Source organism: Sparus aurata, chromosome 16 (genome assembly GCF_900880675.1).
Source record: "Sparus aurata chromosome 16, fSpaAur1.1, whole genome shotgun sequence".
Taxonomy (NCBI): domain Eukaryota; kingdom Metazoa; phylum Chordata; class Actinopteri; order Spariformes; family Sparidae; genus Sparus; species Sparus aurata.
This window is the reverse complement of record NC_044202.1, coordinates 6,565,976-6,828,244: the sequence shown is the minus strand read 5'-3', so window position 1 is coordinate 6,828,244 and position 262,269 is coordinate 6,565,976. Positions and strand designations below refer to the sequence as shown.

At 43.8% G+C, this 262,269-nt stretch overlaps 8 protein-coding genes across 16 annotated transcripts; 7 read left to right on the top strand and 1 right to left on the bottom strand.

The window, feature by feature from the left end:
- Nucleotides 1-6,651: 6,651 nt before the first annotated feature.
- actn1 (actinin, alpha 1) lies at nucleotides 6,652-59,829 on the top strand. Of its 5 annotated transcripts, none has more exons than XM_030443750.1 (22): nucleotides 6,652-7,093; nucleotides 32,493-32,607; nucleotides 33,035-33,154; nucleotides 36,929-37,015; nucleotides 37,632-37,719; nucleotides 41,124-41,202; nucleotides 42,067-42,148; nucleotides 45,311-45,396; nucleotides 49,635-49,727; nucleotides 51,148-51,378; nucleotides 51,510-51,657; nucleotides 51,788-51,938; nucleotides 52,226-52,334; nucleotides 52,715-52,855; nucleotides 53,000-53,182; nucleotides 53,472-53,606; nucleotides 53,927-54,106; nucleotides 55,738-55,884; nucleotides 57,475-57,555; nucleotides 57,890-57,955; nucleotides 58,248-58,406; nucleotides 59,209-59,829. In XM_030443750.1, the coding sequence occupies exons 1-22, from the start codon at nucleotides 6,989-6,991 to the stop codon at nucleotides 59,365-59,367; spliced, it is 2,745 nt and encodes a 914-aa protein (XP_030299610.1). In that variant the 5' UTR covers nucleotides 6,652-6,988; the 3' UTR covers nucleotides 59,368-59,829. The 5 variants fall into 5 exon arrangements, with proteins under 5 accessions (XP_030299610.1, XP_030299609.1, XP_030299613.1 ...); XM_030443749.1 differs by lacking the exon at nucleotides 45,311-45,396 and adding an exon at nucleotides 43,248-43,333 and having other exon boundaries at nucleotides 6,653-7,093; XM_030443753.1 differs by lacking the exon at nucleotides 57,475-57,555 and having other exon boundaries at nucleotides 6,653-7,093.
- Nucleotides 59,830-61,032: 1,203 nt separating this feature from the next.
- cox16 (cytochrome c oxidase assembly factor COX16) lies at nucleotides 61,033-66,431 on the top strand. The gene is made up of 4 exons (XM_030443803.1): nucleotides 61,033-61,204; nucleotides 62,081-62,158; nucleotides 64,053-64,121; nucleotides 65,846-66,431. Exons 1-4 carry the CDS (start codon nucleotides 61,145-61,147, stop codon nucleotides 65,957-65,959), a joined length of 321 nt encoding a protein of 106 aa, XP_030299663.1. The 5' UTR covers nucleotides 61,033-61,144; the 3' UTR covers nucleotides 65,960-66,431.
- Nucleotides 66,432-74,873: 8,442 nt separating this feature from the next.
- slc8a3 (solute carrier family 8 member 3) lies at nucleotides 74,874-180,414 on the top strand. Of its 4 annotated transcripts, XM_030391991.1 has the most exons (8): nucleotides 74,874-75,996; nucleotides 85,659-87,526; nucleotides 145,728-145,834; nucleotides 169,900-169,917; nucleotides 172,891-173,015; nucleotides 173,339-173,438; nucleotides 175,974-176,243; nucleotides 177,826-178,202. In XM_030391991.1, exons 2-8 carry the CDS (start codon nucleotides 85,746-85,748, stop codon nucleotides 178,200-178,202), a joined length of 2,778 nt encoding a protein of 925 aa, XP_030247851.1. In that variant the 5' UTR covers nucleotides 74,874-75,996; nucleotides 85,659-85,745. The 4 variants fall into 4 exon arrangements, with proteins under 4 accessions (XP_030247851.1, XP_030247853.1, XP_030247852.1 ...); XM_030391993.1 differs by lacking the exon at nucleotides 169,900-169,917 and having other exon boundaries at nucleotides 74,880-75,996; nucleotides 177,826-180,414; XM_030391992.1 differs by lacking the exon at nucleotides 74,874-75,996 and having other exon boundaries at nucleotides 85,746-87,526; nucleotides 177,826-180,414.
- Nucleotides 180,415-183,997: 3,583 nt separating this feature from the next.
- Nucleotides 183,998-198,516, top strand: map3k9 (mitogen-activated protein kinase kinase kinase 9). Its single transcript, XM_030391989.1, has 11 exons — nucleotides 183,998-184,710; nucleotides 185,956-186,369; nucleotides 190,108-190,288; nucleotides 192,096-192,244; nucleotides 192,583-192,758; nucleotides 192,845-193,085; nucleotides 193,193-193,315; nucleotides 193,430-193,571; nucleotides 193,677-193,789; nucleotides 194,411-195,163; nucleotides 195,263-198,516. Exons 1-11 carry the CDS (start codon nucleotides 184,320-184,322, stop codon nucleotides 195,715-195,717), a joined length of 3,138 nt encoding a protein of 1,045 aa, XP_030247849.1. The 5' UTR covers nucleotides 183,998-184,319; the 3' UTR covers nucleotides 195,718-198,516.
- Nucleotides 198,517-199,647: 1,131 nt separating this feature from the next.
- On the bottom strand, nucleotides 199,648-204,668 carry ttc9 (tetratricopeptide repeat domain 9). The gene is made up of 3 exons (XM_030392002.1): nucleotides 203,936-204,668; nucleotides 203,367-203,549; nucleotides 199,648-200,537 (listed from the first exon to the last, which is right to left on the bottom strand). Exons 1-3 carry the CDS (start codon nucleotides 204,423-204,425, stop codon nucleotides 200,455-200,457), a joined length of 756 nt encoding a protein of 251 aa, XP_030247862.1. The 5' UTR covers nucleotides 204,426-204,668; the 3' UTR covers nucleotides 199,648-200,454.
- A 1,299-nt stretch (nucleotides 204,669-205,967) lies between these two features.
- med6 (mediator complex subunit 6) lies at nucleotides 205,968-210,193 on the top strand. Its single transcript, XM_030392004.1, has 8 exons — nucleotides 205,968-206,054; nucleotides 206,826-206,988; nucleotides 207,217-207,308; nucleotides 207,661-207,743; nucleotides 207,875-207,983; nucleotides 208,663-208,778; nucleotides 209,029-209,056; nucleotides 209,473-210,193. The coding sequence occupies exons 1-8, from the start codon at nucleotides 206,033-206,035 to the stop codon at nucleotides 209,601-209,603; spliced, it is 744 nt and encodes a 247-aa protein (XP_030247864.1). The 5' UTR covers nucleotides 205,968-206,032; the 3' UTR covers nucleotides 209,604-210,193.
- Nucleotides 210,194-211,166: 973 nt separating this feature from the next.
- Nucleotides 211,167-250,515, top strand: pcnx1 (pecanex 1). Of its 2 annotated transcripts, none has more exons than XM_030391987.1 (36): nucleotides 211,167-211,697; nucleotides 213,326-213,540; nucleotides 216,586-216,691; nucleotides 218,533-218,569; nucleotides 219,400-219,465; nucleotides 219,564-221,297; nucleotides 223,275-223,404; nucleotides 225,608-225,801; nucleotides 227,536-227,629; nucleotides 228,734-228,791; nucleotides 235,394-235,626; nucleotides 236,404-236,557; nucleotides 236,777-236,809; nucleotides 237,983-238,154; nucleotides 239,823-239,933; nucleotides 240,136-240,227; nucleotides 241,271-241,380; nucleotides 241,765-241,870; nucleotides 242,019-242,111; nucleotides 242,256-242,406; nucleotides 242,624-242,765; nucleotides 242,986-243,163; nucleotides 243,399-243,507; nucleotides 243,790-243,919; nucleotides 244,020-244,078; nucleotides 244,365-244,580; nucleotides 245,073-245,326; nucleotides 245,416-245,646; nucleotides 245,795-245,895; nucleotides 246,101-246,251; nucleotides 246,341-246,571; nucleotides 246,665-246,939; nucleotides 247,040-247,167; nucleotides 247,573-248,003; nucleotides 248,850-248,990; nucleotides 249,258-250,515. In XM_030391987.1, the coding sequence occupies exons 1-36, from the start codon at nucleotides 211,545-211,547 to the stop codon at nucleotides 249,396-249,398; spliced, it is 6,960 nt and encodes a 2,319-aa protein (XP_030247847.1). In that variant the 5' UTR covers nucleotides 211,167-211,544; the 3' UTR covers nucleotides 249,399-250,515. The 2 variants fall into 2 exon arrangements, with proteins under 2 accessions (XP_030247847.1, XP_030247846.1); XM_030391986.1 differs by having other exon boundaries at nucleotides 247,040-247,218.
- A 1,285-nt stretch (nucleotides 250,516-251,800) lies between these two features.
- lgmn (legumain) lies at nucleotides 251,801-261,901 on the top strand. Its single transcript, XM_030391999.1, has 14 exons — nucleotides 251,801-251,921; nucleotides 252,260-252,422; nucleotides 252,611-252,708; nucleotides 255,301-255,382; nucleotides 255,507-255,589; nucleotides 255,711-255,786; nucleotides 256,850-256,912; nucleotides 257,095-257,161; nucleotides 257,871-257,989; nucleotides 258,753-258,842; nucleotides 259,025-259,234; nucleotides 259,339-259,509; nucleotides 260,304-260,371; nucleotides 261,398-261,901. The coding sequence occupies exons 2-14, from the start codon at nucleotides 252,282-252,284 to the stop codon at nucleotides 261,438-261,440; spliced, it is 1,311 nt and encodes a 436-aa protein (XP_030247859.1). The 5' UTR covers nucleotides 251,801-251,921; nucleotides 252,260-252,281; the 3' UTR covers nucleotides 261,441-261,901.
- The last annotated feature ends 368 nt before the right edge of the window (nucleotides 261,902-262,269 follow it).

The window sequence follows — 262,269 nt, the reverse complement described above, 5'->3', positions numbered from 1 at the left end:
GCTAAAGAGAGAGCGTTCTAGTACCAAAGTCTCTCTGCCACTCTGATATGTGTTTAATTTAAGCTTACACCAGATCTGTTTAGTAGCTTATCACATATCACACGGTCTTTTTGCTCAGCTTAATGAAATCATAGATTCCATCTTTCTCAGTTCCTCAATGGGTAATTTCTATATTTAAACCTGGACTCTATTTTCACATATTAAATCATTAATAGGCACAAAAATGTTTGGAGTCTGTCCAGTAGATAGCCTGGAGCCAAGAAACAGGCTGTCGTGTCCACTAAAAGATCAGATTGTTATTCCAAGTAACTGACAACATTATTAAAGAGTTTGCAACAAAGAATATTTCCATATTAGTTTAACCAGTACAAACGCTTTATGTTGATCTCTTAAAAGGCACCAGACTCCATTGACAAAAACACTGATTTTACCCTGCAGAACAAGAGGCTTCTTGTAACGTCAGATTTTTATCAGCAGTGGTGTTTGTGTAATGGTGTGTTCGACACCAGGGAGGCAAGTTTGACCGCAGTGTCACTTGCACAAAGGTTACACAGGCCAGATTACTTTACTGAAAGATGGCAGAAGGCGTGTGTGTGTCTGTGTGTCCGTGTTTGAATTCAGGTCAACTCTCACTATTCTCAGCACTCACCAGAGACTCTGTTTCTCTCTTTTCTATTCCCCCTCTCCTCTCTTTAACTTAACGTTCCCCTCCAGCTCCAGTCACCATCACAAAAGATAAACGCGCGGCAGTGAAGGTCACTTCTGCAGATCGCTGCTGCAGGCAGGTTGATAAAAAGAGTAAAGATAAATCCACTTTTTAATCCCAAAAGTTAAAAAGTAGTCGGACTCTCCTCTCGTCTGTGAAACAGCAGCTGAGCAGCGGCTAAATCGTCCCGCTCTGCTAATTCCTCCCCGCAAAACACTAAGCGAACGTCTTGTGTTTTGATGGAGAGACTCCTGGTGGCAGTAAATACACATTGTGCCTGACACATCTGTTACATAGCATATAGTCAGTTAGACACCAAAACATGTCAAAACCACCTTTAAATGACTTCTTTTCAATATTGGCTTGAACGTGAGTGGACGCAAAAACATCCCAAGAAAAATGGGAATTCGAGAATCTACAATTTCATGACCACGAGACGAACTCCTGCTGAGGGAAGATCAAATGTTATGATTTGAGATAGTTATTTCAAACAGTTTCCAGGTTAAGAACTTTCTCTTTCAGCTGTAATTAAAGACAGTTAAGTGGTCTAAACGTAGTCTTTATAACTTAAAAAAAAAAAAAAAAACCCCAAAGCATGTATCTAAGCTGTGAAACTCTCCGGTTTTGATGCCTACTTCTGGAATGTGCTCGCTGTAATTTCACACTCTTTCAGGGAGCTCACAGGTAGACATCAAAGGTACCAAAAGACCCAAAGAATCTGAAGGCAGGATATCGACTCGTCCTGAGGTGAATAACCATAAAAGGATGAGTATCTGTTCAGCACATAATTTCACCACACCCACTTAAATTCCCGTACTGTGTCATGATTGTCCGTGAAACACATGATGTCATTGCTTTTCCGAGGAAGCAGCCATGCCAGTTGTCTCCTGCCTGAACGACTGCACTCCTCTGCCAGACAAAGCAGGCGACCAGAGGGGCATACCAGTGTGGTTGTTGGGGGGGCGGGGGGGGAAGATTATAAAAGAAAACACGCCGCACGGCAGCGCTGCCTCACGAGCCGGCGGTGGGGTGGTAGTCTGAGGGCAGGGCAGACGTGTAGTTAAAGGGGTTATCGAGTTGTTTGTACTGCTCTCTTGTCAAAATAATTTCCTCGACTCTCAGAACTTCTCAGTGTGGCCGACACTTATCTGCAGGAAGTAGACACCCTTCATTTAACCTCCATGCTTCCCCCGGGACGTGTATTCAAATAGGGATCACGTATGCTTTGAGGGTGTTTACACAGACTGGAGTGTGCCTGCCGGGCTGCGAATGGCTTAATGATTAATTACAGGCTACAGATGCAGGGAGCTTTTTCTCACACCTAACAATACAGTTTTATCAAATCATCAGAATGATGTCAGCAGTTGAGTTTTACGAAATCCCCGAAAGAATTCAGTCAGACTGTTACTAAACACTTTGTTGAAGTGTGTCTGGCTGGTCTCATTAGAAGATATCTGAACCAGTAAGTGAACTTACAATGGCCTTTTTTTTTTATCTGTATTTGTTCAGGAAGGTTAACTGGCTATGTGTGCACTTTTGCAGCAACGCCCTCCTTCATAGGTCACATTCACAACCGGGAGGAGCCCCAGTTCAACCACAGCCTTTGAGGAGTTCTACAAGAGCGAGCATGGCTTGCGTCAAACGCACCATATTGGTTTGGGAGGGGAAGCGCTTACTTTTTTTTCGGTTTCTTAACGGCCATGGAAACTTTTTTCTTCTTCTTCTTCTTTCAATCAGCTTCTTAATATTAGTGTAGTACTCCTATGTGATCACAGGGCTGTGTCTATTTTTACATGACAGATTTCAGTTTTTGGCTTTGGGTTTGTGATGGGCCGGGCGAGACTGAGAGGTGATGACAGTTTTAATCCTGCACCTATCATTAATTAAAAACATCTGATTGAAACACAGACTGTATAAAACATGGATGTCGTCTTTGCGACGTCACATATACGTGTCCGAAGAGCCATTGCAAATAGAGCCTGACCGATACTTGATTTGTGCGGCTGATGTCGATATTAAGGAGTCTAATATCGATGGTAATCAACAAAATGAGACAGATATGTAACAGAATCAGGATATTCTGCAGTTCAACAAGAAACATTATCGATTAAAGGTGCAATATGTAAGAATTGGCCATCTGTGGAGTCTATAGTTAAAGGAAATATGTGGCAGTATCACCAGAGTAACTACAACAGCTGCTTACTCTAGCTGCCATTAGCTAGTTAGCTCAGTTAGCCGTGCAGCTAGCGGTTTAGACTCGGAGCTTGGGGACCAAGGGGAGAGTTAGCGTTTACATTGGCTATAAACTCACTTCTTTCCAACTCCACATCTCCAGATATTTGGACTGAAGCTGATTCATGTGATGTTTTTATTTTTTCATACTTAATGTGTCACCTTTCACCTTTAAGATCCGAAACCGAGCTTTCAGAAGCTTAAAGTCAGCTACTGTATCTGACCCCTGAGCTTCCAGTCGGATCCAGCCTCATTCCACTGCTGCTTAATGTCCCCAGAAAGAGCAGACGTCTCCTTTTAGATTGAGTCCTGACATTCTTTATCCCGGGCCTACAGTAACGCTCGCTTTGATCCCAGATGGTGTTTTGGATCAAGTTGTTTGACCACAAACCCAAACACATGTACAGCTCTACAGGATTATCATGGCTGTTGCGCTGCATCCCATACATGGTTCAGCTTTAACGGCAAGGACGGCTATTTAAGAATTCCCCTCCCTGCATGACTGGAATACCTTGGGAACTTGCCAGAGACCAGACAGAGCCAAATGCACCGGCTCTTCACATGACCTGTGAGCCTCGGAAAGCGGGCCCGGGCTCCTCCGCACCGCTGGCTCTTCACGGGATATTCTGGGATTCTGCTGAATAGCATGATGTTGACGTCAAGTAGCCGGAGCGGGCGAAACGTCTCCAAGTCCGGCCCAAACCAAACTGCGCAGTCTGGAGTGTGCCACCAGAATAATTATACACATTTCAGCGGTTAATTATAATGGGTTAATTGATGCGTTTAATAAGCCATCATTTGCTGTGTTGAGAGGAAGAGCCTCTTTTGTCAGCCGGCCAATTAGAGTTCCTGTTGCTGCTCTGCGGCCTGGACTGCTTTTTATTCTCAGTGTGGTGTACTGGCTGTGGGTTTAAATGACATAATGATAGAGATGAACGATAGAGAAACTCATTAGCAAATTAAAAAAGTAATAATTAAAAGCCTTTTTAGACACACCAGCGGCATTGCTCGAGGGATGACTGTGTTACTTGGTCCTTAACTTTGGCCCAGACTGAAATATCTCAGCAACTTTTGGAAGAATGTTTTTGTTTTCCACAGGATGAAGCAAGTCGACTTTGGTGATCTGGCAGGTTAACTTTTGGGGCTCAAAGTGAAACGTCGTGTGGATGGATTGCCATGAATTCTGGTGCAGATACTCATGTTTCCCTCTGGATGAATCATAATACTTTTGCATACTACATAGAGCTACATGCCACTTTAGCTTTGCCATCATTAGATCAAACTGGAAACCATCTGCTGATGGGATCACACAGACCAACGACAACTCAGTGGCTGTTACCTCAAAACTACATCAGCACTCAGTACTCTTTAGGTTGGACCAGACCCATCTTCAAACTCATGGACCTTCATTCTGATCTCGACTATGCACCTTTAAATTTTGGCGACCATGCTGACAAATCTGTATACAGACAGAAAGAGCACCGTCAGCCAAAGTAACATCAATGATAGCTAGCTAGAGCGGATGGACGTGATTGGAGCAATACTACAAGTGGCCACTAGGCAAAATTGGAAACAATGCTTAGCGAGGCTTCCTGTCCAGGTCTATTAAACTATACATTTAGCGGGCCAGGGGTGTAAAGTGTTGGACCCTTTTATACTTCCTTCCTCCCTCGTTCTGGCCACCTCGCTCGGACCACACCTATTGTCAAACTACACCTTCATTTAGCTCTCAGCGACACACCTGAAATGATTTCTGACTGCATCTTTAAACGGTTGTGACACTATTCACTGACAAAACATTACCAGCCAACACGGTTGTGGTGGGTGAATGTTTAATTCATGTTTTTGTTTATGACCAAATAACTTAAAACTAGATACGCTCCCATTATTCGCAGTTCTACTCGGGTGTTTACCGCTAATCTATAGACCAATAACTAATTGATTAATGGAGGAAATAATCAACCTATTAATCAACAATGATGACAATAACGACAACCTGCAGCCTTTAATATTTGAAGAGATGGATAATTGATAAAGGATTATGCATTAACATGAATAAGCAGCATTGCATCCTATAGAACATTTTAGCCTGTTAGTTTCCTTTGGTAATTTAAATGTGATCTTAATGAATCACTTTGTTTTTAAAATGACAGTGGGATAATTAGCTGATGAAAAAGTGTCTAATTATCAGCAGACTGCATCGCCAACCAGCTGCAGTCAGCTACTTTTGGTTCTGGTTTATCCCTGACTCTCATCACCAGCACCAGGCTGCCTCTGCTCCACACAGGAGCTGCAGACTGCTTCCTCCACCCGGGGACCAGCAGTGAGCTGGCAGCCGGCTCTCCGGCCGTGACATCACTTTCCCAAACATTTACCGTTGGAAGTTTGTCCATATATGGAAGAGAGCTCCACTTTCTCCTCCTGTCAGGGCTATCCCGTGTCGGCATCTTTCCTGCTCTCTGTGCTCTCTGTGCATGTGTGTGTGACTGTGAATGTGTGTGTGTGTGTGTGTGACAGGGAGAGGGAGAGGAGAGGGAGTCACTTTACCTTACAAGGCAGACAGACCTGGCCTGAGTTTCACATGTTTACAGGAGGAGCTGCGTCGTGACTCACCTCTCTTTTCTCAATGAATGCAAGTGCACTGCAGACTGCACAGTGCAGGGTACAGTGGGCTGCCTGACAATGGTGCAAGAAGTCCAGATCCTTCATGCTGCTTGAGTGAAAGTACTGTGAAAAGTACTCCACTACATGAACAAGTCCTGCATGCAAAACCTGTCAACACTGGGAAAAAGTCTCTGGCAGTGTTCACCATCACGTATCATGTGTTTGGATAACGGTGACATCATGTTGTACGCTGTGATGGAGCGTAACCACCTCTGGATTTATGTCTTGTTTTCGTTTCATGTTTTGCAGAATACGAAACTTGATCCATCTTTCCATCATCATGTGGTCGACTAGACAATGACTGAATTTTCATTTTTGGATGTACTGATCCTTTAAAGTGATGAACACATGTATAACAGACAACGATTATAATCCAGTAATAGGCCTTTAGTACAAATCATTCTGAAGTGGTCCACTCTGCATCATGACTGCTTTTACTTTTGGTACTTTAAGTATATATTGGTGAAAATACTTTGGTACTTTTGTACTTTATTTTCACACTGTGGTGAAGCTGAATACCTCCACCTCCACTTCTGGCAACACCACAGTGAAAATGTACTCAATCACAATTTAAGGATACAATACTGCCTGCTACTTTTCACCCCACAACGTTTCATTTACATCTTTAGGCATTCACAAATATCGACTGGGAGTATAAAGCAGCAATACTCGAGTAAAGTAAAAGTATCCAAAGATTTTTTACTTAAGTACAGAACTTGAGTAAATGCACTTAGTTACATTCCACCACTGAGAATGAATATAAGTCTCCAGCTTTAGTTACACCTTGTGGAGTAACGCGTTACACTCCTCGTACTCTGATTACAGCCCCAGGCAGTCGCACAGTCAGACGCTCGGATCAACCTATGTAGTCAACCTCGGGTATTAAGCCTCCGCGCTGACAGGGGGAATCCACCAATCCGCTTCGAGGAGGCGGGCCTTGCGCTCCCGGAGGCCTCCAATCAGATCCCTCGGTCGGCTATCGATTCAATTTGTCTGAGGCAAAGTTTTTTGCGTCTGTCTTCCGTCGCCACTGGACCTGCCTACTGCCTGCCTGCCTGCCTGCCGCTGCGTGCTCCTGCTGGGCAGAAACCAGAGCAGATAGAGAGAGAAAAGAGGCAGAGTTGGAGGGCTGAAAGAGAGAGAGAGAGAGAGAGAGAGAGAGAGAGAGAGAGAGAGAGAGACACGCACAGAGAGAGAGAGAGAGAGAGAGAGAGAGAGAGAGAGAGAAGCCGGGGGTGGACCGTTAATTTCATCCACACACCGTCTTGAATGCGTGGCGGAGACTAGACCGAGCTGTGAGACATCATCACCTCGCCGAGGACCGGGGGACACACGAGAGAAGCGTCTGAAAAGATATATATATATATAAAGCTGTATAGATACGATATGGATCAGGATCAGTATGATGGAGACGGAAACTACATGCCCCAGGAGGATGACTGGGATCGGGATCTGCTCCTGGATCCTGCATGGGAGAAGCAGCAGAGAAAGGTGAGACTGACTTCCTTCTAGCTCCGGTGGAAAGGTGCGGAAGTGGTGCTGCTGCTGCCTGGTGATGACGGCGATCGTAACGAAAGCTGATTTGTCTTCTGATTATTAGTAAAACCATCACGCTTGAGTTATGGCGACTTCTTTGGCAGCAGATCGAGACAGAACCGGCAGCTGTTGAGTTGAATTATAAGACTTATGATGATCGCGTTGGTATATCACCTGAGCGGCGTTTTTTTTTTTTTCTTTAATCTTCATTTTTTTTTTTTTTTTTTTTCCGCTCCCAAACTTTTTTTCTCGCCTTCCAGATCTGGCAACACACTTTACTTGAGCGTATCCTGCATGGCGTTATGTATTAGATGAAGGAGCAGGAGGAGGCCCAGCCATTATTATTTATTTTTTTGCAGCAAGAAGAGGGGGAGAGGTGGAGGAGGAGGAGGGGAGTGTAAAGGGGGAAGAAAAACAATTAAAAACTGGACGGGGCGCGCACCTTTCCCAGCGCAACAGATGTCAGCCATGCGCTTGACTGCATATGGTGTGTGACTGGCCCCTCCTGTCATCTGGCTTATGATGCGACGTGGATTAGGCCATGCTTAAAACAACCGGGGGATGGAGTGTGTGTGTTTGAGTGCGTGTGTGTGTGTGTGTGTGGAGTGGGGGGGGGGGGGGGGTAAGCCCACCGTTTCGCGTCCCCTCCATGACGCCGACTTTTACGCACGGGTTCTGCTCCGACTTTCAGAGCCGATACACATTTTTTTTTTTTGGCTTGTTTTCTAAGTTTGTTTGTTGAAGTCAGTTTATTAATCACACGTCTGTATGGATTACCGCTCCGCCATACGAGCTCCGCAACCTCTCCGTGCGCGCCGAGACGTCCGTATATCGCCTTAACGAGCTCAGATCGTCCACACGCGTCTCACAGCTGCTGCTCCCCTCTCCAGCCATGAGTATGAATGGCCTGTGTTTCGAGAAGGGGTGTTAACTTCTCTTCCACCGCTCCCCGCGCTCGTCCCTCCGCTTTGAAAACGGGGAAGAAAAAGCACTGTGGAATCTGAGTAAGCGCTGTGGTTTGGGCTGGGCTTGCATGGGAGCGAGCGTGCCCAAAAATGGTAATAATCGGCCCCTCTCGCTGCCGCTGGAAAACTTTTTCCCCCCCCAAGTTTCTTTCTTTCTCGCTCTGCCGTCGCTCTCCAGGCTTCTGGCTTCCTGGATTATGTCATCCTCTACAGGCTGCTACCGGTCGAATTAGAGGAAATAAAGGGGCGAGGTATGCAGTGGGGTTGATGTCAGGTGTGAACACAAGTCAGCAGAGGACACATCCCCTGCTGCTGCTGCTGCTGCCTTCCTGCCTTTAATTATGGAAAACTGTCTTGCCCAATAAAAGAGAAAGTTTGCACCTGACAGTTTAGTCTTATTACATGTCTCCCCCTCCCTCACCACCACCACAACCCCGTCATGGTGAAATACTTTCCCTCTGATGACCCAGACGTTTCTGGGCCCTGCGTGACCCTCATTGATCTCATCATCCTCCTGCAGAGAGCGGGGGATGTTTTATTCATGTCTTGCTCTCCGCACAGAGCCGTGATAAGTGGTTATGTTGGGATCGGGCTACACACAATTACAGGCTGAATGGGATGACAGCGTGCACCTCTGTCCTCCAGTCTAGTTTACAGTCACACACACACAAAACTCCCTCCAGGCCTCAGCAATCAGCCCCGCTGCTGCTGCTGATGAAGAGATAATGTAGAAGCCTCTGGTGTTTGGCTGATTGTTTCTCATCAAGCAAATGGCTATTACGCTTTGTGAGAAGTTTAAAATTCTGGCCCGTTTTGGTGTTTTAAACGAATCAACCAACATGTCGGAGGATCTTGGAGGTGCTTCCTGAGTCTTTAAGATGGATGTTTGGTTCATTTAAAACAAGGTGCAGGCGCTGAAAAAGTGTGCCGTCAGACCCGGAAATGTGACTTTTGGTTAAATGCCTAGAATTAGGTCTTAAAACGACAACAAACAAGATATTCTCCTGTTTTGCTCTGTGACATTAAAATAGCGGGGACCTGAACGCCTCACGCCGAACATGGAGACTCGTACACACTAAAGTATTCTAACTTCAGCTTTCCGACTTGAAGATGGATCAGTTTGTTGCAAAGTGTGTAAACTGTAGTGTAGTAAGACCCTTGTAGCGGTGATGTTGAAGTCATGTGACCGTGATGAACTTTGTTTATAGCTCTCATCAGCTGATGTTTGCTTTTTACTTATGGCGGTTTCATTGATGCTTCAGAAATCATAGAGGCTCTGTTCATCAGGGAAGACGATTGTGCATAAAACTGTGTTCGCCACAGATTTTCTGCAATCATCCAAATCCAACTGACAAATCCTACAGGCTGTCTGTGGAGGGAACCAGGGCGATGCTAACTTCCAGGTTAGCGTACGAAAATACGTATATAAAGAGCCAAAAACATCAAGAAAAACAGGAAGGGTACAGAAAGTTGTATCCACATGCATGTAACTGGAATACAATCGCTCACAATTGTTTAGTTTTCTTCTCAGTGTGTTGTTTTGCTTCTCGATAGCCTGAAGACCTTTCACATGTTTGTCAAGAAGTGATGAGTGAACAGCAAATATTTAATCACCGCAGTGATCCTGCTCGGCTCCCAGAGACAGAAACAATTGTTAAAGCTGAAGATCTGGAACTAGAAATATAAAAGCAGAGAAGAAGTTGCGCAGGTTTGGAACTTTTTCTTTGACTCTATTTTGCAATAGACCAGCCCGGCATGTCAGAGATTGCTTAAAATATTTTGAGTCCAGGTGCAAGTCTTAACCTGACCCCCTGACTGTGAGGGCGCTGGGATCCTCTTATCTCGGAATCTTAATGTCTCGGCAGACCCAGGTGTCTCAGGTACGCTGCGCCAGATGTGACTTAAAGCCACAGCACCCACATATTTCCAGTGAAACAACACAAGAGTTTATGTGTTTTAACAAACAAGCAGAACCAAACACACGTCATCAGTTTTTCGGGCTCTTTCCTGTTGTTTTCATAGCTGGAAGGTGGAGCTCAGGTGTTAACTGCCGCAGCTAATTTGTCAAGGTTTTCCCTTATAAGGATATGAGCTGCTTCGATCAGGCCCTGCCTGTAAAAACCTCCCGCCTCCTGCCTCCCACTTCCCCATCTCCCACACCCCAAACCTCTGTGCTCACACCCACATTCCCCTGCTCCGACTCTACAAGCCAGGTCACAGATGAGATCAACTGATTCCCTGACTTGTTCACTATTTTGCCAAAAAAACTTTTATCTCATTTTGTGGCTTTGCGTCTCAGATTCTTCAGCGCTGACAGATGTGGACCACTCAACAAAAATGTTAATTATGACACATTTGGCGCGTCTCTTCAGCATGATCTGATCTGGTATTTCCGTGTTGGTGTTGTTGTTTCAGGACCATGACTGTATAGACAAATAGACAAATCAGTAGTTTTGTAGCGTCATAGCTTTGCGACTCGGGATTTTTGTTGCCTAAACCGGACCAAGTATCTCCACTCCCTAAACCTAACTGAGTACCTTTGTCCCCTAAACCTGACAAAACTGAAAAGAATCGTAAAACAGTCCTGCTCTCAACCCCTTCAGCTATGACTGCCTGCTCCAGATACTATCTTTGTTGCTTCTTGTTAAGTTGACATGATGGTCCTGGAGCAACATGCATCATGACGCTTTAGGAACAACAACAACAACAACAACAACAACAACAAGGGGATATCGGATACACATCTCTCCATATGACCTACTGACTGAATTAATGGATTTTCCTTTGTGGAGTGTAATCAGCAGCAGCAGCAGCAGCAGCAGTGTGTTGGTCAACACATTTTGACGAATCGTGACGTAAGACTTAATTAGTCGCCCCTGCAGGCCAGTAGGCTGTGTGAGAACTTGTCTCTATGCGTGACAGACATACAGGAATTGCCCACGAAGCGAATCTGTCATCATTACTTCACACTCCCCACTTTGACTAATCAGCGCTGCCAGGGCGGGGCTGTCGCTGCACCACCAGGCGTCCGGACTGAGCTTCCTGACCCACATCTACTGTAAAATGACATTTCTCTGCATCTGGATAAAATAATACACCCTGTAACTGCATCAAGAGTATGTTTATTTCCTTTTCTGTGCCTAGAAGTATTTCGAATGATCAGATAAAGCCTCAAGGTTCAGGAAACTGACTCAGCAGCATGAATGGCCGGGTGACGTTTCACTTCGAGTAAGAAGCCAGTAAAGAAGTTACGTGTTTTGTTCCCCAATGGCAGCTGTTGGCTGGATTGCATAATAGGATGTGTAATGTCAGCTCCGGCCACCTCACAGAATGCTTCCTGTCATCAGATTCCTCTGTTCCCATGATGCACCTTGCGCAGCCCTCTTTTTAACAAAAGGAGAAGAGCGCCACAGACGGATGGTGACAAAGCAGGGAATGTCAAAAGAGTGAATTCTCTCTCTCTCTCTCTCTCTTTCTGTGTGGTGGCCGGCTCCGCACTGATAAAGGCGCTATGTGCTGAAATGTTGCTTCTTTTCACTACATAAAAACATGAGCGTGCTGAAGAGTGTCACTTTGTGTGTTTTTTTTTTTCCATATTCAATAAACGGGCCGTGTCATGTGATGTTTTCCATCCTGCAGCCTGACACTGAGACCCTGATTAGACTCACATGCAGTTATTATCATGCACGTACACGGCGATTGTAGCAGCAGAGTAATCATCTGAAGGTCATCAGTTCAGGTCCTCTGGGAAAGTTTAGAAAAGGTTCGGCGTGGCAGCAACACTGTAGTTTCTCTTCCTTAAAATGCTGAAATCCCCTGAAAACCATCACATGTAAGATGTTTCTAGTTATCATAAGAGTGATCGAAAGCTCTCAGAACCTTCAGTAAACGGCCACTCGCTCCGATTAAAACATTTAAAAAAAACTTTTTTCATAAAAGCAGTCGCTGCTTTTTTATCCTTAAAGGTGCAATATGTAAGAATTAGCCACCATTCATACTCTCAATATATGGACTGGTAACTTCGTACTGCTGCTGGTGCTGCTACTGGTAGCTTGTTAGCTCAGTTAGCCGTGCAGCTAGCCAGACACCAGAGGGAGTCTTGGTGTTTTCACTGCTTGCACCGGAGCTTTGGAGGAGGTTTTAAGGTCTGGAAATAGCTATTAGCTTAGCGAACTTCAGCAGATATCTCTGTGGCACAAAACATAAAACACTGTTTGAATGTTCTAGACTTAAATACTTTACATTGCACCTTTTAGTTTCCTTAGAATGTCATTTTTACATTTCGTTTTTTCTACAGATTAAACAAGCGAATATATTGTGTGAGTTTTCGAGTTGCTTGTGGGCAGATTTGTTACCTGCGGACTGAGCCGAGCTAGCAGTTCCCCCTGTTTACAGTCTTTATGCTAAGCTAAGCTAACTGGCTGCCGGCTCCTGCAGCACATTTAAGAGGTATCGAACGTCTCAACTTTCTCTCAACAAGACAGTGAATGAGCATATTTTTTATTCCTCTAAAGAAAGCTGTGAACGGTATCAGATGCCAACACTGAATGATTCAAAGATGCTTCAGGGGAAGTGAGCAACTGTCTGTTCTGTCTGTTTCTCGGCAGGTGACGGCTCTGTGTTCATTTCTCCGTCACTTAGTCATCCGTCAGGGGAGCTGCCTTCTCTTTGAAATAATAGGAAATCTGAGATAACGTAGTAGAAGTCTGGCGTTCTCCTGGGTGCTGATAATCCAGCGTCCGCTCGCTGTCGTGGTTAACGCAGCTGGGCTATAAATCCCAACAGGAGCTCCCCAGCGAACCAATCATCCCGCCCCGGTCACGCTGTCGGGGCCCTGTCTCGTTTGTCCTGATTGATGGGGTCACAGGCTGACACCCCAGCTGAGAGGACCCAGGAGCATCCAGCCATCCACTCGCCCCATCGCAGGAAGTTTTATGTTAGTGCTCCCGGCTCAGCTCGGGGGTACGATGAGAGGTTGAGTCAAACTGTTTTTATAGTTCAGGAACTGTCCACCAAAGACGATTCTTCAGTTTTGAACGTGTTTTTGTTTCCTGTTAGAATTCAAACCTTCGTCTCCCAACCAACAAGCTCACTTTTCTACCGACTTCTCTCATCATCCCACCTCCTGCTCCTTTGTCTCTCGGGCTGTAAGCCGATCCCGCATGAACACAATCAGAGTTTGATCGAGCACGTTTCATAATTATCTGAAACATCTAGTCATCTGCTGCTAATGAGAGGCTTTCAGTCAGGAGAGAAAGGTCTACTCATTACAGCCTGAAGCTCCTGTCTTGATGTATGGTATGTCAGAAGATACCGACCTGTGTCTAGTGACTCTTGCACAACCTGACTCCACGTCCCAGGGAGGGGTTTGGTTCTCAGGTGCAGTGTTACTGAGGCTCTTGTTGGCGAACTGGTGTCAGTGTTTACCCAAGAAAAGTCAATGGGGCAGCTCACATAGATCAACCCCGGACAAAGTTGAACAGCAGCTTTACCCCTGTGCTAACAAGCTAAGTTGTATGTTAGCCATATTACTGATGTGGCTCTAGGGACGACAACAGTGGTTGCTTAGTCCGGCACCTCGGTCCAGACTCAAGTATCCCAACAGCTGTTGGATGGATAACCATTCAAATTTGTACAGACAGTCATGGTCCCCAGGGGATGAACCCTAGTGACCAGACATTTCTGCTTTTGAATGAAATGTCTCAAAAACATTTGGATGGAATGACATAAAATTCGGCAAAGAAGTTCATGTTCCCCTCAGTAACATGTAACATGTATGCTGGGAGATGTATCATGAAAATAATAATATTGCAATATATTTAAGGCCATACCACGACACATGATACTATACGCCTCAATATTTTGAAGACTCCTCAAAAGCACTTAAAAATGTAATATTAATAATAATACGTATTTCTATGACCAAATACCTCGATCTTGATATGATGAATAAAAGTTACGCTGGGTCGACGTAGTATGGGGAGTGTTCGCTCATTGGCAATGACTGCGAACGTCTTCCCAATCAGTAAACGCTCCCCATGCTACGTCTTAACAATGTTAACTTGTGCAGATGACCGCAAGACGTATGTGTGTTATTGGGGAATGCTGTCTTTAGCTAGTTAGCTTGCTTAACGGTGCAGCTAGCGGTCGGGGAACTTGGAGCAATGGAGTATTATGTTCTTCTCCAAAGCTCCTGTGTTAGCAGCACTGCTAACACAGGAGCTTTGTGAAGGTTTTCAGGCCTTGGTTGGGGGTTACCCAGCGGGGAAAGGCGACATAACATAATGTCAACACTGTTATTTCTTCAACTTCAGGTGATAACGACCAAATCTAACTAGCTTAAATTCTTACATGTTGTACCTTGCCAGAATAATAAGCCACATCCTAGACTTACCACCTTACCGGTTTCTTAAATGCTCGCAGGTTGTTTTTGATTTGTTGCAATTCAGAAATCAAGTGCAACAAGTTTGAGACACAGACTCTATTCTTCTTGTTCCCTTTGCGAACTGCATCTCCTTCTGTGTTTTGCAATACCACTTTCTTCCGTCTAATACCTGCATCAGTGCCAGTGATTGAGAAAGCAGATCCCTGCTCTGTACGTCTGAACAGAGAAGGTTGAACCTTTAGCAAAACTCTGCATCCTTTCATGGTCTGGAAACAGTTTCATGCTTAACTTGCAGTTTCAACCTCCCTGAACAGTTTCTCCTTTATTTGTTTCAGGAAGGTGAAGGCTAATTCTCCCTCATCAAGCTGAACATGGCATCTCGTTTTTTTTTTTCTCTTTTTTAGAAGTCACTGTTTGAAAAGTCAAATGTGAGCAATTACCCGGCTCTTATCTGAACGGCTCCCAAATGCCAGGGCCGTGATGCAAATTCTTGCATAGCTTATTTTCTCAGGCTCATGCTCCAAATTTAGAATGCAGAAATGGGCTCCAAGCTCTCGGTTATAGGCCATTAAAACAGTTTTCGAGGCCGATTGCGGAATGAATTTTAATGGCTTTATCACGGGGGTTGAATGGGTCTGCTTTGCCTCATAGTTTCTGCCACTTCATCCCCGCACAGACTGGAGGTTAGTGCTATAGTCGCAGCTCGGCGGCAGATTTTCAGACCTCAGACGTCAAGCTTTTTAGATTCCACATCCACCATGGGATTTGGGGTCAAGGTGCATTTCCTGTTGAGCCAAGAGTGCGCGATGCTCGGCCATGTCTGGAACCACTACTCACTTACGGTCACATGTCTTCAATAGCGGCCAGAGGGGGTTTATAGGCGACACGTCTGCATGTTTCTGAGGAATTCTCCTGCACCACATGGGAAGGATGTAGTCAGGTTTTTCCTCCGCTAATGCTATTAATCAAACCACATGCGTTCTGTGCTCGTGGCGAAGCCTCCCTTTGAAGCCGAGGGGGGTTCGTACAGTGCTGCGAACGGACAGTCTATGAACATGTGAGTGTGTTAGCCGTGAGCCTCCCCTCAACGGAGCAGCTGCCGTGCCTCTCATGTAAGTGAAAGCAGCTTTGAGTAAACAGATACTGTTTTAAAAGCAGGCAGCGGGCACACCTTTCCATTCAGTAGCTGGGTGGGTGGAGCTCCGGGGGGAGAGAGGGGGAGAGAGAAAAGGAGAGGAGTGGGGAAGGAGGGGAGGAGGCAGTGAGTGGAAGAAGAGGCTCAGACAGAGGGGCTTTCAGGTCTCTGAACAAAGAGAGCGTGTTCAGGAGGCCATCCTTTGTCACATTGTCAACCTGGAGTCAATAATTTATCATCAGTGGGCCAGGGCAGTGCGTGAGCTATCAAATGACCCTTTAAGTAGCCTCGGGGTGTTTCCCTCCTGCAACAGCATTACACCTACTGAACTTTAAATCAACAGAAAACGCATCACGTCTTCTGAATTTAAAGCAAAAGTTGAATATTTGGGGAAATTTGAGCATTCACACTCTGGTGAAGACTAAGTGAGGCAGTGTGTACCACATCTGTCCGTTAAATATAAGGCCACAGACAGCAGATGCTTAGCTTAGCTTAGCATGAAGACTGAAAACAGAGGGAAGCAGTTAGCCCGGACTATTTTCTGGATCCCAGACAACCAGCAGAGGCCAGGAAGTTACTGCTCCTGGCCAAGAAATAGTAATATCCCCCCATAAAACAGTATATCGCCATTTTTATGCTTAATGTTTTTGCATGGATTAAACAGATAAGATGTAATGAGTTAATCATTGAGCACTGAGGTGCTGGTAGGTGGATTCGTTACCTTTGGACAGCTGTTTCCACCTGTTTCTGGCCCTTATGCTAAGCTAAGCTAACCAGCAGCTGGCTGTATGAACTTTTCTCCCAAAGTTGGAAGTCTGTCCAACATTTCCAGTAAAATGTGACGACCCTGTGTTTAACCGTCTGTCATCAGTTAGCTTAATGTTAGCCCTGGTGGCGGCATGACCTCACAGTGAAGCTGCAGAGTTTACACCCCCTCTGACGATGACTCCCAGGATGTTCCTGAATGTGAGCTTTATCGCTTAGCAAGCTTTGAATGCACAGAATGCAAATGTGCCAGCAGTTACTGGAAGCTGCCCCTTTCTCTTTTGCGTGGGCCGACTGTCAAACGTGTGTTCAGCACAGTATTTGTCTGCGGAATCACTGCTCTCACACTAACTTCCTCTGCTGTTCACCCCAAATTCAGCTATAAACTCCATCAACGCGTCACTTCCCGTGTGGCACATGTGTTTTTCTCCTGGAGGAGTGAAGTTGACTGCAGGACTTAAGAACTGCAAGATCTGGAATAATACGAGTATAAAATAATGTGTCTTCTTCTTCTACTCTGTCTCTTTTTATCTATTTCTCTCCACCATCTATCCTCTTCTGCGCAATGTGGCTGAGTGGGTGTCGTTGGACTTGAATAAAAAGTTTTGTCCTTGCTTTATGTTTAGTTTTAGTGTGTTGAAACTCTCCCCGGCCTTATCTTGAAGCCCCACCGCGCACAGGGTGCTGCGTCACTATTATTTGCTCTGTGTGTGACGACAGGATGTTTCTGGGGTTTTTATTTACACTGAAGGCAATTAAATCTAATTCGAAATGGAGTCAGCCTTCCTAGGTGGCTGTTACGGGGAAAGAGGGAGCGTTTAGTGTGACGGTTTAAAGCCAGAGTGCGTGGGGAGGAGATCTCCAGCGCTCCTGTGGACCTACATTGACGATAATGTTGGGAATAGATCAATCCATCTATCTGTGCGTCCTCGGACAGAGAGTGTTGTGGTGAAATCCGAGGCCAGAGGCTATTTGTTCTGCTGCACTCTTCCACTTTTCTAAAGTGGGACAAGTATTGAACGTCTGAATTTCAATCAGTGGCTGCTATCGATCGCCTGGTCCGCTCGCGCTCGTGGTCAGTTAAAGTTGACTCCCTGCAGGCGAGTTGCATTGCGCGCTGATGACTCTGTGATGCAGTGTGCACAATTAAAATGTGCAGCTGCAGCAAACCTTGACATCTCCTCCCCTCCTCGTGCGACGTTCCCACCTTTGTTTCCCTGCTGCAGGATTAGCCCGCGTGCTCCCCGACGTCCCCTCATTGGCGACAGTAAACAACAGCAGCCGCTGTGAAGTGCTCACGACAGATCTCATTACAAGTTGTAACAGACACCTCCCCTCCGCAGCCCCGCCCCCGGTAACCCAGCACAAGGGGAGAGCCGGCCGGCAGCTTGTCGGTGTGTGGTGGAGAGCCCTTGGCAGAGCGGCGGGGCAGCAGAGTGGTTGGAGCTGTGTGTGTGGAGTGCTGGCAGGTGCTGAGGCTGGTGGAAGGACACAGGCGGGGAGGGAAGGAGGGCGAAACAGCAGCAGTCAAAGCCGCCGATTGTGCAGTTTGTTTGTAGCTGTGGTCACTCAGAAAATACTGAAATTCAGAAGGATGTGATGAGCTCTGCAGATGTGTGCACACGTCCTCCCGAACCGTTCTCATGGTCTTCTCCTCCTCCTTCCCCGTTTCTTCCCTTTTCTCGCCCGGCGTAATTACAGCCTCCGAGCTCGAAAACCCCCCTGAGCAGAAACATAGATGACCGCATGATATGCCTTCGTCCAGTATAAAATGCAGTTCCCCTTTCGAAACCTAATGTTGCTGCTGTCAGTCATATTCTGAGGGAGGGCTTGTTCGGGTGAATCTGTCCCTGTTTACCTCTGATATCCTGCAGCACCGTCTGTACGGTCTGCTGGCATCAATAAATAACTCCAGTGTCAGGCTGACATGCACTCAGTCAAAACAGTGGAAACAGGAGACATATTTTGACGAAGGTGCGATGTAGCCTGGGCTCATGGTCATTACTGTCTTCCTTTTTTAAAGGATGAGCAATCTTGCACATTAAAGTGTTTTCAAAAGTCTAAGTGAAAATGTAGAAACAAGTAGTATAAAGCGTTTTGGGCTCCAAAGGAAGCTGCAGGTAGTCTGATAAATTGCCTCCAGTGATGGGCTGATTTGCATTGTGGGTAACGTAGGCGCCAGGTTTTTGTAAAAGCAGTCCACTATCCAGCATTATACTGCTGTAACACTGAAAAAATCATTGTGGAGAGACATTGCATCTTTTATTTCTTGCATTCTTTTTCAAAACGTGGCAGTTTTATTGATTATTTCCTCTCATTACATTTAATACGTTACTGTGAGTAGATGTTTGATAGGTCAGAGGCAGTCTAGCAGCAGCTGAACCTTGGCCGAGCAGACAAAAGTAACTCACGATCAAGGTTTCAGTTTACGTTCTACCTGGACTTTGTTTTTTATAAATACTCGTCTCTCCTGAAACCGGCTTTCATGTCCACTTTATTCGCAGAACCGAAACTTCTCTCTCTGACTCACATGTGGAACTGATGATCAGGAAGCTTCATTTTTGTGTGTTTGGTTCTGAAAAGGATCCCACGTGTAAACAACTGCGGCCGCCCGCCATTCACTCTGCCTGCCCACACACACACACACACACACACACACACACACACACACACACACACACACACAGAATATGTTTTCATTTTCTGCATATCAGATCGAGTTGGACTTTCCAAAACAAAAACATGTTGGAGCCAAGAATGTGAACACTTCGATATGCTCTGGGAGATATGAATTCAAAATATAGAGAGATGATAAAGAACACAGCTATATGTCACTTCTGAGATAAAAAAAACTAATTTTTACCACATACTCTGTGTGCAAACCAGTTTTTCCAACTTCAAAAGTAAAAGATGAGGGAAGCAATGTCTGTGGGAATTAACCACCACTTCACTGTTTGTCAGAATGAAACTGGATATCAAACAATAGAGAGAAGAAGTGAGAAACCACAGACAATCATGATGAGTCACATGTATTTTTGATGTATCAGTGCTACGAGGCTATAACGCACTCTGATGTGCCCCGATGAGGGGTGAGAGTCACAGAGTAACCCACGATACGATTCACGATACGCTGCCCACGATATCGATTGTATCACGATACACTGAGTCTGAGAAAATTGTTATAGTGCACGACAATCGTCTAATGATACATCACGATATCTGGCGAACTGAAAAATACAAAAAACTCCTAAAAAAGAAAAGTGGAAGCACAATGCATCTATCCAGAGTCAAAGTACACATATCCTGTTAAAATATTCAAAATCAAAGTGCAAGTAAAAGGAAATTATACCGTGGTTCAACAGATTATCGGCAGCGTGTCATCTGCAAAGTAACAAATGCATGTAGTGGAGTAAAAAGTACAATATTTGCCTCCAAAAGGTAGCGGAGTGGAAGTTTAAAGTAACTCAAACTTGCACTTTAATACTGTTCTTGAGTAAAACTACTTAGTTACATGCCACCACTGCAGGTATAGAATATATGTCAGGTGTGTTTTCTTTGTCAACATAATAAACAAAGTACGAGCACTGATTCATAATGTAGCATCTGTCCTTCTGTTTACATCTACTGGTGGGATAGAAATGTAGCATATAATATGTACAATAGCCTGAACGGGACACGTACAGTACAGTTGATGTGTGGATGTGTTGAAAGCGTCCTTTGTTCGAGTGCACTGTAACTCCTCCCTGCTCAGCATTTCTGAGTCAGGTGACGGTCAGCAGAGAAAAACGCTGCTCCGGCACAAAGCGGCACCACGACCGGGCCGCACGCTTCCCGCCCCGCGGCCGCTGCGGGCAGACCGAGCTGCAGCTGACTCATGACTCCTGTGTTATGACTCGGGTGAAGAGGGCCACTGTACTTCCCATCACTCTGTTTGGATTGGCCTCTGACTGTTGTCAGAGAGCACAACAGCTCAGGCATGACTCAGGAGTTATGGCTGCGCTGAGTCGCTGAGATAACAGCTTCATTCCTGTCGAGTGAAGAGGAAAGAGGAAATTCCTTGTCCCTCAAACATGCAGATGCCTCTGTCCATTTTAAGTAACGTTCTAATTAAATACATTGATATTTCCTGTTTACAGAGCACGAGCATCTAATAAATAGCATTCACATCAGAAGACTTTCTGTAGACTCAAACAGGGTTTGTGAAAGTACAAATACTGTGCTGTGCTTTCTGTTCCTTACATTTTGAAATCATGCGTATGAGGGGAATTATCAGTTGTTTTGACTTTGTGTCATTTCACGCCACCTTCATAACATCATGAGATGGATTTCAACGTATCTGTACTTCTACTTGAGTAAAGAGTGTCTGTACTTTTGCTGCTTCTGCTAAATTTAAAATTTGCTCACTGAGAAACACTTGATGCCTGAACATAATCTGGTGTTTTGTCTACACAATCACTCATTTAAACCAACCGTCTCTTAATATTTGAACTGAAACAATCCTGTCATTGCTTAAAATGAAAGTTAATACGAACAGCTGGTACAATAAAAAAAGCTCTGTAAACTATTTTTTTGTAGTTGCATTCATAGTATCAATCCACTTGTGATGGTAACGGCTTCAAGAGTCTGGAAATCTTTGGTTTAGGTACCTTGAAAATGCTTAAAAGTGCTTGAATGTTTCAATACAAACCCTGTTTAGGTATATATACACTGGACAGACAGTAGTCTGATCTGTATCTCTGTGTACCTCAGTTAACACTTTGTCTCAGCACCATAAAGCTGAGCTGTAGCTCCAGTCTGGACACATACAGTACAGACAGCAGGATCCTGGACAGACCAGCCTTTGTGCAGTGGGACACTTCAGCTCTGAGCCGATGAAGCGGGGAGAAGATACATGCTCACACTGCGCTTTTCAATGACTTGTTGCTCAGCATGGCCTCTTTGATGCCTGGGCTCTATTTGAATAGCATCTGCACAGGGATTTGCATCCAATTTGTGTGCTGTGAGATCATCAGAAATGCTGCATCAACCTTTGTCAGGCTCAGTTAGACTTGTGTCAGGACACGGACGTCTCGGGTTTTGTTCTCACCAAATATGGAAGCTTAATGGGAGAGATGTGATCCGACATCACTGGGGCCTGAAAGTCCTTGACGGAGAAAACTATAGAGTTGAGACTTGTTAGTTTTTAGATGAACGTGTCGCTTTAAAAGTACTTTTTAAAGCAACACTTTTATTTTTCATCGTCAATATATATAATTTAAAGATATACTATGTAAGAATTCTTCATTAAAATGTCTATAAATGACCTTTTGTAATATATTTTGTTGGGTTGTGCACTGACATTATCCCAAATGTCACCAACAATGTTCAAACTAATAGAAATATGCAATATCATCCAAGACGACGGTGCATTTTGTCCTTCCATCGATACCTCCTGGATAGGGAAGTCGGCTCACGAGACCAAACCTGAAAGTGATTAAAAATGAAAAACACTTCCTCATTTATGTAAGGTTATAATGTTTTATATTGTTGGATTATTATTACTTTTGTTCATGTTCTTGCTGGTGGAGCAGAGGTCATTTTTACTGCTTTTCATACTCTTGTCTTGCTAAATCTTGTAATAACGAACACTGTTTTTGAAGCCGATCATGTCTTAGATGAAACACTTTGATTTACAAAGTAGCTCAAACTGTCAGATTGTTGAACAAGCTGTAAATATGATGGATATCTGATGATTTTAGCAAGATTACTTGAACTAGAAATCTTAAAGTTCCACCAAACCATCCCTTGAAAGTCATTGAATTCAAGGTCCAGGTGACCCGCTGGGGAAATTACTCGCCGATCTCTCGCCGTCACAGACGTTTTTTTGCGGATGTGTTGCGTGGGGGGGGTGTGTGCGAACACGCACGTGTGAGCTAACATGTTGGATCCCGGCGAGCGCTCGCAGGAGCCGTGGACGTGGGCTTTTTAAGAGCCTCGGCGCAGTCCAAGCTGTTTGTTTGTGGGTCTCCAGGCTTTTCTGGTTGTCATAGCAACCGCCCAGTGTTAGGTGCTCTGCGGCATTTTTCACAGACGAGCCACTCTTTGTTAAATGAAGTCGGCCGAGGAAAGAGCTATTGCCACTCTTTGACTTCACATTGTAACACACAGACACACACACAGACACACACAGACACACATACACAGACACACACACATGAATATGCATCAGGGCTGCTTCAGGCCACAAGAGAGTAAATATCAGTGGACCGGTCACAATGGCTGCTATTCTTTGTCAATCTGTACGTTTTGGCAGGCTCACTGCTCCGTCAGCACGCGCTTAAACTGTGGAGAGTGTGCGCACGCATGTGTGCACGTGCTGAAGTGTGTGTGCTTGCATACACGGTGTGTGTACCTGCATGCATTTGTGCACAAGCTGTATGCAGACGGGCTGAACGTGTGTCACTGTGTTAGCATATTTTCTTGTGTTCATGCTCCGGGGAGCATTTGCTTGCACGCACTCACACTCGTGCACACGTGTGTGTGCTGAAGCAGCAGCCAAGGCGATAGATAAGTGTAATGGGATGACTGTGCTGAGTTGGCAGTTTGCAGAAACAGCCTGTTTGAGTGCCTAGCTGGGTGAATGCTGCACCTGAGAGACTGTCGCACTCCATCATGGCTGCAGGCTGGAGGAAGGAACGTTTCCTCTTCTCTGGTGGGCCGGGGGAGATGCTGCTATGATACTGTGTGTGTGTGTGTGTGTGTGTGCTTGTGCGTCATCTGGTCTGAACTGAGATTAGGACAACAAACAATGTATGCAAATAAGAAAAAGAAAGTAAAGTCACGCTAACAGCTTTATCAATCTACCCTTTTGTATTTCTGCATCATTACTGCGAATCAAATGGATTGTTTCTTTGTTTTTTTTTTGTCTACAGATTCATGAATATTTCATTCTAAATCGGTGTGAAGTTAATGGGGTCTGTTCTGGGCTGAGACTCGTCCTCCATAAGAGTTTTGTGGAACTCCATTCTGTTATTTTTCATGTCACCCTGCTGACAAACCAACAAAGCATGTGAAAACCTAAATAGTGGCACGTATCATATTGCCACAAGTGGTTAAACATTTCAAACAGCTCTTTGGAAAAAAAAAAGAAAGATTGTAAAATATTTTGGCCATCCAGATTTGTGGTGAAAACTGGATAAAAGCAGAAAAAAGAGAGAGATATCCAACTGTGCAGCTCTTGAAGGTATAATGAGGGAAGCCACAGTACCAGGATTATTCAGGTGTCAGCTCAGCTAACTGGACCAGCTGCGGTGAGAACGTGGAGTGGTTCCACTGGGTCCATACCGCCCTCCTCCACCTCCACCAGCCTCAGCACAACCCCATCGACTGTTTCTGGAGTTGTGTGTTTTCTCTGCGTGTATCCTCCAGTGAGCTTTAGAGGAAGGAGACGCAGAGGCATGAACGATGACCTTCGACCCTTTCAGCACTCTCCCCCTTGTTAGCTGGCAGGTCCCCAGACTTCTGTCCTTCCTCTGTTACAGAGGGAGCATCTTCTGAGCTGTAACAGAGAGAGAGAGAGAGAGGCAGATATTTCCCCTTCATCCCTCCAGCAGTAAAGGTCATATTGTTCCTGTCCGTGACTCACTCGGAGCAGGATGGATGGAGCAGTGGAGCTTTTTATGCAGCATCGTCGTGCTGTGCGGGCTGGAGGTGTAAATGTCTTCATGTTGGGGGGCCTCTGTGGATGTCTGTCTGTTTGTTTGTGTGCGTCAGGGTCAGAAGTCTTTAATGACTGGCGGCTTTAAAGCATCCTGAAATGTCAGTGAAATAAACATCCAATTCTTTTACTACTTGGATGTTTTTTTACCTGTGTCCCTGTGCTTGTTAGCAGGATTACACATAAACTTCTGAACTGATTTCTACAAAACCTGGATGGAGGATGTGTCTCGGCCCAAGAACAGACCCCATTAACTTTTAGTGTGGATCCAAATAAAGGGATGGATCCAGAAACTTTTCTCGGTTTCTTTAACAAGATAGGGTGTTTTTCTCGTATTCAGGTGACTTGGAGGTCGGCGCACTGCTGAATGCCGTTGTAGTTTTTGTAATTTTGGTCATCATGTCCGTCGGTTCTGGTCATATTGAACCACAACAAGGTCTGTTGAAGCGAAAAACATAGGCGACGGGTTGTAAACAAGCCAACTGTTTAGCCAAAGTAGCTAAACCACTTTGTTTAGAGGTGAAACTTAAGAAACTTAAGAGCAGACTTCAGGAGTTCATGTGGTGGATACAACCTTTACTACTATTACTGACAGGAATGATGGCTGAAATTATAAAAAAATATAACCCAGAATTATAAAAAACAAGAGGTCGGTCAAAAATATAAACAAGGTCCAATCAAACTGCCTCAGATCTCGTGTGTCTGAGACTCAGTATGTAGTATTCAGTAGTCGTCCTGCCGTCTACCCTCCTTTTTCTCAGACTTTGCATCCCGTCTCTCTGCTCTCCTGCCTCCCACTCGACTGCTGAGCTGGAATTTGTGTTTTTGAGTTTTTTCCTGCCTGCCAGATGCACGGAGCCGTGGCACAGCGGTCTGCAGAGCCTCCAGACAGCAGCCTGGCCCCGCGTCCTGCATGCTGAGCCTCTAAACTGACGGCAGCAGAAACCTGAATCGTCTCGTTTTCACTCCTCCAGACTTTTCACTGTCAGTTCTGATTCTCACCTCTATTCTGTTGTTTTGGGGATGACAGCTCATTCTTATTTTAGGACGTATGTGATATCTCTATCCACCGACAGCGCTGTCAGAAATAATGCAGGCGACGGCGTCGCATCTGTTTCAACACCTTTTCTGCCGGTTGGGAGATTTCCGTCGCTGGCTCCGTCGAGCTGCAAGGAGGTGTTGAAGTTTCAACGACTTTTTTTTATTTATAATTGTTTGCAGGCAAACTTAAGATTTACTTATTGTCATGGCAACACGAACAAACTCCAGATGAGAAATCATTGGATGTAGCTTTCTGGAATTTAAATGTGTACCACAAATTCATAAAGTGCAGCTCAGACTTGGACTGGAAACACTGCTGGGTTTTGCCATTCGAAGTGATTAGAAAACATGATCGTGCAGGGCTGAAGAGGGGATTTGTCTAATTTGTTATCACACTATATTGTTACGGGCAATCACACAGCTCCAGTTGTAGCAGTAGATCGCTTGTGCGGTAAACATATCCATGGGAGCAGCGAGCTCCGCCAATCAGAGACGTTGCTGTCACAATTTAGGGTTCCGGGTCGTGTTCTGCTTTTCCTAGAAATCCAAAATAAAGCATGTGTTTCTTCAACCAAGGCTGATATCGTGCAAACATATGGCTTCTACAAAAGATCTACCACTGATTCACCCTTGAGCAAGGCACGCCTCATGCACAGCTCTCCCCTTCCTACACAGCTGCCCCCTCCTGGGTGCCATTTTAAATCAGAACATTCTCTCCGTGAACCCGTGTGGTTGAATGCGATGCCCTAATCCATCACACATCAGGAAGTCATCTGGGAGTCTGAAGTGGGGAGGAAGGTGCTGTAGCCGTTAGCAGCTCTGTTTTCCTGGCACATAAACTCTTTCCACCAGCATTTTTGGCCCCCACGAGCCTCGGCAGAGATAGACTTAACAGGAGAGAAACAACGCTCTCACCTCCCTGGGATTCGCAGAGGCCCATTTCCCCCCCGAACTCATCCAGACTTTCATTCTCATTACAGCCCGAGCTGTGGGTGGCGTTACGGTTTTTAAGTTGAGGATTGGATTCTAAAGAGAAATGTTTTTTTCCCCCCTTTCAACCTCCTCTCGGCTCCTTTTGTTCAGCGCTCTGGAGGAGACGCTGGAAAGACATTTTTCTGAAAGTTTTTCTAGCAATTTATCTGCCTGTGTCTGAGGTTTCATCGGGACGCGAGAGGCCCTCTGGTACCCTGAGCTGGAGACTCGGGCTTGAGAAACTGGCCGCTGTGTTGAAAACCGCCTTCCTGTGTCGGACGCTCTGCCAGCAATATCTGCCTTTCCTCTCCACACTAGACTTGTCTGCCTGCCTGTGTGTTCGGATATGGCTCATGAGCTGGCTTGTTTCAGTAAAAGGATTGTACTAATATGGAACTGGCAGAGAGGCAGGAAATATTTTCCTAACTGAGGTTGATTAATGGAGGGGGGAGAGAGGGAGAGAGGGGGGAGGCTGGGAGCTGAGTGAGAGGTGGGGAAGGCAACAGGAGCGAGGAGAGGGAGAAAACTCTGCGTGATGGGTTTGATATGGAGAATGTTAAAGCTCTTTTTAATTGTTAATGATGTTTTGTTTTTAAAAAAAATATAATTACTGGTGCTAACAGCCGGCGGTTGATTCATTAGTTCATTAACGCAAAGGCAAAACAAGTCAAAGTGCCCTTTCAAGCTTTTATTCTGGAGTTTCCAGCCGTGTCATGCGGTCACATGTCACAATGATGGATCCGTTCAGGTTTATTTTCATCCGTATGGGAAGCAGAGCAGTGTGTTATAGAACCATACGCTCTCCGTTTAAAGGGGCAATATGTGAAAATTCTAGTTCAAGATATTAAAAATAATAAATAACAGACAGAATGTGAAGAGATAAGAGTTTTGATGTTGTGTCAAAGAAAACTACAATTGTTTTGCAGTAATTGCTATTGAAGTTAGCATGCTAATCAGCTAGCGAGGGCCTGTCTTTTCTAATAGCACCACTTCGAGCACCCCAGTCCAGACCACTAGCTGCACTGCTACAGTTAGTAGCTACAGTTAGCAGCAGTTAGCAGTTTCTCTGGTGATACACGGCACCATTTCTGTTTGGAGTATGAATTCAAAAGGTGTCCAGTTCTTACATATTGCACCTTTTTTAAAGCAAAACAATCCAAACTCATAAATATATCACACAGTTAAAATGTGAAAAAATATAAGATACACAGATTATTAAAGCAACAGTATGTAGATATTCAACCCCCTACTGTTTCTCAATGTTATTAATACAAATTCCAGCTTTTATGTAACAGTTGGTCAGATGTAATGTAAGAAAAAAACTTAGCACGTCACACCGACTTTTAAAACCAGGTTTCTGAGTGTTTTTTTTTTTTATCGCCAACTTTTTCTGTCGTTTTTTTTGCAAGATCGTTTTTACAACATTGTCGTACACACGCAAAGGAAGTATTATTCAGCTTTTAGAAAAACTGCTGATAGAGAGCTAACAGAGCTAACTTTTAGCTACTTTCCGCAGCAGTTGCATGTTGCTTTCAGGAAACTATGTAAATCACAGCGAGGGAGGGATACTAGAGGATATTTTCCCCAGAAAGAATGATCCACTTTCACAAATATCACCCATAATTCATTCTGTGTGATGTATCGCCGTACAGCATCACGGACTGTGATCTTACCCTCTCACTGAAGTCACATAGTGCAGAGACAAGCAACAGAAGTGACTCTCTGAGTGGCCGAGAGAGAGTCACTGTAATATTAAAATGATTTGAAGCTGTTATTTTCGGGTTTAAGAGTTACTTTAAAGACGTCACTGATAGATCATCTTACTCGCTCTAATGTGTGAATTTGAGGACATCACCACGTGCTATTGCGTAATTGTCCTGTGTCACTATTGCCCGACATTTTATAAACTAGGTTGTTCATCTGTGATAAATGCAGCGAAGCACACTATTAAATCTTGGTATTTCTCTCCCTGAGCGTTGCGTTTAGTGGTTGCCATGGGAAAAATGCCGCTATAATGACGCTGACTGGCAACTTTCCCTGAAATTGATGCCTAGCAGATTCCTCCCGCTCTTGACCCCTGTTGTTTTTACAGCCCGCCTCAGTTCTGCGAGGCTGAGACGAGGCAGACCGGAGGGGCGGAGGTGGGGAGGGGGCCCTCCAGATTTACGACCCTCCAGTTCCTCCCGCAGACACAGCCAGTCGAGCTTTCACTTCGCTCCGCTACACGACATGTTACACCGAGGCCCCGAAAACAGACTTGTGTTCAAGCCGCAAGTAATGAGAGTGATTTTCAGCAGAAGACATGTTAACAGCTCACACAGATTCACAGCACATACTGTACTCACACAAACTGCACGACAAGATCACACGTAGAGAGCACGGGGATCGTAAGACGCACTGCTCACAGTAAATGACTGCATGTATGACCCAGCGTTTATACAATTATACAGTCTGGAAGCTGCTCTGTTGCCGTTAATGGCTGTTTGTGATGTATTGTTGTGCTCCGGGGTCAATGTAGTTGTCAGTACGATCTTCGTCCTGTTGGTTTGACCTGCTGTCACATTCAGATACTCCATGCTCCAGTAACTTAGGGTTAATCCAAAACACTGTTTCACACCAATGTTTTGTGGCAGTCCCGCCATTTTGCAGTCATCCTTTAATGGTTATGCGGAGAGAAATCTACTGTAGAAGAGGCAGAGAGGCCGATTTCAGAGAGCAAAGCAGCCTTGAGACAACTGGAGAAACTTATCACCTGCGCTCTTACAGGGGACGTTCTGATTTTCCCGATCCAAACTCTTCAAAGACATCTCCAATGACGATCTTAATCCATAACTCGTGTTTACTGAAACAGCTGTAGCCTACTTAATCTGACAGCGACTGGCTCTCTAAGCCCTCCTGCCGATATTGATCTCTCCATAAATCTGATCAGCTGACTGGAAGTTTAACCAGTCGTCAAATTTGAACCTGGACTAAAGTCATTCTTAGAAGTTGAGGAAATTCCCAAATGGTACAGAAGAAGTAGATAGAAACAAAATGGGTCATTTTTATTTCAAATAAGACAATCATGATATTGTATGAGAGTCCGAGGATGAGGCTCCTTCAGACGGTTCTTGGCTATAAATACTTTCTTCACTTATAGAAAGCTGAACTCAGTTTTATGTGAATAATTACCTCAGGTGAAACTACACTTCTCTCAGGGGATATTTTCTTCACATAGCTCCTTTTTGTTTTCCGCCACAACAATTAATTATGTCATGCCGAGCTTCTGAAGACATTTCCAAAGACAAACTAGGCTCATGTGGACATTAATTGCACGGTGGTGGTGTCGCTGTTATCCCAATTAAGTCGGCAGCCAACAGCAGCCGCTTACATAATGTTTGTTAAGCCTCGCCCAACTCAGTTAGCGTCGCTGTCCTTTAAATTCCGGCCAAGCGCGGCTTACATTCAGTTTAAAGTGAGAATTCTGCAGATTCTCAGTGTGTTTTGGAACAGTGAGTCCACTGACTTCTTGCTAATTAAGCCGGCATTAACTTTAGTTTCCAGCTGACTGACCAATTACCAGAGGGCTCGTTTTAAGAACATTAGATATCAGATTCTTTAATACTTTCCCTCAAGTGCTATTCTTTGAGGCGTTTCAGGCCTGTTTGTAGCCGGTGGACCGGTAGCTCGGTGTCGCGCCCTGCCAAGAGCCCCAGAACACCTGAAGGGCCCGTGAGTGTTGACCGTAACACAGCCAGCGGGTCATGTGACGGCGCAGGTGGCTGCCAGCCTGGCTCTGTGCGCCGCTGCTGCCAAACTCAGCAGTGACCCGGAGAGTTAGAGGATCTGCAGGAGGGCCGGCTAATTCTGGTCAGGAGGAGGGCCCGTCACCCAGCCCAGAGCGGCCCGGCGTTACCCTCCTTCCAGCACATTTAACAAGCTAACATTCCTCCTGTGAACTTTTAGTCGTTTTATTCGCAACTGTGCTCTTTTGCGGTCTGACTCAAAGCCTCCTGACATTTTCAGCTGTCTGGTCCTTGCTAAAGCCGCACTAAGCGGTGAGTTTAGAGTAGAAAAAAAAAAAAAAAATGCACACGTCTTATCTTCTTTAAACCCGTCTCATTCCCCTTTATAGCTTCTAGCTTATTTGCCCAAGTGAAATTAAGGTATTAGGAAGTCTTTCTTTTCGCTAACGATAATGCGAGCAGCGTATCCGTTTATTAAAGGTCAGGCTTTCCATTACCTCTGACAGCCCGGTTTTATTGCTTTCGTTTTTATTCGAAGGTGTTTCAAACTAAGTGGTGGGAAAGTGAACACAAAAGGGGGAAGAGAAAGGCTTTTTTGACCACTTGTCAAAAATTACATCCTGTACTAAGAGACGTGCAGCGCCGTGAGAAGCCGGCACACAGCCTTATCTCAACGCCGTGATTAGATTAAACAGTATTCACGCCGGCTGCTGACACCACAGCCCCGCCTCAACAGTTTAAAAATTGTTGGCAAGCCTGCAAAGGGACTATTGATTAGGATGATTGAAATATCTTAGTGCCTGTTGGAGCCCGACTTGAATCACCACATGCTTTAGAGGAATAGTCTGTTTTAGAGGGTGTGTGCGTGCCAGCTGCGCATAAATCCTCGGCGCTGGTCTTTTTCTGTCAGCTCTATACCCTCGGAGATAAAACAGCATATAATCTGCCTCGCTCCCTCCACATCTGCAGTATCCTCAGTTTCCTTTGGCTTCTGCCTCGGTTGAAACGCGACCACACGCCAACAAACACGTACACATCTGAAGAAAAAAAAAAAAAAACCCCAGCTCTGGAGTTTATTGATAGTCGCGTAGACCTCATGCCACTCCATTTTTAAGAGTGACCTAATCGCGGAAGTTCCACGAGTGCTCCCAAGCAGCTCGCCAGTGACTTTTAAGTGGCTTTTGTTCCAGCGAAAGACAGTGCAGGCTTTCATAAAGGCCCTGGCCCGGCTCCTGCAGGTCCTCCCCCAGCTCCCCGGTGGAAACATGGTGCCTGGTGTTTCGGCGCTGGGTGTAATTAACCCAGGAACTCGTAAAGAGGCGTTCGCAGCGGGGTGCGTGGCGGGCCCACTCCTCATGCCAGCTCCTGTTGGGCAGCTGAGATTCTGCTCCAGATGTTTTCCGTTAGCATGTCTCGATGCCAAAAATGCCAGAGAATCCGGGGCCTGCTACACCTACTGTATACAGTACACAATGCACCAGTGTGCTGTGGCTCCAGAGAGCTTGTTTTGAAAGGGCTCTAATGAAAGGGTACGGGCAGGGTCCGCGAACAAACCGACAGGAAACACATTTATTAGTCAGCAGGTCTGGTTCAGCTACAAAACAACATCCATTAGACAGGTAGTCATTCAGTGTTTTGCTCACAAACACATTAAGCTGTTAAGAGATTGCAACTGGCGGCGTGTTCTGTGAGGCGCTCGGTCTGGTTCTTTCGTCCAAACTGAAGTATCTCAACAACTGCTCGATGGATTATCACGAAACTTTCTACAGACGTTCTGCATTCTCAGAGGCTCAGTTCTCCTGACGTCTCCCCTCGCTTTCCCCCCTCTAGGGAGGTTGATTTTTCTAGTTTTGAGTGAAATCACTCATCAGCCATCAGACTGATTGCACACAATTTGGGACTGACGTTCATGTTCCCATGGGATCGACGTGTTTGTCCTCGGCTATAAAGGTTCGACCATTCGCACAGAGAAAACTCAACGCCTGCTTTTTTTTTATGTGAATAATTGCATCCAGTGAAATTACTCTCCTCTCAGGGGGCATTATTCTCTGCTAGCACATTCAGTAGTTGACCGCGACTATTAATTATGGTGTGTTGAGTTTCTGATGACAAACTAGGGTCATGTGGACATTAATTGCACAGTGGCGCTGTCACGGTCTTTTTGCAAACTAGCTAGAATCTGATTCACCTCATTCAGTTTGCTAAGAAGTTTTGCGCATCTCACGTACAGTTTACAGTAACAGTACAAAAACAGTCTTCTTGGCTGCTGGCTAAAGCTAGTTTGCTAATTAAGCTGCCTTCCACTTTGCTTTTGCCTCTTACAGCTGACTTTTTAGGGTTTCCATTGGGCTGCTTTTCAGTTGGACAAAAGCCTCCCTCCCTTATTCGCCAACCTGTTGCTCTGATGTTCACCGACCCAAATATAATTCTGCCTTTGCTGAGATTATCCTTGCAGGGTTTAATGCATTGGACCCGTGCCACTGTCAACAGATTGTACAATAATGTGGATTTAATAACTCTATGAGCAAATATACGGAGACTCCGGCGGCCTCACCATCAAATATGGCTGCCGCAGACACAACGATCATTGTTTGCGCTGCAGATTGCGTGCGTGTAAGTGCACTGACTGATGATTTCTCTCTCTCTCCCCCTCTTCTTCTCCGTCTGCAGACATTTACAGCTTGGTGTAACTCCCACCTGAGGAAAGCAGGCACGCAGATTGAGAACATCGAGGAGGACTTCCGGGATGGGCTGAAACTCATGCTGCTGCTGGAGGTCATCTCAGGTAAACAGCTTCCTGCTTAACAGGATTATCTGAGTAAAAACAGTTTGGATTGAGAGGGCTGTCCCACGCTGTGTTTGGATACCAGGATTAGCCTTAAAGGAGTAGTTTGACATTTTGGGAAAATTACCGGTAGGCTTGTTAACTTTCTTGCTAAAGGTTTAAATTTAGCAATGTGGCGCGTTTCTAACTGAAATGCCCAGGTCGGAGTTATGAGAGGGATTTGAATTCAATCCCGCAGATTTAATTTGACGCAGCTGTTTATAGATCCAGATGTGGATTCAATGTACCATTTTTTTTTTCTTATTTTATGTCTTTTCCCCAGAACAAAGTATTTTCAATGCGAGTGCCGAGAGAAGCTGCCAGACATCCTAATCATCCTCTATCTGTCTGCCTTTTTTTGGGGTTTTGTTGTTTTTCTTCTGTCTAGGCGAACGTTTGGCCAAACCGGAAAGAGGAAAGATGAGAGTCCACAAGATCTCCAACGTTAACAAAGCGCTCGACTTCATCGCCAGTAAAGGAGTCAAACTGGTGTCGATCGGAGCCGAGGGTGAGTGATACAGTGGCATTTTCCAGCAGAGGATGAAGGTCAGGGATTTTTTTTTTTTTTCTCCGTCACCTGACCTTCTCCGGGTTTGTTTACCTCTCCGATTATCACCCAATGATTCTAATTAGGCCGTCAGCCAGATCAATAGCCGCCATTCTGTTGTAAATATACGTGTAATGTAGTCTGTAGCCCTCTCTCTTGTTACCATGGCAGTGCCGCTGGCTGCTGTGCGCTTTAATGAGATCCTTATTCCGGAGTGTCTCGGGCGGAGGTTGTGCTTCGCGGTGCAATTTCTCGAGAGGGGATCTCAGGGATCAGCAGTCTCCCTCAGGCCCCGAAGCTGCTCATTGTCCAGCACAAATAAGTTGGGGATGTCCGTCCTCCTCCCATCAGAAAGTAAACAGCTCTTTAGCTGAGTAAACACTCCCCTTTCCCTCTCACTCTCCCTTCTTCCTCTTTCACAACCACACACACTCCCCTCTGGGGTTTTTCTGGAAAATCGACGGAGAGTTTATACATGTGTGTCGCGGACAGACAACTCAAACTGTGTCAACGAAGTGATCTCAAAATATTTACGTGCTTCTTTAAGGGGTCGGTTCACACAGCGCACATATTTTTGTTCTTACCCCTCATGGTGTTTAGCCATGTGGACGTTTTGGAGCCAAAGTTTGGAGATACGTGTTCCTCTGCAGCCACACACAACACAACGGAGCAGAACATGTTATTGTGTCGCTCAAACGGCTGAACGATGACATCTGACTGACTCCATAAGAACGTGTCTGTCCAGAACAAATGTCCCGGTTACTCTGGAGGATCATCCTCAAAACCTAACTAACAATTCCCACTGGGACTACTTTCTACTGAGGAAATAGTCCCCATTAGAACAACCGGTTTCTGTTAACGCCCACTGGTCTGGGATGGTTACAGAGATTTTACAGGCGGATATCTTCAAACTTTCTAAAATCCTTGCAGCGGCCCTGAGCTCAGATATCATATTGACGAGGGATGAGTGCACAATTATCTGCATCCCTGTCCAGAATAGGAATGGGCGGGGCTTGGACCAGAAGTGGGTGGGACTGACTGGAAACTGTTGCTTTAAGCCTGGAATTGATTGGGTTGATCAGAAGTCGGTTTATTTATTATTCATCAGAAAGGTTTTTCAAGTACGGCCTCAGAACTGAGCTTCAGATCAATGTTTTTTGGCTATTGACACGTTTTTAGGATGACGCTCATCCTAGAAATACAATGTCAGCCAACTACTCGCTAAGCTCTAATCGTTACAAAAATAGTATTGAAGGATTTTAATGCAGCTCTGATCCCAACAGAAGTCAAAGGATGGCTGACAGCTGCACTAAAGTCAGTTAAACTTGTCCTCCACTAGACTTTAGGGCTGCAAAGTAACATTTTCTTGATTAATCAGTTCATCATTCGATCCATAAACTGTCTGAAAATAATAAAAACGTTTTCCAGAACCCAAGAAGACATCTTTAAGCACTTGTTTTGTCAGACAGTGTGTCCATAAAACAAAATAATACTTCATAATTACTTCATATTTTAAAGGTTATTGAACCAACTTGAATATTGGAACAGATTTCCCTCACTTCCTGTAAGAAAACAAGACTCTTTGGCTGAAAAAGACAGAAATTACTTCATAAATTGGAGATTATTCGCAGCGCTCGGAGGCCGGTATAAGAGCTCCTAAACCAGACCAGCATTCCAGACAGATTATCCGCCTGGAATCCCCTCCTGGTCGGAGCGGCCCTGCAGTCCAGCTCCCTGCCCGCTGCGGCGGTGGAACTGTGGCGGGCTGAAGGTCCATTGCGAGTCATCCGGGGGGGGGGGGATTTGTTGTGGGTACGGGGGTGACGGGGGGGGAGGAGGAGTGCAGTTTCAAATGGATTAAACAGGATTTGTGTTCCTCCCCCAGGTTGATTAGTCATGTTCATTAGGACTAATCTGCAGCGTGTATCTGCGTTCGTCAGCTGAAACAACCGAGCGAGACTTTTTCTGTAATTCAATCCGAGGCGTCTTTCACAGCGCATTACGCGCACAGACATCTGACTGACATCCTGCAGTCCCAGCTCGTCCGTCAGAGTCGAGCAGCCGCGGAGAGCTGCCGTGCCCCGTGTCTTATTGGATTAGAGGGAGAAACGAATGATTATTGACGGCGGGCAAACAGGAGTGACCTGTTGAAGGGGACGGTGGGGGGGGGGGGTGGGGGGGATTTTCTTTATAGACAACATCCAGAGGAGTGGACAGAGGCGGTTCATTCACAGCCTCCCACTGCAGGGCACGCAGCTGATTGACAGTTTAACAGGTCCGGGCTCGAATGACTGAATCATCACGCGTTTCATTCATAACAGCTTAGCGCTCGCTGTTTTTACTGTCGCCCTGCAGAAACACTGACTCCGAGCCCACACAGGCACTCAGGCAGTGCACGGTCTGTGTTTGGCTGTCGAGTCAACAGATTATCAGCGGTGTCAAGTCAATTTTCTGACCTCGGCGACATGCGGAAGGTGTTCCTAACGCACCGTACAGTTTTGAAAAATGAGATTGCATTCCCTTGTGTATCAGGGCATGAGGGTCAGGGCCCGGTTAACTCTAGCTGCTCTGCTATTCTACGTATGATAAATCTCTGCACAAATAAGCTCAGGAGGCTTTGAATTCAGGTCAGAAGCCATCTAAACATCAAGCTGAAAGAACATTTAGTCAAATATATTTTATGGTTGCTGACAGTTTTTGGAGGTCGCAGGCTAAAAGCTCCAGATCAGAAGCAAGTGTGAGCTGTGAACTACTTTAGACACGGTTTAGGTTAAATGTCTGGTTGAGTCGCTGATCCACAGCCAACAGGGGCACAAACTTCTCTTCTTCTTTCCCCACGAACTAAGTTTTTCCTTATCCCCACCAGTGGTCTAAAGTATGGCAGGGCAATATGTACGATAAATATCACTATTGTGATATGAGTCAATACATCGTCTTCAGTTTTGGATGTTGTGATATGACGTAAGTGTTGTCTTTTCTTTGGTTTTAAAGGCTGAATTTCATCATTTTTCTGAACTTAATTGACTGTTCTAATTCTTGTCTTTACCCACTTAGTCATTATAGCTACATTACTGATGATTATCGATCATAAATCTAATTGTGTTAGCAATTTTGTGAAAGTAGTGATAATCATCCTCATAAATATCCCCATAATATCGAAGTAGGGCCTACTGGGTCAAAAGTATAGTGATGTCTGATTTTATCACTTCAAGATATCCATGTATATATTCTGTATCATGGTTTGGCAGCATATCATTGTAAGGTTTTATTTCTCAGCCCTGGTCTAAAGATAGGAGGATGACTACATGAATAAAACTGACCTGACTGCCGGCTCTGTGAGGCTGTACTTTGTGCAGCGGGGCTTTGTGCTAAATCTTAATGCCAGCGTGCTTAAATCAAACCCGCCAACCTTCCCCAGCTCACAGTTTTCATTGGCCTCTTGCAGTTTTCCTCTGGTGTCAAAATTCTCTTGATTTTCTCCAGATTTATGACACATTTTTACACATTTTGCCCCTTTTTGTTATCATGCCCTGTGTTTGACCGCCTGTGCTTTTATACCTCTTCCAAGTATGGCTCGGGCTCAGTTTAGTTTCCATCCCCGGAGCCACGCAGCCAGCACGGCCAACAATCCTCAACACTTTATCTCAGACATCCACCTGGAAAAGCTCGTGTGACGAACGCTAATTCCGAGCGTCTGCTGAATGCGTAAATGTTATTGCTTTGCCCTTTCCACAGAGATCGTAGATGGCAATGCTAAGATGACCCTGGGAATGATCTGGACCATAATCCTCCGCTTCGCCATCCAAGACATTTCTGTGGAAGGTACTGTGAGTGTGTGTGTGTGTGTGTGTGTGTGTGTGTGTGTGTGTGTGTCTGGGTGTCTGGGAATGTTTCCACACGCTCCTCACTCATTCACTTCATTGAAAAGAGCCTCTGCTCACTGTCTTCATTTGCAATTGAAAACACTTCTCATTGACGCAGTGTGTCTCAGAGTTCAGAGACCTCTGGGACGCATCAGCACGTACGTATAGACTTCGTTCTCATTTGAATGTGAAAGCGTCAGACTGTTCCTTTTCCTATGGAGGTGGAACTGCTTATGTTATGCCCCTCTGCTTGGTTCACATATATAGTGCCCTTAAGATGTAATCCAATTTGAACGTCACCAGCGATCAGCCTTGATTTGTTCAGCTTTAGATTCCAGCGCGGTGAGTTTGATCGTCCTCAAGGTGTTGCTGTTCGGTTACGACACAATACCAGACACCTCTCCTCGTGCCACGAGAGAGCATGAAGCGTCCCAGAAATCGCACATGCTTCCCATTCACCTCACCGCCGCTTAATCCACCGCTGAACGGGGATTAGCCGAGAGTCGGTCAAAGTAAAAGCCTGAGAGTTTTCTCCCAACTTCACAATGATTCCCTTCTCTCTCCCCCGACCGCAGAGACATCCGCCAAAGAAGGCCTCCTGTTGTGGTGCCAGAGGAAGACCGCGCCGTACAAGAATGTCAACATCCAGAACTTTCACATCAGGTGAGGCTTTTTAGGCAGGGAGACATAATACCTAACGGGGAATGAGGTTATTTCACTCACACGCTGAGGCGCAGTTGCACTAAACACGGTGAGAGCAGTGGAGCCAGATGCAAAGAGTTCATACGTCTGAGTCAAGCAGAGAAAATGAGACGGAGGAATGTGAAAGAGCAGCGGTCGCGCCTCAAATCTGTTTTATTTGGACCTCTGTGAAGTCAGAGGTAACATAAACAAGTATCTATGTACAGTATAAATGCTGCGTTTTCTTTATTTATGTACACTTATTTAATGCAGCAAACAGCAAAAGAAAGTCAGGTACAGTAAACTGCTGCATTAGAACACGATAACCCAACAATCACCTGTGATTTCCAATATTTCTATGTTATAAAAAATATTTTTCTGCCATTTCCATTGTCAGTAATGGACCCAAACTCTATAAATAACATTTAATTTCTATCTAACACTGAGTGATCTTTAAATGATGATCAGTTCGAGGGTCTTTTTAGGATAATTATCTGTAAATACATTTTGTAGAGGAGCTACCCAGAGTTGTGTCTTCAGTCCACAGATCTCCTTGTAAAGCAGTAAAAAAACCCACAATGCAAGGTCGTAACTAAATACGATTCTCCCCTCTGGATTGTGGCCGCTCGACAATCAGAATATATCCTGCACAACGTAATAAATGACACATGGTCTGGACTGGATTCTTCTGCAGTCCAGTCTGGATTCCAGACCTCGGTCCAGATTCTGAGAAGCCACATTTTTCTTTCAAACCTTGGAAACATCAAAATCTGTCTGTAAAAACCTGTACTTAAGCTTCTAGTTGTATTTACGGTGCTGTTATTTAGTGTCAGGCGAGTTTGTTTTCATCTGGCAAAGGGAAACTTAAAGAGAAAGCTTGAAGTTTTTGAATTTACTGCTTCAAGACTTAAATTCACATTGCAGTTGCACCAGACTCCACTTCCAGAAATTGTCATTTTATTCTCAGAAAACTCACTTTAAACCCGACCGAACCAAAAAAAAAACACTCAGCAAAACATTTTCAGTTTGTCCCTCAAAGGTCACCAGTTCTAGTTCGGTCAGAATGAACCATTAATTCACCGCACTGGATGAGAAAATATCAGTAGAGGAGGCAGAGAGGGTTTCAGAGAAGCAGTGAGAGAAAAATGGCACGCGGAGCTGCAATGTTTTCACGTCGAATGCAGCGAGTTAACGGTTTATTTTGCTCCTTAAGGACACTACTTTGAATTAAAATGTGGTTGTCTGGTTCAATTGAGACTGTCAGTAATGAAACCACACCAGGGTTGCATGAAATAGTTACTGATTCAGCACAGACGACAGCAGTCGCCTCCGACAGAGACCAGACCAGCAGATGTGTTTCAGACACCAGACCAGCTGAGGAGGAGAGGAGGAGGTTGATTTGTTGCATGCAAACAGTTTCATCAAATTACATAAAAGTGGAGAGAGTGCGAGGATATCCAATCCTAGCGTCCACGTCTCGTACCCGTGCACCTGTTCCTGCCGCGGGTAGGCTCAGTCGGGTCTCGGTCCGCGTCGCAGGTTGCCTCCGATGCGCGCTGAATTATTGAAAGAAGACCTCTGTGATCCTCAGATGTGGATGAAAGCCGAGGCGAGAAGAAAGGTGGAGGGGAGGTCATTTCAGGAGAAGGTAAAGGGAGAGGCCTGATGGTCCCGGTGCAGGAGCGGAGCGCCGCAGCTTTGATGTGGTCTCTGTGTGACAGACGGCCAGGAGATGAGAGGCAGGCGGGGGAAGAGCAGGGAATTATGGTTTTTTTTTTTCTTTACTCCAGCTCTCAAGCTCTACTGCCGTAAGAGTCATCTTGTAGAAGCCTCGCCTCTTTTTTTAATGGCAAGTAATACGCTGAAATTTGTAACCATGCGAGCAGAGAGCTTCAGTGAGTCCTCCAGAACTCTCTCAGACCGCAGCGACAGACAGCCTGCTGTCAGCATCAAGGCCGTCAGTCAATGGACCACAGAAGGCCGAGCTAAAAATACGTCCTCCAGCTGAGCAGACGCATGTTGGTTGATTTCCAGACAGAATTTAGCTGCTTCGACACTTCAATATAAACTATACAAATGTGTGAATATACGTTTTCAACATCTTCAAAGTCAAATTCCAGACAAAAGTGACCAAAGTGAAGCTTATGCAGCCAAAGAGCCAGATATTTTACCTCGGTGGAGACCAAAACAGAGCTAAAAGGAGAGAGAAGCCAGGTGTTGGATATAAACATGACTTTATATGAATGCTTTGTGTCTGCTGCGTGTACAAATATAAATGTCCGCTTTGTCATATTACTTTATATGGCGACGATATGTCAACGTTGGACTTCACGGCATTTGCGCTGCCCCCTAGTGGCCAGAAAAATCTTTTAACGTAGCTTTAAAGTGACATTATCAAGTTTTCCGCCTACCTGTTTTGCCTTTTATCTATCTGGACTGTTTTGGTGTGAGTTGCCAAGTTTTGGTACGTGTCTGCCTTATCTCTAATATAGTGGAACTAGACTGCACTCTGCTTGTGGAGCTCAAAGCCAAATAACCTCTCCAAACAATGCAAATGAAGCACTGAAAGTAAATGTCTCCTTCCAGAAATCATGACCTGGTTACTCAAGATAATCCACAGATCTTGTTGTGAGCAGTTTCATGGAGGAACAGTTTACTTTTTACTGAACTGTACCTGCCAACCAAGCTAACTAAACTAACACCATTAATGTTTACATCCTGCAATATGGGTATAAAGGATAAGATAATATGTTGATAAACTTTTATGGCTTCTCAAACTTCGGCCTCTCTTGTGTTCTGAGCCGCAGCGTTCTGGTCGAGCTGGACCACATCTGTAAGTCGGTAAGTCTCCGTGAGACCGCTTGCCAAGAAAATTACTCTGGAAAATTAAAGCAAACCAGCACAAAAGCGGCGTGTCTGTTCAGTGTAGGAAAAGTGTCAAAGAGGGAATTTTCCTTTTTTCTCTGAACACGTTCCAGATTCTGGACCTCAGAAGCCGCCGTGATTTACATTTTGTTCACGGTCCTTGAAAATAATGTGGTGGGTCATTTTTCACCATTTTTTTTTTATCCTCAAACACTGAAACACTGTTTTTCTTTTCACACCACAGACTGTAGATTTAGTTTGTTTCAGTGTCTCATTGTTAAATCTTATAGCAGGTCTTATACATGTATTGTTTCTTGCACGTGCTGTGCACTGAAACCCACCACGTGCTGCTGGGCGGATGTGGGTTTGTTACTTGAAGCCAATTAGGCAGACAGACGGGGGGAATGGTGCGGATCAAAAAGATTAAAGGCGAACTCTTCCTCTCCTCTTCCCCCTCAGCCTGTTGTGTTTCACCTCGGTTTCACCCTCGTCACAACTGTTTCTGCCTCTCTGTGTTTCAGCTGGAAAGATGGTTTGGGTTTCTGTGCACTCATTCATCGACACCGTCCAGAACTCATTGATTACGGGAAACTGCGCAAGGTGAGCGAGCAGTTGTCTGACGTTAACGTGACAAACAGAGAGAAGATTGCCGCCGTAAATTGAGAATATTTCTAATGTCGACGAGGAGCTGACATGTGAAACAGAAGCAGGACGTCTTTATATGTCCGTCTTTGTGTCAAATAGGTTGAAATTTCCTGCTGAGACACGTTCGAGTTCACAGAGATATATAAGAATGTTCTTATCTGCCTAATAAAAGACACCATGTACCAAATCTGGGAGCAAAATTTAAATAAGAGGTTAGTTTTTGCTGGTTGTTTTGATTACAGAAAACGGGAAAAAAGTGCTATAATTAATAAAACCAAAGCATTCATCTTGATAAATGGTAACTTGTGAATAGGAAACAAAATTGCTTTCCTATCTCATTTAAATTTGTAGTTGCATAAGTGTCCTTTTGTTGGTTTGAGGGCAAAGTAAGGCTGCTACCAACCAGTTAGTTTTATTATCAGTGAATCCGGCAATTACTTTCCCAATGAATTGATTAATTGTTTGGTTAAAAGTCAAAAACTGTAATTAAAATTTGTCCGACCGAGAGTCCAAAACCCAAAGATATTCAGTTTGCTCTGAAAACAGAGAAAAGCAGCAGATATAATTGGAACATTTTGGAAATAATGAATACTTAAGTGATAAATCAATTATTGAAATAGTTGCAGATTTTGTTCTCTGTTAATCGGCTAAATGTGAATTGTTTTAGCAAGCAACAAAAAGGATAACACGAGTTCTTTACATAAGAAAAATGACAGTTTTCCCTTAAAAAAAAAATCCGTCATCTGTGTTTTTACATCTTCCACAATAAGAGCCTCGAGTCTGAAGGTGTTGACGGTCTGTTGTGTCTGCTGTTAACAGGACGACCCGATGACCAACCTGAACACAGCCTTCGACGTGGCAGAGAAGTACCTGGACATCCCCAAGATGTTGGACGCGGAAGGTGAGCCAGCTGGGAGGAACACTGTAGAATGATGATGAGGAGAACAGAACTTTTTCCTGTGTTCAAAGACCAAAATACACTCTCTCAGAAGTGCAGTTCAGAAGTGATGGAAACTGATGTGTCTCTCTCCCCAAAACCAACAATCTGACAGCCGGGCCTCTTGTCCTGCGGTGTGGTTAGACAGGTGGTCAAAGGTGTGAAAATGGGCAGAGCTTACGTTTCTTCTTCTTCTCATTCCTACTTACTTAGACCACTTCACATGTCTAGTTATTGTGAGTTGCACCCATTTTCTGTGTTAGAGCTCCGTATTTCCACCTGGGATTAAAATGAGATCCGACTGGAAATCATATCCAGATTCTAAATGTTCTTTCCCTTATTTTAAACATTCTCTTTGTCTTCGCTGAGATCGGATATTCGATCATTAAGGGCAAAATCTGCACACGAGTAAGTCGTTTGAGGGGCCGACAATTCTGCACCAAACTCCATTTAAAAATCGCTCATTTTTGTAAGTTGTTGCATTAGGGGAAACTTAATAAACTTTGTGATGCTGTCAATGATAAATTCTTAATTACTCGTCCCTTCTTGTAAATTCAGCAAAGAAATTTCCCTTCTTTATATGAAGAAATATTGTCTTTTCCACCACTTGTTTTTCTTTTGCTGCCTCATTATTAATCTGTAGGCACCAGTTTCTCTGAGAGAGTTTATTTTGGCCTTAACATTCACATATGCAGCTGTGCACACAGAGGGAGCCACCAATCCTTTTTCTATTTCATGTAATTATGCAGTTCATCTCTACAAATACACTGAAGCCTTTTCTGCTCACTCGTACTGTAGTTGAAGACTTCTAACGTGTGTGTGTGTGTGTTTCTGTGTTGAAGAGCGTCTGCAAAGTTTAAATCAGATCCTCCCTGTGAGGCACATCTGGACGGCGACACAGCGTGTTTTTCTTTCCACTCTGGATATTGTTTATGTGACAAGCTGGACCCCGGCTCTACTTCCTGTGTCTTCATTTATCTGTGCTCTGTGATTTGTTTAACAACCTCACCTCCCTCCTCCCTCCCCTTCCCCCTCCCTGACCTCCTCTCTTCACCCCCCGCAGACATTGTGGGCACTGCCCGTCCGGACGAGAAGGCGATCATGACCTACGTCTCTAGCTTCTACCACGCCTTCTCAGGCGCCCAGAAGGTATCCTGGATGCAGCGTCTCCTTCCTCCTCCTCCTCCTCCTCCTCTTCCTCCTCCTCCTCACCCCTCTCCTCCCGTGTGTTTCTCCTAACAGCGCCCTTCTCTTTCTGCAGTGCACCACGCCCCCCTGCAGGGGTCACTCTCCTTCACTTTCCGCATGGTTCACGCCACCAAATGCATGATGGGACGACAGGCTCTGTTCTTTTGAGGCATTGAGCGCAAGTGTATCTCCAGTCTACCTCGTGGTGACGGCGCCGCATGGCACCACAATCACTCCTGATTAGGGTTTTGTTCCGGCGAACAGAAGCTGAGCGGAGTGGGAGGTGCGGCGGAGTCTGCCTGATAAATGATGATGATTGCCTGTGATAAAACCCACACCCGCTGACGGAGAGAAACAAATTAGCCTGAAGTCTAGCGTGGTGGGGGAGATGTAACACTTTAAATGGATGGTTATGTTCAGCCTCGAGAGCGACAGCTTAAACGGAGGGTGGAAGAATGAATGAAATTAAAACCGGCACTTCAAAGTCAAGCAGAAAGCCGCCATTTAATTTTAATAGCCACGTGCTGTCTGGTGCAAGAGGGGAGGCTGGTGCTCTGCGAGGAGGAAGTGTTGTGTCGGATCTCTGTTGGATTATGGGCGACTGTGAGTTTGACAGGGCCGTCAGAGAAGCCATTTTTCTCATTTTCATCGTAAGCATTGTGACTGTAGTTTGGATGCAATCAAGAAACAACTTTAATGAAACCCTTTTTAAGGCTTCAGAAGGATCTTGACATTAATTTGGAATTGGAAGCCAGTGCAGCGTGGTCGGAAAGAGGGTGATGTGGTCATTGTCATGGTTCCAGTCCGCAGGAGGTGCAAGCGGGACCCAAGTGACTCGAGTGAAACTAGAGCAGAGGGAGTCAGTCTGTGAGGATATGAAGGAATGGATGACCTTTTTCCAATTCTGAGCAGGAGAGGAAAGATTTTAATTTAGTGGCAGATCAGAGATAAAAGAGTTCACAGCTGCATTTATCTGTACTTCAGGGCAGAATCGAATCAAGGTTGGTCGTATGAGTTCTGACGTGAGCTTCTGGTTTATCATCGTCGAGCTGCAGGAAATGTCGATGTCCTCGAGGCGGTTTATGTCTCGATGGGCAGCGGGTAGATCTCGGCGTAGCAGTGGTAGGAGGTGTTATATTTCTGTATGATTCCACCAAACACACGGAGAAGGGGATCGTACCTTTCTGGCCGGAGCATCGCAAAGCAGAAGTTACGTAAGATCGAGGTTCATTTGAGAGGCCCTGCAGCAGCAGCAGCAGCAGCAGCAGCAGAGAGCGTTTCAACACAGCTGTGTTTAAGCAACTCACATCAAAAATGTCTGTGTTTATAACTGGAGAGAGTGGAGAGGTGTGGCCTGCCTCGCCGAGAGCGGCGGAGCTGCAGCTGGACTCTCTGGATTGCATCACAGATCTGAGGGGAGTGGGACCGAACACATGGCTGGGTTTTAGATTACGCCGGACTAAGTTTAGTCACAAAATACAATACAAAGTTCAGGATGTTTCCATCCTTAAAAAATGAATTGTATCACATAATTGGTGTGTTTTTTCAGACTAAATCTTTGGTTCGTATATGTTGGATGAAACACTGGAGGTACTTGGCTCCAATATATTAATTTATTTAAACTTAATCTCGACATTAATGGTTTTAAAAAGACGAAAAACACGTAGAAAGTCAAGTGAACTTTGACTTTGCCCCTCGCTTCCCACTCTGAAGTCACTTTTACTCAAACATTTATCAACAAACCAACCTGAAGACGACCTCTGGGTGGACTGGAGATGACCTGCAGCTCTCACTGTTGCCTCCTCTTGTGATCACGCCCCCTGCTGGCCCCCTTTTGTCTCCGCGCTCTTTTACTCTTGTGCATTTTTTTTTCTCCTCCTCCTCCTCCTCTCTGTCCTCTCTCCTCCTCCTCCTCCTCTTCCTCTGTTCCCTGGACAGATATCATTAGCACCTTGAGGCCAGATGAGAAGGCCGTCATGACCTATGTGTCGTGTTACTACCACGCGTTCTCGGGCAAGCAGAAGGTGAGAAATGAAACGAAAAGGGAAAACCATCAAACAATCGCCGGATACCAGCCAACAGTGGCTGCTGGAGAATGACAGTCGTGTTTTGCCAACTTTCAGATTTTGACTGTTTACTTATGAGACTATAATCGAGCTCCAACAATGACCATAACAGGCAGAACAATCCCTGGAGTAAAGCTGCTATAATCAATACTCATCTCATTGTTTTGGTTTTACAGTCCCAGCATTTATGTTAACTGTTACTGTAGAGCTTTACAATATGCTGCAGCCTTAGATAATATTCAATACTTTTAAGCCTGTGTCATGTTGCAATATATCTCAAACTCTCCTCAAAAGCACGTCATAGATGCTCAGACTGGCCGACAAACTCAAACATCACCACATCTTTGACTGCAGACCTCCTGAACTCTTTATTTTATGTGCCTCGGAGTGCGATGACTTCATACATTTTTATTGTAGGCGGCCCCCGGTAGGAAAACAAACCCTCAGTTCAGCAGAACCTCCTTATCTGTCCTCTTTCAGCAGCGTATTGATCCTTGATAAAGCACACAACCTTTTTTTTTTCTCCAGCGCCAGCTTAAAGTCCTCTCCCTCTCGATGGAATACATTATGCCAAATCCGAGATCTCTGCAGAGAATAATAGGGACTTATCACGCACACACACACGCCGGATATCCGCTAAGTCTCCTGTACTTAAGATCCACGTCTTAATGGAGCTCGTGAACCTCCATAGGAGTCCGGAAAACCGCTGCTGGCTGGCTCGTAGCTTTAAAGACCAGGATTTCACATGGAGAAACGCCGTCTCCGCCTCCGTCTCCGCCTCCGTCTCACACCTCAGATTGTTCCCTCCAGGCCATCATCACTTTCCTCGCTTTTACTTAACAGAGGAAGGGTTAGTGTTCGCCCCAGTTTGTGCCTCTCATGTAGTATTTTTTGAGTCCATTGAGTCACAGAGATAAGAATTGTTTTTGTTCCTCCAAAAGTTGAATACCTGATGATCTGGTTACAGTTTTTTTGTAGACGTTTCTGTTCATCTGGATCAAAAATGATCCGCGTGCTGCATCATGAAAATCTCAAACCTGGCCTCCAAAACTTCATCCTGGTTCCTCATCCATAGAAAGTTTGTGAGATGCAAGAAAACCATTGCTGGGAATAAAAAGCGTGAAAGATGACGTAAATATAGATAAATGCAGGTAGAAAATTAAAATAAGATGAAGGGATTTAGTGTTTCCACCAGCATTTCGCACCTAATAGTGTGCAGATGGCTTTAAACTATATTTGGTACTGCAGACCAAATTTACAGATAATAGACTGTGATGAATAAAGACATGTGGCCAGTCTCATCTATAAATGATGCACGCCGAGGAATAAGATGTAAGAAAGCTCGACAGGTTCGTGTGCAGGTGACAAAACCAGAAAGAGGCCGTGGTTTGACACTGAAACAAAATGATTGAGCGTGTTAGTTGCGTCACATTCAGCGTCACATTAAAGCTGCTCTGATCAATAATTTAAAGACGGATCACATGATAACCATTAAGTGAGAGGGGTCACTTAGAGACAAAGCAACAGAGAGAGTTTTCACCTGCATGTCTGGAAAAAACTTAAGAAATATAGTCAGAAGCTCACTGGAAAAAAAAGCGGTCCAAATCGTGTATCTGTTATGCCGTAGACAACTTAATGATGCTGGAAATAAACGTTTCAAGTGTTTATAAAACACCTGAGTGTCTGACGGATGATTAGTTAGCTCTGTGATTAAAACTTAATTAGAATACGTGAGAGAGTCGAGCGAGTTTGGTCCATTTTGGCTTCATAAACTGACCGTAAGATCCTTCCAGCGTCCTCTCTTTGCTGCCTCTGATGTCAGGACGCAGTAATCCATAAAAGAGGTCCTGGCTGTCAGGACCGTCAGTAAACAGGCCCAGCGTGCAAAACATTTGCTCACAGAAGCACGACCTGCACATCCTGGCTCTCCTTTTAAGGCAGCCCGCCTGCTGCTCCCGGAGGAGCCCCCGGAGCATGTCTCCGACCGAGCCAAGTTTCCCCCCGTGATGTTCTGACGGAGCGAGCTGGAAGCCGTCCTCTGAGCGGCATGCCAGTCTCTGAGCTATGAAGTGTGGTGGGAGGGAGATTTGACAATACTGTGTGTCTGTGTGCTCTAAAAGCACACTGCTGAGATGTTACACCGCCTTTAATGTGACAAATGTCAGTGTGGGGCCTTTTTAGAGGGAAATCGATAACGGCGCAGTTTGGGTTTCTTCTTTCAGTAACATTATCTGAGGCACTTTACCTTCAACACTGAAAATAGCAAATGTGAAAAATAAGTGTATTTAAATACGTAAAAAAAAAAAACAGGAGCTCTTTGAATCCAGGGGCATTTCATGAAACCTGAAAACGGCGATAAGACTTGTACTTTATCGTTTATTAAAGGCTTTTTGTGTTATTTTTGCGAAGCAGTGTCTAACCCCTGTTTTCTGGTTTCGTACTGCTCTTATTTCAAAGCACTGTTGCAATTTTACCCCGACTGAGGACATTCACGCTTTAGGAAGCCTTTGGTTCCACTTCATATTCCAAACATTTGAAAATGATAATGGCACATAGAGCGCGTACCTCAGCCAAAGCCCGGCAATCCCCTTTTGTACTCGTAGACTGAGGCTGTTACGGCTCAACACAGAGACGGAAACATTTAAAAGGAGGCAAGAAACCAGAACTCCTGAAAAATTCTAGCTCTGTTTATTTATTCATTTATTTCCTTTTCTTTTAAAAAGAAATTTGGATTGCTTTGGGTTTGTAGGTCGGGTCGGCCGCCATCTGAAATGATCCTCAAAAAACATCTTACAGATACGAACTTTAAAGAAAATTCCCGCATCCTCCCTTTATCTGGAGACGCATTAAAAGTTAATGGGGTCGATTCTGGGCCGGGTCCCATCGTCCATCCAAGTTTAGTGTAAATCCATTAAGTAGATTTTGTGTAATCCTGCTGACAAACCAACCATTTAACATGATTTATTAATTGTTTAAGTGATTCATGAAGTAAGAACGCCTGAGGCCTTTTACCCTCAGCGCCCTCAAACGCTGCTGGAGACTTTTATATCCGTGACATTTCTTGCAGATCTTTAAAACTTTCTCTACTTGCATGTTGCTTAAAATTCTCTCTGCATCTTCTGCTCCTCTTATCTTCAATGAGCCTCCCCGACCACATTTCCTCATCTAGAACCCAACGGGTTAACTGACTACACGTTGTCATGGAAACTCTGCCTCGTCCGTGCATTACCAGTCGAGTGATGAGGACTGACGGGCCATGTTAAGGAAGTGTTGTGTCACGGAGGAGCCCCTCTTTATCCCCGCTGGGCTTTTTTATTCTCACAGGAGACTCGCTCTCCATTTCCTCCTGTCTGTATGTAGGCTGAGAGGCTAAAATAGCATACCGTACTGTACGCTGCTGTTCTATAAAAAGACCGTGGTGCAGAGGGAAAGGTGCCCCTACACCTGATGACAGGTGCAATATGGCGTGTCCTTGTTAGAGATGTCACTGTCGCTCTCCAGAGATGGATGCAGACACAAGGTTATTAATCTTTGGTGATCTTTAGGTGACATCCAGAGGACAATACACACAAGATCAAACAGTAGACGTCCTGTTTTCACTTGGTTGCAGCGTTGTTGCTTCATCCCCAAAATTACTCATTTGGGAAATCTTGGATTTCTCGTGTAGGCAGCGTAGACGGACGTATGCAGTCAATGCCGATATATGTGAATGTAGAAATAGTCCGTCACAAGTAGATGTGCTGAATTTAGTATTCTACTCGGCAAATAGAAGCAAAATACACTTAAAGTTTAAAACGTATAAGCACTTGTTCTGCTAAAATATGCTTCTGTGATTGGTGTTATAAATAAAATACTTATATATTATTTTTCAGGGAAACTTACAGTAAAGTTCCACTCTGACTGCTGCTTTACAATGAAACGCAGGAAACACGGGTGTAAAATAGAAAAATATAAGAGCCAATAGGAATAATAACAGGAACAAATATATATGCATGTATTGTGAAGATGTAAATGTATGCAAATATACAGTATCAGTACAGATATACAGTAAACACAAATGTACAGTATATAATTATTAGTTCATCGTCATATATTAATCTGAAAAGTTACTAGTACATACAGCCGTACAGTATAGATGACTGAACACCACTCAGCTCTGGTCTCACACCGTTTCTCCCCTCGACCTCGTCCTCCAGGCGGAGACAGCGGCCAACAGGATCTGCAAGGTGCTGGCCGTCAACCAAGAGAACGAGCAGCTGATGGAGGACTATGAGAAGCTGGCCACTGATGTGAGCACACCCCGATTTTTTTCCCTATAATTGACCCCTCCTGTCTCCCTGTTCTCCTTTTGAAGCTGCTCCCTCGCCTCCCTGCTCCCCCCGGGGGATGTTTGTGCTCGGTTCAGGTGCAGGGTCAGGACCACAAACAGGGTAGATCGATGGAGTCACAGAGACAGACAGGACGACACTGAGTCATCATCAAAACAGAATCTCACTACTGATCTCAGTGTTTTTTTTTTTTGCATGTTTTTGCTCATTTACAACAAAAAAGCAAATTAAGTGATTTGTTTAAGTGATTCGTGGACTACAGACGCCAACTACTTGATGGTGACAGCTTGAGTTTAGTTTTTTCTTGCATTTTTTAGTACAAACAATCAATCTATGAACTGAGATAAAAATCTTTAATTCATTCAATCATGAGAGCTATCATTAGTTTAAACATCAGTAATCATTATTTCATCGTTGTCTCAAATTTAGTGTCACATCCTAAAAGTTATGATTGTATTTTTTGCAACTGAAAGCTTTTGTAAGCACCTGAATGCATCAATTAGCAAGACTTTCAGAAGCAATATTTTGAGCAGCATGGTTGTAAATAAAACCAAATGCAACTATAAGATAAAAGGGAAAATTAACTAATACCTTAATTACCTTTTTAAAAGCAATTTTAAACAGTAATTTCCTTGAAAACAGCCTTTATGGTAAAGCTAAACTGAGAAAAAGACAGATATTTGCTCGTCACAGATGCTATTTATCGATATTTCTTAATTTGTCGTCTGCTAAGTAGCGAAAACAAGTTTTGTCGAGTAATAGAAGCATTTTGTTAGAGTTTGAAAAAGTAGTTATTTCTAATATGAAAAATGCCCCACTGGGTTCATAAGTTGTTCATGATTATTTAATAGTTAGATTTAAGGGATCTTCAAAAAAAAACAAAAACATCATACACTGGGAAAAATGGTTTCCCAAAGTCTTATCTGAAAAATAGTGCAATTCATCTCACTCAAATGCAGTGTAATAGTTGGTTTTGACTAGAAATCAGACAAACATACAGGGTAAGATTCAGATTTTTGCAGTGTATCCTTGATGGACTGTAGTAAATGGATCAAAACATGCAAAAACACAGGTTTGGTCCTTTAAATCAGACATTAAGTGCTCTTTAAAGTTACATTTGGTTGCAAGAAATGAACATCAAACCAATCAGCTAACCAAATATCTCAACCTTTATCTTCCTCTGCTGACACACATCAAACACATCTACCACACCTCGTTTACTTCCTTCTTCCTTTTTCCTTTATTTGCACGGTTCTCCGTTTTCCTTCCCTTGAATGCCACTTGTTTCTCTTCCATGCCTTTTCTCTTATTCTCACCCTTCAAAACACACACACACACACACACACTTTGCCCACACACACCACCACCACAAACACCCCAGCTGTTGGAGTGGATCCGTCGCACCATCCCCTGGCTGGAGAACCGCCTGCCCGAGAACACCATGCAGGCCATGCAGCAGAAGCTGGAGGACTTCAGAGACTACCGCCGCCTCCACAAGCCGCCCAAAGTGCAGGAGAAGTGCCAGCTGGAGATCAACTTCAACACCCTGCAGACCAAGCTGAGGCTCAGCAACAGGCCCGCCTTCATGCCCTCGGAGGGGAAGATGGTCTCGGTAGGTCACGGCCAACTCGTGAAAAGAACAAAACACACTCAAGAGTTTCAAAGTACTTTAAAAAAAGTTTGATGGCGAGGAGTAAAAGTCTGTGACAACAACTCTCGAGCATTCCTCTTTGCCTCTTACAGGACATTAACAACGCATGGGGAAATCTAGAGGGAGCAGAGAAAGGCTACGAAGAGTGGCTCCTCAATGAGATTCGCAGGCTGGAGAGACTCGATCACCTGGCAGAGAAGTTCCGCCAGAAAGCGGCCATCCATGAAGCCTGGACTGAAGGTGCTGAGCGCTGGAGAGGAGCTGAGAAATGCTCACCGTCTGAATATAAAGCATCCGGCTCCACAGAAATGTCACTGTTCATCGTTTTCTTACGTCGACTTAAGTGCATTCCCTGTGTCTCCCCCTGCAGGTAAGGAGGAAATGCTGCAGAAGCGCGACTACGAGACGGCCTCTCTGTCGGAGATCAAGGCCCTGCTGAAGAAACACGAGGCCTTCGAGAGCGACCTGGCTGCACATCAGGACCGCGTGGAGCAGATCGCTGCCATCGCACAGGAGTTAAAGTAACCCTCCTCTTCCCTTGGTCACACTGATTGTCTCTCTATCTCACTCTGTGATACTCTTCTGTTGATATTAAGAGAGGGACAAAAACAACCTTTTAAACACATTCACACACAAAAAAAAAGGCCAAAACAAACCGACAGACAAAGACACAGCTGGATCGCAAAGGCGTTAAAGTGCAACGACTGTTAGAAACAGCTAACAGCCTAAGTGAATAATGTAAATTCAAACCGGCGTGATGCAGATAATTATAATGAGTCTCTTGTTCCCTCGTCTCTTTGCGCTCCAGTGAGCTGGACTACTACGACTCCCCCAGTGTAAACGCTCGCTGCCAGCGGATCTGTGACCAGTGGGACGCACTGGGAGCTCTGACCCAGAAACGCAGCGAGGCTTTGCAGGTGAGACGAGTTCAGGGGGAATAACCCCCCGAGAGAATAATAATGGACAAGTTAGCGAGGAGTCAAATGTCTTCCCCTCTAAAGCCGCTCACTTTGTTATCCCTGTTTTTAAAGTTCCCTCTGTCGCTCTTGGAGCAGAGATAATTAGATATTTGGACATGAAAGTGTTCTCCGTCACAGTGAGAGTCTGTGAAGGGAGACTTTCAGGATTCCTGCTGTGCCTGAAAATCCTTTAAAGTTCGGAGATTTGGGAGTTTTTATTTGAAGAGCATGACCCTAAATCCACCACAAAATGCAATGAATCCTCTTCTTTTGACTTTGCGGGTCAATGAAACACCTGTGAATTTGTCGGGTAACCTTTTTCTTTCAATGCTCCACAGAGAACCGAGAAGCTGCTTGAAACCATCGACCAACTGTACCTTGAGTTTGCCAAAAGAGCGGCTCCATTCAACAACTGGATGGAGGGCGCCATGGAGGACCTGCAGGACACTTTTATCGTCCACACCATCGAAGAAATCCAGGTGAGCACGGCGAGGGCAGGTATGAATAGAGGAGCGTCACTGCGCTTTAAGGCGGACTCAGTAGCAGTAGTCGTTGGGTGGTTTTAAGATAAAACCATGTTGCCGAAAGAGTCATTTTTATGTGTTTGTGTATTTGTGTCTCAGGGATTAAGCACGGCCCACGAGCAGTTCAAAGCCACGCTGCCAGAGGCCGACAAGGAGCGCCAGGCCATCCTGGGCATCCACAACGAGATCGCCAAGATTGTGCAGACCTATCACGTGAATATGGCCGGCACCAACCCCTACACCACCATCAACCCACAGGAGATTAACGCCAAATGGGACAAGGTAATTGAACATAAAGTGCAGGGAAATGCACGCTTTTTAAACGAGGAAGATCTCTAACATACCGATTTCTGAGACTGGTGGTAGATTTATATTTACCTCACATATTCCACATCCTCTTTAAGATGATGCAGCCCCAAAGTTCGAATAAGAATCTCCAATTTGACAAGTTTTCCTTCGATATTTCTGACCAGGGTTTCATATTTTTAAAGGAAGCTGTCTCTGTCTTCATTAGAATCGCATTAAGGTGTATAAACACATTTATGTTTCTGTGACTCTCCTCCTGCTGCAGGTCAGGCAGCTGGTGCCTCAGCGCGACCAAGCCCTGATCGAGGAACACGCCCGGCAGCAGAACAACGAGCGTCTGCGCCGACAGTTTGCCAACCAGGCCAACGTCATCGGGCCCTGGATCCAGACCAAGATGGAGGTCAGTGCGAGCAGAAATGACCACGTTACAAGTTCAGAGTGAGGGCAGCGTGGGGACGAGCGCTGAGCCGCGCTCTGTCAGTACAGTACAGTGTGTAATTTAGCTTGTGTCTGTAGTTTGAGTGCCTTTTTGTGTCGCGTTTGGTCTCGAACTGACATTTAATCCTCGCCAGTCCAGAGTTTAATATGCCCCGAGTTTAAAATAAGACGTGGTAAAACTTTCTGACTGCAGCTTCAGGCTGATTTTACCGTTTCTCTCACGGTCACTGATATGTCAAGAACATTTATAAACCGTCGTAACCTGCGCGTGTGACTCTGCAGGAAATCGGCCGCATCTCGATCGAGATGCACGGCACCCTGGAGGACCAGCTGACGCACCTACGCCAGTACGAGAAGAGCATCGTCAACTACAAGCCAAAGATCGACCAGCTGGAGGGAGACCACCAGCTCATTCAGGAAGCTCTCATCTTTGACAACAAACACACCAACTACACCATGGAGGTAAAAACCCTGCAGACACACACACACGACACAGAAAAGACAGATTCTTTTTCTGCTTCGTGTCGGATGAATAATTCTGCCTTCACGTCTGACCTTTTTATGAAATTCAAGTCGGTGTCAGATGGTTGTGGTTTGCCGCTGAGAACAAAGCAGAGGCTGGCAGGAGGTTTGAACGGCCACAGCGAAGTCTCGGACGGTTTAATACTGAACTTTTCTGACGTTGGAATCCACCATCCAGTCCGCCAGTGCACATAATTAACTTTCTGGCTCATCGGGCCAAGTGCTGGAAGAAGCTACAAACCCCTGCCTGCCAAGAATTATTTTTACAGGACACAATAATTCATGCGAGTCTTGTTATTGAGATTCTGCACATCGACTGACCCATTTTCAAAGCCATTATGTGGGAGTGTGTCTAGAATCGGCTTCTGTGCGAAGCGTTTAGACAGAGACGGGAGCAGATTTAAAGTGTAAGTGCCAAATTTGCTAATGTGTTTATGCAATTATTTAGTCTGCATCTATGTCTTTTTTTTTTTAAATCTCCTTCTATTTTGGTTCATACAGTGTAAGACTACTTCATTATTCAGGCAGAAGAAGAGTTTAGATGACTGATTCCTGAACAGTTTTAGTCACAGGTTCCCTTCCTTATAATGTACCCAATAAATAAATCAATAAACAGGCGTTATGCTGTACGACACTGTTTCACTGCAGAGAAAAAGTTGGGTCGGGTCACTTTTTACTCTTTTTATCAATTTGTTGTCAGGTTTTTCAGACTTGTTACACTTTCAGCTTGTCCAGTCTTTGTTAGGTTGCTCACTAGTTTCCTTCACACTCAGTCACAAAACATGTAATCAAGTCGTTATATCTGTAACTATTGTTTTATAGGCCTCCATACCAGCAAATAGACATGGCCGGAAGCGTAATGTTCAGTTTTCTCGCCCTTCCTCTGTCTGTCGCATTCTCGTGAACCCAATATCTCAAGAACGCTTTGAGGGAAGTTCCTCAAATTTGGCGCAAACGTCCACTTTGACTGAAAGATGCAGGTCGAGGTCACTGTGACGCCACACAAAACACATTGATGGTCGTTTCTCAAGAATTGTTTGATAATTATGACAACTTTTCAAACAAATCTGATAGGTCTAATAGGGTAAAAGTTATGACACTTTACACCCAAGGCCTTGAGCAAGGCCCTCAACCCCAACTGCTCCGGTTTAGCTGCTCAATGGCTGGCAGGTTAGACTGGTTGTTATTCATGTAAAAAAAAAAACCCACAGCATTTCTCTCAGTTGCTCTCCCTGAATATTAAAAGGTAATAAAAAACAAATGTTTTGCTCAGAGTCGAGGCTTTCGGAGGCTCTCAGAGACACAACATGAGAACAGCCCGAGACCAGTCTGTGTTTAATCAAAGCATTCAAATTAAAATGACTTATAACATCAGCTTCCACTTGAGACTGTTAAATGTCAGCGATTTCTGCATTTTCCTGACGCAGTAAAACTTATCCTCTGTGCAGGTTTGTTCACAACAACCCGAGGCTAGAGCTCAGCGAAAAACAAATCCCCCTGAGACTCTTCCTCTGTCCGTCTCTTCCCTTAACTTCTTCGGCCTTTCGTGTCTCTTTTTTTTTTCTCCGCAGCACATCCGCGTGGGCTGGGAGCAGCTACTCACCACCATCGCCCGCACCATCAATGAAATCGAGAACCAGATCTTGACGCGAGACGCCAAGGGCATCAGCCAGGAGCAGCTCAACGAGTTCCGGGCTTCCTTCAACCACTTCGACAGGGTCAGTACTGAATCACCACGCAGGCACAGAGACCAGGAGAGGGGTTTGTAGGTGGTCCGCCGCTCAATCACAGACAGCTGTTTGGATTCGGTCCGCGGCAAAGACGCACGCTGTGACGTGAGATGGGAACGTGGACAGGAAGGTTACGTGCCGGTGAAGGTATAATTTGACTTTTGGGAAATATGTTGCAGAGAGTTAGATGAGTCAGTCTTCTCATCTAACGCTCAGCGAGATAGCGAACACGTGTATTTCCCTACTTCATGCAGAGTCACGCGTTTGTCTTTTATGTATTCAGAGTGACTCAACAAAGCAAAGAAGTGAAGGTGAGAATATGGCGTTTCTGGGTCATGCTGCCTGAGGCGTGTTTAACGGCAAACCTTTAACGACCCTTTAACAGAGCGTACGGTTTGTGTGTGGGATGCATCGGGATGTTTACTGACCTCATCGCCTTGTTTGAGAAGAGACTTTAAGTCGAGGCAAATGACAAAGAACGTCTTTGTTCGGTTCAACATTGAATTCAGAGCAGGTAGAATGGAAATGTAGGATCTATTTTACACCTCAGAGTATCTCACCATTGAAGGCTGTTTCTATAAAACCTGCAGTCTTCGCCCCCTCCTGCCTCCAGGACTTAGTGTTTACACTGGGGCTCAACGTGTCACGAACAGCACCAATTATGGATGAGTTTTTATTTAGCTCCCTCTCCTCCTCCCCCCCCCTCCTCACCCAAGCTCTCCCACCGACTCCAACCATTACCTCATGCATTTTTCCACAGTTGCCCTATTGTTAATCAATACTTCAGGTCGGCGATCAGAGACCGCGGGACTCCAACTGTGGACCTGAACGCGTTTCGTTTTGTTTCGTTTCATATTTCGTTAGGATTACGGCTCATCGAGCAAGGCTCTCAGCTCGACAAGGGACAGGAAGTGTAACTGTGAGGAGCATTGAGCTTCAACAGATTAAGCTGGAGTCATTTTTCTTTTCAGTTTGACTTTGTAGACTGTACCAGTGCTGGCATTAGCTGATTAAACAGTAAAAAAAAATAGATGCTAATGCTGATGATAATAATCATTAGGTGCAGCTCAGGACTGTGTGTTCAACGCTAAATACCGCTAAATCGGTTTATGAGTGAAACAAATGAATCTGATTGTAAATGTTTGAAGTGTATTTTGCTTTGATGCTGTAGGGAAGTATATTCTGTGATGTTACGTACGTGTGCCATCGTTGATCTGAATAACCCACCACAGGGCCCCGTAGTCTGCCTGCCACACTGCACATTAACGCCTCTGAATGCCCTCGCACAGCATGGCAGCACTGCTGCCACCGTGTGTTCACCTGCCAGATCCTAATGAATATGCACTGTGTTCTCTGTTCTCTATCTCGTGCATGGCCCTCTCCCTTCACCCCCCTCAACTCCTTTTCACCCACCCGTGCATGGTGCACTCCCTCCCCCCACCCTCCAACACCACCTCACCCACCTCCTCGTCCCACCTCATCCACTCCTCCCCCCCCCTCCACCGTCACTGACACCGCTGTATGTGTTGCTGCATGGCCCCCCGACGCCTCGCCTGGCACTGGCCTCCCACACCCCAGGACCACTCGGGCACTCTGGGCGCGGAGGAGTTCAAGGCCTGCCTGATCAGCCTGGGCTTCGATATCGCCAACGATGCACAGGTACTTAATCGTAGCTCCTCCCCCGCTGCGAGAAGTTTAACTGGTTTCTTTTTTTTTTTTTCTTTTGGTCTTTTTCCCCTCTCGTATTTCTATCCTCCCTTTATTCCCACCTTCACTGCGGATCCCTCTCGCCTAAACTCCCTTTGTGACGCCTTCCAACATCCATTTTGTGGATTGTTGCGGTTTCTTCCTAAATCTACACTTTGTTCCTCCTTTACTCTCCCAATGGTTTCCCTCCACTATCTCTGCCACCCCTACCTCTCTCCTCTCTCCTCCTCTTCCTCTTCCTCCTCCTCCTCCCTTCCCTGTTTGTTGTCTGTCGCTGACCTTGTAGAAGAGATCAGGAATCATGGATGCTGAAGACTTCAAAACCTGCCTTATCTCCATTGGTTACAACCTGGTAAAACCATGAGCACTCTTCAAGCATCAACATTTGTTTGTGTGTGATTAACAGAAGTGGTAATGGATCTAGATGTAACCTTGACTGTGTTATTTTTTAATGATTTCTAGATTTTAAAAGATGGTTTACTTTCCATAAAGCTCCGTTAAATTAACGTATTAGAATTTGGAAGTCAAACAGCACCTTAGATTCATTTAAACTCACTCAAGTTACACATATTTGTACTAACGACTGGACCGAAGAAGGCCTGTCGCTGGCTGTGAGTTTCACGGTTCCTCTCTGTTGCCTTCAGGGTGAGAACGAGTTCTCCCGCATCATGAGCATAGTGGACCCAAACCGGATGGGCATCGTCACCTTCCAGGCCTTCATCGACTTCATGTCCCGCGAGACGGCCGACACGGACACTGCCGACCAAGTGATGGCCTCCTTCAAAGTCTTGGCAGGGGATAAGGTACGGCGTTTTGTTGCGGCATCATTAAAGAAGAGTAACAATGAAGTTCCTGTCGTATATTAAGCTCCACTCAGCCAAAATATGAATATTTAATACACTTTAAGGGTTGTGGGAGAGATACAAAAATGTGAAGAAGTGAAAATACAAATACAGAAAGAATTTTTAGTAACAATGGGTGGCTACTTAGATGTGAGAGGAGTTGCTCGTCTTCTGAATAATATAACTCTACATTTCCCTTCAGCTCAACTGAGCAATTTAGCATCTTTCAGCTCATTGTTTTGATTTTTGGGGCCAACTTAAGCATTTTGGTTCATGCTCACTGCTTAATTTTGATAACTCCAGTCTATAATTTCCAAAATAGTGAGTAAATAATACACTTTTACGCACCATTCTTATACACAGGCCATCAACAAAACAGGAACAGGAAGAAAATACATTGCAGGATGTGTTAATAGGTAAAAGGTTTGTCATATCAACCTTAAAGGTGCTGTCAGTATTGTGTTTCCACTGCCTGTAAGCTGCCAAACGATTAGTTAATGCAGGTTTAAAGACTTGACCAAGTAGTCTGTTTCAAATCAAGGAACTTCAAAACCAGAAACCACCAGAAAAAGGGGGGACATAAATCCATAAAAAATACTTCAGCTGGCAAATTGAGAGACGCATTAATACCTCGTCGGACTTCTTTTCCTTGTTACTTGTTGAATTTGTTCTGCCAGCCCAATATCACATTACAGAATCTTTTTAGTGCTTTCAGCTGCTTTTCTTACCTAAAACGTAACATTATTGTTCTGCTCCTCGACAGAACTACATTTTAGCCGACGAGCTGCGCCGAGAGCTGCCTCCAGACCAGGCGGAGTACTGCATAGCCCGCATGGCCCCTTACACCGGCCCCGACGGCGTGCCCGGAGCCCTCGACTACATGTCGTTCTCGACCGCTCTGTACGGAGAGAGCGACCTCTGAACACTCTGTCGTCAGTCGTCCTGACTCGGGACCACCAGCCTACCTGCTCTGATCACCGCCACGTCCTCCAACTGCCCCTCCACCACACTCCTGTCCTACTATGCTCATTTTTTGTATGTCTCTGGCCTTATCTTTTTGTCACTCTCCTCTGTGTCCTCCTCCTCCTCCTCCTCCTTCTCCTCCGCCTCCCCCCCCCAAACCTCTCCAGCCTCCTCCCTGCTCCCTCACACTCTGTCTACGTTGTATTTGCTTCCCACGCAATGCAGCAGCTCTCCAGGTTTACAAAGAGGGAGAGAGAAAAAAAAAAATGTTTGTTTCTGTTTTTATTTTCTTGTTGTCATTGTTTTTTCTTCATAAAATGAATAAAGTTAACATATTTTATTATACTGAACAAAAAAAGGTATTTTTCTTCACCTGATTGAAAATAAGAGACGAAAATTGTAATAAAGAAAAATTGCTGTACGTTCTCTTCTTATTCTCTGTTTGCCGCAGGGATGACTCGTGCTCTTGGTGGATTTACCGTTACAGTTTGCACTTAAGAAAATGTCTTCATCATAAAACTGTATGCATATATATCTTTATGTCCCTTAGAAAGCAGGCAAGAACAGGATCCGCGCTCATTAAAATGATTATGTTGGCCTAAATACTCCCACATGAGGTTAGAGATTACCTGCAGGAAGAGAAGTGGAGGAAACCGGCAGCATAGTGGCAGAGCTGGTGGAGCATCGTACCTCTGTAAAGTTTAAAAGTTGTATACCTTCTTCTGAGTGATATCTGTAGGGGCTTTATTAACCAGTTCAGGACTTTTGTTCTGTTCAAGAGTTTTGTATTCTTAGATTTTTCTTATATGAGGCTGCCGCTGGAGGGCTGGGGCCCATTAGTAGTTGCCTGTTTTGCCCTTTGGTAATCCAGTGCTGGTTCAGCCGTAAAAACAATAAACCTGATGCATTCAGGTGCAGCACCTGTCCTGAGCACAGACAAAGTGCTGTGAAAAGCTCTAATGAGGCAAATTAAGTGGAAACACCTTATAGAGCCAACAGAGAGGTGTGTGATATGAAACCAGTGGCTGCAGAGACGGCTGGAAAACATTAAAAATGTAAAAAAAAAACAAAAAAAAACAACAACCCCAAAAACAGACTCAGCGATCTGACCTACATAAACAACACATAAGCCAGAGGACTGGCTATTTAAAGTGATTTATATTGTTATTCTTGATGCCTGTCCACAGGTCGGTTTATGAAGTATCAAAAGAGAAGTTTCCTTGTAGCTTTTAAAGATGAGACAAAAGATGACAAGATGAAATCATCATCAACAACAACAACAACAGAGGTTTTGGCACAAACCCTTTTAAACATTTACCTATGGAAGACTGAAACCTCCAAAATCCTTAAAAAATAAAATAAACAATAAAACATTCATTCATCGGTTACATGTAAACATTTTCAAAAGATAAATGAATAACTAAAATGGAAAATAAAATGTGGAAATAAATAAACAGTTTAATTAATATGAAGGTAAATAAATATTGAAGCAAATTAATGATATCAATTTATTTCAAATTTCATAAATTAATTAATGCCATCCTGACATTAATGCTAATTCTAATTTTAATTCTCGTCATTAAAGAAATATATTTCGACGGACACACACCGGAACCTTCGTATCTCGACAGCTCTACGGACAGTTTAAGCGTCGGACCCGTTCAGGAAACGCCTCCGAGCTGTGACCTGCTCGATGTTGTTGTCAGTAAAATGACTTGTAGCTGACAAGAAAAGTCATGTTTAACTTAAGGGCGTTGCGGAGAAACAAAACAGTTAGATATGGAGTCCCCATGCTCGTAAGTAACTTAAATATTGAAGTGTTTACGTGTTTATTGAGCGTTGATTAGCTGTGTTAGCTAACACTTTAGCTAGCAAGTGCAGGATACATAAGTCTGCTAAAGGTTAGTATTTTATCTGTCTGCTCATGATAATGAACTGTTCTTAGTGATCGCCTTTGTTTTCCAGAATAGAATATAATAAATGTTTCCCGAACCCCAACTTTGGGTTTTAAACAGTCTTTAGCTTGTCTGGTTTAATCTAGTCCAGATCTGACAAGTGGTTTTGTAGAGTTGCTTCATTGTGATCTAGATTGGACAAGTAAAAATCGCCCTTTTTGTGTTGTCTTTCAAAGAGAATAGGGTTTCAAACTTGTCCACTTGTTAATCAAGGCCAAGTGTTAATGTAGTAGTTTTAAATAAGCACATGGTCTTGTGTAAAAGGAGAAAATGCAATGGAATCTTCTTTCTCTATTGCTTTTATGAATAAAATAAAGGATTCATAAATCTAGAAGTAGGTTGTAAACAGTGTTAAGGCTTTAACTATTAAGTGTTGACATGTAAGGGACAACTGGTTGTTCAGGTGGTGCTTTAAAGTTTCCCTTAAATGCTTAAAGCTGGAGACTACAATGAAGAGTATGTGTTAGGGAGGTGTTTTTCAACTTTATAGTCACTTTGGAGGCTGTACTGTGATTTGCGGCAGTGTTGAATTATTTTTTATCAAATGCTTATTTGTAAAATGTATCAAGGTCAACTGGGAATAAATGTAATTGTGATGTAATGTCCATTATTCCAAACCAACACCCTCTATCCTTTATTGTAGCAAATGCTCTTCATTGCCTTGACATCAGCATTTAGGATTAAAGTAACTAACATTACCTATTTTTATGTTTTCAGTTGCTCGTAGTTGGAGGATCCTTTGGCCTAAAAGAGTTTACACAAATTCGGTATGACGAGCAGAAGATCCGAAAAAAGGTTTGTCATAGAATTACTTTTACATTACAGGCATTTAATATACCAGCGTCAAGGTGTAATGTGGTATAAACGTTGACAGTTATCATACCAGTATTTACAGTTTATTCTACCATAAGTGATGGGTTGATAAAAAAATATATATATTTCAACGTCATATCAAGTTTTGTATCTGTCGGTGCATAATATTTCATGAAATTGTTTTTAAACTTTTGTTCAGTGTACAATGACTCCCCTCAGTGGTTAGACACATAAATGCAAGTGTGAATCATGATTTCTACCAACAGAGCAGAGTTAAAATGGCACGTTTCGGTATCCGTGAGACTGGAATCTCTCTGTTCACTGCAGTTGATTTTAGGCTTATTTATAATTGTATTTATAAAGCATCTTAATGAGAAACATTGTCTATCCATCATTTTACGCACTGCAGGCGCACAGCACTGACGGGCTTTTCTAACCCATCAATACAAGAGCAAGAAGCGCGAACAAGCTCTAATAATTCATTAACTGACAGACCCAATTCATTAAAATGACGGAAGACCGGCTCTTTATTAGAAGCCATTACAATCTGATGAGCTGGCTGTGAGGGGAAGTGGCTGTTTTGTGCTGTTTTACTCAGATGCACGTCATCTGGGCGGGAGCCAGATGGCAGGGGCATCTTTTCTTATTACTGTCCATGTGAGGCGGCACTAGACTGTGGATGACGGCGGCAGGGTGGAGGGGATGCGTGGCGCCCTCGTCGCCCCTGGCACCGTGCCTGTGCAGCTGCCCCCACACTGCTCGCTCTCGTCTGACGCGGCCTGAGGCACGCCGAGCCGCTCTCCTCTCTCCTCTCAGACCCTGTGGAGCAAAGATTAAACTCTGCTGCTCAGCGCGTGTGTGCACATGTAATTTAATGCGTGGAATATCTAAACACTTGTCAAAAAGTGCACTTGCTCAAAAGCACTCTTTCGGTTCTTTCCTTGGCCGTCGATTCCATTTCCGTTCTCACAGATATTTGCCCACTTAAATGATTAAAAGCACCGTCTCAGGGTTAAGTCACTGTATGATCTAATTAGCATTTTCTCGTCAACTATTTAATTTAGCCCGGAGAGACAGATGAACCTGGAGGCCTTTTCATCCTCCATGTGCAGGTTTTCGTGTGTTTCAGGCTCTATAGCATGTGTCACACTAATTATTGTAGCTATTAATTCCCCGCTCTGAAGGCTGCGAAATATTCTATATATTATTTATTTGCTTTAGGAATGTAGGTCTAATTAAAAATCAATCACGGAACTATGAAACTCATCAGTCAGCCGAGCAACTGCGGCGTTATTGCTATGAAATATTAGAACTCATTAAAAGTAATGATTCAGAATGGGATTCATTTCAGTCCTATTCTCGGGCAAAATCAATTTGAATTGCAAAACCCAGATAGCTCCATTGGACTTTCTCTCCCCCAAAAACTCTCTGACGCATCACTTTTTTTTCAGTTTTCACTAAACCTGGCGAAGTTGACACCAAATCAAGCGGCGTCGTTTACAGAGCACAAACAGGCTAAATTGGATTTTCCCTCCAGGTTTGGAGAACTCGACTTTGACGCTGGTGAGAAACGCTCTTTAGAGAACTACTTCACCTCCTCTGCAGATGTCATCATTTATACATTAAAGACATAATGCACAAAGAGGAGGTGCAGGAGCTGCTGCCTGAAGGGGCCTCTCGCAGCTTCAGTCACAAGTTGCGACCATGCAATCCTCATCGTTTTAATATTCGTTATTCATCTCGAGCGACAATCCTCTCCGCATCTTTTCCTCTCTTCTGTTTGGTTTGTTTCCATTTCCTCCGTGTTGCTGTGAATGCAAGACGTCCTGCTCTGTTCAGTAACCGCTCTTCTCCGCTCTCTCTCTCCCTCTCTCAGCTGGATCCGTCACTGGAGGCCAAAGTGAACGTCCAGAAGCAGTCAGCCATACTGGAGGAGGAGTATGAGGTAAGGAGCGACGGGCTGTGAGACGCTGAGGGGGGTGAGAGAAGATGAGGGGAAACTATCTGTGTGGTGCCGGTAAACAATACGTGCTACAGAGTGTCATAAAAACGCTCTCTTTTTTTTTTTAACAGAAGTTTTGTCCTTAGAAAAACTCATTTCACCAGGTATCTAAAACTCACATGCTTGGAGGTTGGAGAAGTAAAAAAAAAAAAAAAAACAGAGGATTGCATAAGAAAACTTCACACGTGTTTATATCATTTAAAATATTCAGGAGGGAACAGGGACTGTGAAAGTGTTTGCTTGAGTGTTGCAGCCTCCGGTCAAATCGTTTTTAGAAATAATTCAAGACGGCTTGGACCGGTAGAAGCACGGATCTCAATTTTGGGTGTTTAGTGCTCAGTGCTAATGTGAAGGTGCTTTCCTAGCTGAGTCCTTTTTATATTTAACACCTTCAATTTAAGTGTTTATGTATTTAACGCAATATAACAGTGGGGCCAATATTTTCTCAGCCTTTAATACGTTGTGGTGAAGTTAATCTGCCTTGAAGGTCTTCTCACCCTTCAGTGATTTATAACTCATTATTTATCACTTTGCTTTTTATTTGAAATATTTACTGTTTATGCTATAACTAGTCAATGTAAATGTAATGTTTAGATTAGAAGACAGAGTACAGATTGTTATAATTTAATCGCTTACAGTTGGACGGTGGGCCGAAGCTGCTCGACCCCTCGACACGCTGCCCCTGAAGAAACAAACTGACAGATTCATTCCTGCGTCGTCTCAACTGTGTGATACACCGGATGCTCAGAGTCTTCCACATCTGGACATTTCAAAGTACATCAAGTAGATTAAGAAAGAATCCTAAATCGAGTATAGAATGAGGTTTTGAGTTCGCGCAAATCTGTTTTCTACCCTCATGATACCTTTTGCAGACTGGAAAAATCCTGTACAGATTTCAAACACTGTGTCGGAGTATTGTATTTTGCTTTTACACAGTGTACAGACAGCATATTGACAGTGCAAAGTCAACAAACAATAAGCGAATCAGAACGAACATCCGATGGACCCAATGAAAGAAAGAAAATACAAAAAAAACGAGACAAAACATTGTGAGACTCGGCAACATCTCGCATCAGTGATGATAAATCAACCTGGTGCGGTGGAAGGTTTTCCATATGATCCAGAAAGGGTTGCAAAATGTTTTACTCCTCCGTGAAGGTGCATCCATACTCTCACAGTAGCTAGTTCAATATCTCCCCCGGCTAGAAGAAGTCCAGAGGTGCAGATTATTTCGATATTTGTTAAAAGTTCTTTGGACACTCAGTTTGGTATTTAAAGGGATTGTTTTGTGTTATTTGTTTCCCTACACTAAAAAATAACACACTTTGATGGTCTCACACGTGAATCTTAATGGTTTTTCCTCAAATATACCGAAGATTTAATGGCATATTGATTAATTCATAGAGCTTTTTATTTATTTTAGATTTTCATCCCCTGAAGTTTCGCGCACTGCCAAGCGGAGCGTAGAAATGTTCCCTCATCTGAGCCACATCTAAAACAGAGGCGATATTTTATAGTTGTGATTGTGTGACTTTATACGGGGTGATAGAAAGTTTAAGCAGAACATTTCCAACACTGTTTAATCTTGTATGAAGTTTTAAAAGATATTAAACCTGGTATTTAAACCTGGTGTCCTGATTGGATTTGTTTTTTTGCCCTCTGTGCAGAAGTTGAAGGAGGCGAATTTGGACGAGTGGAAGAACATCCGAGGTCCTCGTCCCTGGGAGGACTCCAAGGAGTACCAGGAGCAGCAGCGCTCCCGGCAGAACAGAAAAGACTGAGGTCCAGGGACGCCGGGCGGAGCGGACTGCACACACACACTGCAGCAGGACGGAGCAGGCGAGAGAGGACGGAGTCTGTGGCGAAGACGCCGCTGAGACCCGATGACCTCAGGCGCTGCAACTCCAGGGCACGGATGCAACTTGTTTGATCTTTGCTTGTGTTTGACTTTAAACTTTGGAAATGCGCTCTTCTAAAAAGTTGTGGTCGCATACTGATGGTTAAAATGTTGCCCAAAAACCTTGAAACAAGTTCGAGGTTAGTCCTAAATTTAAAGACTTAGAGTTTTATACACACGAGTATAAAGCAGTCACCTGTTGGCAGTTTGTTCTGATGATCAGAAGTTTGTATAAAAAAAGAAACCACCAGTAGGTGGCACATCTGTGTCCTGCTGCGCCTTCACAGAGCAGAGAAGAAAATATATATCAGTGTATGCTTTCCATGTCTCAATAAATTATGTCCTATTGATCCAAATTGTTACTTTTACTTTCATTTTGTTTTTGACAAAAGCTCGTAGACGCGGCGAGTCTTTGCGCTGCATTGATTTACCAGTTGAAAGTATGAAAGAATAAATAACACAACAGTCCGGCGTTTCCTCAGGCTTTATGGGTCTCGACAGTAATCTGTTTCTCTGACAGTTATTACTTTGCAATGCGGTGGATTTATTACGTTTGTAATGGGAATAGTATTACCTTTTGCCTTTTTTCCGTCCGACAAACCGAAAGAACACGATTTTTCGCTGTAAGTCTCCGGATTGTTTGTGTGACTGACGGATAATGTATGTGCTGTTTCCCCTCGTTCAGCCTGTGAAATGGGATGTGATGAATATTCTGCAGGTCCGTATGAAAATGTCCTGGGATACATTTTCTGTAATCACATTTTTTTTTTATTTTTTATTTTTTATGTTCATGATTTTGCTCAGCGTTTCTCAGGCTGCGGATGGATGTCGGGGACACAAACAGCAGCTCGTATGTGACGATCATCTAAACGCATCTGAGCGACGAAACAGCAATCAAGTCATTTGTAACTGGACTGGCTGACGAGATCGAGCTTTTCTCGTCAGGGGCCGTGTGTGTGATTCTGTTTCAGCAGCCACGTGTTTGGTGTATCTGTAATCTTAGAGGTCAGTCCCACATAATCATGGACGCTCCACAGGCCGCCCCCAGGGCTGTTTTTGATTAGATATGAACTCTAAAAGAATGAAAACTATGGAGGGAAGCTGTTGTTTCTAAAAGCGGATGAGCTTCGGGACCCATCCTCCATCCTAGTTTCATGGCAATAGATGTTACAGAGTTGTAGTACAGAGTAGCATGAAATTAATACTAAGGGCAGATTTTTTGTCGTGCACTGATTTCCCTCCATTTGACAAAGCAGTGCAGTGAGCGGGTTTAGACCACAGACCACAGTAGTTTGTTCTCTGAACAGTGACGGCTTTTACCAACTTGCACTCGGATGCATTAGAGGGTAGTGGCTTCAATTTGGCATCAAACCAGCAACACGAATTTTAGTCTCAGAAAGGCAGTGATTCAATTTAAAAGGCCTCTTCGTAGCGCCTTTAGATACATAACAACTACAAGAATAAAACCACTGAATACGTAGACCAACAATCAAACAAGGAAGAAGTCCATTTGCCATCTAGAATATTGAGTAAATAGATTATAGGTCTTTGCAAATGTACAGTAGGAGGCATCTGATGTGCACCCAATCTCCTCTAGACAGAAAACTATGTCATTAAGCCCAACTTACAAAACATTAAAGCCACTTCTTGCTGGTGGTAAATATATAATGGTAAATACAGGCTATGTTTGCCCAGGAGCTGTAGAACTGTTGTTATCCCAATCTGGAGATTAAACAAAACTTGCATTTGCTGTCAAATAGACGATTTCTTTGGTAGGAAGTTGTTCCAATGGAAACTGTCGACAGGCTCTACGTTTATTGACAGTTTGGTTGAGCAATTTCACAGTGTTTCAAGTTTTTAGTTCCTCCTCAAAGTCCTCCGTAAATGTTTCACCATATGGTATTTACTGAAGCTTTGTATTTGGTGACCCGTCCGTAACCTCGCTAATCGCGCAGCGCCATACCGCCTCACAGCTCCTCTACAGAGCCATATCAAATGAACCATGTGAGGGAGACTTGAGAGCACTGAAGCGAAAGATATGTTACAGCGCATTACAGTTATAGAATACAGTGTGGGTTTACCCAACAGAGGCCAAACTGGGTCAGTCCGGGAGGCCTCGCTTTTCGTAAGAGAGCTGTCAAGGGGCATGGTGAGTTGGAGTCCTAATTTTCAAGAAGTCCTGCCCCTTTTCACGTGCCGTTGAATTTTTCATTCGAAAATGCATGAAAACGCCATCAAATATTCATCGGACACGGCTAAGAACAGAGGGAAATCAAATTCAATATTTACGACGTCGTTCGAAGAGCGGGAGAACTAATGAGAACTGAGAAGCAAGAACCGTGTAGCTGGTGGAAATCTCGGGCTCCTGTGACGACACCAGCTCTGAAACATTAAGTAACTCTAATCTCTTTCATCTTCCAGGGGCCTTTTTTTTTTGTGTTTTGTTTTTAGCTCCGGGGCCCCCTGACTCATTCAGATTGTCCCCTCTAATCTGCGGCCCTGTGAGTTGGTTTTCTCCATGAATCAAAGTGGCTGCTGGCAGATCATCACAGCTCTGATGAGAGAACACTGCAGAAGGAACCAGTCAGCTTCCAGTCTTCTCTTGGCCCTGGATGAATGAAAAATCCCTCCACACACACACACACACACACACACACACACACACACATGCACTCCAGATGATGATTAATTACCACTGGTATTATCTCACAAGAAAGGCATTTTTCACAAAGATTAGAGACGCGATCATTCAGTTCCACGAGGAAAATACCAGATATTCACATTCTTGTGAATCGACCGGGGGATCCCCCCAGTGAATCCTCAAAAAAGGTCGACTCTTGGTATTTAGTACTTAATGATGTATTTCCGTTTGAATCAGGCCGTTAGGGGCGGGTCATTACACAGTGAGGTGATTGTAAACCAATATAACGTATGGAGAGAGAAGCTGTTTGATTAATGTGTACATTGTTCAAATCTTTGAGATTGAGAGGACTTTTTTGGTTATGCCTCATAAGCTCAGTGCTGGAAGTTGTCCAGACACTGTACTTCAATTGATTTGTTGTTGTAATCTAATTCTTAAATATATGAAACCATACTTGTAAAATAATGTAACACCTAATTTTTTTATCATACTTCTGGTTGGCATTTTATCATCAAAAACCATTTAGTTTACCTAAAGTCTGTAATTTGCACACAATATAGCACCAATGCTTGCATGTAATCCAGCGTTACTGTAATCTAATATCTGTCTCACTGTGTGCAGATGTATCAGAGCTGTGTTGAAATAAATACATGTTTTAAGATGTAATTAAAGAGGCGGCCAGTGGATCGACTTTTTTCATAAATCATAAGATAAATGCACATTTTTAGATTCCCTCAATTAGTTTTTTATGTAGAGGTTGCTAACAATTTGTCAGATGTAGAAGCTGTTGTTTAAAAAAGTTTGATAATGTTGCTTTAATTAGTAAATAGATTCATGTGATCTGTTTGAATGCCAGTTATTTGCCTGTTTTTCTTATTTTTTCTCCTTGCAAACAGAATGTCTGAGTTTTGGTCTGCTCGTCAAACAACACAGGACATTTAAAGATGTCACGTTGGACTTGAGGAAGCTGTGACGGTCATTTCTAACTACCACTTCCTACAGGTGTGACGTACGTGTGTGTTTTCCATATTCCTCAGATGAGAAACGGGTCGAGTGAAGCTGCTGTGAGTGAAATCCTCAACCTTTACTACTGACTCGCTTAAATGTCACTTACACACAGCTCCAGTATCACACAACAAAAAATAGCCTCAATGTACACAGAGGAGGACGAGGAGGAGGAGGAGGAGGAGGGGGGAGAGAGAGGGAGGAAAGTGAGCATGGAAATGGCCCCAGTGCTTATTTTACTTCCTCTCTCCCTCTCTCTCTCTCTCTCTCCCTCTCTTTCATTTCATTTCTATAAATAGACAGACGCTTGGCAGCTGAGGGGTAGTCCACGCAGAACAAATGCACCCCCTGGCTGTTTCACTCCATTCGCCACATAATGAGCCAGACGGGAACGCGCGCAGATCGCCGCCGTCACTTCCACTTTCCCCAGGACCGAGGCAGGGGCCACGCGTTGCCATGGAGACGTGGATGTTGGACATGGGTGGGGGGGCCCCGGTTGGATGGGCACGCAGAGAGCAGAGACCTCTCCGCCGTGATCTCAGTCTCATCCTTCTTTCCATTCCCCCTCCCTTCATCCCTTCCTCCCTTCCTCCATCCTCTCCGTCACTCGGCACCTGAAGGCACCGGGAGGATGAGTAGATTAGTGTGGAGTCCAGTGGCCGACACTCGTCTTCTGCTCTCTGTGTGTGTCTCTCTGATGTAATGGAGTCAGTGCGGGTATCCCACTCTCACCCATCTTCCTTTGCAAATATATTCCAGACCAGTGAACCACTGAATGCTCGGCTCCAATGGCTGCAGCTGCAGAAGGGGCACTCTCCACAGACTCACTACACTACGTATGTGCAAATACTGACTATGGATATTATTTGAGCTGAGAGCTTAGCGCCGGGCTCCTCTTCTATCTGCATTGCACTCCGCGTGTTTATGTACCGTCAGGGTTTTATTTGAGGAGAGGATTTATTAGCACGGAGCAGTAAAGGTTGTGTAGCATTATATACAGTATATATGGTACACAGTATAACCAGCTCTTCTCAGTGTGATTATGTACATACCTGACTATCAGGCCGGTGCATGCACGTCTGGATGATGGTGTTTGGTTACAAACAACGAGCACGGTAATGACTCCAGTGCAGCAGCCTCCTTTTTATTATGGAGTATGGCCCAAAACATTTATTATAAGAATATTTATTATCTGAGGAAAAACTAAACAATGACTTTGTCTGACATCATTTTATTTTCATTTAATCATGTTGTGACCCTCCAAATTTATCTTCTGATCCCGTTCTGGTGTGCCAGTCCCCACCTTCTTGTAATATTTGTCTTTGCAACCCAAAGTTTATTTAAAGGAACAGTTTGCTGATGTTCAAAAGATGGCATAAAAGTCTCTGGATGCCCCTAGATCCCAAATTAAAGTTTTCAAATATCCATTTTTTTTTTTATTTCTGTTGGCACAGATTGTTTGTAAGTGATTGCTCACAGTTTGGTTGCCCGATGTCGCTACTTCTGGGATATGGAAGACTTGTGAATGAATGTCAATAAAACATTACCTCGCCTGTGTACATTTGTACCTGAGTCACTTCAGATTGACTCTTTTTCCCCTCGATGGTGGCTGTTTAATGGTGCGTTCACCACCAGCGAAGCGAGTATTACCTTGGGATCATTTGTGTTTCGTCACGCTTCTTCCCCCTGTGTTCATCTGCCTGTAACCGCATGATTGCTGTACATCGGCCGGTCAACTCTCACTGGATTCAGCACTCACCAGAGACTCTACTTAACAAATATATCTTCAAACCAGATAGAGCTTTATGCACGGCCAGGTTGCATTAGATATCGGAAAAGGGTTTCTTTGGCAGTTTGGGTGAGCTAATCCTTTAAAAACACATGATTATGATCTTCTTCAAACACTGCCTCCTTCCATTCCATACATCTTTCAAACTGAGTCCTCAGGGTCTTGGTGTTTGCCCCGTCTGACCCCGACCACCACTCCACCCTCCCAACACACATCCACCAGTGACGGGAAAAGGCCCCTCAGCCATCAGATCCTGATGCGAGGCGACTCTTTACCTTTCTCATTTCACAACTTCACTATTCATTACTGACCGTCATAAGTGGACGTCGCCCAGGGGGTGATGTCAGTGTTACCCCTCTGTCTACCCCCCCCCACACACACACTGACACCCCTCTCTCCCTCCCCTCCCTCTCTTTTCTCTCACCAGCCGGGCCTACTGTGTCACTGCCTGCCTGTTTTTTTCCACTGAAGTTGTTGCAACTCGAGCCTACAAATTATCAGCATGTGCAGAGTGCCGACCGCAGCACGGAGGGAGAAAATACAAATCACAAAGTGCAAGTGCAGCACTCTTCTCCTGTGCTGTACTGTATCGTTGCTGCCTGCTCCGGATTCTCTGCTGCTCTCACGCCAGACGGTTTAAATAAAACCGATCCGGGCTGCCGTCGAGTGTTCTTGTGGCAAAAAAAAAACAAAAAAAGGGGAGAGTGAAATACAGGAAGGAGAGGAGAGGAGTGAAACTGCTTTACTGGCCTGAGAATCAATGCAAGCAGTCAGTTCCAGGGCCACAGCCATCAAGCTGCTCCTCTCAGTGGGAAGCACAAGCAGGCCTGGTGTGTTGATTACAAGTGTAATCCATTAATCATCACTGAGCGCATGGAGGAGTTTTGATGCGAGAGAGGCAAAGAGGCAAGACATTGAATTCCAATCATACGATGCATGCTGGCTGCAGGTTGGCTCTGAGCGCCTGCAGTGCACACCAATCTGCCCAGTGCATTTACTGCCTCCACCCTTCTCCCCGCAGATAAGAAAACTTCATTAAAAACATCCAACCATATTCTCCATACTAATTACAGCATTACATGGAGAGGAGCAGAGGATATGGGAGAGATGGAGGTGGTGGTGGTGGTGATGGGGGCTGCCTGACCAGAGTTGTGTCTCATCCTTCTCCCCCCTCGTCCATTTAGGACGTGATTGTTTTTGAATTTCATATTTGAATTTGAACAAGTGTGGAAATCTGAACGGGCTAATAAGATTCTGAACCACAGTGCCGGACTGTGTAATTAAAATCGGATCCGATTGGTTTTTCCCTGCTTTGCATACAGGCTCCATCCCAAAAGACAAAAAAAAAAAGGGCGACTCTGCACGCTGCAACGAGACGGCTGCTCCAACTCCCTCCATGTTGTTTCTGGGCGGATTAATCATAATTTATTATTGATTAATTGCTAATTAATTTTAAAGACCTTAAAGTACTTGTATTAATTTTACATACAGCCTGCTTTGCCTTGGGACTTTCAGGGTTTTTTTTTTTTTCCCCGACGCTTCAGGCCTGTATGATTCTGTAATTAGAGGTGGTGGCAGTGTCAACATCCTCCTGCTTCGCTCCTGTCTCTGGGGCTTCGTCTGTCTCGTCAGCACCGGTTATGGGTGATTGTGCTGCATCAAGGAGTGTGTGCCCAGTGAAGCTCATTATCTACTATAGTAATGCATCTAATTGGGGTGGGGAGATCAGTGGGTTGTGCAATGCAACTGCAAGACGCGAGACAAAGACACACAGGACGTGATGAGGATTTGGACTCCGGGCGACCCTGAGCAGAGTTTGTTGAGAAGAATACTTGGACATTTTAGGGAACAAAATACAAGATACCCAACTCTTACTGTTTGCATCATATTTTAATTTTCACCTTACCTCTGCTTGCTGATCAGCCACCACAGTTTGAGTTTAGCTCGTAACTACTCATGGTTGGCCTTCGCATGTGCGACGTCCACGAACGTGACTCCAGGAAAGACAAAAAAATCTGTTTAAGAACTTTAGTTTGAATTTTAAGCTTACATCATTTACGCGATTCTTCTGCATACCACTAGAGGGAGATCTATAGTTTGAGAATAGTGGGTTTAAGTTACAAGTTGTGGTCTTTGAGGATGTTATGGGACTATTTCTTTGCCAGGTGCAGTGAGGTCCAGTCATAGACTGTATATACAGAGTGGACTGAACCACTGTGAAACAACCTAATTGGTTTATGGACCATGTTGTGAAGTCTTTACTGACCACATCTGTACGAGTGGCTGTAGCTGGGGAGAATATCCTGATTGGATCTGACTGAGAACCAGAGGACACGTCATGGTAGCAGCTTGTTAATCACAAGCTATTCTCACCCTAAAACATACCATATCATCTATTTTACTCTAACTGCGACCATATTTTACTAAATGAACATCATGCTGTATTGAGGAAGACTTGAAACCAACGACTGAGATCATAAACGCAATAGGAAACTGTTCACTTAAGTTATAAATCAAGTGAGAATAAGGTCATTTTTTTCATAAGCTTACATACAGTCGACTCCTTTTTGCTGCTTCTTTTTTAGCTTCACTTTAGCTGCTGGGCTGAAAATGACAGCTCGAGACATGTCTGATGGGGATAGAAGAGCTGGAACACGCTTTGGGGATGTAAATAACATCTTTACAAATACATGTTAGGATCTCAGGACTTCTGGAGACGTGGATCATGCCGTACAACCTATATGGAACCAATTTCTGTTTGTTTTTCCCGGTTGTTTTTTAAGTTTTAAAACAAGTTCATCTGCTTCGGTTGTTTAGGAGAATGCTGCACCACTGCTTCACTGTGAGCCTCCAGAAATGTCTTGTTGACGACGAAACTTCACCTGATCTGTGATTCTCACAGTACTGAAAGGTTATTGTCCAGGTTGTAACTAGGTTATACCAAAGAATTCCCAATAATAAACTGCTGACAGCATGTCATGTGGATTATCCAGAGCACTGTTTCCCATCCAGGATCAATTCCTAAAGTATGGGCCAGTGTGGACTATCAGGCTGAAATGCACCTGAAGCAAATCCGAGCAGAGCTTTTTAATTTTTGGGTGGCGAACTTATCCGTTAATAACATTCAGCTGCAAACATTTTTTAAAAGTTTGGCAGGAGAGGAGCTGTTAGTCAATCTCACACCTAACTTTACTCCATCTCAGCATTTATAAAGCCTGCCTTGTCTCTCTGTGTGTGTGTGTGTGTGTGTGTGTGTGTGTGTGTGTGTCCTATTCGTGGCGTGCAGCCAGAATAAATGTCAGTGACTCAGTTATCATCCTCCTGCTGCCACTGCGTCCTGTGCCGTGAATTAGCAGCATCTGGCGGGGTATCCTCAGCCTTTTAGAGGTAAAATAGTGGGTGATGCCTTAATTTCAAAGCTGCCTCCTCCCTCCCCGTGAGCAGTTGTCATGGTGGGCTGTGGGCCTGGCTGATATTCATGCTATGTGGTGCAGGTTTTATCCTCTCTCAGCCGATGGTGACGTAGTTGCGCGCCTAACCGAGCCTGTCTGTGTGACTTTTAAAAAATGGGGGGGAGGCGGAGGACTGTAGGGCGCAACCATTTCACACCACTGCCGGTGTGAGAGGAAAAAAAAGGGGGGCCTAATATAAATAATAGTTATCTAAAGGATGACGGATCAGAGGTAAAGCTCGTTTCCAGCAGCATTTCACTCCGAGCTCCAGGAAACTGCTCGCAGTCAGCGCGGAGGAGAACAAATCTTCATTCCGATGGTGCGCAAAGAAGTCCAGCTGACAGCCGGGTAGCTCGCCAAACCGGTATGCACAGCTGAGCGCCCTTTTTTTCTCTCTAATCAGAGCCGGCAAGTGTTTAATATGAACAGCGGTGAGCCATTTCTGTGGAGAAGGGAGCCGGTGGAGAGGAGCTGAAGGAGCGACATCACAGGTTTCCTGCGCTATCGCCGCGGACAGAGGGCGGAGGAGGAGAGCGCTGATTCACGGCTTGCAGGAGGAGGGAGAGCCGCGCGGACGTTGCTCCGAAGATCCATCTCTTATCTTAAAATACCGACCCCCACCCCCCCCTTTCCCTCCCCTTCCCTCCCTTTCCTCCCCCCCTTCCTCCACCACCACCACCACCACCACCTCCTCCTCCTCCTCCCTCGTCATTGACAGCTTTGCGACCCGGTCAATCCGTCAGACAGGGAGGATCTGGGGAGGAGGGCGCCAAGGCAAGAGAGGACGAAAGGCGATCACCTCTGGCCGGTTTGATCCAATCGCCAATACCGAGCAGGCTGGGGACCTGCCTCTCCGTACATGAGGACGACACAGTGGCTCCACCGGGGGGATTTTTAGTCCGAGGAGCACGTTTGGCTCGAGATTACACTGAGACTGCTGTCAGGCTCATCTGAGCGGCATAAACAATAATAAAGGGGGCGGACAGGAGCTATTTCGCAGTCTCCACACAAACTCCCCCGGAATACAAATCCAGGTATGTTCTCATGAATTACGCATGACATCTTAAGCGAGCAGGAGGTGTTAATGAATGATGCAGCTCCCTGTCTGAGTTATTAGAGGCATTTTTTTTTTGGTGTGCAGATCCACATCTGCAGATTAAGTGATGTGATGTGATCCGTCAGTCCGGAGCGGGTCGACGCTCTCTCTGCTCCCGCTGCTCCTCCTCATCGTGCAGATATGATCCGTTGCAACGGGGCTGAAACGGATTCGTGATACCGTCTAATGGGTGTTTCCATTAGAATAATTGGCGTGTGTCAGCGCGTGTATCGGACACCCTGCTGTGAGCTCATCCCGCTGCTGATTGGCTGCACACCTGGATCCTTCCAGTTTCTTTTTAAAAATATATATACGAGTCTTTACGCACTCCGTCTCCTCCTGCGTGGCCTTGGAGTTTAATCTGTGGTGTCTCCTCGGGTCACTCGTGTTTTCAGCTGGAGAAGGAACTGATCCAGGCTCAGATATAGAGGCCTGTGCGCACCTTTTTAAGTTCTGGTGCGGGCCTATGGGTGCTCCAGCAGGGATTCCCCCCCTCAGCCAGGTAGCACTGACATCTCTTCAGCGTGAGCGAAACGATGATTAATCAGCAACAGCTGAGGCTCTCCGTGTGTCTGCTGAGTCCATGTTTACGTGCAGATCAGATAGCCTCCTTAAACAAGAGCCTCTTCCCAAAATAGGGAAGAGGAAAGAGATCTGTGGGCAGAGCAGCCGCGCTCACCTCTCAGCCATACCGCTGCCTGTCTGTCTGTCTGTCAGGGGGACATATAGGAGGCTGGACTTAAAGATGCACAACATCAAATATGCATGTTTGCTTTAAAATCTGCTGTGTGAGAGGTGGAGGTGATCTGACAGCTCCAGGACATGTGAGGGAATTATCAGAGAAGGCACAAAACCAAAAAGTCAGGGTCGAAAATGTTTAAAGTGCATGTTTGTTCAGAGAAGAACACAAAGTTTATTTATTTATTAAAATAAAAATTTTCAAGGTGGAACCAGGGATTTATTTTAGTCTCTTTTCTCTTAGAAAATTGTCGCTCTCTGATTAATTGTCTGCAGATCAACTAGCCTTTTTGTTTCAGGTCTGACTTATAATTCTGTGCAGTGTAGTCCAGCATTAAATGTTTAGACTAAGTTCAAGTATAAGTCCCCAAAAATGAAAAAAATAATGGATGGGTAGTTGGTGGACGTTTTGAAGTCCACCAAACATTTCTGGAGCTTCACAGCAAAACAGCGTTGCAGCCTTCTCCTAAACAACTGAAGTAGATGGGGACTTGTTTTAAAAATGTAAAAAAATAAAAATAAAATGGCTGCATACAGCTCACCCGGTGTCATCATCTCTGGAAACCCTGAGATTGCAAATTTGATTTGAAAATACATAATTTACGTGCTTTTCTGAGCAGAATTCTTCAATACAGCTGCTCAACTAAAAGTGTGAGCGTGCACCCCGTCTGAAGACACACGCTTGGCCGGCATCGAGGGTGTAAATAACGTCTTTTCAAATCAATCTCACGGCTGCTGGGGACTTTGGTTACGTCGGACAAGCTGCATGGAGCCATTTAATGTTTTCTTTCTGTTGTCCCCACTGTTTTGCTGCAAAACTACAGAAATGTTTTGTGGACTGCAAAACTTCACCTCCATTTTTGTTATTTTGTTGTTTTTGTGATTTTTAGTCTACTGTCTTTTCATATGTATTCATATTTTCTTTATGTTAATGATGTGTTTTCTATAACATTCTATAATAATGTAGAATTATTTAGGTGAAGGCCTCAAATTAGTCGACCAGGTTTTCTGCCCGACATTTTTCTACATACTCACTCCATTCAAACACCAAACTATTTGTCTCAATCACGACGTTATTGCTTCGATTTTTATAATTGATATAATTCATAATTTCAGAGATATTCAACATTTTTCAGCCATTTCTTTCCCATAAAAGCAGTGGACAGAATGTAAAAATAATCCCACATTTTCGAACTTTTTCAATCTATTTCAAAGCATATCTTCTCATCCACACTTCCAGATAGAAACTCCATTCCAACTTTGAAATATTCCACAATTTGTCTACATTCAAGGTTGCATTAATCTTTCAAATCCCATTAAAACTTTTGAAATTATTCAACTTTCTTTGAAACTTTTTCGTATCTCAATTATAATGGGAGTCAATAAGAAATCCCTTTATACCCACTCATTTTCAAACTCTTCTCCCTCCTTCATACATTCTCATAAAAACTCCATTCAAACTGTGAAACATTCACAGAGATTCAGACTTTCTTGCATCGTTTCAGCTTTTTCATAGCATTCTAACTTTCTGCACAGTCGCAGTTCAAACATTCATAACCTTTCAGCAACTTTCAGATTTTCGCATTGGTGAGTGCAGAGGAGCTCCAAAAGATTCACAACCCTTGTCTTCAACTTGCTCTCATTCACACAAGGCTCACTCCAATAAAACAATGACAAACATCAGCTCGTAGGAAAACTTGTAATGATTGCAAGAGTGGGTGTACGGAGGCAATCAGACAAAATCTTTGAGCTCGGTGGGCTTTTAAATGACAGGAACATTCACCAACTGCTGCATTAACTCCTGCATTAATATCTGGAGTCAGGCAAACACATCCACTTCTCTGAAGTGCTCTCCTCACCACAATTCTTGACAACACACACACAAAAACATCACAAAGTGCTCACAGGACTCTCTCAGTTTCTACTATATGATTATTTGATGAAAAGCAGTTACTGTTTTTGAGGGAGACGCACGAGAATGTGAGGTGAGCCTCAGCTAAACTCACAATAAGATCAGCTCTGTCAGTCCGTTACCACGACCATCTTAGCTACCAACACCATGGCAACCAAGAACAATTGGGCCAACACACACACACACACACACAGATTTATCAATGAGTCAGTTTAATACACACAGTGACACACACACACAAATGAACACAGCCACAGTATACTTTTATTTTAACTATATTCAACTATGATATTTTCATTAATTCGAGCCAGAAATCCATTTAAATATTTAAATATTCCCAATCTTTGATACATTTAAATTTATTTAACTTTTGAGTTCCAATTCAGAGTATCTGATTCATTCTCACTGTAACATCTCTTCCTTCATTCTCCATCAGCTGCTTCTCGACACAATTTCAAGCCTGCATCACATTTAATATTTTGAATCCTTCATTCTCACCCAACTATAAGGACACTTCAATCTCTTTAAATAAATGCAAAAAGCCGTCATTTCAGTTTGGCCTTAGCTCAGGGTTTCAAGAAACCCTACCTTTCAAAAACATTTTTTTTCATATATTCTGGACATTATTCAAAGCTTTCACAGCCAGCAATGCACATTTACCTTCAAATATTCAGAATCTTTCATATATTCTGGACATTTTTCAAAGGTTATAGTGATATTGTCTCTTCGGCGTAAAACCACCTTAAAGGTCTCAAAACTAAATACATTTAAAGGGGCTTTGTGGAACTTCTCTGTTGTGCTTGAAGCCGGTCCTGAGACGAGGTACTCGACACCGTGCAGAACGTCACATCCTCTGGACTGTCGCAGAAAATCCGACATGACTCCTTCACAAAGAAATCCACAGTCCAGCTGCATTAAACGACTTAAACAAATCATCCACAGGCTTGTATAGGCGTGACGAGCAGGGTCTCATATTTCATGTCACGTTAAGATACGGTCACGTAAAGCCAATAAAAAAAGGGATTAATACATGTTAATTTCTATAATCTTTTACACAGCTTCCCTTAAATCAGTTGGAGCTCAGATGACAGTTACTATCCTCTGATCTTTATGCCACGTCAGGCTTTTCCACCCTGACTGTGACATTTTTTGACTTTGTTTTACTTGGAAGTTAGTTACAAAATACCTGAAGGTGCAGTGTGAGATATTTGCACAGGTATATCCCTAAAACATCAGTTCAACCGTCTTTGATAATGACTTTTTATTTGCCTGTCTTACTAGCTGGGAATACATCGTTGTATTAATATTGACTCATGAAACTAAGTAGATTTTTGGAGTTTTATATTCTAACATGGATGAAATAAATATATATAATATTGAAGCACCAAGCCAAAGACTCTGTGTTATTTGATTCAGTCATATTGTGAGTTCTACTTCCTTTATATTTTCAAAATAAAATAATAGCTAAAAGTTGTGTAAATTAAGTTTAAACCTCCAATCTAACGTCCAAGTTGATTTTTTGTCTCATTCCCAGCTCGCCAAATACTGATGCCTTGGGATTGTTGGTCGGGTCAGTGTCAGTATTTGACGAGTAGAGAATTCTCACAAATTTGACCTTTAAGTGGGTTCACAGTCAACTACTTGTGGTTGCAGAGGTCACAGTGGGGTCTAATTGGAATATGTCAACGCTGAACTTCACCCTTAATTTAGATTCGTCAGACCCAATGTGGCTCTTAAGTTCCTGTGCAGCTTTCTCTGAACAACTTTCACTCTGTCAGTTGATTTTAATACTTTTTGGAAGCTGCTGAGCAGTCTTGATTACAAATTTAAATTATAACTCCAGCGACAGCCCGCCCCCTGCATTCACAATGCAAAACACAATCCTTAAAACAGTAATTAGTATGCAAATTGTTTTGTGTTGCTCCTAATTTAGGGGTCACGGCTCTAATGTCTGTACACACAGAGAAACAGAGGCGCTCAGTCTGCGTCACCTGACGGTTCTAATGCAATTTGTGCTGAGATAGAAAATCAATTATTCAAATACAGAATCCTGCCCAGGTCGCACACCTGAACAGTGTGTCTGAGGGCTTAAATGTAATTACTTTAACAAGCTTTACATTATTGTTTAAGACAACCTGCATGTCTCTTAAGTGATTTTTTCAGTCAATCAACCAATCCACTGATCAATCAATAAATCAATGATCCCCTCTTGGCCATGTTAACCAGTGTTCTAACCAGTAAGATCTTGTGAAAGGATCAACATTTCTGTGCCATCATGTGGTTTGGTTTCAAAAACAGAAGCACTTTGCTGAAAGTTTAGGGAAAGATTGTGGTTTCAGTTAAAGGTGCGATATGTAAGAATTGTTGTCAAGTTGAATTTATACTCAAAAACAAACAGGGGGCAGCATCATCAGACAGAATGCCTACAGCTACTGTTAGCTACTTAGCTCAGTTAGCCATGCTAGCTCCAGACTGGTAGCTTGGAGCACCAGAGGGTGTGTGTACCTGAAGGAGCCTGGCTAGTTAGTTAGCACAACACAAAACATTGATTGATTCATTCATTTGAGTTAATGTTTGACTGCTTTTACCTGCAATATTACACCTTTTTTAAATATCAATACAGTAAAAACATCACATGTTTTAAATCAAAAACAGCCTAAAAAGGTTAAATAAAGCTTTAGTTGCTATGAATAGATATTGTAGAAACAAATATGTATCAATATAGCTAGATATACTACTAATTAACATTTCCTCATTATCCCGCCTTAAAAAACACAATCTGGATGAAATTACACTTCTTTGAAAACATATATGCTCTCGCAAATTAGCACCATAAAACTGTAATTTTCAGGAGACAGGACTGTTATGAAAGCGAAATGATAAATGGCCGAACTGCCCCTTTAACAGCCTCTCGTGCTCTCAGGCCATGGGAGTCGAATTAAGAAGATTATTAGAAGTAGTAATGGGAGAGTGGTAGAGGTCGTGCAGGCAGTTAAGTAATGCTTGTGTCAGTAGCAGTAGAGGATGTAGTAGTGTTGAAATTGAAGGTTGAGGAACTACAAGAAATAAATTGATCACATATTTTTTAAATAATTAGACTTACGATGATTAATGGCGTCATTTAATGTGTATTTTGGGAGAGCCGGAAATGAGCACAACTGTAGTTTACAAAATAATGTTCCCAGGCACGATTTTATTCAGTGTGTGATATTTATATTTCTAATGGGACGAGGCAGGAGGTAGTTAGGAGGATATCGACTCCCTCCGTCCAGTGTCACTGTGCGGCCTTATATCTTTAAAATTCTCCGTGTCACTCTGGCAGTTTGCTGTTGGATTCATGGGTATTTGGCTTGTTTGTCATTGTGTTGCTCCTCTGCTTATCCAGGCTAGGCCGGCACATTTATTCTTTTGTTATCACTGTCCTCCTTCCATACTCGGTTTACAAACAAAAGAGTTCCCCGGCTGTCTGTATTAAAGCTGCAGGAAATCACAGCGAAGGAAAGGAAGATCCATTTTATTCATAACAACACTACCTGTGTGTGAGTCGTCTGACTCACTGGATGTGGACCGCGGGTACAAACCTGCCCATTTGCTGACCATTAAGGCAGTTTGTTCCTCCCATCACGCTATCTGCCTGTTACTGTTTTCAAAATCCCCTCCTGTATGGGAAACAACACCAAACACGAAACCAACACATCCTCACAGCTAAACAACTGGATAGGTTGATTGCCAGTGACTCCCAAATCAACTTATAAGGAAGTTTCCAAAACAAAACTACTGTTGCAGCACCAGCGACAGAAGATTAGGCACGAAAATCACTTAGTTAGGTCGAGGAAATCATTGCAGTTTGGCCACTAACGTACATAACTTCAGTTACGTAATGTATGTGATGTTAACTACATTACTTAACAGTGGCACTGTGAGGACTTTTTGCACAACACGACTTCCTCCTTTGCTGCTGTAATAATTACTTAATTTCCTGGCCTGAATCCTCACTATGTTTTGTTTCCCTGCTTTCATAGCGTAATTTCGCTGTAGCAGGCAGATGTTTCAGGTGAAAAAGGTCTAGTAACACTGCATTAACAGCACCAAATAAAACACAATGATAGCGAGTTGGTTAGCAACCCTGCTAGCTTGTGAGCAAGAATCAGATACTTCCCTCAGGAGTTGGTGGTGACCAAAAACAGAGCTAAAAAATGGTAAACGAAGAGTTAATATTCACATTCAAAAACTCAACTCACTTACTTCTAATGTTACTTCCACCTCTGCTGTGTGTGCAGGTCAACCTTACAACTTAAGATGATAGTATGTCAGAGTTGTGTTTACAGCTTCTTTTCACTGCCCCATTTGGCCCTTTTAAAAATATAAAAGAATAAATGACAGTTTGGATTTAGGGTACTGTTCCTCTATTACATCACCGAGCCACTAAATGTCAGTTTCTGACCATCAACCCCAGCTGGCCACCATGCAATAAAAAAAGACAGGCAGAAGCCGGCAGGTCAGCCGTGCTTCTCTGCTTCTAAACCTGGAAGAGGCCCTTCCCTCCCAGTCTCCCAAAACAAGATCTTATTTTCAAATAAAGGCCATTCACAGTTTGGTAAAAGTCAATAGTTGTAATTTGAGCCTTGCACACACTTTCTTCATTCCTGAAAAGTTTACTTTTGTGAGTGAGTTTCTGCAAAATCTCTGATTTCCAGACCCAACTTTTCTCTAATTAAGTTACAACTTTGTCACTCAATTATTTCCCTGTTGTTTTTGTTTGTGCTCAGCGCCGTCGGTTCTCACAGGGATTGCATAGTTGGCTCACGTCCATATCAACGGCTCTGCTGATTCAGTTAAATTTAAGTTCCTTGTCTCCTGCTTCTGCTGCCGTTTGCTGTCACCCCCCGTTCTCTCTATCCTCCAGATCAGTGCGCCGCTCTGCAATCCACATCTTTTTTTTTTTTTCATTTTCATTTCAAGCTGTGATATCCGTCATTTTTACACTTCTGGAGCGACATATCTCTCTGAATATTATCAAGGTTATGATCCCTCAAAAGACATCATAATGATTCTGCCAGTGATGCAATTATATGTACCTATGAACCATTAAATGAGAAATAGTACGAATAATTTATTCCGGAATAGATTAATTGGTTTTGTTAATGCCTGAGTTTGCACACAAGACGTTGATAGAAACTTTGCCAGTTTTTTCTCATTAGGTGTGTGTTGACACGGCCCCAGGATTCAAAGACAATATTTGGCTTCAAACATGCCAGCTCCTGTTTGACTGTCCACACCTCCACTGAACATTTTGTCAGCCGTCCAAACTGGCCACTGGTCTGTCTGGATGATAGACTTCTAAAAATATCACCCGGGTAGTTATTTTGAGTCCTTCAGAGTTAAATCAACTAAGAAAATCTGCGTCACCTATGCCATTTAATGGAGGCTTTTATCAAAAGTGCCTTTAAGTGCCGTGAGTGCGCATTGTTCACATTTTAGTGCGGAGCATAAGAATGCACTTTTAGGCATGAATACTCCAAGTTTAACTAAAGCGACAGGAAACAAGTGTGACAGTAATAAAAAAAAAAAATGTAATCCTCCAGTGAATTTAGGACAGCATGATTAACTTACACAGCCCGAATCTCTCTGAAGAGATTATTTTAATTCAGACTAAACTGCCTGTGTGTCTCAGGGGCCCTAAGGTGTGGTGGAGGCTGCTGGAGAGAGGCCCCCACCCATCCCGCCGAAACTGCTAAATAATCACAGGTACGCCTGAGAAGAAAGCCTCCCTGATAAATCCCCCGTGTTCTGTCTTAAAGCTGCTCACGTCTTCTAAGTTTGGGGGCTGGTTAACTGCTCTTCATGCTCCCGTTGCCTCTGGCCTCAGCTGTTAGCATCAAAAGAATTGTCGAGTCCGATCGCATAAGAGCTGAAGAGGTGCATAAGATGCTTAGCCGCGGCTTTTTATGAGTTCGGACAATGTCTGGATTGTTATTGTAATGCTGCTCTCTCTGGCGGAAGTGGTAAGTGTGCATTTAGGGCTCAGTGTATAATGAATTTGGACGGGACATCTGTACTCTTTGATTCAGTTTGCCTCTTGACGGTCTCCTGCCTCCCCTCTGCTGTTTTTTTTTTTTTTTTTCTTTTTGCCAATGCGACATTTTGGACAGTGCTTAGTTTGGCAACACTGCACGCCTGCTGAGCGAGCTGTTTGGTTCAGAGCTGTGTATTACCCCTGAGATTTCAGACAATCACGCTCAAATCCACGTTATCGGGCACACTTACCCACATCTGAACCGAAAATAAACTTTTATGATTTGAAATGAGCCCACGGGCTATTTTTCTGTTTTAAACAAGCGTTATCTGCATTGTTCACATAGTGGTTTTCAGACCTCTAAGCATGGGTAAGTGTTTTCCAGCCCGCCTCTCATAAATAACATAAAGGTCTCATGACTATGCTGTTTGTAAAGACGGCAGAGACTCATTGAAGTCTTGCAGAAGTATGGTGGGGTAATTCAAATTCTTGCACTCATATAAAATTCAGAAATTCTTTGTGTGTTTCTCCCTGTGAAATGCAAACTCACAGGCTAACACACTTTTGCGACTACAACTCCTCAAACTTGGGAATTACATTGATGCTGAATCACACTTCCATTATGTGATTAAGTGAATTATTGAATCCTTATGCGACTAAAAGATGAATGCATTCTAAGTTCCAAAAGTAATGCATTCAGTACATTAAGTATTTATTGAGAAATAGACGCTTTTATGTATCTAGAAGGAAGATAGAACGCAACAAGACGCAATCGTTTAACCACCGTTGTCCCTGTTTGAACGTTGCTATTTGATGACCTGGGAATCAACAATCAACTCTCTTCCTCCAGAATCAAGATTCAGATTGTTCTCGTATCTTTAAGGTGTGATGTAACATCCATGTAATCCCTGTTGTTTCTGTGTCTTGTGTTTAGGTGGTGGGTGGAGAAAAAGCACAGCCCAGTGCTGGATCCCAGAGGGACTGTCAGTGTGGTAAGGACCCTTGAGAAGAAGAAGGGTGCATGGAGGGTTCAAGGCCTGTAAAGCCAGGGTCGTCAGCCTGCCTCTGGTTGGGGCTGGTCTCTGTGGCTGTAGCCTTCCTTTGCACAGAGGCCCGGACGACCCCGAGCCCTCTGACAAGCCCCAGCAATGCCACCTGCTCGGGAAACTCCAAGTGTCACGAAGGGATCATCCTGCCGATCTGGTATCCTGAGGATCCGTCCATGGGAGACAAGATCGCACGGGTCATCGTGTATTTTGTGGCAATGATCTACATGTTTCTCGGAGTGTCCATCATTGCTGATCGCTTCATGGCAGCCATTGAGGTCATCACTTCCCAGGAGAGGGAAATTGTCGTGAAAAGGCCCAATGGGGAAACAACCACCACCACGATCCGGGTGTGGAATGAAACAGTCTCAAACCTCACCCTCATGGCCTTGGGCTCGTCTGCCCCTGAGATTATGCTCTCTGTTATTGAGGTTTGTGGACATGAGTTCAAATCGGGCGAGCTCGGGCCCTCCACAATTGTCGGCAGTGCAGCCTTCAATATGTTTGTCATCATTGGCCTCTGTGTGTCGGTCATTCCCCAAGGAGAGGTACGCAAGGTCAAACACCTCAGAGTGTTCTTCATCACCGCTGGCTGGAGCATCTTCGCCTACATCTGGCTCTACATGATTCTGGCTGTGTTTTCGCCCAACGTAGTCCAGGTCTGGGAGGGTCTTCTCACGCTGGCTTTCTTCCCCATATGTGTACTGCTCGCCTGGGTAGCGGACAGACGACTGCTCTTCTACAAGTTCATGCACAAGAAGTATCGCACTGACAAGCACAGGGGCGTCATCATCGAGACGGAGGCCGAGCGCTCCAAGGGGATCGAGATGGACGGTAAAATGGTCAACTCCCACTTCATGGACGGAGGTGCGGCAAGCAATCTTATCGGCTTGATCGAGAGCAAAGAGGTGGACGAGTCCCGGCGCGACATGATCCGCATCTTAAAAGACCTGAAGCAGAAGCACCCAGAGAAAGAGATGGATCAGCTGGTCGAGATGGCCAACTATTACGCTCTCTCGCACCAGCAAAAGAGCCGTGCCTTCTATCGCATCCAAGCTACACGCATGATGACAGGCGCTGGAAATATTCTGAAGAAACACGTCGCAGAGCAGGCGAAGAAGAGCACCAGCGTGCAGGAGGTCCACGTGGAGGAGCCAGAAGAGTACGTGTCTCGAATTGCGTTTGAGCCCGCCGTCTATCAGTGCCTGGAGAACTGTGGCGCCGCCATTCTGACCATTTCCAGAAAGGGTGGCGACATCAACAAGACGATCTACGTGGATTATAAGACGGAGGACGGCTCGGCTAACGCCGGGGCCGACTACGAGTTCACAGAGGGAACAGTGGTGTTCAAACCGGGAGAGATGTTCAAGGAGATAAACATTGGCATCATCGACGACGACATCTTTGAAGAGGACGAGCACTTCTTTGTGCGGCTCGGTAATCTGCGCGTGCTGGAGACTGAGGACGAGGTGCTGTCCGCCAACAGTCTCCCCTACCCGAAGGCCATTCTGGGCTTCCCTACTGTGGCCACCGTGACCATTCTGGACGACGACCACTCAGGCATCTTCACCTTCGAGAGCAGCTCGGTGCACGTCAGCGAGAGCATCGGTATAATGGAAGTGAAAGTGCTCAGGACTTCCGGAGCGAGGGGGACGGTCATTGTGCCTTTTCGCACCGTGGAGGGACTCGCCAAGGGAGGAGGGGAGGACTTCGAAGACACCTACGGAGAGCTGGAGTTCAAAAACGATGAGACCTGGTAAGACAGCGACTATTTTTTTCCCTGGTGGTTGTAATGTGTTATTTATGTGTTATTGGTGATTTATTCAAGAGAAGTGCTCTGTAGTCATTAATAAGTTGTTTTCTTTGTGTGTTTTGCTTTTGATTTGCAGTTTGATGGTGATTTACTGTCAAGAACCGATAGCTACAGATTGTATGATGTGATAGCTCGCTTCAAAGCTGCTTTTGATACAAGGATGTTGCCTTCTTTGCCTCTTGACATCATTTAATTTCCAAACATACACTGGTAACCTATTAATATGCTGTTTGCACTCATCAGTGAATTTCTAAACGCTTTAGTCTTTACATGGCTAGACAGCGTACCCTCTCATCTGAGCGTGCACTCTATATCCCCTTGTTTTCTTGTCAAAAGATTTTGCTCTCGTCGGAGCGCAATCCTGCGTGTGTCGCATGCACCGGGGGATTCAACTTTGGGATTCGTCACACAACTGTGGAAACAGGAAGTCCCTAAGTAACCCTTCCTTGCCTCTCTAATCCCTGCTGCTTTTGTTTTGTCGAACTTCGGATTTTTTTTTTTTTTTATGTGCTCGTTGCCTTTTTTCCCTATTTTTTTTTCTGTGTCACTTCTGCTTCGATTCAAAGAAAGCAGTGTGGAAGAACAGGAGCAGGATAAAGAAGACAGAGAAAATTACAACAACAGAAGTCAGACTGGAGGTTTGATTCCCTCTGGGGGCAGCCATGTTGGAAAAGCTCGCAGTTTGTTTGTGATAGTGATGTTTTATGTAAATATGTTGCATAGTTGCACCATCTGTGTACGATACTGCACTACAAAACTGAGTGGGCATATTCAGCCTTGTTATTATACCAACATACTGTACTGTGGCACAAATAGCATCGGGGCCATGTGCTGTATGATCCTACTGCCTTTTGTCCCCTCGCATGTCAGCCGGTGCTCCGGGATACTGGCATGTGTACAAAACCGCGTCTCTTGAGAATTATTGATTTGTTTATTTCACAGCTTGCACCCCGCTCGCATCTCACACGTTGGTCTGCAGGCGCTGAATCAAACTGACATGCGTACGTGGCATCGCCTTCTCCGTCCAATCAGGACCCTCGCAGCGTGCCGTTGCTCACCGGTCTGTGCTCCAGGGTGTGACTTCCTGAGGGTTGAAGCAGCCCAGGAGACCAGCGGTGGGAGAATGAGTGTCGGGGTGATCAGCACGCTCTTGGGGCCCGCTGAGCTCTCAGGTTTTTTTTTGTTGCTTGCTTTATGTGAGAGATGCTTTGTGTGCCGGGGCCCGCAGGCTGCCGGGGGAGTCGAGGGGAGAGATGCGGAGAAGGACTATCATTATGAGACTGCTGTGATGTTGTTGGCATTGTGAGGGAATGCTGGTGTATCGATCCGTTCATTGTGCTGCGCGCTGTGCGGCGAGTTAGATGTTCGTACAGTGCAGCGCCGCTCCTTTGTGAGAGCGCACAACTCGACACGCTGTGAATTGATAAATGCTGGTTGTGATCTGATAGAAGAATCAGACTTAATGGCTAAATAATTGCCGCTTCCCGAACATTTCACAGAACATGAGGGACCTGCGTCAAACGTGTCTAATCACCATCATTTATGCAGTCATCACACATCTCATAAATTAAAAATATTGTCACTGAATCAATAAAAATGTGCAATTTGGAAGAAGAATCAGATTACATGTCAAAATAATTAGTGCTTTAAAAGAATAATGTGATACCGCCCTCCTGTCTGTACGGTGCTTATGTAGCTGGAGCCAGCAGGCAATTAGCTTAGCTTAGCATAAAGGCTGGAAACATGGTGGGAACGGCAACACAATTCATCCACCAGCACTTCAGATCACTAATTAACATGTTATATCTCATTTGTTTAAATTCCCCCTCCGGTCAAAACCTTTTTTCTTCCGGTTCCTACAGTTGAACGTTTGAGCTTTACATAATTCATGTGGAGGGGATCTCCAATCCGTCTAAAAACAAGTGTAAAAACAACCGATCGCGGGGAGTTATGTTCACGCTAACGGTGAAAGCTGATCAGCTAATGAACGTGAGCGTCTCTAACGAGGGTTAATGATGCTTCATGCACTGTTTTAAGGAACCCGGCTGTAAACTGGAGAGAAGCGTTTCATACATCCTTGGATGGACCTGCACTACTCTGCCTCTGATCGGTCAACAGACTCAACCCAAGGCATTAAACAATCGTGTTAGCGTGATGATATCCTTCTGGACAAAAGAAAGTAGGTCACTAAGATGCAGCTTTTTCAGAGATATTTAGTATGATATACAACATATTTTATATCGTACGTGACATTGTGGACCTCAAAAAAACGAGTAACGTGTTAGATGACACTATAAATATGATAAACCAGAAACTAGATCAAATCTCATTAGCAGGGCTTTATATTATCATATATATTTATATATTCAGCACTGCTAAAAGTAATACAGAAGAATATGTATTAATGTATAAGTGTGTGTGTGTATAGGAGCATAATGTATGCATTATGATAGATATAATGTGTTATTAAGTGAGCTTCAGAGGTGTTGCTATGCAGATTTGTTAACGTTGGACGAAGCCAAACGAGCTATACTCACTTATCTCTAGTCTTTATACTAAGCTAAGCTAACTGGATGCTGGTTGTAGCTGCAGTATGAGGTAGACGCCGACACATCCTATATTATTTAACCTTTATTATGCCATGAAGACGTGATTTATTATTTAATTAAAACATTGCATGTAGATGAAATGTCAGGCGTGTCAGTTTGAGGGAGCCCGAGGTCAAACCGTCCGACTTTTGACCCTTTTAGCAGGAGTTAAAATCATATAGATCAGCTATAAATTTAAACATTTTCAGTGACACTGCAAAGAGTTTGCTGTGTGATTATGAAGAAAGTGGTCTCGTTGACATACGTGCAGTTTTATATTCATTGACACGCACAAAACCAGTCAGGACTTTTACTGTGAAGGGGCAGCATGAGACACATTGTGGATATTACACTAAACCTACACAGTCAGCGCTGATTAATGCACTCGCTATAGAGTGATGATAACTGTTATATGACTTCTGAAAACATACAGGACATTATTCAGCTGAGTAGTTAAAACAATGAAGATTGTTCATATGCATGAACACGCTCGAGTATTAATATGAAAATCTTTCCTCCCCCCTTCAGAGACTTCTGGATCTTTTTGTAGAAATGGCAGACGGCTGTTACAGAACTCCCAACAAATCTCCAGAAATTTCCATAATTACACTTGGATAGTGATGAATTAGATTTCGTGTGCATCCATAAAAAAGACAAAGAGGAGCAGTGGAAGTGACAGCTTCATCCAGAAGCATACTAGAAGATTCATGAGAACATTTCCATACACAAAACAAAAGGGGATGAATGTGTAGAATATTCACTAAAGGCATAATTACATTGATGTTTCTTCCGCCGCCTTGAAAGCTTTCCTCAGGGTCGTTTTCACGCTCGCGACAAGAAAAAAATAACTGAATTTATTTGCCTGCGAAGCTTTCACATCCATATTCCAACTGTGGCTTGTATATAAATTGACAATGGAAATGTAATGTTTATTTCCATTTTTACATAGATGTTGAGGACTCACTCTTCGGCACATGGTTAAAACAGCCGCCCGTCCTGCAGCTCAGTGGGTGTTAATTGCGAGGACTAAACGAGAGTGGAGTGTTCTCCCCGTGTGAAGGACGAGGGCTTTTTTTGATGTCCTTTAGGACAATTAGACCTCATAATGCTCCGGCTCTTATGTTCTTCCTTTCTCTCGCCCCCTGTTTTACCAGGCATTGACTCTCAATCTCTTTTGACACACTTCGGGCCCATTGTTATCAACCAGAGTGAAAATTTATTACAGTCCTAATCTGGAGCTCTGGAATACATCACTCCACGTCTTAGTGAGACAATAGTTCTCAGCATGAAGGATGAAGTTTAATAGTTTCTTGGCGTCTGTGAGGTGACGGACATGAAGCTCATTTACACATCATCAACTCAGTCTCACATCAAGATTTGAAATGGGTACATTGACCACTAGTGCAAGAAGTCTTACTGAGTTAATATATATTTTTTTAAATAATTTTTTGGGCCTTTTTGTGACTTTATATGACAGGAAACAGGGCGAGAGACGGAGATGACATACAGCAAAGGGACAAATGTCAGATTTGAGGTTTTGTCAGATGTGTCGATGCCACACGACTGTCCAGTTTCTGTCCATCAAATAAAAACATTTCTGTAATTACAAGTGGGAAAAAATATTTTTTAATTCAAATTTTAGCAAGCAATATGCGCACGTTTCATTTTCATGATCTTCCGTGTGGTCGTCAGTTGGTTTGTTCTTCAAAATAAGACGTCCGAAGAAGTCTGCTTGGACGTTTGTAAACTCTGAGAGACGTCTTTTTCACTATTCTCGAACATTTTACAGAAAAAAAAAATGATATCGATTGTGAAAATATTCTTTAGTGGCCATAAAACCTTTTTTTTTAAATCCTCTTGTAACCCCTCAGATTAATCTGGAGACCTTTCAGAGGGGTCCTGACCCCCGCGGTGGGAACTGCTGGTACGGAGCGAGTTTGTCTCTGAGAAAAATGAAATGGCTGAAGGTTGCAGGCTTCTGTTTTTCCTTTGACCCAGTGGAGATAACACAGCTGTTAGGTGGAGGAGCTCCGTCCCCGGGGAGACGGATGTTTAACAAAGCGCTGATGGATTCATAAACAAATGAGTGGTGTGCAGCGGACAGTCCAGGATCAGCTCAAGTAATTGCCGCTGCGGTCACGCCTGTGTGAGCATGACTCTCCTGTGCTTGTAAACCTGCCTTTTAAAAAAAAAAATGTATAAATAGCATCATAAGGAGGAGTTGCATTATGCTTCTCATAAAAAATAAAATACGGATTTGCCCTTTCCCCTGCTTACCTACCCCACCTCCTCCAGCTCGTGCAGCGCCCTCGCCCAACCTTTTTCCTTAATATCTCTTGAACGTGTGGCTGTCACCCCTCCGGGCGTCATGACTGACAGAACACATGTCCACGCTGATCCTCATGCTGCTGACCACACAGCTTTTCCCCCTACCAGCACTTTTCCAGGCGCCCTGGAATAGACCCGTGAGGTTTACCTTACCTACCGCCCCGCAGCCAGCCCCCTCACACACAACCAGGATCATCCCGAGCTCAGCTAATCATATTCAACGCTGCGCTTCTGTTGTTTTATTCATGGAGCGCCATAGTTTCTGTTTTCTCAATAATTGGAGTGTGTCTTTGTATTTTTTTTACAGTGCCTCGGGGTGCAATCGCACTTTGTTTTCTTTGGTAATGCCGAGAAGTTTGTTTTGTAGTATTTTTGCATTCGCTTCATTACAGTTTACGTCTGGATGAAAGTGAGCCGGGGCTTGTAAACAAATGTCACGTTGACTCGCACGTGGCTCTTTTTTTTTTGGGCAGTTCTGGTTTTGTGATCGAGTCATGTCTGAGAATTTGGCAAGACTGATGAAAATTTGTCATTGTTTAAGCACCATTAAACTGTTAGCAATATAGCCAAATGCTAACATCAGCATGCTAATAAGCTCACAATGAAAATTACTAATGTTTACCAGGCTTACAATCCTTTTTTTTTTCATTTTTAAGACGCTCTCTTTGCTTCTTTCTTTTTTCAAGCGTTTTTCATCACTTGGCCTGTTTGCTAGTATAAGCTCTGTAATCGGTAACTTCCCCTGTTGGACATGCTACACATGGTTAGTTTTTTTAGATCCTACAGTTCAGTTGTTGGGTTCATTTAACAGAAACCATTAAACCCGACAAATAATTCATTCAGATTTGCCACAATGCTAAGCAAAAGAAATGAAACAAAGCGGTGGCTCCTCACCTTTTGTGTCCATTCTTAGATAACTTATATTCCCCTGATCCGTAAGAGTCCAGTGATAAAAAGAGTCAATACGCTTGTGAGGTCCATCGCTCGCTGTCTGCCAATTTTCCTCGTCAAACAAAAACCTGACCTCCTCTGACAGGAGACATATTTTCTGTTCTTCCTGCCCGGTTTTGTTGAATATGTTGGTTTTTTGTTCTGCTTCTGCCTACAACATGAAAGCATCACAACCTTTTTTTGCTAAGTTTCAAAAGCGACTCAGTTCTGGTCAGACAGAGCGCAGTTTTCGCAGCGGGTGGCGTCTTTTATTAAACTTGGCTGAATGAAAAACACATGAAAATAATGATTAACGATTTGACAGTAAAAGGATTCATAGTCAACAGAGACCTGGTTGATCTGAGGCTATAGTAGCAAAGCTTCCTTCTTCAGTTATTTTTGGTGAAAATAATCCAAAAGTTGAATAATGCATTACTCTAAATAGTCCGTAACCAAACTTCACCCCAGCAAACAGACACTGCCATCCATCGAGCCACACGTCTTTCACGGCTTCAAACGAGCGAGGTGAATGCATTTTAGAAGCGGTTACAGGTCATACAAGAGCATGAAGCTGTTCTCTGCGCCACAAACACTTTCCCCTCTGATATCATCTGAAATCAGTTTGTTAAGCCCCACTCATATAAAACACATCCGGAGACGCACAGCACTGGAAGATTCATGAGAACATTTCTTATCTCAGCAAACTTATTGTAGCTTTTGCACTTTGGCTCCTGCTTACAAATACTGTACGCACACACACACACACACACACACACTCGAGAACACACACACGCACTAACTCACACATGGGGCGAGTAGCAATAAATATGCTGGCCCTGCGTTTGTTCCTCCCAGTTGGGAGAATGCAATTAAGTTAAAGCTTATTTATAACACAATTCAGCGCGGGGCTTGTCGCCAGCTCCGAGGCTCCCCCCTGAGTGTTTGTGTGTAAATCTGACCGGGGATCATATATTCAGGCTACCCAAACTTTTGACAGCCTCTCCAGGCTAATAGAGTTAGGATGGAGGTAAGTGCATCAGTTTGACCCGTTCGACTGTCAAAGCGTTTTAGCGGCAGTGTTTTAACAAATAAACGCTGCGCTTTTTTCATAATTGAGCTTTACACGGGGAAAAGATGACGTGATGCCCGCTCTTCATGTACACGGTAATTGATGGCGTAAACACTTTAAAATTGTTTGTTTGTAAAGTGAGTTATTTTAAATGCTTGGTTGACAAAATGGTGAAACTGTCACAGGCTGGATCCCCACAGAAGTTTTAAAAGTTGAGTTTCAGGGATCTTTTTTTCCGCAAGAGAAACATGTGAGCATTCACAGTATTCAAAACAGAGTGTTTCCCTGAGCGTCATTATTTGAGGAGTTGGGAATGAGGCGAGGAAAGGCTCCTACATTACCCACAATGCAACTTACATCTCTGAAGGAAATTCATCAGATTACATGCAGCTTCCTCTGGAGCCGCAAACCGCTTTATAATACTCTTTCCCCTTGTCCATTGGTAACTCCTCAACACTTGTTAATACTTATAATAATGAATGTGAGTGAATGTCTTGTGAACAAACATGTGTGATATGTCAAATAAAACATTTATCTTTTCTAGTTTTTGGGCGGACCAACCCTTTAAACTGTATTTAGCTCCAGAGGGCAGCTCCGCTCATTTTTAATTAGTTGCCGTCTCGCTATCACGCTGATTGATTCTGATCCAAATCTTGCTGGAAAGCTTCTGCGTCTCTTTTATATTTCACAGACGCCGAATCCAAAACTCGTCTGCAAAACACAAACAAAAAACCCTCCCAGAACACGCCGTCTTCCAAACTGTAACATCCGCACGATGTTGTGATCATCCGCAGCCTGAAACCTGAGCACACTGTGGAATATTAGGGATGTTTCTTTAATTAGCGTGTGAGCTACTTTGTGAGTAGACAGTTCAAGTACTCTGAAGCTGCCTCCAGACATATCAGATGTGCTGTAAATAGGAACTGCCTGCTGGGAAAAACTTCTCATGTCTGCCCTCCTGGAGGTGACAAGTAGGACTATGTGGGAACTTCTTATTGGCTGTGATGGTGGAAGTGTGTATATATATATATATATATATATATATATATATATATATATATATATATAAAAATATGGTAAACAGAGAATAATAATTCCATTTCACAGTTGTGTAAAGTCATCTGAGACTGATGACTGGAAAAATAACCCCCGATGATGTCATCAAGGTTATCTCAGCTCAAGTTTGGAGGCTGCGCATTTAAAAAAAAAAGACAGCCGGGTTTCAACTCAGACCAGAAAACTGCCTGATGTCACCGTCAAACTGTCACAACTCCTCCTAAAATAAATAAAATGAATAAAACGACCATCATCCTGGCGAAGCCCCGGAACCAACTGGTGGCACTTCCTGTGAATTCCCTCCGGATCTCTGTTTCCTCGCTTCCAGCGTACTATTTGGGGACGGCCGCTCAACCTCAATTGAATGTTGTTTACTCACAAGGTAGCTACTAAACTAGGACGTTAACTACTTGTAGCTCGCTTAAACAGCCGGTGCATATCTGCAAGTGAACGTCACAGCAAAACTCACGGTTACGCTCAGGACAGGGGCTGGCTGACTCACAACTTTTTAAAAAAATGCTCTTTTAAAAAATCGTATGCTTCACCAATAAAACAGACGGTGTGCTGCACCTTGTATTTGACTCTGGGAATGACTAATTTGTGATAAATGTATTAATAAGACATGAACCTATAATGAGAATTAACTTCAGCTGCAGCCCTCCTTCTTACAATCCTAAGGCCAAGGTTGGTAGTAATTATTTTCAACATCGGTTAATCTGCTGTTTGTTTTCTCCATTAATTGATTAGTGGTTTGGTCCCTAAAATGTCAGATAATGGTGAAAAATGGCCTCCGTAACTTCTTAAAGCCCAAGGTGACTTCTGCTAATTGCTTTTTTTTATCTGACCAACAGTCCGAAACCGAAAACTATGATTTATTTTTGTTTATTTCTTTCAGTAAATACGTTTTTTTTTTTCGTCCAGATTACTTTTCATCTACTACTAAAAAGCAGCGGATCGTTTCATTTGAGAAGCTGCAACCTGGGAACTGTTTGCATAAAAACTCCCTGAACGATTATCAAAATACTCGTTTTATGTCAGATGACTAATCGGATAATCAAATAATCATCTCAGCTCTAATCTGGATCTCTAACCGGTTTCAGAGTCTGTAGCTCCACACAACGATTCATTTGGTCTGTATTTAGGTCTGAACTTGACAGAGAGCTGCAGAGTGGTGCGTTCAATACAGGTCACTGCTCTTATTTCATTCCCCGCCTGCCAGGGGTGACAGTCCGGGGTGCGGGTGGAGGTGCCCCCTCTCTCCTGCCCCTGCACCCACATCCAGCATCTGCATACTTTGATAAAGGTCAGTCCCGCTCCACAGCACCTTCCTCCGTGCACAGAGCAGCAGCATTAAGACCAGAAATCGATGAAGCTCACAGCGAGAGGAGGCGAGGGTTTGTTTTTTTTTTTTGCTGCAAAAAGGCTGCAGGAGATGAGAGAAGCTGTCGTCTTTTTTCTCTGTTGTTGTCTTGTTTTTCGTGCCTGAAACACTATTAGAAAAGCATATGACAGTGAGGGGTCTGTTTGCAAATTTTCCAACGTAGAGCCGCGATTAGAACGTGTGAGTTCAGCTCGTGGCACTTGACGTCTGACCGAGACAAAAAAAAAAAAAGCTTCAGCAAGCAGCCCTGAAGGCAGCTGAGAGTCAGGACAGCTGAATGGATGAATTCGAATGAGGCTCGTTTTTTTTTTTTCCACCCTATTTTTTATTATGACAGTCTGTTTCCATAAAATAATAATCTGTGTCATCCCTGCTTCACTTAAGGTGGTGGCCTGTTTAATAAGTGCGGAGTGGAGCACTGACATTTCCAACTTTAAAAAATAAAGATATTTGGTATGATTATGTGATACCACTGGGAATAAACATTTAAATTATTATATTGTAATATGTGAGTGTGTCAACTTGCTGCTGGAGAGAAGGGAGTGACCGAGTGCAGCTGATGTCGGTGTATTGATTTTCAATATCAAGCTAATCATGCTAATTTTCCAAGAACGATTTCTGTCCATGACCAAGTTTTCTTCAAGTTTTAATAAATTATTTTTAGTGCAGGTCATTTATCAAACAAAAATGTGAACGTTAATGGCTCCAGTTTCTCAGATACGAAGGTTTACTGCTACTTTCTCTATTTTATATCGTATATAATGTGTTTTCTTTCTCAAATAAGACTTGAAGACCTGAAAAAACGCTTTATAATAACTATCATCCATAAATAGTACATTTATAGTTTAAACTATTATATGATCAGTTGAAGCTAATCTTTATAAACATTTATAATTGTTTAATATGTGATTTATCCCAGTTACAAAAAAAGTATTTTGATTTCTCACTTTACATTTTGAGAACTTGTGATGGAGATTTTCAAAATAAAAGTAAATGTGTTTATAGAAGCAGCTGGAGACATTAGTCTGCATATTTGCTTGAAAGAGTTTTTTTTTTAAAGATTGATCCAGTGTCAACATTTTTGAACTATTAAAGGATAAATTCACCTGCAAATAAAAAAATCAGTCATTATCTGCTCAGCTCCGTGCTGATGGAAAGTTGGATGAAGTTTCATCGTCCACAGAACATTTTCTGGAGCCTCACAACAACAACAACAGAAACATGCTCCTCCAGCTTGTCCAGCATGACCCAAGCTTCAGGTGGATATTTTTTTAAAATGAGTTTATTTTCTCCCACGGTGCTCACTCAAGCTCGTATAACTACTTCAGACGGGGTGCACGCTAACGCTTTTAGCTTAGCAGCCAGAGTGAAGATTTCAGCTTCCAAAAAAAGGGGTGTAAATAACATCTTTTCAAATCAATAGGGGATCTCGGAGCTTTCGAGGTTTGGCTCAGGCAACGTGAGCTGTGTGGAGCCTCCTTATAATGTTTTTTTCCCAGTTGACATCTACTTCGCCTGTTCATGAGAACGCTGCAACGCTGTTTTTTCTGGGAAGAAGAGATGTTTGTGGACCACGAATCTTCAAACGACTTTCCGCTGACATTGGGGGTGAATGGATAATGCCATTTTTTATCCTTTAATCTGCAATTTATCATGAAAGATATTAAATTCTACATTCCTTTATTAGACTAGCAGGGGCTGAGGAAAAAGGAGGGATGGAAGAGAAGTTGACTCATAACCCAAATCCGGCTTCTAGATAGAAAAAAGCCGGTGCTAAAGACTCATCGCCGCTCTGCTCTGGTCCGATCAGCCGGTCGGTCACATTAGTGCTGTGAACCTCAGCTGATAACCCTCCTCTGTTTGCCCTTTGACTCCGGACAAATGCCGTCCCGTCATGATTTGGTGCATCCTCGCGGGGTTGTCTCGCATTAAAGGAAGCGCCTGTTTCATCCCTGGAAAGTCACACTGGATTCTTTGTTTTCGTGCCTGTGATTTGTGGACGTTTTTGTTCAGCTCTTCATCTTTGATTATCAGGGTTACAGCAGCCTCCTCTCTACGCTGCCCTCCATCTCTGCAGTGGGGGGGAAGTTCTCTCCCCATATAACACCCCCTGAACCGATCCTCTGCTGTGATCTCTCTCCAGTTTAACTCTCCACAGTCCTACAGGACTACTCTCCTCCTCTTTCCTCCTCTCCTCTCTCTCTCGCTCCGTGTGTCAGGCCGGACCAGCATGCTCTGCGGGCAGCTCAGGGGACCTCCTTTAGGGGGAAACTCGCTTCTCCACATTATTCCCAGGGTGCTGCAGCAGAAAATGCGCCAGAATGCATCAGTAGTTCCTCGCTACCCTTCCCTACCCTTTTTCCTTTTTCCCATGCTTCCTCCTCCTCCTCCTCCTCCTCTTTCCTCTCCCTCTTTCTCATCATTTTCCTGATGGTGCAAAAGCAGGCATGGATCTCGACATTCATGTATCAGCTGTTTTTCAAAAAAATCGCTTGATTTGTGTTTCAGAGCTAATTTAACTCTGCCAGTCGCTTTGCAGGAGCCAGCAGGAATAACGAGATGATTTCTTCCCAAAAAAAAGAAAGAAACAAAGAAAGAAAAAAAGCAACTTTTTTAGTTTTCTATTTTTAGATCGGATGTCTGTTCGAGACTCTCTTATCACAGATTCTTTGTATTTGCCGAGCAACATCTCCCCGTCCTTAGAAGCCCGCTGCTGATTAGCGCCGTTTATGATGCTTTGATGAGCCTTGTGTGATGGTGTGTCTTAAAGAGAGCGGAGGCAGCGCAGACGCCGATGAATCTTCTAATCAGTCGAGGGAAATCTTTTATTTTGCATCGCTCCTCGACTTCTTTTTTTTTTCTTCTCTTTTTTTCATCCCGTCCGTCTCGACTTTGCTTCCCGGAGGAAAAGTCAGATCCCCGAGGCACAAGCTGGCCAAACTCTCCCCGGTGCCTCGAGGACAGAGCTGGAGACAGGCTGCAAGCTCAACCCACATTGGATGCCTGTGTGTGTGTGTGTGTGTGTGTGTGTGTGTGTGTGTGTGTGTGTGTGTGTGTGTGTGTGTAATTTCTCCCTGATGGATCTGTGCTGGTGGGAGAGAAGGGTTCACTCAGGAGAGGGAAATGGGTCTTTTGTGTTCCTCCTAATCCTCCCTGTTGATACTCGAGTGGCAGGCCTATTAGCAGACTTACGCTCTGCAGCAGGGGAAGGGTTACTCTCAGGGCTTTCCGCGCTCTCCTGGATGATCATATTTACATCGAGGAGGGGTTGCAGAGTGCGCCACGTCCCTTAAGAGGTTGAAAAATGAATGTGGTAATAGGGCAGCAATCCCTCCCATTTAGGCCTCTCAACGGGGGGAGTGCCGTCTGATAACTTCGAGCCCCGAGGATTTCGGCAGACAGCACAATACAAATCGCGGCGGGAGAAGTCGAACACAGGGGGATTGCCGCGGCATCTTGACAGGAAGACGTGAGCGGAGGCTGCACACGGAGAGGTTAAAGGTCAGCCCTGCAGAACAGGAAGGAAGATGCCCCCAAATCGATGCAGCTACTCGACTGTTTCCGTCTTCGTCGACTTATTTAGCTGGATTTCTGCTGCTGTGGTGTCAGTTTTGTTTCTTTTGGGAAGAGATGCTGGTTGAAATTCCCTCCGGGTTTCTTTTCTCACCTGTGGAGTTCCTGTCTCGTTTTGTATGTCTTTAGCCTTTGTTAAAGAGTCTCAACGTAGAGTCCAGGTGTTAGACGTCTGTGTTAATGTGTTTGTGTTTGACAGGTTTTTGGAATTCAGGGTCATCGGGTCTAAATTTTCAAAACTCAGCAGTGACGGGATGTTCATCTGCAGATAGAGTTTGTTCCCCGTCCGGTGAGCTTCTTGTTGACCTCTGATGTTTTTTTTTGTCATCGTTTGCCACCTCTTTTTTTTTTTAAAAAACCTCTCTTGGTGATTTTAGTTTACCCATGGAGTCCTTTATATTTTATAAAACAATATACTCAGCAACAGGTTTGAAACAAGCTGGGCTGCAGTGGTGTACATTCAACTGAACTTTAATCTTTTATGCTATTTATGAGTACTTATTGTGCAGCATAAAAAACATTTTATCAACACCTACCTGTCCATGCTCCAGTCTAAAAGTCCTTTTATTTTTATCAAAACAAGTAAATATATCTACCAGTGCTGTTAACTGGCAGTGGAGTTTCAAGAATTTTATGGTCCTTATAAAGTGTTAGACTTGTTTTAAAGAAAACGTGTAAATATTTTTTTTAATATTGACTATGGTTCAGTAAATTTAAAGTAAAGATTAAGCGGGCCAAGTATGTTTCTGTGGTTTGCATAAACGTGCTGAGAATATGTCCTGGCAACTGTGGGGTTTGGCATCTTTGAGCACATTTTTTTTTTGGCCCACAGAAAATATTGTTTTGGTCCGTTTACAAAGTTGTGTTTGCAGCGTGTTCATCCGCCTCCATGTGCCCCGAAAAATAACCTGAGGAGGCAAGAAAAATAAACACTTCATAGATTTTTCTTTTTTGCAGTGTGCCTCCAGTGCCGAATTGTGAAATGAGTACATGAGGTTTGGTTGATCCCTGTGTCATGTTAGCTTTAGTTACATGCTAACTGACTCTAATGACACATTGTCAGTGTGGTGGGTTTTCATCTGGAGGCAGTCTAGGTGGTCAACGCTGGCCCATGCAGGAAGGCCAGAAATGCCAGGGGCGTGGTAATGGAAGTGGAGAGGGTAGGGGAGCCATGGAGGGTCAGTTTGGCAAACAAATGTGCCCATGCTGCCCCTCTGGGGTCCAAGAGACGGGTAGAGCTGTCATGTCGAGGGAGCTGGCGAAAGATGAAGAGGTTACGCTGCTGGGATCACAGCTCTGCCAAGGCCTCCGGGACCTCTTTCTCTTTACAACACTCAACCTAATCTCCTCCACTATCGCTCCTTTCATTTCTCTCTCCTTTTCTTCTTTTCATGTTCTTGTGTCTCTTATCGTGTCAGGGGCCCTTGTTCCTGGCTCGCTTTTCACTCTTCCCCCCCCCCCCTCCATCGAGGCATTTTTCCCTCGGTTTTATCTCCCCAAGTCTATTTTTCAAGAAACCTTTCTTGGATTGTTTCATCCTTCTATTTTCTCCACATGTTCCTCCCCTTCATCTACGTCTTAATTTCTTTTCATTAGAATCGCTCTAATTCCATTTCATTTCCTCTCACCCCCCCCCCCCGCTGTTCATATTTATTATTTAAGCCCTCAGCAGCGCCTCCGTATGTGCTTCCCCCTCTTTATAGACGTTGGCCTACTTCTGTCTCAACCTGTGATTGCACTTGGATTGAGGGTGTCACAGCACCGGGGCCGATGTGTCAAACTTGTGGGGCTCCGGGTGGTTGACATAATGCAAAGTAACATGCATATTCCCCTGTGCATTGTAGGGCTGACATTGTGCTATTGTGCACATTCATTTGCAAACGACATGACTGAACATAACATAATTTTTAAATTGAACATTTTTTGTCTAAATGGCATTGTATCTATTGATATATGTTGCATAGCTGATCATGTACGGTAATGAGAAACAACTCCTGACGGTTCTTCTTCACAGCAGTCAATCATGGCGGTACAAAATAGAGTTTTTGATTGTTTTAAAACTATGGTACGATGTGCACGGGACTAGTATTACCAGGGGATGTCGTCAGATTTACCTGCCCACGTCTGTATTTTGTGCAGCGATAAACAAAGTCTGTATTTCACTCCAATTTATAGACATTAACCTCAGTCGATGTCAAAGCTTCCGGTAGAATATCGATGTTTCAGAAGCCGAATGTTGGTTCATCGTCGGCCACATTAACAGGAAACTATTACCCTCAAAATATAAAAAATATATCACAGAAAGGCAGATTTGCACAACAGGACGTCTCTCCTTGGCGAAATATGGTAACTCATTTTTAAGCATGTAGATTGGGATGGGATTTAAATCACAGACGATCTCTGCAATTATTTTAAATTACCAGAAGTCTCCAGGTTATACAGCTCGATTCGAAAATGGCTTCATGTAAGCAAAAATTGATTATCTAACAAGGCCTACATGTTTAGTCAAATCAAATCTGACTTTTTGATATTAATTGACCTTATTCTTTTAAAGCCATTGAACTGTAGAAATGTTAAATGTGCACTTACAACAAAACCAAAACTGCCAGCTGCACGGTGATAGCAAGAGGGCCGAATCCATTTAAAGCTGGCTGCAGACAGACCCGGCTGAAGCTAAATGTACTTTTATTGATTTCCTGTAATTAAAACATATCAATTTTGTTAAACTTATATCTTGGCACTCGCAATCACACAGCGCAGCATAATCCACGCTGAGCAGAAACACTCCAATTAGTCGTGATCGGAAGGTAACTAGCCTAGCTCAGCTTTTGACTATGAATTCACGGCAACGTGTGGCTGAGCTTCTTCTGAAAAACCTTGAAAATGTAGTGAATTTAAAATCCAGCTCTTTTTGATCTAGTTGATTGTTCGTCTCAGTCAAAATGAAACCTTTCTGGCCTCCAAACTGCAGCTGCTTAGGATAACTTCAACTCTCTCTGCCCTGCAAGCCAAAACGCGGGCGCGTAACAATCCCTACAGTCAAAATGAAATGACGACCAAGACCGACAGTTGTAGAAAGACGGCAAAATCCAGTTAGGCTAGCTGCTAAAGCTCAGTTTACATACGTTTATTGGCTTCCTGTGATTAAAATATAGCTATTCCATCCTCCCTTATGTCTTATCTTGTCATTCCTGTCTCAGTTTTACTCACCAAATGCATATTTGAGCGGCTGACACGCGATGTGCCAGAATACAGCCTTCTGTAAGTAGTGCAGGCTGTTCCCGACCTATGTACATGCAGGTTATTTTTGAACCTTAGTATTTATAGGGGGGAAAAAAACCTTTCTAACCTTCAAACCAATGCCAAATGAAGTGAGGGGGTGTCATTTCTAGATGTAAACTCCAAAAAATACATTTGCCTTCCTGCCACAGTCGTGGAGCCTGTCATGTTAGATTTCATCCAACTCAGCGTAGCAGCGCTCCTCAACATGCCACCGACCGAGGCAGCAACAGGACAAGGGGGGGAGGAGGAGGAGGAGGAGGAGGAGGAGGTGGTGGTGAAATGAAACATGCAGGGAGCAAGAAGAGATGGAAGACGGATAAAGAGGGGAGGGAGACAGACGACGAGGGAGAGGAGACGGAGACGGCGAGGCAGGAAAGGGACGGTGTAAGAAAGAGACGGCATCAGAGGGGGAACGAGGTGCAGGGAGATAATGATGGAGCCTCAAAACGAGGGTCAGAGAAAAACTGACGGAGAGAGAAAAGAGGAAAATGTGCTGTTTGAGTGAGAGAGAAAAACAGAATACGAGACGGACAGGAGAAAATGAGAGGAAAAGAGCAAGCGAGAGACAGACTAGGAGACGGAAACGAGTGGAAGTGAGAACGAGTGAATAAGGAATGAGAGAGAAAACGAGAGCTGAGCCCCGCACATTTCTGTGCTAGCGCGTTGGCAGATTTGATGAGGCTTGACCAGGTGTGGGGAGGAAGAGGAGGAGGAGGAGGAGGAGGAGGAGGAAGGGAAGTCAGGGGCCTGGCTAGTGTAGATGGCATTGAATTTCCTCAAGACAAGCATTGATTATAGCAGCACAGCACCCTGAAAATCTCCAGCCGTAGAGATAAGAGGAGGAAGTCAGGCCAGATCTGTGCGCGAGATCAGCAAGATAATGTGTGGGAGACAACAAAACTGAAAAAGAAAAAAAAACAAAAGCCAGAAAACAATAAGATGAAGACCAGATTAGACGGATGCCCCGCTTATTTATTCTGCAACTTTTGTCAGATTGTCAGACGGTCAGAAAGAGAAGTTTGGTTCTGCTGTAGATAAAAAAAACCAAACATCTTCTCTACTCTAATTAAACACATTTCGGCACTTTATAAGACAGTCTTAATTAAGCGCTTGGCCTACAAGATAAAATACACTTGAGTTTATTCTGCATGTTTATATTTTAAAGACATGTTAAGAGATTAAATGGAACAAAGCCTCGAGCTATTTCGGGCAGAAAAACTTGTTTATGCTGCGACACTCACACATGATGCTCGAGCGACGGCGGAAAAATATCAAAGGCATCTATTTAATCTGTTGAGGGACTGGTGCTTGTTTCATCGTGTGAAATTCTACTGTAAGCTTAGGTACCCAGGTACGGGCTGTCATCAGAAAGCACACTTCGACGTCCAATCACCTCGAGACTGGTAGTTACAGTCTGCTTCGAAAAGAGCGTTGGGTGAAACATCGTGGTCTGTCTGATTGTGTTGTGGGTGCCTGAAACTTTGACCATGACAAGAACGTAACAACCCAACCCGAAGCTTTTCCCTAGATACGACATTCATGGACTGATTTGTTTTTGCAGCCTTGCTGTTACGTAAGACTTCAGCACTTATGGCTATTCATGTGAGATTTCAAGCACACTTGCCTTTCAACGAGCAAATCATTTCTCCGTTTTGCCTCTTTTGCTCGACCCACAGACAACTACCGTCCATGTGCATGTAACCAAAGCCAGCTCGAACATGGCTGATCAATGCGGTACAGCTCGGACTACAAACAGACCATCCATGGTTGGAATAAGGTTTTGTCACAGAGATTACCGGTTGGGATTAGGGTTAAAATTAGATTCAGGTTTAGGTAAGTGTGATGTTATTTTGTTGATCCATACTCCTCTAGTGTGCCCACTTGGTCTGTATATGTTGACAGAGTGAGTTCCGGGTACGAAGCTACTTTTAATATGAGCTAATTGCTAGCCGCGAAGATGCTAGTCTGTTCATGAACGACTGAAAGTTCAACAGCCGCCCCGAGATCTTCTCGACAGAAAGGGGAAACATCTACAGTCATGTAGTAAACTATGGGAATGTTTCTTCGAGACCAAACTGTTATTTCTCATTCATTATTTCTTATTTCTTATTTACGTTCACTTCAGGCAGGTTGATCACATGTTTACACAATCATGAAGCGGTTTCGGCTGTCTCTTCCCTCCACCTCAATGTGTCACGAGAGCATTTATTTGTTCAGCATGTGGCTCCGGTGGGAGATGATCGCTGTAATATTTCTTCACTGAACCGTACGGGACCGTACCAAAGCGGGTGTCAGGAAAGAGCCAGGTCTTTGAAACCCGACATCGACAGGCGGCACGTGTTTCTTCTTCTCCTCTTTGTCAGACCTCAGAACGAGGAAGCGGCGAGGCTTTAGACGGGCCTAATTAAAACTTCCAATGCTATGAATTCTCTTTGATGTCTCCGTATCGTCCCAGCGGATGGGCTTCGGCGTCGCACTCGCCTCCGTGCGTCTGTCCTTTAACTCACCATTCCCGCTCTTACTAGACCCTTTTTTCCTCATTGTCTTTTTTTCATCAGGATCATATCTGTCTGCTTTCCGGGGAAGGGATTTTATAAGAATCCGTTTTACATGTGTTGAAACTATTTCTATTGAATTCTTCAGGAAGACCCTTAGGAAACTCGCGACATCAAAGGGCCATTCACACTGTGGATCTTTTAATATTATCATATATATTTTTCCTCTAGCAAACTTTGTAGAATTGAAAGCCTGTGACTTAAAGCAGTACTTCAGTATTTGGGGAATTTTGCTGATTTGCTGTCTAGCAAAGAATCGGACGAGAGGATCAATACCACTCTTCACCAGAGAGAAAATATGACTTTTTAAAAATGTTGATCCTGTGCCGGCTTACAAAGTGGTGAGGACCCAGATGAGTCCAAAATCGAAAGTGCACACAACAAAAGGCAGGCGAAGGAAAGTCCAAGGAAAGAGCTGGAAAGAAATACAAAACTGAGGCGAAACTAGAAGCCAGAGAACAAAGCGGGGACACAGAGGACATACGAGGACAGTGGACAGACAAACCACCGAAGAGTAAAGGAAAAACATATAGCGTGTTATTGTGGTGTCTTAATAATCATAAAAAAACATTTGTCCGACTGGGAATATTCATGTGAACGCCCCTGCAAGTCCGAGCAACAACTTGGAAAGTGGCAGGAAAACAGACAAAGGTAGGAAATGGAAATTAAAACGCACGATGACACATGAGGATATAATCAACACAATAAAACAGGAAACAGCTGACCGAAACCCAAAAAACCATGACGGGTTTATTCCCTTAAAATCAGAATCAATTTTGAGGGCTTGTACTTCCTCCGAGCTTTCTGCAAAATAGTATTAATGCCCTCGTTCTCAACAACTTCTTAATAGATTGATTATAATAATTACAACTTCAGGATTTCCGAGTGGATGATAATTTACTTCCTCAACTGCAAAGTGAGCGCACTCCGACCCGGCCTTAAAGTAATGATGCTATTTTTCTGCCTGTGCAAATTGGACGTTTTAAACAGATTATGTAATTAGACTTCAAACTTTTTTTTACGTAATAAGTCTGAATACAAACATATTTTTTTTCAGGGGAACCAAACTGGAGAGAAAACAAATTTGTTATCCCGCTTCTCAATTACCGAAAAATAAAAAGCGCAGTTTCTGACTCGCAGACGCGGAGATGAAAGTGAGCCGGCGTTCAGGCGTCTCTCGCTCCTGACATGTTGGGGGACGCGGCCCCCTTCCCTCATCCTTCATGTTCCCTCCAGAGTTCGCTGCTCTGGTTCGCGGGTGTCAATCCTCCGAGATATTTAAAACAGCTCGTTCTGAAGCCTGCCTTGTTTTTCATCTCGCCGCGCGTGAAAATCCCTCCTTTGATTTTTCGACATCCTCAAAATTGCTCTAATTCCTTTTGCCACTATTTATGAAACTGTTAATTGAGCAATTACAGCAGTGTCGATCTGTCAAAATTACCAGCTGTAATGCTACACTGGCTTTTTTTTTTAGTTGTTTTTTTTTTTTTTTTTTCAGTTAAGTTTAAAGTGATCCGGTCCTCATTTGAGCGAACAACCGAGCGGACTCTGACAAGGTAATTTGGCGTCGAGATAAAGGCAGAAGCAGACACTTTTAATCTTGTGATGTTTGAAGTTTGGCCTGCTTCTGAGTCAGCCCAGATTAAAGATGGAGAGCAAGTGTGTAGATAGAAATGTGTGTGTGTGTGTGTGTGAGGGAGACAGCTGAGGTGGAGGTGCTCCTCCGTTGATGGGTCCTGGTTAAACATGGTATATCTTGTCTTTCGGGGGAAGCGGCGTGCTGCATGGCAGCCCCGGCTAATGGGAATCTGCTGCCTGTCATCTATGGCCGGGCCATTTCATCAGAATGTCAATAAGGGAAAAGTAGTATAGAATTTCTGTTGCCTACTGATGAATGCAGCAATGGTCGGAGCAAAAGGAGAACAGAACAAATGCGGTGCCCGGAGGGGAGGGAAGGCCGGCTCCGACTTGGGGGAGATATAGATTGATGAGGGATTGTTCGCTGGGAATGAGATTTCATAAGAAGCTGTAGATTTTCTCCCTCCAGCTGCAGGTACGAAACAGAGTTGTGTCACAAGAGCAGTAATACAACCTCCCACCCACACACACACACACACACACACACTCCTGATGTTTACTGGGGATGGGGCTCGTCCACGGAGGAAGCTCGGTGTGTGTGAGAGCTGATAGGGCTCTTTTGCCTATGACTAATAGATGAAAGCCTAAAAGAACTGCGGCTGAATAATTGAGGTCTTATGTAATGATAATTGCGGCCCATAAATAGGGATTCACCTTTGACGGAGCGCAGACTCCATTTCCATTTTCTCGTCCCCCCGATGTGAAGCCGCGCAAACTGTTTCCGTCTGAGATCTTTTCTCTTTTTGGCTAGACTCTCTGTCTCTCCTTCATCGCCTCTTTATGCCTCTCCGCCCGTCTTTATGTCTTTCAGGGGTTTTTTTTCTTTCTTGTCTGTCTCATTCTTTGTCAGTTACACACACACACACACACACACTCACAGAAGTGACAGTTTCAAAGCAGTGCCTTGTGGAAGAGCCGGTATTGAACAGGAGCCTCAGTGAGATTGGTTGCTTTAATTGCTGTCAGAGGCAGGATGGGAGTGGCGGCGAGCTGGAACAGCTGAAAGGTTTCATCCAAAACGCTGTAACGCTTTTTTATAAAAAAATAAGAAAAAAAAAAAAAGTCTCACCACCTGAAACTCACCACCAACAGTTAAAAGCACAGGACGACTCCAATTTTTGTTTTTAATAAGTGTCCGCAGATCGTTTAGGTTTTGATGAAGGACACGTGACCATCAGCCTCCATTAGTTTATTTGGGTGAACCGGCGCTTTAATGCTGAACCTACCACATGCCTGTTGTAATTTTTATGTTAGGAGCTTTTCCTTTTTTTTCCCCCCGTGTCTTTCTTTGGCCTCTCTTCAGCTACAACAACAGCAGGGCCATTATGTGTGACCGGACTCACTGCCGGGTCACTGGGTCTTTACCCATCATGCCCCATTTTCCGGGGCTGCTTTGGCTGCGTGGCAGGGACGTTCCTCCTCGTCCTCAGTCTCCCAGTACTCACCTACTTGCCAAAAATAAGCAGACATGGGGCCTTGATGAATGTCTGGTTCATAATAGTGATGTGAATGAGGTGTGTGTGTGTGTGTGTGTGTGTGTGGGTAATGATTTAATCATCATATAATGGATGGGGGACATCATTCAGGGCTGGATTAGTGCAGGTGTTTGCCACCCCAAGAATACTCCGGCTGATGAATCTCATTGTCAGTTCTGAAAAGTGATGGTGTGCTTTAATCTTCACAGTGAACTGCAGAAGCACGAGCTGTTTTTGAAGTGTCAACGATTCGTCTCCGAGAGCAGATGCATGTGAATTAGCTCAAGTGTTCATTTTATGGAGGCATTTTGTGCTTTTGAGATTGGCTCGCGCACTTGACTCGTGATTTTATTTGCATCTCCGTCCGTTTTTCTTTGGCTGCGAGCACGACCCGAGTGCCAAAATAAAAAGTTGGCAATTAAACATTTTTACAAACCACAAAAATAGTCAATGTTTTTTTTTTTCTATGACATAAAACAGAAAAGCAGTGAAATCCTCACTTTTGAGAAGATGAGACCGAAAGATATGGCTTTGAAAATGCTGATGAAATCAATTATCAAGACAGTTAATGGTTCATTTCCTGTCGATTGACTTATCTGATTGATAAACTATTGTCTGTAACTGTTTTAGTTATAAGTTGGAGTTTGTAAAATATATTTGCATCTATCTATGCATGACATTCAAGAGGAGGAAAACAAGTATCTCCAAATTTGCAGATTTAGTGTCTTCAATTACAGTTCTCCGACTGCCTTTAAGTCGAATAAACCATTTAAAACCTGGTTGCGTTAGCTGAAAAGCACATTGTCACAAAGCTGAAAACAAGCCTGCTTTGACATGTTGGAGATAGATATAGAGTCCTGAGGGCAGCAGCAACACCACGTTCATATTATGCTAAAGTAAACTCTGCTGAAAAGTGCACTGTCACCAAGCTGACAACAAGTCTTTATGCCTTTCTCAGCTCTTGAAAATGTACTTGGTTTTCCAAGTGACAGTGACGAAATGGAACATGAAACTCATATTATGCCAACCAAAAAATGCCAAACACAGACTTTTCTGTTTTGAGTTTTATATCATCATCAGTTGTGTATCGTACAAATCATCTGAGTAAGAGCTGCCGAGCCCGATTCTCATGGATCGGATGAGTTTTCTGAGATCGTCTTCACGTCGCAGTTACATAAATTGTATCCACGGAAGCAAAGAAAGCATCCACCTTAAAACTAAATTGATGAAGAAGTGTGTTATTGCTTTGAAATGGAGCGTCAGCCACCAAAAAACAGTATTATCACAGTATATGAAGCAACATGCACCCTCGAGTCAACTAACGGAGGCCCTAAAGTTTAGTTCAGTGACCGTTATCCAAAACAGGACGCTCAAACCTCCTATGATTCCAAAATACCGAGGACACGACCTCAGTCCACTGACAGTGATCATTAGTCGCAGCCCTAAAAAAACACATTAATTCAATTATTATCATCATTTTGAATTACTGAACACAGCCTGCGTGTATTTATTTGTGAGCAGCTGTAATATAAACAATACAAACTTTGCATCATTATTTCTGACATTCGTAGTTTTTCAAACACATTATATCATCCCTCATTTGGGGACGACTCCCTCATTCGTGGCGTCTGTTACAAACAACGGGAAAAAAATACAGAATAACAACCGCGCTCTCCATCTCACGCAGTAAAAACAAACATGTGAGACTCCCAGTCGACTCTCACGGGCCTCGAAGTTGTTTGGGATGGTAGGAAAAAACAAAAATGAATGGAAAATGAACGCGTAGAAAGTTCCCTTTTGTGCGAGAGTCCGGTGTTTGAACGCGCCTATAATTGGAGAGCTCGACAAAAGGGATGCAGCGACGGGGGAGAGCTCGTGGGACTCTCCAGCCTTTTGATTTGATTTGGAGACGGGCCTGTGTGGGAGAGTGGGAAGGATACACAGACATGGAGAGAGAGAGAGAGACGGAGAGACGGAGAGGCAAATACGTGATGTGACAGATGCACACAGATAGGAAAAATAAGACCTGCTGGTGGAGTACAAGCTTCCCTCCTCGGCTTGAAGTTTCCACGCCAAAATCGGTTATTTTTAGGCTATCTGCGAATGAAATCCAAGCGCCTTTTTTCTTTGTTTTTGTCAGCGCTGTCATAATGTCAGCCAAGCCATGTCAATATATGCATAACAGGCTGTCTGCAATGCTCACAGGCTGTGAAATCCTCTGAATGAAAGCTTTAGATAGAAAGAGACGAGTCGCTGTTTCCGACAAGTACCTAGATGGCCTGCGAGTGTCTATGTCGGCGTGTACTGCCGTGGCAGCACGTTGCAGACTGTAGAAAATACTTTGGGGCGAGTTGTAAAATGCGTAGATGGCCGGACATGAGAGAGCATCTGCGAGGCCTTAATTGACAGCGAAGAGATGAAGAGGACTTTTTGAAAGGTGAGCCTCGTGGTTACAGTTACAGGTTGTGTCCGGCTAAGAAGGGGGATATGCGTGTGAATGCCCGTGAGCGCTTAGATGCACCTACAATGTATTTGTACACGTCCTGCATCTGCATACATGTATGTGCTTCACCGGCTTAAGGAGTAAACTCAGCACATTCCACTAATGCGGTCCAGGGGCCCGCCTCGGAGGCTATAGGGTTACGAGCCGTCTAAAGTCGCCCCGTGACCAAATGTGGATGAGTTCTCAGTGTGGATTCATGCCGAGGCTTAATCATATCACCAGAGGACACATTATACACTACGAACATCATCCGCGGTATGCAATGAGGAGTCGAGCAGCGAGTGAGCAGCGAGCAAACATGGTTATACTGTAGCGAAGGCCATATCATGATACACGGTAGCTTTTCTGTGTTCTTCTTTAAATGGGCGACTTTAAAAATCATCTAATGTCGCGTCCAGAGGCCAAGATGGAGGTCTTGAGGTCGCCGCCAACAGTGACTGCCGATGTCAGATTGTGTTTTCAAGTCAAGACGCTGGATCCGGAGGAGAAAATTGTGTTTGACATGGCTAATTTCTGTGCTGATTCAGCCCGGAGATAATCATTTTGGTACTGACACATCTGATCAGAGATGAGATTTGATCTTCTGTTAGCAATGTTAGCCAACTACCTCATAACGGGCCAGCTAAGATCACTTTTTAAATGTCTTAACGTCCAGATTCACAAACTGTTATATCTAGCGGAGGCCATCACTAAAGCTCCATGAAGTCGACTCCTTAGTGGAGAACAGAAACTTGGACTGTAGGACCCGCCGGTTGCTCCACATTTTTCAAGCCTGGCCTCAAGATGTTTAATTTGGGTTTTTCTTTTAATAGCAGCTAGATGTAGCCATTAATGTTAACGGATGAGGCTGGTGTTATTCTGTATTTTCTTTCCGTCAGCAAATTCCATTAAAAGACCCAATCTAACAACGTGTTAGTCCCACTTTCAATCCTGTCCGACTTCCCCAGGCCCAGTGGTTCCTCACTTAAAGCGTAAATCTTTCAAATTGCGCATTTGTTGAGGGACTATTTTCAGCATTGGTTTAGGTGTGCTGCGATGAGTCACAGATGGAGAATTTCTTGTTTCAAAGAGGGCAAAGTAACTGCAAAAAACAGTTATGCAATGTTACTCAAACAAGAGTGTTTGCAGCAGAAGGATGGTGTATGTCAGGTCCATATCATGTAAATATGTCAACACGTGCCATAGTGCAGATTTACTGATGTCGGGAGTTACGAAAAAGGCACCCAGACTGCAGACACAGACGCCGACAGGATATCAAAGTCCAAAACAACAAAAGGCAGACAAAGGGAGGTGCGTAAAAGCAAAAGGAAACTCATCAAAACTCAAAAACAGTCTTCCACGAGTGCTAAAAACAGCTGCAACACAGGTTAGACATGAGGAGAACACAGCACCAGGGAACAGGTGTGACATGCAGACGAAACAACAAAGCGTGAGGAGAGAAAGACAGGCTTAAATGCACAGGAATAATTAACTCAAAGAACACAGATGAGCCGGAAAAGGGCAAGGAAACAGACAAAGACAGGAAGTGGAGAGTGACACAATTATATAATCTAACCAAAAAACCCGAGCCTGATGTGTTTTTGCATAAATGTTTTCCTTTAGCATGTCGCTCTCCCACTCAACTAACTCCTCCTGACGGCTGGCAAAACCCCCAAATGTTTAACAAAGTCGACCAACCCAAACTACGCCACAACAGTTATTTACAGGCTCCCCTTTTCCTTACTACATTTTCATAAAATCAGACGTTATTTTGAGCACGGACTGCTTTCCAGCGCACCTCCATGTTGGTAGCAGCGCAGCAGTCGTTGCTAGGGAATCTCTGATCTAGCTGCAAAACCTCTATAAAGTGAGTGTGTGTAAATGTAGGTGTGAGAGTGTGTGAGACAGATGGTGGAGGGGGAAAAAAATGAGGGTGAGAACATCTACTGTACGTGTTTCATTATTATTTTGGGGGGAATGCACATGCAGAGCAGCACCTGTCGCGCTTTACTGTTCGTATCGCCGCACGTGTTCCTGGTTTTTGGGGAACAGAGAATCACCTGAGCCCCGGCGAGTGTTTCGGGTCTCTGCTCTGTCGCCACAGCTCTAAATGTCAGCAGGATGGATCACATGTTTCCAGTAACATCACCCTTCCCTCCCTCGTGCTCCCCGGGCGTCCTCCTGATGGAAGTCGATGTGATGTGGTCCTCGGCCGCAGGAGTGGCGCTGCTAAAACTGATGAAACCGGCTCTAAGAGGCCCTTGTCTCCAACCTGCCAGGCGCTTATAGAGATGGATGGAGGGGGGCACATCGCAAGCGCCACATGAGGAGATTACTGATGAAGGTGTGGAGGGAATGAGCAGCGGCCTCATCCTTAATTCTCCGGTGGCACCGCAGCCTCGCCCCCTGGCACCCGGCCCCGAGCCGGCGAGGCCTCTCAGGAGGGCTGATGATGGGACTTATGAGTAAGCAGGGCAAGGGGGATCAAGCAAACACACACAGATAGAGAAAGAAGACAAATGAAACACTGCTGCGGGCTCGAGAGGAGGAAATTAGACCGAGAGCGAAGAGAGGAGTAGAACAAAAAGAGGAGGAAAAAGATGAAGATGGAGGAGACGGGCAGAGGAGGGTGATGTGATGCATGCTGGTCGTGGGAGCGCCTCTGCTCCGCTCTGCTCTGCTCTGTCCCTCCAGGAAGTCACAGCGCTTCTCCTCTCCATCTGAAGGAGGCTATGTCGCCATGGCAACCGCAGAGAACCTGCGCCTGTCTCCCGGCTCGCCGGGCTGGGCCGTACGTGTGCACGCATGAATGTGTTTTGCGCAAACACATCGGCTCATCGCGCGCTGCATGTGTGCCTCCGTCTGATGCGTCACTGTCATTCAGTCGGAGTGTGTGTGTGTGTGTGTGTGTGTGTGAATGTGTGTTTTTCTGTGTTTTTTTGTGAAGGCATGCGTGTGCGAGAGGAAGATACACACTCTCACGCACACACACACACACACACACACACACAGCCTCACATTCACAGTTTGTACTGCAGGCTTTATTTTTAGCACGTGGCACTTATATAATCAGGGTGACACTGGGGGGAAATAAAAGGAAGGGGAAAAAACATCTCTTGCATTTTCTTTACCCTCTATCTGCCGCTTTCGCTTTCTGTTTCTCCCCCCCCTCTACACTCTCCCTCTCTTGCTTTCTATCTTTCCTCCGTTACATTTTCTTGTCTCCCCTCCCCTCTGTCGTCCCCTCTGATCCCTGTCTCCTCTCCCCGGTGCTCCCTGCCTCATTATATATTTGACTCCACATCCTCTCTTCCCCTTTTTTTCCCGCTGCTCCTCTCCTCGTGCATCCCTGTCTGTTTCCCTCACCCGTCATCTGTCTCCCCCCCCCCCCCCCAGTACTTGACTGCCGTGACACCACTCCGCTAAGGGGGGGGGGGGGGGGATGTAGAGAGAATGAAGAGCAAAAAAAGAGAGAAAGTAAAAGAAAGTGATGATTAAAGAGGAAGAGGGGGCACCAAGAGAGGCAGCTCAGCTCTTCTCTACAGAAGCAGAGAGCAGGGATCGTCTCAGACGGGCTTCCTCGCTGCTTCTAAAGACTCACATTCCCAAGCGGGCTGTGCTCCACTCTCTTGTTTAGCCTCTCTTTTTTTTCTTCCTCCTCCTCCTCTTCTTCCTCTGTCTTGGCCCATTCTTCAAGGTAATTTGAGAATAGATGACATGTCAGGATTACTTAGAGGGATCAGAGCAGAATGGGCTCCTGGAACACCGCTGCCAAAGCGGTTGGGAATAACCCACTCGGCCTCTTCTCCCGTTACATTCAGAAAGCCACAGCCTCGCTCGTAAACGGCCTTCCCGCAGATTAGCGTCCGGGATCGCTTCGGAAATAGCCGACACTCGCTGTACTGTACGTCTGAGGTGTTTGATGTGATGTGTGAAGTGCTACACGAGCTGAATGCCACATCTGAAGCGTCATCAGAAAAGGAAATGGTGTCGTCTGTATGTTCAGCATCGTGCTACCTCTGTGGAAAATCGCTTACGCCGTCACATCGGATGACTTCTGCTCGACACACAGTAGTGGCAGGATATCTCACATGACAAAACTCCAACACCGTCGTTGGGGGATTATTGCAGCAGCTGTTGATGGATGCATAGCTATTTAAAACAGCCACGCATTTGGTAATAAGAGATATCACAGCACATACAGAGAGGTCTTTGCTTCTTGGATGGAGTCGTATCTGCGTGTTGGAACAAGTATCTTCCTCAGTTAAAGGATAAGGGCAGAAGCAGTATTATACATGTTTGTTAAAGACAAAAAATGTCATGAATGTGTCAACAAATATCAAGAAATTATATCACTTACTTTTACCCAATTTCCCCTGCAGCGATGAATAAAGTATTCCTGATTCTGGTTCTTAAAACATAGTGTTTTCTTTTTGGATACACATAGAAAGTGTTTCAGCTCACTGAAATTGGAACCCATAATTACAGTGTGATTATGAGTCACGAATATATAATTTAATCTTTCAAAAAAAGGCTCAGTAATTTCCAGAAAAACAGCTGGGCGCTGTAGTTTTTAGTTAACGTTACTCAAGCAGGAGTAAACAGTGAATTTTTGGGAGACTTAATACACAATTGTTACTTACCAGAGTACTTTACACAAGTAGGATGGTGATTATGGGTTGGCGTCAAATAAACCACAGTATCCGTGTTTACTCTAATGAAGGAGCATGCAACAACAATAGAGCTGTATGACAATGCAGAATATCGTACGGTATAAGAGGCGTTGTGGCATCAAATCGTTTCTTTTTCTTGGTCGGAATTTATTGACAAGAAGAAAAATAGGGAATACTACGAGCCTTGTCTTTTAAAAAGCCTTTAATTACATTAAGTCTGCAGTAGTTACAGTAGGAATACTTCAGTATAGTTTGTGCCAAATAGTTTTCTGTTTCTTATTAAATGAACTGCTTGATTTTGACATCATTCTACTACAATTTATTATTACTATTCTCCAATTTCTTGAAAATTCCTGCTCTTTATGCAGCGAGTAATCTGCAACCGGTGAGTACAAATACACAACAGGCTGAAAATGTGCATGCAGGTGATGAATCTTTATAGTTATACCATCATAGATACCTGCTCCTGTAAAAAAAAAAAAGGAGTTCTGCTCCAAAAAGAGTGCATGTGTGTGTGTCCAGACTTTAAATCCCCCCCTGCGTTTGGTCCCAGGTGTGTGCAGGTATCAGCGCGCGTCTGGGCACATTCATGTTGCCGCTTACGAGGGCGGTTTGCGTGTGTTTTGTCCAGCACCTCACGGATCGGAGACAGAAATGTGTCGGCCCCTCGGGGAGTTTCACTTCACTTACTCAGTGGCCGTCAGGCCCGACCAAACGCCACCAGAGCGCAGAAGGAATCCTAATGCCGTCCCCCCACACACACAGCTCACTGTACCCGCAAGATCTACAGTATGAGGAATATGGGGGAAAAAAGTTTTGTTTAACCCAGTTTATAAATGTTTTACATGCAGATAGAACAAGCAGGACCCGCTGTGTTGAGTACCAGAATTTGGATGTGCTGTTGGACTGGCTATATATCTGAAAGCTGGGGAGAACCAGGCTAGCTGTTTCCCCTCTGTTTCCATTCTTTATGCTAAGCTAACTACTTCCTGATATCATCACTCTTCTCATCTTACTCTTTGCAAAAAAAGCAGGTATTTCTATCACCTACCAAAATGAACTTACACCTTTCAAGCCTCCATCCACAAATGACATCTAGTCGACATTGGTTTGAATTGTTTAAAAAGTAGTTCCTGGGCAACGTTTTTAAATGACAGTTTTGCAACCTGGGCGCCTAAAAACATCTATTTTCCCATCATAACATGGTCCAGTATATCTTAGATGTCCTCTCCAAATCATCAAATCAATGTTTAGTAGGTGTTTTTAACCAACTATTACCTTGCACATGATGAGACTCTTTCCAGTTGTGCGCCATGTAGTTCGCAGATCACAGTCTGTATTTGAATGCAGGTATTGTTCAGTGTGCTGTAATGGATTATGTCTTTGGAGAGGTAAATAACAACGTGTCCTTCCCCTCTGAACATTAATTCAGGTTTTTCATTTCTCTGTTATGAGTAAATTCAGTTAAGCTGGTTTAAAACCCCCGGCCGCTGGAGTGATTGTGTCTTTGCCAAACTTCTGCATTCGCTGGCTCGGAAAAAAAAACCAAAAAAAAAAAAACCTGCCTCTTTCATCGTTGTTGTCTTGACCTTATCCGAACTACAAACCTTGCATGCATGTTCCACGTACACAAATCTGATAATATGCAAAACTATCGCAGGTCAATCAGGAAATTACATCTGGCACCGGTCCCGGGATTACGATGGCAGCCGTGGACAAAGCAGCGCAGTATTATTGTTGATCTTGGATTACAGAGCGAGGCAGCAGAGCGATGACCTATCACGCTGTTGTTGATACAGCTTTTTGGTAACGGCAGTCCTGCTCTGGCTTCTGTTCTACACGCAGTTATTTCATGCGGCTCAGTCATCGTGTTCAGTCGATGTTCGCTGTCGAAGCTGAGCTGAGGGGAAACCGCCAGCTCGTGAGCGTCATGGAGGGACTGCTCTGCTGCGCCACGGTGATGTTTGGTCACAGGTGGCCCGCAGATTTAGTTGCGTTGTAGGAGATTGATGCACTATTCACATGAGAGTTGAGTTTGCATTGTGAAAGCGATGTGGCACGTGGGAATATGATATGTTTGTGTGCAGGTGTTGTGCAGCTCAGGCGTGTCTTTATTCGGGGACCCGACAAGCAGCCACAGTGAGGGTTTTCCAGTGGCTGTAGTTTTTAACCTGACAGCTCAGTGACACATCGTTACATATTGCTCAAGGCAGTGCGAGCAAAAGTGACCTTTTACGCTGCTGCCGAGCTCCCTGCACGTGTGTTTTTCTTGCCTTTATGTGTACGTATATGTGGGAGCGCGGCTGTATGTGTGTAGGTATGTGCATCATGTGTTTAATAACTGTCTCAGCTCATACCTCCTCTGACATTCACCACTGTTTGGGTGGTGGATTATGAAGGTTTGCTCATGAGTATACACACAAACGCACACTGCACCCTATATTTCCTGAATCCCCGCATCCTCTTGCCCTTTTTACTGTTAGTTTCATGCACAAATGCAGACATGCACATGTGGTTTTACTGTGTTTAGTCAGATTCAGTATCAGAAGGATCTTAATAATTAACAGATTTTTACCAAAGAAGGTTTGTCTTTCTTTTCTCTTACACGAAAGTACACCACTAGCAACGGCGGATGGGTGACAGATTAAAATGTTTTGGGAAAGTATTGGGCTACCATGAACCTCAAGAACAACGACAGTGCTTTTTGTCATAGACTCAACAGTCTCTTGAATTTTTTCTACGAGAAGATCCCTGATTGGATGTTTTGATGATGGTGGCGGAGAGCGCTGTCTAACATCAGTGAAATGATGCAAATAACTACATTTAAAAAGTAATTTACAGTGGATCCTCTCCTCTCACAACTGTAATCTAAAATCAGGGTCAGTTGGGCCTGCTAAGCATTTCCATCCGTGTCACAGAGCATGACAGCATGTTAATTGCTTAATTGTATTATGCTCTACATCTGTATGGAGGTGAGGTGTTTATACTGGCTGGGTTAACCAAGCAAACACCCTTCTGTAAACACATGAAGGAAGTTAAATATATAGTTTCATATGACTATATACTGTATATAGTTGTGCTATAGTTGAGGTTGATAATGTTAATGTTTTGTTAAAAACCTGTTTCCTTAAATAGTTTCAGTTATGGCACAAATTATTAGTTCACATAAACTATTCATTCATTCATTCTTCATTTACAACACCAGAAGCTAGCTAGATACACTTAGCAAAAAGACTCGACAGTGGCAAAAACCCTCTTTTAAAACCACAAGGTGTCGTTTTTACACTTAGATCTTTGTCCATATTAGACGAACAATATATTTTGAGTTAACTCGTGAGCTTTGGAGATGCTGGTAGGTGCATTTTGTTGCCTTTGGACAGAGTAATATTTACGGTATCATACTCACATAGATGTCCACACGTGACTATGGCAGCACTCTCCCCACAGGTCAGTCCTCCTCGCACTATGACATTATTTCATTTTTGTCCTCTCCATCCATTCATTCAAACAGGGCTGACCTAATATTTTGGAAGTGAGTGGTCTGGGATGGCCTTCTTTGTCAAAATTCAAAGCGCATGCTTGTGTTTTTCCCTCCTCTCGTCTGGCTGCGAGGCGAGGCAATATCGAGCGGAGAAAGTGTTGACTCAGGGGGAAGGAAAGTGTCAGATTAATAACGAAGACAGGCCACGAAAGGCAGCCGAGGAAGCAACAGAAATTAGACGGGGTGTCCTCACAGTTCAGCCGACTGAGGCGTGGGCCATGCATTTGCAATGCTGCAGGTTGAAACCAGGTTCATATAGCTGTTTTGTCATCCTGTGTCTCTCCCTTTGTGCCGGTATTTTTTTCCGCTCTCTAATGAGAGCAAAAAGGTAGACAACATGTTAATTTTTAATAACAAAGATGGGTCATGACAGGCGGTGGAGGAAGCAGGGAAATTAGATGAGGAAAGAGTCCCTGGATGAAGCAGGAGGAGGGGTGGGGGAGGGGAGCGTGGCGGGGAAAGAATTAAGGGAGAGAGGCAGGTATTTTAGAGCTGCAACCAATTATCATTTTCATTATTGATTAATCTGTCACCAGTGGTGGAACGTACACTTTTATTTTTAGATGCCTGTAGGCTTAATTTATGCAGGTACTTCTATTTTAAAGACTTAAAACTCTACTCCATGATATTCCAGAGAGAATATCGCACCTTTTATGTTACAGACAATACAATATGAAGAGGGCAATTTGTAAGTATTTTAACTTTAAAACATGAACTAGCATTATCAACAGTGTTGTCATTATGTCATCTATACTGTTTTGCAGATATTTCCACTGAAGTAGCGAAGTTAGCATCAAGAGTCTGATAACAGTAAAAGACGTAAAAGTGGCGCATTTGCTACTTCGGCTATTAAAAAAATAAATTAATAAGTTCACAGACTTTCAAGAAAGGAGACATTTAAGACCTATTTACCTTACTAAGCAGAGAAATAGCAACTTAATTCAAGTTTGTTTTTTTTGCAGAGGCCGTGTCTTCTCATAGTCCTGATCAAGCTGTTGTAAATCACCTCCATACTGTATGTTGAGTCCCAGTCTGGTGTCCAGACGTGTTAGCTGGCTCCAACCACTTTCGTCAGCTAATGGGGCCACTTAGCTTCACTGCTAACTGAGCCTCCTGCCAAGAGCAATTAGTCCGTACAGACAAAGATAGCAACGGCAAAGAGTAGCATGCTGCCCCCTATAGTTTCGCAGCTACCGTCAAAAAATATTCCATGCTAATACTTTTGTATAATGACTGCAGAACTTTTACTTGGTAGAGAGTTTTTTCCCCCATTGTCAGTGTTTTCATCAAGTGTTTTTTTCTTCTTACAATACTGTTTACCAGTGTTTTATCAGCATTTTGTTGATTTCACAGTGATACAAGACGGTTAGAGGCAGCACATTCTCCCCTTTGAGTCAACTGAAACCAGGGTATATGAGGTATTCCAGCTTGATAAATGACTTAATCAATCAGAACTGTTGAGTATTAAGAAGTAACGAATAGAAGGACATGAGAGAGGAAGTGGTGAAGGAAAGGACGTAAAGCGGGCAGGGTAGAGGAGGAGGACAGCATTATTGGATAGTCAGACAGATGAGTAGAGAAAAAAGAAAAAGGAGAGAAAGGACCTAAGGGAAGACAGAGTGGGAGGTTGGGTGTGTGTGTGCGTGTGTGTGTGTGTGTGTGTGTGTGTGTGAGGTTGGAGGCGGTGGGGGTTTGGGGTGGGTGTATGTGACACATACCATCAGACAGGATCAGGCAAAAGCAAATGAAGTACATGGCATCTCTCCCTGCATCCTGCATTATGCTAATGAGCCTTCTAATGCTGCTGCCGCTGCTCCTTCGCCGAGTGCGTGTAGTGAATATAGCATGAGTGCACACACACGCACACACACACACACACAAGAGTAAGTGGTGTGTGTGAGCACCTGCACGTGTATACAGGCACAGATATGTGCATGCACATGTAGGCCTAAACCAACAGTCTTATGTAATCATGCATGCACACCTTTCGCATGGTTGCACACAGTTTGGTTTTAAAGAAACAACAGCCCCCTCTTCTTCCTCTTCCTCTTCCTCTTCCTCTTCCTCCTCTGCTTCCTCCTCCTCCTTCTCCTCCTGCTCCCCCTGCACCCCTCCACCCTCACAGCTTCCTCACTAAGTCCGTGTTTTTTATTTTTTCGGGAGATGTCTGATTATCAGATACGTGGTCCATTACTCATGTTTGTTAATAGAAAAGTCACTGGCGGTGACATCATCCTCCTCCTCCTCCTCCTCCTCCTCCCTCTCCCTCTCCCCTCCCCTCCCTCCTCCCCCTCTTTACCATTTTGCTATTGGTCACATGACATCGTGTCACTCTCTGAGTCAGGATGTGCAGTCCGGAGCCAGATTTGTTGCTGGTCAGATTCAACAGAAAGATCACTTTGCTCAGATTGTAAGGTTTTGTTTTTAGGCGGTTTGTACGAGTGGCCCACATACTGCGATGCGTGACTTCAGCGGCGGGGATTAGTGTAGTAGTTAAGGTCAAACACATCATAGATTTGTATTTATATTCTCCACAGTGATTGCCAGCAACTTTCAGAAATAAATATGCTCTGTTTAGATGTTGGTGGAGGGAGTGATAGTATTAGAAAGTGGAGGGGAGTGAAGAGAGCGCGGTGCTCTGGTGTGCTGAGTCTGATGGATCGATTTTTTGAAAAACAGGTCTGCAAACATGTAAACTGCTGCGGCTGCATTGCTCTCTGGTCTGATGAGGATACTGTCAGCATGGAATTAAAGATCTGATATCTTGAAAGACATGTTAGTACCAGTGCCAATCCTTATTACTTCTACTACCAATATTACCATTGCTATTACTACTACTACTGTACTAACATTATAAATTACCTCTACTCTCTAGTTTTTGTGGGTTGGAAGCCAGTGAGGGATCACATCCTTGTTGCCGCTCTCCAACTCTTCCCGGTTGGTCACGTCTCCTCTACAGAGGATGGGTGGGGTAGCATGACCCTCTGCAGCCCGTGACATCCGCCCGGTGAAAGCTCCGCACTGTTGCGTGAAAAGAAGCAGCTGGTGCGACTGATACACTCGGCTCTCCTCAACCTCCCCGGGCCAAAAACGTGGAGTTAGCAGTTAGCGGTGACTGTGGGGAGGTGGAATGGGCAGATCCAGATTGAGAGGAAAAAAGGGCGGAAAAAAAAACAGGAGTCAAACAAGGTTTTTTGGGGGCGGATTTTTCTTTTGAGAACAGATAAATTCTTCTTTTACACATATGAATAGATTTTTTTTTTTTTTAGTCTTGCTTTTCCTTGAACACAAACCAGAAAGACGGTGAGTCAGATAGCCAAAAAAGATAACTGTGGCATTAGGAAGGTTAAGACAGAAAAAAAAACTGACTTTGCTTTGCATCAGATTTGAAGACGGTGAGACTGAATGTTGTCACCAGGTGCCGTCGTGTCCGTGGTTTCACTGAGGCCAGAGATAAGAGGGCCGGTGTCCATGTGGTCGGTGTGGTTTTGCTCGGATCCTGGTCATGCGGGCAGCAGCGTTTGCTCAGCTGTCAGAGGGAAGCTCCCAGCAAATGTTCATTCATATCCCGTTGGTCATATTAACAATTTATGCCGGAGCAGTTTTTCTTTTGCTTTCTCGGGCTGAAAAAGGTTGACATGAATATTGAAGGTAGGAAATGTGCAGTGTGTGTGTGTGTGTGTGTGCGCGCACTAGAGAGAGAGAGAGTTACCACGTTTTGTTGAATGAATGAATGAATGAGTGGAGCTGAAACATGTGGATATGCAGCGCTGTGTGGATGGAGCTGGCCGGACCTGCATCAAAGTGGGATGGCCACTGTGTATGGAGGCTTTGGACACCTCAACAAACAGAACCAGGGGTAACTAAAAGGTACCTGGACATTTAAAACACAGAAAAAATGAGTAAATGTTGTGTGAAACCACTGGATATTTTTTCAGGACAATTCTAAGCATGTTCGTGTCAACAAAACAAGGTATTTTCAGTCGAAACATGATCCTTTCTCAACCCTAGCCAAGTGCTCGTTGTGCCTAAACTCAACCAGAGCATAAGCATGGCATTTTCACAACATAAAAATGAAAGCTGAACCTAAAGAAATGTAAAGCAACATCAGTGATTCACAGGAACGTACGCTGCCAACATTTATTCTGCCAATTGCGTTGTTTACCTACCTAAGGTCCCCTGCAACGACCACATTAGTGTCAGCAGTGCACGGCCAATGAATATCTTCCCCGTCGTACATATAGTATGTTATATAAATGAATAATGAAACTTCTCTCCATCTAATGGCGTTTTTCTTCCGGCGTGATTGTGCATCGCAGTGTGTGTCGTGCGGTAACAATGCTGCTATTGTGTGGGTTTGATTCCCAGCGGAGGCTCAATCACCGCCATCAGCCCAGCTTGTAAAGTAACAGTTCTCTGGAAGAATTGCTCGCTGAATAGACTCAAGCGTCTTTGCTCTGTAGCCGTTGTGCCGTTTTGCACACGAGGGGAAACAAACAACGGTGAAGGACAAACTCTGATCAGATGACACTCATTTAAAACGTGTCAGCGAGCTCTTCCCTGCAGGCCCGCGTTGTTTTCCCGCCGTGTTCCGATGTCATTTCTTTCCCTCCCCTGTCACGTGTCATCATTGTTTGTGTTGATTTACATCAGTCTATGTCTGGCGGCCCTCCTGCACAGAGGCAGACAGACAACTCTAATAGTAACTAACTAATGACGCCTGGCTGTGGATTTGGCTCAAATTGAATGAATGAGGGTCTGTGTGCGAGGAGTGGAAAATCCAAGCGGCCGTCGCATGCCAGACGGATATAGCAGGCAGGCGGTCTGTGTACCTCCCCAGCAGATTGGACGAGGAGGCGGAGGAGGAGGTTTGGATGTGTGAACAGCTGGCGACTGAATAAAGAGGGGTCCGGGTTGATAGTAAGGAAACGGTGCAGAGGGGAAGAGACGAGAGATCGGGGACGCCGGGTGGGAGATCGGTCCTGATGCAAGACTAAAATTATATGAGGCTTCTTCTGTCCGTGTGACATCCTTACATCTTTTCTTTTAATTTATCTCCATCTGGGCGTGATTAGCGCCGTCCCTTCACTGCGAAACGGACCCCCGGTGCATCTGAAAAGTCTGTTTTGATTAGATCTCTGAATGAGATGATGGGCCTGGAAGCATACAAGTGCATCTGTGATTCCTTTACAACAACCTTTTCTCTGGGACCGTGCACATTTCATGCCAATATTTTAAAGTTGGGGCGAGTAAAGAAAAAAAGGCTTCTCCACTCCCGGTTTAATTCACAGGCCGTCTTTTCTGTGCAGTTTGAGCTTCCTCAGGGCTAAAAAGATTTCATCACAGATTCTGAAGACGGCAGGTCAGGAGGGGTTGGGACTTGAAATTGCAAATGTCTGCCTGTGTTAACAAGCAACATCCGGTTATTGTGAGAATGATTGATTAACTCCTCTAGCCGTGGACTTGAGGATTAATGCTGCGTTCCATTTATGTCAAAAGTCGGAGCTGGGAATGACGTCACACTCCAGTTCCAGTGCCACGAGTCGGGAAACCAGTTGTAGCCAGGTTAACTATCGTAAGCCATTGTTAGCAATATACCATTTGATAGGATTGCATCATATAGTATTTTGTGCATAAAAACACTGATCTCACATCTCCACAACATATACAACAGTATATTCTGCTGCTTTACAGCTGTTGATGTGCGGAGCAGCCATCTTGGATTTTCGAGGTCAGGAGTTGGTGAGGTGTGTCCGGCTTTCCGAGATCCACTTTCAGGGTCTGCATCTTCGCTAGCAGCTGTGTGGCTGTGCTCGGGTGTGCGTCTTGTGTCTGCATTTAGAATAGAACAGTCAATGCGTGTAGAGGGTCTTACACAGTTTCAAATTGACTGTGCAGGATTTTTAGTCTCGTCTTTTTTCATCTCGTGACTTTGACCACAGCAGCGGTCACACTATCAGTCAGAGAACCGCACCTTCATTTCCGACTCCTGTCGTTGTTCCGGTGGCTCCGACGTTGACCCCTTTCTTGATAGAGGTTAATCCCTCAAGCATGCACGCTGAAGGAGCCGTCTCCAGCTGAGTGGCAGGTTTCACGGCGGGGGGGATCGGGCAGCCGGAGGAGGCCGACATCCTCTCTTCTTCTCCTCCCAACGTTTTCCTTCTTCTCCTCCTTCCTCACATCCTCCCTCCTCTCTCGCTCTGCCTCTGTATTGGGCCCAGACTGTTCACCTCGGGGGGGCTGTGAACAGGTGTTATTCCCCAGTCAGGGGCCACTTTTGAAGGAGATGGCGGGAATGAAGTTGGCATGTAGATGACTGGGAAATCAGGTCAGCATCCTGAGCCCACACACACACACACACACACACACACACACACACACACACACACACACACACACACATAGCTGCACAGTGCCAAGAGAGGCTAAAAATAACGATGTCACCGTCGGGGGGTGGACGGGAAAATAAAGTAAATGAAAGCAGAAGCATTTGCTGAAGTCGAGGATGTGATGAGCGTGAGGGTGGCCTGCAGAGAAACAGATATGGAGGAGGGTAGAAGATTGGAGAGTGGTGAGCTGGTGCTGGAAAAAAAATTAGATGGGGGATGATGATGGAAAAGTAGAAGCTAGCTGGACGGGGCAAACCACATCCCCCATGATTGTCCCTGCCACACCTTGTTAAGAGATCCTGCTGCGTTTCCCCCCCCCGACTCCTCCTCTCTCCTTGGGCCCTGACACACTGTGTTCCCTGACAAACACAGTAGGGGGGACATGAGGTGGTGCAGAGGAGCGAAGGAAGAACGGCTGCGGGAGGCAGCGCCGCATTGTTCAGCCTGAATTACATGGTCACGCAGGGTGGGCAAAGAAGACACGCGGGGAACAAGAGAGGAAGGAGGGAGACATACTGTAAAGAGGGATTAGCTCAAACAGTCGGAGAGGGGGATGAATATGGAACGGAGTCAGACCCGGGTCAGATAGTATTTGCAAAAAACTTCTTAGTCTTTTTCTTTAACTTGCACGCTGGGTGGGAGGCTGCTCGGGGACCATGAGAGTAAATGTATGCAGAAGAAGAGACACTGAGACAATGAGAAGCAGATCGTACTTTTCAACCCCAGGAGTTAGTCCAGGAACACAGGAGGCCTTTTAAGAAACTCAGGAACTATATATTTTGCCGGGGAAATTACTTCCTTCCTATTACCTTCTGATGGCCCGGGAACTATGAGAGCCAGGTGCAGCAGGGATTTACATTTTCCATTTTACCAGCGCAACCTGCTTGGAGACGTGTCTTTAACTAATGTCTTGAGCAGCCATAAATACTCCTCCTCCCTGCAGCATTATAGAAGAATCGCAGCAAACAGGGCTCTTCTAATTCAGCGATAAACACGTTTAATTTCCTATGAATTCTTCACAATAAAGGTCCCCCGCTATTTATTTATTTTAAAGCGTTTATTATGAAGTGGCAAAATGGGGAAATGTTCTGTTTCCGCCAGCAGTAACTTCACGCATCTTGCACAACAAAAGTTAGAAGCTACAAAAGCACTGAAAGTCAATGCAAAAGCCCCGTACAAAAGTCCAATACAGACCCCAAGGCCACTGCAAGTTATGCAAGCAAGCACCGAATGCTGCTGGAATCAATATTCGGACTACGAACAGTAACTTTTATTGATGTTCAAAGAAATTAAAGATTCATAATTAACAATAGGTTAGTTTAGCTGCTGCTGACAACACTTATGTGTGAACTGCAGGCTGTATTTCAATGAAACCAGAACAAAGAATGACACTGAAGGATTTTCTCGATGCAAAAGATGTCTTCGCTTTTCACATCGGAGGAGAAGCAGTCGAACGGCGAAGCATTAAAAGGGGCTTTTTTACCTCCTGAGATCAGTTCCTGGGACCTATTTGATGGAAAGGTGCAGAGACAGTCAGACAGGGAAGATGTCGGGATAGAGAGGTGGAGACAGGGTATGTTAGAGGAATAACAGAGGGCGGAGGAAAAGCGCAAAGATCAGGCGAGCGGCTTAATCGAATAGGCATGTACAGCTGTAGAGCTCGTCCTCCAGAGGTTTGCAACAAATGTCGCAGTGAATGAGGAGAGTGACGGCGGACGGGATCGATCGCTTCAGTTCCCTCTGATTCTCCCTCCTCCTCCACCTCTCCGTCCTCTCTCTGTACCAGAGGACTTAAATGCTCCTCTGCTGTGAGACTGGGGGCCCCTCCGACTGACTGACTGGCTGACTGACTGCTGATCTTCATCTCCCCTCTTCCCTCAGGCAGGGAGAGCAGCATTAGACCTCTCCACAACCCTTCACTTCCTCCACCGTGAGCCGGGGCCCTTTGCATGTTTCATTCTACATGGCTGACTGTTTTTAGATATCTCGCTGCACACCATCTCGCCTTTTAGCGCACTTTGCATTTCACAGCAGCGCAGAGGAGGTTGCGGAAAGGCTAGAATCCTCAGGAATTAGCATCGGCTCCGCAGCGGAGAGTGACAGAGCAGATGGACGACTGGGCTTCGCGCTAGACGCATTTTACATCACGCAGAAGTATTTCATAGCTGAAAAGACAGCTCCTGAATAAAACTGGGCTGTCTATGCCGTAGAAAGATGCGGATATTTTTTTAATTTACCAGGCTGGTTTAACAGTTTGATCAAATCAAGTCACCGCCACGAGACTGCAGTCTTACTTACTAAATAAGGTCGGCCTACTTTTAAAACAGAGAAATTAACTTTGTATGAACGGAAACATTTGTCAGATTGGCTTCACGCCCGTTACAACCAGACGACATCAAACTCTGGTAGTCGTCCAATCATAACAATGCCATTCCCAGCATGCACTTGCACTTAAGGTAATGCTGCACACTTATGTTACACTGACAACACTGCAGATTTTAAATATTTTATATTCAGTTCTTTAACTGGCAACATAACATGAACACAGACGAGTCATGTGACTCATCATGATTTACGTCGAATTAATTCAGGTCTTGAACTTCCAAGTGTTGTTCAAGACTCTTATTTAAGTCTTAGTTGTTTTTCATCAAGTCAAGTTGCAACTCATCAAAACTGTGACTTGAGTTGATGTAAGTCCAAGTGACAATGACATGAGTCCACATCTCTGGCTCTGGTCTGTAAACTGTGGTGGATAAGTAGGTCGGCAGAGTTTATTTTCAACGTGCTCACTAATCTTGTGTTTGGGGGGAGCCTCGGGCCACCATGGTGAGAGTTGATTTTTTAGTTTTGACTGAAGGAAAGACAGCAAGTCTGGCCTGAAGACTTTAGGGAACTGCCTGAAAAGTTCACAAATTACATGGGCGCTTGATTTTAGAAGGCCTCGTAGGTAACTTTGGAGAATTCGCTTCTATATTTCACGGGCGGGCGGTGAAGTGAAGCCTGGATTTAAGGGGTCAAGGGAGCTCTGCAGCTGGCTTGTTAATCGACCATGTGGATGATAATTTTACAGTTCACCAACTAAGTTTGGGTAACCTGAGGGTTGTTTAAAATCTGTACCGGATGCACATCATATGATAGTTTAAATCCAGGGATCTTTATTGTTTGGCGTACCCTTTTGTTCTGTTTTGTCTCTGGTTTATTAAAAAGCGTTTATTGCCCCCACTGAATCTCTCCATGTTCCCAGATCTTAACTATTAATATGGGTAAAATTAGTGGATGGAAATGATCGATAGAAGAAGACCCAAGTTGTAAAAACACTAGTCATCCTTTGAGGCACCAGAATTAAACACTGAGGAGACGCGTGGTCTAATTTCTTTGATGAAATCGCATATTTCTACTCTCATGTGAGTTGTTTTATCCAGAGGCGGATGGATCTCCACGCTGAGCTGAGATCTAACTGATTTGACATGGCGTCATGATAAACTATGATGAACGTTCACGATATCGGTCGCTTATCAGCTCATGCAGCTCATTATTTTTAATCAGCCCCAGTTTTTTCAGGTAACGCCGTTGTCTGTCAACAGCTTGCACCTGCTGATGATGATAAGCTACAAGGCCCTGTCCTCTCCTAAAGAGGTAAAATGCCTCGCAATGTCCCCTCCGGTCTGTGCTTAGTGGACAGATTGCGCGACTCCAGCGTCCAATCCGATCTCCTGCGCTGTTAGCTAATGGTAATGAGGATTCGGGAGGACGGATGATGGCAACACGCTCCGTGGGATGGAATTAGCGCTGAGCATTTCAACTTTCCCTGTGAGGCAGTGGTCCTTTTATCCCGTCATTATTGGCAGAGACAATGGTGTGGTTAATCTTTTTAAGACAACACAGCAGAGGGCCAGGAGGGAGGGAGGAGCCGTCCAATAATCTCATCAGAGACCGGAGGACATGCACAGTGATGGAGGAGAGTGCCTCCCTTACATGTCAAATCACCCTCCTCTCCTGTTACTCCTCTGCCTCTCCCCCCCTTCCTCTCCCCGTCATTGTGTGGGTGTGTGTGTGTGTGTGTGTACATGTGTGTGTTTGAATCTTTGTGAGAGAGCTGGGAATACACAACGCAGCCATGTTTCCTCCGCACGTGCGTGTGTGCGAGCATCCTTCACTGCATTAAAGGAAGGTGTAATGTGTCAGGGGAGCTGTCAGATACAGTGTGCATGTAAGGTGACTGTGTGAGGGGAATTGGAGATGTGTGAAGGTACAAAATGTTGGCTGTGATGCTGTGCGGTGAAGAAAAGTGAGCAGGACTGGGCGGCTTTTGTATGCCAGTTCACCAGAATTAGAGTTCATCAGTTTTCCACGTTTCTCCGCGTATTTTTGAAGGTGTTTCCAACATGAGCAGAGCGAACGTGACACCTGCTAGTGAGCGAGACAGTTGGGGATGTTTTTGTCCGACTGTGTATTTATATCTGACACCATCACAGCGCAGAAGTAAGTAAAGATAGCACAGTCTTCGGAAAAGTTCAGGAAATAAAAACTGAGCTACCTCCAGTGCGTCCTCTCTCAGGGCCGGCAGCCTTTGCAGCCCTTCTCCCCTCGCCTCTAACACGATTTCTTTTCTTGCTGCAGTGGGCTCATCTCTCTGCACCTACTGGGACAAGAATATATATATATATATAATATATAATATAGAGGAAGATTGATTCAGAGAAGGTTAACCTTGTTGTTAACACCCCATTCCTCCACCCAACGCCCCTTGCCTGCTGACGCAACAGTCACTCCTTGCACCTGCTTTGCCACACAGGAGTACGGATGAAGCGAACAGCAGGGGCGCGGATTAATGTAAAGCATGAAGCAGGAGTTCACCGCTTTTGTTTTTTTGGCGAGCAGCCCTGTGTTACGGCCAGAACACTCCTCTGACCTCAATAACTATAGAGGGAAAATGTTTATGTTGAGGACTCCATGCAGAGTTTTAATCCTCCAGAGGACATAAATGAGCGCGAGCTCTCGTAAGGCGGTCAGTGGGAAATTCATTGGCAAGCCGCGTGACGTTTTATAGCGGTGCCGTGCAGCCCAAAGGCCACTGGAAGAGTCATTTCTGTATAATTATGAATTTATCAAGGGACCCATTTCAACATCAGAAGACACTACATTGGTTGGCAGCCCTAAGGTTGGGAAGCTGTGATGTACTGTAGAGAATTGCGGTGTAAAACCCAGCTGTGGGCCTGATATGTATGTGTACTGCGGAGCGTGTACGGGAGCATTGTGTGTACAGGACTCCAGGCTGTGAATAGTGATCATAATTTCATGGTGTGTTTTCAAGTGTTTTGTGTCAGTGTGTTTTAATGCGTGCGTGCCCGCGTTATGTGTGTGTGTGTGCATTCGTAGCCATTAAATGTCACAGAAGTTGCAGTCTCTGGCTGACACACACACACACACACACACACACACACACACAAATACAAACATGCACACAGATAGTCTCACAGCCCCCTCCAGAGAAAATCCATGTCCCTGACTATTTTTAGAAGTGTATGCCTCCTCCCTATGCCATCCACTTCTCAATCAGTGATGTCTTTCTTTCTGTCTCTGCAGCAAATGCACCCCCGACTGCTAAGCAATCACACGTACAGATGTTACACTTTGACACAGTTCTTGTGAGGACAATAACACATTTCCTAACAGAGGGGTTTGCCCGTGACCACCGCATTTTAAATCGTCGTTTTGCGGCGTGTCTTCCTCAGCCACCAGCTGAGGCCTACGGAGGCAAGACTATAAAAAGAATGAAACAAAATATAGAAACACTGTGTGGTTTGGTGCACAGCGGTGGTGGTAGTCAAGCAAGTGTGTTTTCCAATCAGCTTAATGGGCGAGATTGTATAAAACGCTGAGATGAAATGAAGCTGTTGTTATTTTCACGGTGTGTGACGACTGAGCGGAGGGCAGTGGATACGGCATCCTCTGCGGATCTGTTGGTTCTGAATTCATACCGGTGAGCTGTCCAGGCTGGCAGGGATGTTGTCTTTGGACTTTGGTTGATGTGAGGCATCCACGTCTGTTTATATAACTGTAAATAGCACATAATTGCTGTTTACAAGTCAGGTTCTTTCATACAAGACATGAAAGGGCCGCTAACTGTCAACTGGCCTTTTGAGCAAGTACGAACCAAATATCTGAAGTGATGTCATGCAGTATTATTTCAAAATGTGCTCACATTCAAGGTCTCAATGGTCCGTACAAAGTACTAAAAGCACACGTGCAAACACATACAGTAACACACCCTCCACCCACTTCCCCCGCCACTGTAACTGTAAAAGTGGTGACTTCCACAGAAAGCACAAAAAGACATTATGCACAAGAACATTTGCATCAGCTCACACATACTCGCACTCATGAATGTGCTTCCTGTTGCTTGATTAGAGATTCACTCAGGCATGACCAGTTCTTTTTTCGTTTCCCTCCTCCATCCCTGTCTGCGAATGCAGATATAATAGAAGCTCGTGTAGTAACACCCGTGTGAGGGCAGATCAGAGGAGCTGCATGATGTTTGAAATGTGCTGTGGGTTGATCGGCTGCCCGTGTACTTTGTTTTTACCACGATAAGGTGGCCTAGTGATTACAGAGACGTACTTTAACTTACATGTTCACAGATTTCTGGCTCTTTTTTTTTTTGTTTTTCTCGGCTCTTCTTTTTCTTTGACATTGGGACTACTTGCAGGGCTGGTTAGTGACCTGTAGCTACTTGAGTTCAGAGTTAACAGGCATAGTTTCCTTTTCCAGCTTGCACATAATTTCTCTCCATACATATAGAGAATCCTTTATTTTTCTGTATTAAGATCCGTGTCTTCTTGCAGCAGAAAGCATCACTTTCCGGTTTGTGTGGTCTTGCAATCTGGTTGACAACCTATTTTTTTAAAATTTTGTGAAAATTGGCAACAAACAAAACAATGTGCCTTGCAGAAAAAAAAACCCTCTTAAGCGTCCTTGAACGACTCATCACTTCACTTGTGGTGTTCCTCTGTAGCTGACTGTGCCGTGTCCTCCCTGGAGAGGAGCTGAAAAGAGTATTTCTGCGCAGGCATCAATAATGTATCACATTCAGCCCCTCTGGACAGTATCATGACCTTTCTGTTTGCATTGTAAATTATGATTTCTGCAGCGGAGGTCAGATATCCTGGTACAGTAATGTTTTATAGACAGTTATGGTCACTTTCAATGAAACATTTTGGGGGCCGGAGTGAAGAATGAGACAACATGTTCCCCTTTAACTGGGCCGACAACCGTGATGCCGAACCACAACGGTGTGGAGAAGCGATTCTCAATCACGTTGAATTGAGGCTCAATAGCCTGCTCATTGTTATTCCAACCAAACGCTACAGCAGCTCATTTAACTCATTACCACACCTTCAACCAGAAAAAAAGTAATTAATTAGCGAAATCAGCCACTGTACCATTTCCGTGGAGTGAAAAACTGCAACTTCTACAGACAGACATGGTGTTACACAGAGCAGAGCGTTTCTCTGTCCCTACATAAAGATGCATATCATGAATTAAAGCCATGAAACGAGCTGATAGCGCTTCAAGGCTAACAAATGGTGAGAATGTGTTAAAATGATTACTGTTCAAAGAGAGACATCTATAGGGTATATGATCCAGAAATCAGGCAGAAGCTTCCTTACTTGAGGCCTGAAGCTACACATAAAGTTTAATTCACTCTTTTGTTAGAAATGAAGAAGAAATAAACTTCTGTAAAAGTCTGAAAAGAGATACGCATAGTGCAACACTACGCACGCCTTCCAGGAAAATCCGTCCGTTATGCCATATTTAAATGATTATGGCGTCCGGCCCCCTGCTGGCGTATTCCTTTTCCCCATTTTGCCTTCCAACAAGATCTGGCAACATGTCGTTAACTCCTACGTTATTTACAGAAAATAGATTGCACCCTAATATCTAATCTTTAGATCGTAAAGATGAAGATGATGTGACGCATATACGGAGACCTTTTCAGTTTCCCTCATTGGATCTTATTTTGTAAGAAATAGGTGTGGCAGCAATGTGCGGAGCGAGATGTAGTAGCTGAAACCTTGTAGAGCTGCTCCTGTGTCTTAGCTCGCTCGATTACTGACAAACTCTCCTTTCACATAACTGCAGCCGTCAAAATGACCAGACTTATTGTGAGCTCCGCCTTCTTCCCGTGCCAAGTTGGCGGCCGCGTCGGTGTTGGTGACGTACATTGAGCGAGACGATGTAGTTCACCAAGCGGTTCGAGATAAGACTAGATGGTGTTTTGCTTTGATTAGGACAAACAGACTTTACTGGCCTGGAAAATTATGGCACAAGTCATGGCACAACTCAACCGGGATCAGAAAATGTATTTGTCCCGCGCCCGTTGACGCCCAGTGCGTCCGCGCTCTGCGGCACTGTCCATCGGCTAGTTACATAAACGGGGAAAATCGCTTTAGCATGACGAGCCGACGGGAGATGTTATGTTTGACCATTCCACTGATTCTGTTTACTGCTCCCTGATGCAAAGAGAAGCTTGTCGTTCTCCCAAGTCATTCATATACAGTGTGATGGTGTTTGTCATTTGGCTGCAGGCGCTGCGACTTGGCCGGCTCCGGCTCTCTAAGCTGTCACAGACCCATGCCTGATACCCAGAATAGCCCTTGTGCATTTCTTGCCCTCAGCCCGAGCGTTGCCTTCACCCCCACCAGGGTTACACTCCAGCTTTCTTTCTGGAGGCCCGGCTGCATCCTCTATTACTTCCCTCTCTTCCTCCTCACCCTCCCTTGTCGCCCCCTATCAGACACTTCATCTCTGAGTGTTTTATTGCATTGTGTCCTTGTAGAGGAGGACCTTTGGGCTGGCTCCAGACATCCAAAAAAATATTGCTCACTTTTTTCTTTCTTTCTTTTTTTTTTTTTTTTTTTTTTTTACCCCCTCTTGCTCGCCTTGCTCTTGGCTCGGAGAAAATATGGAGCATGGCTGTCTGTTTTTTCAATCGCTTTCCCCCCCCGTCCTCTCCTGTACCTTTGAGTGTCCTCTCCCTTTTTTCATCCTCTCCTTTTGTCTTTTTCTCCTTCAGCACTGGCAGTCAGTATGTTTTTTTATGGAGACTGTGTTGCAAGGGTGCATGACAAGTGAAACCGACCAACTGCGCTCCTCCTCCCCCCCGTATCCAGGCCTCTCTGTTCAGATCAGTGACAGTCTCTTGCCTCTCTAGAAAGTACATTTTATTCTCAGCCATGTCCCCCATGTCTTTAGTATTGCCGGTTTCACAGAGCTCTCCGTGTCTCTATTTTATGTCCAAAATTCCTACTTTGGTCTCCTGTTTCCAATTGTATTGAAAAAATTGCTGTTATTGTATGAATCAACCTCATCATTTCAGATGGGGGGGTGTTCGCTCTAAAGCAAGATTAAAGCCAAGAGAATCACACAAAAGTGCAGTCGAGCTGCACCTAACAGTTATTTTCATGAAGGATTATTCTACGGAGTGCTTACTCAATTCATTGATTGGTCATTTGTCAATGATATGCCATAGAAGAGTCAAAATGTCTAATTTCCTGCAGCGAGGAGTCTGGTCGGCGGCCCTTCGTTTCTAAGTTTGACACTTCTTGAAGCATCCGTCTAGTGCTGGAGCGAAGGGCAAGAAAAGCCTGAATCTGTGTTTCGTCAGAGTTTTATGATGGGTTTGTGTCGGCTCTGTGACCAAGAGTGATTTATTTTTGATTTATACCACCTAAGTACGTCAACGTACATAAATGACGTAACTTGAGTGAATGAGTCACGCCACTTACGTTACGTCACATGAGTTGCATCACCTCTGTAAGCTATAATTTGAGTCTGAATGTAGTTATTTCAACACATATGACCTTTTCCCCAACCTAACCAAACTGCGACCATGTCAGAGCATTAAAGTTTGAATCTTAAGGCCAGTGACCAAGCTGGCATATAACTGGCATCATATCCGGCAGAGAAGAAGCAGCTCGAAACGGTCCATCAACTGGTGAGTTAATAGTTGCTGTTGTAAACTGAGCAGGCGTCCTATGTACAGAGGGTTTGTCCTCGCTTCAGAGGACCTGGGTTCGACTCCCGGCCTGGGGCCATTTGCTGTGTGCCACTTCCCCCCCTCTCTCATCCTGTTTCCTGTCACCTATTCAGCCATAAAAGGCCAGAAGAAGTACTTTAAACTGAGCATAAGGTTTCGCTTGATTTGCAAAATAAAACTGTTTTTCTGTCAATCAACAGATCATTTGTTAAGTAATCGTTACAGCACAACACAAAAAAGTCAATTCGGTGATGTGATCACCATGAAACACGTTTTTTTCCCTGATCCACATCAGGATACAGGCTCATGACTGCAGGTGACAGCTCTCTGCAGGGCCGGAGGGCTTTATCCTCCGCACCCCTTTGTTGTTCACTGTGTTATCCTTCTTTGGTTTAAGAGGGATGTCCCTGTTGGACAAGCAGAGACTCACAGTCGCAAGCACAAAGGCAGCACCTGCACTTCCTCTCTCTGGTGATATTGGCGTGTTTGGACAACGGTTTTAAGGCCTGAAGTAATCTGACAGGACACAGGAAGCGAGCTGCCACCGTGTGATCTCCTCGGTCGTCCCTTCCTTTCACCTGCGTCGGCTGCTGGAGCTCTGTGTGTGTGCGTGCGTGGGTTTTGTCAGAGAGGCGTGCGGATGAAGTAATAGACTGTGTGTGTGTGTGTGTGTGTGTGTGTCAGCAGACGGAGGTAAACCTGTTAGGACACTTTATTCCCTCCGGGGACAGTTTTATTGTGCTGCTTTGGTTCGGAATAGAAATGAATGGAAAAGGTTGAAGTTTTAAGGAAAGTGGTCGTGTGTCACGCGTCGCATTTAGAGAGAGAGAGCGGAACCCAGGCTGGTGGAAGGGGTTTTGTATCCATGACAACAAGTAAGAGAGAGAGCAAGAGAGAGTGGCGAATGGGTGCGCTAGATATTCGACCTGAGAATGCGAGAGATCCAGATCAGGAAGGAGGGGGGGGGGGGGTACCTTGTCACTGAGGGCACATTCGATCGTCGCCGTCCTCTCTCAAATGTGACACACGCTGTAATCTGACCGGCTGCCCACTAGGTAAGCTAAATGAGAGATTTACTGTTCCCTCAGAGATGAATGCAGGTCATGTAAGACCACGGCGATGTGTAGAAGAAGAAGAAGAAGAAGAAGAAGGTGAGGCAGCTGAGGGAGTGACAGCTGCAGCCCTGCCTTGGAATTCAGATCATTTGACTCCCGGTCCAGCTTCGTGACTACCCATGGTGCCTCTTAGCAACAGTATTAATAAACCTGGCTGGGTGCTTGCCGGGCGCTCTCATCGTGAGTCACATGTCTGCGGCTCTCACCGTGAGGCTTCACCTATCCATCTGGTTTTGTGTATATGCATGCGCCACACTGTTGTATCCACTGCCCGCGTCCTCTAACTCGTATTGGAAATTCATACAATACTTATATCGACCGGTGTGTTGCCGTGACCCCTCACCCTCCCTCCAGAGTCAACTACAGCTCCGTGTCCCCTGAGATTGTAGCGATTTAGGGGTCGATTGCTCAGTCTGAAGGCTGAACACGCTGCTTTTTTTATTTTGCTTGCTTTTTTGCCGCTGACAGTAAATAACAGTGGACGAGGGGAATTTGTCACCAACCGCTGGTTTCTAACTGGTTGTTTTGTAGCAGACAGACTGTATTTATGGCCGAGCCGAGATGAGAAGGCGTCCCGAGTGGAGCGCTCAGTGTGGGGCTGCGGCTAATGATCGTTTTCATTATCAGCTGTCAGAAATGAGTCAAAAGTGCCAATCACGAGCCCCTAATGTGAATCTTTTAATAGCTTCTGTCCAACCGAAACCATCCCAGCGTGCCCATTATGTCTTATATAACGCTCGTTCAATTGTTGTTGAAAAGGTGCTTGCAGAGGAATTACATCAGCCCTTCATGATTTACTCCCTCCGCGTCCTCGCATTTGGTATCAAAACGGGGAAGTACGTGTGGCGCTCCTCATACTGTATTTAGCGAGGCAGGAAGTAAGTGAGGCACGTCTGACTTTCATGCGGGGGATCTTCCATGTACATTTGCATTTTAATATCCGTGACCGCAATCTTTTCTTAAAGGAACAGCTCAACAAAAAAAAAAAATGCACATTCAGTCATTTCCGTTCTCCCGTGATGGAGTGACGGTCGGGACAACAACCACGTGTTTTCTTTTTCTTTTTGTGCTTTTTAACAGTTGCGATAAAGGGAACGTCAAGAAATCTTGCAGAAGTAACATCTGGACTCCTAATTAAGGACTCAAAAGAGCAGCTAAATATTTATAAGGTTGACTAAGAACAATAAAACTTTAAATAATCTGAACATGAATCATTCAAGTTTGTGTCAGAAAGTTGCAGCGTGACCTTAAACCAGCTCCACTTTGGTATTTAGTTAAATTAATGTTAATGTCACTAATGAATCATCCTTAACAGCAGCAGCATGCCTTTGTCTCCCATTTCTCTTATTTCTAAACCGTCCCATCTGCCGCCTGTTCTGATTGGACGCGTGATACAAACCAGGAGTGATCGAGAACTCTCTCAAAAATGAACAAAACTTCTGAGATTGCTTCCATTGTGAGCAGCTCGAGGACACTTCAGCGGCGAGGACGCTCTCGCCAAAACACTCACATCAGATCTCGAACATTGGTAAATTTGTGATCATACGTCTCTCGCTTTTCTCCGTCTGGGTTGCGCACATGCATTATTCAAACGGCATCTGCCGCCGTTGCACCAACTTCGGTGATTTTTCTTTTCGCCTTAAACATCTCGCAATCACAGCTTTTGGCGGTAGGTCGCCACTTCGCCAGGGAATCTTCCTTCCTTGTTTTTTTTAGCTCTCTGTCAGTTGGTCAAGTACACTTTGATTTGTGAGCCCTCGCTGGATGGAATTAAGCAAAAGCAGACAGGGAGAGAAAAGAAGACGAGGATGAGAGGGAGAGAGGGGGGGGCTCTGTTCGTGTGGAATATTAAATCTGATGTGGGTTTGTCATCTGATTGGCAAGAAATCATTGACAAATGTGTTTACTGGCTTTTTCCTGTGATTGCTGGGGAAAAGCAATAATCAGGACTATAATGAGCGAGGCACATAATCCCTGCGCTTGGTGACAGAAAGCAGGCCTGCTTAATTAAGGCACTGATTTCCCACGAGGCACTGGAGCCTTTTTTTTTTTTCCCTCCCCTTGTCCTCTCCTCGTCTTCATTGGCTCGACTTTATTTGGGATTTTGAGTGGAGGCGTCGCCATGATCTGACCGGGCTGAAACGCTGGAGGAGGATTCTCATATATTCTTTTATGTCGCGTCTTCTCTTCCATTATTCACGTCCCGGCCTGTGTTCACTTCTAGCAAAGATGCAGGTGATGTCTTCTACTAAAACTTTTGAGGAACCGAACGCCTCGCCGTCCCGTGAAGGCCCTCCGTGCTGCGGCGAAGTGAAAGTAATGCGCGCTGCTTAAAAAAAAAAGTCCCTCCACATGGTTAAACACAGCGTTGCGTGAGGGTGAAAAAGCACTAAGTAGATTAAGGGAAGAGATGAAGGCAGAGGAAACCTTCAAGAGAATTTGGAAAGGTTGTGTTTAGTTCAGACCAGAGAGCCCAGGGCTCGGGTCGGTGGCAGCAGGTGTTTTTCTACAGACGACCAGAGAGAGAAAAAAGAAAGGTCGTATTTAATTGCAGCACTTTTAGCTGCTGCTCCTGCTCTCGCCTGGAGTGCTTAAGTCCTCCTGGTTTTTTTTTTTTTGAAAATCTGTGCATAAAGGAGAAGCTCCGCAGAGTAAAAAGCCGAGCGATTCCAGGGTCGCCAACAGAGAAGACTTTTTGAAGTGGAGAACGGATATAACACGTATCGCGTAGCACTTCCTCTGATGTGTTACTCCACCGCAGCGGTTTCACACTTCTCGCGGTTGCACAGTATTATTTAGTGTTTGTGGAGAGAAAGCCGGGGAGGAGACCAAAAACAGTAAATCTTGCTGTCGAAGAAAAGGAGGCATCGAGAAAAAGAGCGAGGAGGCGGGCGGCTAAAGCAAATTTCAGCCGCAGCGTGGTTTTTTTTTTTTTTTTGGCCGCGGAACAGAGGCAGAGAGAGACTCTCTCTTCTGCATCTGCCCCTCCATCTCTCTGCACCACCTCCACTTTCATGTCTCACTCCCCGTCACCATTTCCATCTCCTCTTTCCCCTCCTCCGTCTGCTCGGGACTCTGGGAAGGCAGAGGCCGAGCTGGCTGCGGGCGGCCCAGTGCAGCGGAGGTGTGAACCCTCTAATCGGCTGTCATTACCCAGCGGCGCTTCCCACACGAAGACTCAACTGAAGGGTGCCGTGTCTAACATGTTAGCATCAGTAAATCATTATCACGTTCGTTTTGACACATTAGTCTAATTCGGTTTAGCAGATGAGAACACTGGTGAGAGCACTGATGGGGAGGGAGGTCGCTCTGTGCCAGAGAAGATTCTAGTTTCAACCTTATTGTGTTGATTTTCTTACTGGAGTTCTGCTGGCTTACATGGCTCTGATCCAAAGTGATACAGAGAAGAGGAGAGAGGTGATGCAACATCTTCTCTTGCATCCCTAAATGAACTGAGGGACATTTTTGGAAACACATTTATTGACTTTCTTGAGTCAAATGAGATGGTTGCTGCCGTGAGCGTGGTTTAACAGACTTTCACGCTGGGAGGTGTAGGGGACGCTGGTGGCGTTGCAGGCCACAAGTCTGACAACTGGACAACTACGGCTCAAGTCTGTGTTCAGGCATTTGTAAGCGTGACACCATTAGATATTTTTAAGGAACCCTTGGGGCATTTCCTGCCACGTTTGTAGTGACCGAATCCGGATATTTTTAACAGGAAGTCGGACCACCTCCAGCACGTTTGTGGTGACAGAACGAGGTGTTTTAAGTACGTCTCAGGCCATTTCCAGTGTGTTTTTGGTGACCGAAAGAGGTGTTTTAATCTGAACCAATACGTTTTCCAAACCTAACCGATTGTCTTTTTGCGCCTAAAACTGACCAGAGCGGAAGCACAGAGATACGATGATAGAGAAACAGAAAATTGATGCTAAATAAACATAAAGTTGCAGCACAAAGAAGCTTAAAGTTATCCTTGGTTTTGCAGAGCCATACTTAGCTAACATTTATTCTGGCAGTTGGGTCGTCCAGGTTGCTGCTTGTTGAGCTGTCTTGTTATTCTTGTCTTGTCGAAGTAAAAGACGACATTGTAGTCGTTATAGGAACGGGATGAGAGAAAATAAATCTGTCTTCCTCACGATTTTGAGCGCGTCTGTGGTTGGAAGATGAACTCCACCTCACTCACAAACACACAATCGCTGGTTATGTGCCGCATTACGAGCACATCTCTATCTTTATTCAAAGTTGACCCCCTTTTTTTTGATGAAAATGACACTCAGATTTTGGCGAACACTCAACTGCTAGAGAATTCTGTTCGCACGCAGACAGATACACCTTCAAACCGCTCGCAAGTCGTCGGTAATCACTCACACACTCGTGGAGCAGTGCGTGGGGAACATTAAGCAACATTTGCATGTGTCTATGACAAACATCAATAATTCATATGTATACCAACATCTGGCATCCGCCGCTGTGGAAGCTGCAGAAAAGCCACTCTGAGTGAGGCAGTGAGTGTGTATGTGTGAGAGAGAGAGAGTGTGTGTGTCTGTGTGTGTGTGTGGATACAATCAAACACCTGCTGTTCACACAAACACAAATCACAGTGCAGTGTTTACAGGGACTGTCCTGCTGCCGGTGCGGTGGATGGTGGTGTAATATGAATGCTTTCACCGTAGCGTGTTGACAGAAAAGACACAGAGGGTGTGACAGTGCGCGGCGGCCGGCTCGCTCGTATATACGCTCACACTGACTCACAGGTGTATCCGTGCAGGCTCACACGTCTCCACTGCGATGTTTTTCGTTTACGGCGTCGTGATCGGTTCTTATGTTTTTTATTTAGCTTCGTGCGGGGGCTGCTGTCAGAGGCGTAACGGACACTTTCCGGGGCGAGATGGGGAAAATGGCACCAGAGCGCGGGACTGTGGATGAGCTACAAACTGAGTGATGTGTCATTAGTGTCCTCTAATCAGTTGTTTTATGTAAATTGGTATCACTTAAAGGAGCTATTTTTAAGAATGTAACTGTAAAACATTCAGAAAACGTGTATCGGAGAGGCGTCTACAGGAATTAGCATGCTAGCCCTCATTTCCCGGTGACTCTGCTGACATGGATGTGTTTATGTATCAGATAAAAACCTTCCCTGGACTTATTTTTCACACTTATGTACTCAAATATGTACAGCAAATCAAACGTCTACAGTGCTAAGCAAACATGATAAGCACTTGTGTCGCGGCATTTTTTTTTTTACTGCGGTCTGTCAAAATTACAGAAACACTGTCACTTCCAGAGCAGCTCCTTGCCGTATACGATGAGGACTAATTACAGGTGGCTCGGTCTTGTTGGAGTGGAACACCAGAGTGTAAAATGTATTTGACAAGTTAATTTATGTTGCTGAGCTCCAGAGAAATACCACACAAAGGTGCAATATGAAGATAAACCGTGTCCATGAACACCAACATGCCTTTTGATTACTGCATGATGATATTTTTATTGATTTAGAGAAGTCCCTTGTGAAATTAGGGCCACATTTTAACTGTGGCAGGGAATCAGATTGAATTCTAATAGTGTTTTGAAAGTGTTGATATGCCTTAAGATGTTACCATATTGAGTTAGTAAGCAGGAAACTGCTCCGGGATCCCAGAGCTGTGTCACCTTGTTTGTGCTAATGTATCCATTAAGTTACGGTTACGTTTTATTGGTAATATGTGCAACGAAAACACAAACATTAGTTGATTTGACGTGATAAAAGCCTTTAAGGTAGGTTTCTGCTTTATTGCTCAATCTTGGGGCCTTGTCTTAAAGGATAAGTTCACCCTGCAAAACCTCACCTGATTTTACATCTGCACGAGGGTGAGTAGTTAAAGACCGAAGTTTCATTTTTGGGTGCACTTCTCCTTTAAAGCAGCTCTAGTCAATGGTAACTGGGTTTGATGTGAAATGATTCATTTATAGTGACAAACCCACACAGGATTGTCAATAGATGATGTACGCTGCGTAGCTTTTTAGCATCTTTCAGCTCATTGTTTTGGTTTTATGGCCCATAACTTCACTGTCATGGTTCTTCTTCTTTCACAACAACGTTAGCAGCTAGCTGGTGAACAAAGAGGAGAATATGTGTCTTTACATTAACAGAGACTCAAAGCATGACTAAAAGGAGGGAGAATTACACCTATGGACACAAACAGGACTCCAAATGAATACTCATGTTACTCTATATCTGCTGGATGGACGATATGTCAATGTTTTGTTAACAGTTTGAAAAAGTTGATTATTGCAGGTTTAAAGAGGGCGTGTGACAAAATGTAGTTTGGTGAAACGACACCGTTTACAGAAAGTGGAGGGAACAGCTAGTTTTAGATCCCACTTGTCCATCAGACTCCAGCCCTTCCTCTTCTCATTCCCGATGGCGGCAGATATCTCGCCAGGCAATCTGAGGAAAGCACCGCCGGTGGGATCTGAAGAGAACAAGAGATGGATTGTTCCGCCGCGTGCTAACGGGATCTCGGATGGTCGACTTCCCCCCTCGGCGAGCGGGATTCACTTGCCAGAGAACAGGATTTAGCCATAGAAATACATTTTAATTCCTCTGGAGATACTGGGATTAATACTTTTATATACACGGTGCGTGCAGTGCGAGTGTTTTGAGTTTGTGTGGGTGTATGAGAGGCAGAGTTTGTCTGTGTGTCAGTGCTTTGACTGACACAAACCTCGCTATATGTCACGGTGCTGGAAGTACATCAGCGGGGATGTCAGGGAACGAGCTCGCTTTTTGACTCGATACATGATACATGAGCAGCTATCTATAATGAATGCCACCGCGCCACTTATCTTATTAGCTCGGCTCCCTCTTTACAAATACACGCTCCCCAAATAACACGCGTAAGAAATGGTACTTTTGCTCGGATGACGGGGGGGAAAGCGTCTTCCCATGAGACGTCAGACGCATAATGAAGTCTGTCATCCCTATTTCAGGGCTCGCTGTGCCACTCGGCGCTATTGTTGACTTGTCTGCTGCTTCTAGAGGCCTGAGAGGGCGGATGCAGTCTCGTCGTGAGCTTTGTTGTCCTTTGCATTGCGTCCAATTGAATTCAGAGCTATTCCTCAAGGAGCTCCCGCTACAATGGAGGGAGGCACGGAGACATCTGGGTACCTACTGACCACTTAACTGCCTGCGCTCGTCAATAACTCTTTAAAAAGATCAATTAGGGCGATCAGTGGCGAGAACGCCGCCGGGGCCGAGGTGCCATATTGAGCTGTTTTCTGTCAGATGATGTCACACGCAGCTCTCTCCCGGAGAAGGCGCCTCACCCCTCCAGACATTTGACTTCATTAAAGGGGTGTTCTCCTCAAACCGGAGCAATAAACTCAGCAATAAGCTGCCTCTCTCTTATCTGGCTCGTCAGTGCCCCGAGAGGAGGAGGAGGAGGCCGAGGAGGAGGAGGCCGAGGAGGAGGAGGAGGAGGAGGAGGCCGAGTCCTCGCAGTGTCCAGCCAGCCGACTCATTGAAAGTGTTCTGACTGAAACATCGAGCCATAAAAATCGACTCAGATAGCGACACTTTCTATCATTAATCGCTCACTCACCTTTTCGCCCTTGTGAAATGTCCGTTTACACATTTTTACAACCTGATTGATTATCACGCCGCTGTTTTCACTTCATTGTGTTCTTTTATCCCCGCTGCCGCCGTGGTCGGAGCGCTTTTTTCTGCCCCTCCGCTCGGCTTGTATCAGACGCCGTGATAAATGTGGTTGTCATGACACCCGTGGGAGCCAATGAGCCCGCTGGAACCTGCCAGTGTGTCGAGACCGGCCGGTGACAGACAGCGGGCCGACCTTTCACCTCCTAACCTTTTCTTCCACGCTGATTATTAATCCTACTTACAGAGCACTTCCTGTGTCCCTCCATCACAAATTAACCTTTATTCTTCTCTTCTTCTCTGTCCTCCTCTCTCCCTTTTTTCCTTTCACGCCCCTTTCCCCTTTCCCCCCCCCCCCCCCCCCCCCCCCCCCCCCACTTTTCTCTTCCTCTTGCAGCAAAGTTGTTCACGTGAAAATTATTGACGATGAGGAGTATGAGAAAAACAAGAACTTCTTCCTGGAGCTGGCCGAGCCTCGCATGGTAGACATGAGTCTGCAGAAAGGTGCAGTACTGAATCTCTCTCTCTCTCTCTCTCCTGTCACTTTCTCTGTCTCTCGCTCTCACACGTTGTCTCTTCTCTCAGCCCTCCGTCTCCCCCCGGGTGTCTACTCTGCCCACTTCCTTTTCACTCTGCTGTATCTGCTCCTTTCCTCACCCCCTGCCTCCCCTCTTCTGTTTTACACCGCTGTGCACGCAAGGACTCTCTATCTCATCGCCATGCCTTCACATGGCACCTCCCGCACAGTCAAGACACAAACGCTCCATCGCCATCCCAGCGACAGCCTCCCCAGACGACGCCGTCATCTGCATAAAAACAGAACAGGGAGTCGAGGAGTTGCTGTGATTTACAGTCTCCAGGGAGCACGCAGCCGTTATTATGTAAAGGCCCGTTTTACCTAAATGCAGTCTGGAAAAGTAGCTATTTTTAAGTTTATGCACCTTCTTGGGTGGAAAAATGCAAGTAAACTGCTGTCGGTGAAATGAGATCATTGATTTATTTCTTGCTATTAGACGGTATAGCTCACAGGGCTCTTTGAGTTCAGTAAGTTTGTATAAAACTTCAGGAACCTAAACAATTTTCCGATGCTATCTTTCGTGCGGCTCATATTGAGGTCTTGTATTCTCTGGCAGGATTATGTGCCCGCTGCACAACAAGCCTGTCTTCGGGCCTTTTTTTTTTTTTTTTTTTTTTTTTCACGGCAAGGTGAATATAGAAATAAAAGTAGGACGTAGAAGAATTCCAATCAGAGCAAGTTTTCATCATAAGTTTTGTTTGTTTCCTTGTTTCCAGCTCGTCGTCGGTAATGTCTGCTGAAAGAAGCCAACAGGCATTTTCTTAAGATCCGCGCACCGTTATCTAATGCGGTGTTATCTAACCACGCTTAAGGCCAGAGGATGGGAGAGGCTCGCAAGCTGGTGCGCAGGGTGCAGAATCTTACACTTGGCTGTTGCCTCCGAACACTACAGCTCATTATGTTTACGTTATTGGCTCTGGCAGTAGCTGTCTGAGTGGCGCCGGCCCCCTGTGTTCTGGGAGTCATGATGAAGAGCGGTTACTATGCAGATCTTTCATGAGTGACGACTGCGCCGCTCCAAACACTCCTCCGCTGCTCTATGATGCTTCTCGTGTTTTTGTTCTCTTTACGTGTCGGTGCAGGGTTTTTTTACCCGCGCGACGAAGACGCACGCCAAGCTGTCTGTCACACGTCTCTGTTTGTCTGCGTGTGATATCAGTGAACTCTGAATTTAGACTCACTGCGCTCTTGCGGTTGTTGTTCGTTTTCTCTAAATAGAAGCCAAAATATAATCTAGATAAATGCACAAAGGCATTCATAATGTATTATTATATTGGTCAGCATGTTTATATACCAGTTAACATTCATTTCCAAACAACTACCTGTAATCTTACGGCTGTTTTCCTCAACAAAAAATTACAACAAATACAGATTAACATTCCTCATAACTTAAGTTGACACTCTCTTTATTTTTAGACACATAATAGAAGGAGTGAGACGTCAGGCTTCTTTCTCATCTCTGTTGAGAGCTGCACATGCTCAGTACAGATCAGGTGCCTTGATCGGGTAGTAGCACAAATCCCGCCACCAATGATTTCTTTTTTCATCTTTCCAACAGTGGAAATATCTCAGTAAGTCTGCAGGTGCAACGAGAACAGAGACATACAGCGCGAACACACGTGCCATTCTTTATCTCTCGCAGCCATCAGGGTTTCTGCGGCAGGACCGTTGAGTCCTCGTTGCACCGAACACCAGTCTGGATTGTCACTGACAGAATAGGTGCAGCAGAGGAAGTGGAGGAAGAGAGAGATATCTGCTGAGAACGAGAGACAGAGATGAAGATAGGTAACGACAGCAGGAGCTAAGGAGGACACATGCCAATGGCCAGGTTTAGTCTGAACAGATCAAAACAGCTGCTTTGTTCGGGTCATACACCGACAGCAGAGAGAAAGTGAAACCATGTGCGTGTTTTTTCTGCCTCCAGGAGCTCAGAGCGTCCAGTGATACCTGCATGTTAACACATACAACACGCCGGGTTTCAAGTTACATCCAGTAAAAGGATAAGTTCACCCAACAATTAAAATTCTGTCACTAACATCTCACCTTCACGCTGAGGCAAAGCTGGGTGGAGTTTTGCCGTTCACAAAACATCTCCGGAGTTTCACAGCAAAACAGAATTGCAGCATTTTCATGGATAACTGAAGTAGATGGAGACAAAGTGTCCCTGGTGGCCGGACCAGCTGGCCCAGGACTGGAAAAGATCCATCGTTGTTGGTCATGGTCAAGCTCACCCACCCACCTTGGTCAGGGTGCTACAGTGAACATTTCGACTGTAAAAAGGGTGTAAAAACATCTGTATTTACATCTTCAAGGAGACCTGTCATGCTTTTTGTTTTTGTCATTTCCTTCAGTGTGTTATATAGGCTTGAAAGTTCAAAATAAACACAGAAACCGCCGCTCCTGAAGTGCATGAAACACCTCGCCAGTAGTCCCACTGTTAATTCTGTGACTTCCTCACATCACAATACGTCACCATGTCACACATTTGCAATATTCACGGTAGAAGTGAAGCTAAAGCACAACAGAGCCGACTGGAAACACAGTGAGTGGTGCTGGCTCAGGCGTGTGTGAGCTGACCAATCAGACGAGGGCAGGCCTTAAAGCTACGGGAGCTAAATCTGAGTTTTCAGACAGAGGGAGAATAAAGTGCTGCAGGTGGGGGTTTTTTTAGCACTAAAGCACGTAAACCCAATCTAGTAACAAAATGAAATCAGGAACCTAAAAAAACTTTGAAATAAGTCCCCATCCTCTTCAGTTGCTGTGAACACTGGCGCGGCGGTCATGAGATAATGACGCAGAATCTTTCCCTTTAATCCGTCATCATGGCGTGCAACATGGTGATACACCTCTGCAACTTCCTTGTTGATATATTATTGTATATAAGTAGCACAAACTGATTAAAATGTTGCTCATTCTACATACACCCGTACAAGAACGATGAAAAAGCACCACTGAACCGCTAATGAAAGTGCAGCCAGTGTTGACATTGAGTAATATAAGATACCTCTACTTACTTTTTTTTAAAATGCAAGGAGGTAATGAATGTTTGATCAGGGGTAATAAATGTTTGATCTATACATGATGAGGAGTTAATGAAAAAGCCTTTCTGTATTGTTTCCTGGGCAGGATCATCTTTTATGAATGTGCTCGTGCTGATAAAATCGCTGTGATTTCGAAATTAGACAAAAACACAAGCTGGTGTTTAGCAGCGGGCTTACGTTTTACTCTCCCGTTGCAACAGTAAGGTGCTGCCAGATCTCAGTGATGTGAGTCATGTGATAATTTCTCACTTTTCGTATATAATGTGGCGATTATATTGTTGTTCATAACCGCTGATGTGGGGCTGATTGGGTTTGTTTTTCTCCTTATTAAAGCCGGAGTGGAGGAGCAGAATTGATGAATATTCTATGAGAGTCTTTGTTTTGAGTGCCTGTTTTTTTTTTGTTCTTTTTTCATATGCAAGAGCCTTGCTCCATTTTCCTACACAGCCTTTCCACCGACAGAAAAACGTGTTTCTCCCCCCCATTATTTCACAATTATAGATGATCAAAATAGGAGCACAAAACCAACTGTCAGATCTCGTTTTAACTCTCCGGTCTTTTCATATATTACCAGCGGTTGCATCAGTCATTGCAACTTTTCTACATTTCTTCACGCACTGATGCTGATAGCAACAACCTGGCAGATGTGAGCGAGTCCTAAGCTGGCAGGTCTGACTTTGGACAGTGTGTGAGTAATGAAAGCAATCACGCCAACAGTCACCCTGACATGTCACTCTGGAGTTGTTTACTGCCGGCTCCAGCTATGCCCTTCTCTAACTTACACTGAAGTGGTCAATACCATTAGCACCTCTGGTGAGGGTGTCTAGGCAAGACACTCCATGACTGCTGCAGCTGCAAAACAACTCTACAGCCACAATGAGAGTCACGTCTACATTTGTACGCGGCATTAGAGGACTTTATTTTGGCGACTCTAAAACTGAGGCGTGTTGTGGTGTGTTCGGGATGTTTTAATCGAGCCGTGAGACATTTTTTTTCTGTTGTTTTGGTTAATTTGTGCAGGTGACAGCACCTCATTCACCTCATTTGCTATCAGCTAAATGAAGGCTCAATCCCACTTTCAATTTTTACCCCTAGCCCTCATTTTTAGTGCCCCATTGCCCATCAGAAAAGAGTTACAGGAGGTGTAGAGGTTAAAATCTCCTATTATGAAACAGGACAACCTCTCAAGACACTCTGACATCATCAGTACTTGTCGATGGCGTCAATCTTTGTGCAGAAGAAAACTATAAAAGTCAAGAGTCAAGACAGCCATCTCTTTGGAAAGCTACATGAACCTTACGAATATTTAATATAATTCAAAGACTCTTGAACATTTTGTTTGTCCGAGCTGTCCGTAAACGCACCACAAAGACAGCTGATTCTTCCTCCAAGTGCCTCAAGTCCCGACATTTTGGGTTGGTTGTGTCCTGAGCACTGCAGAACATTTGAAAAAATACAGGCACTACTAGCTCGTAGCAAACAAGTAGTTACAGTTTCGTGCTCGTCAATTCAATTTGAAGTGTGCCTCTGAAAAACCTCCGTTTGCTGGGTCATGTAGCCCAAACACCTGACCCTACACCTTTATCCCAACAGGAAATGCTACACCCCACCTCCAGGCATGAAAATATCTCTCTTCCAAGCAATATGTGGTCCAGTTATTATTATTGCGACCAGAATCCCATGAGGCGGTTCACCAAAGCTCTGTGCAGTAAACATGCTACGTGTGAGGCCTTGCTGCAGTTACAACAACCGGTCGTTTTCTCGGGTTTTGACCTTGAATGGACCAAAATGCAACAGAATAACCTCCGGCATTATGGTGTGCCGCTGTGCATTCGCTATCCTCTAAACTACGCCTGCGTCCTGACACAAAGAGCACAAGGACAAGCGGACAAGACCTCATAAATCCAGCACAGACAGTATATATCATTTTACATGTAATTAATAGAGGGTGGCACAACTGACGATGAACTCTGAACCAGAGAATCAGAGTGCACGTCGGGTTCAGCAACTATCCATCCAGCTGAAGCGCCCTCATATCTGACTGTGACCGCTGACCTCTCTGTCAAGCAAAAACAAATTGCCCAGCACAGAAATCAATGCATATCAAGTTATACAATAGCTGCATGTCGTCATTGTAGCATTGTCATTAAAGCAGCATCAGATATTAATTTAATATGATGTCAGAGAATTGTGAGAAATGATCATCACATGTTCCTAAATTGCTTTTACAAAAATGTTAAATAATGATGATAATAATAATAACAGAATCAGGAAAAACAATAATTTGAGAAGCTATGGAATGTTTATGGAGGACAGGACAATAATACAATACATAAATTAATTAATTTTAAAATGAATGATTAATGAATTGATTAAATGGTGTTATATGTAAGAATTGGCGTCCTCATACTCAAAAAATCTTGAGCCTCAGATCTTGAGAATAACCACTAACTACTGCTAACTGCAGCTGCCATTAGCTAGTTAGCTCAGTTAGCCGTGCAGCTGGCAACTTCAGTAGAAATCTCTGCAACACAATCCACAGACGTCATAATGTTGTCATGTTAACTGTTATTACTGCTGTTATTATTTCCAATGCATTCAAAGGAATTTTTATCTAGTTAGTCATATATTGAGTTATATATTCATGTTTTAAAATGTATATTGATTTTTGTCCTCCATATGAGTTTTTCACATTTGGCGGGTCAATTGATCGACCAATCTTTTTGCAGCTTAGATAAAAAATGTTTTAAAAAGACCAGTGTGCTGGTAGACCAGTTATTTTTTTTCTAGTTTTCTGAGTATTAAGTAGAACAAGATGCAGTAAATAAACAATGAGAATTGGATAGTCTTCTTCATGAGGATGAAAATTGTCATGGCAAGGTCTGGAGTACACACACTCGTGCTGAAATAATGATAAGGATGGACAGATTGAGGGGAAAAAAAGGAGCGAAAGGACGGAGTGAGCTGCTCTAAAGTGTCTAAAAACATCAGGAGATGAGAGGAAGCGATGGGTGGAGGGGGGGTGGAGAGTATTGGAAGTGTGGGACCTTCAAATGACACTGCAAAAAGTGTGCTACAAAGCAGTCGTTGGCAGTGTCATCATTCATGTGCGCTGGTGTGCTTGTGTGGCTGCCGTGCACTTCGGTGTGTCGTCCCACGTGCGCGCAAAAGAGTACGAAACAACACTAAAGTGAGTCTCCTGCGCACCAGCGTGAGCGTGTGTGAAGGCATTATATTAACATGTGCGTGTGTCTGCATGTGTCAGTGTGTTTGTGCATGCGTGCGTGCGCGGTCGTTGGATTAATGCTCCTCTCCCCCTGCGGTAATCCATCTCCCACCCTGCCACTTTCCATTCAAATCATGCCTAGCGTGGGGAAATGTGCCACCCGTCAGCCCCCTCGCTCACTGTGAGCTCTCGTGGCATCTGAGGGCACTTCACATGCTGTTGTTCCAGCTTGCCTGGTCCTTCTCACACACACACGCACACATTCATTACCTCTAAATGAGCTGTGAGTCAGATTGTGGAGGGACGCTAAGCCAAAGCAACTCAGATCAAGTTTGAATTAGACGTTACTGAAAACACACTCGATGACTGTGAAATGTTTTAGGCAGAAGGCGATTTGTCAGTTTTTAACAGGGGTGACGCCGGGCATAGAAAGTAGTACTCGAGCAAATTTCAGACGTCCTGGAAAGAATTTCTGGTTTTCTACGAAAGGTTTCAACAGAAAGGGTTGTGTATTTTGTAAATAACCAATGACAGGCGGACGAGACTGAGGCAGTGCCGCACGCAGAGTGGCAAATTATTCTGCATTGTTTTCTTGCAGAATTATAAGAAACATTTTAATAACTTCACAGAAAATTGCTGTATTTATCTATTTTTATTCTTTTAAATTCACCAGAAACAAAGTCTCAGAACACACTTTTGGGTGAGGACCCCGAGACCTCTGCTTTGGTTTCAAAATCTAACTATCTAACTATTTTTTGAGGTTGCAAGTGTGGTTTAGATTCATCGTCATCTACGCCAGTGGTTCCCAAAGTGGTGGATGGGCCCCTTAAGAGGTACAGAGATGTAACAGAGGGGGCACAGCAAGGCTAAATGAATGAGGCATGGTTCTGTTAGCAAAGCTTTGTGGCAGGATACGCAGGAAAACGTAAAACAGACAATGAATCTACAGCAATAGCAGTGGCACGTATGTAGGCTAGTAGCTTATAGTAACAACAAAACCAATGACGGTAGAGGTAGAAGTAGTAGTGATAGTGCACATGGTGGTATAAGTTGTGTTTCAGCGATGAATCACAGTGAGCAAACTGCAGATAATTGATTCAGTGACCCTGTCAATTAAACCAATTTATAGCCGTAAAATCCAATAAAGTGAAACCAATTCAGGAGATTCCCCCCCTGGGAACCAGACACACACCTTAATAACGTATCGCCTGTACTCTCTGCGTGCATGAGCAACAATAAGGGTGTAGGGGGGGGAAGGGTTTTACATGTAACACCACAATATTTCAGTATTAGATATTGATTTGATTTCAAACAACTGCTCCTTTGGGGGTTTGGGTTACTCTCACTACCTCGAGTAACCACTCAAGGTTTCCACGCGCTCTCCTCCAGCTCATCAGCCGAGGAACGATGTCTGCCTCCTCCACCTTGATGGAACCGAGAGCGCACCACGCCTGAACTTAGAGCTCATTACATTCCCTTTGGCCGGGGGGTCACGGGCTGCATAAATCTCTGTGTCTCGGTGAGTTTCATGAACCTGCCCTTTGTGTTGCTTTAAAAGTCAAGCTTATCATCCCTTTGTTAGCAGTCAACCCGTGTCTGACCTCGAATGAGTCTCTTCCTCTCAGTGTTGTCTGCGTGTCAAGGAAAAAGTGCCGTTTGCCTCGACGGAACGGTGAGATGCAGAGCTCGAGGCGGTGCAGGATTAGAACCACAGGAAATGAAAGGCCGCTGAGGACAGAAGGCTGCAACTCCTGTGGCTGCAAATAAAGCTTCAATACTTTGGTCCTCTCTGATAAAGAGAAGATTTTAGTCCACATGACCGCCCCATAAAGACTGTACAGTCTTGCGTGCATGTACATTTAAGATCCAGTGACCTGTATTTTGCTGCTGATTATAGTAACAATGGCGACAGCGTTCGGTTTTTGCAGTTTCAGTTCATTAGTTTAGGTTAAATGCTAAAGTTATAACCAAGACAGCCTTTAAGTTAGTGTAGTTAGTGTGCTGCAGGTCAGCTGAACATGTACAAATGTTCAGGCAAGCATAAAGTTCAACGCAAGAATACATTTTTCCAATATTGAACGCAAATTGTGTTGAGTTTGAGTCCCGTCGCGTCTAACTCCACCACCATCCCAGTTTCCAATTTGAGAAAACGGTCAGAATATTACAAAACATGTCGAATAAAGTGGAAGCAAATACTTTCAGGGAATTCAGTTGATGGTAACGTTTGTTTTTAGACATTTAATTGACCTAATTAAAATCAATTGATTTCGAAAACAGCCAACGTCAGCTGGCGCAGTGCATGCAGCTTATCATCAAGGGTTTGATCATTAAATGGTTGACCAAACTCTCTCTATCTATATCTAATTTTCTATTTAGATTTATCCCTGATGTAATTTATTAAGTCGTTAAGATTCTCTCCGTCCAGATTATAATCTCCAGGCTTTGTGGGGTCGAACACACTCGCTCCCTGGTTGCTGCCCCTCGAGGGATCTCACGTCTGTTCAAAGGGCTGAAGTGCTCAATCCTGGGCCTGGAGCAACTCTAAATGACTGGTATTGAATCAATTAGCTGCCTAATTGGGCTGAGATAAAGACTCCGTTTCCTTATCACCAGCCCCACCAGCCATTACAGATGGCACTGAGGATCTCCCACTGGATGTGCCAGTAGGTCATAGTGAAGCTGCTGATGGTCCTGGTGATCTCACTGTAATCCATGAAGAAGGAAGTGTACATGTTAGTGGGGTCAACTATTGTTTTGTCAGTAGCTTGAAGCAGAAATACACAACTTTTCAAAGCGTTTCCATGTGGCTTTACCTTTGGACAAAACAGTTTTAGCAGCGTGGCCTCTGCTAGCAGCCTGGCCGCTGTCCAAAGCAAAAACCAAACATAAGAAACCCAATTTGACCCAGAAACCCTGATCTCAGTGCTCTGAAAAGCCACAGTAAAACACCGGGTTGTATTAATAAGTTAGGCAGGTTTTGTTACTTACTGATCCTGTAGACAGAATACAAATCCTGGGTCAGTTTGGGATTCTTACGTTTGTTTTGTTGCTTTGGACAGAAGCCAGGCTGCAAGTGCAGAGCAAGAAGGTATAAGTGAATTTCCCCAAAATGTCAAACTATTAATTTAAGCATTCCAAGGCAATATTTTCATTAGGTCTACTTCTTTAGGATCTGATGTTGTCCTGCACATCTACCGTCCTTATTAAACCTAAAACATGATGCCATGCAAATTAATCTAATATCTTCTTCATTAATTTGGATACTTTCAGCAGCAGCATAAATGTTGTTCAAGATTTTCCGTGTCAGTCAACCGCCCCCGTCCGTCCGCCACCTTTTCCCTGCTCCTCCTAAACTGCAGTTACGAAACAGACCAAGGTCTTAGGGTCAGGTCCCTGAATCATCTGCCAACAGGTGGTGAGGTCGCCGCTCCTGCAGGGAGCGACAGCTGTTCCCCATCGCTCACTCACCAAGGTTTCACTGCCTCTGCCGTCGGTCGCCAGAACAAGGGCAAAGCTCGCCGAGCCTCTGGGAAACTGATGGTGAAAGCGCCGGGAGACAGCAGGTATTAGCGGCTCCTGTGAGTCATTAGCTGAGGTAATAATGGATTGTTTTGTGGGAGGTTCTTTTGTGTAATGATGCATATGATGGCATAAGCCCTCGTTAAAGAGGTATCAGGCTTATACTGAATACAATTTATGGGGGGCCCACGTAAAATGCGCCATTTGATCCGCAAATTACATTAATCCACAGATCTTTAGACGATCACTTCCTGTCTGTCCTTGTGACGGCTGCAGCAGCTCATTATCAATCTACGTACCCTCCCCGGCAGACGCAGGGGAACAGATGTGTCCTTACATGTTGGTATCGCTGTGCGAGGTTCCACTGTACAATCAAGTAAATGTTCCTGTAATCCAGCCACCACACACACACAAACACAGGTATACAGTACAAAGGATGCTACTGTAGAGGTCTCCTTTTTAATCAGAATGAGCTTAACATAAGAACAGAAAAAAGGAGGGAGCGCCGAGGCACCAGGCGTCGTCCTCCAGACCACCTGTCCTCCAGACAAACCGACTGAGGTCAAAACGATGCCGAACAAAAACTAATCCACCGTCTGATGTCTGGGACCACTTCGCCGCCTCAAACGTTTTCACGCTGTCAAATATTCTAAGCTGATTAAAAATGTTAGTTTCCCTGCTGCCTTGTGAGTTCAACTCCACTACGGTCAAATAATTAGCTCAAGGTTGGAAAATATAAAACAAGCTTGATGTGAACCTTCATCGTGGTTAGCTTAGTTTCAATCATGCCTGTTTCCCTCAAACTAAAAAAATAAAGGATTAATTAAATAGTAGAAATAGTGGATGGAGCGTCTGGCTCTGAAACCAGGGGGCGGCTCCACTCTATACGCAGATTATGTCATTTTTATAGAGCCATTACACTTTGCTATAAATACATACTTCAAGATGATAAGTTAAAGCCAAATGTTGTCTGTCGCCAGTTTAAGTAGGAAAAAGGGACATTAAAAATGTGAGATTTCTTCAATGAATCACTGCAGCTTCGTTATTAAATGCTCATAAACAAGAACTTAGAGAAATGGGGTTCAGTTAGCTTAGCATAGCGTGTTTAAGGTTCCTCGTCACGTTATATCGCGTTTGTACAGCGGCACTGACGGTCAAAGCACAGCAACATTTCATAAAACTCCTCATTTTAGAAAACATTTAAGAGAGCACAACATTTTAGAAAATCCCTATCCCTTTAAAATGTCCCGTCAACCCTGAAAGCTCTTTTTTAAGAATTAGGACTGAAAGATGTACACAATAGAAACAGGAAATGACATTGACATGTTGACGAGGACTTGGTTCTGTCCAGTGACAATCATGAAGTGTTGTCCCATCTTTTTTGTAACCATAAATTATGTGTCGTTTTCCAAAATGCCGTTGCGTTGTCTAAAATTTTGCTTTCCGATATGTTGTATTTTTACCCCCAGGGCCACCGTACATCTGTTTAATTTGTACAAATACTTGGACAAGTTGTGGTTATACGGGGGGGTTTATGCATGTGGGAATACTATATCTACAATTCCGTGTTTCCAGTCTTTGTAGCAACTAAACTGGCTGCCGGTCATAACTTCAGACAGTTTTTTTTTAAGCGAACAGGCGTATCGATCTTCTTATCAACTCTAAACAAAAAAGCGAATAACTATGTTTCCCAACAAGGTCAAACTTATCCTTTAAGCCATAACATTACCACACTCTGCAGCGTGGCTGAGCTGGTATTAGCGGTGAGGAACAGAAACACAACAATGTACCAAAACAACAGCAAGATAACACGCTCTGTCTGTATTTCGGGGCAGACATCTCAATCCAGTCAAATACAGAAGCACATACCATAAAATTAAGTTTAAAACAAATTAGACGCGGCTGCCGGCGGAGGAATTAACGTCTCGTCTGCGCTGCGGTGTGTACGTGCTTCTTTTCATCGTTATCTCGGTTCACACTGGTGTCAGATCTGACTTCAGATATTAATTAACGCGAGCAGCGATTAAACGACGGCGTGTAAAGGTCTGTGGTGTGATTGAAGCCTTTAGCGTTTCCATTGCAAACTTGCAAACTGACACAAAACACGTGGGCGCGGTGTGGAGCTATCTTCTTCAATTGATTCAATTAGCTGTGTTAGAAAGACAATTCGGCGCTTTGAGTTTTGTGCTGCATCGCCTAAGTCTTTCTAAATCACTACTTTGACATCTGAGCTTAAGAGGACATCTCAGGCGCTCTGTTTCTTCTCTCGTCCTAATTGCCGAGGATCTGTGTTGCGTGTTGCACACCTGCCTCATGGACTTGCGTCAGTCCTGGCGGGGGGGTGGTTGGCGGTTTGCTCCCTGGCTAAAATCTGTTAAATCCCCTTCTCTGTTGTCGGCAATGTCTCCGGGTTCGCTCTGGGCTTTTATTTTTAAAGTGCACAAGGCTCTCTTTGAATACAGATGACACAATTAATACCGGAATCTGAGAGAGGGATTACCTTAATATGTCAAGAGACATCCAAAATTAGAATGATGTGACACCGAGTGAGACTTGGATTTAAGTAAAGATTGTTATGTAATCTTGACGGAGCGTGTGCGACGGAGCGACCTGCGGGATTCAGTCGGGGAGATTCGACGCAGGTTTGTTTGTGTTTGTGTCTGCGGTTGCTCATGTGTTTAATTGCAAAATCAAGAGGTGTGTGTTCCTCCTTTCACTCCTCCTAATAGGGAACAAGTGTAACTATCCGCAGAAAGGCTACAAACACATCTCACTCGCGCTGTTCGTTTTTTTCTCTTACCCTCTTATCGTCGCCCGGCCCGGTCAAAGCCTGCCTATTGCACTGGATTTGGAATTGGTGGTCAGGGATACAGGCAGATGGGCGTTCACCTCCCTGCCTGCTCCACCAGCCATGGCACAAATGTCACGACTCAGAGGGCCTTCGGTTGCCTCGGTACCACAGAGAAATCACACTGGCACGGATGAATAGATTTAATTCAAATGGGAGCCCGGCGCTATTCATGCATTCGCAGACCCCGACTTCATTAAAGCTCCACTCCTTTCTGGGGTCACGGGGAGGAATGTCAGAGGCAGGGTGTGACATGATAATGAAGGTTATGACGAGTTAATGCACTTTCTACATTAGTGGGGCTCGCTTCGATCGGGAAAAAAAAAGTTGTTTAAATGTCGGGAACTCGAGTCATTGAAGTTGCAATCGGATTGGATTTAAGTCCTGGTTGATTTGGCGACTCAGGTTTCAGGATTTCAAAGCTAAAGCTAAGCGCTAACAGCCATCACAACTACGCTGCGTCTTCTGCGGCCTCTTCACAATAAAAGTCACCCTGTGTGCATGCTTTTAATGCGCAGGAGCAGAGGAAGGAGGTTTCATGACAAGCATCAGCGACTCAATGCAGCTCTGTCATGGTGTAAAGAGCGTGAACACTAAAGGGAAAGGCTGTCTAATAAATCAAAGTTATGCTGGATGTTCAGGCTAAAGTGAATCCAGCACAGGAACAGAATTTATTTGCATTAAAGATACAAGTATGTTGCATATTTTGAGTTTTGTAAAGGTCAGTAACTTTATTCAAGGTAGCAGAGTGTTTGTCCAGAGAGTGAGGAAGTTGGCGAACACGACTGAACACGATGTGAATAAAACGTTTTCACATTCCTACCCGAGCCTCTTCAGATATAACGGCACACTCCTATGACAAACTAATATTCAAGGATTCTCATTAAAAGGCTTTGCAGGGGAAAAAAAAGTAGCGTTAAAAAGTTTATGGCGTGAAAATCTTAACAACTATAACTTTAACCTTCAAGCGATGTCTCACAACCTCGACAGCTTTCCATTTGGTGTGCTACTTTAACAGCAGCGGACACTTTGCGAGAATAGTTGTCACTTTTGAGAAGGCAGATGTCTGTTTTGCAGCGTCATTCTGTTAGAGAGAGGAAATAAAGGCTGCTTTTCCTCCCTTTGCTAGCGCAGAGCTAACTGTCAAAGCAGCATTGATTGTATCAACATGCAATTAAATGGTAATTCAGCGATGCAGCGTTATTGTGGGAAGCGCTGCATGAGCGGTCCCTTTAATTATCCCTGATTGTGATTATAACCTTGCATATTGACATTGTGAATCTTCATCTTTATGTATATTGTTTGTCCAACTTTCCATGAATCGAGACAATGGTGGAACTGCAGTGTATACTTACGGCTCCGCCTCCCGAGCGTGGAGGTCAGAGCCGACTTCCTCTGCTGTGATTACTGTGCTGTTGTACAGTAGTTAGTGTAGGACGTGAGACGACGTGCCACTGATTTACTGTGTCTTTACTCTTTCTTCAAGGACGGAACCGTGAAGTAGGGCTACATCAGCCGTCTCTGCTGCTGCATCCTCATCCACATTTCCTCGGCGTCGCGCTCTTGTTTGCAGCAGATAGGGGAGTAACAGGGGCAGCCGTGCACAGGGAATGGCAATAGAAGGTTGGCGTATTGTTATCAAATTAGATTCATCCCTCTGCTCCGCATCGCAGTGGTGCTCCTTTTAAACAAATACATTTCATTCCTACAGCCAAATGTGATTTATGCTGCAATCCCTTCCCCTCCCAGATTGAGGTCGCAGTTGAAGGACGGGACCCGTCACTTAGCGAATGACACGAGCGTTTACGTCAACACACCCCGCGTGCCTTCGGTGCATCTCCCTGCCGTCGGTGGTCTCGCCGCGGAGGCAGAGTCACAGCGAGATTGTTGTCTAGTAACGGTTACCATGGATGCCACACTCCGTCGGGGGCTTAGGTGTAATGGATTTAAATTGAACTGTTGAATTTGGAGCTGGCAGAGAGGCAACGAGGGAAAGAAGCGGGGAAGGAGGAGGACGGCTGTGGAGACAGAGGGAGGAGGGAGCGACAGAAATAGTCTGAGCATAAAAAAAGACAGGGAGGTGGAGAGAGACAGAGACAGTCAACCAGAGAGACAATGAGCCACAGATAGAGGAGAGGAAGGAGAGAGAGGAGGGGGTCGCTCTGAAAGCCCTCACCATCTGTGATGAGGAGCTGGAAGAGCAGTAATTGTTCCTGAGAGGCGTGTGGGGGCTCTTCTCGGCACGGAGATATGGATGAGCCGCGCTGCGCTGCTACCTGCCATGCTGGTGGCACACCACAGTGTCAGGCCTGTCTTCACGCGCAGGTGAGGGCCAGCCGGGACACTAACCTTCTATGTGGGCTCTCATTTATGTCGATGTCAGGGATGACCTTCTCAAGCCCCCCCTAAAAAGAACAACTTCGCTGCACTCCGACACACCCGGCGCTGTGAGGAGGGGCAAGTCAGGTGCTTTGCATCTTTCTGAAAGCGGTGAAGGTCCATCACTCTGAAGCTGGGCCGCTCCCAGTGGCACTCTGATTTATCTTGACCAGAATTGATTCTGGGTGGCTCAGCAGTCACCTCAAAGGTGTGAATGGAGGTGTGTGTGTGTTTGTTTGTCTGGATGGATTACCGAATGGGTCTACCAGGCACAGGCTCAGTTCAACGTGACTGTTAACGTCGCTGGTTGGAAACTTCAGTTAAAAGAAGTGACATCAGATCACATTTATCAATCAAATTATAATGAATTATATGCACGCTTCTTTTCCTGTGAATCCCCCATGGGTAAAGGTCATATAATTCCTGCGTAGGAGTCGTGGACTCCGCCACTAACGATGCAAACTACTAGATATACACATATATTGTGCATGAGGTTGCACATTAATGTAGACAAGCACAATACAGTCCTGCCACTGGTCTTACACAATGTCACTGATCCACAGATGAAGACTGCATGTAAATTGCGCATTATTAAAGGGTAACTCCACCAATTTTGCTCACTAAAGTGTGATTACATGTCTTAGGTCTACTATGTATGTGAAACAAATGGTATAACGTGTTGAGAAGGAAGAAGAATGTTTGGAATAACAACAGCTATATAACTCTATCTATTGTCCCCTTTTCGAAACTTCAAAACATTACCCACAATGCAGTGGCAATTTATCAGATTACATGCAGCTTCCTCCGGATTCACATATGAGGAGTACCTGTAAAAACAGCTTAACGCATACAAATGCTGGAGTTACCCTTTAAAATACTTGTAATTCTAAATAAAATTCAGATATCTCGTAACCTCAATGATGTTGGATTATGCCAGCAGCCATTTTCCAAGATTAGCTGTCTCTTGACATTTCCATCAGCCTCGGCTCCACTTTTGTTTAGCGCTAATTAGCAAATATTAGCATGCTAATGTGCAAAACTAAATGAGTGAACATGGTAAACATTAAACCAGCTAAGCATCAGCCTGTAAATATTGTAATTTTTGAGCGTGATATCAAGCCACTGCTGCAACTATATGGTACCATTTCATATAAACACAGTAATATTAGTAGCTAACGACACACACATGAGAAAGAGCAGCTCAGCTTTAAGAGAACAGAACCTGCATCTCGGGCTTTCTTTGATGCTTTCCTGTATTATTCTGCATAGCGGGCTGTCGTGTTTAGTATAATTTCTGTGTCAGCGAGGATCTGATGTGGCAGGAAGCAAAACGAGTCTCTTTCAGCGTCCTCTCCTGTGGAGGAGGTCTTTTTTTTTTTTTTACATGTCTGTGCCCAGGGGCCCCTTGTCTCATAATCCATCATGTGATGAGAAGTGTGTAAAAGAATGAATGAATGAGTTTGTTTCCCCTCGTCCTTTTTAGAGAGAAGCCACTCGTATGTCATTGTTCAATAATGCCAGAATAAACAGTCGAATAAGTCTTGAAAGTGGTTATTATTGTGTCAACAAAAGACTTACATTGCCATCATTTGTTTTAATTGTGTGGTAACAGCCATTCTGGAGGATGTCCCATTTAGGAACAAAATTCTTTAAATACACATGATAAAATATTCATACGCAGGCTGTCTCATGCCCAGAGGGTAAGACATGAAAGTATGAAGAAAAAAGTTACTTCCACTGCAGTTCTCTGTGGAAAATGGATAATAATGTTGAAGTTATTAATGTTGCGTATGATAAGTGGATGCTGAGGGCTTCAGAAGGATCCTTGGGGCCTCGCCTCTGTGGAAAAGGCGACTCTGAGGCGGCCGTGGCTCTCTGTCTGTGCACCCTCGGTCGAGCAGGGCTGTTAATCAGCGCTCAGGGTTACATCAATGATGTCGGCACAGTGGCCGCAATACATCACGCCGAGAGACGCTTCAGCCCCCGGTGAAGTCGGCCCAGCGTCTCCAGAGAGAAAGCCCCTGCTGGAGAGTTTAGAGATGAGAGGAGAAAAGAAGAGAGAGGGATGAAGATGCACAGACGCCACAACATTATTGTTTTTGTTGTTGTTATTGTTGTTGATACAGCTTTTATTATTATAATTATAATAACAGAGAAGATGGCGGTGATAGCAGGAGTCAGCTGCACCACAGCAGCAGAGCCAGCCGTGATCTATGGGAACCTGCAGGACGAGTTACATACAAAACTGTAAGACAAATATGGGAGTTGACCCTATATACAAGGATGTCAACAGACTTTCCAGGACACCGTCAAAATCCACTATATTGTCCTTTGCTTGACAAACACATACACAGTGTATATGTTCGTGTGAGTATGTGTGAGAATATACTAAACGTGTAAGTGAGCAAGCAGTGAACTTGTGAACTGTATAAATACGTGTCTTGTTGTTGTTGTTGTTGTTGTTTGAGCGAATATGTGTGTGTTCACTGTGTGTACTTGTGTGAAAGTCCTGGTCTGATGACATTATCAGGGATGGTAATCGGCTCTGTAATTGCCTGCTGCTGACACGGCAGTGAGGCTGATACGGCTGCAGAATAAACAGACTGTTAACAAGTAGAGGGAGCTCGTCTCCACTTGATCCGCACAGCACAGCGTGACATCTGGACCGGACAAATGAGGGAGAGGGGCAGACGGACGCAGGGAAGCAGGGAATGAGGGATGCATAATGTACAGCAGAGAAATATGGAGGAAGAGTGATAGGGAAAGATCTGAAAGAGATGCTGAGTGAGGTAGAGGAATTTGTTTAATTGTGATATTTATCTACAGAGCAGCGAAAGACAGGAATCAGTAGAGATGCAGAGAGATATGTGAGGGATTGTCGGGGTAGGGAAGAGATGGGGCAAGAGATTCAGGGAGAAACAAAAGGCCGTGGAGGGAGAACCATCGGAGGTATATATTTAAAAGGAACGAGACTCTTGTTAACACGCAAAACTGTCCCATGTGGAATGCAGCATATGGGACGATTAGGAGCCTCTCTAGTGTGTCCAGAGGCAGGCTGTCTGCAGCTCGTAGGGCTTCCCCATCAACACCAGAGAGTGCTGGGATGAGGATTAAACCGAATATGGACTCTCATAGTTTTCTTCTGGTACATGTCGTTAAAGGAAGTGTTTGTCATTTGGGGAAATATGCTTGATTACTGTCCTACTGAGAGAATTAAAACCACTTTCATGTCTGTACTGTAGATATGAAACTACAGGCAGCATCCGGTTAGCTTAGCTAGCTTGGCTTTTTCCAATGCTACAAGCACTTCTAAAGTTCACTATTAACTCATTGTATGTTGTGTGTTTAATCTGTACAAAACAGTCATTTAATAATAAAAGGTTTATAATTACACAGGGTTATGGGGTTACATGTTTGGCTAAGCTAAGCTAAGCAGCTGCAGGCTGTAGCTTTATATTTAACGGACAGGCGCCTGTGTTTTCGTGGTAACTCTGGACAAGAATTTGTGTATTTCTATTGTGGTTGAAGACGCTGTGACATTTTCCTACTTTGTGCAGTCAAGGCAAACCAGCAGCATGATTTCAAGCTCAAGTCGATAGCGCACGATTCAAACATACAGTGTTGTGGCTGGTAGCTAGGCTGCCAATTTTCCTGGCAATGATTGTATTTGTTTACAGTAATCACCCTAATATCTCGAAAATGAATGTGTTAAAGATTTATTGATGTCAAAATGCTACACGTAGCGCCTTCAATTAGCTCAGCGAGATTAAAAACATGACTTTTCAGCCGTGAAAGACCTTCATCAGGATGCTCGAGTGAAAATCATCCAGCATTCAGTTGAATTATCAGTTCATTCAGTCTGCCAGCGCTGCCTCAGAAGATGAAGTATGGCGTGTACTCAGCTTTTTGACTCCTTCCGATTCCGTGCCGTCAGAAACATGGATACAGCACAACAAGATGATGGACGCGTTACACAGCCTGCATATTGAAAGATAATAAAGGCAGCTGAAGCATCCGTCTTTGTCATCTCGTCTCGCTCGCAGGCCGACTGTGTGTGTTTGGTGCGAGTTGAGTAGCGGTGCAGACCGGCGCCGCGGCCGCTCAGCTGCAATCCTGAGCCCTTATTATTTAACACATCACTCGGAGCGCAGGAAACGCGCTGTTGAGATCCCAGTGCAGCGTGTTTTCACTGCACTGTTTGTGCCAATATGTCCGTAGGTGGAAGTACAGTATGGGTATTAATATCCTCATGCATATATTAGCGTGTGTGTGTGCCTGATGAAGACTGATGACTCATCTTCAGTACAGAAGATTATGTCTAATGAAGCCTCTTGATTGGACAGTTGCAGGAACAGAGAAACATCATGTATCGCTTTCTTTGTTTTCATCTCCTCCGCTTCTTTCTTCTCCATTCTTACGTTCTGCTTTCCGTCCTTCCGTCCGGGAATATGTTAATGACTATTTGATGGGTTGACTTGAAATATTGGACATACTTTCATGGTCTCATTCATCCTCTTTCATCCACTTAACCGGGTTTGGGTCAGCAGACTAAACAGGATGTTCCAGACGTCCTTCTCCCCAGCAGTATTCTCCGGCTCTTCCTAGGGAATCCCGAGGCATGCCCTGGCCAGATGAGATATGTAATCCCTACAGGGAATTCTGGGTCTTCTCCTAGTTGGACATGCTTGGAAAAACCCTCCAAAGGGAGGCTCCCAGGAGGCATCTTGGCCCAAATCACCAAGCTCCTCGCCCTAACTCGAAGGGTGAACACAGCCCTCACCACTCACGACCATTGGTGAGGGTTGGAACGTAGAACAACCGGTAACTAGAAAGATTTGCTTCCCAACCCCCTTGTCATGGTCCCAAGAAGATGAATCATCTCTCATCTTTCTGTGCCTCATCTTTCAAAAATGTTTCCTCAACCTGTCATCTTTTATCAAATTATCCTTCACTTTTCTGTAATCCATTCTTGCATCCTTCTGTCTCCATCTCCATCCAGCCCTCCATGTGTGTCAACAGATCAAACCACTCTTTAGTCTATTCACCAACCACTGTCTCCGTCAGTCTGTACCTCTCGCATCCATCCAACAATTCCTGCATGAACTGCAACCAACCTTCCAATCCGCACAAGCTTCCATCTGTCCATCTTATCTTCCCATCAAATCATTCATTCTTCCATTCCTCTATATCCTGCCTTTTGTTTGATATTACTTCAGCATGTTGCCCATTTTTCACACGGTTGGTGGTTCAATCCCCGGGGTCCTCCTTGAGCAAAATCTCCTGATAGTCAAGCTCCACACTCGGCCTCCATAGGTGTGTACGTGTGGAGCACTTTGTCCTGCATAGGTAGGAAAGCACCATATAAGTGTGTCCATTTACTATTCCTCCATAACTCAAACTCCTTCTTCTTCTACTTCATTATTCCTCCACCAGTCACTGCATTCTCTCAATCCCTCAATCAATCATCCATCCATCCATCCATGTTGCTATTCTTCGGTCCCCCCATAAATCTATCGGCCATCGCTCTACACTCCATATACTACCTTCCTATATTTAAATCTTGCCTGACTTCTTCTGGCTCTCCTCTTTCCTCCAATCCCTCTATCCCTCCATAAATCCGTTCTCCATCTGTCCATTCATCCATCCAATCCTCCTGTCACACATTGACCAGTGCCTCCATCCATTCATCAATCCCTGCATCCCTGTCGTTCCTCTCCTGCTCATAACTACCACTCTATCCCTTTATCCAATCCCCCACAATCCTCCATCCATCAGCCCTGGTTCCTATTACTCTGCCGCTCCACCATATTCCTCCAATATCTGTAAGTTTTCTCCTGTCACCTATCTGCACATGTAGCTGCGACGCAGGCCCGGATCCGACCAGACTAGCCCCCCGATAAGTCAAACGATGATTCTTTCTTAATGAGCTGTGGAGACGGAGAGGCGTACATTAGCGCCGTATCGACGCCGTGTGACTCAGAGCTCGGCTGTGTGCGAGCGCCAGAGAAAGAGACACTCTTTGTAACGAGACAGATCCGAATCGGCCGAGTGCGCAGGAGAAACACGCCGATGATGACAGCGGTTAAACACAGACACCCCACCCTACCACCACACACACACACAGACACACTCCTCCACCCCTTCAATTACAACCCTTTGCTTAATCTTCCCTATCGCAATTGTAGTGCTGGCAGAACGACAACCTTCTGGTACTACAGTATGAGTCTGCCTTTGAAACACCTGTGTCTCAGACGTCTGTACATAACTGCAAATGTTCCTCTTTTAGCTCGTATTCATCTCTGCAGAGCTGAAACTATTAGTGGATAAATCAATTAGTTATTTGAATTAAATCAAAAATTAAAGACAGCGCACAGCTATGTTGACATTCTGTGTTTCATTGTATGTATCCTTTAGGTTTAAGGGGGCATTATTTTTTAAAACACTTATTACTAATTATCAAGAACTGATACGTGTGACACAATCCATCATAAATCTGATCCAGTCCATCAGCTAATTATACTACAGCATTACAATTAACTTCCTCACCTGTCAACCTGTAACCCTGATTATCAACATCTCCCATATCACATTTTTTTGTGGTTCGTGTTTGTATCATTTCATGAGAGGTGGACTCTGTGTTTACGTCACTGATGCTTGGTGCCCGCTCCTAAGTCGATGGACAGTATTTACCTTTCTTTGGGTTAGGAAAAGATCATTTTGTGGCTTGAAATACGTGTTTTGGTCCCCACAAACACAGCTGGAGATGTCCAGAGATCGCCCTGAAAATATCCAGTGATGTCACGAGATACAAATGTTGAAACTCAGTCTCAAACTACAGTCACTGGCTTGGCAGGCTTCTGTCCAGTAATCCCGTGTGTGTGTGTGTGTGTGTGTGTGTGTGTGTGTGTGTTTGTCACTTCACTGAGTCTCACCACAGCTGGGTTTTTACACCACACTTGGCTTCGGATCAGCGCGGCTTGGCTAGTACTAACGATAATGAAGCAAGTCGCCCACAGCAATTAATGCACTTAGCTACTAATGATGATTAACTGTGGACTGTATTTGATTTAGGAAGTTGATAAGCTGCCTCCGAACACAAACAGGTTAATTAGTACCACGTCTCGGTGAAAGGGATTTCAGAAGGAGCTGGACCGTTCACGCAAGATGTGAACTGCTCAGTTTTGTCCTTCAGAGCCTCTGATCGCTTTCAGACTATGAAATTCTTGTCCTTGTTTCATGAATGTAAGGAGAATTTATGATGAAGATGTCAAAGGGAAGAGTTGTCGACGTGATTCTCTTGAGGTTGAAAGGCACGGGAAGGCTTTCTCCTCTCTCTTCATCCACTTACGACGTATCTTGTCACGTAATTATCTGCCTCGCTGGACGGCTTTTTACACCTTGTTCTCATTCTTAATCATACGATATAGTTTTGGTTTACACTTTGCCGAGGGAGTCTGAGCACGTCGCTCCGTGTCACGTATCTGCTCGGCAACAGCGGCATGCAAATAAACAATCAGCCAGAGTCGTAATCAAAATGCTAAGAACGGGGCGTGATGGTTCTGAGCTTCTGCACGGGGCACCTTCATCATCACCGTGTTTTAGTTTACGCTGTGTGGGTGATTGGTTGTGACTGGGTGATTATCGCCGTGGAGAGTTTGGCACAATACCAGATCTGACTGGACCAACGCGAGTAAATAGAAATCTACGTCCAATGGAAAAGCCACAGTTTGTACAGGCCAATATCACATGCAGTGTCTAAAAGGACAAGGAGACCTGCATAATCCTGGATGAAGGTGTTACACTTGGCGGGATGACCAAGTCGACGGAGGGCAGGATCAGGAGACGTGGACTAAGTGTTTGTATCATTGATGCTTGGTGCTCAGTCACAAGTCAGTATTGATGGGCAGTGTTTACCTGATGTCCAAATTTAATATGAAGATGGCAATATTATTATTATCACCATCATGCTGCAGCTGTTTACATTCACCCCAATGCAAATGTAAAAAAATGCTCCACAGAATAATTCCCTGGGTGTATATATATGTAAGTATACATCTTTGTAAACAACTATATGCAGTAAATGTTCTATATCTGTGTTGCATGGAGGAGTATTACAAAGATTCACTGCCTCTTCCTCCATTTAATGTGTCTGCAGAATAGAAAAAGCCTCTGAAGCAGCATTTAGGCCTTCATGAAAACGCTCCAACATGCTAACAAGGTTTTTAGGCTGGCTGGCAGCGGTTCATGGCAGGCTGGGGCCGGTTTTGTTTTTGTTTATTCGCTGCCTCCTAACTGAGGCTGTCGAATAGAATCCTGTCATCCTCACCTCCAAACTATTGACAGTGGCAACACAGACTCTTACGTAATATAGATCCCTCCAACTGTTTTTTACTTCAAGGTTTGTAGATGTCGCCAACAAAATATTTTATTTCTATTATTATGCAATTTTGAAGGACAAGCAAGACTCACAATTAAAGGACAAGTTGACCCAAAAATGAAACTTCTATCATTATCTGATCACCCTTATACCGATTGAATTTCAGGTGAAGTTTTGCATTCGACAACATATTTCTGGAGCAAAACAGCACTGCATTTTTTGGGAAGCTTAGTTATGGAAGTGGATATTACCTCCAATCTGACAGCAGCTGGGAGTCATAAAGTTCTGAGTTAATGTTATGCTCATAGCTGGAGATCATGGAGCAAAATATTCTGCAATTTTGTTGATTTCTATCGGACATCTTCTCCCTTAATAAACCTCAATCGAGCCTTTAGGCCCATAAAAAAACTACAAAACACCACATTCATCCCACAGCCTCGTCCACTTGTTTAATCAGCGCCATATATATCACACATCCGGGTCAATACCAGCCATCTCTCTGAGGCCATCACATTCTTCTCCTCCTTTTTTCTTTCCATTTCTGTTGCTCATCACATTTCTGTTTTCTCCATGTCCTCCTCCCTCCTCCCTCTCCTTCACAGCCCTGTTGTTAGCTGATGGTAAGTCATCCCTCCTCCTCTCCAAAGCATTTCCACTAACAACACCTTCCTCTGTGTGTGGTGTGGGCTAAACAACAGCTGTAAACCTGAGGGTCAGGTGCATGGTGTGTGGAATAAGAATCACTCGAAGTATGTCGTAGAGTTTGCAAGATTTTGAGGTCTCAAGATGTATTAAGCAGTACTTTATGCCAAATTACACAAACTAGAAATAATATGATCTTTTTAGACAGTAACATACACAGTTATGCCCTAGGTGATCTAATATTGACGTAATAAGTCATCAGGAAATGCAAGACCGCATCAGATCCGAGTTGTATTGATTAAATGCAATGTAGACGCCACACTTAATGCTACCAACATGGACCTACGATGGTTCAACACAGGCTGTAATTGGACAGATGCGATATTGACAAGTTCCAATCAGGTTTGAGATCCTTACATAAAACAGAATCTGTCCTCTTCAAGGTAACAAACAACCTCTTGAACCACCTTGTACATCACAGAGCCCACAAACGAACAGCCTCAGAAAATGGAAGGTCCAAGATAGAGAGACACTACACTGGATGTTTACGCCGTCATAATTTGGAAAGTGAGCACATGGAGAGGACATGTTACAGGGACGAAGCACACAGCCGTTCCTTCATGAGAAAACTTGTCAACCACCAACTGATCCGGAAATGGCCAAAGCGAAGTCTATCAGCTCGAGGGGTCGTGTTTTGGTGATTCACCATCATTATGTTTGAGATCAGAGTGGATCACCTCGATCCCATTCGGCGCATCAAGTGCTGAAGGGGGCCTACGCTGTTATCCTCTCCAACTGTCTTCTGCTGCTCTTTGCCACACTAAGTGATGGATTTCTCCCACTAACCAGCTGATAAATTAATCATAAATCCATAAATTATGTTCTCCAGTCGAGAACAAGGTACAGACACTTGATAGCCGTCAAGATAGAGAACCTGCAGTTCTGAAATTAGAAATTTAATTACCTTTCTGGGATTGTTTTAGTATATATTTTTTTCTCCCTTCCTTGTCAAGAAAATGGTGTCATGTTAGTGGTGCAGCAGCGACCAGGAATGACTGGATGATCAAATTTTAAAGTTGAGCAAGAGAAATCCTGTCAGGACTTAAGGGTACCCGTGGTGTTTAATTGATTGAGCTTAAAAGTGTGTGTGTGTGTGTGTGTGTGTGTGTGCGCGCACGCTCGTCGACACGCCCTCCTATCAAGGGGACTTGGCTGTGATCTTTAATGGCAACATTAATATTTAATGGTAAGCATGTTGTCAGCAAAGAGCAGCAGGCTGGGACTCAGGGGCTCGTATAAAAGATGACAAGGTCTCTGCACCAGGTGGCTCAGTGGGGGTGTCACACTCAGAGCGGGATGAGAGCCGTTGGATGCACAAGCGCTCCTCCTTGATAGAGTTTGACAGCACAGAATTGATGTTATGGCGCGCTTTGTTGTGCGCCGTGCACTCAGAAGATCTGTGAAGCACCGTGGCTCCTTTCTACAGCAGAGAGCCACCCAGGACACGTCTGACAAGCAGATAGAGAAGGGCTGATCGGGGCTTTCATGAGCCTGCAAAATCATTCTGTATTAGGGAAGAAAATAAGGCCTGGAGGGGAGGCACAACAGGTCAATTTAGAGAATCTGGGCCTTTTTTTGCTTCCATAACATGTCTTCTTTTAGTCTGGTGAAAGAAAAATAGACATTTCGGTATATGCTTAACCACCACCACAAAATATCTGAAAACTTGTCATGCAAAAACATATTTTCAAGTAACAAGCTGAAAGGTTTAACCTGACTCACCTGCAGCGTCTCCCCTTAAAGAGTGCTGGCTTTGAACGAATGCTTACTGCAGCTCTGTCCGACAATCAGAACGTCACATCCTCCATGATGGAGATCCGTGTTGATACGCAGGTTCTGGTGTTGTGCCCATTACTGGCCACCGCTCTGAGAAACATGCAAACCAATCAGAGTTTAAGAGGCGGGACCAAAAATGAGGTTGACATCTTCCTACATATGTAGCAGCAACCTGGCTACATTCATGAGAAATAATGACAGAAAAATGGCGACAATTGTGTATGTGCAACTTATACTGACTTGTCAACTTTATAGTTGATAAATTAACTATGTTTTTCAAAATGACATCGATGCACTGAAACAGTAAACAGCATCTTTTTCTGCATTATAATCTCTATGAAAAAGTTATATATTTATGTCGATATCATTATATATCTGTGATAGGACAATATTGACTGATAATATCAGCTGATGTATTGGTCGGGCTCCTTTCAGCAGCTTCCATGTCGTCCAAAAATCAGCTAACACAAGCACAATGTCGTGATTTTGGAGACAGATACCCCCAAAACTTAATTAATAACGAATCAGTTGATGATCTGGAATTAATGTGTTGTGGTCATTTGGGTTAGTTGACCCTTTAAATTGTAGGATTTTTTGTCATAGGTAGAACATGCAAACTTTATCACGTGTAGGGCCTTAAAAGTCATTGTAAACTCCAACACTTCTGGATGAGAGAATGGGAAACAGTTAAAACTAACAGAAATGGATCCGCTAAATATTTGCCTCTGCATTGTTTGTGTTTTCGTGTGGATTGATGGAGCATGCAGGTTATCACAAAGCTTGATAAGACGCGTGCGACAGGGAAGGCTTCCTGTTAACTGCAGTAAATCTCTCAGCTTTTCACCGTGCGCTGAGTGATTGTGACAGCTGTTACTTAAACACTGCATATAAAACACATCTTGTCTCTTCCTAAAGCCTGAATATAATACAGGCTGAATAAATCCAAACTGTTACCGGCGAGGAAACCCTCTGATGTTTTTGTTTGTGTGCTGCGAAGTACAACACAACATGCTAATCAACCGAGCATCCTCTTGTTTTGATTGCCATCTTCCTCACTGAGATTTCTTGTTGTTTTTTTTCTTTTCATTTTGCTCCCTCTCGCCCTCGCCGCTTAGATGTACCAGACAGGAAGATGACATCAGACGAGGAGGAAGCCAGGCGGATCGCGGAGATGGGGAAACCGGTGCTGGGGGAACACTCCAAGCTGGAAGTCATTATTGAAGAATCGTACGAGTTTAAGGTGGGAAAGGTCACACTTCAAACAGAGGGAACGATGATTACAGCTGAAACTGGTGTTTTCCATGCAGACTCAAATATATACTAACTACCTCAGCTGCCGCCTTGTATGAAAGAACAGACACATTTCTAATTTTAGCATTTGTGGGGAAGATGTGCTTCATATGCATCCTCTAAAACAGCCCCTCCATGTTTGTTTCTGCCGTGTGGTTGCCGTCAGCCGCCTGGACCTGGATGCCACTGCCATCATGTGGCGAAGCCCGTGTATTTCATTTCCGATGCAGTCTCCGGATGTAAATAATGGATGGATTTCATTCTCGTTTTCAGAGCACAGTGGACAAGCTGATCAAAAAGACCAACCTGGCACTGGTGGTGGGAACAAACTCGTGGAGAGACCAGTTCATGGAGGCCATCACAGTCAGCGCAGGTACTGTAAACACAACCCCGGGTCCTTTGCTCTGACTGTGTGTCTCCTCAGCCATGCCCACACGATGCCCTCTCTTACTGTGTGGACAACATGTGATATTCTATTCCAGCCATTCCCAAACTTAAGACTGACGCTGCCTTATTTGTAACAGGAAATTCGTCGCAGTCATATAATGTTGCCCTCCTGTTAGCATCGTGTTTCCCGCAATGCCACCCAGATGTGCAGGTTGTGGTTGGCAAATGGCGCACATATCACCTGGAAACACACTTCAGTGCAACACCAGATAAAAAATAGGACAGATAAATTAAGCTTTAACACCCTTGTTTTATCAGTTGTGATGACTCTTTTCAATTTAAATATGTAATCGTACATGTTTGATGGTAATTTCATTTTTGCAGACAGCAAGTTTCATTGGATTGCCATTAAATTTATAATGTATAAACATACATATAGATATAGATATACAGTGTGTGTATAGTGTTTTTACTATTAAGAACTGCTAATTTTGACAATTTGCTTTGTGGACGGTTTGATTATTCTAAAGTCGGAATGCTAAGTTAACAATTTGGGTAACATGCTTCTTCACTTTCTACTGAGAGTGAGACAATGAGATTGATTACATCCCTTACCCTAACCCTGGACTTAGTTTTGAGTATTGGGTGAACTTTGCCTTTAAATTAACAAGCCAACATGTGTCAGTAAGAGAGCTGTAGAGGTGCTGATTGATGGATCGTATTAACCACTGTCAGGCTAGTCGATCCCCTTGTTTCTTGGCTTTTATGCTAAGCTAAGCTGATATTCTACTGGCTTTTTTTTTTTTTTTTTTTTTACAGACAGATATGTGAGTGATACAGATCTTCTTATCTAATATTGGCTCTCACAGACTTCAGCCCCAAAAATATTGGTGTCATTATGAGCCGTCAGAAACTCATATTAGTGGAATCCTCCTCTTGAAGCTCTGGAAAATATCTGATGTAACTGAGAGAGGAGTCATCCATCACGTCAGGCGCCAGCAGCAGCAGCAGCATCAGATCAGCCTTCAGCCTGCAGTGCAGCTGCTGCTGCGTCCGCTGCAGTCACAGCCGCCACGCAGAGCACTATGAAGGCCTCGGTTTGTCACTTTGGTCCTGAAATATTTAATCCGGCGCTGCTCTTTATTTTTTCATCATCCACCCCGTGGCTGAAAAATGCATGCAGCTCACATGGCCTGACACTTTGAATCAGCGCACTGTCTCCCGTCTGCTAAGTTTCCTGTGAGCTGCTGGGACACAGAGGACGCCCTGCTCCTCCACCTGAAGAGGGTGACCGCTTACATTAATGTTATTGTCGTCCTGGATGACGCCGTTATGCAAGAGGAGCACACAGCGAGCTGAGTGCGGTTCAGTGTCTTGTTCGAGCTCACTTTAGCAGAATAAGCAGCTGGTGTGGTGACCGCACCTGTGACCTTTAGGCAATTAGAGAACCGTTCCAACCAGTGCCAACAAATACACCAAACTGCTGCGATATTCAAAATGTGCATATAGGAGCTCATTCGATTACTTAAAGGGTCTAGGGTCACCCCAAAAAATTTAATTATCTACTCAGCCTCATGACGATGGAAAGTTGGGTGAAGACATCAGAAAAAGTGGAGTGTTTACAGCGCTTTTTGCAGTGCATTGTGGGTCTATAGCGGAGCTGTCCAAACTTTTTCCATTGCAGGTCCAAAACTGAAACTTCATGGCGAGCCTTGGGCCAAAAGCAAACAGCTATTGAAACGTATTGTTAAGATGCAAAATGGTACTTGGGTCCCCAAATGGTCCTGTGCAGCGTCACTCTGCTCAGGTTATATAGAACAATAAATAATAAGGGATCCAAAAAGATCCTTTTTCTAAAAATCAACCTTATTTAGCATCATTTTCTAACTGTAACACGAGCCAGAAACCCTAAAAGTGAACCTTTCTTCACCCCGAAAGTTCTCTCGAGCTCTCGTGTTGAATCCTCTTGCAAACTTCATCCCCATCCATTAAAAACCAGAAACTTTGATGCTCTTTGAATTCATTAAAAATGAGTCACATCCTGTAGCAGCTCCTCATCTGGATATGTATTCGCAGCATATTTATACACAACAGTAACCTCGGGCTGTGGTGATATGATGTCTCACACTGAGGAGGAAGTGAATGTGCCATTTCTAAGTGAATGTTGTTTCTCTTCCTTCCCCTCTGTGTCTTCCCTGATCTCCTCCATCGATCCTTTATCTTTTCCAACTCTTCTCTGGCTCTTTACCCTCCCTGCTCTCTCTCAACTTTCTCTTTCCCTCTATCTCTTTGTGTTCTCTGCTCTCTGCCTCCTCTCTTGATATTTACTTCCCCTCCTTCACCCCTCTCTCTTCATCTTCGCTCAAATATTCTGCCATCTCTTCCTCCTCCTCCTCCTCCTCCCTGCCGCTCTGCTCCCTCCTGTCATCCCATTACTTTTCAATCTGTCCCACCTTTCACACCCCCGTCTCCCCCGCCGCCTCTCCCCTCCCCGCCGCTCGCCCCCACTTTGACCAAGGAGATGAGGACGAAGATGACACAGGGGAAGAACGGTTGCCGTCCTGTTTCGACTACGTCATGCACTTCCTCACCGTCTTCTGGAAGGTCCTGTTCGCCTGCGTTCCTCCCACGGACTACCTGAACGGCTGGGCCTGTTTCGTCGTCTCCATCATCATCATCGGCCTGCTCACGGCCGTCATCGGGGACCTGGCGTCTCACTTCGGCTGCACCATCGGCCTCAAGGACTCGGTCACTGCCGTGGTGTTTGTGGCACTCGGCACATCCGTCCCAGGTGAGGACAGGTCATTGTCAGTACAGTCATGTTTGCAACGTGAGAACCTGTCCTCTGAGGTTCTGCATATCAATGTCTTTTTACAGCAGTTGATGGATTATATGCTTCTTTGATAGTGCGGGAATAATATGCAGCTTCATGAGCTTTTTCAAACGGCGAACATGCTTCGTCATCAAGATGGCTGATATTCTTATTTCCTCCAGACTGACATTTTCACCCAGCAGGAAGAATGTGTCACCAAAAACCTTGACGCTGTCAGCACATTTGTTATTAAAGGTCCTGCGCAGCATTAATAAATCATCACTGCACTCATTTTGAAGAGGAGAAAAAAATACATATATATATGTATATATAAATAGTATAAACAAACAAGACCAATACTGAGAAGATTGCCAGCCTCCACAGTGCAATGTATACTTTGACTGACAGGTGGATTTGGCAGGAAATGGGAGAAAATATAGAGTCACTTCAGGCGTGTTTATCTACGTCAGGAAACTGAAAGATCTGGGGGGGAAGTGGATGAAAGGAAACAGGAACTTTGGGAGATGTAGTCTTATGGATTAGCACTAGCATTAGTGCTAATTATCTTGACGGTCTCTGTTGTTTATTGAAATTATACTCTGAATTAGTAAAGAGTGAAGTGATGTTAGAAGGCACCGAAAAAACATTTTCTCAATCAGCTGTGGACGATTCAGCAGAATGAGCAGTTGGGTTACTGTTTTGTTTGTCCTCCTCTCGATGGTTTGAAGTGGGAGAGACTCAGTTTGAAAGAGCCAGCATATGTTGTGTTTTGGTGCTGGTCTATGCTGGTTTTTCCAGCAGGGAGGTGATTTAAAGGGGAGAATTTCGGTGCAATAATCACAATTTAGCAGCATTTGGATCAAAACGTAATGATTAATCAAACTTTTGTTGGTTTGTTGTGTCAGTCAGATCTGATCAAACCACACAACGACACAAAGAAATGATGAAGTTATTTAGGATGTCGTTTTTGAGAACATACAGATTCATCAGAGCACATTCAACATTTTTGGCATTCTTGACTTTTGAAACAGCTGTTGATCACTTAAGATCCCTTAAGTGGTAGTTGACCGTATCACATAATGTTCCTTAGCAGAGACACTAAGCTCAGTAATTAAGGGAATAATAGTTGTTCAAATTTACACTTTTCTTCTTCTTTACAGGTTTCTTAGCTTAGCATTAAGACCTGATAGGACAAGTAATGGCAGGGGGGAAAGCTAGCTCTAAACTTATACTTATCATGTTCTATATTGTTTATTTGTTTGATCCACACAGACATAGAAGTAGAGGGTAAATAAAATGTACTTTCTAAAACTTATCCTCAAGGATTTTCCATTCATGTTGGCTTAAAAGATGAGATTGTTGAGGCAATTTAGGCCCCTGGAACTTCAAAAGTTGCCCCTTTAAACCCAACTCTGGAAGATGAAGTCAACAATTAAACAATATGAGATTAAAGCGGATAACAATGAGGAAAATAAACAGTCCTTCACAATAAAGATAGAAATGCTTTACTGAGAAAAGTTTATTTGAGTTTAATAACAACAAATGTCTCCTCTCTCCACAGACACCTTTGCCAGTAAGGTATCAGCGGTCCAGGACACCTACGCGGACGCTTCTATCGGGAATGTGACCGGCAGCAACGCCGTCAACGTCTTCCTGGGGATCGGCGTGGCCTGGTCGGTGGCCGCCATCTACTGGCACATGCAGGGGAAGCCGTTCAGGGTGGAAGCCGGCTCGCTGGCCTTCTCCGTCACTCTCTTCACCATCTTCGCCTTCCTGGCCATCTCGGTGCTGCTTTACCGGCGCCGGGCCCACATCGGAGGAGAACTGGGCGGGCCCCGGGGACACAGACTGGCTACATCGGCCTTCTTTTTCGGGCTCTGGTTCCTGTACATCCTCTTCTCCAGTCTGGAGGCCTACTGTCATATAGAGGGCTTCTAAACGGGAAAGACTTCAGCGTGAGAGAATACACACATACAGGGGTTTAAAGTACAACTTCAGAGGTAAAAAGAGTGAATTCTCACTGTGGAATTTGGGTCAGTCTTGTATGGTATGAAAGGACAGGAGAGGTAAACCCGGGGTTTTCCCAGACACCCCCCTCCCTCTCCCTCTCTCTCTCCCTCAACCCCTTCTGTAAGGATGCTTGGAGGTGTGTATCCTGCCCTCTAGTGCTGACAGGCCTGTTCGCCGTGGTGATAGGAGAGCCGTCCTGAGCCTGCGCGAGTGTGCTTACAGTTGGGATTGGGTTACCACCGAGTCCAGAAGATGCCGATTTCCCCAGGGGGGGTGGTTCCGCATTCCACTGGAAGAGACTGCAGTCTTATATCCGGAGAGAGTTGAGTAAATCAGAGGTATATATTTTTCTCAACATCTGACGAGAACGACTTTTTTTTAAAAAGTATTTTGGGGATAAAAACGCAAAAAATAAACGAAACAAAAAAAAATAACAAAAAAAATTCAAAAATCATCTCACACACACACAAACACACACACGAAAAGAGGAAATAAAAGAACTATTTTCTGATCTATGTTAAGGAATTACAAAAAGATTATATCGTAAAAAAAAACTAAAAAAAATATGGGAATATGTCGTTGAGTGACCGCGGGATGGATTCATAGTATTTATTTTTATTTGCATAGTTTCCTAAGGAGCACTGCAGAGTTTTTTCTCAGAAATCACACAAAGAAGAAGAAGAAGAAGAATAAGAGGAGCGACAGTGACAGTTCATGCTGGCAGATGAGTCACCATTCAAAAACAGGCGGAGCGGTGGACACGGTGAACACGGTCAAACTGCCCTGAACATTACTTCCGTACTCTATACGTATCTATATATACTATATTTCCATATTTTCTGTATATTTTGAATATTTGTTTAAATGTGGTCACCTTCTGCTCTAACGACAGAGGATTGCTGTGGCTAAGCGGGGCGGGGGAGGGGGGGTTCAAACTATATACTGGAACGATGTCTTCACATTTCTAAGAGTTATGTATCTTGCCTAGGTAAAAAGTATGACATTGTATTTTATTTATTTACTGATATCTTGGTCTCACTCGAGTTTTCACCTTTTCAATCAGAAATCCGAAAAAACAAAAAAACGCACAAAAAAATTACAAATAATTATAAAACGTGTTGCTGCAGAGGTAAATTCAGAGGTATTTTTGTACTGTTCCTTCCATGCACTTTGCTGTATAGTTCTATTTATGGAGACTTCTACTTGTACATGTGCAAAAAGGCCAATATTTAAAAAGGTGTCACTATGGACTGAACAGAGTGCCTGTGGAGGGAGGGACGTCTGCTGCCGACACTCACCAGCTCATTTCATCCTAAAGTTTCATCCTAAAATGGTTCACAGTCGTTTTTCTTTTCTTTCTTTTTTTTAAAGCTGCGATTACAGATTTTTGGCCACTTGGGGGCAGCAGGACAAGCTGATAACACAACATCTGCCACATTATATCAGAGACTTTAAATAAGAGGAGATAAAAACTGATAAGACGGTTGATGACACACATTATGACCCACCCTACAAAAGCAAGAAATGAGTGCACGGTTAAAGATTTACTACCGATTTAGTGCTGCTGTAGACTTCTAATAAGCTCTGAAGAGAAGAGGAGGATATCATGCTAATATACAAAATCAGGAACTAAACTTGCATTTGTCCAAGCGCTTTTGACAGGCTGCTATAAGTATAACCTGTGGGAAAATGTGCTTTAACCATTTATTTAACAGATTTGACGGTGATTCTATAAATGCAGTCGTTATGAAGTTACAGCTCTCTCACCATTCATTCAGACAGGAGCCTGGTCTTCTCAGATTGCTGACGACTGCAACTTTAACACAATAAATCTTCCCTTTCTTGACACTGCAGCAGATCAAGACGATTCCCCCTTACAGATTTGTAGGTGTTGATTCGTAAATTACAGTTTTTACTCGTGGTCGTTATAAAGAAGTAGATTCTTTGGATTGAAACCCCCCTCAGTGAAGAAGCTGAGTGGAGAGCCCGGCGTGAGTGTCGGAGCAGCAGACAGCTCCGGGTCGAACATGAAACGAGCCTGACATTTGATACTGAATGCTGTTTAACACACGACTGGTGCTTTGTTTTTAAAAAGAAAAAAAAAAAAAACGAGAGAAAAAAAACACACGTTTGAAACTCCCATGAGCAGCAGAAAATATCTTTATTAACTTAATTTACATTAACAAAAAAAAAAAAAAGTGTATGTTAGTATATAATCTGTCAATTTGTTAGGGTTTTTTTTGGGGGGGGGGGGGGGGGCTAATTTAAAAATCACCCAAGAGATTACCAAAGAGGTGGGACAGCAACATCAGTTCATGATAATAATAATAATAATGATAATAATAATCAAATACGATAGAAGTGACAGTTAGTGGCAGTGACACTGTATTTCCACAAGGGGGATGTCAACCTCCAGTCCCTGTGGTCTTCTACTTCTCTACTTAGCACTCCTCCTCCTCCTCCTCCTCCTCTTCCTCCTCAGTGTTCTTCCTCTGTGGTGAGCAGTGTTGTAAATAAGTCTCGTGGCTGAATCGGATGCTCTCCCCCCCCCCCTCCGGCCCTGGACCACACACACACCTGCTCGCCCCACTCTATCTATCTCTATCTCTCTCTCTTTCTCTCTCTCTCTCTTTATCACACATCTCTGACACATTCGGAGTAGAGCGACGGGTCCACTGCTGCACAGGTGGGAGGGACAGCTGTGGGGGTCTGACCGGGGCCCCCCATTCAGAGGCAACACAAAAACCCACATTATGTACATAATTTTCAGTGTATGTTTACATAGACACAGTATCGGTGTCCTGGGGTTTTTTTCGGGAGGGGGAGGGGGGGGAAGCATGTCAACACGACTCTCACATCTCATTTTACAGGTTATCTGCAGTCGCTTCATCTGAGCCAGTGTCAGTGGAAGTGTGACGTTCTTACTGTTTTGTTTCTCGGGGGGGTCAGCGAGGCTCTCTTTGTCACCCTTTTCCTTGGTATAAAAAAAAAATCCTGCAACGGGAAATGTGTTCAGCAGGGTGTTCATGATGTCAAGGAATTGCCAGTGTTCTTGGTTTTATCTCGGCCTTTAGTGGCTGTTTATATATCGTTTTAATTGGTTGTATTCTTTGATTTTATCTTCCTCCGGGGATGTGTTTGAGCAGGAACGTCGGCCAGTGTGTGTTGGTGTGATGTGCATGTTGCCGTGCTGAAGCCAGGCTTGTGCGTCCTCTTCCAGTTTGTGGCTGGTCTTCACAACAGGGCACGACTCGAAAATCAGTTCTGTCATTTTATGTCTTAAAAGTCTTAATTATGTAAAAGATGAAATATATTTATCATACACATCACCTCTCAAGGCACCAGTCTTTTTGTTTTCTAGTTTTTTTCTTTTCTTCTCAGCCTGCAGGATGGAAGCGGGTTCAGTAATTGGACATGTGGTTGATGATGTTGTGAGACACTGAGGAAAGATTCATTGACAAGGTGAATACTGTTCTTTTGACCTTGTTTTTTTTTTTTCTTTTCTTTGTGTGTGTGTAACAGAAAAGGGGCACATTTTAATGGATTGGTATGTTTTTCCTGGCCTGCAATGAGATGTCAAAATAAAAAAGCAAATTTCCAAAGCTGACGGTGGTGTTTTCAGATCAAGACGTTTTGTTTCTTCACCTCTGGAATAAAATCAGCTGTCGAAGGTCGTGAGAAAACACTGGTTGCACTGACGTAAACAAACCTTGTTCCTTCAAATCTGACAATGTTTCCACTTGGAGACTATTAAAAAAACACATGCTAATATCATATTGTCACTGATTTAAAGGGTAATTGGACTCTAGTTTTCCACATTATGGCGTTTAAATGACTAATAGGTTCATACGTTTGGATCCGAACTAATACACTGAAGTGAAACAAAAACACAAACAAAGTTAATGATCAATGTTCAAGTGAGGGTAAAATCCCTGTTTTTGTCAATGGAGTCTGGTGAATATGAAGATACCGATATAACAGCTGGTTAAACAAAAGAAGCATAAAAGGTCCCTTTTTTATATTTTGGTGTTAAAATGACTTCTAGGTACAAATACTTTTGTTTGTTTGGATTTGAACTAACCCTTTAAAACACCAAAGTCACACAATAACACACACTAACTAACTGATCGTAACTGACATTGTATTTTTTAAAGGATTCTACAAACAAACCAAATCCTTTAAATCAAGATGAAAAATAAAAAAAATATCTGTAATCCAAAATGTTGGCTTGTGATGTCATCATTTAGGTTAAAAAAAATATTTTTTCTTGCAATCTTATAATTTTGAGAAACTGACTGAAGCTAAAAAACGGCCCTTTAACAGTTTTGACTTCATGTTTCATCTTTGACTTTTATTATCTCATTAATTTGATGAATAAGGTAAGATTTGGGCACACTATCTCATAATCGGAGTCAAATCTTTTACTTTGAAGAAGAAAATTAGAGAAAATTTTTGACTAAGTTTGTCATGATTTGGACCTCGTACATTATTTGGAAAAAAGATGAAAAGATGTTCAGAAGAAAAGGAAAACTGACGGGTGAGTCATCTTTCACTTTGTGAGCTTTTTGCCTCATCTCTTTTACTTTACTTGATCTATTAACCCAAAATTTGTACATGAGTTAAATTCAGGTTTTGATTAATATCTCACAAAAGATATTTTGACTCTTTATCCCAACATTTTGACTAAGTGACTCGTTACTCTTTTACTTAATAAGGTAAGATTTTGACTCTTTTTATCACTAAGGTCTGACTTACTAAGATTTGGGCAAATTATCTCATAATCGTAGCCACACTTTTGATTTATCTATACATTTAAGAATGATTGTTACTCACTATCATATAATAATTATACATCATATAATAAAAACAATAATAATACATTTTATATAGATAGCGCAAGACTCAAAACAAATACAAAGTACATTTTGATCCAAAGTTTCAGCATTTTATATAATAGCTTTAGTACATTTTTGATTTCTGACATTTCTACATTTATTTTATCATGACTTTAATCATAATTTTGTCTTCCGTACATCTCCTCGTCTTCCTAAACACACTTTCTTTTAAAGGGTTAGGGTTAGGGTTAGCCTGTGAAATGTGTCATGAGGTGGACTGAGGTGCTTCTGGAGTCTGCACTGTTACTGGATCTCTGCTGTGTGAAGCCTGCAGCACCTGAGCCAGGTGACGCTGTCCTTCACAGCTGCAGTATATTCCTGATGTCACACACACACACACACACACACACACACACACACACAATGTTCCAGGTTCATTTCTGTGTCTTGTTTTTGAACACAACACACATGGAGTTTGAGTTTCAACCACACACACACACACACACACATACACACACGCACACACACACACCCTGTCCTGTCCTCTCATCACACCACTGAACTAGTTGAGATTGTTCGTTTGGTTTTCCTTATGTTGACTGTTTTTTACTCCTTGCTATGGATTCTGTTTTTATTTGTAGGGACTTGTGCATGGAATTTAACATTAGGTTGAGTATTTTATTATGTTTTGGTTATTTTGGTTTTTTTTCTGAGGGGGGTCAATAACTTAATAAAGGCGACTATTTGAAGAAAAGAAACGCTTCCGTGTGTGTGTCTGTATTCAGGTTCACGCTCAGAGCGTTTGACGTTGAGTGGTGGGCGGGACCTAATGTGTTAGTGACGTGTCTCTGCGCCAATAGGAAGGTGAGGATGATTCGCACGTTGGCACAATTGGCTTAAAATAAAGACCACTGCGTCCGAGGAGTTACGGCGATGATTGGTGAGGGATTGTGCATCGAAAATCACCAAGCTGGAGCTGTTTGATAGCAGCCAGCCGGGGACCGAACGGCAGACGATGCAGCAGAATGGAGCCCCCGGTTTCCTGCGGTGTTTGTGTGCGGGATTAGCCGCTACTTAGCCGTGTGTGTGAGTGTGCGTGCGTGTGGTGTGTGTGTGTGTGCAGACGCAGGGCGCACCGAGCCGCCAGCCAGCCAGCCGCGTCAGGTGGATGCGCCTGCAGTGATCCAGGTCGCCCCTATGGATCGCGTCCATGGATGTCTTCAAACCCGCTTTGGACAATAGTTTGAGTCCCAAGGCGTGCGTGTCCTCCTCGGAAGAAGCAGAGGCAGATGTTTTTCGCTGGCCCACACCGGAGAATGGCATCAGCGCCGCGCCGGATGCGGGACCCGCCGCAGCGGGCTTCTGGACGGCCGTGTTCGACTATGAAGCGACTGCGGAGGACGAGCTCAGCCTGCGCAGGGGGGACGTGGTGGAGGTCCTGTCCAAAGACTCGCTTGTGTCGGGAGATGAGGGCTGGTGGACCGGTATGATAGCAGACCGGGTTGGCATTTTCCCGTCCAATTATGTGAGCAGAGGGAATGGCATTCCGGAGGAAATACGGGACACCCCGGAGCAGCAATACTCCGTGCCTCCTCTGCACCGTGAGTATCCCATTGTGTTTCATGCCAAATGAAATAGCTGTGCTATCCTCGCTGAACCGGAGCACAGGTCTTCCCTTGTCTGTTGTCAGAAGGCCAGATAAACACGTTGAGAGTGCTGTGTCATGGTAGGCGCAGCGCACTCCATCCTGATGGCCTAGAAACAGGCTGGTCCGGGCATCCTCGCAGCTTCAGGACCATTATTCATCACACTGCCTGTCAAACAAACAAACAGCCAGCCAGCTGCGGTCAGAGAGGCACCCCGCCTCTGCACTCACATTACCATGCACATAACAGCGTCCTGTACACGCAACTAGCATGAGTTATTAGATGAGACCTTGTGTTGTGGCGTGATGTGCATTCAGTTTCATGGTAACTGGTAGTGTTTTGCACCAAAAGCTGTGCTGCATGAGATAAGCCACATCATGCTTGAGACAAAGCTTCTGCTGCAAAAGAAAAAAAAAAAAAAGTGCAGCCAAGGCCTCAGAGAGATACAGCAATCACAATCACCCACGGTGGAAACGCTTTCTCTGCAGCAGCAAAGCAAAGCCGGCTTTCCACTCAGATAATTACACATCTCACATCTGTATCGTGGCTGGTTAAGTGTGTGTTTTCAACCCGTCCTGCCACCTCCGTCAGCCCCTGGTTGTTTGGGTACACCACACCACCTCGGCTGTCTTTGTTGGCTGTCTCAGTCTTTCATCTCTTCATGTACGCCAGCAGCTGGCCTACTTTCACACACCGTCCCACCTGAAATATTCATCAAGGTCAGTCTGCCTGGTAGGCTGTTAGGAATCCACCACGGGAGAGTTTTGCAGCCACGGACACAAAAGCTGCCGTTCGCATCAATCACGCACACCTTTCACTGAAACGCTTGACGAGGAGAGGGGGATCTTTTTTTTTCCCACCCATCCATCATTTCTTCATTCTCCTCACATCCCAGCCAGATTTAAAGACAGATGCTCACCCTTGTGTAATAGCAGGAGGGGTAGCTCCACCAGATCTTGTATTTGGGGCAGCAGGGTGGCTTAGGGAAGGCATCCTTCAACTCGGTGACCTGGTTTCTCTGAGATCCTTGTTAGCACAGCGCTGGCCTCTCTGAAGAGTAAAACAGAGAATCCCCACCAGCTCCAGACGGGCTGACCCTGACCTCTAATGTCCTCCAAAAAAAAATGTAACAGCTCTGTGAAGATCAATACTGTCTCAGGAGATTGTGATTGTCCTGAATCTCTGTCCTCTTTTTCTCAGTCCTGGAGATTGATTTCTCAGAGCTCACCCTGGAGGAAATCATCGGCGTGGGCGGATTCGGGAAAGTGTACCGCGCAGTGTGGCGCGGCTCAGAGGTGGCGGTGAAGGCGGCCCGACGGGACCCCGATGAGGACGCGGAGCAGACCCTGGAGAGCGTGCGCCAGGAGGCCAAACTCTTCGCCATGCTCAACCATCCCAACATCATGGCGCTGCTGGGGGTGTGTCTGCAGGAGCCCAACCTGTGTCTGGTCATGGAGTTCGCCCGGGGAGGCCCTCTGAACCGGGCCCTCGCAGGGAAACGTATCCCCCCGTGCACGCTGGTGGACTGGGCCGTGCAGATCGCCCGAGGGATGTTCTACCTCCACAACCAGGCCATTGTCCCCATTATCCACCGGGACCTCAAGTCCAGCAACAGTAAGATTCCCTTTGTTTCTGCAGTGTCAGGAATATCTGAATCTCAGTGGAAGTGTCATGACAAATTATCAGCTGATTCATTGATTTTAGAGTCACCAGAACATTAATCAGGGCTGCATCTTTAAACAGCTGCTTTCGTTGTCAACTGGGATGGCACTCAGTAGAGCGCATACCTCTGCCAAAGCCCAACACTCCCCTTTAAATCAATCAAGCCTGATCCAATATCACACATTTTTAATACTCCTAGATGTGGACTTTTATTTGCATCCATATAAAATTGTTCTCACTCGTCGATACCGGGATGTGAGAAAGAACTCCCTGATCTGATATGATCTGCACCAAAAGTTAACGGGGTCTATCCTGGGCCGAGACACGTCCTCCGTCTAAGTTTCCTGGAGATCTGTTCAGTAGTTTTTTGTGTAATCCTGCCGACACACCAGCCGGCAAACAAACGGACACAGGCGAGAACATAATCTCCTTGGTGGAGGTAATTAATTTGGTGATCATTATCAGGACTTCTTCTTCTGAAAAAGGCTGTAGATAATACATATGCAGATAAAAAATGTCCTAAAGGTCAAGGCAGTGTGTTCATGGTGCTTGTTATCTCTAACCAACAGACCGACGCTCATTGATATGAACAGAAAATATTAACATTTGAGAGGACAGAACCAGAGAATATTCACCTTTTTTAAGTTTCTTCAGATCAACAAAACTATTCAACAAATCTATTCTTTCAGCAGCATATTTTTCTGTTTTACATCATTGGAGATTTAGTTTTAGTGAGTTATAGGAAACTTTGTTCATATTGTTGTCCAATTATAAGGCACATCATAACCTGATTGATCAATATTAATAACAATAGTTATTTACAGCCCTTTTCCTCAGCGTCTTTGCTGTGTTCTATGCATAGTTACATTTCCATTAACTCTATGGAGAGTACAGAATTTGCAGTTTCATCAATTGTGGCACAATTTATTATATCCTGTCCTACTATAATATAATTATGGATACTCAAAGCTGTTATTTGTATCGACTGTTGGATCAATAAATGCAGATGGGAGGTTTGTTTTAAACCAAATACAGGCCAGAAAATGTGTTGTTTTTAAATCCAGCGTTTGGAAAAGTCAAGACTTTCTCCCACAGATGTTTTAGATCTCGGCTGTGAGACAGTAAAAGAAAAAACTCACACTACACAAATTTAAAATATGATACAAAACGACTGAACACGATTTAATCCGGACACATTCGGATTTTCAGTACGACTAATCACCATTCAGAAACGAGAGCAGAAAGCAAAAGGAGAGTGCATGTATGTTTGTGGAGCACATGTAATCTTGCATTTTACCCAACTGGATCCCCTAAATCCCAAGCCTATTACTGAGGATTTACCCAACGCTCTGCCCCAGCCTCCCTATTGGAGGCTCGGGTGATACACACAGCCGGCTGCTCGCCTGCCATTGGCCCGTTCGCTGGTGATCAGCTCAGGCGCTTCACTTCCAATAGGCTGCTTTAAAGTGTTAAGTGTCAGTCTAACTGGTTGCCATCCTGGGCTCTGTGGGGAAAACCCAAGCCCTCAGCAGAGGATAGGAAAGTACAAGAATGCCAGTTTACTCTTTTATAAATCAATGCAGGCGTCTAATCACACTGCTTTCAAATTTGTGTTTCTAAGAAGAGAGCTGTCAGGTTTTTACCTGATTAAGAGCCAGTGTTTCTTTGTTTTTGCATTTTGTTCTGGAGCCAGGTGGGAGTTCTTCGTGCTTTATATACAATTGAATTAAAACAGATTTCACGTCGACTTTATTTGAGGTCCGTACGGCTTAGTTGAAAAACACTCATGTTTAATCAGTGGTTACAGAAGTCGCTGGAGATGCAGGGGGAGGATGTGGCACACTGAGACCTAACCCTGTGACGCATCGTTGTGGTAATGAAGTGGTTGGTGGCAATATTATAAAGCTTAATCCCTCAAAAAGAAAAAAAAAGGCGAGCACACAGGAACCACTTAACGGTGTCATTTTTAGCCCGTGCTAGTAATGTGGTTCTGGGGATGATAATGTCAGTCGGCCTACATCTTTGATCCAGACTGAATCCTCTGGCCTTTTCCAGCATGTGTAGCCACTTCATTTTGTCCAGCTGATGGAAAGAGGATGTGTCCTAATGACTCTGACTTTCCCTCTCACATCTGGGTCTTCAGCAGGGGGTCCACCATCCCCAGGGGGTCCTCAGAGTTACTGCAGGCGGGAGGCCAAACAATGATTTGATAGTCATTTTAAAGTTTTTATGTTTTTCAAAAGCTTATATGCCTGACAATTAATCCAACTCATTATCAACAACGAGTATGTGATGACAGTCTACGCATAATTCCTCATGAAACCGTGTGAGCAGGCCAGCTACTGTTATGCTAAAACACTTTGCAGCACCGATCCGTAATGGCAACCTCGCACAGTCCACAAAACATTTCTGGAGCTTCACAGCAAAACAGCGTTCTCCTAAACAACTGGAGTAGATGGAGACTTGTTTTAAATAATGTTTGTTTTTTTAATCAGATGAGCTGCGTGGAGTCATTTTATCTTCTTTCTTGGTAGTTTGTCTACTTTTTCAAACAAGCTTCCATCTACTTCAGTTGTTTAAGAGAATGCTGAAACTTTGTTTTGGTGTGAAGCTCCAGAGATGTTTTGTGGACTATAAAACTTAACCACTTGTGGGTGATAATGACCAATTAACATTTTTGAGTGAGCCATTCTTTTAAATGTTTGAACCAGCTTTAGCAGCATCCGTCCGACTCTGACGTCATATGAAAAACTATCAATTCTGCAGCAAACCTAACTTTCATGTATTCTATTTGTAAGCTAATCCACAACGGTTTTGTTCTGTTTGCACCGTCAACCTTTCAGCCACCCCTCCTGCCTCTCGTTAACCTTACATGCCATTAGAAGACGCTCTTTCCTAAAGCGCAGTGCATTACGTTGAGTGCATACATTTGGAGCATGATCGGCCTCGGGGGGGGATTGGCCGTGCTTGTTTCATGTTCCAGCTCTCGAGCTACACGGGTGCCGGGCTTACTTCAGCCACATGTTTCTTCTTTGGAAAGTGCTTCTGTCGCATTAGAGCCACATGAGCAGCAGATGAAGGGGCGCTTGATGTGCACCGCAGCCTGCAGACACACCCTCTCCACTGGGCACAGCCACAGCAGATGGCCTGGCATTGTGGAGCTGAATGGGGGGGGAGAGTGACTGTGTGGTTGGGAGGAGCACTACTTTGCTTTAGCAAATGTTGTACGTTGTCTTTTTTACAGCCTATCAGAGCAAATGGGTGTGTCGGAACCGGGCTATTTCTGTAGTTCAGCTGTAGTATTTGTTTGAGATGTTAGCACTGATCAAGGTTTTTCATCTCTGCTTCCCTCTGTTGTAGTGGCTCACCGTTTCTTGGTTTCTCTGTTTGTTCTCTCTTTTCTCTACTCCGCTTTTATCCCCCCAATCCTTTCATCATGGCCTCCCACCAACCGCACCCTGTTTTGTTCATCCACCGTGTGTCTAATGTTTTTTTGCGTTTCCGCATGCATTGTGTTGTTTTTTTTATCGTGGGCCCGGTGTTCCCTCTCCCGCTGCATTACAATCCCTGGTGATGATTACCCGAAACCTTTTAATTTTACCGTCAACCCACCTGCCTATCTGCACGCACATCCACCCTCCCCCTCCCCTACATCCTACCAACCACAAATCCCCTCATCACCTCTCTCAGTCCTCATCCTTGAGAGGGTTGAGATGGAAGACCTCAGCAACAAGACTCTGAAGATCACAGACTTTGGGCTGGCTCGAGAGTGGCACCGCACCACCAAGATGAGCGCCGCTGGCACCTACGCCTGGATGGCTCCCGAAGTCATCCGCTCGTCTACGTTCTCCAAGGGTAGCGACATTTGGAGGTGGGCTGAGGAGGCGCATCGTGCAACCAAAAAAAAAAAAAAAAACTACACCCAGGTTTTAGAACTGCTCTGGAAACAGAGCCAGGAGGAGAATCAGTCTGTCGGCCGTGCATCAGGAAAAGTTCAGCTCGGGCAGCAGTTGCCATAGTAACGAGGCACCGACTGGCACATTGGGAAAGAACAGACTATTGTGATGAGACGGAGACAAAACTAGACGAGGCGACAGAGTAGATATAACTATAAATATACACTCAACATTAGATTCATGTGCTGTAAATATAGCAGACAATATTCACATTTTTAAGAAGCTGGACTCGATGGATTTTGATTTGGCATGGTCATTAATTGGAAGTTGACAAGTTGTACACAGGTGTATGTGATGCTTGTGAGGAGTTACAGGGTACAGTTTGTTAGTTCAAGCATCTTGGGCCATATCGGGGGCATTTCCAGTACTGGTATCCGTATTGGACAACCCGAGATTATCCATTTATCCATTTCATTCTCGTACTAGAGCTGCAGAGATATAGCAGTAAAGCTTTCCATTAAGGTCCTTGTAATAAGTGTTAGGAAATATCTAATAAGGTCCTCAAAAGTCCTTGTTCTCACTTTAGATACGGTGGGCTGCACAAAGCATAGTTAAAGGAGACATTATGCTTTTATTAGCTTCTTGTTCATGTAAAAGATCTTGACAGTTAAAAAGGTCAGAGTCTGCACCAACTGGAGCTCCTCTCTCCCACAGAAAGCACTGCTCCCGAAACACACATCGTCAGTAGTCCCGCCTTTAATGCCGTGACTTCATGACATCACACTGCGTCACCATGTCACACATTTGCATGATTTACGCCTAGCAGCTTGTTTGGCACGTAAGGATTGATTTAGCACAGCTGCTCTGTTGTTGTTGTTAGCGGTACTGGGTCGGGCGTGTGTGAGCTGACCAATCGGAGCAGACTGGGTATTCGGGAGGGGGGAATTTAAAGAGACAGTGCTTATTACAAGGACCTTAATTAGTTGATCGACAAAAGCTTAATCAAAATGGTTTCATCAAGCCAGAATTTAAGCAAAACTGTTCTACATCATATTAAGTAGACTCTCATTGGGGTTTTGGATTGTTAGTTGCACTTTGAGGACGTCATCATGAGCTCAGAAGCACTGTGACATACATTTTTTGACCCAATGATTCATGGATTAAACAAGAGACTAATGAGGAGATTACTCAATAATATAAATAACCATTAGTTTAATTTCCAAGTGCAGATTAAACTAGCTTTAGACGGTGTATGAATGCCTATGAACCTCAGACATAAGAATTTAGATCGTCATATTTTCAGACCACTAAGACAAAGATGACCATATATGAATATCAAATGTGACTCACTTTCACAGTGCAGTGATGCTGTGAGACAGTCTGATTGCTTCACTGTTATGTTTCTCTGATGATTTGTTGCTGTGGCTGAGCTGTTGCTGACTGAATGTGGGGTTTCCCAGGATTAACGTGTGATCAGTGAGAGAGCCAAGAGAAGGCAGCACGACTTATAATGTAATGACAGTGAAAAGGAGTACTGACACTACTTTGTCACCCTAATCAATATTTAACTCTGGAATAGAATAAAACGTTGGTCAAATGATAATACTAAATAATTAAAATGGTTTGTTTTGCCCTGTTTAATGGCCACATGAGTCAATAGTCACTCAATAATCCCACATTTTCTGTCTCACTTTGATTTTTACATGAGTGCAAAATTTGATGATTTACATTCAGCATCTGTTTTCTGTGTTTTTCCTTTCCCCCCTTATTTGGACAATAAAGTTATGGCGTGCTGTTGTGGGAGCTGCTGACAGGAGAAGTTCCATTTCGGGGAATCGACGGTCTCGCAGTGGCTTATGGGGTGGCGATGAACAAACTGGCTTTGCCCATTCCCTCGACCTGTCCGGAGCCCTTTGCACGTCTTATGGAGGGTAAGAGGAACACATTTGGAAAATAAAAAATGATCGGTTAGTTATTGCAGAACTGTCTCCAGTCTTTTTGTCATGCAGAGCCACTGGCATAACCACATTACAAGCGTCAGTTAATGTGCCAGAAACATACTTTTGAACATTTATAATTAAAAAAGGAAACGCGTCAAATTATCCACTGCGGCAAGAAAAGCTTTTGAAATATGGCTCAGCAGCATCAGATAAACAAACAGACTAGATTATCACTCTCTGGATCCACTTAAAGAGCCAAAAATATTTTTTTGCAGAGAAAAAATTGGCTCAAGTCTTTGAGAGTGTTTTTTTTTTATCTTTTGCCACAGAGTGCTGGAGTCCAGACCCTCACTCGCGACCGCTGTTCACAACTATCCTGGACCAGCTGACGGCCATCGAGGAGTCTGGCTTTTTTGAGATGCCAGTCGAGTCCTTTCACTCTCTGCAGGACGACTGGAAACTGGAGATCCAAGAAATGTTTGATCAACTGAGGACCAAAGAGAAGGTAAAGATGGTCGAATGTATTTTTAAAATATGCAGCTAATCCGTTCAGCTGTTTTACCCCCGTTGCTGCACTTTGGCAACACTCAGGAGCTGCGATCGTGGGAGGAGGAGCTGACCCAAGCAGCGCTGCAGCAGAAGTGCCAGGAGGAGGCGTTGAGGAGGCGCGAGCAGGAGCTGGCCGAGCGGGAGATCCACATCCTGGAGCGAGAGCTCAACATCATCATTCACCAGCTCTACCAGGAAAAGCCTCACGTGGAGAGCCGGCAGGGCAAGTTCCGCCGCAACCGCCTTAAACTCAAGGATGGGAACAGGATCAGCCTGCCTTCAGGTACGCTGAACAACTGTGGAGCATCATCTGGAATTCAGGTTGTTAATAATAATCAGGCCATACATTTAACTTTAAATTAACAGATGTCTTTTTAAATCTTTATTTAGATTTTCAGCACAAAATCACCGTGCAGGCGTCTCCCTCACATGATCGGCGGAGGAGTTTGCTCAGCAGCGGCTCCAGTCCTCAGACCAGTCCGCCGATCCTGCCCCGCCTGAGAGCCATCCAACGTAAGAATCTTGTATTTGATATTTAATTTTTTGATCTTTATAAGAGCACAGAGTTTGTGTGTGTGTGGTTTTGTCCTTGAGGTCAATTCTCATAATGTATGTGTCATCTTGCAGTCACACCAGGTGAGGGATGCACAGCCTGGGGTCGCACCACAGGTTTCCTCCAGGATGACGAGGAGAGTGAGAGGAAGGGGTCCAGGAAAAAAGGTAGATCCCGGGGATGTGGCCCACAGAGGGAGCACAGTGCTGATGCCAGGTAAAAGTCGACAACTTAACTCAGTTCAATGAGATACTTTTAAAAAACAAAATCTGAATTAGTTTGTCCTTACTTCTGTCTTTAAATATCCTTCCTACCTGACAGTGTGAAGCCTCCCCATGAAGGCAGCAGGCAGCGGTCCTGCAGCGCCCCAAACCTTCGAAGGTCCCCGAGACACAGTCCAGCAGTGCCTGGAGTGCCAAGCCTTGTGGAGATGGGTAAGCAGGACCAACTTAAATCTATTTTGTCACTCCACATAATGATACAGAGAGTGGCTGCAGGCTAAGGGTTAGAGAAGTGGCAGACTGGCTGAGAAAACATGGAAGGGGAAAGTGAGTGAGTGAGTGAGTGAGTGAGATACTCCACTGCCACATAGCTCTTAGTGGTTGCCCTGAAACTCACATATGTGCACGTTTGCAGCTTTGTGAATGTAAACAGGCCGAAAAAAGCATCACACACACACACACACTGAGCAAAACCAAGCTTGAATGCTTGGAATTCAAGAAGCACTGACTAAGTTTGCATGCACAAAACATTCTTTTTTTTTTTTGCTACTAAACTGTTTACAAGGCTAATGAAAATGGATAAAACACTAATATTCCTGTTTGCATGCAGCTGTTCTTACTCCAGTTTACGTGCTCTAACATGTCATTAATCACGTCAAAACATGGACATACATTGGCCGACGGCTGACAGTGTGTCAGAGCCCTCAGGGGGATTATCACATGATATTCAAATCTTGTCGACTGTGAAACATAAACTACTGAGTCATCTGCGCATTATCTTCTATATATGAGCTTGGCTGGACCAAATTAACATGTGAATGATCTTACTTATAGAAAATGAAGACTGCTGCTTCACTACTGAGCCAGGTGCAGCTCCTGGTCAGTCCTACCTCTGCATTCCCTTCCAAAAGGAGGGTAACACAGCTGCTGGTGCTGACGATGACGGAGATGAGTATTGCCCCAGCGTTCAGGTTCCAGGAACACCGCCATGCAGGAAGAGCCCCGGTGGAGGCCGGCGGTCTGAGCTGGTCCTGCTGGGCTGCGGAGCTCTGCTGGCAGCCGTCGGACTGGGATGCAACCTGCTAACTTTATCCCAACCGGAGGAGAACATTAAATCACGATGGGAGGGCTTCTTCCACAGGACAGTGGGCCAGAGGAGGAGCACCAGCCCCCCGACTCGTAGACTGTTCCGGCGGGAAAGCCCGCTGAAACCCTCGGCGCCCTCGCTGCCTGAGCGAGGCCTGCCGTCCTCTTACACGCTGCTGTCCTTATCTTCAGTGTCTGACTGCAACTCCACACGCTCGCTGCTGCGCAACGACAGCGAGGAGTTGTTGGTCTGCCGCCCTGCCTCACCGCCTCGTGTCTCGCAGCATCAGGCCGCCCAACCCCCAGTCAACCCTCTGGTCAACACCCACCTTGAGAGCTTCAAGCGTAACCCCCGCCAGTCCCTGACCCCCACACATGTACCCTCGGCCCCGAGTTCTTCACGTAGCTTGCGTCGAACACCATCAGACGGGGCCATCAAGAAGAGCTGCCTCCCTAATAATCTGGAGCCACTGCCAGAGAAAACGGCATTAGAGAGCACAGGTAAAGTTCTAACCAAAACATTTCAGTATGTGAATATAACGTTTTATTTTCTCTCAGTGTTTTTCTTTATTCTTTCTTTCCCTTTTTATTAAAAAACAGGTGGCTTCAGAGGCTTGAAAGACGACTGTCCCGAGGTACCCCGACTTCCTGATCCAAATCTTGTGTTCCCTCCAACTCCCCGTCGTCGCTGTGCTCCCGAACGCCCCAAAACCCTTGACTTTGTGGCCCGGCCTCGGCCCTCACCGCGGGCTCGCTGTGATGTGTTTTGGGCAGAAGTGAGGCCCAGGGGAAACGGACAAAACCTGGGTAACGGCGAGTCCCCTGCCCACACATCCAGCACAGAGACACCTCCTACTGTAGAGTTTGGTAGAGACCCGGCGGTTCTGCCCACCCCCATGGAGGCGCCGACGCCCTACTCCCCCCGCAGGAATGAAAACCTGTTGGATCAGCTGGACGAGGGACAGTGCCGCGACGGAACCGTCCCCCTCTGCAGACCGGAGATCAGCTTTCCCAAAGACTCACCGTACCACTATAGACCCGGATTCTGGTCCTGAATCAGCCCCAAGTGCATACGCCTCCCATCTCAAGGAGGGGACTACTGGTAGCCTTTGGATTGTAACAGGTGTGGGCCAACAAATACTCACAAAATGAATCCGTTTTCAGCTTTAATCGGGACTTTATGAAGGTGGTTCACCTTTCTCCACGTACAATATTTTCACTAAATTACAGGAAGACATTTACTTTTAATATTTGGCCTTTCTGACATGTGTTGTGATGAAAATCCTTCTATATGACATCTAAATCTGCTAAAACAAACCATGCAAAGTATTTGAAAGTCTTATTTGACCCAGGTCGGGTTGGTTAATGCATTAACACTACTTGATTTCTCTCAGTTATAGGAACACTGTCATTTGTCAAGCTGTAAAGGCTGCTTTTCTTTGGGAACGAGCTGATTAATGGCTTTGTAGCAGGATGCCATTGATAGTCACAAAGCTTTACATACTTTTTCTTAATTTCAAGCCTGAGTTCAAGATTGTGCATTTAATGAAGTGCACTTTTGGAAAGCGTCATGAATGTAAAGCTTCAGGGTTTTTCCATTTGTACGAAACGTGGTCTCTGATTATTTGTGATTTGTCTGTTTAACTCACTCTCCTGCGTTAGCGGCTGATGGATTCCTGTTTTGTGCTGAGCACCTGTCATCACCAATCACTTGTACAGAGTAATATTCTGGGTACAGGGGATGCTGTTGTGTAATATGAGCAATTCCTTGCGTAAGTCTCGAAACAGTGTCGGAACAATAACGTCTGACACCGTCTCGAGTCCTGTACGGCGAACTGTACTAGGAGAGGGATGTCGCTGCTCCTTGGGTTTGAATCGGGACCGAAACACTGTCAGGAAGTCACAACCAGATATATCAGAGAGCTCAATAAGTCTCTGTGGAGTTCAGTTCTGTTTGTGAGCCTGACAGAGCCGCTCGTTTGGGTCCCGACCCACCAGTTGAGACATGTTTCTCCGAACTAAAAAGGGAACTATGTGTTTGTAACTGTGTAAAATGTCTGCCTCATAAATTGTTGACCAAGATAAGATGAGGGATGTGAAGTATCACTTGATTATGTAAGCAGCAAACTGCATGAACCTGTCGAACGGCACACAGGTGAAAAACAGGCCCTGGTGGCATGTGTGGAAGTTCATTCTTGCTTATTTATATTTGCAATGATTTATTTAATTTCACTGATGTATTAATTTATTATGATGGTTTATTTTTATAATCCGTTGCACTTGCCTTGATTTTTGACACTCGTTGCTGTTCCATGAATGTTTTAAGAGTGAGCGTGGCTTCCAACAAAACGCTGCCACATGTGACTTGCTTCGTATTCGTTTTGTTTGTTTCATGCATTTTCAATCACCTTCAGGTTGTTTTTTTCATTCTTCTGCTGCAGGTTTTTTCAACATCTTTAACAAGGGCACAAGTTGTTCCAATCCCACCGCAGAGCCAAAGCAGACAACCTTGAAAATCGATTAATTGTGGAACTGTAAAAACAACAAATGTTCCCTGGTCGCAGCATCTCAGCCGTGAGATTTGCTGCTTTTCTTTATCTTGGCTAATTTCAAACTGAGAATCAAGAATGTTTTTGACAGTTGGCCTTGAAAAATGCTCATTTTGATTGACAATTTGGGCTTAGGGAAATTGCCTTGAGTGTTTTTTATTTTATTTCATAAACATTAAACAATTGTGGAGCCTGACAGATACTAAATATTTTGGGCCAATGCTGATATTAGGGACTAGACAATTTTCTGTATCGATATACTGTATATTTTGGCCGATACTCTTATATTAACAGAATATATACATAAACACGATTTTTTTTGCAATAATCCCCCCAAGTGTGTTCATTAACATATGTAATGGAGTCAGGGTATTTCAAAGTTGGATGATAAATTGTATCGTCCAACATGACAGTTCACAGAAAACAATAAACTTTGCTGGTAATTTAATGATTGTAAATGGCCACAAGCATCTTTATATGTAACATGTTCTGTAATAAAAGGTGTCAGCACATATCGGACAAAATATATGCAGATATACCGATTTACTGTGGTAGCCAACATCGGCCAGTGATATTTGCCAACCAATACATCGGTCAGGCTCCAGTCAACAGATTAAGCATTAACCGCGGCCCTAAATCCAGAAGTTGCAAGAAGTTATTACCTTCAGCTAAACACAGTGAACCTGGTTGTGCACATTGGTTAGATTTTATTTCCAAATTTAAGTTGGGTTTGTCTGGACTGGACTGGAGTTAAATATAAATGTTGACTGTTATTTAAACCTGCTTTACAAAGAGCTCCCAATGTTTCAGGCATTGTCCGGTTACTGGTGCTAACAGAGGTGATAAATCCGACCAATTAACCGTCTAAAAAAAAAAAAAAAAAAAAAAGAGCTAAGTATCAATTATGTCAATGGTCTGAATGCCTGTTTCTCTCATTTAATTTTCAAATGTCATGACGCCTCTCAGCCTGGAGGACCGCACTCTCTCAGATTTGATCTGTCTTTCTCCAAAGTGTGACTCATTGTACATGTTAATGTGAATGCTTTTTCTCTGAGGACTGTGCAGAATGTGATCACGTGATCAGAGTAAAAAAAACTCAGCATTTCAACTAAGGGTGATAGTTGGAACGGAAGCTGTTCCTCTGAGGTGTTGCCATGGCGTGATTATCTGTCTGAAATGTTACCACGAATAAGCTGATCTTACCGTTGCTGATGGACGTTGTTCAGGTTGGGAATGATACTGTTACTGACTGACTTGTATTTGCACTGGAACACACTGATTTGAGTAAAATCATAGTAAACAATCCAACTGGGTTATTTGTGTATCCTTCTTGAATTAATCAGTATATGACTTTCTGTACCTGCCCATAACTTTTCTACTTTAGTTCATTGGCACTGTTCTCTGACAGCTGTCTTCAAAAAACTAACCAAAAAAAACAACATTAATCTCACTGTACACTATTTGCTCATCACACAGCAGAAGACAGACAAAGTTAAAAAATTAGCTGGTGAAAAAAGTCGAGCATTGAGCAGCTACAGAGCTGATTATTTACCTTACAAGCTAGTGGAGACTAGCGATGGTTAATGTGCTCAAAGAATTAGCATTAGCTTGACAATTCAGTCGCACGGCTATCAGAAAGATACTTGCTCGACAAAAACAAGATTTGGATAGATAAATATTCACCATTGTGACTTGAATGTGAGGAGTTAGTAGACAACAGCTTCTTATGTAGCATAGCATTTTAGTCACAGAGGTCCTTTTCTTAAAAGATAGTTACCTTGCAATGTCTGAAAAACCCTCTAAATTTGATCCATCTGCGTGGCTGCCATCTTGGTTTATATTAGGAAACAGAGTTGCAGAGTCACAAGTCTTTTTTTAATCACACAGTCGACAGAATATTCTTTCATCTGGAAGGTTAAATCGGTCTTTGAGGAATCTGGAGAAACCTTCAGTGTTAAACATCACCAGATGTTTATCTTTCTGAGAAATGTTAGTTCAAACTTTATACTAATGCCAATACAGGTCAGACACAAGCTAACAAGGATCATGCAGCCGACAGGCAGAAGTTAGCTGGTAAACGTTTAGCAATATCTCCCTAACGAGAAGGTGGAGACCAAAAACAGAGCCAAAAGACAGTGAAAAATTGACTTGGACTCATTAAGGTGGCAGACACTAGACTCCAGATGCTGTTGTTGCTGGTATCCATTAATAAGTTTGCTAGCTGCCATATCAATTTAAATGGTAATCTAAAGGTATGCCTCCACTTCTATATAACTGCCTGTGTTATATCAGGAGGCCTCATTGTGGCAGCTACCACAGAAGAAAGAAAGTTAATTTATGTGTATTTACAAATGTGGTTTCATCAGCATTTCTCCAAAGATCTATTTTAGCTTGTTAGGAACGTAGGAGGGAAATCCAGTGCAGCACAACAAAAAGTACTTCAATCAATAGACACTTTTATTACACGCATACCTTTACAGTAAACATACAGTATTTGTAGATACAGAAAATGCTATGAGTGAAGTGCTTTGTTTTGGCATTAATAAACACAAATAGCTTGTTTCTCCATTATATTCCTTTTTTTTTTAACGATTTTTATAAACGTAGCCTATTTACATTTTGTGATATGTCTCTTTAGTTCGTACTGCAATTAGCAACCATGTGCTCTTGATGTCCCTGCCTACACACTTTAAAAAAACCTACTCACTAAAAAGCACCATCAAATATAATCGAGAGAATAAAAAAAACCTTGACTTTTCGTTGTACTTCAGAAACAAAGTATGGTGACAGAAGTGTAGGTGGTTGTTACTCATTTACTCCATGGCATTTCGAAAAGACATCTTGTGCGAGGGCACTTGCTAAATTACAGTTACGCTCGCCTGCAGACATGCTGGATTCACTCCGAGGACCTTGTTGCTCCTGTCTCTATCACAAGTGTTGGCCTGTATGTGCAATGTTTGGACTGGCAGTGCATCAGTTTTGTAAAGGTTAAAAAATACTTGGGATTCATACCAGATACATTTGGAGACAGAATTTCAGTATTCAGGTACAATTCTTTAAAATAAAAATGCTTCAAGCACACAATGATAAAGTTCAATCACATAACCACCAGATGCTGTGCAAGGCAAAAGCAAACAAATACTGAGTCGCACCAGGACCTCTAACTCGTGGTGTGTAAGGTCTGGGTGGCACACGGTCGGGCTTTAATTTATGACGGGTGAGAACTCGTCAGACGGCAAGTGCTTATGTCGCCTCTTTCTTGTCCCTTTGGGCATTCCGGCGAATCTTCATCTCTGTCAGCTGGATGTAGCGGATGACATTGGTGTCTGGAAAACAAAGACAGGAAAAGGCTGATTTAGTTCCTGCCCAGGCAGGAAATGTGCGTAAATGTGCTCATAAATCTTCCAAACTAAAGTGAACTCAGCGGGGCATGGGACATTGTAAAGCAGCTACGGGAAAAAGAAATCAGGGATAATGGATAAACATGGTTATGTTTCCGAAACACCGCCGTGCATTTGTTTTTTAGTTTATCCAGTGTGGATTTGAAAGGGTGTTACAGGACAGACACGGGCAAATCAACATGATTAAAACTGCGTGTACTGTACATTTATATGACAACAGCAAAAACAGAAATAGAAAAAAACAATTGAAGATGCGTTGATTTCCCAAGGTGACGAATTCCCCCTTCACATCGGAAAGTATGCGTAAGTCCGACCCTGTTTCTTTAAATAAACTGAATGCTCTGTCACTGATTACACACACGCACTTCACTAGAACTACAAAAGAAACCACATAACAAACATTATTTTTAAACTCGATCAAATGGGACACTGTGATTGAGACAAGTGAAAAGTTTCTCATAGCTGTGGTTCCCAAAATTAGGCCTGGGTTCCTCGGAGGTTTCTACGAGGTCACCAAAAAATTAGAACTACTTTAATTTCTCCCTCTAGATGTTTAATTAAATGTAGAGTCTATAAATGTTAAATGTACCCTAAGGAGGCGGATGGCCTCTACTAGTGGCATATATGGTACAAGCACTGCATTTCTCACACATTCCTGACACAGTAGCGCCAACAAAGGAAGAGAAGAAGAGACTACAAACTGGTAAACATGGACGTAACATTGCTGGACTTAGAATATATTCAAAAAATCAGCTCTGCAGATGTTTTATGAGGGAGGAAATGCATTGAACATGTTAAACAGTCACTCAGCCTGTTATTCCTCCCCAGTTCTGCAGTAGTCCCCGGTGTTTCCAACCGTCAGCCGTTACCTGACTTCCACGCCTACCTGTGCACCTGTTTCCAGTCCCTTAATGAGCTCCCCTGCATATATAAACATGACTCTTCCCCCTCAGGTTGACATATGTAGGAAAAGCACTGGTGTCTTCACTCACGTAACAGAGTCAGTCTGTTACACATTGTCTTTGCATCCAACCTTCTTATTTGTTTCTGTCTGTTTGGACCTCTTGCCTGCGGAAAACACCAACACAGCAAACCTGCTTGTTGCCTGAGACATCCACCTGAGTCCTTCACCTGAGTCCTTCACCTGAGTCCTTCACCTGCCCCTGTGAGCCTTTACATCCACTTCCTCTAAGACAGTGAACAGGACAACTACACGAGGTACGAGACGGAGCCCTTCGATAGAAGATTCTCGTTTTCGTTTGAGAGTCCTGATTAGATTTGATGCAGTTTCTTGAGTTGCTTCTTTCAGCCAGCTCATCTCAGCGGCCCCAGGTCAGATCTGTGGGAATGCACCAAATTTATACAGCCCACCAAATTCTGCATATTACTGAGTCATCTTTTGCTTACTTGCCAACAAAAAAAAGCCCATAAAAACACCCATCACAAGTTAGCAGAAGCCAGAGTGAAGCCTTCACAATGCCAACTGAGTCAAATCTCCAAAAGCAGGGGCGGAAGAAGTATTCAGCTTCTATACAGAAGTAGACATAAAAGTATAGAGATGGGGAATAACTATTATATATATATATATATATCGTTATCTTGATGTGAAATTATATATGTATTAGATTTTAGATATGTTTCTATTGTGATGTGGCATGTTACCTTTTCCTGGTTTTAAAGGCTGCATTAGAGTATAGTGATGAGATTTTCTAAACTAACCAGACTGTTTCACTTGTTGTATTCTTGCCTTTATACAATTAGACATTATATCTACATTGATGATGATTATTCATCAAATATCTCATTGTTTATACATTTTTGTTGCAATCTTGATATTGAGTATTTGTATTACAGCCTAAAAATACCCTGATATTATTTTAAAGCCCAACCATACGTACAACGATGCTAAAACTGCGTACAGTATCAAAAATAAAAGTAGTCATTGTTCAGCAGAACAGCTCTTACTGAGGTTTCATTGTCATATATTATATTGCCTTATTATTATTTCTGATGCATTAATCTGTTTGCAGCATCTTAATGGTGTAGCCAGCCTAGTGGGGCTTATTTTAACTGCCTTATATGCAGCAATAGACACATTAAAAAAAAAAAAAATAGTTAAGAATAATGTGGATTGATTGATGGTGACACCATCAGCGTTAGATTGGGTCCCTATAAACTCACTTTAACTATATTGTTTTGACGGGTGTAGATTTGATCAGGCTGGCAGCATTTCTATCTACTGTCACATCTCCATTATAGACTCAAATAAATGCATGAACTCACATTTTGAACTGTGATGTTGGTAGTTGGGAAAAACAGAGAATAATCTGGATGTCTTTGACCGTGGCACCAATAATACCACTTAGAGAAGGCTAAGGGGGAAAAGTTGTTTCCACTTTTATCTATAATGCATCTTTTTGTTGCCTGTAACTTTAACTATAGCTCTACATAAACTCAGTGAAGCAAAGAGTACATTATTTCCGTTGCAATCGTAGCAGAGTAAAAGCAGAAAATGGTAGAAATAACAAGTTTTCAATTCAAAATTGTGTCAAAAAGCGGAAAAGCAAGCAGTTCTTCATATTTATCTTAAGCTGAAAACCTATTTTTAGTTTGAATTCATCTAATTTTCTGGTAATCAACAAATCAATGTCTAATTTTTTCATCGCTGTCATAAGATTCTGAAGAAAATAAGATCAGAAAACCAGTGAGTTGGTCGGTACAGTCGACTGCACGGTACTGAAGCTCAGTCCTGACCTGACGGTTCCTGTTTGTGTGACTCCTTCAGGTAGTACAGGGCCTTCTGGAAGTCTCCTAGGTGGTAATAGGCCACGCCGGACCGGTACAGAGCCTTGAAGTTCTTTCCTTCCTTGTGCAGCACTTTCAGACAGTATTCCTTCACTCGCTCGTAGTTCACCAGCTCCATTTGCAACAGACAGGCTGGAGTGGGAGAAGAGGAAATGACAGGAGGGGTGGAAAAGTTACTGATAACACTGCATGAGCCAACGGTAATATTTCATTATAAAGCAGGAGTAATAACGTGTGTCCCATCAGGCAACCAGATCAGGTTATTTAATATCAAATATATAATGAGTGAATTTGGCAGGAGGTGGATAAATATAGTATCAATATGAGGTGGGTATCAAATAAATGGCTTGGGACAGTGGGGGTAAGCCTGAGAGTGACTCATTCTCCTTATGAATCATTCATGAGCTCTGGAGTATTCCCAGTATCTTTCTCTGTTGAAAAGGGGACAGATCACTATAATGAGACTATGTGTGTGTGTGTGTGTGTGTGTGAGAATGTGTGAGAGAGACGTCTCTTACCGGCCAAGCTGTTGTAACACTCCAGCTCTGCATTCTCCATGGCCCCCTTCTGCTCATCTGTGAGCGTGGTGGACTTGCTGATGGTCGGCAGCAGGGAGGCCGGGGGCTTGGAGCCGGGGTCCGGATCCCCCAGCACCCTGCACAGCCCCTTAATCTCCAGCAGAGCGCGGTGATACTTGCCAATCGCCTCTCGGTACTTCTTATCCTTGTAGCACTGGGTGCCTTGGCACTTGAAGTCCAGCGCCCGCCTGACGACGTCGGCCGGCTCGTTGTGAGATGGTTGCTTCAGCATCGACCCACCATGATGCCGCTGCTGCTGCTGGAGCTGCTGCTGGTATCTGGCATCTTTGGTCCGGCTGCTGCTGCTGCTGCTGCTGCTGTTGGGAGGCTGAGCGCACTGCTGGAGCCTCGGGGAGCCGCCGCCGCTGTCGGTGTGGCTGCCTCTGCCGCCGTCCACCCTGCCGTCGTGCCCAGCTTTCATTACGCTCATTTTCGACGTTATTTGATTAAAGCTGCCCTGACGCCCGGCTGGAAATTAGCTGTTAAATTGAGCCTCCTCACTGCATCTTCTCGGCCGTGTAGTCGCGTCTTCGCCTCCCAGTGTCGCAGCTACGTCTTCTCTGTGCGCAACCCTGCGCGATGCGCGCTCCTCCGCTATAGCCTGTTCTCGTATTTTACCCCTCCGATGAGCCGATTGGTCGATAAATACAAGGCCAGTATTCCCATGAGGGTCCTCCAGCAGGAAGAGGAGAGGTTTGATCATCAGTTTATTTCAGGATAATTTCATTACCAGTTTATGTAGAAACTGAACAAAAAAACAGACTGCAGTGACGATGCTTTATTTTTAGATACGTTTTTTTTAATCCATAAAGGGAATGTGCAATAATTTGTATTTATAAAAAAAATCACATGAGTTATTTTTTTTTATTCAAGCTAAATATTTCCAGTTAAATGTGCTCCTGCTTCAATATGCCTCAATGTTGTGTTCTTTATCTTGTATGTCTTGTCTTATCAAATAAAATACTTAAGGCCTTTTCTAACGAATGGATGATGACTCATTTTATCAGATTTCTGTGTCTCCCCATGGAAATTCATTTGGAAATTGGCAACAGTTCAGCCTCTTTAACCAAATATCTTACAGTAAGAGGATATCAACCCCTTCCATACACTTAAATATACCTTTCAGTCCCTCGCTCTTATCTCAGATTGGAGGAATGCAGCCATCTCTATCAGATAAAGATCATCCAGCCTGTCGTCTCTCGCCCGGGCAGCCTGCTGTTCCCCCTGACTGTTCGCATTCTGCGCAGCCACTTTGGACACACTCATGACAGGCTACAGTCCTTAATGACAGGCTATGATGTCATTCAAACCTGTGTAATAGTGTTATGAGCCTCTATTATACAGTGGGGAGGGGGGGCAGACAGCTAAGTGATGAATACGGTTGTTCCTTTTGTTGCCTCTCATTACAGTGCCATTCTATCAACAACAGTGGAATGTGTGTAAGCTTGTGTTTTCACCATGCTTAAATCCATCTGTCCTGTCACACTCCAAGGGCAGTGAACTCAGCTGTCTGGGTGTGTCCCTGGAATTTCAGTTCTCTGGAGCAAATGCTGCTGATCGGAAATAAAGACCATGAGCCATGGGGGCTAATAAATATTATTGCGTAATCCTCAAACTGATGCTTGTTTGCAATACATTTACTGGGATTTAGCCTACAGTACTACATCCTTACAGATTCATTATAATGCTTTGTTAGACTTAAATATAAATATTGCCAGATTATTATTTATTTTTTTAAAGCGCTATAGGCTATACAGATTAATTATGGCACTTTCAACCACTGTTCTCTTGAATTTCTGTGTTTACCTTTGTTACGTGAGGCTAAAAAACACCCAGTTAATAATATAATAGAAGTTTAAAATAATAAAAGAAGTGTCTCAGTTTTGTACACATTTCTCTATTATTAAAATGACTTTAATACACTTAATTCGTGCTCTTTCTTCCAATTTAACTAATCAGGACTCTTAAAACAACGTCATCAAACAACGACAGGAAACCTAGTGAAGGCGTCATCTTTATGCGACAATTGTTTACATCATGGCGGCGGTGGATTTCAGAGGTAGCCGAATCCCCGTTTTATATTTTGTTATTCGCGTTCATTTTTTACTTTTTATTTCGTCAATTTAACAAGTCTGTTTTATATGTTCTGTTTGGACCTTTCAGACGAAGCTGCTCTGTATATGATATATTGTCCGTGCTAAAAGCTAGCGTTAGCAGCCATTAGCATCTCCTCCGCTTTGGTTAGCAGGTCGGCTACATTTGCTAATGCTTGCTGGCTTTAGGTTTTGTTCTACATCTGAGCTCAAAGAAAAAGAAAAAAAAAACATGCCACATATACATTCCAGCAATGCGTCTTGAAAATTAGGGTTTGAACAATTGACGCTATACAACTTTGCATTTCAGTTAAACGTTGCGGTCACTGACTGCTCCGTTAGTGTCAAACATAAGATAATGACCGTCTTTCACTCGTTATATTTATCAGTAAAATGATTGACATAGCCCAGAGTGCGCAAAAACACACGATTTAAGAAAATGAATATAAAGAGGTACCTGTATTTGCAAATGAATTCTTTCCTTTAAAAAAAGGAGATGTTAAATGAATTCATGTTGCTCAAACAAAACACAAACAATATCAATATGGGATAATATGTCTGAAGATTTCAGGAGGTTGGTTATTATGAGGTTATTTAATCAGGTCTTACATTTCTGATTGAAGCTGTTTTGTTATTATGTTCATTAAAACAGAGCCTTACATTTCAAATAAGGCTGTGATGATCATTCAGTATGTCCTAATCATTGTGAACCTCACATGTATGTAATGCACCCTCAGCTCAGGACCTTCTTGGGATATCCTGGGTGGACAGTAATTGGGTGCCAATTCTAAACCCTGGAAATGTACTGGACTACTTCTCTGAGAGAAGCAACCCCTTCTACGACCGAACGTGTAACAATGAGGTAGTGAAGATGCAGCGGCTTACCCTGGAACACCTGAAGTAAGTTTATCTTACACCGTGGTGTTATGTGGCACAATAAGGAAGTTGAAAATAAATAAATGAAGTCTCACATCATACAAAGATACTGAATGGATACTTGAATTCATGTAGATGAATTAACTTGTGGTGCTTGTACCTATAACTTGTTCTGTTTACCCAGCAGCAAAAGTGCAGTATTGATTTACATTTGCAAAACTAAAAGCAAACATTGTTTGTGTTTATTTTCAGTCAGATGGTGGGAGTGGAGTACATTCTTCTTCATGCTCAGGAGCCAATTCTTTATATAATCCGTAAACAACAGAGGCAGTCAGCAACACAAGGTGAGCAGTGAAGCATCTGATTGAATTTCAGATGATTAAATTGTGGGATACTGGTCAGCCAATGGCCAAGGAGCATGTATACGACTGTTTAATAAAAACAAATTGACTAATAAGCAGCCTATCAGTGACGCAACTGTCCATAGATCTCCTTTGTATAATTGTCCAGCTCCTTAAAAGTGGTCACTGGTAATAAGCATTCTGCAGTCTGAAACTGTTATACTTATTTGATTTAAAATGTCATTAATTAGATGTTTGATTATATGATTTTATGCTTATCACCATAAAGGTAACATACACAACCTAGCATGTGAGAATCTCATCGTCTCTTCCACTGTATGTGTTCATCCTCTAGTTATCCCAATGGCTGACTACTACATCATAGCAGGAGTGGTGTATCAGGCCCCAGACCTGGGAACAGTTATCAGCTCTCGAGCGGTAAGAATTCCTACAACGTTCCTAAAAAATACACTTGAAACTGTGTATTATAAAGGCTGTTGAAGAGGGATTTTGGTGTGTTGACTGGATAGAGGTTTAATTGTGGGTGAACTCAATCTCATTTGTTTTAGCTCTCTGCTGTCCATGGAATCCAGTCTGCTTTTGATGAAGCCATGTCATACTGCCGCTATCACCCGTCCAAAGGATACTGGTGGCACTTCAAGGACCAGGAGGAAAGAGGTTAAGCTTTGGCTGTTAATTTAATGTAGTTATAGGTAAAATGGTTCCTGTAACAAGATCGGTGGCCCTAATCAGACCTGTTTTTAACATCTGTCCTTAGTGATACGACCACAACTTGACAGCTCTACGTCGATCATTTGATTGTATGCGTCTCGAGTGAACACTTTTGATCAGATCTCACCTGCCCGCTTTAAGTAAACACTTGCAGCACTTTGACACAAAGAAAAAACACAATATTTAGCACTTGCCAAATTTAAAAGGAGTCCCAAATAATTAAGAACTTGTTAAATAATGACACTCTGGGCGCTGAAATAATCTAAAACGGACACTAAGGGATTATAGGATGGGATGGCTGCCATCCCAAAGTGTCAGTTTTTGATGAGTTGGGAATAAGACTCACCTTTTCTTACACATGGCACCTTTCAACTCAACAACTCACATAATTGACTGATTTTTTTAAGGGCGTCTGGGGACTTTTTAAAAGGGCGATGCAGTAGTCTATGTACATTACTTTTACTGCATTTGTATTTGAAATCAATTGAAACAGTGTGTTAACAAACAGCTGCTAAATCAGACATTTGCCACAGAACTTAAAGACATCAAATAAAGGGAGCCAGAGCAAAATGTAACTAAAATAATAACTTCATGTGATCAACACAACTGTTTCGCTTTTTTACAGAAAAAGCCAAGCCCAAGTCTAAGAAGAAGGAGGAACCAAGTTCACTGTTTCAGAGGCACCGTGTTGACACACTCCTTTTGGATCTCAGGTCCAAGTTTCCACCAACATTCTACCAGGTACAGTTACGCAGTTACACTCGCCCTTTTTAAACAGAGAAGCTGCAATAAGGCCCGTAAAAAACTTGTCGTGATTGTTTTTTTACACTGAACCAAGCAACGTCGACATAATGCATAGGCATTATGAAAGGGTCTACACATTGCAGTTTTTAATGTTCAATCTTTTCTGTCATTTCATTTGAAATAAAAAAATATTTAATGTTAATGTGATTGAATATCAATAATATTGTTTTTCTTTCTGCAATTTCAGCCTAAGCCTGGTGAGAAGCCTATCCCAGGTATGATCTTTAAATACATTATATTCTGATCCTGATGTTGCATAATCAGTAGTTGAAAGGGTTGTAAATGGGATTATATTCATTCTTGTTATTGGTGGGTTAATCTTTTACTGGTAGTGCCATTGTTACAAACCTAATTCAATAAAAGTTGGGACATTGTAAAACAAATAAAACGGAATGTGATTATTTGCTTTTTTGACACATAATTGAAAATAGCACAGAGACAAATGTATTAATATCTTACCTCATAACCTTTGTAAATGATTTCTGTAAATATATGCTTATTTTGAATTTGATGTCAGATAATCGGCACTCAAAGGACAGTATAAATGGGGCTATTGATAATGGTGTGAAGATATCTAGAATATCCAGGGGATCCATGAGTTTTTCTTTAATTGAGTGCTCTGGTATTGCAGTTGAGGTGAAGAAGGAGCCTGAACCCCCCACAGAAGTTGTAAAACAAGAGGAAAGGGAACCAGCCACAAAGTCCTCTGCCCCAGCACCGCCAAGCAAACCTCCTCCTGAGAAGAGAGCGAGGCTACAGTGATTCTTTTCTCACATTCTGGGAAGATGGAGCAAAGAAATGTGAAGTCCTGCAGCACTAACTGAGAGAACAGCTTGGAGTATTCTTGATCTCTTTTCGCTCTGCTCATTTGATCATTTTATAAGATGCTAAGAATGATCTGGCACCAAAAGGGTCAGTCAGTGGCTTGTCTCAGTGCCAGGACTACTTTTACCTTGTAACCTTAGTCTTGTACACTTGATAGGTTTGGCACTGCGGACATTTCTGGCAGCTGTACTACCAACAGGGGTTAACTGTCTGATGTCAGCAGGCATTTAGCAGTATATGCTAAGGATGAGGTTTTTATGATGATAAGCTGACCTCAGCATCAGTGTCGGTTTACTGTTGACATCAGCATAAAATTTGTGTTGTAGTAACTTCAGAGGACGGTTTGATTCTGCGTGCTTTACAGGGGGATGTGTCATAAAGCATTATCTCATCTGAAAAGCAAAAAGCTCCTCTGCCTGGGCACCTGTCTTTAATTACAAACACTTTCATTTGTTTGTATGTTTTTTTGTAAAGAATACCCTGCTCTTTGTGTTTTTGTATTAAAAGGTATTAAAAGGTATCAGCTATTGTGTCCTGATGTGTTTATTGTTGGCAGGCAATAGTCTTGAGTCGTCCTTGATCACATTGTTTTTTTCCTCATGATACAAACAAAATATCAATTATATTAGTTTTTGTCATGATCAAAAGCTCTAAGTATATTTTCCATGGCTTAAGATATTTACCCTTGGATGCCTCACAAACATGATGATCTACTGTGGTGGAAAGTAAGCAGATTTCCTCAAGTAACTGAAATACTTGTAGTTCAATTTTATGTTTTTTATACTTTTATTTAATTCCATTCCAGACTGAAATGCTATACTTTTTACAACACTACATGTACTTGACAGCTGGAGATACTGAAAAAATATGAAGCTTATAAAATGTAACACAAAATTAAAACAGTGATACCCGGCCTGTTGGACTTGATGCAACATTCTTACATATGGCACCTTTAAATCCCAGCTCAAGGCAGAAAGAGGTAAAATTATCCAATATTTCACACAAAACTGGATATAAAAATGTGTTAAAAACCAGCTTCACCTCATCTATAAATGTAAAATGTCTACACATTAAAGCATGAATATTGGGGTACCAGTCTTATAATGAAATATATCACAGGTGTTGTTTCTTGCTGAAATAATACTTTAACTTTTTATATTTCTGTACTTTTACTTCAGAAGTCATTTTAAACATGGGGCTTTTGAAAATCTGATGCCTCTATGATGGTTTTGGTTTATTCTTTAAGGGCTAACTTCATCAATGTTACACATTAAAGTGTACTTTCAGGTTTTGGGGAGCAATATGTGAAAATATAACATTAGTAATTTATTCATATATGAGCTAGTACTCCCAAAGACCTGTAAACACACTTCAATGTGAAAAATTGAGTAGCAGACTAGTTTGGTAATGACAGAATGTGACCAGCAGGTGTCACCATTTTGTCGTATTTGGCGCGAGCTACTAATCATCAAATGCATTTTATTTCATTCTTTTGTGCATTCTGCCACCAGTTCCAAGTCACGCAGGAAATATGGCCTCCCATCAGAGAGAATACGCGGACAGCAAAATGGGAGAAAGCACACAGCAATATTAGCCATTTTCAGTGAGGACAGCATGATTGTAGCTACCGCGAACCGATGCCACGAAGAAGAAGTTTCTCGCAGGGCGTGGTGGGATAGGAGTCTCCTCAGTGGAGGACTGGAAACAGTGCCCCAGCTGGCTGGCTAGCAGCAGAGAAGATGGCTGCAGAGGGGATTCTCGGGCCAGTGTCTGAAAACATAGCACCGTTTGTCATGTTCAGCGACGACTAGCCGGCGTGTCACCCCGGTTGTCCCGTCGGTCGGTTCCGCTCGGATTTGTCGGAGGGGATAAAGCAACATGGGGTCGCAGACTCTACAGATCCTGAGGCAGGGGGTCTGGGCTTCAGTCACAGGCGGATGGTACTACGACCCCGATCAAAACACATTCGTCAACGCTTTACACCTCTACATCTGGCTGTTTCTGCTATGTTTCCCCTTCACGCTTTACATGGTGAGCTGTGTTTGCCTTTTTAACCCCTTTACAGCCTCTTTATGGATGTTTTTAGCCGGGAGTGTTGACAACGTAAGTTACCAAAGCAAGTGTCCGCGAGGTTAGCAGCCACAGGATACTAACGGTCGGTCTCAGTCTATTATCTGGAGCGCAGACAATGTAGCGTCTCATTAAACTCCCGAAACGCCACGGAATATTTTCACCACAGTCACAATATTGAATAAACACACAAGGTTGTCGGGATTACACGCAGATAAAACGGATTTTTTAGACAAAACGGACAAAATACGCTTTAAATGGCTGCCAATTGAAGTGTACAGTCCACCAATTAGCTGGGACCGGAATGCTCTTTTGTCTTAATTCTGTTTTTATCCAAGTGATGCGGTCAGAACCCGCCAGGATGTTATCTGTCGATTACACTGTGCCAGGCTGTAATCAGTGAATTTAATTCCCCCACCCCCCTCCTTATCTAGTTGTTTTCCTCCTGTCGGTAGTGATTTGCGGTATCACCAGTTTTCAGACGCTACCAGCTGTGACTGCAAGAGCACAGCTGACAGGGACGTTAACGTTAATCTGTGAACTTTAATGTCCGAGTAACGGACTCAATTGACTGGCTGCTGTTTGCTCAGTTCATTTGCCACATCAGGTCTTTTGTTTGCCTGTTTGTGTTGCTCTGTGTTTACTTTTGCCCTCTAGACTGTCCAAACAGCCCTGACAGATGAGTGGCAGTCACAGCCCGCTGGTGCGTGTTACTTATGGGGTGTTTGTCAAATATTAACACTTTTATCAAACTGTTGGTAGTTCAAATGTCACTGTGTCACTGTGTGTTCTCCTTTTCTTTGGATGCATCTCTATAAATGCACTCAAGTCAGGATATAGCTGTTTGCTAAACATGCAAACTTCTATATTGAGAAGCTGATGTTTCATATCGGTTTGTGGTTTCCCTTTCTATTCCTGGAGTGGAAACAGGCCGGTCAGCTCTGTGGTTTACACTGAGCCACAGGTTCGACTGGTGCTGCTGTTTGTAATAACTGCAAACAGATGCAGCAGCAGGATATCTCAAGGACAACGCCAAAGATGGGGCCCGGTGGTGAACACACAGGTGCCTGGTGATAGCCTCCGTCCTCGACAGCTTCCCCTATTAAGTGACGCTTTGAGATTATAATCGAATGCAGCAATTTGGAAAACGCAGCCGGTGTGCGTCATAAATAAGTGGCACAGTGGATGCAACAGTGCTTTTGATTCCTCCTGTTTCGAGCTGTGTTTAGAGTAGTCAGCCTGGGTGCAGGAGTTGTTTGCAGTTCCTGTCATCTCCTCTTTTCTTTTTTCACTCCTCATGACCGAACGTCCTTCAGCGAGACGGTATCAAACTGCCTCCCTGTCTCGTTGTCGCTTTGGATAAAAATATCCAGCGCGCGCTTCAGTTTAGTCCCTTCTAAACATATCTTTATTGTCATAATCAGAGCACAAACTTAACCATCCATAATGATATTACATTACAAAATCATTCCTTTGGCCTTGTATATAAAATATAGCAGAAAAGGGCACAGAGCTTTTGTTGCAAGTACGAGTACAGTCTGCATCTTCCTGTTTCCTCGACAATCACTTCTGCTTTTCTCTAATCCCAGGCCCTGCAGCCAACCATGGTGATAGTGGGAATCTACTGTGGTGTAATTGCTGCCATGTTCCTGCTGCTCAAGACAGTGAATTTCCGCCTCCACCATGCCCTGGATGAGGGTGAGGTGGTGGAGCTCAAGGCCAAGGAGAGTCAGGGCAGCAGAGGTGGCACCGAGGGGGCTAATGATGGCGGTGTCACCCGTAGAGAGGACAGCAACGGCCCGGGGTAAGTTCACGTCTCACACAGTCCAGCGGTGGATTTGATATCTGGAGACGTCGGGCAAAGACGCCCCGCGAGTGTGACTAAGCTGCTCAGATGATGAGGCAGGAAGAGCACTCAGTAAAAAGGCTGAGTAAGAGTTTGGTGAATTAGAGTGGAAGACGTCATGCTTTCTGATAAATGAGTGGAAGGAGTCACATGTTTGTGAGTGTCATTTAATGGTGATGTAATCTGGAGTTGTTTATTAGAGCTGAGGTCAAAGGTCTAGTCCTCAAGTGAAAAGACAGGCTGCTCCAGGAACAATCAATATGTGGCTTTATGAGCTCCTGTTGTAGCAGCAGCAGCAGTGACTGGGACCATCACAATTGAAATGTTTTCTACTTTTCACCTTTTGTTGGAGGGACCTGCACAGGGTAGTTCCACCATATGCAACAGATGTTTTAATTATTGGATGATAACACACCACGCAAGCCGGCCCACCCCACGAACATTTACTTCCAAAGTCATCAGTTGTTTCCTTGTTAAATTACTTTTAATTTGATTAGATTGAACACATAATGGCTACCTGTGCTGAGAAGATTATTGATTGGCTTCGACACTGAAAGCTGGAGTCATTTATTTGATGCACACTTGAAGGTGCCATGTGAAGATTTCCTGTAAACAATCTTTCTGTTTACATTCAGTGTTATTCGGGCAAAACATGGTTGTTTGCATCTTTGAGACCCAACAAGGTGTGGTGACTGCAGGCCCGGGCTTTACCACTGATTTCCGGATAGATTTGATTCTGATTAACAAGATCCTGACTCGATTCGTTTGTATTCAGTGTAGATCATTCCAATGAGGATTTGACTTGAATCAGAAAATCGATTGTTTCAAAGAGGCCCTGTGGAACCATTAAGTTTGTGTTAGTAGACTCCATATCTAAACTAACAATAGCTACTGTTGCTGTTTATTAACCCTTTGGACTGTAGCGGAAAATCTGACTTGAGTCTTTCACAAAGAAATCCACAGTCCAGCAGCGTTAAACAACTTCAACAAGTCGTCCACAGGCTTATATAGGCAACTGAGAGAGACGTGGAAAGTCTCACTTTTCACATCCCCTTACAGCTTGCTCACCAATGACCAATAAAAAAGGAATTGATACTTGTAAATTGCTACAAAATGTGACGTAGAGCCCTTTTGGAACCCTTTCCCAGTTAAATACACAATCTTATTGTGTTTTATCAAATCTTGAAACCTGCACTGTTTACATTCATTTGGTACTAACTAGCTGTCGTTTTCTTCCCTGATTTTGCTGGTGCGTTTCAGTATTTTATGGTACTTTACAGCCACCTGTAGACCAGTGATGTGCTGTAGCGTGAAACGGTTGGCAGGAGAGTTTGTGACCTCAATCTTTTGCGCAAGAACCAAAGCCCCTGAGAAGAGAGAGCCGCTACGGCTGAAGCTCAAATGATTTGTGATTCCCTGAGACTTAAGATAGTTCCAGGAAGTTCTTAGCAGGCAGTATAAATGCATGAATAAAGAGAGACAGAAGTGCGATGTTTGGCAGCACTGGGCTGCTAGTATTTGCAGATGACTTTCTGGGAACTATTGAGAGGCTCCACGTGTTGCCATTGCTTAAAAAACAGCCCACTGGAGTAAAGAAAGGCGATGTGAGTCTCTTTACCCAACGCCTCTGTCAGGAACAAACAAACCGGGGGAACACTCATAAAAACATCACTCCAGAGCGCCACTGGTGGTCAGAAACTCCACAGGGTACCTTCAAGATAACTTCTCTCTCCGTTGTCAACATGCTCGTGACTCAATATGCTGAATATGTAATTGTTAGTGCAGTATTTGTATGTCCCAGTACGTGTGCAGACACATGAATATTGGCTCATTGAATAACATGATGAAACTTGTTATAACTCATATACCACAGAAAATAACCCAGGTTTTTTTTTTAATCTGTAGTCATGTCTTATGACAGTGAAATATGTGCTAATTAATGCCTAATTTAGAGTGATTAAGGATCTCGTTAGTGTGAGGGTTATGTTTGAAAATGGCTGCGGTATCGAGGGACTTTGTGTTTCTTTATCTGTTTATATTGTGTGTTTTATTGAACTAAAACAAAACAATATGGAGGAACAATAACACCTATAACTGATAATGAATTACAGAAGTTGAAAAAGCAATTCACATCAGTTATGTCATCAGTTACCGTTACATGGTAATTACTGTGACATTTTAAAAGGGACAAAATAATTAGTTCCCGCCAGTCTGAATGCCAGGCGTCAGTCTTTTTTCCAATGGAGTGCTTTACTTCTAGTCCAGAAGGAACAAAAGCCGGTGAGGTTACAGCTTTTTACTGCCCATCATGACTCGAAGAGGTGACTCATATTCACATTCCAGAGGGAGCGCTTAGCAGGACGCTGAGAGCGAGAGAGGAAAAGGCAACAAGAAGAATGAGAGCTCTGGACCACAGGGGCAGACGCAGACGCAGTCGCAGCGTTGCCCACACATCTGGAGTCACATTCCAGGTTGTTTGAGTTTACAGTAGAGCAGACAAGCTGAGCTGAAGTTGATTGAGGTGTTTGTGTACCACCACCCACCCTTTTTCCCCTGACTAGTCCTTTTTTTTCCAGGCCGCGTTCAGCCGCTCTACGTGTTGGACTTAGTTGCTTGGAGTGTTTGTGTTGTGGTTTGACCTGTTATGAAATGTTTTTGGCATATGGAAATGATTTATAGGCCGTCCCTGGCAAGTTGATTGTTTCGACATACCAATTGGTTAAACAAGCACGTCCGGGCTAAATATAGGCCTGGAGAAAATCCACATGGATGCTTTGGATCTTTTTTTTTCCCTCCTTTAGTCGATTTCAGAAACCCTTATAAAGATGTAAAAATCAGACTCTGTACGTGACGACTTTTCCCATGAATTACGTACAACAGTGGCTACTGTACACATCATCTGAACACGTCATTCATCCATTTAGATTGGGGTGGGGGGGGCCCCACTGTGTCTGCACTGGTAAAACAAGAGTATGCATTGTGTTTGTGTGTGCATGTGCGCAGGGACCCTGGAGGGGGTATAGAGATGGCAGACTTCATCAGGCAGGAGACTCCACCAGTGGACTGCAGTTCCAGGAACTCTTACATTGGGATGGAGTCAAACCAGCAGGTAAGCAGAGGAGGGGCCTGCTACAAACTGTACACTGTACTGTACATATAAGATGCCTCTGATTATAAACCCACCCCCTTCCTGTTTGTTTTAAGGAAGAGAAAGCAAATATACACCTATATAATAATCAGGCAAACACTGTATCTTCTGTCAATGTACTGTTTAATAAGTTTGCTGTCAAACTTTACATCTGGGCTGCACTAACACTGAGGTCTTACAATGTTCTGGCTTGCATCAAGTGTGCTCTGTGCACCACCAATTTAAAGTGGTGCAGAATCAATCAATGAATTGATTTGTTGCTCTATTTTTGCAAAAATGTAAATGTTATAGATTAGTAATTTAAGTCATTCACTGCGAAAAATGTGTTGAAGTGCAAGCTTTTCAATGAAAGGAATTCCCAAATCAGGAATGATATTGTCATGTTGGTGTTCCTCCAGGACCATCATTGAAACTGACACTGTTTGTTATGTCATAGCTTTGTGACGTGGTAGAAAAACTGGAAAAATACTCAACATGGAAGAAGTTATCCTTTCAAACACGTGTTTAACATTGTGAAAGAGTCTGTTTTAACCCAAACCATGATTTTCTTAAACTTATCAAGTATTTCAGTTCCCTAGGCCTAACCAAACAGCAACAGAAAACCGAAAAGGAACACAAAATAATGAAAGAAGTTAGTATTTAAATAATAAGTGAACAGTGTAATGTGAACCCTGTTCATTACCAACTCAGCCATGATCATGATGAGTTTTTTTGTTGCTGTTTTGCTGTTTTTAGAAATGAAGAAACAACAACAACACGGAGACATCAGCTACACAATATACTATGTACAGTAATTGACACAAGTATTGAAAATAATTACAGTTATGTAAAGCCCTGTGTTTCCTGTCTGACATTTTATTTGAGCTTCCAAATCTGTCAAATGTAATCAAGTCTATTAGTTTTAGGGAGTCACCACAGAAGCCCCAATTCAACAAACATGGGATCCGCTTTGTGATTGAAACATACATAGTCTGGTGTGTTGTTTTAATCGAAACCAGGTCCCAAAGTGTGATTTTTGTTTCAGATGCTTTGAACAAAAATAAATCATGTTTGCATTTCAAACTGAACTGCATCACAATCACCCGAAACCTTCACTTGCTTAATGTTTATTCACAAAACCGTCCTGTGATTCACCACTTGTGTTACCAGCGATAAACAACCAGTTAACTACATCCACACACAACTGGGAACAATATAATCCTCCCACAAACAAGCTTCATCTGCTGAGTCCTGACAGCCTGTAAACCTCCTCCAGTCTTAGTGTAACATGTACTGCTGCCTACTGTAACATGTCTAAGGGCAACACAAATACCAAACCGAAGGAGTAAAAGTCCAAGTTTAACATTGACTTTTGTTATTCAACTGGAAGAGGGGGCTGTGAGTGTATTCATTAGGTATGATTCTCACATAACTTGCTGTCAGCTAGTATCTCCTTTTAATATTCAAAGTGAGTTCATTTTTTTTTTGAGGAGATATATTTAACCTCTGAATCCCCAGGGGGGGCTGTGTATGTACTACGTTTGAACAGCGTGTGTCCTTGAGTCGCTAATAAGGCAGCATGTTCTGTTCAGCTGCTGTGTACAGAGTGGGAAGGGACGCCAAAACTTTCCCCTGTCAGTGGAGGCACCGGCTGTTTGTAGCACACATAACAGCGTCTCTCTTTGGATGTTGTATTCTCTAATCATCACACGCCTTGTCAGTTTGCCTTTACGAACGTTTTGCTCCATGAATTTGCCTTTGAAATCCGGAGCACCTTTCTCAAAAGACAAATTGCCTGACTTATCTTTTTATTCAAATTTCAGATTGCATCTAGCCACGGAAGAGCAACAGTAGCCAAAGGTAACGACGACTGCCTTGTCATGTCTACTTAAATCATTGTTCTCTGTGCCTGTGACTGTGTGGAGGAACTGACTTGTTAGAAGCACGTTACACTATTACTGTTTTGGTTTTTTTGATCTTCTTTGCGACCCTGTAATGCATTTCCTTTTTGCGGTATCACCACATCCCTGACCATGATCACCCCAGCTGCCGGGGAGATGTAGTCTGACTCAGCATTTCCGTGACCTCAACAGTCAGACAAAGATGAGGCAGCTTTAGATGGGCACCGCTGAGTTTGAAAAAGTAATACAGTGTAAGAGCCGGCATGGGAGTCATTCTCCAGGATCTCTTTATTGGAATACTGAGAAGATGACAATAAATTAACTTGTAGCCTTGCTTTGGGTCTATCGTAATGAGTGTTGGAGGGAGGCGTCTGCGTCGTCTGAATAATTCAGCGAGTCTGTTCGTTGCCATTCTAATTAGCTGGCAGTTTGCGATGACAGGAAATGGTCTGAAGTGGGACAAGGGCTCTGCTGGGGTTTAGTGTTTTAAATCCTCTTCCCTTCAAGGATTCCGTCCTCGCAGACTGTCCATCATAAAATCCCCGGTAGTATGGCCGAGAAAGACTTTGCAGGATTCGGGAAACAGTGATTGCATGGAACATCTTTCTGAGCAGTTACAGGTATTAGGTAATGGAGTACCTCTCAGAAGTTGTGATCTAAAAAGAGGGCAGGGTATCTATTCCTTCATCCCCTGTGGATGCCAGTTATGTTTGGGTGCCCAGGGTTAGTAGTTGTAAAGATATGAATAATTGATTAAAGACATCTCTTAATAGCTTTCTTTCTTTGCAGGAGATGTGGGAAAGACTTCAGATGACATCAGTTTGACTCTTGTGGAAAGCTGCAGCCATGATCATGGTAAACATGCATATCATTCACATACAACAAGTCTTTCTTGTGTTACTGGCTGCGACATTTCAACGTCCTGAATGTTTATTTTCCGTTTGTCCGTTTAGATCTGCTGTCGGACACTAAGATGTACTGCCTTGTTCCCAATGACTCCTTCGCCTCCTTGCAGCCGTCAACCTCCTTGTGTCCTTCCGAGCTGTCCAGGGAGCCTGCTGATCTCTGTAACTCTGCTGCTTATCACTTCAGCCTGTCACACTCGTCCTGTGACACTGAAGTGACCACTCATGCATCCATGCAATCTCAGACTTTTAGGAAGGAGCTCCGCTCTCGGGGCCTGCCTCGAACATCTAGCTCGGCTGGTTCTGCTTTCCCTGACCCGTGTCTACCAGACTTTGCTCTGTACCCTCCACCCAGGAGAGGTGGCCTTGACCCTGTGTGTGAGCTGGAGACTGCCAGACCACACAGGCCAGGGCTGTGTGGCAATGGGGCTGAGCGGCTGTACCAGCAGGACCAAGCTGTGCCCTCAACATCGGGGATGGAGTGTTATAGGCACAAAGAACCACGCAAAGTAGCCCGCTCAGCCTCCAGGGAGGCAGGGGAAGGTAGCTCAGGACTATACCAGGTGGAGTCGGGTGGTGGGGGAAAAGGCTCTGGTGGAGGAGGAAAGTCCCAGGGAGGGGAGCGCAGTGCTGATAGCCTGCGGAGCCTGAGCACCCGCAGTAGTGGCTCCACAGAAAGCTACTGCAGTGGCACAGACAGGGACACCAACAGCACTGTCAGCAGCTTTCACAGTGAACAGACCAGCTCAACACATGTGGAGAGCCTGCTGTCACTTTCAGGAGATGAGCGTGTACGGGACAGAGGAGATGCTGTATCTGCTCCTGCAGACGGCAGGACTTCGAGCCTCGGCAGTATTAGCTCTCGAGGTCTCAACAACCTCCCCTCCAGGGAGGCCAATAAAAACCCCCATGCCAATGAGCTGACATCTAAACAACCTGCTGACACACCATCCTCTGCAACACAAGAGCTAGTAGAACCTAGCAGGTGCCAGGAAGAGCCTGGCGTTAGGACCAGTGCTGATGGCTCAACAGGTGTAGCTGCCACGGAGCAGGAGCAGGTGAAAGATGACATTCAACCAAAGTCAGCCAACAATGTTCAGAGGACTTCCTCCTTGTCAACAGGGCGCAGTGGACGCAGGCGGACCGGCAAGAAAAGGGCAAGCAGCTTTGATGCCAGCCGTCACCGGGACTATGTGTCTTTGCGTGGTATGGCCAAGCCTTGTAGTGCTGTGTTTACTGGGGGTGGAGAGGAGGACTCCAGCGATCAGAGTGAACTTAGCTGTGCCTCAAGTCTCCACTCCACCCACCACCTAAGCACAGACAGCTCATCTAGCACCACCTCCCGCTCCTGCCACTCACCAGAGGGCCGCTACAGGGCCCTGAAAGCCAAGCACACTCCAGCCAATGCAGCCGCCTCCTCCTCCTCCGCAGTTAAAGCTGTGTCAGGATCGGAGGCAGGACGGGAGCGAACAGGAGGGAAGCGACGCACCTCCCGCCGTACCCCCAGCACAGGCAGTGCCAAAACACATGCCAGAGTGTTGAGTTTGGATAGTGGTACGGCTGCCTGCCTTAACGATCCCAGCCGCCTAGGAGCTCCAGCTGGGCCCCGACCCCTCACCACCTCCAAGTCAGACCTGGAAGCCAAAGAAGGGGAAGTCCTGGATGCTGCGTCCCTGCTGGGTCGGGCCTCCCAGCTTGAGTCGGTGACCCGCTCAAGAAACAGTCTGCCTAACCAGGCAGCTTTCACTGAGCCTCAGGATGCCACTGCTGCTTCCCTGCGGGGTATGTACCACACACAGCGCTCTAACATACTGTACACACAGCATTCTGTCTGGTTTACTGCTTACTACTTAGTGTTTGATGACTACTCCACATGTTTACTCCGCTGTATTGACTCTGAAATGTATCACAGGACATTTGCTCTATTTTGTGAATTATCAGCAGAACAGCATTATACTGATATGCACATAGACAAAATATAGGAACCATTATATGCCTGCTTTTTGTTATTTTTGCCTGTTTTGCAGATTTCAATTGTTTAATCCATAACTGATTGATGGTAAATGGTTAATGGACTTGCATTTCTATAGTGCTTTTCCAGTCTACTGACCGCACAAAGCGCTTTTCAACACACACATTGATACAATAACTGCTTATCAGTAATTTGGGGTTCAGTATCTTGCTCAAGGACACTTCGACATGCAGCTGAAGGGAGCTGGGATTTGAACCAGCGACCTACCGATTCGTTGGATGTGTATTGAACACACCGTAGATGGAAACCATATATCATGCCCACCTAACCAGATGGCTGCTTTCGAGCCTATCAGCAGAAACATGGTGACAGATTTGACACAATTGAGGTTGTTTTGGGTGTAGTCCTCCTGACACAAGGCTTTGCTTCATTATTGCTTTTGTGTGCGTGTGTGTGTGTGTGTGTCTGCATATGAAATGTCGTCTGTCTCGCCTGGTCAGTGTAACCATGGTGAGTTTCCATGGAGTGACAATTCTGACCCAGGCATAGTGTTCCTTGTGTAGATCACTATTAGCATGACGGCACAGTGTGTGCTTTGTGCTGAGGTTAGACAAACAGCAGCTCTCTTATTAGTGTCATACACACCGAGTCAAATAGACATTCTCTAGCCCGCATTCCTCGAACTCGCAGGCTAATGTCTTGTATTTTCACTGCCTTTCTTGGTGCGTGCTCTTTCGCTTCAGTGTGTTGTGGACATTTTTATGACGTCGCTGTTGATTGTTTCGTAGTTTTCTACAGTGCAAAACTCGTAGGATAAACGATATTAGCCCCAGGATGTGCCTGGACATTCCAACTGTTGGCTAGAAAACATTTCATAATTAATGTTTGATTCTCATTTGATTCCCGATGCGTAGATGGCAATGGCACAGTGGGTTCCATATAGTGCCACTGAAAGAATCCAGTGTAGCGTTGGTTGGTTACAACTTTGTTTTCTTTCTTTCTTTCTTTGACCTGACTTAAAGTCGTCAGTATTGTTATGGGTGGGAATTTTATGGACTTTTAAAATGGTTAAATGCCACCCATCAAACAACTTGGTACTATTAAGCTGAGTTGATTCAATGCAGCCAGCATCACAATGGGTTATATTAGACCAATTAATGCTGTAGCAGCAAAATCCCCTGTGTGTAATGAATTGAGCACAGCTGTGTTTTATTGCTTCCGAATTTAAGAATCACATTTTATTTCTTCTTTAAAAAGTTATTCTTGTTTTAAGGGAACTCACTCAAGGATCTTGGGAAATTCAATGTTCCTATATCCTTAAATCATCACTTGTGGCCACAACTGAAACTTTTGCAAAATATGAAGCTAGCTTTAAATGCTCAGAAAATGTCTAATTTCAGATAGATGTTACAGTATTGTACACAAATAATTGGGGGGGGATTTGATTGTGGCAGTGAAGACGCAGTCGGAAAATGCGGGGGGAGAGTGGGGTGCATGATATGAAACAAAGTTACCAAACTTAAATTGGTATAAAGGATGCTATGGCTCACGTCTTAAACGTTAGACCACCTGTCCGCACCGTTTCAGTGTCGTTTGTCAGTCATGTCATGGTTGCTCTCATGTAGGGGTCAGATTTTGCATCAGTTGTTGCTTTTGTTTTTGAAATGTCGCTGAAATCCTGCATAACACATGGGAATATCACCTCACACACGCGTCCACATAAAAGCTCTTAAAAACAAGGAAGCACATCCTGTCTGACTGGCCAATGATGTCTCTCACCATGACAGCCCCGGGGAGCGAGGAGACGGTCATATTTCGGCGTGAACGTAGCACGTTTCGTCGGCAGGCTGTTCGGCGGCGACACAACGCAGGGAGTAACCCCACCCCACCCACCTCTCTCATTGGATCTCCTCTCAGGTACGCCGTGCATGGAGCAGGGATTCCTCTGTGTCGTTTTGTTGCCCGGTATGAGCATGTTGCCAGGTGGCGCTCCTCCCTGTCCCACATCACCAGTTTGCGTCTTCTGCAGTGCATGACACCGAGCAAGACATCATCTCTCACTGGATGGGTGTCTCCACTCTGCATGTGATGTCTTTCGTCCTCCTTTTCTCAAGACTTCTCTGTTTTCATCCTGTTATCATAAAATCTAATCTTTCAAATTCCACATTTTGAGCATGGATCAAAGAATGGAGTCCTTACAAACTCAAAGGCACACCACAAGGCCACAAGGTCTGACTAATCTACTTGGCTGACACGCCGTCTCCCCTCAGAGCTGCGCATGATTCGTTCAATAATACAGACATCCCGCTGTATCACATTGCTTTGCCCTTTTGAGCGACCTTTCTAAACGGAGAGATGAAGATGATATTGATCATTTAAAAATCAAAGGATTAGGTCTGTCCCCACAGGAATATACTGTGTTTTTGTTGTTTTTAATTGCGAGAGCCTCTGGATGCTCATTTATAGATTTTTAGTCGCCTCACATCTTCAAAACCAATTTCTTGAAAAAGATAATAGTAGATTTCTGTTTATTTTCTTTAACATACATATTTTCACTGATTTATAATGGTGAATGACCATTTTTCCGTTTTGTTTCCAGTCACAATGTGGGCACATCCTGTCTCACTGGACTGTTAATGTCAAGCCTGGCCGGTCTCCAGTCCCCTTATCAGTCTCTTTCGTAACTTTACGAGGGATCTAACCTTGAAGTCCCCCTTCGGGCAGAGTTGTGTTTTAATCCTTGCTGCTCACGATGACAGTGACCTGACATGATTGATCACAACCTTACAGAATACTTGAAATGAACTGTCACTCCTGAGGTTGGAGCCTGATTAGAGAGACCACGTCGTAACTGGAAGGCCACAGGTTCTCTCGTGACAGCAGCTCGCGTGTCGCTTCCTGCCAGTCTAACAGAAACAACTGCACTACTGTATGTATGATAGAAATGTAAGCACTATTAGCACTACAAACATAGACAACTTAAAGCTGAATGTTTATGTGCCACGTGTCTTAAGCTGTGGATATGCATCAGGTTCCTTAGTTCATGAGATCAGTGTAACTCATCCACTTGTGTTACAGATACGTTTTCCTGAATCTATTTAGCAAGGTCACATTTCTAAATGCTGAGCCTTCAAATTGTTCATCAAGGAAAACAAGTCCACAGCCTGCCAGAGGTCAATAAACTTGCCAAATGCAAAATTGTTCCCTCTTCCAATGATCCCTCCACCTTCACCCATCCCTTCACTCCAAACACCTCTTTGATGTTCTTCGTAGTGGACTGAACTTCTTAGGCTCTGTCGGTGTATTATTACTTAAAATATTATTGATTTAAGTAATAATACAAGTAACTCATCTACCAGTGATTTATTTTTTAGACCCTGTATTTGCTCTCTGTCTGAATTCACCCAATGTAAAGTACTTGATGTGAAACACATAATACTTACCTTAACTCCAATCATTAGTTTTCCCCTTCTATATACATATATGAATATTCATTAGCATGCAGGTATATATATCATACGGTACAAACACTAAGGGTTGACTTTTCTTTTTCTTTTTCTTTCTAATCAAAAGAATGGAAAGCTAATACACTTCTGAACCGCTTGGACTTAAATTTATAGTGTTTAGCAGTCTAAAGAAGAAAAGCTGTCCAAACATGTTGTGTACAGGCTTTACACTTATTGTCACAAATCTCATCCATAGCTGGTGCCATCGTGGAGATCTACCGAGAGTGTGCATCTAAATTTGAAGCATTAAAAAAAGAAGTATAAGTTAAAGTAAAGTTGTGCTGTTGGTAGATTTGAGTCTTTTGTCTGTGGACGCTATCCTCCTCTGCCCATCACAAAAAAATGCAGCCAATCTGAACATGATGATGATTGGATATGAAGGACATTATGCAAATCAGGTGTATTGGCCATAATGTCATTAACATTTTGTTGAGACACCAAAGTCAACTCCTGGGGATCTCCACGATGACAACCAGCATGTGCATGACTCCGCCTGCAATCCCTCTTTTGTGTAATCACTTGTGTCACCCCCCTCACCCCTGTGATGTTATAACAGTACCCCTTTGGCCTCCATCACTTCTCATTTCCTCCCCTTCTCCCTTCTCCTCCAACAGTCTTCAGGAGGCTCTCAGCCAGGCCTCCCAGCCTTCTACTTCCCAGGTGAAAAGTCAGCCATCCAGAACCCCGTCCCAGGTGACCGTGCTGAGCACAAGCGCCTCCCTGCTGGCCAGGAATGGAAGCACACACCTGGAGGGTTCTCAGGACAAGGCCTCAACCGTGGGCGCTACCAGCTTGCAGGATGATTTCGGTAGGGAGCATGACGAAAGCTGAGATGTTAAGATAGAGGATTTTCTGGTAGATGAGAGTTGGGTAGTGTGTGAGTAGGTGGCTCAATATGACAGATTTGAAATTTTCATTGTTTTTGGCTGTATTGTTCGGATTTTGTATGCTCTTGTTAGAAGGTAGCTTTGAGGGCTTGGAATTGCATGAAGAGAGCTGGTCACAGATATGACTGCTGCAGTCAGTCAGAGCAGAGCACTATTATCCACGGTCGGTGGACTGATGCATTCACTCAAAGCCGCGTTCAATTATCCATGCTCCATTTATCTCTGTCTGTGATATTGTGTCTGTAGCCAATACTTGACCTTACTTGGACGTTATCCTTTGGTCATAGCATTCCCACCTGACTGCTGATAACCCTGAACTTGTTTCACTGAGCGGTTGTAAAAAATTAAGAAAGAGGTTCTGTGAGAGCTGTTTTATGTGCTCACTTAGAACCACTGGTAAATGGATTACAGCTCCTGCTCATAATTTGACCTGGAGCAGATTGCTGGGATGAGAAACTTGGTAGTCTGACTGTGTGTGTGTGTGTGTGTGTGTGTGCGTGTGTGCGTGTGTGTGTGCGTGTGTGCGTGTGCGTGTGTTTGTATTCTCAGAGCGTTACTTATTCTTGTCTATCTGCATACAATTTCACTACTCTCACAGTTTCTGAGTTTATATCCGGCCCAGATGTCAGACATGGGTTTACTGAACACCTCTGCTTGGTTGTATTGACGTTCTTGAGAAAATATTTTCCCTTTGTAGTTGTCAGATGATTTCTTCGGCGAAAAATGCATTGCGCAAATTTAACTTGGGTCCATATCAAATATCCTTGAATAAATAAATTTTTAATCCTGACGGAATTCCTGAAAGTTCAGTTTCAGTTACATAATCATCCTTAGTAATGAAAATAAGGGGGGTATGATTTGGGCCTTCCCTGTCAACAGTGTTGTGTTGTGAGACATAAACACCCCTGTAGACACTTCTTTATATTGCTTTTGTTCATTCACACTGGACAATAATTCAGGGTCATACTGGCTGTGCAATATTTGATCTCTTATTTAGTTTCTGTGTCCAACAATCCAAGACGGTACACCCCATTCCCGCCCTCCTTTTTTTTTATCACATTTTTGCCAGCGTTTTTCACAACCGAACCATTACAAACACAAACAACATCAAGACTTTGGATTGCAATCAAGGTTTCATTTACCGGAGTTACCACGGCAGTGTTTTATATTCCTCCCGGACTGCCAGGAATAATGCAACATATTAGGAATTTCAGGAGTGTATTCAGAGGGTAAAGGTTTTTAGATTAAGTCACCTCAATTATTCTCTTAATCTTGTGTAGGATGTGTTGACATACTTAAAATAAACCTTTCTATCAAGGTTTTTTGACTTGCTATAGTTGTCGCTACATTTAAGCCCTGTGATTATACTCTCACGACACGATTGCAAAAAAGCTCCACTGAAGCAGCGGATATACTTTGGGAACAACCTGACTGCTGTTCAAGACGGGCAGGAAATGACTGGTTCGCTTATAGCCTCTTTGGGAGGAGGCACGTTCACTCAGTGACCCATTAGCTCAGATGAACACAGCAATCTTAATTTCCTTCATGTAAACATGTAGTTGATTAAATTATTCCCACAGACAGAATCACTCATTGCTTGTGACTTCCATGGACTGACTTGTTTCTCCCTCTTGTTTTGTGTGTTCTTTTTCCAGGGACGCTCACCCCCTCCCTGTATGAGGTTCGTGGGTGTGACATAGGTCTGGGCAATTTTGAAAGTGTAACCAGACGAGCCTCCAATAACGTATGGTTAGTGTCAAACTGACAGTTCATCTTATTTGTGTTGTTGGTCTTCAGATGATAAAATACACCCTGTGGCTGCTGCAGCAAGCCCATTGTGTTTTCCTCCTCAGCTGTGTCTGCAAAATTGAAAAAAGACGTTTAATTTCTATATTGTTCTTGACCAGGAACATATGATTTAATCAATGATGCATGCATGCGTGTTGACAAATTGTCCAGTTGCTGGAAAGCTAATATTTCATAAGCTATACATCACTGTTGTTGAACCAAGTAAAGCATGTCAGATAATAGATAGTAAAGAATAGATGGATCGTTAGGGGTTGCATATGCTGTTAGCTGCTGAGGTGAATTAGTCTGCTTGCTAGTTAGCCGAACATTTGTTGACATTTACTGAAATTTTAAACCAGACTTAATTTTTACGCTAAAGATAGAAAAGTTAACTTAGTCACAATTATACATTTAAAAAACAAATGTACCCTTGTAGCCCATTTACTTCTCTTTGTATCATTACAAGACTTTCTCTTCCTCTGAGCCCTTCTCCTGTGGTGTACCGCAGGGTTACATATAACCTGTTTTTATTTCTCTTTTATCTGTTTCCTTTGGGATCTATTTTAATATCTCTAAATCTTAAACGATTTGTTGATTTAAGAGAAAATTAATTTGCAACTATTATACATAAATTGTATATGTATACAAATACATTTGCTGACCATAGTACATGTTTAAATTACGTTTGTTGAACATTTGTTTTTAAGTCCACTCTATAAGCAAATTGGCTAAACTTTATTCGAGTTTATCTAAATGCACTCGAAAAATATCTTTTTGTCTCATCATATTTGATCTAGTGAGAGATTTTTCAATTTCGTTTCATTCTTTGTGCAGTTCGTTCTCCACCGGGTGCATTAAGATGTGTGAGATGACCGAGTTTTTTTTTGCTTTTTTTTCCCCCAACTTTAGCTTTAAACAGTCATACAGTACAATACAAAAGGAGAGCAAAATTGCCTGTTGGCTATTAAGTTTGAGGTCACAAGGAAATGAATCATGATTTAATACAGTAAGTGCAGCAGATGCTTTTGCCTCATCAGTGTACTCATTTTGTCTAATGCCCTGCAGGGACACCGACTCCCACCTCTCCAGTTCTACCTCAGTTCGCTTCTATCCTCATGACCTGGTGAGTACCCAACCAGCAAGGTGTGTGTGTGGTAGTTAGTGAGTGCATATATATGTGTGTGTGTGTCAGAGAGAGTTAGACTTGCATCGAGGGACACACTGGAAAACACTGGACCTACAGAGGCATAAACAAACATCCTCCTCTTCTGCGTGCCTGTTTTGCATATATCTGCATATTATTTTTGGCATTAGTGATTGTCAGTCTGAACAGGTTTCTTGTTGTGCCGGCTGTTGTTCCCCTCTCCTTTTCCTTGTACTTTCCTGTTACCTCAGACATAAAAATCCATCATACTACATGAACTTAAAAATCTACACAGTGTTTTCAAAATTGGTTTCAAAACGCTTTACAACCTGGCACCCACATACTTATATATATTTATACATATATATATATATATGTTGTATGTGATATATGTTCTATTTGAGCAACAAAGGTGGATTTAATCGTCTGTCGCTAACTTGCTAGCTTTTTAACCATTTTTGTTACAAGTATCCAGATGGCTGAGAGTGGGTGGTGCTACAGTCTTTAGCCTGTGTAACAGCCAAAACATTCTCAGTGGAATTTAGAGAAAACATTTCATTCTAATACTTTATTTATTCATCCACTTTTGACTGCATTATTAGGGCCCGAGCAGGGAACCTGCGAGGTCCCTATTGAAATTGTAATGATTATTATTAGGGCCCGAGCAGGGAACCTGCAAGGACCCTATTGTTTTTGAAATGATTTTTATTATTATTATTATTATTATTATTTTTCTTCTCACAAAAGGATCGCATTTTTCACTGCCTGAACATACCCCAAAACTCACCAAACTTGGAATATAAGTCACACCTGGCGAAAAATTTTATAATCTATTGTCGTCCTGAATTTCCACCACTAGGTGGCGCTGTTATTAAGGAAAGCGCGTTTTGGCTATTAACTCCCATATACTTTGTCGCACATTCGAAAACCTTACATCGACGTGTTCAGTGGATTGTGCTGAATCTCGTGGTATAGGCCACGCCCATTTCCGCCTACCGTTTTTTTTCGCTAGATAGCAAAATGTCGAAAACCTACTTTTTCGAACTCCTCCCAGGCAATTTCACCGATTTGCACGAAACTTGGCACACAGCATCTCTGGACCCTCCTGACAAAAAGTTATTAAAGGAATTTTGATAGGCCACACAATACTCAAGTTATTAAATAACTACTTCCTGCAGATTTGGTTACAAACAGGAAGTGTAGCATATCTCCACATTGGTGTGGTCTAATGACATGGAACTCAGGATACTACTTCCCCATGAGCCCCTGAGGCCCTGTGCAAAATTTTAGGCGATGACCACAAGGTGGCGCTCTTTCAATTGATGTATTTTATATCTCCACAACGGTGCATCGGAATATGACGAAACTTGGTACATTTATTGTCAGTCCCCTCCTGAGGACATCTGATAAAGGGTTTACCGATCCACCACTAGGTGGCGCTCTGGCGTCACTTTAATTGTATAATTGGCCCTGTGCCCACACCATAACACTTATGGAAATGAAATTCATAGAGGTGCTATAGAATGGCCCCTGTGACTCACTCACCGAAAATGACCACCAGGTGGCGCTATTTTCAATCCAAAAGCGTTTTTGGCTCATAACTCCCACTTAATATGTTGCACATTATTAATCCTCATATTTGTGTATTCCCTGAATTTAGCTGAATTGTTTGGTGTAGGCCACGCCCACTTTCGCGCTAACTTTCCATTTGCAAAATCGCGACAAATGAAAAACCTACTTTTTCGAACTCCTCCTAGGCAATTTGAGTGATTTGCACCAAACTTTGCGTGAAGCATCTGTAGACCCTCCTGACAAGAAGTTATCAAAAGAATTTTGATAGTCCTTAAAACGCCTGAAATATAAAATGAGAAATTCCTGCATATTGTGTTGAAAACAGTCAATCTTGCATATTTTTACAAAATACTATCCGATTATCACATAAATGTTTATAATTGTGTGGTATCGCCTATTGATGGTCTGTGTAAAATTTGGTGCAAATCGGCCCTTAGATGGCGCTCTGGTCGCAGTCTAATCATTTTGAATGGAAAGTAAATGGGGAAATCTTCAAGTCCTCTTCAAAACTCATCGACCTTCAACCTCTCCTTATCCCTCATACTTTGAGCTAGACACACCATTCTAACTTTTAAAGAGTCAGAATACCTCAAACTATTGGGCATGTATTCAGTTTTTAAAGCACACGTTAGCCACACCTGGCCTGCTATCATCATCAACAGCGTCAGCAACAGAGTTTTGTCCAGTGTTAGTTGTGTAGAAGCGTGTGCCTTTTAGAGATGCTTCATTAGATCAGAGTTGCTTACAATGGACGTGGACAAATTAGATTAAAACAGTGTCTGTACTTCCACTTTGTAAACATCAACTTTCCCTCCGGACTCGCCATAGCCGCAGTTCCCCTCTACTAGTATGAGTGTGTGAGGCTGGTGTGTGTGTGTGTGGCTTGTTTGGACACCGAACATTGCCACTGATTGGCTTAAGAACTCTCACTCAATGTTAGGGAGCCAATCATCATCACTTATGCGGTTGTCTCGCTCCTCCCTCCTCCCTCACCGGAGGAAAAAAAAATTCAGACCATCGACTCAGTCTTTGTCTGGGGAATTATGCAGCAGTTCACACAATTTTTCTGACTTCAGCGTACATTATTCACACCGACAATAGCAGGCCACCGAATTATAAAGCAACGACTTCGTCAGCGGAAGGTGTTGCTCGAGCATGCCCCGACGGCAGCAAGCCCCGACGGCAGCATGCACCGACGGCAGCAAGCCCCGACGGCAGCAAGCCCCGACGGCAGCATGCATCGACGGCAGCACGCCCCGACGCGCGTGGACTGCGAGGGCCCGTTCAACGCTGCTTGCAGCTTTAATTCTTCTTCTTCTTCTTTTTTTTTTCCTTTGTCCAAAATGATCGCATTTTTCACTGCCTGAACATACCCCAAAACTCACCAAACTTGGAATATAAGTCACACCTGGCGAAAAATTTTATAATCTATTGTCGTCCTGAATTTCCACCACTAGGTGGCGCTGTTATTAAGGAAAGCGCGTTTTGGCTAATAACTCCCATAAACTTTGTCGCACATTCAAAAACCTTACATCCACGCGTTCAGTGGATTGTGCTGAATCTCGTGGTATAGGCCACGCCCATTTCCGCCTACCGTTTTTTTTCGCTACGTCGCAAAATGTCGAAAACCTACTTTTTCGAACTCCTCCCAGGCGATTTCACCGATTTGCACGAAACTTGGCACACAGCATCTGTGGACCCTCCTGACAAAAAGTTATTAAAGGATTCTAATTAAAATAAATAATTTTGAAGTTATTAAATAACAAATTCCTGCAGATTTGGCTCAAAACAGGAAGTGTTGCATATCTCCACATTGGTGTGGTCTAATGACATGAAACTCAGGATACTACTTCCCCATGAGCCCCTGAGGCCCTGTGCAAAATTTTAGGCGATGACCACAAGGTGGCGCTCTTTAAATTGATGTATTTTATATCTCCATAACGGTGCATCGGAATAAGACGAAACTTGGTACATTTATTGTCAGTGCCCTCCTGAGGACATCTGACAAAGGGTTTACCGATCCACCACTAGGTGGCGCTCTGGCGTCACTTTAATTGTATAATTGGTCCTGTGCCCACACCATAACACTTATGGAAATGAAATTCATAGAGGTGCTATAGAATGGCCCCTGTGACTCACTCACCGAAAATGACCACCAGGTGGCGCTATTTTCAATTTAAAAGCGTTTTTGGCTCATAACTCCCACTTAATATGTTGCATATTATTAAACCTCATGCCGATGTGTTCCCTCCATTCAGATGAATTGTTTGGTGTAGGCCACGCCCACTTTTGCAGTAACTTTCCGTTCGCAAAATCGCGACAAATGAAAAACGTACTTTTTCGAACTCCTCCTAGAGAATTTGACCAATTTGCACCAAACTTTGCATGTAGCATCTGTAGACCCTCCTGACAAAAAGTTATCAAAAGAATTTTGATAGTCCATAAACTGCCCGAAAAATAAAATGACAAATTCCTGCATATTGTGTTGAAAACAGACAATCTTGCATATCTTTACAAAATACTGTCTGATTATCACATGAATACTCTTCATTGTGTGGTATGGCATGATGAGGCTTTGTGTAAAATTTGGTGCATATCGGCCAATAGATGGCGCTCTGGTCGCAGTCTAATCAGTGTCAATGGGATCTTCAAGTCCTCTTCAAAACTCATTGACCTTCATCCTTTTCTTGTCCCTCATAGACACTCCATTGCAACTTTAAGAGAGTCAAGACCTCAAACTATTGGGCATGTAATCAGTTTTTGAAAATCTTTTACGGTTTTCAAATCATCACAGTTTTAGTTTTAAGGATTTTTAGGCTGTCTTCTGATTTTATAATGGGTGTGTATTGGGTGAGCTAGAGTGCGTGACATCATAGCTACAGTGGAGAGCAGATGGAAGAACTGGAGAAAAAGTTCTCTTCAGCTTGATTTGGATCCCACGACTTTTACTTCACATAGACAATGTATACAGGGAAATGTAGGAAATCTCGTTGGCTTTCAGCTGATAGTCTTATTTCAGATGTAGGACTTACACTTTTGGCTGTTTGTGGTTTGTGACACTGCTGCAGGGTGACAAATTCAAACAGTACAAAAGTCAGTTCCCTGAAACAGTACTGAACACCACCATGGAGGCTTACCCACTGCTTAACAAGAACAAGCTGAAAACTGAACTGTCTCACATCTACAGCAATGATGAGTTCAAAAACCGTAGTGGAGCTGTGGCTCTGTACCAGCTGGTCACAGAAAAGGAAAAGGAAACCTTTTCAGAGACTGTGGCTCTGCTAAACATCCTCATCACAACTTCTATGACTATAGCTGGATCTGAGCGGTGCTTCTCAACACTGAAGAGAATCAAGACCTTCCTCAGGAAGATAATATCTTCTTCATGCAGTTGCCATGCTCTGTATGGAGAAGAAACTTATCAAAGACATCCACAACTTAAACCACAAAGTCACTGAGAAATTTGCATCTTTCAAGAAGAAAAGTGCTAAATGTATGTATAAAAAGTACAACTGAAAACACCTGAACAGTTTCTTCACAGGTTTAATATGTTACTACCAATTGTCAACATTGTTCTGCTTATAAGGCAGCGGAGCAAAACAACCCACCTTTTCTCCTGTATTCTTTTCAGTTTCATGAAACCTTAAGAACCATATAACATTGGAAGTTTAATGTGCAGTGCTGTTGTTTTCATCTGACCACTACATGTCAATACAATGTTTGTAACAGTATTCATTTTACTTGATCTGTAAGTTTTAGAAAGATAATATTACTAATGATAAATGTTTGGAGATTTGTTTTGACATTTTATGTGATATATAGATATAATCATAATACATATCTTTATAGTAATAATGGAGTTTGGGAGGCGTTTTCCCATTTCTTCTTGTGTGGACATTTCCTACTTTGCCTCTGCTAGTGCTCCAGCATATGTGCAGCCACATAAACTGTAAGATAGCTCTACAGGTAAATGTCCAACAGCTCCCTCTGCTGGTGCAAAGAGTCAGGACATGCTCAGTCACAGAAACTGGAAGAAAGCTCTACAGGTAAAGGTCCAACAGCTCCCTCTACTGGTGCAAAGAGTCAGGACATGCTCAGTCACACTAAAATGCAGCAGACCAGTCAGTGAGCAGACCGTGTGGAGCTGCATGGACTTTCTGTGGGTTTCCCTAATGATGTGTGCATTCTTGAGGAAATGTATGTGGTTTCTGCTTGTAGTTATGGATAATTTGATCACTATTGCAGTTTACACATAGTCTGTGTCTCAGTAGTAGTTAGCTGCACTTTGCTTGCACTGCAGCTTCATTTGGATTGTGAGGACTTAATGATGAATATTTCGTTTTTAATGCCGATTTTTCAACTCAGTCTGTTTCTTGGGATTGTGACCATGCTCATTACAGTTTAAAGGTCGAAATATGTACTGTGGTTAACAGTCAGTATATAAAGCTATCATGCTGTTTAGCCGTCTATAGGGTCGAACACTGTACTCGTGAAACCCCCCCTTGAGCTGCAATTTCATCCTCTTCTTCAGATTTCATCATGCAGCAGGTGACATCTCACATCCCATCAGTTAATCAGTTCTTCTCTGACCTGGCATCGACTCAGTCTTTGTCCAGGCAATCATGCAGTAGTTCACACAGTTTTTCTGACTTCAGCGTACATCATTTCAGACCGGCAATAGCAGTCCATCGAATTATGAAGCAACGACTTCCTCAGCGGAAGGTGTTGCTCGAGCATGCCCCGACGGCAGCAAGCCCCGATGGCAGCATGCATCGACGGCAGCAAGCCCCGATGGCAGCATGCATCGACGGCAGCAAGCCCCGACGGCAGCAAGCCCCGACGGCAGCATGCATCGACGGCAGCACGCCCCGACGCGCGTGGACTGCGAGGGCCCGTTCAACGCTGCTTGCAGCTTTAATTTGTTTTTGTTTTGCTTTATCCTTTTACTGTTTTGTTTTTAAAAACACATTTGTAACGTATTTAATCAATTTTGATTGACAATCGGACAGATCTCCCTCCATCATATCCGCGCGACACGTCTGCTGACGATGGACCAAGAGCTGCTGGAGCAGCAGGACGGAGATCTGAGCCCGGAGCTTCAAGATGCAGCAATGGGACAGGAGGACCCTGCGGCCACCGCTGCCGCCGGCAAAGCCAAACAGTACTACCGATTGTGGCTTCTGCCTTTCCTCTGGGTCGGTCTGCACTTTGACAGGCTTACCCTGCTGGCATTATTTGACAGGTAAGACAGACCAGAGATCAGTATCAGTTTGTCAAACTTTATTGCCTCTGAATGTCAGATGCTACATTTTTGAGTGTTGTTTACCAGCACAAATTCCAATACATGCTACGTGTAATTATAAGGCAGCTATAGTATATCAGGGCTTTGACCTTACTCTTATTTTTTCTTGCACATAAATGGACCATTATATGTAGTATATCTGACTTTATTTCAGCTGGAACCCAAATGTATTATTGGCACTAATGACAGTGTTGTATGTACAGATTTTAATGCTGCCGGGCACAGAATTAACCATTTTTTTAATCAGGTCAGTCTCACTAAAATTAAGGGCAGTCAAAAATGGCCGCGGCACAGTTTCTGACTAATGAAAAGCAAGAGAAACACAAGCCTGAGACAGCAGCATACCACTAGTGTAATCAATTTCTCACAGATGAACCGGTCATACTTAAAGGCACATATTTATAAAGGTTCCTTAAATGTCAGATTTCTCTGTAGGCTGTTAGATAAAGAGATGAACTGGAACATTTTATGACAATCTCTGAGCTTTAAAAACATGACATGGATCAACAGAAATCTCTTATGGGATTGTTATAGGACCCTCTCCATGTGAATTTCGGACATAATATCTATAAATGAGGAGCTGTATCATGTGAAGGTGTGACTAGGATTGGTGTCATTACATTAGTTTGAAGATGTCACAATACAACCAATATGGCATCTTTTTTGTCCTTTTAAAAAAATGTACTTGTAAGCTGACTATTCTCCATTGTGTTCCAGGAACCGTGAGGTTTTAGAGAACGTGCTGGCCGTAGTGCTGGCTGTCCTGGTGGCCTTCCTGGGTTCAGTGCTGCTGGTCCACGGCTTCTTCACTGACATCTGGGTCTTTCAGTTCTGCCTCGTCATTGCAAGTTGCCAGTATTCCTTACTGAAGGTGAATAATTGACTTAACAGCACAGTAATTATCAGACTTGACCCTAAATGGTAAAACAGAGAAACATGGTTACTTGTTTTTTTTCTGGCATGATGAAAAACACTTGAACGCATTTTTCTCAAGGATTGGTGTGCCTTGAAGGGAACTGAACTATTTGTTTCTCAGAGGTATGTGAAGACATTACTCATGAAGTCCCCTGTTTTCTTTCTTTACTGACAGAGTGTTCAACCAGACTCCTCTTCCCCTCGACATGTAAGTAATTATAGCTCATAAATAATTTTTCGTTCTGACACTTTTGGGGCAATTAAAGTAATCACATTTTGAGGAGTTTTGGGCTTAAAGTTGATGCTAACATTCTGAAGGGTGATCATTAAATTCCTGGCCAGCCCACACAGTAAACAACTAATTTCTCAGGAGTGCAAAATGTAAAAAAGCATAGCACTCACACACAGAAAATATAATGGCCTTTGCACTTAAATGTTAGACTTAAGGAAGACAAATATAGAATCAGTTTTCTTTCATCTGTATATGACCTGTAGTTATTATTCAGTGTTTTTTTTTTTTTTTTTTTTTACTGTTTCTGTTTTGGTTCCAGAAAATGATGTTGCTTTTCCCCTGCGAGACTTGTGCGTTCCTCCCTCCCTTGCGTCAGTAGCCTGCTCTGAAGCGGCGTCTTTTATTAATGCAGCTCCTACTCAGCTGCAGGCACAAGCTTTAAATAGCTGGCCAGAGTTTAGACCACAGCTCACTCTCTCTCTCTTTGTCTGTATCTCTCCCTCTCTTTTCCTCCTCGTCCCCTTGCGTCTCCCCTTTGCCTTCACCTCAGCTCACCTTCAGGAATTTTCCTTCCCCCTTTTCACGACACTGTTGACACATTTTGAGCAAACCTGGTCTATTTAATCCAGTCGTTGGTGTGCAAACTGTCAGTACTCCCTTTGGTAGGGGAAAAAAAAAAAAAAAAAGCAGGGCAGCTCGTAGCCTCTTGGGTTGAAACCTGCAGTGTGAACACATTCTGTCTCTCTTGTGAAATCATACACATGATGCTATTTCTGTTTACACCTGTGTCACTGTCCCTGGGGCTCATATGACACTGAGACCATTGAATGAAATCTTCCTTTAGAGGTAATTCTTGTTTAAAATGATTATACAATTGAGTTGTGCAGTTAATGTTATTTGTTGTGATATGCTTTTATCCACCGTGTATCACGAGGGCACACACTTTTAGAATTGAAGGGCATGGTGGGAATCGACTGTCTAATTTTTGCAGTATCATGCTCCAGAAATAAAACAGTCACTTAAGTAAAATACATTCAGAAGAAATGTTATTTGATGCTAGGTGTTTGACTCTTTTTTTTTTTTTCTTTTAATGGGAAGCCCAGCTTCTATTACAAAGCAATTATTATTAACATACCTTTCACCCTGCAGGGCCATAATCGTATCATCGCATACAGCCGGCCTGTCTACTTCTGCCTGTGCTGTGGCCTCATTTGGCTGCTTCACTACGGCAGTCTGAGGACCACTTCATCCCGCTTCACTCTGTACGGTGTCGCACTTACCAGCTCTCTGGTGCTCGCCTCAGCCAGGGACCTTGTCATTGGTGAGTGTACACCCCTGTGGCATTTATATGCGGTAATGATATTCCTAACAACATCCTTTATTTGTGTGGCATTTTACAAAGTGCAGAACAGAAGAAAAAAAATCATGACAAAAAAATTAAATAACAAAAATGATCAGGACACTACAAACACATTTTAACGTCATACATAAAAAAAAATCTCTGCTGTGTGTCTGACATGGTCTTGACGAAGAAAAAAGTAACACATTAAAATTCTTTAAATTGCACCTACTCCTTCTCCCTCATTAAAAATTCCAGAAGATATGAATATGCAAATATTTTTACATTCACTGCTGGGCACATGATGTTTTCCTGCTTCACTGGAAAGTTCATTCTCAGTGTATGTGCGTTGGAGGCTTCAAGTTCTGCATCACACTTTTGTGGGCCTCCAAATTATTTGTGATCATGCTCTGGCTTCTTTAAATCAGATGTTAGTACGGAGAAAATGTACACTTTCAGAAATGCTGGTCCCAAGAGCAACTTTATATACTGGTTGCACTGGTATGCCTAAATGTTTGATTTAGGTGCACTGGTGCATTATTTAGATGCACCAGTAACGCATTTTGATTTAATTTCTCAATGCATAATGTGGAACAGGCGGGGATGTTACCGCTTTTATCCCCCTTTTTCAAGGGGTCACGGGGATTACTGGAGCCTATCCCAGTTATCTCTATGGGCGAAGGCCAGGGTACACCCTGGATGAGTCGCCAGCTCATCGCAGGGCCCTTACTGATGGCAGAGGTGCCAACTGCACATTAGGAGCAATTTTGGGGTTCACTATCTTGCTCAAGGATACCTCGACATGTAGCTCAGTTCCACCCCAGGGGAGCCGGACCTGCGACCTCCCGATCACTAGTCGACCTGCCCTACCCGCTGAGCTACAGCCGCCCCAGAAGCGAATTTTTTTTTTTTTTTTTGAAAAAGTAATTGATAGCCCAATTCAAAGTGACAAATCAAGGTTGAGCAAGGAATGGGGAAGTGGTACCGCACAGACAAACACGGCACATGTGCAAGATAAGACATAAAACCTCCTCACAGAAAATATGTTATTAATATTTGTTCAGAAGCAACTGTCCACACACCCAGTTGGTGTTTGTTAAAAGATGTATTTATAGGCTATATTTTTTAAATTGAATCTAACTCATCAAAAGTCAGTTTAGAACCAATCTTTCTGGCACTTATGCTGTGTACCAGGACATAATATCATATTTACAACACTGGCTGGAGATTTGTTGTACAACATTTTCTGTAATAGGTGAGAAATTACTCCACTTCAAGACTTTAATCGTTTTCCCCACACAAAAGACAAATTGAGCTGCGGTTACGAGATTAGAATCTCATCCGCCAAAATGGTTGGAAAGTGCAATATGTACACGAGCCACAATCTCTCTACTAAAAGCGATGTGTCTTCATTGAGAGAGCGTTAAGACGACCTTTCATCAGATTACAATGAACATTAATTGCTGTTAGTTGCCCTGGAGACATGCAGCTGTGCACCAGTACGAATCAATAAGCCAATAGTCTGTCAAAGATGCAGAACAACAAACACCAAGTCATTGTTCTCTTCATCAATCTGAAACTTGATATGTATGAAAAATCAATCAAAGAAAATCGATGTTTCATTTTGTCCCCTTGTGGTTCTCCCTGCAGTATTCACTCTGTGTTTTCCCATCATCTTCTTTGTGGGGCTGCTGCCACAAGTCAACACGTTCGTCATGTACCTCTTTGAGCAGCTGGACATCCATGTGTTCGGGGGCAACGGTGAGTGACTCATAGACGCGCAGCTTCTCTTCAGGGGTGACTTTGACCTCCACAGAATGAGACAATACACACGCTATACACTTGCCTTTATATATAATGATATGGCAGGCTTCATCAAGAGTGCTGATTAGCATTCTGCCAGGCCTGGTGCCTGTCAGGTTGAGTGGCCACATCGCTGACATCCTCTCTATGCTCTCTGCAGCCTCCACAAGCCTTCTGTCAGCGCTGTACAGCATCCTGCGCAGCATCGTCACCGTCGCTCTGCTTTATGGCTTCTGCTACGGAGCTCTGAAGGTAAGAGCAAAGCCAACTAAGATGCAATGAAAGTTTCTTGATATCATTCAACTGTAAATTAAAAGTAATCTTGTGACACAAATACACCATAAAATGAGGATCTTTACAGACACAAAGATTATAGAATTAGAAAAACCTCGACATTAAAGCAACATTAGAAATTGAAACTTGTATATCCAGCAAAACTCCCTCAGTATTGATGCAAACAAAACCTCAGGTATTTAAACTGCCAAAACCACTGTTGCCTTAAGTAGATTACATTACTAAGTGTCCATGATGTCCAATGCACGGAAACATAGGTTTTAAATTATAGGAACATACAAAAACTCATCACGTGATATATTTGATGAGACAGATGAATGACTGCTGAGTTGTTTCACATTGGTGCATCTGCAGTTGACTTATTTTAACAAAAGAGTCAGAGAAAATATAAGAGAAATTTAAGAGAATGTTGCTGCATGAGGCCCATTGACTTGTTCATTAATTTAAGATGACGATTAGCTTGGCGTACTGGGCAATATGGATGCACATCTCTCAGTAAATAACAACCAGCCAAGCCCTAGTATAAATAGTATTTTCTGTTTAATAATGTATAAAAGTAAATCTGGGGGAGCTCCAGAGCAATGTTGGTTTTATTTCACTATTTTGAAACATAAAGTCGCAGCATTAGTCTGTAGGCTTTTGTTTACATTATATAACCAAAGCAATTTGTCTAAAATTGTGAGGACTTCATGTTTAATGAATTATTTTCCTTGAGCAGCATCCTTTCAAAATGACTAAAAAGTGACTAAAAAGAACTTAAAAGTCCTTGAATAAAAGGTTGTAATGTCTGTATGAACCCTGGATCACACTGTTAGTTCATCATTTCATGCAGTATTGATGAAGTTTTTTCCCTTTTTAGCATCTGATTATTATAATTCTTTTGAAACTAACCACAAATCCTGCACATCAGCACAAGAAAGTGCTGTCATTCATTGCAGTTTGTGGAAAGACAGAAAATCAAAATATTTCACTTACTAAAAGAATATTGTTGTGTGTTTCAGGAGTCCTGGGAGCCTCATCACATCCCTGTGTTGTTTTCTGTGTTCTGCGGCCTCTTGGTGGCAGTGTCCTACCACCTGAGTCGGCAAAGCAGCGACCCTTCTGTCCTCATGTAAGTTCTCCGCCTTTACAACAAACCTGATAAGTCCTTTGTAAGATGTGAGACCCGGTGACTTCTCAGAAAAAGTGACAACAGTGTGTGGTGAAATACTGTTCATCAGAAGGGTTTTCCATTACCTACAGGACCCACATCTGCTAGAAATCCACATTAATGAATAATCTCTGACTTTTCAACTCACACATATGCTGTGGATTATCTCAGACAGCAATTTTCGAAGCATTTCAAAAATGCCCCGTTCAAATAGTTTCAAGCTGCTTCACACAATGGTAGCAGTGTTAACAGTGAGTCATTATACGTTCCCTCTGAGATAAATCACCCCCAAGAGATTCACGGTATTTGAACCAGCTAATATTTTTCCTCTTCTTGCCTTTATAGCTCGCTGATACAGTCCAAGATTTTGCCCAATTTAAAGGACAAGAACCCAGAGGACCCTTTGTCAGAAGTACAAGACCCTCTACCTGACAAGCTCAGAGGCTCGGTGGTGAGTAGACCTTCATCGTTTATGTGATTAAAGTCACGACTGGAACTAGAATCGGGCATATGGTTACATTTGCATTTACATTTACTTTAAACAGCTTTTCCCCCTTTTTTTCTAATCCTACCCCCAATGTGTGTCATTGAATGCACAGAACGAGCGTCTGCAGTCTGACCTGATCGTCTGTGTGGTCATTGCTGTCCTTTACTTCGCCATCCATGTCAGCACAGTGTTTATTGCACTGCAGGTACAGTGAACGTTTTGAAGCCATCTCTTTTCATGTTAACTTTCTATTTACATTTTACTGATGTGACACCACAGATTAAATACAAATGGTTGCATATTTACTATATTTAATGATTTATTTTTCCGTTGTGTCTGTGCCCCTCAGCCTTTCCTCAGTTATGTCCTGTATGCCCTGTTGGGGACGGTGGGGTTGCTCACCCACTACCTGCTGCCTCAATTCCGTAAGCAGCTGCCCTGGTACTGCTTCTCTCACCCTCTGCTCAAAACTAAGGAATACTATCAGTTTGAAGTCAGGGGTAAGTACAGTGGATCATATAGCAACGAAAACAGCTCCAAATCAAACCCTAAATGCGGTGATGCAAGAAAATCTTTGACTGTTCAGTCATGATGATTATGGACACATATCATAACGTCCTGTGCAGCAGAGACATTGACAGAAGACTCTTGGTGTTTATCAACTCTGCCGTGTGTCACAGTGATGTTAACGTTCTCCAAACTTGTCTCTCTCGTCAGATGCGGCTCATGTGATGTGGTTTGAAAAGCTTCATGTGTGGCTGCTGTTTGTGGAGAAGAATGTCCTGTATCCACTCGTCATCCTTAATGAGCTGAGTGGCAGCGCCAGAGAGCTCGCCAGCCCAAAGAGACTAGACACCGAGTGAGAGTTCTTACTACTTTCCAACATATTTGTATTTTTATGGTTCTCTCATCTTAGAACTTTCATATAATCTGAAGCGAGGATCAACTTCTTCACCAGCGTGCGCATCGAAAAACAAGAGATTATTTCCGTCATTTACAATCTGCAGTTTAATTTATAATGAAAATAATTGGAACTTGCGGTCCAAACTGACACTGATGTTATTCAAAATGTTTTCCAGGGTCGGCGCTTTGATGATCACAGTGGCCGGCCTGAAGCTGCTTCGCTCCTCCTACAGCAGTCCTACCTACCAGTACGTGACGATCCTCTTCACCGTCCTCTTCTTCACCTTCGACTACCGCCATCTGTCTGAGACGCTGCTGCTCGACCTCTTCCTCATGTCCATCGTCTTTAGCAAGGTGAGAGGAATATACAATGAGTTCTGTTCTGAATCTGCATAAGAGACATCATGCATATGTTTAGTGTCACCTGAAATGTTTTGATCTTTTAAGTTTGACACGAATAATCAGTGCAGGCCTGTTATTTTTGTACGACTAAGGGCAAAACATGATATTACTTTGTTACGCAATCGAAGGACTTTGTAGTTAAAGGTTTTCTCACTGATGTACCATTTCTTTCATTTATTTGTTACAGATGTGGGAGCTGTTCTACAAGCTGCACTTTGTCTACACCTACATCGCCCCCTGGCAGATCACATGGGGCTCAGCCTTCCACGCCTTTGCTCAGCCCTTTGCTGTACCTCGTATCCTTTTACTGCAGTCATTTATCAACACATATACTGTACACTGAGTCACCAGCTTCTTAAGCAGACCTGAGTCCCAGAAGCTTATACTACTGTTTCACGTGTGTTTTGTTATTGCCCTTCTTATTAATGGAAATGAGTGTTGGCTAAACATTAGAAACCCTTCACTGGCTCAGCATTTTCAGTGTATTAAATGTATGGGATTGCATCCGGACAGCAGATGCTAAACACAGCAAAGTATACATGTTTTTTTCAAGTGATCCTTGATCGGAGCCCCTCCAGACTCTGCCATGCTGTTTGTCCAGGCTGTAGTGTCAGCAATCTTCTCCACACCCCTCAACCCCTTCCTGGGCAGTGCCATCTTCATCACCTCTTATGTCCGTCCCGTCAAGTTCTGGGAGAGGGACTACAAGTAGGGAAACATTTTGAGATCCTGTTCCATGTTCGAAACTTAAGTTGTCTTTGTGAATATGCTTCTGTAATGTGTGATTTTAAATCTTCTTTTTCTGCAGCACCAAAAGAGTGGATCACTCCAACACTCGGTTGGCCTCTCAGCTGGACAGAAATCCAGGTGTGTGTGCATCATTGTCCTTTTTAATTTTATGTAGAAATGTTTACGCGGTGTTTACGCGGTGTTTACGCGGTTACACGAGTTAAAGTTGAAATTTATTCATTTATTTTTGGGAAGCATGGTATCTGTAGCTGGCGCCAGAATTTAATTTTGGTAAACTTGAAGAATCTATGCTCTTCTCTAAGTCATTCTATGTGATTTAAGCTAAAAGAACCACGTCTATTCCTGTGATGTTAGTGATTAAAAGTACATGTGACTCACCTGCCTTCTGCCTTTCCATCTTCAGGCTCTGATGACAACAATTTGAACTCCATCTTCTATGAGCACCTCACCCGCTCACTGCAGCACAGCCTGTGTGGAGACCTCCTCCTGGGCCGATGGGGCAACTTCAGCACGGGGGATTGTTTCATCCTGGCCTCCGACTACCTAAACGCTCTGGTGCATCTCATCGAAATCGGCAACGGTCTGGTCACCTTCCAGCTCCGAGGGCTGGAGTTCAGAGGTAAGATATAAAAAAAAATGGACTTGCCACTTCTCAACTTTCAGCTTCACTCCCAAAATCTAATTCGTACACATTTAATAAAACTCCACCACCTTTTTTTCCCAAGCAGATTAAACTAAACCCTCCAAATGATTAACAAACCCTTGACCTGCCCAGATTTGTATTTGTTACATGAGCAGCCCAGCACATAAGCCCAGTCATGTTTTATCTTCCTGTTAAACACACCTGTGTGTGCTTTATCAGCATGACTTCATGCTCTGCCTCACAACAAACACATTGCATGTGACACACTGTTAACTTCTTACAGAATTGGAGGCAGTCCTCAGAGCATGACACTCATTACTAACCTGTCAGCATCTTTTCAACTGTCACTGAGGAAGATATGATCACATAATCTAACTATCTAATCAAATTTTTCTGTGTGTTAACATTTGACTGAAATCTACGTTGTTTATTCTGACGATAAGAATATGTTGATATTTATCTCCACAGGAACGTACTGCCAACAGAGGGAAGTGGAGGCCATCACTGAGGGGGTGGAGGAAGACGAGGGCTGCTGTTGCTGCGAGCCGGGTCACCTCCCTCACATCCTGTCCTTTAATGCTGCCTTTGGACAGCGCTGGCTGGCCTGGGAGGTGCTGGTCACCAAATACGTTTTGGAGGGCTACAGCATCACGGATAACAGCGCCGCCTCCATGCTGCAGGTGTTCGATCTACGACGCATCCTGACCACCTACTATGTCAAGGTTAGTTGGATGGAGCTGGACGGTAACCTTTTAAATGCGCTGTAGATTATTTTGCATGATTTAAATGCATCCCCCTTTCCTGGTCCCAGGGTATCATCTACTACGTGATCGCTTCGCCCAAACTGGAAGAGTGGCTGGCTAACGAGACCATGAAAGACGGCCTGCGTGGATGTGGAGAGAGGAACTACGTTGACCTGGATCCTACCTTCAATCCCAACATCGACGAGGACTACGACCACCGACTCGCAGGCATCTCCAGAGACAGTTTCTGTGGAGTCTACCTGGGCTGGATCCAGTACTGCAACTCTCGGAGGGCCAAGGTAATGCTTGATTATTGTTTCCTGAGCGACAACAGGAACACTTTGGATCAGGCTGTGAATATCGGAAATCTATCTGGCAGTGGAGGCAGTGATAGCTAGCTTAGCACTTGACCGTCATAAATCTTCCTTGTCTCTGCTTTCTTTGTAGCCACTGGACAGTGAGAAAGACTCGGCTCTGGTGCTGCTCTGCTTCGGCCTGTGCGTACTTGGAAGGAGAGCTCTGGGAACGGCAGCTCATCATATGTCCAGGTTATTCAGTAATCTTCATTATAATAAGTCAACCTTTTATAAAGCTTTAAGTGCTGACTTAGAGTTCACTTATGTAGGGCAAACAAACAGACCCGTGGTCATGCATACACATACACTTTTTCTGTCCTCCTTTGCTTTTCGCCTTTGCTCTGCTTTTGACCTCATGAGTCGACTAAAAGTCTTCAACCTCTTTTCTCCATCACAGCAATCTGGAGTCTTTCCTTTATGGACTTCATGCATTATTCAAGGGAGATTTCCGCATCTCCTCAGTGCGAGACGAGTGGATCTTCGCAGATATGGAGCTGCTCAGGAAGGTTGTGGTGCCTGGAATCCGAATGTCTCTCAAATTACACCAGGTGAGACGCACATTGTTGTCAATACCACATGATGACCTTTAATCTCAGGGTCAAATTTTTAACAAAATCTTGCACTTGCACACCTCTAGGACCACTTCACGTCCCCAGATGAATACGATGAGCCGGCGGTCCTTTTCGAAGCCATCTCCACCCACCAGCAGAACCTGGTCATTGCTCACGAGGGCGACCCAGCCTGGAGGAGCGCTGTGCTGTCCAACGCCCCCTCGCTCCTCGCCCTGCGCCACGTCCTCGATGAAGGAACCAATGAGTACAAAATCATTATGCTCAATCGACGATACCTCAGTTTCCGTGTCATCAAGGTGAGAACTGAAACATATTAAAATTAGTCTGTTGATTCCTTAATCGCTACAATGTTAAGTCACTTAACGAGAACTGAACTGTTTTTGCTCCAGGTTAATAAAGAATGTGTCCGAGGCCTTTGGGCAGGGCAGCAGCAGGAGTTGGTGTTCCTGAGAAACAGAAACCCAGAGCGCGGGAGCATCCAGAACGCTAAGCAGGCTCTACGAAACATGATCAATTCTTCTTGTGACCAGCCCATCGGATATCCCATCTATGTTTCCCCGCTGACCACCTCCTACTGCAACTCACACCCCCAGCTTGGACACATCCTGGGAGGCCCCATCAGCATCGGGAATATACGAAACTTTGTTGTGAGCACCTGGCACAGGTTTGTAACTCTCTGCACTAGTTTCATACTGCCACTGTTAATGTTTTGTTTTTTATTCTCCCTTTATAATTATTTAGTTAAATTGCAATTCTCTTTCTAGGTTACGGAAAGGCTGTGGTGCCGGCTGTAACAGTGGCGGGAACATCGAGGATTCAGACGCAGGAGGGTTGTCCTGTGGCAGTGGGAATGGGACTGGAGGCGACTCTCAGCAGAGCTCGGTGTCGCAGGGTGGGACCTCTTTACCTGCCCCCTCCCACTCATACCAGCCACACACTCTGGGTGAGCAATGCTCCCCGACACAACCACTAGTACTATAACTAATATGGCAAATTAATGTTGTTGAGTCCTGTTAAACTAACCGGAGCCACTTATAAAAATGAACTTAAATGTACTCCTTTGAGTCTTAAGAGACTAGAGTGTACAAATGAACTTTAAGTAAAGGGTTGCCCTGCTTAATTTAATTATAAAGATTGGTTTACTCATCAGGCATAATAGTGCTTTTTTCTGCTGAAGGTCTTCCAATTGTTTTTTTAAAGTCATACAATATGCAATACATCACAGATATAGTTGGATAAAGTTAACACGAGTGTACTTATTTAAAGTTAACTATGCCTTTGCAATCCCCGTGTCCAGGCACCAGTCAGAGTTCCCAGTCTGTTCAGTCGGGATTAGTACGTCACTCTCCCGCCCGAGCCTCCGTCGCCAGCCAGTCGTCGTCCTACCGCTACAGCAGCAGCCGTCACTCGTCCCTGCGCACCTCCACCACAGGTCTGGAGCCCTGCCGACGTTCCTCCACCAGCCAGCTGTCTCTACGCACACTCCCCACATCCCTGCAGCTCCGGCTGGGCTCCACATCTGACCCTGCCGGCCCCTCCGCCTCCCTCTCCAGCCACAGCATCCCTCCCTGCAAACGCCACACGCTGGTGGGCCTTCTGGGCAACGACGGCCTGTGCAGCACCGTGACCGACCCCCTCAGCCAGCATCATCACCATCATCACCACCCGCAACAACACAACCCCACCGTCTCCACCGTGCGCAGAGACGACATCTCCTACAGAGTGCAGGTTTGTGTGTAAAAAAATGAGCTGGAATGAAATAATGTCAGAGCGCTGGCAGCTAGCAAGTGAAATTACACAGTTTCAGAGATCAACAAACAGAAAACTGTGCCAGAGTGTTTCTCATTCAGCTGCCTGTGCTCTGTTTTGTTGGTGTTGTAGCTCACTGACAGATACAACTTCTTAACATCAACACCACATTTACAGCCTTCATAATGTATAGTTGTTAATGCATTCTAAGCAATGTATCCCACTGATTATGGTGATATCCTTACTTTTTATCTAGCGGCGCTATGCGGTCAAAATCAAAAAAAAAATTATCCAATACTTTGGTTTGTGACCAAATACCTGCAAAACATACCACCTGGTCCCCATTATCCTCAGCTGTACTCTGACACACTAAACTAGCTTGTGATCATAATAAACGCTACACTTACACACACATGCTAATTATGCTTGCATTATCTTTGTGAGCTTGATGCTAGTATTTGGCTCAAGTACAGCCCCACAGAGCCTCTAGCATGGCAGTAGAGCTTAGTCTTGTTATGCATGTAATTAAAATATAGGCCATTAATAGAGTTTAAGAGCAGGCCAGCATCCGCTTAACAACTTCTAATTACAGTAACACTCTACTGAAATGGTTCGGCCTATTCTGCTGCACTGGTTGCAAATAATCTCTTTCTCTACTAATAACTCCAAGCTGTCATATAAAAGCAAAACGAAGAGAAAAACCTTACAAGACTTAAATGCTATCAAAATAACCATCTGCACTTTGTGTATCTGTATCCACTCAGTAAGTCGGTCAGTCCTGCCTTGATGTGAATCGTATTGTTGTGCCTCTGTGATGTCTCTCAGATTGTGGATGTCAGTCACGTGCTGGAGAACATTAACTTATCGAAGCGGAAGGAGCTGCAGTGGCCTGATGAGACAATGAGACTGAGGGCAGGACGGACCTGCTGGAGGGACTGGAGCCCCTTAGAGGGCATGGAAGGACATGTAAGTCTTTATTAACATCTGTAAAAGCATAAAAACAGATCTACGTTGACTTATTCTGGACTGTTACATTTAATCTGTTATGATTGTTTCACAGCTCACACACTCTCTCACTCTCCGACCTCTTTTGCTTAAAACATGATGATTATCTTGTTTGTACTCGTGCCCTATTTTTGGGCCCTGTAACAGCCTCTGCGACCTACTTGCTCCGTAACAATAAACGCCTCATAAATTTGATTGGATGCTTCCTGTCTGTGTTGCCCTCTGCAGGTGATTCACCGGTGGGTGCCTTGTAGCCGTGACCCAGTCAATCGCTCCCATATCGACAAGACCATCCTGCTGGTACAGGTGGAAGATAAGCTAGTGCCCGTTATTGAGACTGGGGTCATTGAGTTGGGTGCAGAGGTTTGAGACGAGCAAGCACACACATTATCCACACAGACCTGTGTGAAGATGAAGCCAGACCTCCCTGGCTTTCAGCAGGACGCGGGAGCCTACAGACAAATAGGAAATGGGAGCTCTCCCCCCTCCCCTGTTCCTTATCGCTGAGGGGGAAAGGAAGCCAGGGAAAAGTGCAAGCAGAGGCAGAGTATACATTCATCCAAGATCCTTTACTGCATCCATACACAGCCACAGTATCTGCCTTGCTTTGCGTCTCATAAATGCTGCATGACAGTAAACAACCCTTAAATTAAGTTAGTTCTTGCTACTGGTAATTAATTTCTATGCATTTCATCGACTATTTCGTTGGCAATTCTGACAGAGTTGAGTGTAAACGAGCGTGTGGAGATTTTTTCTTTGTATTTTGATTGTCTTTAAATAATTTGCCAAAATAAGCCTGGTGTTGAATATCTGCCACGGTTTCATACACGTGAAAGCTTTTTTTTTTTTTTTTTTTTTTTTCCTGCTGCCAAGACAACAGAGAATTGTGATGCAGAGACTTGACGACGCTGCGCTCAACAAACTCCTCTGTTTAATTGTTGTCATTCCGTTTGGATTACTTTAAAATTTGCAAGACTACGTTTGCGCAAAGAAAAAAAAAGAACTTGCACTATAATTTGTTTTTGTTTTATTTACAGTGATGCACTACACTCTTTAGATAATATCACATTTTATTTATTACAGACTCTGAATGGCCATGGTTACCGATGCCTTGGGAATGAAAAAAAAATGCAATCGTCATTCTGTTTTCAGCCATTTTTATTTTACTATTTTATGTTTGATAAACTTGAAAATAACTTTTTACTGTATATGATTATATCTATATCTATACATATATATATTTACACAAATATATATATATATAATGTCAATGTATAAAAGATTTTGTTTTCAATATTTATTACTGTGAACATGGTATTTACACTTTGTTACATCTTCTTTATTTCTTTTTGGGACAAAGGTTAATGTATTAAGGACCATTGGTTGAAAACAAGATGCCGAATTTTTGATGGACTGTTTCACTATTTAACTTAATTCTTTTTCTATATGGAGAAATAAAAGTTTGATTTATTGCTGACATCTTTAATACGCCTCCTGTTTGTGTTAATTCGGAATTTCCTAATCTAGCAGACGAAAACAAACACACCAGTGCACACTAACCTCCGTCATCAACAAGGGTTTTTAGTGGATGCTGCAGAAGAGACAAAGGTTAGAATGAAACTTGTGATTAGCAGGTGCAGTGACAGTGCAGTGATAGGGGATTTTATGAGTTTCATGCTGTGCTTTATAATATTCTTTATGGCACAGAATCACATGACATTTCCTTGTACCCACTTTCACTGGTTATAAGGAATTGTGTAAAACGCTGCAAATAATTGGTGCCATGTGCTGTAATTGTGTCAAGACTCACTTCATATGATTTGGCATACAAGCAGTGGTGGAAGAAGTATGCAGATCCAGAAAATAATGCATTGAAAAGCTCACTAAAGTAGACTAAGAAAAGAGTTGACTGCAAAATGTACTTGAAGTATCAAAAGTGAAGTTATCCAGTACATCAAAATTTAAACTTTAAGTCAGACTTTAGCGAACTTGACAGAATAAAGGAGCAAGAATATAATGTGATTTATTTTATAGCATCTACCAGCTCATGTTTCATTCACTCTTCTTTTTTAATTTCTGCTTTATTTTATTTTTTTAGTTTAATGCACATAGGGAAAAAAAATGCATTATAGATTGGTTAAATAAAACAGAATACATACAGTATATAATGATCGACAAGTAAAACAAAACCAATGCAGGGTGAGCCAAAATACCCATCAGGGCTTTATGTGAAACATTCAACCTTAAGACAAAAAAATAGGTAGCAAATGTATGACACAGCTGAGGGGAAAACATAAATAATTGACACCATTGTCAATATTATTGATAATATGCAAAGTGGTAAATGAGAAAAATGTTTCCCAGAAATAAGAATTCAAATCTTCATAATCATCTTATACAACAAAGTACCTGGTGACTTTCTTTCACAGTTCAAAGTTCTGCTTTATTGTCATCATACAATATTGGACTGTAAAATAAAAAGCAGTTGCAGCCCCTTCACACACAGAGAAAGTAATATATATTAAGAGTATATTACTTTTCACCACTGTACCGTCCATTCTCATGTTAGTAAAGGCAACATGTTTTTTTTTTAAGATAAATAAATCATTAAAGTCTTGTTTTCTGGGAAATGATAATCCACTGGGAAAATCTCCTTAATCTAGTTTTCACTTCATCAGAAAACAGACAAGCTCATACATGTTACAGCTCTACCAATCACATGACTGTTTACAGTACAGCCCCGCCCCCTCGAGCCCTGTGATTGGCTGCTGCCTGAGAATTCCTATCATCTGTTTTTCCCGACGTCACATATAAATGTCCCATTGAGTCGCTGAGCATGTTCATGTATTGACTCCACCGCTGTTTTCACCGCAAACTTCTGCCAAAGAAAAGGTAAAAACATGTTTTTCTCTTGTCCTGATATCGCTGGGATTTATACAGAATATCTGTAAAAGCTTTCTCGCACTCTCAGCTGTTTTTAAAAAAAGCGTTTTTATCGTGTTGTTAGCTTGTTGTGCTACCAACCAGCTAGCTAGTTGCCGAGAATGGATATCGTCATGTGATGTCCAGGCAGTCAGGTGGCGTGTTTGTGTTATCTATTTTTTTTTTTTTTTTTTTTTGCATACCCGTCGTTGTTTATCGCCACATCACAGTCCAACCATCAACAATAAGTTTATTCTAAGAGTTTATTTAATGAGGAGAGATTTTAATGGTCCATGTTTTCCACCCAGGACTCACACATAAGAAGAGGACATGTTTACGTCAGTCTTCGCCGTCCTGCTCGGCCTGAGTCTCGGGCTGGTGAATGCATTTCCTACCCAGGAACCGGACAAAGGGAAAAACTGGGTAGTCATCGTTGCTGGCTCCAATGGCTGGTACAACTACAGGCACCAGGTGAGAGTTGTACATGAAACTGATCCCTCAAAGTCACCTTATCATGTGCAAACTTTGCATGACCCAGTTGTTTTCCTTTATAATCCGCATTGTGATAAGATAAGGCACTTCCACTTCACCATACATACTCACCTAACCTTTTAAAATGTGCCTTAACCTTCATCCAATGCTCTTTACTTTCCTACCAGGCCGATGCCTGCCATGCTTACCAAATCGTCCACAAGAATGGCATCCCAGATGAGCAGATTGTGGTTATGATGTACGATGACTTGGCACAGAATGAGGAGTGAGTTGAGTTGACTTTTCTTTTCGGTTTCTGTGGAGCTTATCTTTGTGAAACAGACTTCTCCTTTCCCCTGACATATTAAAAAAACACACATTAGTTTAGCTCCTTAGCGTTTGACCCTTTTAGTCTTGCTCAATTGCAATTTCGCAGAATATGTGAATAACATTTGCAGGGTTATGAATCTTGTATAGACGCTGTACTGCACGTTTCTGTAACAAGACTGTAGTTACTCGTTATTAACATGCTTTATTACTATTTAAGTTCAAGGGCAACTTTATTTGTTAAGTGCAAGATATAAGTAAAATAAACAAACATTGCACAGAGGAACCAGCATAATCATGAGGATAGATATAAAAACAATACACTGACGAGTATTCTGCCACCTCGCTAGCTAAGGTATGACCAGCATAACACTCCAAATTTAAAAATAGATTAACAAAACTATTCCAGCAGCAACATGATGATAAAAACGTACATAGATCATCCATCAGTTGAGCCAATAGTCAGGTGTTAGGGTTGTGTTCCGACATGTGTTTTGAGGTCCTCGCTCGACAAGAGTATTAGCACCTGTTTTGACACCTTTTTAAGTTAGGGTTGTCCTGATCAAGTCTTTTTTGGCTCCAAACTGATCAGAGTCATGTAATTAAGGAGTGTCTGCTGATGCCAAATCAGACCTGATTAAACTTGTATCATGAGCTTAAATCGTTGGTATGGTGAGTGAAACTTTGAAAGGTGAACAGTGAAGTTCTGGGAAAGACATTTTGAACAGGCGAGAAAGATCGTCTTTGACTCATTATGCTGAACGAAACTAAGTAAACAAGCTCTCTTTGTTTTCATGACTGAATAAACAAACTGACCCTAAAGGACGACACAATTTCACACTGTTTTACTTTGTTTATATGTGGCGGACCCTGCCACCTCTCTAGCTCCAAACAGTGTTCTGGGGACCTTACTCTCCCTCTGAGAACAGCTTGTTTTTTTCAGTTATGGAAGAAAATATTTCTTAGTTTCTGTTACTACCCTATAAATCTTGACAGCATTAGAAAGTTGAGCGTCAGGATTTCTTCCCCGAAACTACATCGTGCCCTTTGATTAGGAAAGTACTGTACTCGTATGCAGCCCCATTTGAAGACCACAGACACGTCGGTATTTCTCATTTCGCTGTGGTATGTCAGCTCTGTGTGGTTCTTTGTCAGAGCAGCAGCACCGTTAACAAGCTGTCAAAGAGACTCACTGAGCGAAGTCACAAGGAACTGATTTTAGCGTTCCTGCAGGACTGACGAAGAGTTACATTACTGACATGATGTGTGGATAGAGGAGCCGTAGTGAAAGCAGACCCCACAGTTTCAGTCAAATGGGATCGCTGCTGCACACTGAGGTGTTTAACAAAGCTGAAGAAGGATAATTTAGTAGAAAGTAACCAAAGACATGCTGAGGAATATAGTTGTTCCGCTGTTGTTGACCGTCTGCAAACTTGAACTTGGGCTGAGTGTCCGTGTATCAGAGTAACTCCACATAATGTAGGTCAAGTTTTAAAGAGAGGTTATGCAACAGCGATTGTATTATATCCTGGTCATTATCAACACATATTGGATTTTTGGTTAATAACTAACCGTGCAGCTTGCATGATGTCACATGAAGACAAATCGATGGCCACCTGTACTGATAACAGACAACTTTTCAAGTTTTTCATTGATTAAATTATCTTATCACAAATTGATGACTGCAACTAACAGTCATGTTCATTATTGATTTAACTGCAGATTGTTTTCTCAGTAAATTGTCTACAATAGGGATGTTAATGATTAATCCGTGATCGTTTAAACGCTGTTAGGAATTAAACCTGTTAAAATGTACTAACCTACAACTACAGATGGGCACAAATATGAAAATGTGTCTTTGTACAAATTGCATTTACTTACGTATTAAATACATAAGACATGATTTAATTTAAATCAAATAAAAGTACTTTCCAGTTTAAAACATACAAAAAGTTGTCCTTATATAAGCTGATATTATTCCATTTTAGCCATGTCGTCACCTCAGTATGGGTTTGATCTTGTTGGGCCAGTTGTTGAGTAGTGACAGACGGGTTTAGTCTAAGATTAGAGTAATTTTGTTTTACTTAATCTGTTATTTTTAACTCATGGTGTAGCATCAAACATCGGTACATGTTCTTTTAACCGAATGTTAAAGAAATTGATTCATATTTGCATCCATTGTCTACAAAATGTCAAACAATGGTGAAAACTGTCTGTCACAGTTTCCTAAATCCCAAGGTTACACCTTTAAATGTGTTGTTTTGTCCGACTGACGATCTAAAACTTGTTCTGTCTGCAGTCACAGGAGACAAAGAAAAGTTTCAGCTCTACATAAACGACTGTAACAGAGCTGTTACAATAAGATAGATAAGGGTGGTGGTGGTTGTTCCAGACAGTGACTCTGCAGTGAAAGGGGAAACGAGCGTGAAATACTGTGGAGTTGTCACCTGATCCGTTGGTCATTCATCTGCTTTCCGTCATCATGACTAAATGTTTTGTCAGCCATTTTCATTTCCCCCTTTTAAAATCTGAATCATGTTTTCGTTACCAGCAATCCCACCCCTGGAGTAGTGATCAACAGGCCAAACGGCACCGATGTTTACAAGGGAGTTCCAAAAGACTACACTGGTGATGTGAGTGCAAATATTTGTACATAGCTCTGCAGTAAATGTTTACCATTAGCAGTTCGTTTCACATTCCAACAGCTGTGTGAAGCAAACTTTGATTTCTGGGTGGGTGTTTTTTTTTCTTCTGCAGGATGTGACCCCGGCAAACTTCCTGGCTGTGCTGAAGGGCGACTCCTCGAAAGTCAAAGGGGGCTCGGGAAAAGTGTTGAAGAGGCAAGTGATCGAATAAAACAAGATATGGAGGAGTGAATCTCGCGAAGAGATGAAACTTGATATCAGAAAAATCCGGTTTGTCGAGATAATGTTTATAACTCTGCTCTCTTTGTCTTGGCAGCGGCCCCAACGATCACGTGTTTGTGTACTTCACAGACCACGGGGCGCCTGGTATTCTGGCCTTTCCTAATGATGATGTGAGCACTTTTCTACTTCCTGCACATTACCCACGAGCATCACACGGATGAGCTGCCTCTTAACCACAGAGTATAGACCAGGAACTAAATATTCTAATGCTATCGAACGTGTTTCCCAGGCAGCTATGTCAGTCATATGATGATGAGTCATGTTCCCTTTTACATATTTGAACACCTTGATTTAACATCTGAGCAGCGTTTTGACATCTAAAAAATAGTCGAATGCTGCACCACAAAGTTTGGTTGAAGTCTTTGAAACAGAAAAGGTATCATCAGCCCCTTTTAGACAGAGATTTTGCTATAGCGACGCAGCTACAGCTCACCTCTACACCGCCTTTGTTCTTTTTACACTGAACCAAGCAACTCTGTTACTGCCTCCACTGGGGGATCAGAGGCAGAACAGCACTCTGCCCCCATTCCGCCTCTGTGGCTTTTATACAGAAGGCAAAGTGGAATGATGGCACAATATCACTGTCTATAATGTATCATAAAGAGCTGCAACAATTAGCCAACTGATCTGTAAGTTGATTGAAAGACAAATGATCACCAACTATTTTGATAATTGCTTTCCTCCTTACAATGGTAAAGACTCTTCGGATCTTGGACTGTTTGTTGGTCAAGAGAAAGCAATTTGTAGACTTCCCTTTAGGCTCTAGAAAACTGTGATGAGCATGTTTCACTTGCACATTTTGGCACATTTTATAGTCTTAATGATTAAAGTTCGGGATGGTGATTCTGGAGAAAGACAGCGGACTGTTGAGTCTCATTCCCAGGTTGTCAGATACCGACGTTTTGGATCCAAAATACGAACCCAAATTCATCTGTGTGTGACGAGCTGGGAATGAGACTCAACAATCAGCTATCTTTGTCCAAATTCGCCTCCTGTTCACTACCTTTTAATCAGTTATTAAGAAATGATATGGCAGATTCATTTATAAAGAAAACAATTGTTAGTTGCAGCTGTGTACTGTTTATATCTTGAATGGTTTGTATGTAGAGTCCAGCGGGATACTTTGAAACATTTAAATTAAAAGCAGTTTCTGTCCTCCCTCTTTGTCTGCAGCTCAGTGTAGACGACCTCCAGGCAACCATTAAATACATGCACGACAATAAGAAATACAAAAAGGTACGTTTCAACAATGCTTTTGTTGTTGTTTTTTTTTAAGAAATACTGTATATGTGGCTTAATCGCTGACCTACATGCTGTATGACATGTATACAGTCAGGTGAGGATGTATGAAGCTGCGGTGGAAGATCAGACGATAAAACTTGTTTTTATCTTCTTTCCGCCCACACGCACATTCACAGATGGTGTTTTACATCGAGGCATGTGAGTCCGGGTCAATGATGAACCACCTGCCTGCTGACATTGACGGTGAGTTGAACTTTAGCTTATCAGTCACTTTCCGGTGAAACCAGGAGATAATGAAGCTTCAATCCCAGTGTAGGATCAGTATAAAGCATCAGTCGTTGGACTCATTTTGAACTTGACTTCACCTTGTGACCATTCGACCTCACTCACATTTGATGAGGAATTTAAAAGTCACAACTTGAAAGCCAATCAGCAAAAATGGCCAGCAGAGGCTCATGTGATTTATAGGCCCTTTTCCTCCCCTCAGTGACTCACATGTCATCTTTGGACCAGACTAAGATCAGCACTTTAGTTTGTGACTCGTATTCCTGTGTTGTGTCTCATCAAACACTGAGGTCAGCGTTATGGTTTGTGGTAACATGTGAGCCCAGTCACTCTGTCATGTGTTTGGCCTCATGTGATAACCATAACACGGCACAGATCAAGGTTCTGGTTTTATTGTGTTAACCAGAGTTTTTCACACACTCCCCTCTGTGGTTTTGATGACACTAAGACATCCCATGTCTACATGTAAAGCAGCAGTTTATTTTCACACATATCCACTTTTGAACTTGTAACGAGCGTTCACACTCTTCTCGAGCCTCGTGTGTTGTGTTTGAAATGTTTCTGAGCCTCTCAAACAGACACGTGGTTTGTGTTTAGGTTTGCTTCCTGAAAAACTATCATTTTTCTGCCAAACTGTCACAATATGAGAATGTCTCTGTGTTTTCAGTGTACGCCACCACAGCGGCTAACCCTCATGAGTCCTCTTACGCCTGCTACTACGACGAGAAGAGGGACACGTACCTGGGAGACTGGTACAGCGTGAACTGGATGGAGGACTCTGATGTGGTGGGTGTTTTATTTCAATCACAGTGAAGTAGGGACACTCTATATGCCGATAAACATGTCAATATTTACGCACAAAATAAATAAATGTGTACAACAGTGAGTGCTAACCTCGGTGACAAAAACAATGTATTTCCTGTGAAGACTTCGCAATAAAGGCTACACAATGTTAGCCAGTCGTGTTATTGAAGTGTTGGCTATAAGGAGAAGAAAATGTTGGGGTTTTATTAGCTGTTTCCATTGCTATTAAATATACACTGTCACCTATTGTAGCGGGAACTACCACAGAAACAATTGTGCGTGCTTTACAAGATGTTAATGTGTATATCTGTCTTTAGTTTCCTGTATTTTCATGTCGTGGTTGTCGGTTGCAGACTGATTTTAATGATACGAAAGCAACTCAGAATATATGAGGTACATTAAAGGTGTATTTGCCGTTCCAAACACCTGGTTTCAAAGGGCAGGAAAAGGAAGTGGTGAGCGTTTCCAACAGCAGCAGCAGTTGTTTGTTTTAACCTGCAGAATAAAAACCGGGTAGGTTGTTTTCATAAGCAGCAGTGATTGCACTCATGGGCCTATAATAATATACTGTAGAAGCATCCAAAACAGAAACTTAATCAAAAGGAAAAAGATAAAAAAAAACTGTTTATTTATCAAATTCTTAAAAAAACGCTTTAGTTTTACAGCTTACTTAGCTTCACTTCTGTGCATTGGAAACATTTTGTTGCCTATTTTTATGTGGTGGTGGTTTTTTTTGTGCTTTCAGGAGGACCTGACCAAAGAAACTTTGGTGAAGCAGTTCAAGATCGTGAAGAGCCACACAAACACCAGCCACGTCCAGCAGTACGGAAACAAGGTGAGAGAAAGACTGACGGAAAACTGCTGAAGAAGGGAAAATTTAGAGCCAAGTTCTTGTGATATCTTGAGGTATTTGTGACATGCAACAAAGTAATGTGGTGGGAGAGTTTTAGCTAGAATACACGATTGTTCCCTGCCCTTATGTTGATACTTACCTTGAGATTCTTTCTTTCTACTCAGACTCTGGCGCACATGAAGGTTATGGCGTTCCAGGGTAACCCCAAGGCAAACAGCCCCCCTGCTCCTCCAATGACCCTGAAGCCAATCACAAACCCGGATCTGACCCCGAGCCCTGACGTTCCTCTCGCCATACTCAAGAGGAAGTTGATGGCCTCCAACGATATCAGAGTTGCAAGGGGGATGCTGATGGAGATCAGCACCCACCTCAAGGTAAAAACGAGCTGTCGTGACTTTACCATAACTGCACGAATTCAACCATAACAGATCTCATGTTACAGATTTCTGTGTGTGAATATGTGTGTGTTTGTGTTCAGGTCAGGGAGCTGATGGCTGATACCATGCGTGAGGTGGTTGAGAGGGTGACCGGCAGTAAGCTGGAGACCGAGCAGGTTCTGGACCAGAGAGCCGATCTCTCCCAGCACGCTTGCTACAAGGCTGCATTCAACCACTTCAAACACAACTGCTTCAACTGGCACAAAACTGAGGTAGAGCTGCGCAAAAGAGTCCCCTCAGTACATTTAAAGCAGAACGGGTTTCCATATTCGGAAAGTGTCGGGTTATTTTTTACATTACGGTTGATTAGTCAGAGTTTTGGCAGGATCCATCTGCAGCTGATGGTTGAAACTTACTGACATGCCAGAAGTGTGGTTCTGCTTTCAAAAGAGGAAGCGGCAGATGTGTTTCCCATGCTACTCATCAGCCGGTATTAGACTTACATTCATTCGCTTTCTTTGCATTCAACTGACTCAACTGACTCCAATACAGAGACTGACTAAGCAGCAAATATAGTGAAAACCTTTTTTAGCTTATTTAAACTTCTCAAGTAGAATTCACCAAACTCTCTTAACTTGTGTCTCATAAATTGCTCGTTTCCACCTGAAAAGTGCCGCCTGGTTATGAGGTGAGCGTGTGTAATATAAGTAGAGAGAAAAAAGAATAAAACTAGCAAGTAAAATTGAACTAAAGTACATGAACCTAGTCGCTTTCCATCGCTGCATGTAAGACAGAAGTGCAGATATATAAAAAATTAGGGTGACGTCATTCTCTTATTTTTAGCCTACCTGTTAGCTCAAAGCTAGTACTGGATCATGTAACTTGATAACATTTTCTTGGGTACTTCCATTCATTCATTCATTCGTTTCTTTTTCTCTGAAACGGTTTGACATTTTGACTTCCACAAATACAACGAGTGGGAAACAACGGTGTGGTCACGAACATAGAAGCATCACTGTTTGTCTCAGGGGACATTTCTGACACGTGATGTCCTCTTTTGTTTCAGTATGAATACGCTCTGAGACATCTGTACGCTCTGGTGAACCTGTGTGAGAGAGGATACTCTGCTGACAGGTACGGTCTACGATTCTACTTCCTCTCTCTCTTTCGCCCTTCTCCACCTTTACATTCATGAAGTAAAGAACATTTCGCCTCCAGCTCCAGTCAGCAGCACACTACAGCACATAAACACTCAACAATGGAAATCAAAGAGTCAGGTTGTTAAATGAGAGTGGAGATAAATCCACTTTGAAATCCTAAAAGTTAGAGAGTAATCTCTGAGCTCTCCTCCCGTCGATAAATGGCTTTAAATCTGAACAGAATCTGATGTAGCGCTGGATGTTTATTCCTCCAGAAGGCCAACTCTCTCCTTTCTCCACTCTGCCCGGCTTTCCCCACGCTCTGCAAATGTCTTGTTTTGATCGAGAGAGCTCTAGTATCATAAATTACACATAGTGCTTTTGAAGGGACAGTGTGTAATATATCAAGTATTTAGCGCCATCTAGCTGTGAGGTTCTACATTGCAACACTCCTTTGCTCACCCCTCCCGTTTTGAAGTCGTTGGAGACGTTCTGGAAGCTGCGGTGGCCCTGACGGATAAGAAACTCATTTTCAAAATATGGACTCTTTCCCAACAGCGTCGAGTATTTCTACTGATTCAAGTAATGAGGTAAAGACGTAGTTAGTTATTAAGGCTATAAAACTAGAGGCTCCCTCTCTGTTCCGCAGTCAAGCTGGCTCTGAGCGAAAACGCGTTTAGCCTTACTACGTAGTACCACGTAGTGCTTTGTGTCCCTCTCGGCAGTCCATAGTTTTTTAAAACCGGAAAGACATGGCGGCCTCCATAGAGCTTGCCCGTGCTATGTATATTCAGAGAGGATAAGTCAGATTGTTGGCAGAGGTTATTGTACACCAGTGAGGACTTACTGATGAACGAAGACGTTGATTTGAGTAAATAAATTACTTAAATCGTTACAGACTGTCCCTTTAAACTGATAGAAAGTTCTACGACACTCTCCCCTGTGTCATTCTTGTCAAGTTTTATTTTATATTTTATATGACACAGAAACCAATTGTGTTTTTTGTTGTTCCACTCTGCAGCATCCAGAGTGCCATGGACTCAGCGTGTCATTTCAGAAAGTAGACGTGTCTCTGCAGATCCAGGAGAGCCTCACATCAAACTGCTTCCTCCTCCGTGTGGGAAGACGGAGCTTCTCTTTGCACTGCTTAGGAATCAATCCGACGTGGAGTTTGACGTTATCGTTTGATCAGCACACTAACTGTTGTTTTTTTTAAGACTGTTTTTTTGATTTTACTGAGAATTTTTAAACTTGTTTCGTGATGAGTTGCACTATTGCTGTGAAGAGTTTGTGGATGACATTTTACTGCTTTGTGATTGTTTTATTCGTGTATCCATAAGACAGACAAATACAATACGAGATTCATGTAAAGGAATTTGCTCTTAGCTTTACTTGTGGTGTGAAAGGCTTTACATGAATGAATGTTTGATTGACATGTAAAGGACATACCACTATCTATTGAATGTTTGCTGAACCTCAAGAGACTCTGTTGTCGCACAGGGATCTTGAAATAAATCTTAAGACCAAAACTGCCAAAAAAATGACTCGCATTTCCAGTGTTTCTACTCCTGTGGATATTCTGCCCATGATTTAAACATTTCCGTATATTTCACAGCAGCGTAGTCTTCCTCACACGTTAACAGTGGGTCGTCTCCAGGAGAGGATTTGTATGGTGTCAAAATAATTCTACCTAAGCCTATTTTCCTGTGATCAGAACCGCCTTTTTCCCTTAAACCATGAACCACTGTCAGCTTTATAGCTCCCCTCTGAGCATGTTTCATTTTACAGGATATTTCTTTCATGAAAATAATATTTAAGCAGATTTAGTGCTTGATCCAAACCAGGAATCATACAAGAGCAGCAGGGGCTGATGTGAATGGTATTAGTTCTGTA

Coding starts and splice junctions, on each gene's coding strand:
- actn1 (XM_030443750.1), top strand. CDS start 6,989: ATGGATCAGGATCAGTATGATGGAGACGGAAACTACATGCCCCAGGAG. Junction 7,094..32,492: donor GGGAGAAGCAGCAGAGAAAG/GTGAGACTGACT, acceptor CTCCGTCTGCAG/ACATTTACAGCTTGGTGTAA. Junction 45,397..49,634: donor CGTTCTCGGGCAAGCAGAAG/GTGAGAAATGAA, acceptor CTCGTCCTCCAG/GCGGAGACAGCGGCCAACAG.
- cox16 (XM_030443803.1), top strand. CDS start 61,145: ATGTTTAACTTAAGGGCGTTGCGGAGAAACAAAACAGTTAGATATGGA. Junction 62,159..64,052: donor AGCAGAAGATCCGAAAAAAG/GTTTGTCATAGA, acceptor TCCCTCTCTCAG/CTGGATCCGTCACTGGAGGC. Junction 64,122..65,845: donor TACTGGAGGAGGAGTATGAG/GTAAGGAGCGAC, acceptor CCCTCTGTGCAG/AAGTTGAAGGAGGCGAATTT.
- slc8a3 (XM_030391992.1), top strand. CDS start 85,746: ATGGAGGGTTCAAGGCCTGTAAAGCCAGGGTCGTCAGCCTGCCTCTGG. Junction 173,439..175,973: donor GGCCATCACAGTCAGCGCAG/GTACTGTAAACA, acceptor TTGACCAAGGAG/ATGAGGACGAAGATGACACA. Junction 176,244..177,825: donor ACTCGGCACATCCGTCCCAG/GTGAGGACAGGT, acceptor CTCTCTCCACAG/ACACCTTTGCCAGTAAGGTA.
- map3k9 (XM_030391989.1), top strand. CDS start 184,320: ATGGATGTCTTCAAACCCGCTTTGGACAATAGTTTGAGTCCCAAGGCG. Junction 193,086..193,192: donor CAGGATCAGCCTGCCTTCAG/GTACGCTGAACA, acceptor ATCTTTATTTAG/ATTTTCAGCACAAAATCACC. Junction 195,164..195,262: donor AACGGCATTAGAGAGCACAG/GTAAAGTTCTAA, acceptor ATTAAAAAACAG/GTGGCTTCAGAGGCTTGAAA.
- ttc9 (XM_030392002.1), bottom strand. CDS start 204,425: ATGAGCGTAATGAAAGCTGGGCACGACGGCAGGGTGGACGGCGGCAGA. Junction 203,550..203,935: donor GTGTTACAACAGCTTGGCCG/GTAAGAGACGTC, acceptor CTCCCACTCCAG/CCTGTCTGTTGCAAATGGAG. Junction 200,538..203,366: donor ACACAAACAGGAACCGTCAG/GTCAGGACTGAG, acceptor TTTGTTTTCCAG/ACACCAATGTCATCCGCTAC.
- med6 (XM_030392004.1), top strand. CDS start 206,033: ATGGCGGCGGTGGATTTCAGAG. Junction 207,744..207,874: donor CAGTTATCAGCTCTCGAGCG/GTAAGAATTCCT, acceptor CATTTGTTTTAG/CTCTCTGCTGTCCATGGAAT. Junction 207,984..208,662: donor CAAGGACCAGGAGGAAAGAG/GTTAAGCTTTGG, acceptor GCTTTTTTACAG/AAAAAGCCAAGCCCAAGTCT.
- pcnx1 (XM_030391986.1), top strand. CDS start 211,545: ATGGGGTCGCAGACTCTACAGATCCTGAGGCAGGGGGTCTGGGCTTCA. Junction 218,570..219,399: donor AAGAGCAACAGTAGCCAAAG/GTAACGACGACT, acceptor CTTTCTTTGCAG/GAGATGTGGGAAAGACTTCA. Junction 245,327..245,415: donor TGACCACCTACTATGTCAAG/GTTAGTTGGATG, acceptor TCCTGGTCCCAG/GGTATCATCTACTACGTGAT.
- lgmn (XM_030391999.1), top strand. CDS start 252,282: ATGTTTACGTCAGTCTTCGCCGTCCTGCTCGGCCTGAGTCTCGGGCTG. Junction 257,162..257,870: donor CCTGCCTGCTGACATTGACG/GTGAGTTGAACT, acceptor CTGTGTTTTCAG/TGTACGCCACCACAGCGGCT. Junction 259,510..260,303: donor TCAACTGGCACAAAACTGAG/GTAGAGCTGCGC, acceptor CTTTTGTTTCAG/TATGAATACGCTCTGAGACA.